Source organism: Bufo gargarizans, chromosome 6 (assembly GCF_014858855.1).
Source record: "Bufo gargarizans isolate SCDJY-AF-19 chromosome 6, ASM1485885v1, whole genome shotgun sequence".
Classification (NCBI taxonomy): domain Eukaryota; kingdom Metazoa; phylum Chordata; class Amphibia; order Anura; family Bufonidae; genus Bufo; species Bufo gargarizans.
Window position 1 is genome coordinate 74,546,755 of NC_058085.1, and position 282,966 is coordinate 74,829,720.

General features: G+C 44.8%; 3 protein-coding genes across 4 annotated transcripts; 1 reads left to right on the top strand and 2 right to left on the bottom strand.

The window, feature by feature from the left end:
- Positions 1-27,150: 27,150 nt before the first annotated feature.
- MMP9 (matrix metallopeptidase 9) lies at positions 27,151-40,819 on the bottom strand. Its single transcript, XM_044296763.1, has 13 exons — positions 40,631-40,819; positions 39,733-39,965; positions 38,489-38,637; positions 37,432-37,560; positions 35,938-36,111; positions 33,149-33,322; positions 32,818-32,991; positions 31,287-31,442; positions 30,483-30,675; positions 30,245-30,378; positions 29,217-29,367; positions 28,821-28,924; positions 27,151-27,669 (listed from the first exon to the last, which is right to left on the bottom strand). Exons 1-13 carry the CDS (start codon positions 40,763-40,765, stop codon positions 27,560-27,562), a joined length of 2,016 nt encoding a protein of 671 aa, XP_044152698.1. The 5' UTR covers positions 40,766-40,819; the 3' UTR covers positions 27,151-27,559.
- A 66,980-nt stretch (positions 40,820-107,799) lies between these two features.
- LOC122942038 (zinc finger protein 335-like) lies at positions 107,800-199,748 on the top strand. 2 transcript variants are annotated; one of them, XM_044299532.1, is made up of 28 exons: positions 107,800-107,922; positions 147,998-148,864; positions 150,471-150,657; positions 153,555-153,629; positions 154,220-154,438; positions 157,216-157,320; positions 157,449-157,577; positions 158,764-158,962; positions 160,111-160,288; positions 162,344-162,456; positions 168,019-168,037; positions 174,635-174,751; positions 174,844-174,920; positions 182,827-182,987; positions 183,072-183,316; positions 185,002-185,104; positions 185,210-185,301; positions 185,418-185,677; positions 185,766-185,865; positions 187,019-187,195; positions 187,307-187,449; positions 187,652-187,731; positions 188,431-188,501; positions 188,590-188,667; positions 189,736-189,819; positions 197,944-198,009; positions 198,219-198,300; positions 198,375-199,748. In XM_044299532.1, the coding sequence occupies exons 2-28, from the start codon at positions 148,013-148,015 to the stop codon at positions 198,473-198,475; spliced, it is 4,113 nt and encodes a 1,370-aa protein (XP_044155467.1). In that variant the 5' UTR covers positions 107,800-107,922; positions 147,998-148,012; the 3' UTR covers positions 198,476-199,748. The 2 variants fall into 2 exon arrangements, with proteins under 2 accessions (XP_044155467.1, XP_044155468.1); XM_044299533.1 differs by having other exon boundaries at positions 107,827-107,937.
- A 23,665-nt stretch (positions 199,749-223,413) lies between these two features.
- LOC122942579 (E3 ubiquitin-protein ligase RNF182-like) lies at positions 223,414-224,259 on the bottom strand. The gene has a single exon (XM_044300240.1). The coding sequence runs from the start codon at positions 224,218-224,220 to the stop codon at positions 223,519-223,521; it is 702 nt and encodes a 233-aa protein (XP_044156175.1). The 5' UTR covers positions 224,221-224,259; the 3' UTR covers positions 223,414-223,518.
- Positions 224,260-282,966: the final 58,707 nt, after the last annotated feature.

Consider the following 282,966-nt stretch of genomic DNA (forward strand, 5'->3'; position numbering starts at 1 on the left):
GCTCAGTCCTGGGGGTTTTCGCTGCCGGGGGGGGGGGAGCACGGCCCCTCCGTTCAGTGGATGAATTTTTTTTTAGCCCTTAGCCCTGGGTCAGATATATGATGATCCGGATTGTATTGCTCTGGCTGAATCTAAACTGCGTCTTTTATGCCAGTGTAAACAGTCCGCAGAGATATACTGTTCAGAATTTCGGAGATGGGCAGCTGATACTGGTTGAAATGGTGCTGCACTCCGAAGTCAATTTTGCCATGGTCTTTCAGAGGGATTGAAAGATGCATTTGCCTTTCTTGAGAGACCTACCTCCTTGGGGTCTGCCATGTCTCGGGCTGTTCGTATTGACAGGCGTCTTAGAGAGAGAGGAGAGATCACTCCTTCCTGTCATACTCAGTCCAAGGACAGTGGAGTGGTCTCATTCAGTGCGCAGGAGCCTCAGTCTCTCTCAATCCTCTCTGAGCAGGAGCCCAAGCAGCTGGGTTTGCTTGCCTCTAATAATAGAGGATTCAGCTTTCAGAGGAGGGTTTGTTTCTGTTGTGGAGGTATAAATCATTTGGCAAATGTTTGTCCCTCTAGGAGATTCAGGGAGTTTTTTGAGGGTAATAAAGAAACAAGAAGAAAAAAGTCCTCTAAAAACATTCCATCTGTTACTATTGGCAAGGTTGATGCGGAAATTGAAGGTTTTCTGTTTGCTTGTAGTTCCCGTTTTGTCCTACCTGTCAGGGTGTTGCTAGAGAGCAAGAATGTTGTTTGTGAGATTTTTTAGATAGTGGAGCAGCTGTCAATCTCATTGATAATCAATTTGCTATAACACATGGTTTCCAGGTATGCACTTTGGGAAAGGACATACCTGTTTTTGCTATTGATTCAGCTCCACTTTCTCAAAAATCGTTAAAGGGCATAGTTCACAATATCCGTTTGATTGTGGGTGATGCTCATGTTAAGGTTTGTCATGTTTCGTCCTAAGCGGATTACCTACTCCTCTGGTGTTGGGGCTACCCTGGCTCACTAAACATAACCCCACCATAGATTGGCAAGCGAGGCAAATAAATGGTTGGAGTGACTTTTGCAGAGAGAATTGCCTCTCAACGTCTCTTTCAGAGGTTTCTACTAAGACTGTACCATCTTTTCTCTCTGGATTTTCAAATGTGTTTTCTGAGAGTGGTGTTCAGGAGCTGCCCCCTCACTGGGAGTATGATTGCCCTATTAATCTCATCCCAGGCGCCAAGCTGCCTAAATCTCGTTTATACAATCTCTCCCAACCTGAAAGGGTCGCTATGCATACTTATATTTCTGAGAGCCTGAGAAAGGGACACATACGACCCTCGAAGTCACCTGTTGCTGCTGGGTTTTTTTTTGTCAAGAAAAAAGATGGTTCTTTAAGACCATGTCTGGATTTCAGGGAGCTGAACAGTATCACAATTCGTGACCCTTATCCGCTTCCTCTGATCCCGGATCTCTTTAACCAGATTGTTGGGGCTAAAGTTTTTTCCAAGTTGGATTTGAGAGGGGCATACAACCTGGTCAGGGTCAGAGAAGGGGACGAATGGAAGACGTACTCCAATACCCCTGAGGGCCATTTTGAGAATTTGGTTATGCCTTTTGGTTTGATGAATGCTCCAGCCGTCTTTCAACATTTTGTGAACAGTATTTTTTATCATTTAATGGGGAAATTTGTACTAGTGTACCTAGATGACATTTAGATTTTTTTTCTCCTGATTTCAAGACTCATAGGGACCACCTACGTCGGGTTTTGCTGATTCTGCGGGAGAATAAATTGTACGCTAAACTGAAAAAATTTGTGTTTGCGGTTCCAGAAATTCAATTTCTGGGTTTTCTTCTCTCCGCTTCTGGTTTTCGCATGGACCCCGAGAAGGTCCGTGCTGTGCTTGATTGGGAGCTTCCTGAGAATCAGAAGGCGCTGATGTGTTTTTTGGGTTTTGCCAATTATTACAGGAATTTAATTTAGAATTATTCCTCTGTTGTTAAGCCACTCACTGATATGACTAAAAAGGGGGTAGATCTTTCCTCCTGGTTGGTAGATGCGCGTAAGGCCTTTTCTAGTATAAAAGAGAGTTTTGCTTCCGCTCCCATCTTGATACAATCTGATGTCTCTCTGCCTTTCATTGTTGAGGTGGACGCCTCTGAGGTGGGTGTGGGTGCCGTCTTGTCTCAGGGTCCCTCTCCTGCCAAATGGCGACCGTGTGCCTTTTTCTCGAAGAAACTCTCCTCCGCAGAGAGAAATTACGATGTGGGAGATAGGGAATTGTTGGCCATTAAGTTAGCTTTTAAGGAATGGCGCCATTGGCTAGAGGGAGCCAGACATCCTATTACCGTGTTTATCAACCATAAGAATCTGGCCTACTTGGAGTCAGCCTAGCATCTGAACCCGAGACAGGCCAGATGGTCTTTGTTCTTATCAAGGTTTAATTTTGTTGTCACGTTCTGCCCTGGGGTTAAGAATGTAAAGGCGGATGCCCTGTCACGTTGTTTTCCGGGAGGGGGGAACTTTAAAGACCCGGGTCCCATTTTGGCTGAAGGGGTGGTTGTCTCTGCTCTTTATCCTGAATTGGAGGCAGAGGATCAGGCAGCCCAGGCAAAGGCTCCTGATCTTTGTCCTCCTGGGAGGTTGTTTGTGCCTCTCGCTTTACGACATAAGGTTTTTAAGGAGCACCACGATACTGTCCTTGCTGGGCACCCGGGGGGTAGAGCCACAGTGGATCTCATTGCTCGGAGATTCTGGTGGCCAGCTCTTCGTAAGTAGGTTGAGGGTTTTGTGGCAGCCTGCGAGACCTGCGCTCGTGCCAATGTTCCTCATTCACGGCCATCAGGTCCTCTCCTCCCGTTACCCATCCCTTCCCATCCTTGGACACATCTCTCCATGGACTTCATTACGGACCTGCCTCATTCCTCGGGGAATACTGAGATTCTGGTGGTGGTGGACCGTTTTAGCAAAATGGCGCATTTTATTCCTTTTCCTGGGTTGCCCAATGCTAAAATGCTGGCACAGGCATTTGTTGATCACATTGTCAAATTGCATGGCATTCCTTCAGACATAGTCGCTGATAGGGGCACGCAGTTTGTTTCCAGATTCTGGAAGGCTTTCTGTTCTCGCTTGGGGGTTCGGTTGTCATTGTCTTCTGCTTTCCACCCGCAGTCGAATGGCAAGACAGAGCGCGTCAATCAGAATCTGGAGACATATCTGCGCTGTTTTGTGGTGGAGAATCAGGAGGATTGGTGTTCTTTTTTGTCCTTTGCTGAGTTTGCTTTAAATAACCGTCGTCAGGAGTCCTCTGATAAGTCGCCATTTTTTGGTGCATATGGGTTTCATCCGCAGTTTGGGACATTCTCTGGAGAGGGGTCTTCTGGTTTACCTGATGAGGAGAGATTCTCCTCGTCTTTGTCATCTATTTGGCAAAAGATTCAGGATAATCTAAAGAGCATGAGTGAGAGATATAAGCGTGTGGCGATTAAGAGACGTGTGCCTGGTCCAGACCTGAATGTTGGTGATCTGGTGTGGTTGTCTACTAAGAATATCAAGTTGAAGGTTCACTCCTGGAAGTTGGGTCCTAAGTTTATTGGGCCTTACAAAATCTTGTCCGTCATCAATCCCGTTGCCTTCCGTCTTGATCTTCCTCAGACTTGGAAGATCCATAATGTTTTTCACAAGTCCCTATTAAAACCTTATGTCCAACCCACTGTACCCTCCTCTTTGCCTCCTCCTCCGATTGTGCTTGATGGTAATCTTGAGTTTCAGGTCTCTAGGATTGTGGATTCTCATGTTATCCGCGGTTCTCTCCAGTACCTTGCTTATTGGGAGGGTTATGGTCCTGAGGAGAGGATGTGAGTCCCAGTGGCGGACATTAAGGCTACTCGTCTTATCAGGGCGTTCCATAGGTCCCATCCTGAGAAGGTGGGCTTTGAGTGTCCGGAGTCCACTCGTAGAGGGAGGGGTACTGTCACCGCCAGATCTTTGAGAAGACGTTCCTCAGTGCCTCCTGCATGGTGCCTCCTGCATGGTGTTCTTTTGTTTTGGTTTCATTTTGACATCTCTTCTCCCTCTTCCAGCTGTCATCTATTAGCAGTGATTGCCCCCCTTTATATCCCCTCCCATACTGCCTCACTTTGCGGTTTATACTACTTCCTGTATTGTGCTCACTGCTAGAAGTTTGCTACTGCTGCTTTCTCAGATAAGTCTATCTCTTTATTTGTGTTTTCCTGTTGGCTTGATTCTAGGTTACTCTGACTCCCTCCGTATTTAGTGCAGGGAGCCGGTGGTTGTGTCCCCTCACTATTATAGGGTTTTCAGGTGTCACTCAGTCTAGGTACGTGGATATGCAACTTTCTATCACAGAGATCTTTGCATGGGCTGTGCAGTCAGGGAGAGCTATAGCGCTTTAATAGGGCTCACCCTTTTATTCCTTAGTTTGGGATCAAGTCAGTCGGATCTTTATTTGTTACTTCTTGTTTTCTGCAACACTATTCGCGACAGACGGATCCCTTAGACCGTGCCTAGATTTCCAGGAACTGAATCTTATTACTGTCCGTGATCCTTATCTAGGGTTGAGCGAACCCGAACTGTAAAGTTCGGGTTCGTAGCGAAATTTTTGATTTTCGGACCCCGGACCCGAACATTTCAGTAAAAGTTTTGGTTTGGGTTTTGTGTTTGGCTATTTTATGGTGCTTTTTAAAATGCTGCAGAGCAGCCAATTAACAAGCGTTTAACTCTGTGCCCTTAAAAGCCATCACAGCCATGCCTACTAATTGCATGGCTGTGATTGGCCAGTGCAGCATGTGACCCAGCCTCTATATAAGCTAAAGTCACGTAGCACTGCACGTCACTCTGCTCTAATTAGTGTATGGATAGGATGCTGCTGCTGTGATGGAGAGAATAGGACAGAATTTTTAATCAGAAGTGCTTGTTAACTCAGCGATCTACCTAGACTTTGTTCTGTGGGTGCAGTGCACAATCTTTTTACCCTGCCCTGAGCCCAGTGACCCAGAGAAATAACTTTTATCCGTCTGTTAGTTAGGTGGGCGGCCGCGGCTCATTTTATGCAAGTTGTGTGCAACAGCACAGCATATGTGCATTTGTGACCCATTTTTGGCAAGATCCTACATCTGTGGCCTTTGCAGCATTAGTCAGTGTGCAAGCTAGAAATACAGCAATAATTTTCTGGGTTTTAAAAAACACCTTTTTTGGGCAAAATACTAAATTTTACAGCCCTTGCTGAATCTGTACATGTGACATTTAAGCGCTATATACTGCTGTCATATTCTGTTATTTAAAAAACACCCTTTTTGGGCAAAATACTTAATTTGCGGCCTTGTCTGCATCTGTCAGTGTGAGATACACGCTTTATATACTGCTGTCATATTCTGTTATAAAAAAAACACCCTTTTTGGGCAAAATACTTAATATTGCAGCCTTTGCTGCATCTGTGATTGTTAAAAATAAGCTTGAAAACCCTCAATAATTTTCTGGGTTTCAAAAAAGACCCATTTTTGGCAATGCCCTCCATCTGGGCTCTCATTGGGTCGCATTAGTCAGTGTGCAATTTAAGCTAGAAATACAGCAATAATTTTTTTTTTAAACACAGTTTTGGGGGCAAAATACTCAATTTTACAGCCCTTGCTGCATCTGTACGTGTGAAATTCAAGCGTTATATACTGCTGTCATATTCTGTTATTTAAAAAACACCCTTTTTGGGCAAAATTTGCGGCCTTGTCTGCATCTGTCAGTGTGAGATACACGCTTTAGATACTGCTGTGCTATTCTGGCATTAAAAAAACACCCATTTTGGGCAAAATACTTAATTTGCGGTCGTGTCTGCATCTGTCAGTATGAAATTCAAGCGTTATATACTGCTGTCATATTCTGTTATTAAAAAAAAACACTCTTTTTGGGCAAAGTATTTAATATTGCAGTCTTTTCTGCATCTGTGATTGTTAAAAACAATCTTAAAATACTTCAATAATTTTCTGGGTTTTAAAAAACACCCATTTTTGGCAATACCCTCAATCTGGGGCCTCTGCCACATTAGTCAGTATGCAATAAGCTAGAAATACAGCTATAATTTTCTGGGTTTTAAAAAACACCCTTTTTGGGGAAAATACTAAATTTTACAGCCCTTGCTGCATCTGTACGTGTGAAATGTAAGCGTTATATACTGTTGTCATAATCTGTTATTTAAAAAACACCCTTTTTGGGCAAAATACTTAATTTGCGGCCTTGTCTGCATCTGTCAGTGTGAGATACATGCTTTAGATGCTGCTGTGCTATTCTGGTATTAAAAAAAACAGCCATTTTGGGCAAAATACTTAATGTGCGCCCTTGCTGCATCTGTACGTGTGAAATTAAAGCGTTATATACTGCTGTCATATTCTGTTATTAAAAAAACACCCATTTTGGGCAAAAATCTTAATTTTGAAAAATATGAGGAGAGCGTCAAATAAGGGACGTGGCCCCGGCCGTGGTGCTGCTGGTGGAGTTCTGTTGCAGGGAGAGGACGTGGTCGATCTGTGCCAGCTACACGCACAAGTGAAACACCTTCCTCAGGTGCGAGTAGGCAACAGCACTTCAGCGGTATTTGGTCGGGCCTAATGCGGCTCTACGAATGGTGAGGCCAGAACAAGTACAGGCGATAGTAGATTGGGTTGCTGACAGTGCCTCCAGTTCCTTTACATTGTCTCCCACCCAGTCTCCTGCTGAAAGATCAGAGTTGGCACCTGCAGCAGATGTCCATCAGTTTTTCACCTCACCCCCTTGCAAATCAGCCAAGTAGTCTGAGCCCCAAGTCATGCAGCAGTCTCTTCTGCTTTTTGATGACTCGCAGGCTTTCCGAGGGCCATCCACCTAACCCTGCCCCAGAAGTGGAAGAGATTGAGTGCACTGATGCCCAACCACTTTTGTTTCAAGATGAGTACATGGGAGGACAACCGCAGATTGTCTCGGATGATGACGAAACACAGGTGCCAACTGCTGGGGCTTTCGATAGTGTGCAGACCGACAAGGAGGGCAGGGGTGAAGACTGGGTGGAAGATAATGTGGAGGACGATGAGGTCCTCGACCCCACATGGAATCAAGGTCATGCGAGTGACCTGTGTAGTTCAGAGGAAGAGGCGGTGGTCGCACAGAGCCACCAGCACAGCAGAAGAGGGAGCAGGGTGGAAAAGCGGAGCGGCCGCCCCTAGACAGTACGCCTGCTACAGCCCACTGCAGAAAGGGACCGAGCACAACAAAGCCAGCTCCAAGGAGTTCCCTGGCGTGGCAGTTCTTAAGACAATGTGTTGACGACAAGACACGAGTGGTTTGCACGCTGTGCAATCAGAGCCTGAAGCGAGGCATAAACGTTCTCAACCTGAGCACAACCTGCATGACCAGGCATCTAAGTGCTAAGCATGAGCTGCAGTGGAGTAGACACCTCAAAAACCAAGAAAGGTCTCTTGCTCCTCCTGCTTCCTCTTCTGCTGCAGTCTTGGCCTCTTCATCCACCTCTGGAGTGACATTGGCACCTGCCATCCTGCAAACAGAGGATCTGCCAGCAACACCACCACCTGCGTCACTAAGCATCTCCACAATGTCCCACGGAAGCGTTCAGCTCTCCATCTCCCAAACACTGGAGCGGAAGACAAAGTACCCCCCTACCCAGCCGCCCTGAATGCCAGCATTTTAAAATTACTGTCCTTTGAAATGCTGTCATTCCGTCTGGTGGAGACGGAGAGTTTTAAAAGCCTTATGGCAGTGGCTGTCCCACAGTACGTCGTGCCCAGCCGCCACTACTTTTCCAGGCGTGCCATCCCTTCCCTGCACAACCAAGTGGGGGACAAAATCAGGTGTGCATTGCGCAATGCCATCTGTGGCAAGGTCCACCTAACTACGGATCCGTGGACCAGTAAGCACGGTCAGGGACGTTATATCTCCCTAAAAGCACACTGGGTAAATGCAGTGGAGCCTGGGCCTGAGGCGGATAGCAGTTTGGCGCATGTCCTTCCACCACCGAGGATTACAGGGCGCTTCAGTTTGCCTCCTACTCCGCTTCCTCATCCTCTACCGTCTCCTCATCCGGTCAGCGTAACACCTTCACCACCAACTTCAGCACAGCCAGGGGTAAACAACAGCAGGCAGTTTTAAAACTTATCTGTTTGGTGGACAAACCTCACACCGCGCAGGAGCTGTGGACGGGCCTTGAACAGACCGATGAGTAGTTAGTGCCAGTGAGCCTCAAGCCCGGCCTGGTGGTGTGCGATAATGGGTGAAATCTCGTAGCAGCTCTGAGACTAGCCGGTTTGACGCACATCCCTTGCCTGGCGAATGTGCTGAATTTGGTGGTGCAGAGGTTCCTTAAATATTACTCCGATATGTCAGAGCTGCTGCATAAAGTGCGGGCCGTCTGTGCGCACTTTCGGCGTTCTCACTGCAGCATAACTTCGGCCTCTCCGCTCACTGCCTCATATGCAACGTGCCCACAAGGTCAAACTCCACCTTGCACATGCTAGCCAAACTGTGCGAGCAGCAGCAGGAGATAGTGGAGTTTCAGCTGCAGCATGCACGGGTGAGTCGCTCTGCAGAACAGCACCACTTCACCACCAATGACTGGGCCTCCATGCGAGACCTGTGTTCCTTGTTGCGCTGTTTCGAGTACTCCACTAACATGGCCAATGCCGATAACGCCGTTCTCAGCGTTACTATCCCACTTCTATGCCTCCTTGAAAAAACGCTGCTGGTGATGATGGAAGAAGATGTGGCACAGGAGGAGGAAGAGGGATCATTTCATAGGGTTTCCGGCTAGTCATTCACAAGTGGCTCTGAGGGTGGGTTCCTGCACCCACAAACGCCAGGTACACAATTGTCCAGCCAGGGCACAGTTCTGGAAGATGATTAGGTGGAGGATGAGGAGGAAGAGGAGATGGAGGAGGAGGAACCGTGTTCACAGCAGGGTGGCACCCAAACCAGCTCATGGCCATCACTGGTGCATGGCTGGAGGATACAGAGGACACAGACGATACACCTCCCACAGAGGACAGCTTTTTGTTGCCTCTGAGCAGCCTGGCACACATGAGCGATTACATGCTGCAGTGTCTCCGCAATGAGCACCGAGTTGCCCACATTCTATCTTGTGCTGATTACTGGATTGCCACGCTGCTGGATCCCCGTTACAAGGACAACATACCGTCCTTAATTCCGTCACGGGAACGTGATCGTAAGATGCGCGAGTACAAACGCATGCTGGTAGACGCGCTGCTGGTGGCATTCCCACCTGGCAGCGAGGGCACAGTGGAAGCACAAGGCGAAGGCAGAGGAGGAGGAAGAGGTCGCCAACGCAGCTGGGGCACCACCAGCACCTCAGAAGGCAGGGTTAGCATGGCCGAAATGTGGAAAAGCTTTGTCAGCACGCCACAACAACCAGCACAACCAGCTGATATGGAACGTCTTAGCAGGACGCAGCATTTCACCAACATGGTGGAGCAGTATGTGTGCACACGCCTACACGTACTGAATGACAGGTCTGCCCCCTTCAACTTCTGGGTCTCCAAATTAGGCACATGGCCTGAGCTTGACCTTTACACCTTGGAGGTGCTGGCCTGCCCTGCAGCCAGTGTATTGTCTGAACGTGTGTTTAGCACGGCAGGGGGCGTCATCACAGACAAGCGCAGCCGCCTGTCCACAGCCAATGTGGACAAGCTCACGTTCATTAAAATGAACCAGGCATGGATCCCACAGGACTTGTCCATACCTTGTGCAGAATAGACATGTATACCGGCCTTAACCAGCCATTGTTATACTACAGCGCAATTGCTCATTGTTGTATTTTGGATATTTCACACTCTTTTGGAGTGTACCCTAATATAAATTTAAAATTAAAACCAAAAACCGGTGTTGTCTACCTCGTCCTCTTCCACCGCCGCTTCCACCTACACCGCTACGTCCACCGCCTCCACAAACTCCTACTCCATAAGGACCTCCACCTCATAAATCAAGTTTATTTTTTTTAATTTGTACGTATTTTATTTTATGTCATTTCACTAATTTGTCAGTTACATTTTCGGGTGAAATTCACCAATTTTTGGGTGTGATATACCACTGCTATACCTAATAGACAGGTAAAAAAAATTCATTAATTTGTCTGTTACATATTCGGGTAAAATTCACCAATTTTTAGGTGTGATATACCCCTGATCTATCTAGTAGACAGGTAACATTTCACTAATTTGTCTGTTACATATTCAGGTGAAATTCACCAATTTTTGGGTGTGATATACCCCGGCTGTACCTAGTAGACAGGTAAAAACATTTCACTAATTTGTCTGTTACATTTTCGGTTGAAATTCACCAATTTTTGGCTGTGATATACCACTGCTATACCTAGTAGACACGTAAAAAAATTTCATTAATTTGTCTGTTACATATTCGGGTGAAATTCACCAATTTTTGGGTGTGATATACCCCTGCTGTACCTAGTAGACAGTTAAACAAATTTCACTAATTTGTCTGTTACATTCTCGGGTGAAATTCACCAATTTTTGGCTGTGATATACCCCTGCTATGCTTAGTAGACAGGTAAAAACATTTCACTAATTTGTCTATTACATTCTTGAGTGACATTTGACAATTTTTGCCGTGATTAAACCCCTGCTCTGCATAGGTGATAGGGACATAAATTTCCAAAAATCGTCTGTTAAAGTGACATTTTACCAATTTTGCCGTATACAAACCCCTGCTCTGCATAGGTGACAAGGAATTAAATTTAAAAAATTCTTCTTTAATTGATGTGCCCCCTCCTTTCATTCAATGCTTAAACTTTAACAACTTGTCCCACATTTGCGCTTCAATAATTTGTCCCACTTTTCCGCTCGATCATATTTAATTTCAAAAAATGAATCTCTCTTGGATGTGGTCTCTCTTTCTCATGCTCCCTCCGGCGTGGAACCCTGATTCGCCGATAACCGTGATCAACATTGTAGGCTCAGAAAAGAACATCGAAAGTTGATAGAGAAGATATCCAAATGGATCGGGGACGTCACGGTGACGTTCGATCAGGCAGAATTTATCTAGAGTCAACAAAGCGGCAGCAGGGCCTCTCCTGTCTAACATTTTCAAATCCTAAATACCCCAGTGACATTCCCTATAATTTTTTATTAATCATTCCAATAACAGGGCATCTTAAGGGTCCTGTATTGTTATTTATCGTCACTACCTTCCCAAGTCAGGAGTGGGTAATTGCCACGCGCCCCCTTCTTTCCTTCGATTCTTCTGTTTTAACAATTAAATTTCATCCATTGATCTCCCTTGGATGTGGTCTCTCTTTCTGACGCTCCCTCTCCGGCGTGGAACCCTCATTCGCCGCTAACCATGATCAACATGGTAGGTGCAGAAAAGAACATCGAAAGTTGATAAAGCAGATATCCAATTGGATTGTGAACATCACGGGGACGTGCGACATGGTGGGGCAGTATGTGTGAACATGCCTACACGAACTGACTGATGGGTCTGCCCCCTGCAACTTCTGGGTCTCCAAATTTGGCACATGGCCTGAGCTTGCCCTTTACGCCTTAGAGGTGCAGGCCTGCTCTGCAGCCAGTGTATTGTCTAAAGTGTGTTTAGCATGACTGGATGGGGTTATCACAGGTTATATTTCCCAATGTTTTGGGGTGTAATTAAAACCAAAAACCAGTGTAGGCTAACTCCTCCTCCTCCACCGCTGCTTCCACCTACACCGCCACATCTAGTGCCTCCTCAACCTCCTACTCCATATGGACCTCGACCTCCTAGATCAAGATTATCATTTATTTTTTTAAGTATTTGATGTTATTTAATGTCATTTCCCTATCCACATTTGTTTACAGAGCACTTGTCATGCTCTTAACCACATTTTGATGCCATTTGCAGCCCTCTAGCCCTTTGCATGAAATTTTTTGAGCCATTTTAGTGCTCAAAAGTTTGGCTCCCCATTGACTTCAATTGGGTTCGGGGTCAAGTTCGGGTCCCAAACTCGAACTTTTTTGTGAAGTTCGGCCGAACCCATCGAACCCAAACATCCAGGTGTCCGCTCAACTCTATCCTTATCCCCTTCCCTTGATTCCGGATCTATTTTATCAGATTGTTGGTGCCAAGGTGTTTTCTAAGTTGGATTTAAGAGGAGCTTATAATCTGATCAGAATCAGGGAAGGAGATGAATGGAAAACGGCCTTCAATACCCCCGAGGGTCACTTTGAGAACCTAGTCATGCCCTTTGGTTTAACTAATGCTCCAGCAGTCTTTCAGCGCTTTATCAATGAAATTTTTCATCTTTTGCTGGGGAGGTTCGTTTTTATTTACCTTGATGACATACTAATTTACTCACCCGATATGAAGACTCATCAGGATCATTTGAGACAAGTGTTATTGATCCTTTCGGGAGAATAAATTGTATGCTAAGTTGGAAAAATGTGTGTTTGCGGTTCAGGAGCTGCCAATTATGGGGTACTTGCTTTCTGCCTCCGGTTTTCGTATGGACCCCGAAAAGGTCGGTGCGGTACTGGAATGGGACCAGCCAGAGAATCAGAAAGCCCTGATGCGGTTTTTAGGATTTACCAATTACTACAGAAAATTCATCCTGAATTATTCCACCATTGTCAAACCTTTATGACAATGGTGGAATATGACTAGGAAGGGCGCTGACTTCTCTGTCTGGTCGGATGAGGCATTACAGGCTTTTTCTGCTATTAAGAAATGTTTTGTTTCTGCTCCGATTCTGATGCAACCTGATGTGTCTCAGCCCTTTATTGTAGAGGTTGACGCGTCAGAAGTGGGAGTCAGAGGAGTCTTTTCGCAGGCTCCCTCTCCTAGCAAATGACGCCCGTGTGCTTTTTTCTCCAAGAAACCGTCAGCTGCCGAAAGAAATTATGATGTTGGGAATAGAGAGTTGTTGGCCATCACATTGGCCTTTGAAGAGTGGCGTCATTGGCTAGAAGGGGCTACCCATCCGATTACGGTATTTACTGACCATAAGAATCTGGCTTGCCTGCAATCTTCAAAACGTTTAAATCCTAGGCAGGCTAGATGGTCGTTTTTTACCAGGTTCAATTTTGTGGTCACATATCGCCCTGGGATTAAAAACGTCAAAGCGGATGCGTTGTCAACGTAGCTTTCTGGGGGGGGGGGATTCAGAGGATCCCGTTCCGATTTTGGCTGATGGGGTGGTGGTTTCCGCTCTTCACCCCAAGCTGGAGACGGAAGTGTTGGGGGCTCAGGAGGAGGCACCTGATTCTTGTCCTCCAGGCAAGTTGTTTGTTCCTTCCGAACTGCGATACAAGGTGTTCAAGGAACATCACAATACTGTCCTTGCCGGATATCCTGGAAGTAGATCCACTGTAGATCTTATTTCCCAGAGATTCTGGTGGCCAGGGTTGCGTAAAAGTGTTGAGGGTTATGTAGCAGCTTGTGAGACCTGTGCACGCACAAAAGTGGCTCACACTCGGCCATCAGGATCTCTTCTTCCTTTGTCCATCCCATCTCGTCCTTGGACGCATTTGTCCATGGACCTCCTTACTGATTTGCAGAGTTCCTCTGGGAAAACTGTTTCGTTTGGATCTTCCGCAGACCTGGACGATCCATAATGTGTTTCACAGGTCCTTGTTGAAGAAATATGTGGAACCTGCGGAACCATCTCCTTTGCCTCCTCCTCCTGTTTTGGTTGATGGTAATCTGGAGTTTCAGATCTCTAGAATTCTGAACTCACGTGTTCTTCGGGGTTCCCTTCAGTACCTGGTGCATTGGAGGAGATACGGTCCCGAGGAAAGAATGTGGGTTCTGGCTACTGATGTTAATGCTAGCCGCCTTGTGAATGCCTTTCACAGGGCACACCCGGATAAAGTTGGTCCTGGGTGCATCTGAGGAGATCTGTCAGAGTTGCTGCACGTGACTTGATCTGACAGTTTGTTTTGTTGTGGGTAAGAACTGAATCCCACCTCCTCCTAGGTGTTGTTCTTTAGGTAATTGGTGAGGCTATTTATTCCTCCCTGTCCCTATAGACCTTGCGGGTTATAGTTCTGCCTTGTGCGAGCTCTGGAAGTTTGGTGGTAGTCTGTTCCAACACATCTCTAGATAAGTCCTTTTCCCTTTTTCCTTCTGTGTCTGTTTTTACTAGGCCTCTGAGGTGACGCTAGCTCCTTCGGTGGTTAAAGGAGCTGGGTGTCTCTTTCCCTCTTCCCTACAGCTGGGGGTTTGGTTCAGTGTGTTATAGTCTTATGTACGTGGGCATGTGCATATCTATCATCGAGATATGCACATGGGCTTAGCAGCTTAGGGAAAGTGTTTGAGGGATTGCTAGGAGGTTCCCCGTTTGTTCCCTAGCATTTCTAGTCAGTTGTTTTGTTTGCCTTGTCGTGTTCTGTTTCCTTCCCTTATCTTACCTACCGTGACAAAGAGATCCAAACAACGGTATATTAACATTGCACGGCCCAGAGGAGCGCATACAATGTACAGCAATGTGCTTGGTATGCTGTGAGGAAGCCTCAGCCTCTTCAAACAGAGGGTAGATCATCAATATTGTTCTTCTGGAAAACCCCTTTAAGAGGGTCTCTTAGAGGATCTTAGGCATATATTAGAAGAAAAAAAACTTTTCAGAGGGGCTGATCGAAATAGGGCAAAACCTATCATTATGTCTTTAAATAAAATAAAAAACACGTCCAGCAATAATTTATTATATCCCAATCTATGGTTTCTAACATTTATTTTGTACATGATACTGGAGCTGTTTCATGCATGTCTTGTCCAATACGGCCTGATCAAAAAGCCTCTGCTTTGATTTTCAATGCAGCTCAGTCATCGCTCCCCTTAACTCCTACATGTTATGAGCTAGATGTTAAAGATTCATGACGGCTAACAGTTAATTTTACAGAAATAAGAAAGCAGAAAGATACTTTCATCCTGGATCCTGTTTGATGTTTTTCCTGTCTTCAAGAAGTTGTTGGATGTTTATGTCAACCTCCAGATGCCACTGTCTGATTTAATAGGTCACTTGTAGGTATATATCTTCACAAAAATGGTGTCGTTTATAGGTAATTCGTATACCAGTTGAGGTGATTTGTTTTCACCATTGATGTTTGTCAGCTATTCATTATACCCTCAGACCTATAGGACAGCATGGCCATGCTACCTTTCCACCTTTTCTGAGTAAATATGTACCTCATTAAAGGGGTTCTTGAACTTGATGGCCTATCCTCAGGACCCAACTATTATTATTTATTTAAAAGCAACTAATACCATGTGTTCCGCCTATTTTGCATTATAATGTGCTGTAAAGATTGTACTGAAATATTATGTTTGACGTTGCTGCCATCTAGTGGTCAAAGTTAGTTTCTTCTTCGCCAGAACTTTACAGGAAGTGTATTGTTCTCTGAGTCAGAGGCAGTAACCTTTAACCTGGAACTGTATTTCCTCCATTTCATCACTGCTCCTGGATCTTGCAGGCTGCATGCAGAGGAGCTCTTGATTTATTCCTGGACTAATGGTGGAATTGTCTGTGAGTACTCTCACTGATGAAGTGAGGCTGCTGTATTATATGTAATGTACTGATACATATGTTTTGTTTATGTTTATATTGTAGTTTTACAAAGTTATTCAGAAAAGAGAATACAAACAGATCTGATGTCTCACGTTTCTTGACTTCTGAATTATTGTTAAGCTGTCTGACTAGTGTTATACAACAGTCAATAACGCGAAGCAGAACAGTAAAAAGACAACCCACGTGGCGGTCTGGAATAAACTGAGACGCCATTACTGCAGCATGAGTCTAAGATCAGGAACAAAGTACCAGGCTGATGTCACGCTACCGCCGACACAGCAAGGCAGGGAGAACATTCCCAGTGCCCAGCAAGACGATGCAAAGTCTTATGTGTCCAGAACTTCACGGGCTAGCAAGATGTCCTCAGCAAGTTCCTCAGCAGTTAGAGCTCGTGCCAAGGCAGAAGCTGCCCGCGTCCAGCTACAGTACGCAGAAAAAGAAGCCATGATGATGCAGGAGTTAGCAGCAAAGAAAGCTGCCATAGCACAAGAGACAGCAGCTAGGGAAGCTGCCCTGGCACAAGAAAGAGCAGCTAGGGAAGCTGCCACAGCACAAGAGAGAGCAGCTAGGGAAGCTGCCATAGCACAAGAGACAGCAGCTAGGGAAGCTGCAATAGCGCAAGAAGAAGCTGTTTTAGAATCAAAATTGCTCATCCTGCAGCGACAGACTGCAGCTGCTGCTGCTGAAGCAGAGGCCGCTGCCTACATGGGAACAAGTCGGTCAGGAAGTGAAAGATCATATAAAGACTCAGAGGTTCCAGAAAAACCTCTATTCTCTGCAGATCATACAAATGAGTACATCCAAAACCTTACTGATGCGCATACAAAGGAACAGTCTCTTAAACCTGAAGCAAAGGAATTCAGGCCGAGATCAACATACCCCCTGAGCAGGCCCAATCAAACTCATGAGGTCAGCGGCTGCCAGCAAACCAAGAATGAAGCACCAGAAACCCCTAAGAACAAAAAACAAGTGTTCCCATCACCTCAACCTATAGATTACATGCGCGAACAACAATGTGCAGCGGATGTCACCAAATATCTCATCCGCAAAGAAATGGTTAGCTCAGGCTTTCTCCAATTTGATGACTGTCCTGAAAACTATTGGGCATGGAAATCTTCCTTTCTGAATGCCACTGAAGGTCTGAACTTATCACCAGCAGAAATACTTAATTTAATGATAAAATAGCTTGGCACCGAGTCAGCAGAGCATGCTAAGAGGATGAGAAGAGCAAACCTGTTCAACCCTGCAGCAGGACTCAACATGACCTGGAGAAGACTAGAAGAAACGTATGGATCCCCAGAGGTAATAGAAGGAGCACTGTTGAATAAACTTGAAGTCTTTCCCAAGGTGGGCTACAGAGACAACGTGCGGCTACAAGAACTAAGTGATCTTCTACTAGAGATAGAATATGCCAAAGAGGATGGCTACTTGCAAGGACTTTCGTATCTAGATACAGCTAGAGGCACTAATCCCATAGTAGAGAAGCTACCTTCAAATCTGCAAGACAAGTGGATGTCTGTGGGAGGTAAATTTAAAGAAGATTATGGAGTATCTTTTCCTCCTTTCTCTGTGTTTTCTAGGTTTGTCCGACAGCAAGCGAAAATCCGAAGTGATCCCAGTTTCGCCTTTACCACCAACAGCCATCAATCACAGAGACCTCACAGACCTCACGGTAGGACCTCTGTATCCACACACAAAACAGCTGTACCTTCAGAAGTCACAGACTACCAAAGCACCCACAAGGTACACACCATAGAAAACCCTGATAGACATTGTCCAATACACAAAAAACCACATCCACTAAAGAAATGCAAAGGCTTTAGAAGCAAACCCATTGCAGAGCGGATGTCCTTCCTTAAACAAAACGGCATCTGTTTCAAGTGCTGCGGATCTACTTATCACATTGCCAAAGACTGCAAAATACCAGTAGAATGTACAGAATGTGGCAGTGAGAGACATATTGCAGCTTTGCACCCTGGCCCTGCTCCTGCCCCACTAGAGACTGTAGAACCCAGGAAAGATCAGGGCAGGGAGCAACAAGAGACCTCACTCTCCTCTGTAATGTCCAATTGCACCGAAGTATGTGGACAAGGCAAGAGTGCACGATCATGCTCTAAAATCTGTCTAGTGACTGTGTATCCCACTGGCAAGAGAGAAAGGGCGGTGAAAATGTATGCAGTGCTAGATGAACAGAGTAACAGATCCCTTGCAAAGTCAGATTTCTTTGATATCTTTAACCTTAAGACAAGTGCAGTTCCATACACTCTAAGGACATGTGCAGGGACAATTGAAACCACAGGGAGAAGAGCTACTGACTTTACCATTGAATCCTTCAATAAGAAAGTGCAGTTTCCACTTCCTACCCTAATAGAGTGTGGCATGATACCTGACGACAAAACTGAGATTCCATCTCCAGAAGTAGCTCATCACCACCCCCACCTCCGCTCAATTGCTCACCTTATCCCAGCTGTTAAGCCAGATGTTTCTATCCTTCTACTTCTTGGAAGAGATATCCTTCAGGTACACAAGGTACGCCAGCAAATCAATGGACCTTATAATGCCCCCTATGCACAGAGACTGGACCTGGGATGGGTCATTGTAGGAGAAGTTTGCCTGGGGACAGTGCACCAGCCTGACAACGTTAGCACTTTGAAGACGTCTGTGTTAACAAATGGACGCACATCCCTTCTCAGTCCCTGTCACAACAACTTCATTGTCAAGGAAAGCTTTGGCAGGTCAACACAACACTGTGACTCTTCTACACTATATGGTAAAGAAGAAGTCAATTCCAACATTGAGACAGACAATCTAGGGATAACAGTATTTCAGAAAACTAAAGATGATGATAAACAGGCCCTCTCTATAGAAGATCAGATCTTCTTGCAGATTATGGATAAAGAGGCCTACCAAGATGACAATCACAGTTGGGTGGCTCCTCTCCCCTTTCGCACACCCAGATGTGTTTTGCCTAGTAACAGGGAGCAAGCCATGAAGCGTTTGCATTCACTCAGCAAAACACTGCAGAGAAAGCCAGAAGTGAAAAGAGATTTCACTGAATTCATTAAGGGGATGCTAGACAATAATCACGCTGAAGTTGCAGGACCACTTGAGACAGACAGAGAACACTGGTATCTACCAATGTTTGGTGTTTACCATGCTCACAAACCTAACCAAATCAGAATAGTTTTTGATTCCAGCGCAGAGTATAAAGGAATCTCTTTAAATGACGTACTGTTGAGTGGCCCTGACCTAAACAATACCTTGCTAGGTGTCCTCATGCGCTTCAGAAAAGAGCCTGTTGCTTTCACAGCAGATGTGCAACAAATGTTTTATTGCTTTCTTGTCAGAGAAGACCATAGAGACTTTCTACGTTTTCTCTGGTACAAAGACAATGACATAGACAAAGAAATTGTCGAGTACAGAATGAAAGTGCATGTATTTGGCAATAGCCCCTCTCCTGCCGTCGCTATATACTGCATGCAAAAGGCTGCCCAGAAAAATGCGGAGTGCTATGGACAAGAAGCCAAACACTTTGTATTGAGACATTTCTATGTAGATGATGGACTCGCTTCTGCTAGCACACCTGAAGATGCAATCTCCATCCTCAGTAAAGCAAAGCAAATGCTGGCAGAATCCAATCTGCGTCTTCATAAAATCGCTTCCAACAGCCAAAAAGTAATGGAAGCCTTCCCTGTAGCAGACAGAGCTAAGGACCTTAAAGATCTTTGCCTAGGTACAGACGCCCTTCCCTTGCAGAAAAGCCTAGGCCTAAGTTGGGATCTAGAAAATGATAGTTTTGTTTTCAGAGTTTCTTCAGAGGAAAAGCCTTTTACACGTAGAGGCATTCTATCCACCGTAAACAGCCTCTATGATCCCCTAGGGTTTGTATCACCTGTGACAATAAGAGGTAAGGCCTTAGTTCGTGAACTGTCATCTGGAAAAAATGAATGGGATGCATTGCTTCCACAAGAGAGACTAAGTGAGTGGGTTCAATGGACAGAATCCTTGCAAGCGTTAGAGCACCTAAAGATAGACAGATGCTATGCGCCCATATCTCTATCATCAGCTTGCAGGAAAGAACTATGCATCTTCTCAGACGCATCCACTACAGCTATAGGTGCAGTAGCTTACTTGAAAGTAATTGATGCAGAAAATGTGTGTCGTGTTGGATTTGTCATGGGAAAGTCCAAATTAAGCCCAAAACCAGCCCACACTATTCCTCGTTTAGAGTTGTGTGCTGCTGTACTTGCAGTTGAAATGTCTGAGCTAATCACAGATCAACTAGACACTGATTTTTATGCTGTGAAATTCTTCACTGATAGCAAGACTGTCCTAGGGTACATTTGCAACACCACTAGGAGGTTCTATCTGTATGTCTCCAACAGAGTGAATAGAATAAGGCAGTCTACACATCCAGATCAGTGGTCCTATGTGTCTACAGATCAAAACCCTGCAGATTATGCCACTAGGCCTACTCAAGCAGCATGCCTTCAGAACTCTATTTGGTTCTCAGGCCCAACCTTTCTGTACCAACCACACTGTGAGGATATAGACACTGCTAATGCTTTTCCACTCATAGAGCCTGAAGCTGACCCTGAAATCAGATTTGAGATTACAAGCTTCAGCACCAGAGCTTCTGAAGCCACACTTCACTCACATTGCTTTGATAGATTTTCTTGCTGGAAGATATTAGTTAAGACCCTAGCCAGACTCATCCATGTCGCTAAAACCTTCGAGAGGGAAACCAGCAGCAATCAGGTCAGAAGGTGGGAAAGTTTCCATGAACAAGTCAATCTAGAAGAACTTGCTCAGGCAAAGTCTGTTATAATCTCTTCTGTTCAAAACAAACATTTCCAGAAGGAAATTGACTGCATCAAAAAACAAAAGACATTCCCAAAACAAAGCCGTCTTAGGAAGCTTAGCCCCTTTTTAGACAAAAATGGGTTGTTGAGAGTAGGTGGACGTTTGTCTCTTGCAGAACTTTCAGAGGAAGAGAAACAGCCTGTCATTATACCTTATAATCACCACATTGCAACACTGCTTGTTAGGTACTATCATGAACAAGTAGTTCACCAAGGGCGACACATCACAGAGGGTGCAATTAGAACCGCAGGTTTCTGGATTCTTGGTGGCAAACGCTTGGTATCAGCTGTTATACACAAATGTGTCATCTGCCGCAAGCTGCGAGGAAGATTACAAAGTCAAAAGATGGCAGAGCTACCAGAGGACAGAGTAATTGCTCAACCACCTTTCACCAATGTGGGCTTAGATGTATTTGGTCCGTGGTCTGTCTTAACCCGCCGCACTAGAGGAGGCAGCGCAGACAGTAAACGATGGGCAGTCCTTTTCACTTGTTTGTCTACCCGAGCTGTACACATAGAGCTACTTGAAACCATGTCAACATCAAGCTTTATTAATGCCTTGAGGAGATTCTTCTCAATTCGTGGCCCAGCAAAACTGCTCCGTTCTGACAGAGGAACAAACTTTGTAGGAGCCTGCAAGGAACTTAACATTTGTGCCAGCGAATCACAATTGCAAGACTTTCTCCAAGACAGAGGATGTACATGGGTCTTTAATCCTCCACACTCTTCACACATGGGTGGTGTCTGGGAGAGACTTATAGGTATTGCCAGGCGAATCTTGGATGCTATGTTGCTACAAACTAAAACTGCTCACTTGACCCATGAGACTTTAAGCACCTTTATGGCAGAGGTTACAGCTATTATGAATGCCAGGCCTATAGTTCCTGTGTCCTCAGACCCAGATACACCTATGGTCCTTACCCCAGCAATGTTGTTGACTCAAAAGGTGAACTCTTTGTCTGCTCCATCCGCAACCATAAGTACAACACAAGTTCATGCTAAACAATGGAAGCAAGTACAATGCTTGGCAGACACCTTTTGGAAAAGATGGAAGAGGGAGTATCTGTCGAATCTGCAACGCCGTAGGAAATGGACTGCCCAAATGTAAAAGTGGGTGATGTTGTTCTGTTGAAGGACAGCCAAGAGAGCAGGAACGAGTGGCCTGTAGGACTTATTGTCAATGCTCTACCAAGCAGGGATGGCAATGTTAGGAAGGTGGAGGTCAAGATTGCAAAGAATGGGACTTCCAAAATGTATCTTAGACCTATAACTGACGTCATAGTTTTAGTTTCAGATTAGCTAGAATTCCATTTCCTGTTTATATGTTTTTTCTGCATAGCAGTAGTTATTTAGGTAGTGACATAATAATAATTATGCCAGACAGGGAGTGTTCCGCCTATTTTGCATTATAATGTGCTGTAAAGATTGTACTGAAATATTATGTTTGACGTTGCTGCCATCTAGTGGTCAAAGTTAGTTTCTTCTTCGCCAGAACTTTACAGGAAGTGTATTGTTCTCTGAGTCAGAGGCAGTAACCTTTAACCTGGAACTGTATTTCCTCCATTTCATCACTGCTCCTGGATCTTGCAGGCTGCATGCAGAGGAGCTCTTGATTTATTCCTGGACTAATGGTGGAATTGTCTGTGAGTACTCTCACTGATGAAGTGAGGCTGCTGTATTATATGTAATGTACTGATACATATGTTTTGTTTATGTTTATATTGTAGTTTTACAAAGTTATTCAGAAAAGAGAATACAAACAGATCTGATGTCTCACGTTTCTTGACTTCTGAATTATTGTTAAGCTGTCTGACTAGTGTTATACAACAGTCAATAACGCGAAGCAGAACACCATGGCACTGTAAATCTAAGAGGGGGTATACATAAATAATATACATTAAGAACACAAGTACAATGTGCATGAAGACTGGTACAGAGGGGGAGAGGACCCTGTCCACGATAGCTTACACTCTACAAGGGAGAAGAGAAAGACATAGTAGGTGAAGGTAAAAGCTGTTTTGGCTGTGTGGTGGGTGCATACTTTGTGTAGGTTGTAGGCTTTCCTGAAGAGGTTGGTTTTCAGGTTACTTTTGAAGGTTTGGATGTTGGAGTTCCATCATATGGGGGATGCCCGTGGGAAATCTTGTAGACGATTGTGTGAGGAACAGACAAGAGTAGAACAAAGAAGTAGGTCCTGTGAGGATCAAAGATTACATGTGGGTATGTATTGAGAAAGCAGGTCAGAGTTGTAAGGAGGGGACAGACTGTGGATCACTTTATGTAGTTGTTAGTAAGCTAAACTTAGTTTGCTGGATAATGGGGAGTCAGTGAAGGCATTAGCAGAGGGACCAGCGGAGAAACGAGGGGAGATGTGGATTAATCTTGCACAATCAGCATAATGAAGGGGCCACTGCATTGCTGAAAGGCATTATTCACATAGGCACAGCGGCACGCCTGTATGAATGTCTGTGAAGTGGAGGGTTTTTCCAACAACTATTAGACTAGTTAGCCACTACTGCAGCATAATTGTGGCTCCCCTGAAGTAAGGTGGGGTAGTTTGTAGATTGTAAGCTCTTGCGGGCAGAGTCCTATTCCTCTCTGTACCAGTCTGTTAATCGTTTCTTGTTTATTTTATTTTTATATTATGTATGTATGTATGTATAACCCCCTCTTGATGTAGAGCACCAAGGAATTAACGGTGCTTTCAAATACATAATAATAATGATATAGCCTACCTTGACTCCTTCAAAGCTACTTTTCCTACAGATGGTTGTCAGGCCAAATGTGGTCATCTGGTTCTTAGTGATACACTCCCTAAAAAACAGTCTTTTCATTTGGGTTGTCCAGTGGCATGCCCCTAGTAATCAGAATATCTCAGTAATATTCAACTATTTGCATAACTACCGGGGTTACAGGAAAGCAGCTGCTATGGGGCCAATAAACTAAGGGGGGGCATCTCTACACAGAGGTACGGTGCAGGTAATGAGTAGATGGTTTAAGAGGTGTAAAGAAACGAAAGTGCCCCATTCTGTTTTTTTAATGTGGAGCCCAATGGTAAGACTTTTTAGTGACATTTATTTTGGCATTATGCCTGCACTGTGACATAATGTGTGCCTTACACCTGCATGTGCCCAGCACATAGTCATGTACTGTGATTACATGGTGTACATAACAATTATTATTATTATCATCCCTGTGCTGTGACATGACTGCACATACTACCCCTGTACAGTGACATCACTGCATGTACTACCCCTGTACTATGTATTCACTGCATGCATTACCACTGTACAGTGACATCACTGCATGTACTACCCCTGTACTATGTATTCACTGCATGCATTACCACTGTACAGTGACATCACTGCATGTACTACCCCTTTACAGTGAAAAATCACTGCATGTATTATACCTTTACAGTGAAATCACTGTGTTTATTGCCCCTGTACTGTGAATTCACTATGTTTATTATCCCTGTACTATGACATCGCTGTATATTATCCCTGTACTATGACATCGCTGTTTATTATACCTGTACTGTGACATCACTGTGTTTATTATATCTGTGCTGTAACATCACTGTGTATATTTTACCTGTGCTGTGACATCACTGTGTTTATTATCTCTGTACTGTGAAATCACTGTGTTTATTATACCGGTACTGTGACATCACTGTGTTTATTATCCCTGTACTGTGACATCACTGTGTTTATTATACCTGTGCTGTGACATCACTGTGTTTATTATACATGTACTGTGACATCACTGTGTTTATTATCCCTGTACTGTGACATCACTGTGTTTATTATCCCTGTGCTGTGACATCACTGTGTTTATTATCCCTGTGCTGTGACATCACTGTGTTTATTATACATGTACTGTGACATCACTGTGTTTATTATCCCTGTACTGTGACATCACTGTGTTTATTATTCCTGTGCTGTGACATCACTGTGTTTATTATCCCTGTGCTGTGACATTACTGTGTTTATTATCCCTGTGCTGTGACATCACTGTGTTTATTATACCGGTACTGTGACATCACTGTGTTTATTATCCCTGTACTGTGACATCACTGTGTTTATTATTCCTGTGCTGTGACATCACTGTGTTTATTATACCTGTACTGTGACATCACTGTGTTTATTATACCTGTACTGTGACATCACTGTGTTTATTATCCCTGTACTGTGACATCACTGTGTTTATTATCCCTGTGCTGTGACATCACTGTGTTTAGGGCTGCAGCTAACGATTATTTGAATAATCGATTAGTTGCCGATTAATTTCTACGATTAATCGATTAATCGGGAAAAACGACAAAATTACAAAACAGAGGTTTATATGATCTTACTTGAAAAATTATGTTCAAAGGCCATATTAAAACAAATTGTGGACGACACTTATGGGGGATCTGTGGACGACACTTATGGGGGGATCTGTGGACGACACTATTATGGGGGGATCTGTGGACGACACTTATGGGGGATCTGTGGACGACACTTATGGGGGGATCTGTGGACGACACTTATGGGGGGATCTGTGGACGACACTTATGGGGGGATCTGTGGACGACACTTATGGGGGGATCTGTGGACGACACTTATGGGGGGATCTGTGGACGACACTTATGGGGGGATCTGTGGACGACACTTATGGGGGGATCTGTGGACGACACTTATGGGGGGGATCTGTGGACGACACTTATGGGGGGATCTGTGGACGACACTTATGGGGGGGATCTGTGGACGACACTTATGGGGGGGGATCTGTGGACGACACTTATGGGGGGGATCTGTGGACGACACTTATGGGGGGATCTGTGGACGACACTTATGGGGGGATCTGTGGACGACACTTATGGGGGGATCTGTGGACGACACTTATGGGGGGATCTGTGGACGACACTTATGGGGGGATCTGTGGACGACACTTATGGGGGGATCTGTGGACGACACTTATGGGGGGATCTGTGGACGACACTTATGGGGGGATCTGTGGACGACACTTATGGGGGGATCTGTGGACGACACTTATGGGGGGATCTGTGGACGACACTTATGGGGGGATCTGTGGACGACACTTATGGGGGGATCTGTGGACGACACTTATGGGGGGATCTGTGGACGACACTTATGGGGGGATCTGTGGACGGCGTTTATGGGGGATCTGTGGACGACACTATTATGGGGGATCTGTGGACGGCGTTTATGGGGGATCTGTGGACGGCGTTTATGGGGGATCTGTGGACGGCGTTTATGGGGGATCTGTGGACGGCGTTTATGGGGGATCTGTGGACGACACTTATGGGGGATCTGTGGACGACACTATTATGGGGGATCTGTGGACGGCGTAGTTATGGAGAGGGGGATATGTGCACTGTTATGGGCATAACAGTGCACAGATCCCTTTCCTCATAACAGTGCACAGACCCCCCTTCCCATAGCAGTGCCATACACAGACCCCCCCTCCTCCCCATAGCAGTGCTATACACAGATCCTCCCCCCTCCCCATAGCAGTGCTATACACAGACCCCCCTTCCCCCTAACAGCCCCGGCGCTTGCATCTTTATTTTACCTTTTTACAATGACGCTCCCGCTCCTGTAACAGCCAGGCAGAGCGGACGGCGGCGTAACGTCACTCAATCACGTGACGCGCCTGCTCCGCCCACTTCATGAATGAAGGAGGCGGAGCAGGCGCGTCACGTGATTGAGTGACGTTACGCCGCCGTCCGCTCTGCCTGGCTGTTACAGGAGCGGGAGCGTCATTGTAAAAAGGTAAAATAAAGATGCAGCGCCCGCCCGCCCGCCCGCCCGCCCGAATAGCAACGAATCGGCGATTATTCGATAACTGGATTCGTCGACAACGAATCCAGTTATCGAATATAATCGATTACATCGATTAATCGTTGCAGCCCTAACTGTGTTTATTATCCCTGTGCTGTGACATCACTGTGTTTATTATACATGTACTGTGACATCACTGTGTTTATTATCCCTGTACTGTGACATCACTGTGTTTATTATCACTGTACTATGACATCAAACAGAGTTAACATTTAGTAGGCTGTCCGTTTTCCTTTTAGGAAGTGTTTAGCTAATAAAGTGGCTCAAAAGACCTCTAAGGCTGGGTTCACACCTGAGCGTTTTACAGCGCGTTCAAACGCGCTGTAAAACGCTCAACACATGAAAACCAATGCTTCCCTATGGGAATGGTTCTCACCTGGGCGTTTTACAGCGCGTACGATCGCGCTGTAAAACGCCCGACGCATAATCAAGTACTTGAGCTTCTTTGGGGCGTTTTGACGCGCGTTTGTGGCCATAGGACACTGCAGTCAATCACACAAACGCGCGTCAAACGCGCGTTTACTATTACAAAAAACGCGCATAAAAACGCGCAACAAAAACGCGCGTAAAACGCGCGTTTGAGAAACGCTCAGGTGTGAACCCAGCCTCAAAGTGGTCAATGTAAACAATGGACAGCATAGACCTCCATGGAGAACAATAGAAACCCTCATCACATGTGAATGAACATTCTGGTTTTCCCTTCAACACATTGATGATCTGGGTGGGGGACCGCTTCGTGGACTGACTTATGGTCCACACAGGACAACCTCTACCTGATGGTTTCTGCTTCAAATATCTGCTCTTTTACAGAGTAGTATGGCTCAATAGCTAGGATCTTTCCCTTAGAACGCCTACAAAATCTTTTTGTGTTTCCGTATGCTAAAAATACAGACGTCCAGGTCAGGAAGGAACAGTATTTATTAGAAAAGAAAACAATATATTATAGAAATCTCTGAAAGGTCACCTTGTCTTGTTTCACTACTGCCACAACTCATCATCTGTCACACAGCTCTGGGAAAACCTGCGCCAGGCAGGCCTAGGCACACACGTCCACACACTCACACACGTCCCTAAGGGGGATTAAACATGGAGGCCATGTTTACAGTGCCTGAACATTTACAGTTCTCTTGTAAGAGCACATCTGCCTCCAAGAAGGCACGGGTTTTAAGATTCACATATATATAAAAAAAAAAAAAAAAAACACAACTTCTAGTTTTAAGCTACTTCTGCCAATCAAAGCGGTGGTTTAACCCTTTCCCAACACGCCACCCATCTCTTCTTCCATCAATTTGACGCCCTAGCTGCAGCTCTAATTTTCTGGACAGCGCACAAGGTCATATTTCACATAGCCGACTTTTTCCACTTGCTTGCGCCACGTCATACGCCAGAAGAAGAAATCCTGACAGAAGTAGTATTTGCCTGCAAGACAAAGATTTGTGAGTCTGTGTAACTGGCTGAGCACAGGATACAATATGCTACATGTTATATGCTGAGCTCTGGTTGTTCGATTCAGATCTGTCCATATTCCGGATGTAACACTGGTATCTACCTATAGCATCTTTTCGGATCTATAAGGGTATTTCAGAAGACAGGCAGGGATCGGGGTAATTTATCTGGAATACAGACACTTAAAGGGGTATTCAGGTTTTAATAAGTTATTCCCTATGAACAGGATAGGAAATAACTATTAGGCCTCATGCACACGACCGTTGTGTGCATCCGTGGCCGTTGTGCCGTTTTCCGTTTTTTTCCACGGACCCATTGACTTTCAATGGGTCCGTGGAAAAAGCTGAAAATGCACCGTTTGGCAGCCGCATCCGTGATCCGTGTTTCCTGGCCGTGAAAAAAATAGGACCTGTCCTATTTTTTTCACGGCCAACGGTTCACGGACCCATTCAAGTCAATGGGTCCGTGAAAAATCACGGATGCACACAAGATTGGCATCCGTGTCCGTGATCCGTGTCCGTGATCCGTGTCCGTTTTTTCCTATCATTTCAATGGCAAACTTGACTTAGATTTTTTTTTCATTTTTCATGTCCTTGGATCCTCCAAAAAACAAGGAAGACCCACGGACAAAAAAACGGTCACGGATCACGGACCCCGTTTTTGCGGACCTTAAAAAAAAACGGTCGTGTGCATGAGGCCTTAGATTGGTGGAGGATTAACCCTGCCAATCATAATAACCGTGGCCCTGTACACCGGAAATTAATGGAGTAGGTCGTCAAGCATAGAAATAAATGAAGCACCAATACCCAATGCCCAATTCACCTTTCCATTCATTTCAGTTGAATCCTCACAGATCTAATAGTGGATAACTTGTTACAACCAGAATACTCCTTTAAACTCAGCTATCAAGGTCTTAGGAGTGGTTTTAACTTAAGTGCAATTCAGAAAATCTGAATTCATAAGTTTCCTTTTTTGAATGGAGGGGTTCTCTTTGGACAAGAGAGTTGCAGACTGCTTGTCTCTTTTTTTGCCCATTGTGGATGACTTTAAGTGCAAATGCAATGTAAAAAATATAATACCATATACTAGAATAAGACATGCCTAAACACTGTGTATATCCTTACCCTGATACACAAAGACATCATGAGAATCAGAAGGAACCCCAGCGAAATCTTCATCTGTGCTTCGAGGATACCCCTTATCCACAGTTTGTGACTTCACATCAAGTCTATTAAAAAAGTAAACCAAAGTTACTATTGATATCCATATTAAGACCAGATTCACACTTTCCAGAGCCCGTATAGCGAATGTGTATCCCGGCCCGACTGTGGGTTAAATGCCCCTAACTCACTGCATCGTGGGGATCTATAATGCATTGTGCATTCAGGTAATTTAACCCACAATTTGGTCCAAACACAGATCTTAAATAAAGACTCCAGAATCAAGACACGTGCAGTCAGTCTACGTGTTTGCTAAACATCACTTCCGTTATACTTAACATTTTTTTCTTGAAAGCTTACCTCCAGTATCTTTCACCATTGAATAACAGGACCTTCCCATTATTCCGTGTAACAGCACCTAAGATTTTATCCACATCCTTGTCTAATCCCAGTTTGTCAAGGCTACGTGGCCCCAGAACTGTGTTTCCTGTGTACTGCCAGAATTTGCGACCTGCAAGAGATGTCATAGTTATGGCATGTTATAATTCACAGTACGCCACTACAGAGACTATTCATCATCATGCCACCAGAAAACCAAAGCAGTCTGCCATTATGACCGTGAAACAAAAACAACCGGTCCCCCAATGAAGAGCTACCCATCTGTAGACAGCTGTTTTGGGATTCTTGCATCTCATCAGTACAGAGCTGGTTGGCTGAGAGGCCTTTGATGTAGCTCTGAGGGATTACTGTTTCTCCTTGCAGAGACCATCAGCTAGTGTAGGCAATGCTTCCTAGGAAAAATTGCATGCAAAGTAGCTCTCCACCAAAGCCACCTATGGGTAGCTAACCTGTAAGTCAACAATGGTTCAGATGTTGACTTAGAGTTGCTATCTATAAGTTCTCTTCCTTCTGGAGGAGAGTTAATTTGCATCCTTTTTTCCCCCAGGAAGCATTGATTATACATCAGCTGGTGGTCTCCACAAGCAGTCATACTTATACCGAGAAGGCCCAATCACTCCAAACCACATAAGAGGACATGTGTTGGCTAGAAAACGGTGTTACAAATTTTGCAAACAAATGATAAAAGAAGAACCAAAGGTTACGATGACTTTAAGTAGTTATTGTCTTCTGATATATTGCATCTTGTATTGCCCTGATTGCTCAGTTTAAACTTTCCTACCAGAAGAAAAGGTCAAATAAAAATAAAAAAACACCATGAGATCCTTTATATCCTTTCCAGAGACAGTTCCTGACAAATGTTGGAAAATCCTAGGAAGATGGACAGTAGAGGTCATAGCTACTGGAATCAGTATTTTCCATAGTATTACTGTAAGTTTCTCATATACTTATGAATATAACTTCATTTTGGTGTTCAATTCATTTCCCACCTGAGAAAAAGAAGATCTTCTTGCTCTGGGGGTCCTGGAATACAGTGTCAATATTGGAGGGCAGAGCTGGCCAAGTTTCTGATATTGGGATAGAAGTCTTGGGAGGGCCCATGGCAGGTAATTTCCAGTACACCCTGAAACAGAAGTTGAAGGATCTTGTCAATATTGGAAGAGCAACTCCAAATTGTATGAGAATCTGTTCTGCTTTAAATTGCAACCCATATTGTCTTCCTCTTACCCATCCTTAAAGAAATGAAGCACTCCTTGTATTTCTGCAATGGCATCAAATACTTTCACTTTACATGGGTCTTGTGCAGGATCCACACTGACAGTAGTGGTGGAGGTGGTGGTGGAAGGAGTTGAAGGAGTGGTTGCAGGAGCTGGTTTCTTGGAGGGTTTCGGTGGAGTGGGCTGTGGACCGGTTCCAGCTCCTTAAAATGTAGACAAGAATTAATCAAGCAGTTCCAGCTGTCGCAACATGCCTGGTAATTAATCACTATGACTCGTTCTGCTGGGTTGCAATATATCATTGAAGAATAGATGTTGACAGTAAAGAACACATTGTTGTTGTTTTTATATATATATATACTTTTTTTAAATTATTGCATTGCTTTAGTAGGAAATGCAACAACCAATATTTTATATAACTCTCCCAAAACGATTACTCTTACGTGTATGGTTTATGAATTATTCATTGCTAACATTATGTAGTAGTGATATGAGTGCTTTATATAGCACTGCTCTGTTTGTACATATGTAATCAAGAGTTTCCGAGTAATAACCCTAATTCTTCCATCTCTCTCACCATTGCAACAAAGTGCCAGTCATTGCTGTTTGCTCTTGCAAAATCAATCTACATTTGCAGGTTGCCCAGCAACAGCACAGTTGCAAGTGAAAAAAGATTTACGTATGAGGAAAGGAGCAGATTTGGCTCTTTTTTAATTATCATAAATAGCATGTCAATTGGCTTTCAACTGAGCAATGGCAAATATCTCATAGGCATGATACATAAATATTAATTACACAGCATAAACATCCATACCGTATAGATACTGTATCCCACTTATGTCATCAGGATGGAGCTCGAAGTCTTTCACGTATTTGTACATAGGGTACATGAGTGCATCTTGGACGCTGCTATGCTCAAGTCCTAACGCATGACCGAACTCATGAGCTGCTACCAAAAACAGACTGTAGCCTGTGGAAAAATGGCAAATGTGTGACAGAGATATGGATTACTGAGCACAGACAAGTCATGTGAAATCACAGGGTGTGAGGTTTTATAATAACACATGGAGCGTATATTTCAACCAGAGTTTGTCACCCGTGCGCTAGTCAACATGTATAGGTTTAATACAAGAAGCAAAGGCATATGTAAGAGTGAGAGCCCTATATTAAAAATAAAATTGAAGTCTATAAATGACTTTGCAAAGGTTTTTAATGCATTGGCTGTATTTCTGGCAAAAAAAAAAAAATTTTAGCAATTGGATTCATTTAAACATTTTCAGCCGTTTGTTTTCTGCAGCCTGCATGTAATCTTATACATTGCAGGCTGCTCAGACCCTTTGACTGTGAAATCCATCTGATGAGCTCTCCATCTGTGGCCTTAATCTCTGCTTTCCAGAACATAAATTACAGCTGATATCTTTACAACTAAATAAAATAAACAGTCATAAAAATGTTCAGCCGTTAGGCTTTTGCATCCTGCACATACTCTCATACAATGCAGACTGCTCAGTGCCATTAAGTGTGAAATCTACCAGATGAGCTCTCCGTCCGTGGGCCTAATCTCTCTTTTCCTTAACACAAATCTTTACAACTAAAGATGTTTAGGAGAGTTGAGAAAGGAGCTCATCTGGCTGATTTCACAGTGAATGTTACTGAGCAGCCTGCAATGTATAAAAATACATAAAAGCTGCAGAAGACAAATAAACAGAAGTTATTTTTTAATAAAACATAAGTATGAAAATTTTTTATTTTTTATTTTTTGCCAAAAATACATGCATGTCAGTAAACCAACCCTCTCCCCCCTTCCTTCCCTTGTACTAGAGAAGGACAGAGTTATCTTTAGGCTTGTTCTCCTTTCCTTTGTTTTCTACATTGTGGAACCTGTTGTGTGGAGCAGTCTTGCATATGGTCATGGAGCCCATGGAAAAGATGGGGCTTCCCCTCTCTTTGTATTTCAAAATAACCTCACACACAGTGTTTTTGGTATATACACCCTTGACAAGAAGTACCATCAAGCCTACAACTTCCATATGAAAGAAAGTCTTGCTACAACATTATGACTACTTTGCTATTGCCTGATGAGATTTTCTGGCTAGAAATGAGCTTTATACTACAAGATCACTGTGGAAGACAACACTGTGGAGGCAAAGAGGACCAGCAGAATGCTATGTTCTCCTCAATATGAACTGATCATCAAAAGCTCTAAAAGCATACTGAAATATGCTGGTACTATAAAGTATAATAGCAGGATTGTAGACTTATCAACTTCTTACTGTCATGTTATACGTTTGGTTGATAAGTACTGATTAGTTTGAATGAAGGTCAGATTGTATCATGGTATGTACCTTGGTCTGGACAGAATCCCCATTTCCGGTCCTGGTCATAGCTGGAGGTAGTTGCACACCATAGCTTCTTGTCATCCCTCCCATCACTTGTACATTTGCGATATGTCTTACCCAGGAAGGTGAATGGGAAAACACAAGGATCACCTTGAGCATTTCCTCCAGTCACAGAAGTGTCTGCATGAAAATAGTTCCAGTCAGTGCAGTTCTCCATACAGACCTTCAACATATATCCCTAATCTATAAGCATAGCACATTCATTTTATATAAGTCTACTAAGTTCTCAGACACTGTGAAGCCATATATAATACAAAATACTCATAGAAGTGTTTACCTCTGTTGGGACAGAAGCCATATTTTTTGTCCTTGTCATAGCTGGCTGTGGTACCACACCAGCGATATCCATCTGAACGTCCTTCTTTTGTACAGGAAGAATAAGACTCCCCATCAAAAATAAAAGGAAATACACAGGGCTCGCCATTACTGTTTCCATCATATGTGTATAGCACTGCAGAGAGAGCATTAAATAAATTACATGTATTATAATAAACTTATTATAGTAAGACATAATTAATGTTATACCTTTTACTGTAGCCCCTGCCCATCATCGTTACTAATCATTAGTACAGACTCTTATTAGGCTATAAAATCTGCCCAAAAATGATGGAACTCAGTCCAGCAACTTTAAAGAGGTTCCCGAGATTGTAATACTAAATCCTCTGGATACGTCATCAGTATCTGATTGATGGGGGTCCAACACCCGGGACCCTCATGATCAGCTGTTCGAGAAGGCAGCCGCGCTTGCAGTAGCGCCATGGCCTTCTCTGAGCTGCCAAGGCCACATGACCGATGAATGTGTAGTCACTGGCTTAGGCAGCTCATTCCCATTGAAGTGAGTGGGGCTGAGTGCGATACCAAGCACAGCTGTTATCCAATGTACGGTACTGTGCTTGAAAATCTTCTCAAATAGATGATCAGCATGGATCCCGTGTGTCGGACCCTCACCAATCAGATACTGGTGAGCTATCCAGAGGATAGGTCATCAGTATTAAAATCTCGGAAAACCCTTTTACCTACAGTTTGCCATACACATTAAAGGCTATGTACACCTTCGAAAGCATTTTTTTAATGATTGCATTTCACTCATTTTGGGCTAAAAATCATTTCTTCAACTGGTCTTGCAGTACAATGCAATAATTAAAAAAAATTCTCAAAGGTGTACATAGCCTTTAAAGGGGTTGTCCGGGTTCAGAGCTGAACCCGGACATACCCTTATTTTCACCCAAGCAGCCCCCATGAGGCTAACATTGGAGCATCTCATGCTCCGATGCGCTCCCTTGCCCTGCGCTAAATCGCAGGCAGTGTGTTCAGTGACGTCACCGGCTCTGATGGGTGGGCTTTAGCGCTGCCCTAGCCATTTTACTGGCTAGGGCAGCGCTACATCCTGCCCATCAGTGCTGGTCACGTCACCGGGCTTCCTGACAGCCCCATGGAGAGCCCGGTACGTCACCGGATCTCCAAAAAATGCCTTTTCCCTGCGCGATTTAGCAAGTCGGGGGGGTGGCTAGGTGAAAATGGGGGTATGTCCGGACAACCCCTTTAAGTTTATGTTGACTGAATCTGCCACTCGGTGAGACTGGTGGACCGACTAATGTGTATGGGATGCTACAATTTTCCCCACTACAGACATAGGAAAAAGAAGGACTGGGCTATATTTTAACATGCCCGATTTGTTTGTTTTCAAGATAGATAAGATGCAGCCAGAGCTGCCTGCCAGCAGGTTTTTCTCCTTGTCCCAATCAAAACATAAGCCCACCAAGCTAGTATGTATATGGGGAGGTCTGAGATCTGAGCTGCACAAGGGCTGACTGTACTCTCGACAGATCTTGAAGTGTGGAAGGTTGACCTCACTCTGAGATTCAAACTGTGCATGCGCTGATGGCACTCTCACAGGCGCACGAGCAAGATTTTAGGGTCAGGCAATCAAACAGGGAGGATGTCTGGCCCAATAAATTATTGCAAAAGAGAGGGAATGGCAATGGGAGGAGAAGAGAGGGTGAAGTGGTGCATCAAGAGGCCAGGCCAGCCCCTCAGTGCTCCAAGGACCTCATTAACATAAAATAAAAATAACATTTCTGTAAAACGACACCCCTGGTTGCTGAACAGAGGTGTTGCTGCACTCTATCAGTCTGTATGCCTGGTTTCCTAGGGTTGATCACACTGACAAATGGGGTTTAAGGCAAGTTCATTTGTCCATACGTAGAACTTCTGTACATGGCACCACCACCCTACAGATGAGTTGCTGTGCAAATAATGAAGGAGATATTGTGCCTGCTGTAAGGCCATGAGTCTTCATTTTACTAATTAGGGGGATCACTGGGATACCTTCCCCACCAATCACTCAATAAGGAGGCCATGGCTAGGATAAGCCATTAATATTTAAGTTCTGGAAAACCCTTTTCACACCCATATCACAATTTCATGATAGTATTTGGATAAGTCATGACAGATTTGGCTAATTTTACACCATAAAAATCAAATAAGGCCCCATGCACACGGCCGTGTTTCACAGCCGTGTGCGGGCCGTGGAACCGCGGCCTGGATCCCTCCTGAGAGCAGGAGCGCACGGCGTCACAGGTTGCTATGCCGCCGTGCGCTCCCTGCTGCCTGCACAGTACAGTAATACACTGGTATAGATCATACCAGTGTATCACTGTACTGTGCCGGCAGCAGGGAGCGCACGGCGTCATAGCAACCAGTGACGCCGTGCGCTCCTGCTCTCAGGAGGGATCCAGGCCGCGGTTCCACGGCCCGCACACGGCTGTGAAACACGGCCGTGTGCATGGGGCCTAAGAAAGAGAGCCTTGCGTATAAGCCAGTGTTAAATAAAACATATTTGAGGTTAAGTGATATGTTTAAGCAAATCATAAAGACTATTAAAGTTAAAACCAACTTGCTGAATTATTGAAAGGCATCTTGTAGCATTGTATCTAACGGTTCTCCCATCCTGAATGAATGTTCAGTTCATGATGTTTTATTTACTATGGTTATACAACCGAGCAGTTACTTAAAGCATGCTGTCTCACTGTATCTCTGCCCCCTGAGTATAATGATTGTACTTACACTCGCTAGGACAGAAGCCATATTTTTTGTCCTCATCAAAGTTGGCGGTTGTGCTACACCAGATGTGTCCATCAGATCTTCCAGCACTTGTGCAAGAGTTGTAGGTTTCACCCTCAAACACAAATGGAAAATGACACAGAGCTCCTTCTGCATTACCAAATCGAGTCTTCACCACTGGAACCAAGCAAATGAGACATTATTGAGAACAATTTACATGGCACACGGAACTGAGCTCACTGAAAAGAGGAGGAAACCCTAAAGCTGGCCATAAACATTAGATTAATGTCAGCCGAACCTGCCAATTTCACTGGGACTGACTAACCAACCAATGCATATTGGGGGTGTCACTACATTCCCCTGATGACGTACATCAGGGGAAAGAATCATTGGGCTGTTGGATCTAAACATGCCTGATCATTTTGTTCTGAAAGATAAATTACAGCTGGCGTGCATGTGTATGGGGAGGTGGGAAGGATGACTGTCAGCTGAATGTTGTGATCGCTCAACAGACAGCTAACTAAAGTCAGTCCAACATGGTCCATGAGCTCATTGAAAAGTAATGTAAACCTAAGATGGTCTACAAAGTTGTGAAGAAAAAGCCCTTGCCTTGTGCAAGAAATGCTCTGATGTTCCACTCATACAGGCTAAATGAGTGAAGGGAAGCTTATTTCCCCTTAACCCTTTTAAATGAACAGTAGTCAGCCCATGTAAAAGTCCCTTAACCTAACAAATTCTACAAAGGTTAGCTCACCAAAAAATTAAGGGAACATACATAAAGCTGGGACTGCACATTTGTAATAGCCATTGGCGAAACAACCTTCTAGCCCACAGCTATCTCGCCTGACTCCCTCCTGCCTCCCCTATACTCATAAAAATTCTGTTTGGCTGAAAGTGTATGTGTATTCAGTGGGACGAGAGGAGAAAGTTGATGCCAGATGCTTCTGGTGGTGGCCAATCTCCTGGGAGATCAAAAGGATAGGATAAAAAAATGAATTTGCCCGATCCTTCTCACCTACATCATCTGTAGGGAGAAAGTCCGGAGCTCCCTATACACATTAGGTTTTCGGCTAATCCTGCCATTCTCCGTGGGTTTGGCCGTCAATACACTAACCAGTATGGTGCCCTGTAGTCTACAAGGTTTACGATGTCTTGCGATGATAGTGATGATAGTCAAGATTTGTCATTTATTTTACAGTGGAAAGTTACTTTTCTTTTATAAAGAAAGTAATTATTCTAGCTAACGAACTGTGTTAATTGAAATATGCCTTAAAGCAAAGTAACTGTCTCCTACATCTTTCTTCTGTTTCCAGTTAACTATCTAAGAAAATTGTAAACATGGTTATCAAATCGTGGCATATTTTAGGCATCATTAGCTATAATTAATTTTAACGTTGTTCTCCATAGCCATTATATATGAAAGGTTTGTTTTCATGGACTTGTGGCTCAACATAACTATGTGATTACATAATCCTATTGTCGCCAGTTCACACTCACCCACTCCAGTCCCAAGAGTCCAGTTCTCATCATCATCAAAGTGAGCGTCACCTTGCACACCTTCTCCAGGTGGATAGGCATGAGCCAAAAGACCGTCCTTCCCATCAAAAGGATATGGATCTCCATGGTCTGCAAAACAGTTTACAATTCATTAGCCATGATGTCAAAGTTCAGAATGATCAGTTGAAATGCTCTACCATATGTCTTGTTTAGTAGTTAGCATTGCCTCTCACCATTTCGCCAAGTTAGACTATCAGTGACAGAAAACATTCTTCTGTCTAGGTTATGATGACACGTACAGTATGTAATAATTTAGTAAGAAATATAATAAAGCTATAGCATAGCAAAACCCAAGGAAAACACTTGCCAAAAACAGGCTACTCTGGTCATAACTTATGGAGAATTCAGAAGAACTTTGGTGAGTCTAGATGTTTGAGGGCCATAAATGTTCAGGAGGTACATTAGAGGATTATTTCTGATGTATAGCTTATTCTCAGTTTATCGGTATGTGTACAGGCAGACCATAACAATGAGATCCAAGCATCATCTACTTATGGGTGTAGTTATAGGTGATGGATTGGTAACTGTAGACCACTTTACACTTGACCTCTGCATCTACTTAGATTTTGGGAATAGCCTCTTCCAACATAACATTGTCTCCACAAATAAAGGAAAAAGTAAAATGATAAACGCAAATAAGTAAGATAGGCAACTTAAGACATACAATTACAAGTCTTACACTGCTCTTTCTGATCTATAGTGCCATCATGTTCTGCATGATACTTTGCCACTTAGACTTCTATACTGATGAGATGTTTTGTTCTAGAGTTGCAGCTAGATTTTTCCTTTACATGGGCAAAGATTCAGTCTTGCTGATCTATTACTGGATCTAGATATCATGGAAAAAGTAGATTGCCTTGTTGTCACCTCAAAAGCACCAAGGCCCTTGGGCATATGACCTGCCAGCCTCCTTCCCAAGTTATGCTCCAAAATTTCAAATAAACTTCTTTAAACATGAATTTGATTATTAGGACATGACATCCTTGAATTCACTTACTGTCAGATCCAAACAAGATGTTAATGTCAGGTTCACCATCGTAGATTCGTGTAAATGTGAGGGGTGTCACATCACTCCAGACTTTGAAAGCACGAGCAAAGGCATCATCAGTCACTTCAGGGTCAATGTCAGGAGAGTAGTTGAGGATCCTACATGTAAAACATGGCACTGAATGTAACCAGATGAATATATATACTTGTACAAAACTAAGAATATCTTCAACCAGTTTGTATATTTTATATGGAATTCACAGGTTGGTTTTTCCAAGAGGTAGTGGCACCCAGGCCCTGGTGCCTAAGGAGGCCCAATCTACTTTCTGCCACATGAGAAGACATCCTGTTACAGAAATTGCTTCAGGGTCCAGGAGACTCAAGTTACGCCTAGTATGTTATCATCTTATGACACCTTGTCCATTTTAGGGGTCTTGACTACGGATACACAGCAGAATCCACAGGAGTTATATGTGGACTTGTTGGTGTGAATTTACTATGTTCATAGCAAAAGAAGAAATCTACAGCATAAATTGACAAGCAAATGTTTTTTCTCACTTTATGGACATTTTTTTAAGATCTAATCCACTTTGCTGCTACTGTCAAAAACTCCTGATTTCCAAATCCACAACGTTTCAGTCCCACGTGGACGTATCCTTGGATATATACCAATTGATAAATATTACAAAAGATTGATATATCCAATTCCATCTCAACCAGTTTCTCCATCTAGCGCATGGGCGTAGCTATAGGGGGTGTAGAGGTAGCAGTCGCTACCGGGCCCAGGAGCCTGAGGGGGCCCAAAGACCCTTGTGGCACATAAGAAGACACACAACGCACTGAGGGAAGGGGGGCCCAAGCTGAACTCTTGCACCAGGGCCCATGAGCCGTTAGCTACGCCCCTGATCTAGCGCATATCAATACTTGCAGTTGTGATAAATACACACATTTTAATAGAATACACATGGGGAGAAAGATACATGATCTATTCTCAGTTTAACCCAGAACCAAGTGGAAAATGACCGTATATAAAGTGTAATACTTCATATTTATACAATAACCTTTTAAGTGAGAATACAGTAAAGCCTTATAGGAGTTTAGCCAAGCTAAGCCAGCTGCAGAGTTGTGAATGCAGCTCTGGATTACAACATTGTGCTCTATGCTTCACATAAAGGATGCCCTTGGGTATCACAAATCACTATGGCTCTTAAACCTACTGTACATCAGTAAAATGTTAAAACATGAATTACTTACTTGTATGTAATATCATTATGATCCCACTTTAGGTCTCCTTCGAAGGTCTGAAACTTGCCCACATCTGGCACGCCACATCTAGGGCTATTTATGGTCTTCAATGTTTCTGCATCAAGCTGCCCAGTTTCTTTAAGTCCCATTTTCTTCTGCATTATGGTGAGTGACCTTCTCAGGGAGACTTGAGTTGTTTCTCCATGTGCCAGCGGCATGTAACCATAGCGTACTAGATATTTCTGTGAAGAAAAGAAAATCTTACATTGGAACCTCGTTCATGAAAAAAAATGCAAGGGACAAGTTAAAGGGGTGGTTCAAGTGTTCCTCAGGATAGGTCATCAGTACAGGATCGGTGGGGCTATGACTCCCGGCACACCAGACGATCAGCTGTTTAAAGAGGTTGCAGTGCTTCGGTGAGTGCCATGGCCTCTTCCTAGGCTAGTGACATTGGGTTCATCAGTCACATGGCTTAGGCGCAGCCCAGTGAATGGGTCTGAGCTGCAATACCAAGCATAACCTCCATCCAATGGATGTCGCTGTGCTTGGTAAGCTGAAAGGAGGACGCAGCGCTCACTTCTTCAAACAGCGGGGGTGTCGGATCATCACCAATCAGATACTGATTACCTGTCCCAAGCTCATCAGTATAAAACGCTCAGACAACTCGTTTAAGGAGAGCTAAATAAGTAAGATATTATTTGAGAGGGGCATTAGTAATTAGGGGTAGAGTATATCATGATTTATTGCTAGAAGTAATGGGGAGTCATTGAAAAAATAGAGGGGAATAAATTATTGGTGATGTCATGAAGGATACCGAAAACATTCAAGATTTGCCCAGAGTAAAAAAAAAGCAATAAATAAACCACACTGGAAAAAAATTATAAAAAAGACATTAAGGATATTTTACCTCTGCAGTCTCCAGGTCACTCAAGTTGCTCCTTATGTCTGATGGGAATATAACCGATAGGGGTTTATGGTTAGACGTTGGAGCAGAATGACTCCAGGCACACAAGGTGCCAAGAAGGAACAGCACTGCCTGCATTCTTAGGGTGACAACTAGCTCTTTTGCCTTCCTTGTCTCCTTTCTGCATGCTTCTGTTTATTCCAACTGTATATATACACCTTAATGGCTGAATCACTGAAACCTCAGACCACAGGATTGTAACACATGGTATGTAAGGGGGAGAGGGGGGGGCTGTGTGTCACACTTGCACACTAGTACGGATGGAGGGGAGGGCTGTGTAAGTGTGTCACACAGAATAAAAATAAAAACTACAGACATTTCATCATTGTTGTGTCAACAGAGGAGAGTCACATCCTGCCGTAATATGCAATGAACACACAGGCAAGAAGATTTGGGATGAAACCCCATTTGTAATACCCTATTAGGTAATCTTGAGATAACAGGGTCCTCCAGTAATTTATTAACCAGAGTGGAGAGCCATTACGAACAGCATCCCTCACTGTGAAAGACTTGGCATTGACTGTCCATGGGTTAACAAGGAGGCAGTGAAATGCTTCCTTCTCCCAGTTGTGGCGCTGCAAAAAAATTGAACACTTACTGGCAGGTTCCTCTACATGGCCACCCCTTCTATATTGAGCTGCTATAAGGGATCGGGGGTCCGGGTTTAAGATGACGGAGCCCGACCAAATTTTGTTGCCTATTGACCTCAACCAATCTTAAAGGGTTTTCACACTACTTTAATATTGATGGCCCATTCTCAGAATACGCCACCAATATTTCATCATCAGGGGTCCGACAAACTGTTCCCCCACCGATTAACTGGTCTGCAGCAGGTCCGATGCCGGAACGACACAGCAACATCTATTGTGTAGTTGACAGAGCTGATTACTGCAGCACGGCCCCCATGGAAGTGAATGGGGGCAGTACTGCAGTTACAAGCCCCTTTCCGCAACATTCTGGGCAGAGCTGTAGTTTCCGGCGCTGATTTCTGACAACATAGCTACTCTGACACATCTGAACGGGGCTGCACGGTGTTGGCCCATGCCAATCAGAGATTGTTGGCTTATGCTGAGGCCATCAATAGTAAAGTAGTGGACAACCTATTTAACCTAAACCTGGATGAAACAGATTGTGTTAAGGACCACAGATATTACAAATATTGTTAACGATCAAACTACAGTCTGGCTTGTTAAAGGGGTTTTTAGCGATAAACCCTGACCTTTGATAGTGAGGTTTGTTCGTCAGCATCCCAAATTGAATGCTGTGGAGGTCACAGTTAAGGGGGTAGGTAGGGTGGCCATTCAGGCCATCCTCAAAAGACGGACTTAGAAACCCTGCCCCCAGGTCTGCTAAGTCACGCCCTGGCCCAGTTAGGCCACACCCCCTCCCACTCCGCAGCAGACAGGGATTGAAAAAATGAAGGTAAAAATCTACTTCTGTCAGTTGCAGAGGTGGGAGGGAGGGTGACTTTCTCCCTGCAGCTCACGCTCAGACAGAACAGTGCTGCTGTCTGAGAGTGAGCTGTTCAAAATAACATCCCTGTGTCAGTCCAGGCCGTGCGCCAGACAGAGGACAGGGAGTCTGAAAACCGGACTGTCTGACCTAAAGCCGGAGCTCTGGCCACCCTAGGGGCAAGCTGCTGTGGAGGTCACAGTTAAGGGCAGATTGCTGAAGAGGCCACTGTTAAGGGGACGGGGTGTTGTGGAGGTCACATTTTAAGGGAACGGAGTAATGTCGAGGCCACTGTTAAAGGGGTGGGCTATTGTGGAAATCACTGTTAAGGAGATGGGGTACTGTGGAGGTCACTAATAAAGGGGCGGCCACTGTGGAGGTCACTGTTAAAGGGGAGGGCGTGGTGTATGCTACTGTTAAGGGGGCAGACCACTGTGGAGGTCACTGTTAAAGCGGTGGGGTACTGTAGATGTCACTGTTATATGAAATAGATTAAATATACCCGTGCGAAGTGGGGACCTTCTGCTAGTTATTATTATTGTTGGGACTTTGGGAAGCACTATTACTGTGGGGGCACCCTGGCACAGTATCAGCTTAACACAATTATTATTGGGGTACACTATGTTTATGGCACTATTACTGTCAGGGACCCTATTTGCTGGCACAGTAATTTCTTACAGCACTGTGTGTCAATAATTATAGGAGGGGACACTATTTGTGTGGATAATCTGTTTCTGCAGTATAGTATTGGAGAGCACAGTGGAGGGCACAGTATTGGAGATGGCACAATGATGGAAAATTATGGAAATGAGATGTCTGAGGATCGGTCATCAATATTTACTCTATACTACTTTCACATCTGCGTTTTTACTGGATCCGGCAGGGTTCAGCAAAAACGCTTCCGTTACTGATAATACAACCATCTACACCCATTATTAACAGATCCGTTTGTATTATCTGTAACATACCCAAGACAGATCTGTCATGAACTCCATTGAAAGTCAATCGGGGACGGATCAGTTTTCTATTGTGTCAGATTGTGTCAGAGAAAACGGATCCGTCCCCATTGACTTGCATTGTGGGTCATGACGGATCCGTCTTGCTCCCAGGACAGAAAGCAAACCGCAACATGCTGCGGTTTGCTCTCCGGTATGAGAACGAAACGGGATGCATTTTGGAGCACTCTGTTCTGTTCAGTTACGTTTTGTCCCCATTGACAATGAATGGGGACAAAATGGAAACTTTTTTTCCGATATTGAGACCGAATGACGGATCTCAATAGCGGAAAATATTAACGCTAGTGTGAATGTAGCCTTAAAACCCCTTTAAGGAATACACAACATGAGTAGTGTGACAAATAAAAATAAAAAGTTAATAAAAAAATATACTGATGCATTTTTTACAGTTTGAAAAACCAAATCTAAAAAAAAAAAAAAAAAATAGATTTACCAAGCATTTGGGAATTGTAGTGTAAAACCATTCCCACTTAAATCAATTGGCTTTTTGTACATGCACAAACATGTTAGGCTACTTTCACACTTGCGGCAGTGTGATCCGGCGGGCAGTTCCGTCGTCGGAACTGGCCGCCGGATCCGCCGGATCCGCCGATCTGCTGCTGCCTGAAAGCATTTGTGAGACGGATCCGGATGCGGATCCGTCTCACAAATGCATTGCAAGGACGGATCCGTCTCTCCGCTTGTCATGCGGACCGACGGATCCGTCTTGTACATTTTTCGCATTTTTACCGATCTGCGCATGCGCATGCCGGAACGACGGTTCCGGCATTCCGGTATTCTGAATGCCGGATCCGGCGCTAATACATTCCTATGGGAAAAAATGCCGGATCCGGCGTTCAGGCATGTGTTCAGTTTTTTCGCCGGAGAAAAAACCGTAGCATGCTACGGTTTTCTCTTTTGCCTGATCAGTCAAAACGACTGAACTGAAGACATCCTGATGCAAACTGAACGGATTACTCTCCATTCAGAATGCATGGGGATATGCCTGATCAGTTCTTTTCCGGTATAGAGCCCCTGTGACGGAACTCTATGCCGGAAAAGAAAAACGCTAGTGTGAAAGTACCCTTAGGTCCTCCAGATAGACAGCAAGAGAGAGACTCCCTAAAGCCAAATAGGGGTCCTAATTGAGAAACCTCTCAATTAACTCATAATCCTCAAATTGAGTTTTTTCAGCTGTTTTCCAATCTACAGTACCCCTACACGACGACATTTGTCACATAGGGCACAACTACACTGCAACATTTGTACCGCAACATTTTGTTCGCGCGACAATTTTTATAATGGCAGTCTATGGTGTCGCAGTGCAACATGCAACATGCTGCAACGCAACAGTCGCAGAAAAATCCATCTCGAATGGATCTTCTGCGACTTTTGCATGTTGCAGTGCGACACCATAGACTGCCATTCTAAAAATTGTCGCGCGACATTAGTGCAACAAAATGTCGCGCGACAAATGTCGTCGTGTAGACCTAGCCTAAGGATGAGGGTTCCACCTCTCTGTTCAGGAAAAATGTCCTAAAGTGTTGAGGTCAACTCCATTGAGAACATTGCCCTTTTGCTCAGGTCACACCTCAATAAAAAGAAGCCACAGGGTATTGTGAGAATAAAAGGAATGTTACAAGCCTTAAATCAGCAGCGTAGGACTGCGTGCGCCCTTACTCAGCACAAGCGTGCACCCTTACTCAGCAGCAGGCAGCCACACACCTTGTCTCAGCAGCCACACTTCTGGAACCCCAACACACAACAGGCGGCTGCAGAATAAAGAGCACATCCCTCCGTCTGGTCAAATGTAATTGTCAGCGTATGTGTCTCAAACGGTTTCATCCTGTGCCTGTCAATGTCGGTCTACAGATGTGCCAATCTGTATATGTATATGTCAGCCCGTATTAAAATATAGATGTGGGTCAGTGTGCAGCGGCGTGGCTCTCTCTATATGCCTGACAAGGATTTTCCTGGTCTTTATACTGTTTGTTTTTCGCTTATCTAGAAACTGGCTAGACAGCAACTTTTGCCACACAATGCCTAGCACAAAAGGGTTGCACAATCTGAGTGCTACTTGAGGACATGCATTCCATGTAGACAGACAGGGTGACTGTATAGGAGCCTTGAATGAAGGGAAGGAGGGTGCCCAACATTACTTCTCCATAGGGGACGGTGAAAACGACACAACATATGGATAGGAGGAATAATAGACCTCCAATTGTCTCTTTAAAGAGTTGTCCCCTCTCCTGACATGTCTGTTTTAGTAATTGCTTGCATTCCCCATGTAATAACCATTCTGGAGCATCTTTTCTTATGACTCTTTGATGTGTCATTCCTTGAAGAAGTTTTGAAGGAATTAATAGCAGTTTACACCGAAGGTCCAGCTGGGTGTTACCAGTAGGTGAGGTGTTCCTGCACAGGCTGACACTGGAAGCACTGATTGGATAGTGCCAGACAGTACAGGGACACCTCCCCTACTGCTATTACCCAGCTGGACCTTTGGTGTAAACTGCTATTAATTCCTTCAAAACTTCTACCAGGAATCAGGAATAAGAATAGATGCTCCAGAATTGTTATTACACGGGGAATACAAGTAGTTACTAAAACAGACATGTCAGAAGGGATGAGAGGTCCTCTTTAAAGTCAAGTAGCAATCCTTTTTTGTTTGGTCAAGTTCCATTATCAAGTCAATGTAACCCTGTAATGTGAAGGACAAGATTTGCTTTTACTGCTGTCCTAAATGGGGTTGTCTCATCTCAGAAATTGATGGCATATCGCTAGGATATGCCATTAATGTCAAAAAGGTGAGGGTCCCACCATGCGCAGATTCAGAACTTAAAGGGCTTCTGTCACCCCACTAAAGTAATTATTTTTTGGGGGGGCTAGTTAAATTCTTGATACTGTGATATATGAAAATATAATGCTCTTACTTACTTTCCTTCAGCAGTTTCTTCTAAAAATGAACTTTTATAATATGTAAATTAGGTCTCTACCAGCAAGTAGGGCGTCTACTTGCTGGTAGCCGCCGCAAAAAACCGCCCCCTCGTCCTGTTGATTGACAGGGCCAGCCGCGATCTCCTCCTCCGGCCGGCCCTGTCAGCATTTCAAAAATCGCGCGCCTGTGTTCATTCGGCGCAGGCGCTCTGAGATGAGGAGGCTCGCCCCCTCAGAACTCCCTCAGTGCGCCTGCGCCGATGACATCACCGAAAGAGAAGACGTCATCGGCGCAGGCGCACTGAGGGAGTGCTGAGGAGGCGAGTCTCCTCATCTCAGAGCGCCTGCGCCGAATGAACACAGGCGCGCGATTTTTGAAATGCTGACAGGGCCGGCCGGAGGAGGAGATCGCGGCTGGCCCTGTCAATCAACAAGAGGAGGCGGCTACCAGCAAGTAGACGCCCTACTTGCTGGTAGAGACTTCATTTACATATTATAAAAGTTCGTTTTTAGAAGAAACTGCTGAAGGAAAGTAAGTAAGATCATTATATTTTCATATATCGCAGTATAATGAATTTAACTAGCCCCAAAAAAAAAAAAGACTTTAGTGGGGTGACAGAAGCCCTTTAAAGTGGCCCCATGTTGTAGGTGGGTCCAAATTGACAGAAGGTGGGGCAACACAAGTAGGCAGGGACAACAGAATTAGGCAAGGCCTGCAATACTGTAGTGCAGCACCAAAAACCACCTCAGCAGAGCCAAACAGCACAGTGCAGCAAAAGTACCTGACGCTCCTAGCATTAATTAATGCTTAGAGCATGAGATTGTTATGTATCCCACTCAGGCGGCCCCCTGGGCATAAGCCCACCAGGACATTTCCCTGTATGCTCTATGGCCAGTCCGCTCCTGGGATCTACCTCTGGTACCCGCACCTCTACTGTTTTCAGAACTCCCATGTCGGTGAATGGAGCGGTGGCCATGCCTGCATGGCAGCTTTTTGTTCACTTAGGAGGCCCTGCTCTGGAGATATTAGCAGGTCTCAAAGGAGGGACTCGCACCTATCTAACATTGATGGCATATCGTAACAATAGGTCATCAAAGTCTGACAAGAGCCAACCCCTTGAGGGGAGAAACCCTAAGGTTTATGTGCCATTAAGGCAACATGTGCAGCTAATATAGACCCCTAAGGAAAGCCAACCCCTTGAGGGGAGAAGACCTAAGGTTTATGTGCCATAAATGCGACGCACGGCAACGACCAGAGGTCCCTTAAAGCAAATGGTTTTTGTGACACCAGTTGCAATGAAGCAGAGTCCCTTTTTAGTGATACTGTGGTAGATAGTACCAAGGTGTAGGAATGCCAGAGTGGTGTCGGATGGCCTAAATGTCCCTTAATGTTGGTGCACGTGTCATGGTGTTCCTACCTGGATACACTGGACCCCAGGCGTTGGCCCTGAAGCAATGAAAGGGGGGTTATTGATGAAGGGGATGATTAAATAAATTGAGTCCAGGCCTTGTGATGAAGTTCAATAACAGCTTTACTGTGCATAAACGTTTCTCCAACAGTTTTAGGCTTTGTCTTGGTTCCCAGCAGGCTTTAGCATTAACTCTGGCAGGCAAACAAACTCTACTCTGCTACATCTGTTGCTCTCTGGCTTTGCTGTATAACTTTGCTTCTTTCTTTATGTTGTAACTTCTCTCTGTAGTCTGACTCTTTAGTAGTACCACAGAACTATACCTCCTGGCTTCAGAGGCTCCAGGCTGTGGCCTCGATGTCCAGCACAGCTGAAGGTGCTCTAGCTGGCTTAGGTAGGACATGTCCAGCAGGGACGTGTACCTGCTTCCTTTCCCAAGCAGGGAGTACTCTCCACTGACCTCTAACGAACTAAACTCCTCCTTAGAGGGAGAGAAGAAAATGGAAAGAAGTTTCCATCCTCTGCAAATGTAGCTCTTCCATGCTTGCTGCCACCTTATGGTGAACCAGGTACATTACATGAACATTAACAGTTATATAGGAATAGCAATGCACATTGTAGTAGACTGAAATAAATGCAGAAGATGACACTGTGTTAGCCCATAGAAGACAGTAGTGGGGTGTGGAGTGGTACTGGCCCTCTGGGTTATTACATTCCCCCCTACTTAAGAACTAAGCCGCTCTAGGCTTGTGCTTAGGATATATGCTCTAAGGGTACCATATAAAAAGTTGAAGTGCTGCATAGGAACACACATACAGAGACATGGGCACAGCTATCAATAGATTCCTGCCTGTGTGAGTAGGGTGTCTAACCATGGTTTTCCCTCTCGCAGTGAAACAAACAAATACATACTGCACATAGGGCTCAAATACTCCACGACGTGGCCACAGCCGTATGTGGAGCATGGGGATGTCATGTACTGTAATCCCTCCACGATACTATGATACGCCCGCAAATAAAAGGGTGGGTTCATCCTGTATTTCCTTCCTAGCACCAAGGTCTATTCATGCTTTACGCTTCATCATCTTGATGTCTAAACAGGTGGCTACAAAATTTTCCTTGGCTTGGCAATTCACAAGACCTAAGGACATACACAACCTTGACAAAGCACAAGGCCCTAAAACACATACAAATTAGGAGGATGAGGCAGTGCGCTCCAATCTCTCCAGGAGGACTATTCCCTCCAAACACATATTAGCAGCGGGTTACCCTTGACGTTGTTAGATCTGCTTGTGACTTACCACTTGGTTCCCCCTGTGTAGCAATTACACAATACAATATAATACCTAGGCTATCTAGCTAACACAAGGCAAAATAAGAACCATTAGTATTTAGCGTCCTCAGAGGAAGTCCATAGTGAGCAAAGATGATGTAAGACCTGCTTGTGACATACCAGCCGTCCTCAGAGGTAGTCCATAAAAGCTAAAAAAAAGTAAGGTACTACCTATCTGGCTAACTAGATTTAGTGCAAAGTCCATTTAAAGTGCACAATAGGTCACATTGTGGCACCTGGAAAAGAAATATACACAATGGGCACAATATACTTTAACATTGCTGAAAACTTGAAAAAGATTAGTGCAAACATAGTGCAAATATTTAAGGCAATTAATGCAATAAAATAGTGCAAATAAATCACATTAGAGTCTTTCCTTCCATGTTGGCGGATGAAATGCATCAAACGGAAATCAAATAGTGCAAACAGTTCCTTTTTAATCCATGGGAAAATATTTCATTATTTGTAATCCAAATGAGGTAGTAGAAGTCATTTGCAATCCACATAAGGCAATAATGGTATTTGTAATCCACATGGGTAGGATGTTTTTCAAAAGGGGGCTCCCAAATAACCAGAGAAGCGGGGGAAAAGGGGAATTTTTGTAGGTAAACATGACCATCCGGGTGAGGACAAAAACAAGGGCAACCTGAAACATAAAATTCCAACAGGCCCTCACCCTTCAGGAGTAGTCCACGCCGTGGCTCCTAATAGTCTTTGGTTCTTTCTTTAAATGATGATTAGAGAAGGGTAGCTCTTCAAAGGAAGGACTTCAGATTCTCCTCCCTGCTACTGCTGCTGGTAAAGGACATTAGTGGTCTGTCCTGCCATCTGTAATCCACTCTTGCAGCTTTGGTGGAGCGCCACTGCCCTCCTGTGGCAGAACTTGAAATTGACCGGGGGGTCACACTCTTCACCTGGGCCACAATCTTTTGCTTCATAGGAGCAGTTGCATCATACAAGGGTCCAGTAACTCCGGCTGCATAGGAGCTGGAAGGTAATTTTCTTCTCTGGGCGGCTTATACACAGCTCTGGGTTGACTTTCTTCAGTAGTGGCTCTGACTTCCATGGCAGCTGGTATGCCACCACGGTTGGACCGAACACAAAAGAGGTACTATACATACATCCCAGATGTTGGGTGGATGTTGGGGGTGCAGGTAGTCCAGGGACATGCTTCTTGGGTGGCGGAGTGGGAACTCTGGCTGCCCCCGCCATGCCAGCCGGCACGGGGAACGCCTGCGGCATCGTCTCAGAGGGTCGCTCGTATTGTGATACATGCACCTCTTGTGGGGCATCTTTCCCTTCAGTCAATTCATCCCCCCAGCACATAGACCCAGTCCCAGGATGCACCATCTTGCCTCCTCTCGTGCTGGAACAGACTGGTAACGAAGGGGGGGCTTCAGGGGAGGAGTCTCCACTTCCCTTCTCTTCACTGTGATGTCGCTCCCTGTGAGCAGGGCTGGATTCTCCCACTTCAAATGGGGGGCGTTCCTTTATTTTTCCACTTCTGGGCTGGTAGAAGAAGCTGTTCCATCACCATTAAAGATGGCTGATTAACCCTTCTGATGCCCGCACGCACAGTTTTGCACCTGCCGCTCCATAACAAATTCAGCAAAGTCATTTCTAAAGGGTATTTTGTCAATTCTATAGGCCATGTAGTTGTAGGAAACACAGTTTAATCATGTTCGGATCCCGTTCGTGACGCCAAATGCGATGCACGGCAATGGCCAGGGGTCCTTTAAAGCAAATATTTTTCGTGACACCAGTTGCAATGAAGCAACAACGGGACATAGTCCCTTTTTAGTGATACTGTGGTAAATGGTACCAAGGTGTAGGAACACCAAAGTGGTGTAGAGTGGCCTAAATGAATTAATGTTGGTGCACGTGTCATGGTACTCCTACCTGGATACACTGGAACCCAGGCATTGTCGTCCGAAGCAGAGCAAATAGGGGGAATAATCGAGGGATTTGAAGAACTAAATTGAGTCCAGACCTTGTGATAAAGTTCAATAACAGCTTTACTTGAATAAACGTTTCTCCAACAGTTTCAGGCTTTGTCTTGGTTCCCAGCAGGCTTTAGCATTAACTCTGGCAGGCAAAGAAACTCAACTCTGCTACATCTGTTGCTCTCTGGCTCTGCTGTGCTGACAAGCTTACTGTATAACCTTGCTTCTTTCTTTAGTAGTACCAGGGAGCTGTACCTCCCGGCTTCAGAGTCTCCAGGCTGTGGCCTCGATGTCCAGCAGAGCTGAAGGTTCTCTAGCTGGCTTAGGCAGGACATGTCCAGCAGGGACGTGGACCTTCTTCCTTCCCCAAGCAGGGGGTACTTTCCACTCACCTCTAACTAAACTCCTCCCTAAAGGGAGAGAAGAGAATGGAAAGAAGGTTCCATCCTCTGCAAATGTAGCTCTACTATGCTTGCTGCTACCTTCTGGTGAACCAGGTACATTACATGAACATTAACAAATACATAAGAATAGCAATGCACATTGTAGTGGACTGAAATAAATGCATAAGATAACACTGTGTTAGCCCATAGAAGACAGTAGCGGGGTGCGGAGTGGTAATGTCACTCTGGGTCATTACATAAAGGCAACACATGCAGCTAATATGGACCCCTTGTTGCCCTATGTGGTCCCATCTCCGTGGTTATTTATGATGGTGAGAATCTATGACCTCTCCAGAACTGCATTTTCAGCTAACAGGAGGGTGGGGAATGTATAGCTGGAAATAAAATTAGCACAGGTACAAGTTATGGCATGAATCCAATTAAATTGAAAAATCCCTTGAAAACAACACCTTAGGGCATGAAACTTACGACAGAACTATGCCATGAAAACAGTCTGGTTCCTTTGTTTACTTTCAGAAAAACCCGTTGAACAAAACAGGAAGACGATTATTAAAAATGAATCATCAAAGAGCAATTACCCCTAAAAATATTAAATTCCCCTGTATATCTAATAGTTGGTTGTCTTTCACACCCTTGTTGCGATGGGTCATTATCCAGCTTTTCTAGACAGTGGGGGAGATTTATTAAGACTGGCATTATGTACGCCGGCGCTGGCGTGAGAGAGACACACGCCTCTTAATAATTGTGGGACAAGGAGCTGGAGTAGATTTCTTAGTTACTGTGCACCAGTTTCCTGGCGCACATGTTGTTAAATGAGTTGGACTGTGGGGGTCCTGCCCCCTGTTTTTGAAAAGTGGAAAAGGTGTCGGAAAATACTATAAATATATGAGACTTTTCTACGCCAGAAAATTGAACTGATAAACTCCAGCTGGATGGTGGTTATCAGGAACAATCATCTGCATAAAATATGAAAACAACTATCATCCTTTTTGGCCAACTTTTATCTATTGTGTATGGGCAGCTTTAGCGTACATAGTAAATCAATGAAGTTATGGCGACTAGTTTACATTTACAGGTGGGAAAAATGCAAGAAATAGTATAGCGCTCTCCTGTGAAAATATCAGATGCGGCCATGGAGTTGCACTGGATTACAGTCTGGACTCGTCTTTTGTTATCCTTTGGGTTTGTACAAATACCATATACATTTCTTACTTGTTTTTCTATGTTTTTTCCATGGTAACCTCCATGAACATCGCCCTTGTTCAATACATTTTGTTAGGGTGGACTAATTAACATGTACATAGTCAAGAACATGAGATGCCAGCAGCTCTCTTGATGTCACCAATGGTTTCCTCTTTAAAAAGAGACCTCTTATAGAGATGTTCAGTATTGTAGAAACCTACCTAAGGCTTTTCTAATATATATATTCTGTACAATACAGACATAAAGAAATGTAAAATCATTATATGAATAGGGTTTTATTTGGAGAACAGTTTAATAGTATACCATAGTTTTTAGACTATAAGACTCACTTTTTTAACAAGAAAAAATCTTGGTAAAAAGTGCCTGTGTCTTATAGTCCGCTGTCACAGTGGTCTTGCCAAACCCCCATGGCTGCTTCCTTAACCCCTTAGTGACCAGCCTGTTTTGGGCCTTGTTTTTCGCGCGACAAGTTGTACTTTTTGATGGTGCCATTTTGGGTTACACAACACTTGCTGATTCATTTTTATTAACTCTTTCTTGGAGGGGGATGGGAAAAAACAGCAATACTGCCACTGAGATTTTACGTTATAAATTTTGCGTAGTTTCGGCATAAATGGGTCAATACGATTACAGCGAAACCAAATACATACAGTATATTTTACGTTTTACTACTTTTGCACAATAAAAACCCTTTTTAAAAAAAATAAGAAAATGTTTTTGTATCGCTGCATCTCAAGAACCATAATTTTTTTATTTTCTTGCTACAGAGCTGTGTGAGGGCTCAATGTTTGCGGGATGACTTGTAGTTATCATTGGTATCATTTTGGGTTACATAACACTTTTTGATCGCTTTTATGTACTTTACATAATTCACATTAATTTTCAGATGTGAAGGAAATTCAAATCTGCTCCTTTACTCATTTGTATTACCAAACGAAGAAAAATATAGCAACGTAGACTAAACACAGAGAATGCACAGCAAATTAAAAAGTAGTTCAGCACCTCCTCCCTTAATCTCCTCCATTCCCTTTGTCCTCTTTTGTCTCTTGTAGCAATTAAAACTGAAAAATATATAAATAAATCGCTCTATGCTCCAGGAGAAAAGCCATGTCCTCCCCCACACTGTCTTGTAAATGACTGTAAGACAACAGGCTGGTACAGCTGCCCTCCATTCCTTGACTTTTTTTTTTGCAGTAGAATAAAAGCATTGTGAAGTCTCTCACCTGGCCACCAAACAAAGATGGAAGAAACCAGTAGGAGATCAACCCCTCTGTTCCCTGCAGGATTACTACAATACTGTGTGTGTCAGACAAATGTAGAAAACTGCGGTCTAACAAACAGTGGTTCTTGTTAACATTCATTTTAAGGTTTATTGTTACAAGATCCTGATGTACTGTACCTTCATGCAGAAGGTTTTTATTTATCACTGTGGTCTGTTGTCTTCTTTAGGTTAGTGATGTCACATCATATTTCCATAACAGCCAATCATGGCATGGCCCTGTGAAGTTATGTAACAATGGTGATATAACATCACATTAAGTGACCACAAAGATGGAAGCTTTTTGCATTTAGTATTAGGCTGTGGACCTAATGCCGGACCCCCAAGTTTCTTTTTTAGGCATCTACAGTCAGCTTTCAGTAGATCTGTTTGTAAAGGAGGGCAAAGAAGGATTAGCGGTTGGACTTCTCAAACGTCTATCTCGCCCCAGAGCTTCTGGAGGCACAGGACCCCCCCCCCCCCCCCCGATTAAGTTATACCACACTGCGCAGTTCTCCTTCTACTCTTTGACTGGCATCTTCACAGACTATGAAACAGTGGGTGTGCACTGAGGCAGATTTATTAGAAGTGGCTCCCTATGAGTCAATGTTCGATAAGTCTTGGAACATGACAAGGAAAAATAGCCAAGCCATATATCTATCACATACAGCTGTTTTGGGATACTTGCCCCTCACAAAAATGGACTAGGATTCTAGATAGCTGAGTGAGATGACTTATATAGGTTGATTATTTTCCTTTGTCGTGTTCCAAAGCTGAACAGTTGAATACTGGGTGCCACTTCAAGATGGTCCTCTTCCTCTAGGAGATACCTGTTTGCATATTATTTTCCCATGGAACAATGCCACCAAGTCTCCATATACAGTTGGTCTTCTTAAGGAGATCCTGTACCTCCTCAATCTGGGAAATCTGAATCTGGATATGTGATTTTGAGAGAGGGACTATGCGGTACAGATGATGGGACTGTTCAAAACTGAAGACCTTTTGCAAGACAGTTCTCTCTTTTTATGAGAACACGAAAGATCACCAAATAACTGCAAACCCTGAGATCACATTACACTTGATATTACCAGGCTGTCCGTCAACCATTAAATAAGGTTTATTGCGACGTTTTCTAGCTGCAGTGTATGGGGTTATTTCGATACACTGGAAAAACACTCAACCTCCAAAAGTGATGGAATCATTATGAGTTCAAGAGGTTAACCTCATTATGAGGCGGGGGATTCTGATGATCATAACAATGTCCTTATACTATGGCAACCTTGGTCGTCCCGTTCGTTTCAATGTGTCTCCATGTCTGGGTGTGTGATGTACTTATGTCTTATGTTGAGTTAACAATCATTTTATTTTAACCCATGACAGAAATTCTATTCACTGGGTACAGGTTTCACTAATTAAGGAGTTAACAACATCTAGCAGGTCCCTCTATTCTCTTGTCATAAATAGTATGTCTGTAGGACTACCTTATTTGTATGATACTGGTTCTATTTTATGTGTTTTCGCCTACATGGGTATTGTTACACTTCTATACTTTATAAGCTTGAAAACACTGATTAAAACTGATGTCAAAAGGGACTTGAGAATATTGGTGGACAGTAAACAATGCCAAGCAGCTGCTGCCAAGGTAAACATAATTACTGCACGCATCAAAAGTGGAACATATGATAACCAGGGGCATAGCTAAAAGCTCATGGGCCCTGGTGCAAGAGTTCCGCTTGGGCCCCCCTTCCCTCAGTGCTTGTTGGCAAGGGGCAGGGGAGCACATATCCTTCCTGCTTCCTGAGGCAAACATTGAAAGGGCACCCCTAATGCCAAATTCTTAACCTAACCCCTTCCCTCCAGCCAGAGGTGTAAATTGACCAGTATGCACTTTCTATAATGCCAGTGTCTTATGTGGCACAAGGGTCTTTGGGCCCCCTCAGGCTCCTGGGCCCAGTAGCGACTGCTACCTCTGCACCCCCTATAGCTACGCCCCGATGAGAATATAGTTTAGTGTATTCATTAGCCAAATTGCATATGGAATATCATAAACAGTTTGGGCAACTATTTATAACGGTGGACGGGTTTAGAGGCCGGCAACCAGATCATTAAAGCAATGGATGCAATAAGGTACCAAGAAAGGACAGCTCTAGTGCAGATCTCTACTGGAAAGGTGTAAAGTATATAGATGACTATTTATGGTATGTTGAATATGCACATACAGGTCCTTCAAAAAAAAATTAGCATATTGTGATAAAGTTCATTATTTTCTGTAATGTACTGATAAACATTAGACTTTCATGTATTTTAGATTCATTACACACAACTGAAGTAGTTCAAGCCTTTTATTGTTTTAATATTGATGATGTAAACTCTGCTGCGGTAAACTCTGACCGCGACATAGAAGTTTGCGGCGGGTAAAGGAGCGCATCGGGTCCCCGCGGTGCTGTGGCTTGGGACCTGATGTGTGACAAGGCAGCAAAATGCAGAGGCTTGCAATGCCTTCTATGGGTGCCCAGGAGATCCAGCCTCAAGCTGGGTCTCCTAGGCAACCTGTTAGTGTATTACTCAGTGTAATCCACTAACAGGCAATGCATTACAATACAGATGTATTGTAATGCATTGCAGAGAGGATGAGACCCCCAAAGTGGGACAGAAATAAAGTTAAATTTTTTTTTTATTAAGTGTAAAAAAATAAATTTTCAAGTTGAAAAAATAAAATAACGCCCCTTCCCCCTGATTTTATAATAAAAAATAGAGAGAAAAAAGAAAAAACACACATATTAGGTTCGTAACGACCAGCTCTATAAATATATCACATGATCCACCCCGTCCGATAGACACCATAAAAAAAATATAATTGTGTCAAAAAAGCCATTTTTGTCACCTTACACCCCTAAAAGTGCAACACCAAGCGATCAAAAAGGCGTATGACCCCCAAAATAGTACCAATCTAACTGTCAACTCATACCCCATGAACCCGTACGTAAGACAATCGCCAAAAAAAATTAAAAAAACTATGGTTCTCAGACTATGGAGACACTAAAACCTGATTTTATTTTTGTTTCAAAAATGCTTTTATTGTGTTAAATGTAAAAAAAAAAGTATAAATATTAGGTATCGCCGCATCCGTTACAACCTTCTCTATAAAAATATTATTTAATCCATCAGGTTAACACTGTAAAAAAATAAAAAACTGTGTCAAAAAGCCATTTTGTCTACTTACATCACAAAAAGTGTAATAGCAAGCGATCAAAAAGTCATATGCATATTAAAATTGTACCAATCAAACCTTCATCTCATCCCGCAAAAATGATACCCTACCTAAGACAATCACCCAAAAAATAAACTATGGCTCTCAGACTATGGAGACACTAAAACATGATTTTTTTTTTGTTTAAAAAATGCTGTTATTGTGTAAAACTTAAATAAATAAAAAAAAGTATACATATTAGGTATTGCCATATCTGTAACGACCTCCTCTATAAAAATATCACATGACCTAACCCCTCAGATGAACACCGTAAAAAAAACTGTGTAAAAAAAGCCATTTTTTTTGTCACCTTACATCACAAAAAGTGTAATACCAAGCGATCAAAAAGTCATATGCACCCTAAAATAGCACTAATAAAACCGTCATCTCATCCCGCTAAAAATTATCCCCTACCTAAGATAGTCACCCCAAGCATTTTCAAAAATGCTTTATTATGAAAAACTGAAACAACCAAAAAAAAAGTTGCCATATTTGGTATTGTCGCATCCGTAACAACCTGCTCTATAAAAATAGCTCATGATCTAACCTGTCAGATGAACGTTGTAAATAACAAAAAAATAAAAACGGTGCCAAAACAGCTATTTTTTTGTTACCTTGCCTCACAAAAAGTGTAATATAAAGCAACCAAAAATCATCTGTACCCTAAAATAGTACCAACAAAACTGCCACCTTATCCTGTAGTTTCCAAATGGGGTCACTTTTTTGGAGTTTCTACTCTAGGGGTGCATCTTTGAATGTCACATGGCAAGTTAAAATTATCCCAGTGAAATCTGCCCTCCAAAAACCATATGGCGTTCCTTTCCTTCTGCGCCCTGCCGTGTGTCCGTACAGCAGTTTACGACCACATATGGGGTGTTTCTGTAAACTACAGAATCAGGGCAATAAATATTGAGTTTTGTTTGGCTGTTAACCCTTGCTTTGTTAGCGGAAAAAAATTATTAAAATGGAAAATCTGCCCAAAAAGTTAAATAATGAAATTTCTCTCCAATTTCCATTAATTCTTGTGGAACACCTAAAGGGTTAACAAAGTTTTTAACCTCTTAAGGACATAGGGCGTACAGGTACGCCCTTGTGCCCTGGTACTTAAGGACACAGGGCGTACATGTACGCCCTGTGCATTTTCGATCACCGCCGCACGGCGGGCGGTGATCGGAACCCCGTGCCTGCTCAAATCATTGAGCAGGCACTTGGAGCAAATGCGCCAGGGGGTCCGGTGACCCCCCCATGTATGCGATCGCAGAAAACGGCAGGTCAATTCAGACCTGCGGTTTTCTGCGTTTCCGGGTTATTCGGGTCTCTGAAGTCCCGATAACCCGGAACAGGATGGTGATGGTGGTGTGATTTCACCCCACCAATCACCATCCAGCGATCCTGAGTGGTGATGGTGACATCACCACTCAGGATCGCTTTCTGATTGGTCTGTGGGCGGTCCGGCGGCAGATTCAAAAGAGGCAGGCGCTCCTCTCCTCCTCCTTTTGTGTTCCGGAGCCGGAGGAGAGAGGAGCTGCCTGCACGTGTCTGCTGCACCCGATCTGTGCCCCCCAGGACCCGATCTGTGCCCCCCAGGACCCGATCTGTGCCCCCCAGGACCCCATCAGGTACATAGGGACAGCTAGGGAAAGTTTGGTTTAGGCAGGGGAAAAAAAAGGGAAAGTTAGTTTCTGAACTTTGATTGCATCACCCTGTTAGGGTGTCTGGGGTCCACAGCACAGCTGTGTGACCCTAGACCCCCCAGGGGTGCTGCCACTTGCCCCCCCACCCCCTGCCCCCCCCCCCACCTTTTTTGGGTGCATTTTTATTTTTTTGTGTACGCTGACTGTGGCCGGCACTTAGTGTCCGGCCACTGTTAGCGCATCGCACACCCCACCGCTGATCAACTTCGGACGGTTGATCAGCGGTTTTGAATTTTTTTCCCCACATTTTTTGCCCTTTTTTTAGTTAGTTTATTTTTTATTTTTTCTGTTAGTTTTAGGGTGAGTTCGTGAACACCCGTGCCCCCACACACACGCACACAAAATAAAGAGTTACACACACGCACATATACACGCAGACACACACTCCCCTATGGCCCGCCGGACGTTCTCGGCCGAGGAGGCATACGCCCAGATTGCCTCTGACTCCGAGAGTCCCAGTGAGGATGAGGATGACCCCACATTCCTGTTGTCATCCGCATCCTCCTCATCATCTAGCGATGATGATGAGCCCCCAAGGCGGCGGAGACGCCGCCAGGCGGAGCAAGGGGACCGCCATGTTAGGGACCCTGTGGCCCACACTAGTACGAGCAGCTCTGGGGCTCGTACTGGTTTCCCGGCCCACCAGTTAAATCCACCGGAGCCCCCTGCCGGTGAACTTGTCTGGTGTAGCCCAGAGCGATACGAGCCTGTGATTCCTGATTTTGTAGGCCAATCAGGAATCCAGATTTCCACAGTGGGCTACACTGAATATGACTTTTTTTGTCATTTTTTCAGTGACCCACTGGTAAATCTGATGGTGGAGCAGACGAATCTGTACGCCCAACAGTTCGTCGCTCAACACCCGGGCTCCTTTTTGGCCAGGCCCGGTGGCTGGACGCCGGTCAGTGCAGCCGAAATGAGGACATTTTGGGGCCTCGTGCTGCATATGGGCCTGGTCAAAAAACCCAGTGTCAGGCTGTACTGGAGTGGGGACGTCCTATACCAGGCCCCACTTTACAGTACAGCCATGACACGCTCCCGGTTTGAGGCCATCCGGAAATGTCTGCATTATTCCGATAATGCAGCATGTCCCCCCCCGAGGTGATCCTGCCCATGACCGTCTGTACAAGATACGGCCGGTCATCGATCACTTTGGGGCCAAATTCATGGAGGCCTATGTACCTGGAAGAGAGGTCGCGGTTGATGAGTCTCTCATTGCGTTCAAGGGGAGACTCATTTTCCGCCAGTATGTGCCCTCCAAGCGGGCGAGGTATGGCGTGAAGCTATACAAAATTTGTGAGAGTACCTCAGGGTACACTTACAAATTTTGTGTATACGAGGGGCGAGATTCCCGGATTCAACCCCCAGAATGTCCCCCCACTCTGGGTGTTACCGGGAAACTTGTGTGGGACCTTATGTACCCACTGCTGGATAAGGGTTACCACCTTTACGTGGATAACTTTTATACCAGTATCCCCTTGTTCCAGTCCCTTGCCGCCAGATCCACGTCCGCTTGTGGGACCGTGCGGAAAAATCAACGCGGCCTCCCTGCCCACCCCCTCCAGGTACCTATCCCCAGGGGTGAGACCCGTGCCCTTACCACTGGAAACCTGTTGCTGGTCAGGTATAAGGACAAGAGGGATGTCCTTATGCTGTCCACAATTCATGGTAACGGCATCACCCCTGTCCCTGTGCGAGGTACCGCGGCAACGGTCCTCAAGCCCGATTGTATCGTCGCTTACAATCGGTATATGGGAGGAGTTGATCTCTCTGATCAAGTCCTCAAGCCATATAACGCCATGCGCAAAACCCGGGCATGGTACAAAAAAGTTGCGGTCTACTTGGTGCAGGTTGCCATGTACAACTCTTTTGTACTATCCCGAAGCGCTGGCAGCACAGGGACATTCCTCCAGTTCTATGAGGCAGTCCTCAAGGCCCTGATCTTTTCGGACCGGGAAAGAGCAGGCCGGAGTACCTCGGGAACTGTAGGTGCCGGGATCGTCCCTGGCCAACACTTTCCAGGTGTGGTCCCCCATACTGGAAAGAAGGGACGAACCCAAAAAAAGTGCAGAGTGTGTCGCAGGAGGGGGATACGGAAGGACACGACTACTCAGTGCGACACTTGCCCCGATCATCCGGGCCTCTGCATTGACGGTTGCTTCAGGGAGTATCACACTTCCATGGAGTACTAAATTTATATCCCAATTTAGCCCTGACATCGGATAAAAAAAATGGTTCTCAGACTTGAGACACCCAAAAAAACTAAAATAATTTATTAAAAGTAGACATAGGTATTGCTGCGTCGGTAATAATCTCCTCTATAAAAATGCCCCATGACCTAACCCCCCAGATTAACACGGTCCAGAAAAAAAAAAAAGGTGCAAAAAAAGTTTTTTTTTGTCACCTTACATAATAAAAAGTTTAATAGCAAGCGATCAAAAAGTCATATAGCCCCCAAATTAGTGCCAATAAAACCGTCATCTCATCCCGCAAAAAATGAGCCCCCACATAAGATAATCAGATAAAAAAAAAATTGAAAATGACTCTTAGACTTTAGAGATACAAAAAATTTTTTAGGGTATAAAAAAGGATAATATAGTCTAAAACCTAAATAATTGTAAAAAAAAGTTGACTTATTAGGTATCGCCGCGTCCGTAAGAATCTCCTCTATAAAAATACCCCATGACCCAACCCCCCAGATTAACACAGTTAACACAGTAAAAAATAAAATAAAAATAGGTGCAAAAAAATATTTTTTTTGTCACCTTACATAACAAAAAGTTTAATAGCAAGCGATCAAAAAGTCATATAGCCCCCAAAATAGTGCCAATAAAACCGTCCGCTCATCCTGCAAAAAATGAGCCCCCACATAAGATAATTGGCTAAAAGAAAATAAATAAAAATGACACTTAGACTTTTTAGATATTGCGGCGTCCGTAAGAATCTCCTCTATAACAATATCCCATGACCTAACTACCCAGATTAACATGGTTAAAAAAAAAAAAAAAAAAAACGGTGCCAAAACCGCTATTTTTGGCACTTTTCCATTTCAGTCCGTTTTTTCCGGTAACAAAACAAGGGTTAACAACCAAACAAAAGTTAAAATTTATTACCCTGATACTGCAGTTTACAGAAACGCCACATTTGTGGTCGTAAACTGCTGTATCCGTAAAAGGGAGGCCGCAAAAGGAAAGGACCGACATGGTTTCTGGAGGGCCGATTTTGATGGCCTTTTTTATTGACACCATATCCCTTTTGAAGCCCCCCTGATGCCCCCCTAGAGTAAAAACTCCCTAAAATTGACCCCATCTAAGAAACTACACCCCTCAAGGTATTCAAAAATGATTATACAAACTTTATTAACCCTTTAGGTGTTTGTGGCGAAACCAACCTCGCCACTGGGTTTTGGAGAGGGCTGTTTAAAAGCCTCTTGCCTCAGGATTATGGCCCATAGTAACTTTAAAGGAGAAAACAGACCGGCCGCACAGCTTAAATCTGTCTGTAGAATTGTATTTTATGTTATTATGCGTTCGGTTAAATTGTATGTTATGTGAGGGCACCCAGATAGCTAATATTATTGTATTCATGTATTCTGAGTGCCATTCACCTAATGATATGCACTCAGACTTGAGCTATCTGGGGATATGTTAAATGTCTGTGTTTGCTGTGGGGGTGTGCCATTGTGTGTTTGGGTGGTGATTCCTGTCCTGTTGTCTCCACATGTGTATTGGTGATCTCCCCTTTGTCCTGAGAGATAATTGGATTGTCTTCGGTCGTCTCCCAGGCAGAGAGGAGGAAACCATGATGCATTGTGGGGATGTGTTGTATCTGTCCTGTGTCGCAGTCTCCCTTCTGGTCCTCTAGGGGGCGGGAACGATTGGTTGCTGTATTTACACTGTGTGTTGTGAATTACTGATTGGTTGGATTTCAAAACCCTGTGGGCAGTACTATGTTTGTTTTTTTATCAATAAAAGAGGCTGTACTTGAAGTACAGTCAGAGCACTGCTTGACCCTCAACACGGAGCCTTGTCTCGTTATTGGGGGGATTCCATGTATGCTGTTGGAGACTGATTGCCAGGAGTGTAAGCCGACTGAATGCTTTTCCTGTTCGCCTGCTGACAGCTACTTGCGAGGTTCCAGTTTGGAGTGCTATTTTGTATCCAGTTCGGGAGGTTGGTGTTCTGCAGTAGCTGTGCCTGTCTCTCGGAAAGGGGCATATCGCCTAAACGGATTTTAACCCCTTGTCTGCAGAAACGTGCCGTTACATTGGTGGCAAGCAGCGGGATCGTTCCTACAGCCAGAAGGACAGCTACAGGAGACACCATTTCTTTGGATTCTACAATTTAAGGGCAACGCATGTCCCAGTGCAGCGACCCTAAAAGCACCAGGATGGAACCAGCAGTGTTATACGAGGAGGAGGACCTGGATGGCCGGGATGCATTAAGGAAAGGCATCTGGTACCAGGCCCTGGATAATGTACAATACCAGCGAGGTGAGAGTCTCCCCAGTGAAGAGCAGCGGTTGCAGAAGCAAGTGGCCCTGCGGATGTCCTTCCTGGGAGAGCAGCCCCTGGAGGAATGGGTGAAGGAACTACAGCACCGGGTATGGCAGGAGCTATGGCTGGAGGATGCCTACCAGGCGCTTTGGTGGTATGTGGCACAGTTTATACCCTGGACAGCTGAGCATGACAAGCCAGAGGGAGAGGAGTTTGATGGTCCTGGCTTGTTATGGGAGTCCTTTGCAGAGCCTGACTTCGGGAGCCCTGTACAGTCCAGACTTCAGGACATTTTCTATGAGAGGGAGGCTAGGCATGAGTGGGATGACCCCCATGAAGTAGAGAAAGACCTGGCTCACCTAGCAACCCTGGAGTGGGAACTGGAGCAGGACTACCGAGATCTCTTCCACTCCATTGAGAAGGCTCAGCAGGACGGTAAGGTGACAGACCCAGATCCAGACCCATTCAGCTGGGCAGATATTGTAGAGTGTTACTGGGAAGGACCCCAGGTGGCCGGTAGAGATGGGACCGAGGTCTCTCCGCCGGTCCTGCAGGGAATTGGGAGCCCAGTCTTCATTCCCCAGCGGCAGTGTGAAGTGCAGGGAGGGGAGAGCAGCGGCCTCCCTCCCCAGCGGCAGGCTGAGTTACAGGGGGCAGAAGTAGTTGTTCCTGCCCCCCAGCAGCAGAGTGATATGCCGGGAAGGCAGTGTGAAGTGCAGGGAGAGGAGAGCAACGTCCTCCCTCCCCAGCGGCAGGCTGAGTTACAGGGGGCAGAGGTAGTTGTTCCTGCCCCCCAGCAGCAGCATGATTTTTTGGGAATTGGGAGCCTAGTCTCCATTCCCCAGCGGCCGTGTGATGTACAGGGAATTGGGAGCCTAGTCTCCATTCCCCAGCGGCAGGCGGAGTTACAGGGGGCAGAGACAGTCGGTCCTGTCCCCCAGCGGCAGAGTGTCCTACAGGGAATAGAGAGCCCAGTCTCCTTTCCCCAGCAGCAGGACACTGTATTGGGAGCGGAGGCGGTCGGTCGCCCTCCCCAGCGGCTGGAAGTATGTATGGGAGAGGAGCTCGTTACCCCCTCTCCCCAGCGGCAGCTTAACACACCAGGGGGAGACAGTAAGCCCCACAACAGTGCAGATGGGACCGTAGTCTCTGCACTTACAGCACAGGGGGTAGGGACAGTCGGTCCTGTCCCCCAGCAACAGGGCTGTTTAGCCAAAGGGGAGACAGTCGGTTTCCCCCTCCAACAGCCAGACTCCAACCAGGCTTCTTCCATGGTAGCGCTGGTACCAGGGCAGAGTACCGCTGATCCCTGCCCACAAAGCAACCTCCACTCCAAGCCAGGGAGCAACTCAGAGACCGGGAGTACCAGCTACAAATATAACCTTGGTGGATTCACTGGACAGAGACAGCCTACTAAATTCTACAGGTCCAGTATTGGGTTGTGGGTGGGCTGCCAGACTAACTCAGGTACCGACCGGCGTGAGGTCAGGTATCTGGTTAGTCTTCCCTGGGGGGGGGGAGATGTGTGGCGAAACCAACCTCGCCACTGGGTTTTGGAGAGGGCTGTTTAAAAGCCTCTTGCCTCAGGATTATGGCCCATAGTAACTTTAAAGGAGAAAACAGACCGGCCGCACAGCTTAAATCTGTCTGTAGAATTGTATTTTATGTTATTATGCGTTCGGTTAAATTGTATGTTATGTGAGGGCACCCAGATAGCTAATATTATTGTATTCATGTATTCTGAGTGCCATTCACCTAATGATATGCACTCAGACTTGAGCTATCTGGGGATATGTTAAATGTCTGTGTTTGCTGTGGGGGTGTGCCATTGTGTGTTTGGGTGGTGATTCCTGTCCTGTTGTCTCCACATGTGTATTGGTGATCTCCCCTTTGTCCTGAGAGATAATTGGATTGTCTTCGGTCGTCTCCCAGGCAGAGAGGAGGAAACCATGATGCATTGTGGGGATGTGTTGTATCTGTCCTGTGTCGCAGTCTCCCTTCTGGTCCTCTAGGGGGCGGGAACGATTGGTTGCTGTATTTACACTGTGTGTTGTGAATTACTGATTGGTTGGATTTCAAAACCCTGTGGGCAGTACTATGTTTGTTTTTTTATCAATAAAAGAGGCTGTACTTGAAGTACAGTCAGAGCACTGCTTGACCCTCAACACGGAGCCTTGTCTCGTTATTGGGGGGATTCCATGTATGCTGTTGGAGACTGATTGCCAGGAGTGTAAGCCGACTGAATGCTTTTCCTGTTCGCCTGCTGACAGCTACTTGCGAGGTTCCAGTTTGGAGTGCTATTTTGTATCCAGTTCGGGAGGTTGGTGTTCTGCAGTAGCTGTGCCTGTCTCTCGGAAAGGGGCATATCGCCTAAACGGATTTTAACCCCTTGTCTGCAGAAACGTGCCGTTACATTGGTGGCAAGCAGCGGGATCGTTCCTACAGCCAGAAGGACAGCTACAGGAGACACCATTTCTTTGGATTCTACAATTTAAGGGCAACGCATGTCCCAGTGCAGCGACCCTAAAAGCACCAGGATGGAACCAGCAGTGTTATACGAGGAGGAGGACCTGGATGGCCGGGATGCATTAAGGAAAGGCATCTGGTACCAGGCCCTGGATAATGTACAATACCAGCGAGGTGAGAGTCTCCCCAGTGAAGAGCAGCGGTTGCAGAAGCAAGTGGCCCTGCGGATGTCCTTCCTGGGAGAGCAGCCCCTGGAGGAATGGGTGAAGGAACTACAGCACCGGGTATGGCAGGAGCTATGGCTGGAGGATGCCTACCAGGCGCTTTGGTGGTATGTGGCACAGTTTATACCCTGGACAGCTGAGCATGACAAGCCAGAGGGAGAGGAGTTTGATGGTCCTGGCTTGTTATGGGAGTCCTTTGCAGAGCCTGACTTCGGGAGCCCTGTACAGTCCAGACTTCAGGACATTTTCTATGAGAGGGAGGCTAGGCATGAGTGGGATGACCCCCATGAAGTAGAGAAAGACCTGGCTCACCTAGCAACCCTGGAGTGGGAACTGGAGCAGGACTACCGAGATCTCTTCCACTCCATTGAGAAGGCTCAGCAGGACGGTAAGGTGACAGACCCAGATCCAGACCCATTCAGCTGGGCAGATATTGTAGAGTGTTACTGGGAAGGACCCCAGGTGGCCGGTAGAGATGGGACCGAGGTCTCTCCGCCGGTCCTGCAGGGAATTGGGAGCCCAGTCTTCATTCCCCAGCGGCAGTGTGAAGTGCAGGGAGGGGAGAGCAGCGGCCTCCCTCCCCAGCGGCAGGCTGAGTTACAGGGGGCAGAGGTAGTTGTTCCTGCCCCCCAGCAGCAGCATGATTTTTTGGGAATTGGGAGCCTAGTCTCCATTCCCCAGCGGCCGTGTGATGTACAGGGAATTGGGAGCCTAGTCTCCATTCCCCAGCGGCAGGCGGAGTTACAGGGGGCAGAGACAGTCGGTCCTGTCCCCCAGCGGCAGAGTGTCCTACAGGGAATAGAGAGCCCAGTCTCCTTTCCCCAGCAGCAGGACACTGTATTGGGAGCGGAGGCGGTCGGTCGCCCTCCCCAGCGGCTGGAAGTATGTATGGGAGAGGAGCTCGTTACCCCCTCTCCCCAGCGGCAGCTTAACACACCAGGGGGAGACAGTAAGCCCCACAACAGTGCAGATGGGACCGTAGTCTCTGCACTTACAGCACAGGGGGTAGGGACAGTCGGTCCTGTCCCCCAGCAACAGGGCTGTTTAGCCAAAGGGGAGACAGTCGGTTTCCCCCTCCAACAGCCAGACTCCAACCAGGCTTCTTCCATGGTAGCGCTGGTACCAGGGCAGAGTACCGCTGATCCCTGCCCACAAAGCAACCTCCACTCCAAGCCAGGGAGCAACTCAGAGACCGGGAGTACCAGCTACAAATATAACCTTGGTGGATTCACTGGACAGAGACAGCCTACTAAATTCTACAGGTCCAGTATTGGGTTGTGGGTGGGCTGCCAGACTAACTCAGGTACCGACCGGCGTGAGGTCAGGTATCTGGTTAGTCTTCCCTGGGGGGGGGGGAGATGTGTGGCGAAACCAACCTCGCCACTGGGTTTTGGAGAGGGCTGTTTAAAAGCCTCTTGCCTCAGGATTATGGCCCATAGTAACTTTAAAGGAGAAAACAGACCGGCCGCACAGCTTAAATCTGTCTGTAGAATTGTATTTTATGTTATTATGCGTTCGGTTAAATTGTATGTTATGTGAGGGCACCCAGATAGCTAATATTATTGTATTCATGTATTCTGAGTGCCATTCACCTAATGATATGCACTCAGACTTGAGCTATCTGGGGATATGTTAAATGTCTGTGTTTGCTGTGGGGGTGTGCCATTGTGTGTTTGGGTGGTGATTCCTGTCCTGTTGTCTCCACATGTGTATTGGTGATCTCCCCTTTGTCCTGAGAGATAATTGGATTGTCTTCGGTCGTCTCCCAGGCAGAGAGGAGGAAACCATGATGCATTGTGGGGATATGTTGTATCTGTTCTGTGTCGCAATCTCCCTTCTGGTCCTCTAGGGGGCGGGAACGATTGGTTGCTGTATTTACACTGTGTGTTGTGAATTACTGATTGGTTGGATTTCAAAACCCTGTGGGCAGTACTATGTTTGTTTTTTTATCAATAAAAGAGGCTGTACCTGAAGTACAGTCAGAGCACTGCTGACCCTCAACACGGAGCCTTGTCTCGTTATTGGGGGGATTCCCTGTATGCTGTTGGAGACTGATTGCCAGGAGTGTAAGCTGACGGATACGCTTTTCCTGTTCGTCTGACTGACAGCTATTTGCGAGGTTCCAGTTTGGAGTGCTATTTTGTATCCAGTTCGGGAGGTTGGTGTTCTGCAGTAGCTGTGCCTGTCTCTCGGAAAGGGGCATATCGCCTAAACGGATCTTAACCCCTTGTCTGCTGAAACGGTCCGTTACAGTGTTCCTCAACAGTTAATGGCAAATGGAGATGAAATATCAGAATTTCTATTTTTGGTAACCTTGCCTCACAAAAATGTAATATAGAGCAACCAAAAATTATATTTGCCCTAAAAATACTCCCCCAAAAAATGCCACCTTATCCCGTAGTTTCCAAAATGGGGTCACTTTTAGGGAGTTTCGACTCCAGGGGTGCATCAGGGGGGTTGAAACAGGACACAGTGTAAATAAACCGGTCCATAAAAATCAGCCCTCCAAAAACCAAACGGCGCACCTTTCACTCTATGCCCCGCTGTGTGGCCGTACAGTAGTGTACGGCCACATATTGGGTGTTTCTGTAAACGGCAGAGTCAGGGTAATAAAGATACAGTCTTGTTTGGCTGTTACCCCTTGCTTTGTTAGTAGAAAACATGGGTTAAAATGGAAAATAAGGCAAAAAAATGAAATTTTCCAATTTCATCCCCATTTGCCAATAACTCTTGTGCAACACCTAAAGGGTTAACGACGTATGTAAAACCAGTTTTGAATACCTTGAGGGGTGTAGTTTCTTAGATGGGGTCACTTTTAGGGAGTTTCGACTCCAGGGGTGCATCAGGGGGGTTGAAACAGGACACAGTGTAAATAAACCGGTCCATAAAAATCAGCCCTCCAAAAACCAAACGGCGCACCTTTCACTCTATGCCCCACTGTGTGGCCGTACAGTAGTGTACGGCCACATATTGGGTGTTTCTGTAAACGGCAGAGTCAGGGTAATAAAGATACAGTCTTGTTTGGCTGTTAACCCTTGCTTTGTTAGTGGAAAACATGGGTTAAAATGGAAATTAAGGCAAAAAAATGAAATTTTCAAATTTCATCCCCATTTGCCAATAACCCTTGTGCAACATCTATTCTAAAGGGTTAACGACGTATGTAAAACCAGTTTTGAATACCTTGAGGGGTGTAGTTTCTTAGATGGGGTCACTTTTAGGGAGTTTCTACTCCAGGGGTGCATCAGGGGGCTTCAAATGGGACATGGTGTAAATAAACCGGTCCATAAAAATCAGCCCTCCAAAAACCACACGGCGCACCTTTCACTCTACGCCCCGCTGTGTGGCCGTACAGTAGTTTGCGGCCACATATTGGGTGTTTCTGTAAACGGCAGAGTCAGGGCAATAAAGATACAGTCTTGTTTGGCTGTTAACCCTTGATTTGTTAGTGGAAAACATGGGTTAAAATGGAAAATAAGGCAAAAAAAGAAATTTTCTAATTTCATCCCCATTTGCCAATAACTCTTGTGCAACACCTAAAGGGTTAACGACGTATGTAAAACCAGTTTTGAATACCTTGAGGGGTGTAGTTTCTTAGATGGGGTCACTTTTAGGGAGTTTCTACTCCAGGGGTGCATCAGGGGGCTTCAAATGGGACATGGTGTAAATAAACCAGTCCATAAAAATCAGCCCTCCAAAAACCATACGGCGCACCTTTCACTCTACGCCCCGCTGTGTGGCCGTACAGTAGTTTGCGGCCACATATTGGGTGTTTCTGTAAACGGCAGAGTCAGGGCAATAAAGATACAGTCTTGTTTGGCTGTTAACCCTTGATTTGTTAGTGGAAAACATGGGTTAAAATGGAAAATAAGGCAAAAAAAGAAATTTTCTAATTTCATCCCCATTTGCCAATAACTCTTGTGCAACACCTAAAGGGTTAACGACGTATGTAAAACCAGTTTTGAATACCTTGAGGGGTGTAGTTTCTTAGATGGGGTCACTTTTAGGGAGTTTCTACTCTAGGGGTGCATCAGGGGGCTTCAAATGGGACATGGTGTAAATAAACCAGTCCATAAAAATCAACCTTCCAAAAACCATACGGCGCACCTTTCACTCTACGCCCCGCTGTGTGGCCGTACAGTAGTTTACGGCCACATATTGGGTGTTTCTGTAAACTGCAGAGTCAGGGCAATAAAGATACAGTCTTGTTTGGCTGTTAACCCTTGCTTTGTTAGTGGAAAAAATGGGTAAAAATGAAATATTAGACAGAAAAATGAAATTCTCAAATTTCATCCCCATTTGCCAATAACTCTTGTGCAACACCTAAAGGGTTAACAACATATGTAAAATCACTTTTGAATACCATGAGGGGTGTAGTTTCTTAGATGGGGTCATTTTTGGGTGGTTTCTATTATGTAAGCCTCGCAAAGCGACTTCAGACCTGAAATGGTCCCTAAAAATTTAGTTTTTGTAAATTTCAGAAAAATTTCAAGATTTGCTCCTAAACTTCTATGCCATATAACATCCCCAAAAAATAAAATATCATTCCCAAAATAATTCACACATGAAGTAGACATATGGGGAATGTAAAGTCATCACAATTTTTGGGGTATTACTATGTTTTACAGAAGTAGAGAAACTGAAACTTTGAAATTTGCTAATTTTTCATTTTTTTTTATAAATTTGGTATTTTTTGGTGCAAAAAAAAATATTTTTTTGACTTAATTTTACTAGTGTCATGAAGTACAATATGTGACGAAAAAACAATGTCAGAACGGCCTGGATAAGTCAAAGCGTTTTAAAGTTATCAGCACTTAAAGTGACACTGGTCAGATTTGCAAAAAATGGCCTGGTCCTAAGGTGTAAAAAGGCTGTGTCCTTAAGGGGTTAAAATCAGTTTTGACTAAAATGGGGTAACTTTTTTAGAGTTTCTACTCTAGGGGTGCATCAGGGGGGCTTCAAATGGGAAATGGTGTCAAAAAACCAGTCCATCAAAATCTGCCTTTCAAAAACCATATGGTGCTCCTTTCCTTCTGCGCCCTGCTGTGTGGCCATACAGCAGTTTACAACCACATATGGGGTGTTTCTGTAAACTACAGAATCAGGGCAATAAATACTGAGTTTTGTTTGGCTGTTAATCCTTGCTTTGTTAGCGGAAAGAAATTATTAAAATGGAAAATCTGCTAAAAATAAATAAATCCTGAAATTTCATATCCATTTTCAATAATTATTGTGGAACACCTAAAGGGTTAATAAAGTTTTTAAAATCAGTTTTGAATACCTTGAGGGTGTAGTTTCTAAAATGGGGTCATTATTTTGGAGTTTCTACTCTAGGGGTGCATCAGGGGGGCTTCAAATGGGGCATGGTGTCAAAAAAACAGTCCACCAAAATCTGCCTTTCAAAAACCATATGGCAATCCTTTCCTTGGCCATATAGCAGTTTACGACCACATATGGTGTGTTTCTGTAAACTACAGAATCAGTGCAATAAATATTGAGTTTTGCTTGGCTGTTAACCTTTTCTTTGTTAGCAGATTTTTTTTTTATTAAAAATTTAAAAAATCTGCCCAAAAAGTGAAATTCTGAAATTTCATCTCCATTTTCCATTAATTCTTGTGGAACACCTAAAGGGTTAACAACATTTGTAAAATATGTTTTTAATACCTTGAAGGGTGTAGTTTCTAAAAAAAGGGTCATTTTTGGGTGTTTTTTATTGGGAAGGGGGGAGTTAGAGTTAGGTTGCAGTTTTCAAATCTACCTATGAACTCAGAGTTAAAGTTGCTGAAACCACTCCTATCAGGTTACGGAGCCAATAGTCTCTTCTTAAGGAACACCCCTTTTGTGATGTCATGTCTGCTATATATGTGAATGTATTTTCAAATAAACAGGGTCTTGCTCAGGGGGATGAGGAAGTGCTTTCCCATGAAACCACCTAGTGTGTCTGGTCTCATTATGAAAGCAGCATAGCACGTGCATACTTATACTTCTAATTGATTTGGCACCACACAAAGAAGAAGGAGCCAGGGAGAACTGTGGCCTACTGGTACTACTGGCTGGACAGCTGATTCTGCTATTGCTGTTTGCACTACTATCCACATTTTGTCTCTCGGGTGATGAGGAATGGGTCTTTTGTTTTCCACTCTTCCGTTTACCATCCCTTTTATCATCATATGAATTGCGATGACAGTCCTTAAGGGGTTAAATTACAGATATAATACTTGCAATTTCATTAGAACCATTTAATAATCTATGTACTAAACCCATGACTTTTGTAGGTCTCGTCTTTTGTTTTCCACTCTTCTGGGATGATAAACAGAAGAGTGGAAAACAAAAGACCCATGCTTCATCATCCGAGAGACAAAATGTGGATAGTAGTGCAAACAGCAATAGCAGAATCAGCTGTCCAGCCAGTAGTACCAGTAGGCCACAGTTCTCCCTGCTTCTGATCGACACTACATTATTACTAAGGACAAAAAGGATGAGATTGTGGACTGGATGGCTTACTCCTCGCAGTGATACAGGATGATGTGGATTTTATCTCTGAGTCTGACACCGTGCCTTGGAGCCAGGGGTCACAGCATTCCTTCTACTTCTTGCAACCCTAGAGAAGCCTGGTTGCATTCTGTCTTCACTGCCCCCTCATATTGGGGAACCTTCCACCACACGTTATGAAAGATACTCAAGAGAGTCTACTTATTAATGACTTGTATGAGACCTTTCAGCATTTGGACTGCCATGAGGAGGAGGTTCAGAGGGATATGGGGGACCTCATGCATAATTGTGTTGGTGGTGGTGCTAGTAGTGGCACTTGTAGCCACAGTGGTGGCATGCAGGGCAAATACAGAGCAGGGAGTAGGGACGGAAGCCAAGGAGCCCATGATGACATATTACAGTCTGATAATAGTGGCGCAGAGGGTGAGAACCATGACAATGACTGTGTTAAACAGGACCTGGGAGCCAGATCAGGGTGCTGAGCAGTGATAAGCAGCAGAGGCAACATCAGAATTCGTGAAATTTCACAAATATTTGGGCGAAAATTCTTCATATATTCGCAAATTCGCAAATTAGTGATCTCGTCATTATTCTCTTGAATGTGTGGCTGGGAAACAAGGGTACATGCCCAGAAATCCGCTGGTGCACAAGCTTAACTCCCATCTAACCAAGTTGCTGGTGGTGCAGTCGCTGTTGTACGACTTAGTGGATTCTACTTCCTTTATGGAACTTAGGCAGGAGCTCAGGCTTGCTGGAAGATACCTAGCTACTATTATTTCATCAAAAATGCTAATCCCGCCTTGTACTCTCACATGGCGGACAATGTGGGCCCCTCCTTGCAATTCTCTCTGTGCAGACGGCTGCTGCCCACATGTCTGACCAGGAGGCCCCTTTCAGCCCTCCACCATGTCACCTACCTCCTACTGTCTCTGTTACCACAAGCAGCAGAAGCCACAGCAGCAGCCAGTTCAGTATCATCAACATGATGGGGCATTTTTTCCAGCATATGGAGACGTACCACCTGAACATACAAGTTAAGTCCTACCTGGGCAGTAGTGGCCTTTCTCCAGCGCATACTGTGTTCCTTGACCCCATGGATGAATCAGACACAAATTAATTTCCAGAACTTTACTCATCTCTAATTTAAACAAATATTGAATAAATGATGTCCTTTTCTGATTATACATTCCATATCCTCATCTATAGAAAGAAGAAGCTATAGAAATGTAGTAACTTGCTTTATATAACATGCAGAATGTTTTTGTTTGTTTCATGCTGCCCGTATCTCTTATCTAATTATAATCTGTCTGACACTGTATTTTCGTCCTGCTTCTGTGTTGGACATTGCTGAGGTCTTCAGGCAAAGTAGGAGCTGTAACAGAGCATTAGAAGGTCAGATGTGACCAACAGGCTGTCCTTTCTTCATCTCTCCCCTACAGGATTTATTTACTGTATTTGACAAGACAGTATGTTAAGACGAATTCATGCTGTTGGTTGCAGAAACCACAAAACCAGTTTGCATGGCGTGTTATTTCACACTACCTTGGGATGTCAAACAATATGGCAGTTTTCTAAAAAATAAAAAAATAAATACTGCACTATAACAGCACCCAACATAATTCATTTTGGCAATTGTGGATGTTCTTAGGTTCCTGCCTCATGAAACCAGCTTCACATTGACAGGGTGGACGTAAATGGAAATGTGGTTAGAAGAAACAGGGCCCATCCTTTTTTGAACATGTTCCATCCATTTTTGTTTGATAAACTTTGCTTTTAGCATTCCAAACACAGGCTGTTTCCTCAATAAGGTCTGATTGGCTCCACAACTGGTGCTAAATGAGGTTATTTTTTGATGGACTTTTCAAGTCTTGTTGGTGAGTCTATGTTGGGCCATTCCAATTACAAACATAGACTACTGTATCACCTGAACTATCCAGTCCTCCACTAATCATCTGATGTTTACATTTCCATAAAAGTTCTTATATTATATTCAACAGAAGCATAACATGCAAACTTCAGGACTGAACTGTGGGTTGAAAATACAATTCTGCATGAATTTTCCATGTGTATGTGGGTTTCCTAGAGGTACATTGTTTTAGTTGCTTTAAATGGCTTCATGTAAAGCTGGTTGTAGTGTGAGTATGTGTTTCTGTGAACAGGATAAATAGAAAAGCTATTGTGAAAATCACACCGGAGACATGTTTATGGTGGAGAACAGAGCTAAGCTATCTCTATAAGTCCAGTACACACTGAATGAAGTGGTAGCGCACTGTGTGTGACCATCACTCCATTCAAATGGGGGTCGCAGGTCCCTCATTCTCATGATCAGTTGGAGCCAAAGCAACCATACCTTTATCACGTATCCCATGGATAGGTAATAAATGTTTTTTTGTAGGCCAACCACTTTAATATACTTTCACATCGCCTAGTAGTCAATAGTTCTTCAGCTTCAAACTGGTCTAAATTCCAAATTTTTGTTTGCTCTGAATGCTAATTCACGGTGGCAGATTAATCCGATCATAAGCCCTAGGATGCTCCCCAAACTTGCTTCTTCCCCACCTCCACCCTGCGACTATACTCAACACCTTTGCATTCTAATATTGATTAGTGTTAAAACTGTACATGTCCAATCATTGCTGACAGTATCAGGCTATGTAGGGACACATCCTACAGACAAGAGGAATGGTAATGCCCATTTGTCAATTAGGCCACATAGAAACTTTTAGTATACTTTTTGTGGTAATAAAAGAATTTACTAAAGCAGACTTGTCAAAACAATAGACAATTCTTTATAAATCCAGTGACTCACAAGTGACTTTTTCTCCTTTACTTCTCCATCTTGCCTAGGCTACCATGACAACTTCTCTCCTCATTGCAAAGCATAGGGTAAAATCTGCAGCAAAAAAAAAAAAACACTATGATGGACATCCCTTTAAGTCCCTAGACCAGAAACCCTCTAAAAAAATATAGATTTGAGAACAGATCTCCAAACTAGACCCATAAATAGAGATTCAGAACAGACTGCAATAGCTAATACAGACTGCAGACTCACTAAATAGAGCCCTAGAAGAGATCCCCTAAATAAATGCAGACCCCGACCGCGGCCACCTAAATATAGACCCCCCTAAACTAATACTGACCTCCAGATCAGAACCCTTTCACTTACATAGCAGCTCCTCCACTATCTCCTTGCTACTCTCCCTTTTAGCCTGAGGACCTGCAGATGCATGGTCATGTGACCAAGTGAAGATCCTTCTGCAGATCCTGTAGTTGTACAAAACTGTTTTGTTGCAGTTTTTACTGTAATTTGTGGCAAAAGCAATGATAAATTTGCAGGGTCCGGGATCGTTTTACAGAGCAATTTTATTCAGTCTTTAGCTGCGATTTGTAATTAAGCCGCAATTAAATTCAAGTTTTTAGGCAGTTTGGGTAACCATGAGCCTTAGCCCTAGGTGGCTGCCCAAATCGTAATCCACCATTGCTAAAATGGACAGCCCAGCTGCAGAATCTTGCATGCTTCTAAATGATTTACTTTGGATGATCCAGGGTAAATCATTTCCAATCCATTTAGAAAAAATAATGGTTGTCAGAGCAAAGTTGTTTCCGTAAAGATAAAAACAGTTTTTAGACCCATTTTCCAACTGGGTTACTGCAGAGTAGTGGACGTGATGGCTTCATACTCCATGTGCCATCTCTACATTACATCCTATGTCTTTTGCTATCTTCCCAAGGATGCTTAAATCTAATAGAACCAACATAATGAAGACACTTACTGTCATTACATTTTATGTACACAGTTTGCAAATTACCCATTAACAGGCCTCCTGTGGATTACAAAGACTGCTGCGAATCCACCAAAGAGAATAAAGTCACTCTGCTTCTGCCCAATATAGAAACCTTACAACTTTGGCATTCAAAGTTGAAATCTGTCTTTTTTTTAATGACTTTATTCTCTTGTCATCTTTCAGTCTTCATCTTCCTTCAAGTTCTGTAAAACTGGGCATTTACATAATGGGCCTAATTTATCATAAATATACACCAAAAGTGTGCGACTTTTTCAATATCACTTGTGCAATTTTTTTGGCGTAAGTAATGTTTCACTGTCGCCTTCTGCACTTTCTCAAGAAGGTGTCAGGGTAAGGGAAGGACAGGGGTGGGGCTATAGGACGGCCAGCTTTCTAGCATACAAAATCACTTGAATCCAATGGCATAACTAGAAATGACTGAGTCCCACAACAAATTTTTGAACGACCCTCCCTTCCATGCAACCCACACTCCAGTGGGGCTAGTTAAGATGGCTCTCTCCGACCAGGCAGGCAGCCGCTCCGTCCGTTTCCTACATGTGTGTATATATTGTAGGAAGGTGCAAGAGTCCGTCGTTGACGGAAGGTATGTGTCACCGAGGTTCATTGAGGTTTGCCAATTGAGGACCCGACGGCAAGTCCTCAATGTCTCCTTCCAACATACTCAGCAGGGTTGTCTCCCTCTCTTGCACTGAGGTTGCGATCACCCCTACCGCAAGCCCTTCGGCCTCGGGGTCCCAGGGTTCTGGCCTCCTGCCCGAGCCAGGCCAATCTGCTGGAGTTACCCCTGACTCAGGGGCATCAACAGCTCTCACAGCCGGCCACAGGGCCAGGAAGCACGGAAAGTCTCTCCCTATTGTTAATTCATAAGGTAAAGTGGTGGCAACGGCCACCTCGTGGGTCCACCTGCCGCTGGATAGAGACACCAGGGCGGTGGGATAGTCCTTTAAATCTCCATGTATGCACACAACCCCGATTTTTCGGCCAGTATACTCGTTGGGCCGCACCAGGGTAGCTCTTACCAGGGACACCATACTCCCTGGGTGCAACAAAGCCACTGCCAGAGTGTCTCCCACTTCTACATGGCACAGGTGGTTATTGTCTATAGTCTCTGGGATACCTGATGCACACAGCTTCCTGGCATACGAGTTGCGGTATCCATAGTTAATCTCCATGGGTTCGCCCGATCGGGACAGTTGGCCCTTACATGGCCAGGCTCCTGACACCACCAGCATACTATCGGAGCCGGGTCTACGGGGGGTACACCCCGGGAAGGCTTGGTTGGCACAAGTCTCTGGGTCTGAGATTTCTGGGGTTTGGCTGCCCCCCTCCCAAACGAACCCCCTTTCAAATTCCTGGAAGCCTCATAGCGTTCCACCAGGTCCACCATCTCAAGGGCATTACCAGGAGACACCTGGCCGATCCAGTGCTGAAGGTGGTATGGCAAAGCCCTCCAAAACACATCAGCCAACAGATGGTCAAACATAGCAGTGGGACTCAGCACATTAGGTTGCAGCCATTTTTGCAACAGGTGTAATAGGGTATAATACTGGGGTCTTGCGGGCTCAGCCGGGTTAAACTCCCACTGATGCACCCGCTGGGCCCGAACTAATACATTTACCCCCAGTCTCGCCAGGATCTCACCCTATACTGTTGGGTAATCAGCCGCTTGATCGTCTGGTAAGTCAAAATACACCTGCTGGGGTCCAGACGCCAGGAACGGAGCGACAACCTAAGTCCATTGCTCCCGGGGTAGCTTCTTTCTCACGGCTACCTTCTCAAAGATCGCCAAATAGGTCTCTACGTCGTCTGTGGGGGTCATCTTGGGGATCGCCGCACGGACCACTTTTCATGCATCATGGACGCTCTGGGATGCTGCTGCTGCTTGTAAAGCCATCACATGTTGTAACAGCAGCTGTTTCCTGCTGGTCCTTATTGGCCTCCCGCTGTTGCAGATTAGCCTCCATGAGGGCTTTCACGACAGCTTTTATTTTGTCGAGGGACATGGGTTGTAATCTTGCTGGTTTGATGTAGGACATCGAACCGTGCCCGGAAAAAAAAAATTTGGGCCTTCACACCAGCCTCACTGCGATGCACGCATCCTCCACCAATTGTGGGGATTCGCTCTGACAGGACAAGCAAATGCAGTATAGAGGCAAAGACCAGTTTGTAATTCAAAAATGGCAGTGTTTTATTCACACTTATGGCACTAAAACAGTACGACAGTCCATTTGCAGTTTTGGTGTTCATTCACACCCAGACAGTTCATAAAACAACACAGTCACCTGTTATCCTAGGTGTTAGTTCCCACCCGATCGGCATTACTCAGGACAGAACAGACCTCCCAAACTCAGGCCTCCAGCCTAGCACACGGCTCATATTCCAATCCAGCGATAGCCAGAGCTCCTCTGTTAGAGAGAGGTAATCACACCCAGCTGACAATGCTAGGTTTTTTATAGGCCAGTCAAGACCCGGCCTGGAATGTGGGGAGTAGTCACCCACCCAGCACTTTGACTACTCCCAGTAAGAGCCGTTCCAGATCAGCTATACAGCTATACTAAATAGCTAGGTGCTGACACAAGAAAACTGGCTTTTACTCCACCAAGGCCAGGAACCTAGGTGACATATACCTTCTGTCAACGACGGAACCTTGCGCCTTCCTACAAAATATATATATATATATATATATCATTGTATAAAACTGTTGAGGGGGCCCTGACAATAAAAAGCGTTTAGAAAAGAAGAAAGATAATGGAGGCAGCACGTCCTTATCTTGGTATTTTATTTTAGATGCAACGTTTCGGCTTAGCAGCCTTTGTCAACCATGCTTAAACCAAGCCGAAATGTTACATCTGGAATAAAATATAAGGATGTGTTGTCTCCATCCTCTTCCTTTTTTTCTGGATTACGCAACCGATTACAGAAAAAGCTTACCACTTTCTCTAAAGATTTGCACCCACCACTGGTTACTAGGTGTGCTGTCTAACCCCCTCTAAGTTGGACATTTAATATATATCTTTTAGTCCTCCTCCTGGGTGGGCCCCTTCTGAGTTCAGGCCCCATAGTAGCCGCTTCCATAGCTATGCCCCTGCTGAAATCTATGCAAGCCACAGGTACAGGCCAATATACAGTATGCACATGGCCAGATGCTGCACCTAATTTATGACAAGGTGAACAAGGTACCCCCTCTGACAACTCAGAATGCTGTTATAGGATATATGAAAGTGGGCTTTCTAAACTGGACAACCATTTAACCTCTTAAGGATCATGTCAGTTTAGGCTCTGAGCAGATATGTGTATTAGGGGACAGGGAGTGAAAGCTATTATGGGGGTATGGTCGGCCTTTGTCCATAGACATGAGATGTTTATCTACAGACCATTGACGAATCCAGCTAAATTTCTTAACTGTAGTAGTGATACACATAAAAAGCAGATGCTACTTAAAGGGTTTATGCCACGATTGATGCAAAAAATGAAATTCAGACATCATACAGCACATGACAATCTCTTAAATAAAAAAACTGAAACCAGACATGTACCTGTACCATATGGATTCAGAGATTTCCCCATTCATTGCTACAATTGCTCTGCTAGATTTATTTCAGGCTGGCAGTACAGGGAGAGTGTCCTTTCACAGGGGTGTGTCCCCCATGCTGCAGCTCTCTCCCTATCACTGTTACAGCATCTAACAGTAGATATGCAGGGGCAGACTGGCCATAGACCCTAGAGGGAAATTCCCCAGGGGGCCACCAGAGCCTCCATCACAGCTGTTGGCTAGGTATATAATGATCTGATGCTCTCAGTATTAATTAATTTGTGCAGCACAGGTGAGGACATACGCTTCTCAGGGGCCCAGCGTGGGAGGGGGGCCCATTCTAAACTGCAGTGGCGGAAAGAGCTCATCTCTCTATATTCAACTGTATTGCAGTCCTTAGGACGGCAATACAGATGATTGCTGCGTGGGGCAGGGGAGAGGCGTCTCCCTTCCCTGTTCCTCTGATAGGCTTCTGGCCTAGTGCCTGTAGCCTATTAGAGCCCGGTGCAGGTGGCACAATGGTGTCATAGCGCCGCCTAAGCCAGGCAGCGTACAGAGCTGGACACAGGACGGAAGAGGCCTGCATTGCATCACTGAAAGTGGCCAGGAGGTAAGTATATATTTTATTTTTTTCATTTACACTATGCTGTTGCCCAGTATGGTAAAGGATGGAGAGGAGCACTATGGGGACATCTACTGGGGGCATTATGTATTGGCCTTATATACTGGCACACATTTTGGGGGGGACAATGTAGAAGTGAGGCAGAGGAACACTATGGGGGCATATACTGGGGGCACTAGTTCTTCTGGAGTGGTATTTTGTGCTGTACTATGGTATTGCTGGCCCCACCTGCTGCTGTTGTCCCTACCTATTTGTGTAAGCCCTGCCTAGTTGTGTTGCCCTGCCTTTTGTCAATTTGGACCCTCCTACAACATGGGGCCACATTTCCAGGGCCACTTTAAGCTCCCAGTCCGCCCTGTAGATATGGCTAATGACAGTTGAAGGATGGAACGGAGCATGTGCGACCACCTCAGGAGTTGGATGTGCACTTTATTATACAGATTAAACAATAGGGGGTGCCATTGTATTGAAGTAAAAAATATCTGCAGAATTTTTGTTACAAAAAGTAAATTACAAAAGTAACCGGTTTTTCATGTTTAATAATAGTAAGAGATTTAACGTTGGCATGATATCTTTAAATAAGTTGGATCTGCCAATGACCTACATACACTAGCGTTAATGTTATGCTCATTATATGAATGCGAGATTCTTGGCAAATACATTTAGAGCAAGCAGATAAGTATCTTACGTCTATGGTCAGCATAAAGGCGCCATTGCTCCTGACTCCATGATGTACATACTGTATACACTCAGCAGAGTATACATATATTTACAATGGGGAGAGACAAATAACCCATCACCACACTTATTCCACAGTAAAAATATAATAGATTATAGATATGATTAATATGATAATAGATCCTGATGGATCCCATTGTCTTATAATGGGTCGTCAGTAGTGTTGATCGAGCACCGTAGAGCTCGGGAGCTCGGGCCGAACACATCGGGATGTTCAGGTGCTCGACCGAGCAGCCGAGTATAATTGAAGTCAATGGGAGAAACCGAGCATTAAACCAGGTACCCCCTGCTCTGAAGGGGGGAGGGTGCCTGGTTCATAGGAAAAGGTCAGAAATTGATGGAAACACCACTGAAATGGTTCGGGAACAGCATGGGCAGGATGTCTGGATGCATCTTGGCTCCCAGGTCGCTGCTGGGAACGATGTTGTCCGAGTAGTACGCCACTTTTACAGACTGACAATAATACGCACAAAACCGAAGATAAAAATCGATTAACGTTCAGCCAAAAATGTCGTTGATTTTCAGAACTGGGTAGTAGTTTGTGCAGCACAGGAGAGGACATACCGCACAGCAGATGTGGGCCTGGTCAGAAGCGGACACTGTCTATTTAAAAATTCTATTTTTTTGTCACCGAAGTGCACACGTTAGGCTACTTTCACACTGGCGTTGTGGCTTTCCGTTTGTTAGATCTGTTCAGGGCTCTCACAAGCGGTTCAAAACGGATCAGTTTTTCCCTAATGCATTCTGAATGGAAAAGGATCCGCTCAGAATGCAACAGTTTACCTCCGATCCATCTCCATTCCGCTTTGGAGGCAGACACCAAAACGCTGCCTGCAGCATTTTGGTGTCCGTCTGACAAAACGGAGCCAAGTGGATCCGTTCTGGTACACAATGTAAGTCAATGGAGACGGATCAGTTTTCTATGACACAACAGAAAACGGATCCGTCCCTCATTGACTTTCAATGGTGTTCAAGATGGATCAGTCTTGGCTATGTTAAAGATAATACAAACTGATCCGTTCTGAACGGATGCAGACGGTTCTGACGGATCCATGACGGATCCGCACCAAACGCGAGTGTGAAAGTAGCCTTACACAGTAGATGTGGGCCTGGTCAGATCACTGTCAGAAGAGGACACCGTCTATTGAAAAATGTAATTTAATGTCACAGAATTTTTTTTGAAGCGCACACGTTACACAGTAGATGTAGGCCTGGTAAGGTCACTGTTAGAAGCGGACACCGTCTACGGAAAAACTGCACTGGATATCACTGATATTTTAGGGATGCGCACACTTTAAACAGGAGATGTGGCGCGGATAATTGAACTGACCGCAGCGGACACTGATAATATTAGATTACACTCCCTACAATCTCTGTCCCTTCCTATCCTCAGCTCTCCCTGCCTTAGAATGAGCCGAACACGCGTCAACGGTTGCTATATAACACCCAATGATGTGTTACGGCCAGCCAATCACTGTAATGCCAGCAGCCAACATGGCGACTGGCATTACAGTGAAGGCAGTACTTACCTGCACATTTATTGGCTGCTTAGCAGCGCGAAACGCGCGGGATGGAGATTCGAGCATTGCGCTCGAGCACATGCGGTACTCAGCTGAGTACCGCCATGTGCCGAGCATAGCAATGCTCGAGTCGAACTGGTATTCGTCCGAGCATGCTCGCTCAACACTAGTTGTCAGCTTTTACTCTTTTTTCAGTTGAAATAGTGTAGAATACGGCTCTGTAGTGCACCTAATGGCTGTTCACCTCTAACCTGCACATGGCAGCTCATTTCCAGATCTATGTGCCATTTTCTGTGTTTTCACCCTCCCAATCTCAGCTCTGTGGTTCATTACAGCTCTTATATTGATGGTCAATGCCCGACACTATCCCTCTCTTCTGGATGGTCACAGGCCCGCTTTGCTCAGCTTTGTTCTTCTGCTCCGCTGTCCCGAGCCTGCCGGATGTCTTCTGCTACCTTGGAGCAGGCCCAGCTGCCAGCGCCACAGGGCTGCTCTTCTCTGCAGGCCGCAGCCTGATTCTTGTCAGCAAGGATTCGCTCCTTGCCCGTAGGACACATGCACACTCCTCACGGCTCTTAAAGAACCTGTGAAACCCTAATTCACACCAACCAATGGCTGGTCACCGTGAGGCACTTAAGGTATCTAAGGTTCCTAGCTTGCTAGGTCGTGCAAAGGTGTGCTACATTCATTGTTTGGCCGTCTACCAACAACTGCCTGTTTCCTGGATTTTGACAGTCTGCTGCCTGACCTGTGCCTGACCTCCATATTGACTGTTTATCGGATTGCTCATACTCTCCCTGCCTTGACCCTGACCTGTCCTTGACCATAGTTTTGCCCAATCCCCTCAGTGCTGGACCTCTGTGGCTCAGCTGTCAATCATACAGAGACTACTACAGTAGGTAAAGGCCTGGTGGATCCACTGCAGCGAAGTCCAGATCCCTGTAAAGGGGCTAAAGGGTGAATACGAGGGGACTGCGAGGATAACGCCTTTAGGAGTAGCCCAAAGTCAAATCAGTTGGTTGACAAAGTGGTTCCACATCCACTGCCATAACATCTGCAACGTAGGAGATCAAAATTATTCACTTTCCATTTAAGATTTTCAGTATAAAGATAAGCAATGTCAAAGACATATTTATCAGTAATGTACCCAAATCATGGGCAAAAATGTCTTCCTGAGTATATCAATAGTTATAAGTCAGAACCATTGGAGTTGTATTTTTTTTTCTTGAAGACGTTTCACCAGTCATCTGACTGGTTTTCTCAATTACAATGGCCTCTACGAGAATTCACCATTAAATAGTGGTAACTCGTGCTTCAGTCATGGAGGTACGGTGTTGATTGCACTTACATGATTGAAGCTATTAGATGTGCTTAAACTGCCTCAGGAGAGGTGTTAGAACTGCATTGTAAGTGTCTAGCGATATGCCATCAATATCTGAGATGGGCAAACAGAAGAGGACTGGGCCACCACAGCCGGACGCGTAATATAATTTACACTGGAAACCTGACATAAGCAAATTTATGACTAGGCCTGCAGCTCTGGCTGTTTAATAAAAATGGCGTGTGAAACTCCAGTCTTTAGTAAATGACTTCCACAATGTTATCCGACAACTTTTTTCCACCGTTCTCACTCTCCCCTCCGCCGCCTCGGCCTAGTTCTCCTCTGACCCTGTGGTTTGAGTTTGTTTCTTAATATTCTTGGAACCGACTAACAAATCTGCTTGTTTTGTTGAGAAACAGCTTCCTGGACAGGACAGGAAAAGTGCAATAGGTTTCACCGTAAGACTGTGCCCGGGGGGGGGGGGGGAGGCCGGCCCGTTACAGTGTGTCAACAGGTATTTATTAAGCATGTAGAGACGTGTGTTTGCACTGTATAACCTCCAGCCCTCGCAGACTAAAGCCTCAAGGAACTTCTTCATTTGAGGCTGATTCATGGGGATTTTTCCCACTTATGGAAGTGGCCGTACTCATGGGAAATGACAGGGGGAAAAAAATCTAATTATAGTAATGAGTCGGAGAGGGTTGTAAAGGATTAACATCTGCCATGTTGTGGGAGAAAATGTTGCAGCGCTGGGATATTTTCTTAGTGTTACATTTATTTTATGTTGCTTTTATTCCCTTTTGACATTGATAATGTTAATAAAACAAGCACAGGGATGTGTTTCTGCAACACAAGGTTTTTCAGTATTACTTTTCCCTGAAAGCTCAGCATTAAAACAACATTTTGCTCAGAAGCCTCTGGTTACACTTTACGTCACCCGCTTCGGATTTGGAAAGGGGTTTCCAGGTTTATGAAAACTGAAATCAGCTTTAGGCTGGTTTCACACATAGCATTTTTGCAACAAAAAAAAAAGTTGCATTTAGCAATGTTTTTGCAGACATTTTTTTTAAAGGGATTTTCCGGGAGTACAACATTCATGGCCTATGCTCGGGATGAGGGTCTGACTCCTGGCGACCCCACCGGTCAGCTAGTTTAAGACACTGTGGTGCTCTGGTGTGTGCCGGCTGTAAGAACACGCCAGGCAAAGAGCCGACGGTAGTCTCCATAAGCGAAAACGCCGGGGCCGGCGGCAGATGCTTTGGACGGATATGTTGAGGGAGCAGCCAGCGGTCTATATTATATTGGCTATCACCATCCACGTAGTGGTCACAGTATGTGTACCTACTATGGAGATAAATATTGAACTGTGGAGGTGAATTATTTAAAAGGGGCTGTCTCACTTCAGCATATGGCATTTATTATGTAGAGCATGGATGTCAAACTCATGGCCCTCCAGATGTTGCAAAACTACAACTCCCATCATTCCCTGATAGCTGTAGTATGCCCAGGCATGATGGGAGTTGTAGTTTTGCAACAGCTGGAGGGCCACGAGTTTGACATCCCTGATGTAGAGAAAGGTAATACAAGCCACTTACTAATGTATTGTTATTATCCATATTGCTTTGTTTGCTGGCTGGATTCATTTTTCCATCTCATTATATGATGCTCGTTTCCATGGTTACGACCAACCTGCAATCCATGACTGGTGGTCGTGATTACACACTATAAGAAAAAGCACCAGCCTGTGTGCGATCCCACGGTCACAACCATCAGAGAGGCCGGTGCTTTTTTGGTATAGTTTGCAAGCAGGACCACCGCTGGTCGCAACCATGGAAAGAAATAATGTATAATGAGATGAAAAAATAAATCCAGCCAGCGAAGGAAGCCATATGGATAATAACAATACATAAGTCATACCTTCCAACCGTCCCGGAACCGGTGGGACAGTCCCGGATTACAGTGGCTGTCCCGCTGTCCTGGTATGGGGGAGGTATGTCCCGCTTTCTGGCAGCTGTCTTCCATAGGAAGCAGAGACAGTTGCCTGTATTATGATGAAGCAGAGAGCCGGCATCAGCATCCTGCTTCATCATTCCTCCCCCCTGTCAGCTCTCCACTCCTCTGGCCTGTGCGGGGGTCGGGGCCGAATTTGCACCACAATTCTGGCGTACAATTCTGTCTGAAAGTAAGCCAACCAGTAGTTGGTCTAGAGTCAGAGAAAAGCGTCTCTCCCTGCACCACATTCATCATCCTGAGCCCCCGTGATCTGGTGCAGGTCTAGACTGCCGGTCTAAGCTCACACCATCTATAGGATTTACCTATGACACTGGCTGACCTGTTACATGTGCACTTGGCAGCTGAAGGCATCTGTGTTGGTCCCATGTTCTTATGTGCCCGCATTGCTGAGAAAAATAAAGCAAATGAGCTTATAGGTGCAACAGGGGCGTTACCATTACACCTAGAGGCTCTGCTTTCTCTGCAACTGCCACGCCCTCTGAACTTTGATTGACAGGGCCAGGCAGTGTAAACATCATCACACCTGGCCCTGTTAATCACAGTGCAGAGGTTACGGCAGTTGCAGAGAGAGCAGAGCCTCTAGGTGTAATGGTAACGCCCCCGGAACATTTGCACATATTAAGGCCTCCTGCACACAACCGTTTTATTTTTCCCTTTACAGGCCGATTTTTGCTTTCCATATACGGTCCGTATACAAAACCATTCATTTTAATGGTTTCGCAAAAAAAAATTAATGTACTCCGTATGCATTCTGCTTCTGTATTTTCGTTTTTCTGTTCCGTTGAAAGATAGAACATGTCCTATTATTGCCTGCAAAATCACGTTCCGTGGCTCCATTCAAGTCAATGGGTCCGCAAAAAAAAACACATTCAAAATGTACTCCATATGTCTTCCGTATCCGTTCCGTTTTTGCGGAACCATCTATTGAAAATGTTATGCCCAGCCCAATTTTTTCTATGTAATTACTGTATACTGTATATGCCATACGGAAAAACGGATCCGTGAAAAACGGACTGCAAAACACTGAAAAAGCCATACGGTCATGTGCAGGAGGCCTAAAACATCATTTTTCTCAGCAATGCGGACACATATAAACATGAGACCAAGGGCTCATGCACACAACCGTATGGCTTTTTCAGTGTTTTGCTGTCTGTTTTTCCATTTTTTGTTTCCGTTTCCGTTCCGTTTTTCCGTATGGCATATACAGCATACAGTAATTACATAGAAAAAATTGGGCTGGGCAAAAAATGTCCAATAGATGGTTCCGCAAAAAACGAATGGATACGGAACACATGTGGATGCATTTCCATACGAGTTCAGTTTTTTTTGCGGACCCATTGACTTGAATGGAGCCAAGCAACGTGATTTGCGGACAATAATAGGACATGTTCTATCACGGTACGGAAATACTGAAACGGAATGCACACGGAGACACTTCAGTTTTTTTTGTTGAACCATTGAAATGAATGGTTCAGTATATGTACCGCATACTGAGCTAAAAAATTCATCTGTGGGTCTTACTATATTTCCTACATTTCGTTGCGCTGGTTTCCGTGCCAGCACATGAATCGCCCAGCACATGCTCATCAGAGGCAGGTGCACGAGCGTCCGCAGATCTGTTCGGTCTGACCCCCCCCCCCCCCCTTGGACGTTTCTTTGTCTGCCCTGGCTGGAAGAGGAGGCTTCAATGCAAGAACAGAATGTCACAGAAAGTTCTGAAAATTAATTTACGGCTCGTCATGTTTGCAATGGTGTGCGGGAAAACAACACACTTGGGTACTAAACAGTTATCCCATGATTAATGTATAAAATGAAAATCAGACATCATATAGTCCATGACAACCTCCACCTAACAAATCTAGAACCAGCCCTGTACCTCACATGGATTTAGAGATCTCCCCATTCATTGCCCTGCTAGATTTATATCAAGCTGGCAGCTCGGGGGGGGGAAGTCCTTTCTCAAGGAGTGTGTCCTTTCTGCTGTAGTTTTTTCACTATAAGGCCTCATGCACACAACCGTTTTTTTTTAAGGTCCGCAAAAACGGGGTCCGTAGGTCCGTGATCCGTTTTTTCGTCCGTGGGTCTTCCTTGTTTTTTGGAGGATCCACGGACATGAAAAATGAAAAAAAAATCCAAGTTTGCCATTGAAATGATAGGAAAAAACGGACACGGATCACGGACGCGGATGACAATCTTGTGTGCATCCGTGATTTTTCACGGACCCATTGACTTGAATGGGTCCGTGAACCGTTGGCCGGGAAAAAAATAGGACAGGTCATATTTTTTTCACGGCCAGGAAACACGGATCACGGATGCGGCTGCCAAACGGTGCATTTTCCGATTTTTCCACGGACCAATTGAAAGTCAATGGGTCCGCGAAAAAAAAATGGAAAACGGCACAACGGCCACGGATGCACACAACGGTTGTGTGCATGAGGCCTAACTGCCACAGCTTCTAACAGACAGTGAAAATTGAAGATTTAGGGTCCATTCACACGTCCGCAAAATGGGTCCGCATCCGTTCAGCAATTTTGCGGAACAGGTTCGGACCCATTCATTTTCAATGGGGCCGGAATGTGCTGTCCGCATCAGCATTTGCGGATCCGCACTTCCGTTCCGCCCCAAAAAATAGAACATGTCCTATTCTTGTCCGCAATTGCGGAAAAGAAAAGGCATTTTCTATGAAAGTGCCGGCGATGTGAGGTCTTAAAAATGCGGAACGCACATTGCTGGTGTCTGTGTTTTGCGGATCCGCAAAACACATACGGATGTGTGAATGGACCCATAAACTGAGCACTTGCGACCACCTCAAGAAAAAAAGGAAAAGAGCAAACAGCAGGTGGCGCTATACAGATACATTTTATTAAATAGCTCAGGGGCTCTACTAAATATTTAATTACATGTAATTATAAAAGTATTCGGATCCAGTAACAGGATCAGTTTGAAAAATGTTGAATATTTTTTATTGCATGCTCATTTGCATATGGGTTAAACTTACAAAGTGAGAGGTATCCTTACATTCACAAGACATTGTGCCCGGGGTAACAGTGAATTTCCTGGTGAGAGATTCGCTTTGGGGCTCATGCACTCAAACTAATTTTCTTTCCGTGTCCATTGCGGTTTTTTTTGCGGACCGTATGCGGAACCATTAACTTCAATTGGACCGCAAAAACAACGCAAATGACCCCATTTGCATTCCGTTTCCGTATGTCCGCTTGGCCGTTCCGTAAAAAAGTAGTGCATGTCCTATTATTGTCCGCAAATCACGGTCCACGGCTCCATTCAAGTCAATGGGTCCGCAAAAAATGGATCGCATACGGAAACCATACGGATATGTTTTGTGGCACAACGTAACGGATGTGGCCACAAAACAGAAAAAAAACAACGGATCCGTTATAAATAGACCACATGGGAATAATGAGTGTTAACGAAAAAGCCAAGACAAAAATGTAACAATATATATAATCGTACGTCAGGATCATAAAGTGCAAGTTAAAAATGAGTTCCATAAAAAGAAACCACTATATTAGGCATATGGAACACACTGAATTATCTCACAAGCAGACGTTTTACAGAATGCACCTCAAAAGACATGAAAAGATAATTGCAGTGTACAGCAATATGAATCATGACGTCTGGGAATCAGTATCCGTCCATTATGCTCAGCGATTCACAACGCTATAAGTACTGCATGTATAGCAGGGTGCGCTGGATACTTTGGGGGTCATTTACTAAACAGAAATACGCCAATAGGTCCTTTGCGCCACAATCTGTGACTTTTCCCCGCCTTACGCCGGGTCTAAAAAAGGGGGTGTGACATGGGTGGGGAAGAGGACAGGCCAGCAGGCTAATCTCATTCATCATTTTAAACACCTGTTTTAGGCGTAGAAAACGGTCTCGGAAGCTGGCTTTCCTTTAGAACTGGCGCTGGATGTGCCGAAGTTATGTAGAGGCCGGCACCGCTTCATAACTTCAGTGATCCACCAACAGTGCAGGGGATTACTAAGACCGGCGTCTAAAATGCCGGTCTTAATAAATGTGCCCCTTTTTTTACAGTTCGTTAAACATGACTAAAGCTTCGTCGAGGTTCTACAAGAAATTTGATTTGTTACGAATTAATTTGTCGCAAATCGCTATAAATCAGGTATACCCAGGCCACTCTGCTTTTAGGGTACAGCCACATGGAGTGGCTGTGCTGCCGGCGTGTTGCGGCCATGCTGCGGTGCAGAAATTAGCCCGCAGCTGCCTTTCATGTAATAATGAAGACTGCACTGTATAGTCGATCTTCATTGTTAATGGCCGCATGGCTCCTTTAATGCACCTTTAGGCCTCTTTCACACGGGCGTCCCAGATTTGCTCCGGATGCAGAGGGTGTGCATTGCGGGAAAACGGTGCAAGTAGGCACGCAATTGTAGTCTGAAAAAACTGAAAGTGGTATCCAGACCCGAACCTGGACTTCTTCACTGAAGTTCGGGTTAGGTGTTCTATTCATTTTCTTATTTTCCCTTCTAAGGGCACTTTCACACAAGCGTTTTTCTTTTCCGGCACTGAGTTCCGTCCTAGGGGCTCTATACCGGAAAATAACTGATCAGTTTTATCCCCATGCTACGTTTTTCTCTCCGGCGAAAAAAAACTGAAGACTTGCCTGAATGCCGGATCCGGCATTTTTTCCGATAGGAATGTATTAGCGCCAGATCCTCCATTCAGAATACCTGAATGCCGAATCCGTCCTTCCGGCCTGCGCATGCGCAGACCGGTAAAAATGTGAAAAAATTTACAAGACGGATCCGTCATGAGAAGCGGAGAGACGGATCCGTCCTTGCAATGCATTTGTCAGCGGCAGATCGGCGGATCCGGCGGCCAGTTCCGATGGAACTGCCCATCGGATCACACTGCCACAAGTGTGAAAGTAGCCTAATCCGTTCAGTTTGCATCAGGATGTCTTCAGTTCAGTAGTTTTATCTCCGGCAAAAAAAAAAGAAGACTTGCCTGAATGCCGGATCCGGCATTTTTTCCCATAGGAATGTATTAGTGTCGGATCCGGCATTCAGAATACCGGAATGCCGGATCCGTCCTTCCGGTCTGCGCATGCGCAGACTGAAAAAAAGGTTAAAAAAATAAATGCCATGACAACGGAAAGACGGATCTGGCATTTCATTGCATTTTTTCGACTGATCAGGATCCTGATCAGTCTTACTAATGCCATCAGTTTGCATACGTTTTGCCTGATCCGGCAGGCAGTGTCGGCGACGGAACTGCTTGCCTGATCTCTCTGCCGCAAGTGTCAAAGTACCCTGACATGGTTATAAAGGAAAATAATAGCATTTTTAATACAGAATGCTTAGTAAAATGTCAATTGAGGGGTTGAAAAATAAAAAAAAATTAACTCACCTCATCCAATTGATCGCTCAGTTGGCATCGTCTTCTTGCTTCTTCTTTCAGGACCTGCAAAAGGACCTATGGTGAGCGTGGCGACATCAGCGCAGGTGCTGCTGAATGAAGGTAGAAATCTTCTATCTTCATTCAGCAGGACCTGCGCTGATGTCACCACGCTCACCACGTGGTGAGCGCGATTACGTCACCAAAGGTCCTTTTGCAGGTCCTGAAAGAAGAAGCAAGAAGACGATGCCGGCTGCACAATCAATTGGATGAGGTAAGTAAATGTTTTTATTTTTTAACCCCTCAAGCAACATTTTACTAAGCATTCTGTATTAAGAATGCTATTATTTTCCATTCATTTCTATGGGGCCTTCGTTGCGTGAAAAACGCAGAATATAGAATATGCTGCGATTTTCACTAAACGCACAAGTGATGCGTGAAAATCACCGCTCATCTGAACAGCCCCATTGAAGTGAATTAGTCAAGATTCAGTGCGGGTGCAATGCGTTCACCTCACGCATTGCACCCGCACGGAGTTCTCGCCCGTATGAAAGGGGCCTTAAACAGGGGCTATTGCTGGTATATGGTTTTGTCAGAAATCAAGCGCCAGCGCCGTTCACAAGATTTACCGCGCCTGCGCACTTCATTCCCCATTATGGGCACAGGCACAAGAGCGTTTAATGTGCATGTGCCGGCCTGTACATCTAGCCGGCCTTGTGCCTCTGCCCATAATGGGGAATGAAGTGCGCAGGAGCGGCGAATCTTGTGAACGGCGCTGGCAATGGATTTCTGAAGAATCTAGGGCGGGCCAGAGGGGTGAAAGGGGAGGGGTTTCATATGAAAAGCAAAGAGGGGCCTGGGCACCGGCCGCTTGCACGCCGCCCCTGGGCACCTTCAGAACCTAATTTACATATTAAATAAAAGTGTTTTTTAGTGAAAATAAGCGACGGACAGCTATATGGTAAGTAGCATTCAAATATGGGGACTATAATGCAGATCATGGGGTTAGTGTTCTATAATGGTGATTTTAGGTGAAAGACTCCCGTTAATATCAATGAGAATATATCATCATGAGCCTCCAGCTTCTCCTCTCTGCATCTTGCTGACTTTTCTAGGACATGGAGACTTTGAAGGATGATTTGGAAGAAGTAAAGCCAGCAAAAGATGAGGATGGTCAGCAATAAGACTTGGACCCCGTAAGGGGTGCAGAATGGATGGCATTGGTTGGCATGCTTGCAGTTGGATAATAAAGGCTTCCATCTTATTGGAATTTAATTCTTCCATTAATTGTTTTCAGCAACACTGTCCCTAGTGCCAGGGCCAGACTGGCCCACAGGGGAACAGGGGAATTCCACGGTGGGCCCCCAGTCCACCAGCACAGCATCTCAAATAACCTATATCAATATACAAAAAAACTGGGTAGATTATTGTAATGCAAGGCACCAACAAACAGACCAGTGATGAAAGCAAAAAGGTGTTTATTCACCAGAAACATAAACGTCCAGGACACTTGCTGGTAACAAGGAACAAAAAAACCAGGCAAGGAGATTCCAGGAATAGTCCCAACCAGTGCTGAATGATGCTGTGCACTTGGCAGTCGAGTCACTCCAGATCTTGGGTCCGCTGTAAGGACAAAGTTCCTGGCAGTCTTCAGTCACTAGGAGTTGTGACCTATACCTGGTTGAGGGAAAATAACAGTGGGCACTGATCAGCCTGAGAGACCTCCTTTTAAATGCCTGCTGACCAATCCCAGGGTGCCAAGTGTCCACTACCATAGGTGAACAAATTGCCCTGCACCTGAGTACAAGGCCTAAGGCAATCACAAGTTGATTAACCCATGGCTGGCTCCCTAATCCACTTTGCTCTTGTGAGTCAGTATAATATGCGCCACTGGTTGACGAAGTGCATAAGAAGCGCGTACTCGCGACCGTGTATCCCTTTGCGAACCTGCCCTCGTGCGTACGCACGGACGCATGATTGACTCAGCGCGAGTATGCGAGCGCGTGGACCCAGATGCGGAAACGGAAGTCGCAGGAGACACCGGAGACAACCCTGGCCGCGGCGTCTTGTCACTCGCCTGGCCACTCTGTCCCCGGGACTCCGACGGTCCTCCCCTCCGATGTCCACACGAACGCATCTCCGCACTGGCTCGCAAAGGGGTCAGCGCTGGTGCATCAGAGACACGCATAACCTGTCCCGCAACTCCACGAGGACCCCTCTTGGTTCCCCTGGAGTGCAAAGCAGGTGAGGATCTTACAATTATCCAGTTTATTATTATAGACGCATCGGAAAGTTAGGATGGCCTTTAGGAATCGAGGCCAGCCAATATCCTCTCTTCCCTTGGACCCACCTTTTGAAGTTGTTGCAGAGACCCCTATAATCAATCATCTTGTAGCGCCTTGTTGCTGTCTGCCTCCATGTAAGCAGGTAATATTTGCATGTCGCTGTACAGTGGGCCCCCAGAATTATTTTTACTGGTAGGCCCTAGGCATCCCAGTCCGACACTGCCTGGCATTATGGAGGATCTTGCGTTCCCGGGCTTGTCTCCTCTACACTTAGTTTTGCTTTCGAACACGTGCAGCCGCCATTTTATAAATGTCATAAATGTCAGGTCCCGCACTTTTTTCCACAAGTAGAGTTCCACCTGGTGATGGGACCGTCGAACCCAATGGAGAGTGAATGAAGAAATATCCACAGCTATGAGAGGCTCTCCCCAATCCCTTCAATGGGACTCACAGCTTGGCTGTCTTCGGCTGCTTCTGTGACCCCCAAAAAACAGAATGTATACAGTCCGTTAACTCTCTACCTGAATTTGGCAGCCAGTGATATGGGGTTCACGGGCAGGCTCGGACTGGCCCACAGGGGTACAGGGGAATCCCCCGGTGGGCCCCTGGGCAAGGTGGGCCCCTAGTCTCCCACCCCCTGCACAAGTTGAACATAACACATTAGATTTACTGCACTACATACATATATTCAATGTACAGCACCTCAACCAGCCTGTGTTCATATAAAAAAACTTGTTAAATTATTTATTATATTTGAATGTATCCGTATGGTGGGCCCCCAAAATAAATTTTACTGGTGGGCCCTAGGTACCTCAGTCCGACACTGTTCACGGGATCCATGATCTGGAGTTAGGTGTGGATCCCGGCAGTGGGGTCTACATCTATCAGGCATTTTTTGCCAGGTCCCGTTATTGTTCCATAAATGGATAAGATGGGAATATATCTTTGATTTTCTTAAAGGGGTTATCAGGGTTCACATCTGAACCCCGACACACCCATATTTTCACCCAGGCAGCCCTCTGATGTTAGCATCGGAGCATGTCAAGGGCTTTTTTATTTACAATAATACACTGCTGGGTGGAAGCTTCCGCCCAGCAGTGTGTTCGGTGATGTCACCGGCTCTGATGGGCCGTTTTACAGGCTAGGGCAGCGTTAAAGCCCGCCCTTCAGTGCCGGTGATGTCAACGTGCTCACTGCTGGGCGGAAGCCTCCACCTGGCAGCCCTAAGGAGAGCCTGGTACGTCACCGGATCTCTGGAAGATGTCTTTGTCCTGAACGATTCAGCACAGGGCAAAGGAGAGCATTGGAGAATTAAATGCTCTGATGCTCCTGTCAGGGGGGCTGCCTGGGTGAAAATATGGGTTTGTCCGAGTTCAGCTCTGAACCCTAAAAGAGTTCAGCTCTGAACTTTTAAAAGGGTTATCCGACCTTGCAGCCGACAACCCTTATTGTCTGGACCTTTCCCCCTAAAAAAAATAATAATCCTGCCACTGGTCTTTCCCGACCACTTCTGGTCCTGTGACTGCTGCGGCCCATCATCGGTTTGAATGTTATATCACAGCCGTGAGGTAGCAATGTGACCACTAATGACTGTGATTGGCCACAGCAATCACAGAAACCAGACGTTTCCTGGTCGCGCTGGGACCGGAAGCGGAACAATAGCAGGTCCATGGGGAGGTGAGTCTGCTTGTTTATGTTCAGGGCCACAGGTCTAAATGATGGGTGCTGTCAGCTCCAGAGCCAGGCAACCCCTTTAACCACATTTCATCTCTGCTCTGTTAGGACACAACTAGAGATGAGCGAATTTCAGGTTATGAAATTAGTTCACGCTTCGTTTGGTAATAAAAGGTGAATTGCGTTATGGATTCCGATACCACAGACCATAACGCAATTCTATGACTGAATGCATAACGGAATGCCTTTAGAGGCATTCTCTCATTCATTCCGTCATAATAGAAGTCTATGGGCTGCAAAACGGATCCGTCACGTTTCTGTTATGCAGGAGAAGGCTCCTCTGCCTAACGGAAACTGGACAGATCCGTTTTGCAGCCAATAAGGCATTCCGTTATGCACTCCCTCATAGAATTGCGTTATGGTCCGTTATAACGGAACCCATAACGCAATTCACCTTTTACCAGTCTCTAGACACAACCATAACTCGTGATCGCAGCTTTGATCCTTTCCTATCGGCCAAGTTTAGCCCAGGGTGAACATCAATTAACAATTTCACACGGCAGATTTTTTTAGGCCTAACAGACGCGATCACCTTGTTGGTCAGCTTATCACTGCCATGGTTATATGGGCCAATGCCCGGGAAGTAGTGTTGAGCCAGCAAAGACTTCTATTATGGCGGAATGCCTCTTATAGGCTTCTATGGTGCATGCCGTCATAGAATTCTGTTATGGTCCGTGGTAACGGAATCCATTACGGAATTATTAGATATCTTGAATCCGAACGCCAAACTTGCAGATCGCAAGTTCGCTTAACACTACTGGGAAAAAAGGTCTTATGAACGCTTGTTTGGCCAATTATCAGCCATTGTAAAAAGACCTTTAGTTGCCTTCTGGAACAGGTGGCAGTTTATAATCCTCCTCTTGTCTCTTCAAAGGCTCCATTTTAAAGGGATTTTCTGGGAGTTCGATATTGAAGGCTTCTCCTTGGGATAGCTCATCAATATCCAATCGTTGGGGGTCCCACTCCTGGCACCCGCCGATCCGTTGTCTTAACCCCTTAGTGACCAGCCTGTTTTGGGCCTTACTGACCAAGCATTTTTCTTCTTTTTTTCATTCTTTTTTTCATCGTCGCGTTCCAAGAGCTATAACTCTTTTATTTTTCCGCCTATATAGCTTTACGACAGCTTGTTTTTTGCGAGGCAAGTTGTAGTTTTTAATGGCGTCATTTTGGGGTACACATAACTTTCTGATTACCTTTTATTAACTCTTTCTTGGAGGGAGATGGGAAAAACAGCAATAGTGCCACTAAGTTTTTATGTTGTAAATTTTACGGCGTTCATTTGTATAAATAACATAATATCTTTATTCTCTGGTTCAGTATGATTACAGTGATACCAAATACATTTTTGCAATAAAACCCCCCTTTTTTTAATGAAAAAAATGTTTTTGCATTGCCGCTTCCCAAGACCCATAACTTTTTTATTTTTCTTTCTATGGAGTTGTGTGAGGGCTTGGTTTTAGCGGGACAACCTGCATTTTTCATTGGTATCATTTTGGAATAAATGGCGGTTTTTGATCGCTTGTTATTAAAAAAAAAATTGGTGGCAACTAAGAATAAATGAGCAATTCTGTATTTTTATTTTTTTTTTACAAATTTGCATGATATTTATGTTGTCTGGGTCGTCACGGACGTGACAATACCAAACATATGGGGAAGGTTTTTTTTGCGTATTTTCAATGGAAAAAAAGCGTAAACTTTTTTTATGGGATTTTTATGCCCGCGGCATGTAAAGTGTTAAACATCCCGGATTAGCATTCCTGCCAGTCCAGGCTGTTAGAGGAGGGCAGCGGCTCTCATGTGAGAGCTCGGTCCCAGCTGCACGGTGCCGTAAAAAAGCGGCGGCCCAGCCTAAGGCCCCTTAGTGACCGCTGTAAAAACACGTATGGGTGGTCACTAAGGGGTTAAGAAGTTTGCTGATTCCAGTTAGGGCCGCCGCCTCTTCCTCGGCCAGTGACATGGCCAATTTGCAGCTCAGTCCCATGTAAGTCAAGGGTCCTGGACTGCAATACCAAGCACAGCAATTATACAATGTATGGTGCTGTCCTTGGTAAGGCTACTTTCACATTAGCGTTTTTTGCGGATCAGTCATGGATCTGCAAAAACGCTTTCACTGCAATAATACAACCGCATGCATCCGTCATGAACGGATCCGGTTGTATTATCACTTCTATAGCCATGACGGAACCGTCTTGAACACCATTGAAAGTCAATGGAGGACGGATCAATTTTCAGAGAAAATTGATCCGTCCCCATTGACTTACATTGTGTGCCAGGACGGATCCGTTTGGCTTAGTTTCTTCAGGCGGACAACAAAACGCTGCAGGCAGTGTTCTGGTGTCCGCCTCCAAAGCGGAATGGAGACTGGTCGGAGGCAAACTGATGCGTTCTGAGCGGACCCTTTTCCATTCAGAATGCATTAGGGCAAAACTGATCCGTTTTGGACCTCTTGTGAGAGCCCTGAATGGATCTCACAAACGGAAAGCCAAAGTAAAAGTAGCCTAAGCTGTGAGAGGAGTGGAGAGCCACGGCCTCCTCAAACCGCTTTAGAAGAAGAAGATTCAGTATATCTGAATCCGGGCAGTCTCGCCCAATGATTGACAGCCTGCTGGAATTAACATATGAATGCCACTCCAATTAACATATACCATGCTCCTTCTCACGGTGGCATCTGCTGGCTTCTTTCAATTAGAGGATGCCCTTTTTTTTTTAAAGAGGTCTGTCGCCATGACAGATCCCATTATAGCTAGAACTACCTGCAGATTTATGTCTTATTACATTATGAAATCGCATCCCTGATAAATTCTAAACAGTTGATCCTGGTTTTCTACCGTCAGAACGTGGTTGCTAAAGCCATGGTGCAATGTCACCGTGGTGCTCAGCTATTGGAGGGGCTGGAGCAATATCGGAGATGATGCGTTTGTTCAACCAAATGTTGTATTAAAGATTCAATAGATGGCTCCTTTGAGAATGTCTCACTAGTTCCATCCATATGGTTCTATCACGAAATCAGTAAGTAGAGGTAGGACGGTCATACACAACAGATGAACGTTGGGCAACCCCCGCCCTCCCAATTTTGGTAGATCAACCATCTAAGACTACTTTGACACCAACGTTAGAAGACATCTGGCTTCGGCTGGACTATACCGTGGCGTACAGCAACTTTTGTCCGGCCGAATCCCATCATATATGCTTGGGAGCGCCGGATCTCCACAGGCAGGCAAGACTTTCTGAAGAACTCAGGCAGGCTGTGCTCTGCCAGAACCGTCTGTCGGATGTCTTTAAGGGCTGTATTACACTGACAGATTATCTGACCAATATCTGTCCAATCAGAACTATAGTTGGTGTATATAACAAAAGATCTGTGTGTGTAATAGGCCATCTGACCAATGGTTGGTCAGAAAATCTGTTGGTGTAATACAGCCCTAATGCTGGTAGGAAACTAGCAGACTCTTCCCTGATGTCAGAGAAAAGAAGAGTTGGGCACATTGGATTTCGTTACAATGTTATCTCAAGGGTGATAAGCTGCCCCCCCCTCCCCCCCCCCCCCCCCGAACATTAGGAGCACATGCATGTGTACGGGAAGGTAGCAGTAAAATCGGCCAAACAGCTTTGTAAGGTGTATGGACATCTTTATTAATCCTGGCATGGTGGTTGCACCAACAGAGACATTCTCTTATGTGCCTCAGGGGAGAAGAACACCCAGCACAGGGCTACTTGAATAAAGTTTGACTGCACATTAAAAATTAAGAAATGGTCTGTAAGACGCCTTGTTCTATGGCGCTCTCCGTAAGGAGAAACAGTATCTCCAAGATGTACAGTCATGTGAAAAAATTAGGACACCCTTTGAAAGCATGTGGTTTTTTGTAACATTTTTAATAAAAGGTTATTTCATCTCCGTTTCAACAATACAGAGAGATTAAAGTAATCCAACTAAACAAAGAAAACTGAAGAAAAGTTTTTTCAAGATCTTCTGTAAATGTCATTCTACAAAAATGCCTATTCTAACTGAGGAAAAAGATAGGACACCCTCACATGTATTCCCTCTTAAATTGGCTCAGATCTCACACAGGTATATCACACCAGGTGCACATAATTAGTAGATCGTTACTCTGCATGTTGAATGAGGCTTGCCCTATTTAAACCTCAGACATTTAGTTTGGTGTGCTCCTGACTGTTGAAGTGAGAGTGAGCACCATGGTGAGAGCAAAAGAGCTGTCAGAGGACTTCAGAAAAAAGATTGTAGCAGCCTATGAGTCTGGGGAGGGATTTAAAAAGATCTCAAAAGATTTTGAAATCAGCCATTCCACTGTCCGGAAGATAGTCTACAAGTGGAGGGCTTTCAAAACAACTGCCAACATGCCCAGGACTGGTCGCCCCAGCAAGTTCACCCCAAGAGCAGACCGCAAGATGCTAAAAGAGGTCTCCAAAAACCCTAAAGTGTCATCTCGAGAACTACAGCAGGCTCTGGCTACTGTTGATGTAGAAGTACATGCCTCTACAATCAGAAAGAGACTGTACAAGTTTAACTTGCATGGGAGGTGTGCAAGGAGGAAACCTTTGCTTTCCAAGAGAAACATCGAGGCCAGACTGACATTTGCCAGAGATAAAGTTGACAAAGACCAGGACTTCTGGAATAATGTTCTTTGGACAGATGAGTCCAAAATTGAATTATTTGGACACAACAGCAGAGGACATGTTTGGCGTAAACCAAACACAGCATTCCAAGAAAAGAACCTCATACCAACTGTGAAGCATGGAGGTGGAAGTGTCATGGTTTGGGGCTGCTTTGCTGCAGCAGGACCTGGTCAGCTCACCATCATAGAATCCACGATGAATTCTACTGTGTATCAGAAGGTGCTTGAAGAACATGTGAGACCATCAGTTAGAAAATTAAAGCTGAAGCGGAACTGGACCATGCAACATGACAATGACCCAAAACATACTAGTAAATCAACCAAAGATTGGCTGAAAAAGAAGAAATGGAGAGTCCTGGAATGGCCAAGTCAAAGTCCAGATTTGAATCCCATTGAGATGCTGTGGGGTGACTTGAAAAGGGCTGTACGTGCAAGAAACCCCTCAAACATCTCACAGCTGAAAAAGTTCTGCATTGAGGAGTGGGGTAAAATTTCCTCAGACCGATGTCGAAGACTGGTAGATGGCTACAAGAACCGTCTCACTGCAGTTATTTCAGCCAAAGGAGGTAACACTCGCTATTAGGGGCAAGGGTGTCCTATCTTTTTCCTCAGTTAGAATAGGCATTTTTGTAGAATGACATTTACAGAAGATCTTGAAAAGACTTTTCTTCAGTTTTCTTTGTTTAGTTGGATTACTTTAATCTCTCTGTATTGTTGAAACGGAGATGAAATAACCTTTTATTAAAAATGTTACAAAAAACCACATGCTTTCAAAGGGTGTCCTAATTTTTTCACATGACTGTACATATATTAGCTTTCTAAACATAGAAATCCACTATTCTGATTATGGTAAGGCTATAGTAAGTAGTGTATGTGATATGTACATGCTAGGACACAGCTCTGCCCTCTGCGAGCATATTGATGTCTAGCCGTGTCAATCAAGGTGAGGGGGGAGTGTGCAGAGCACAGGGGTGTTGAGGGTGTCATGATATTAATGTGAAGCCATTACAATATGGCGCTGGTATCTAGATGTTTATACAGTTTACATACCATAGTTTGCAAAATAATGCACAATGCACAGATACCAAGCCTCGGTAGAGGAACGCCCTCTCTCATGATATCTAAACTGATTAACTTCCGGTAATAAATCAGTTCTGCTTTGATACTGCAAGGTGACAGTGTGGTCCTTCCATGCATGATAAACTAACAGCTTGTAATTTGGAGCAGACAGTTAGGCCTCATGCACATGACCGTTGTTTGCTTCCGCGTCCGTTCTGCCGATTTTAGCGTTTCAGGTGCGGATCCATTCATATCGATGGAGCCGTTGAAAATGCGGATAGTGCACCATTTGCCATCCGTGTCTGTTTACTCCGTGGTTCCAGTCTGTCAAAAAAATATAACCTGTCCTATTATTTCCGCGGAAAACGGTTCACGGACCCATTCAAGTCAATGGGACCACTAAAAAAACGCGGAGGCACACAAGATTGTCATCCACGTCTGTTTTATTCCTATCATTTGCATGGCAAACCTGTCTTAGACTTTTTTTTACATTCCTTGATGTCTGGTGGTCCTCCAAAAATAAAGGAAGACACACGGAAACAAAAGCGGATCACGGAACAATGGAACCCCATTTTGTGGAACGGAACACAAAAACGGTCGTGTGCATGAGGCCTTAAAAAGACAGCACAGCTTGTGTGCGTGCATCCAAAACAGATGGCGCCAGGAGTGTTACAAAACAGTGCTCTGAGGAGTCAGCCCTGCCACCTGGTGCTCCAACATGCTTATTTGCATATGAATAAAGCGCAGATATCTCGGCAGCTGTTTAACATACAGACAAAAAGTATCACTTTAATCAGCATGATCAACCCTACCAGGCAGTATGCCTGGTTTAAGATTAATCATGCTGACAGACCCTTCCTCGCCTGTTCAAAGATACATAATAGGCTATGCTTCCGTGGTGTCACCACAGACCCACTGATGTGTGAAAGAAGTCTAAGTATGAAACATTCAATAGGGATGGGAAGCTAGGGCCTTCAGTTAAAAGGGTTTTCCTACGGCCTTTCTGGCCCATTTGTTAAAGCCATCCATAGTCTATACTCTTCGCCCACAGCGACGATCAGACTTCCTCATGCTCAATCTCAACCCATAGACATTGCTAATAGAACGAGGCAGGGTTGCCCCCTATCTCCTCTGCTTTTTGCCATGTGTATCGAACCCCTGGCGGCCAAGATCAGGGCTTGCCCGGATATTAGAGGTGTTATGGTCAAGGATAAGGAGTTTAAGCTATCGCTATATGCTGACGACATTCTCCTTACCCTTACCAAGCTTCACATTTCCTTACCAAATCTCCACTCCATCCTACAGGAGTTTGGTCGTCTTTCGGGGTATAAGGTCAACACTCACAAAACTGAGGCCCTCCCTCTTAATCTTTCTCGGACGGCCCTGAGCTCTCTCAAAGTGAACTTTCCCTTCCATTGGAAGACGGACTCACTGCGATATTTGGGGGTTGACCTCACTTCCCGATATGGCGAGCTTTACAGAGCTAATTTCCCAAGCATATACACAGAGATCAGGGTTCTTCTGGATAGGTGGCACCCTCTCCCACTCTCTCTCATGGGGCATATTGCTGCGACTAAAATGACGATTCTACCCAAGCTTTTGTACCTTTTTGAGACCTTACCGATTAAAGTCCCTCTTAAAGACCTGAGATCCACTCAATCTCACCTTCTCAGATTCATATGGGCGGGTGGGTGGCACAGAATTCCGAGGTCGGTTCTTCTATCTAGTAGGCATCAGGGCGGTCTGGGGGTTCCGGACCTAACTAAATATTACTAGGCGGCCCAGCTACGCTCTGTTACATCTTGGGCTTCCTTGCATCTTGGGCTTCTGGCTAGCTCCTGTACACCCTAACTCCATGATATGGGCTGGGCCTGACAGGACTCAGTCAGACAAGGATATTTTAGGGCCCATGGCGTGTACCAGACGCATCTGGCAGCAGTGCAGTAGTAAATTCCCTCTAGAGTCCACTCATTCAGCCATGACCTCCTTCCTATATCACCCCACGCTTCCTGCTAGTCTTGTCACGTCTACAAAGAGACCGTGGTTTTAACGGGGGTGTTTCGGTTCGCTGATATTGTGGATCCCTTCACTAGGGTCCTCCTACCGTTCACTACCCTGCAGGCCAAATATGATCTCCCACCTTCTTCCAACTTTTTCTATATCCAGATTAGGCACTTTGCCCAGTCCATCTTTTCGGGGGTTACGGTTTCCCTTCCGACTTCCTTTGAGCGTGTATGCCGGGAAGGGGTACATGCGAAAGGTTTAATTTCTGATATCTACTCTATATTGCTGACTCCCTTCCCTGATCGGGCCCAAAGGCATTCCTACATGGTGAGGTGGGAGGAGTACTTGGGGAGGGCCTTGCCGGACTCACTCTGGCACCTTATATGGAGGAGTGCAGCAAATTCATCTATGTCGGTACTTCATAAGGAGAACCAATATAAAATCTTAATGTACTGGTATCACACTCCTGACCTCCTCCATAGAATGAATCCAGTAGTTCCGGGTGATTGTTGGAGATGTGGCTTCCATAGGGCTACATTGAATCACATTTTCTGGGATTGTCCCAAGATAGGCCCTTACTGGACTGAAGTAGGCGCTTTCCTGACTGACGTTTTTGGTACCGAAATCCGACCGGAACCTCTGTCCTTCCTGCTTAATGTGGTCCCCAAACAAGTCAAAAAGCATGCACTCAAGCTGCTGCTACTGATACTAACAGCGGCTCGTTGTCTAGTCTCCCGATCGTGGAAAAGCCCCGACCCACCACAGGTCTCTGATTTGTATGCCAGGGTAATGGAGGTCCGAACATTGGAGCATTCCACTGCTATGTATCAGGACAAAATGGCACTCTTCAACGCCATATGGGACACTTATTGGGCCAATAGGCAACCTTGAACATTCATGGAGAAAGGATTGTTTCCTTTCACCCCCCCCCCCCCCTGTCTTTGTTCATGTCATTTGTCATGTCTGTTGGCTATTTGTTTCCGATATTTTGCACAGCAGTTTTTTGTTTTCTTTTCTTTTTCTCCTTTCCAGACTGGTTACAGATGAATGTAGTCTCAGTTGGATCAATTCAACGCTTTATTTTTGTATGGTCTTCAATGCTTCATCACTGAATACTGTCAAGTGTTACATATGCTCATCCAATATGTATGTGATGTATTTTGTGTATTGCCCCTTCCTGGAACTTCTGTGCACTATGCTATTGTAAAAGTGTATTCATGTTCTTTTGTTTTATATACCATAATAAACATACAATTATAAAAAATAAAAAAAAGGGTTTTCCAAGATCTTATAACTGATGACCTGTACTGGATAGGGCATAAGTATCTGATCGACATCCAGGACCTCCACTGATCAGCATTTGAGAAGGCATCGGAGCTCGCAGTAGTGCCGCAGTCTTCTCCCTGCTCACCAAGCACAGCACCGTACATTACAGTATATAGTGGCTGTGAGTGGTATCGTAGACCAGCCGCATTCACTTCAATGGGGCTGACTTACGCCTAGACCAGTGAGGGCGAATCTTTTAGAGACGAGTGACCAAACTGCAACACACAACCCACTTATTTATTACAAAGTGCCAAGACAGCAATTTACCTGAATACTGAAAAATACCGCACAAGTTAAAGTGCAACTGTCATACTTTTTTTTTATTTTTGTAATGTATAGGGGCAGTGGTACTGACCATTTTTGTAATATACTTTAATTACTGAAATCGTACATTTCTATTAGAAAAATAGCTCTAGAGTGGCCCATTGTGAGCCTTAGCAACGCTCCTCTGTCTTCTGTTTACATAACACAGTCAGTGTTAGCAAGTCTTCACTGTTATGTAGACAGAAGACAGAGGAGCGTTGCTAAGGCTCAAAATGGGCCACTTTAGAGCTAGTTTTCTAATAGAAATGTACGATTTCAGTAATTAAAGTATATTACAAAAATGTTTAGTGTCACTGCCCCTACACATTACAAAAATAAAAAAGAATGACAGTTACACTTTAAGCTGTGGGGGAGTGGCTTAACAAAGGCCCTAGTAAGATGAATGCCACTACTGGCGCCCCCTAGTATTAAAAATGTCCCATTAGTGGCCCCTAGTATTAATAATGCCCCAAAAGTGGCCCCCAGTATTATAATAAGGCCCCCATTAGTGGCCCCCAGTATTAATAAGGCCCTATTAGGGAGCCCCAGTATTAATAAGGCCCCATTAGTGACCCCCCAGTATTACTAAGCCCCCGGTAGTGGCCCTCAGTATTAATAATGCCCCATTAGTAATAAGGCCCCCATTAGTGACCCCTAGTAATTATAAGTCACCCAATAGTGGCCCCCAGTATTAATAATGCCCCATAAGTGGCCCCCTGTATAAGGCCCCCATTAGTGGTCCCCAGTATTAATAAGGCCCCTTAAGTGACCCCAATATTACTAAGGTAGTGGCCCTCAGTATTAATAATGCCCCATTAGTGGCCCCCAGTATAAATAATGCCCCCAGTACTAATAAGGTGCCCATTAGTAGCCCCCAGTACTAATAAGGCCCCCATTAGCGGCCCCAGTATTAATAAGGCCCCCATTAGTGGCCCCCAATTTTTAATAATGCCCCATTAGTGGCACCCAGTAATAATAGGCCCGCTCCCCATTAATGGTCCCAAGTAAAATGAATGTCCTCATTCATGCTCCCATGGTATTTATTATTTTCCCTCCCTTAGTGGCTCCCAGTTTTAATAATGCCCCCATTAGAGGCCACAGTATTATTAGGTCTCCCTTCCCCACTCTTCTTGTGCAAAAAAAAAAAAAATGTATATATCTCATATATAAAAATGAGTTTCTGTCTGTCTGTTCTTATGCGTGACCAAACGACTGGACCGATCTTCACCAAATTTGGCACACTGGTACATCAGGTGCCCAATCCAGCCATTTTTTTTCACTGCTGTAGGTCAGCTTTAGGCTAGGGCTACACGACGACAATAAGTAGCACGACACATAGCGCACAACTACGCTGCTACATGCATCCATCTTGGATGGGATGGAGTTTTTGCAACTGTCGTGTCCCAGTATGTCGCATGTCACAGTGCGACACCATAGCCTATCATTATAAAATTGTTGCGCGACATTGGTACGACAAAATGTCGCGCGACACATGTCGTTATGTAGCCCTAGTCTTAAAGGGGCAGGGCGCTGTGGAAGTCACTGTTAAGGGGGCAGGGGACACTATTTAAGGGGCAGGCACTGTGGAGGTTACTGTTAAAGTGGTGCTCACTGTGGATGTTACTGTTAAGGGGGCACGCCGCTGTGGAGGTCACTGTTAAGTCAGCAGGGTACTGTGGAGGTCACTGTTAAGGGAACGGGTACTGTGGCAGTCACTGTTAAAGGGACGGGTGCTGTGGAGGTCTTTGTTAAGGGGGCAGGGAACAGTGGAGGTCACAGATAAGGGGACGGTCCCCTATAGAGGTCAGTGTTAAGGGGCGGGGTGCTGTATAGGTCACTGTTAAGGGGGCAGGCCCCTGAGGTCAATGTCAAGGGAGTGGTATGCTGTGAAACTCACTGTTAAAGGGGCGGGCTGCTGTGAAGGTCAATGTTAAGGGGGTGGGCTGCTGTGGAGGTCCCATTTTAAGGAGGCGGGGCACAGTGGGGGGGGGGTCAGTGTTAAGGGGTGAGGGGCTGTAGAGTCCACTGTTAAGGGGGCAGAGTACTGTAGAGGTCACTGTTATGGGGGATACTGTCGATAACGACACACACAAACATTAAATGAAATAGATGAAATACACCGGGTCCTTCTGCTAGTTTATTTATAAAAATCACCTCTTGTTCTGCGCATCCAGTGAGCAGCGAGTGTTCTCCGCTGTGCGATCAAATGGATGAGGTGACTTTTATTTATTTTTTAACAAAATCAGAAGAGGGGGGCAAGGGCTGTACTAGTGAGTGCTCCAGTAGTAACAGTCTGCACAGGTGGCAACCCTACGCACAGCCCACATGGAGCCGCGTGCCCAAAGAGTGCCCCTGTGGCACACGTGACATAGGTTTGCCACCAGTGGCCTAGGCCATGTGACTGATGTACATGATGTCACTGGCCTAGGAAAATCTAGATAAGGCCGCGGCGCTTGTGTAAGCGCTGGTGCCTTCTTAGACAGATGATCGCTGGGGTCCCGGGTGTCAGACTGGTTAAAGAAATCTTGGAAATTCCCGCTGTTGCCTCAGGAGCCGTAGGATCGGAACAGGCGCAGGCAGTCGGCGATACTGCGGCAAGAAAGGAGGACGCAAGGATGGTGGGGTGAATAAATTACATGACATAGCGGAGGGGGCGCCGCTGGTCGGCTCCGATGTAGAAGTAAATTAATTTATGAGGAGGCGTGCTGGGCTTGAAATAAAGGCGGGCTGGGCACTGCAGGGGGGCGTTACTGGGCACTTGAGGAGAGGAATAACGCCCCTCTGGGCACCTTGAAGTTTAATTAGCATATTTGAAAAATAGGTAGTTTATTGAACATTGCTATGTTAACAGTTTAATATGCTCAAACTAGGTGACAGATTCCCTTTAACCGATTATAATGTGTTTATCAGCCTCAATGAAAGACAGTTGTCACTAGAAAATAAGCAGAAATCTATAATTAATATAATTAAAGCCTGTCCTCCCTATCTGCGGCATGTACATCAATCTAAGTGCTTTCTGATTGTAACCATTCCTGCCCAAATCAATCATGGCGGCGGAAAGCAGTGCCGTGCCAGTGACGTCAGCAGATCGAAACCATAGGCCTACTCGGAGGCCCTGTAGTATCCTTCCGCCATCTGACTAACTATAGTCCCATGTAGTCTATCGTAGCAGTCTATACTGTGCAAGTTCATTACAGAAATGATATGCGAGGCGTAAATGAAAGCGCAACGCGTGGTGCCCGTTAGGAAACGAACAGCGTTTACGCGTTATGTAGATCCGGGCGGAGGGATCCGTTGGTGTCTTTGTAGGTGCCGGAGTAAACATCGCAACAAGTCCCTTGCCCAGCGTGCACCTACCGGAGGCGATAGTGGCCGTAAAATAGCGGCGAAGAGACGCGTGGAGGACGGTATGGAGTCGTTCGGTGTGTTTGTTATCTTGTCTAAATGTCTCACAGATGGTTGCAGCAAAATGGCGGCGAAACGAAAGGCAGGCAGTTGTGGGGCAGCCCGGAGGAGAGGACCCCTGGGGGAGTGAGGGACCGTGGTAAAAGCAGTGAGGAGAAGCGCTCCTTGTGACCCTGAGTCAGGGTGAAAGTAAAATAAGTGTTCTATGTGTCCAGGGACTGTAAGAAGTCCTCTTTGGGGTGTAATAACGACGACTACTACTACTACCAGAACATGCTGGGAGTTATAGTCCTGCAACACCTGGAGAGTCCTAGGCTGTGCTCTGCTGGGTGACAGGTCCCTACCCTCGTGGTTTCTCTATACTTGGGGTGTATTCACACATTCCGGCTGATGGGCCTCGTGCACACCACCTGATCCGTATTTCATTTCGCAAACCTCCGATTGGCAAAATCCGGATCCATTTCTGCATTTTCCGTCCCATCAATAGAAGGGACTGTTCTCATTCGCAATGCGGACCAGAAGCGCACATGGTCCGTGCGGTCTCATGACGTTTTCTGTGGTTTTGCAGTGCGGTTATTATCCACGTAATGTTTACACGGAAACGTAAAAGAAATGTAAGGCTTTGTGCACACCACTGTATGTATTTTGCGGTCTGCAGAACGGAACAGCTGGCCCCTAATACAACAGTCCTATCCTTGTCTGTAATGTGGACAACAATAGGACATCTATTTTTTTGCAGAACTTCGTTTTTTTTTTGCGGACCCATTGGAACGAATGGGTCCGCAAAAAAAACTGAATGGACAACGAAAGAAATTATGTTCGTGTGCGTGAGGCCTAATTCTTACTTGACAACTCTGTGGTTGGTAAATTAGGGGCATGTGAGCCTTGACTCCCCCCCCCCCCCCCCCCCAAACTCGCATTGGACCACCCATTTATGGATGGGGGCGAACATAAGCCCAGCCCATTGACTGCCGAGGACAGCCCGATATTTGCCGGGACTACATCTGAAAATTAAGGACAGTCCCTGCAAATTTGGGAGTGTTGGCAAGTACGGTAATTGCCCTGTCGCACATAGTGGCAGCCGCAGTTTAGCTGAAAGCAGCCGGCGCCACGAAGATTTCTAATGAAAGTAATGGGAACTCCTGTGGATAGGGGGTACGTTGTCATAATGGGACAGTCCCTTTAGGCCTTTTTTCCCCGCGCGGGCACAATGCATGAAGTGAACGCATTGCACCCGCACTGAATCCTGATCCATTCATTTCAATGGGTCTGTGTACATGAGCGTATTTTTTCACCCATCAGTTCTGCGTTGCGTGAGAATTGCAGCATGTTCTATAGTCTCAGTTTTTCACGCAAACCTGGCCCCATAGAAGTAAACGGGGCTTCGGCAAAAAACGGGTTTTGCTTTTACAGCTTTCACTATGTGCTAAAAATGATGCTGAAAAATGACTTTTTTATTGTGCAGGTCAGTATGATGATGGAGAGACTGGGGGTCATTTATCAAACTGGTGTAAAGTAGAACTGGTTTAGTCGCCCATAGCAACCAATCAGATTCCACCTTTCATTTTCCAAAGGAACTGTCCAAAATTAATAGTAATCTGGTTGCTATGGGCGACTAAGTCACTTCTACTTTACACCAGTTTGCTAAATTAACCCAACAGTTTTTCTTATAGTTTTACTAGTTAAAAAAACTTAAAAAATTTGCTTTGTGTCGCCATATTCTGAAAGCCATAGCTCTTTTACATTTCAGTCTTCAGAGCGGTGTCGGGGCTTGTTTTATTGTGGACGGCTGTAGTTTTTATTGCTACAAAATACTTTTTTCACCACTTTATATTCAGTTCTGTGGGTTTTTTGTGGGTTTTGGCTTTGGGGTTTTTCCGGCGTTCACAGTGCAGGATGAATACTTTTATATCGTAACTAGCAGAAGGACACGGCTATTTCATTTAATGTTTGTGTACCCTCTATCACATTCCTCTCTCTTGAGGTTCACACCATTAGACTCTTCCATCCATTGAGAGTTGCAGTTGTCTATCGTCCCCCAGGCACCCCCCACCAATTTCTGGATCACTTTGCAGCTTGGCTTCCTCACTTCGTATCATCTGAATCACCAACCCTTATTATGGGTGATTTTAATATTCCGATTGATGATCCTAACTCCCCTTCAGCCGCTCACTTTCTCTCTTTAATCTCCTCTCTTGGCCTATTACAACTTACTTCCTCTGCCACGCATGAACATGGCTTGATCTAGTCTTCTTCCGTGATTGCTCAGTCTCAAACTTTAGTAACTTATCCTTCCCACTTTCTGACCACAATCTTCTTTCATTTACCATAAAGACCTCTCACTTTTCTCATGGCAATCCTACTTTTCAAATTTACAGACAACTACACACCATTAACTGCCAGCAACTTAACACCCTACAACTAGCTCTTACCCCAATCCCTTCCCTTCCCTGTCCAGCCGTGGCTGCCAATCATTACAACCAGACCCTCAAAACCACCCTAGATGAAGTTGCTCCAATATCAATCCAACCCTCTCGACACAGAACATGGCAACCCTGGCACACACCTGAAATACGTTTTCTCCAGCGCTGCACCTCTCATCTCCTCACTCTCAAATAACCCAAAACGACTCTGACACTTTTCATTCCCTTCTAAGCCCTAAAGTTCCAGAACCTGTCACCGACCTCTGCACTGATGGCATGGCCATTTACTTCAGAGACAAGATTGGTAGTATCCGGCAGGAAATAATCTCCCAGTCCCCAAATAATTTCAATTCTCTTCCCTCCAATTCCTCCACATGCTCTCTCTCCTCTTTTGACCATAAAACAGAGGAAGAAGTCTCCAGGCTTCTCTCTTCTTCTCGACCCACAACCTGTAGCAGTGATCCTATTCCATCACACCTCCTCCAGTCCCTCTCCCTGGCTGTCATCACTCACCTAACTACAATTTTTAACCTCTCTCTCTCTCTTCTGGTATCTTTCCCTCCTCTTTCAAACACTCTATTATAACCCCACTACTAAAGAAACAATCTCTTGACCCGACCTGTTTCTAACCTCCCCTTCATCTCTAAACTCCTTGAACGTCTTGTCTGCTATCTCTGCAAACTCTCTTCTTGACCCCTTACAATCTGCCTTTCGATCTACAGAAACTGCCCTTACTAAAGTGTCTAACGATCTCCTAACAGCAAAAAGAAATGGTGACTTTTCACTACTGATTCTGCTGGATCTCTCTGCAGCGTTTGATACCGTAGTAGACCATAAACTCCTCCTCACCATGCCCCACTCAATTGGCCTTAAAGAGGACCTTTCACCGATTTTTACACTGTGAACTAAGTATGCAGACATGTAGAGCGGCGCCCGGGGATCTCACTGCACTTACTATTATCCCCGTGCGCCGCTCCGTTCTCCTGCTATTCCCTCCGGTATCTCCGGTCACAAAGTTATGGTAGGCGGAGATTTCAGTCCCAAAGTTATGGTAGGCGGAGTCTGCCCTTGTTCTGCTCTAGTGCTGGCCAATCGCAGCGCAGAGCTCACAGCCTGGGAGAAAATAACCTCCCAGGCTGTGAGCTCTGCGCTGCGATTGGCCAGCGCTAGAGCAGAACAAGGGCAGACTCCGCCTACCATAACTTTGGGACTGAAATCTCTGCCTACTATAACTTAGTGAGTGGAGATACCGGAGGGAATAGCAGGAGAACGGAGCGGCGCCTGGTGATAATAGTAAGTGCAGTGAGATCCCCAGGTGCCGCTGTACATGTCTGTATACTTCAGTGTAAAAATCAGTGAAAGGTCCTCTTTAAGGACACTGCTCTCTCATGGTTCTATTCCTATCTCTCTGGCTGCTCCTTTAGTTTATCATTCGCTGGCTCTTCTTCTACTCTTCCTCTTGATGTCGGCGTTCCTCAGGGCTCAGTACTAGGTCCTCTACTCGTCTCCCTCTATACAGCCCCCATCGGACAGACTATAAGTTGATTTGGCTTTCCATACCATCTCTATGCTGACGATACCCAATTATACACTTCATCCCCGGACATCACCCCTGCTTTACTCCAAAACGCCAGTAATTGTCTGGCAGCTGTCTCTAACATCATGTCTTCTCTGTAGCTAAAACTGAACCTCTCAAAAACTGAACTTTTGTATTTCCCCCATCTACTAACTCACCTAAACTTGATATTTCAATTTCGGTCTGCGGCACTATCATAACTTCTGTGCAACATGGCCGCTGTCTTGGGGCCACATTTGACTCTGATCTTTCCTTTGTACCCCATATTCAATCACTTACACCCTCTTGTCGTCTGCACCTCAAGAATATCGCCAGAGTCCGCCCTTTTCTTAGGGTGGAAACAGCAAAAACTCTTCTTGTTGCCTTGATTCATTCTCGTCTTGACTACTGCAACGCATTACTAATCGGTCTCCCTCTCACTAAACTCTACCCCCTTCAGTCTGTCCTAAATGCTGCAGCCAGGCTCATCTATCCATCCAACCGCTACACTGATGCTACTAGTCTGTGCCAGTCACTTCACTGGTTGCCCATCCACCACAGAATGCAGTTCAAACTTCTCACCCTCACCCACAAAGATCTCCACAGTGCTGTACCTCCATACATCTCCTCCCTCATCTCCATCTACCACCCTACTCGTGCTCTCCGTTCTGTTAGCAATCTAAGATTAATAACCTCCATAATTCGTACCTCTCACTCCTGTCTTCAAGACTTTTCTCGAGCTGCACCTACTCTCTGGAATACTCTGCCCTGGAATACTAGGTCAATCCACAACTTCTCTACCTCCAAATGTGCCTTAAAAACACATCTTTTCAGGCAGGCTTATCAAGCTTCCTAAGATGACTTTTCCCAGACTAAACCTTTCCCCCACGAACTCCTCTGGCCTGAACTCGATCCTCTAGTAGTCCCAAACCCAAAGCAGATCGTCCGGCACAACTCCTGTCCGTTCAATAATGGCTCAAATCCTACTTATCACAATCAACTACCCTATGTGTACGATTTGCAAAGTATCTCGCACTTATAGTGTAGCACTTGTTATTATTATGCAATTTTGTACTCTATATTGCAGTTAATTGTCGCATTGCATGTTTTTGTCTTTCAATGTTGTACCCTATGTGTCACCCCCAATTCCTCATAGATTATAAGCTCTTGCGAGCAGGGCCCTGACTCCTAGTGTTACAGTTGTATATCAACCCCAGTTACTTTTGTTTTGTACGTGAACCCTAATATATATATATATATATATATATATATATATATATATATAAATCCACCACAGCACATCCAATGGTGAAAAAAAATGTGGGATCCTTTATTCACCCAAGCAGCAACGTTTCGGTCCGCTTGCTGGGACCATTTTCAAGCATGAAAATGGTCCCAGCAAGCGGACCGAAACGCCGCTGCTTGGGTGAATAAAGTATCCCACATTTTTTTTCACCATTGGATGTGCTGCGGTGGATTTATTTCTTCTACATTGACTCGACACTGCGGTAGAGTGTTGACATCGCTGGCACCCAGTACCCGTTACAAGGTGTGCTGCCCTGAACTTCTATATATATATATATATATATATATATATATATATATATAATTTTACAGACACAGAGTACAGACCAAAAGTTTGGACACCTTCTCATTCAAAGAGTTTTCTTTATTTTTATGACTATGAAAATTGTAGATTCACACTGAAGGCATCAAAACTATGAATTAACACATGTGGAATTATATACATAACAAAAAAGTGTGAAACAACTGAAAATGTCATATTCTAGGTTTTTCAAAGTAGCCACCTTTTGCTTTGATTACTGCTTTGCACACTCTTGGCATTCTCTTGATGAGCTTCAAGAGGTAGTCACCTGAAATGGTCTTCCAACAGTCTTGAAGGAGTTCCCAGAGATGCTTAGCACTTGTTGGCCCTTTTGCCTTCACTCTGCGGTCCAGCTCACCCCAAACCATCTCGATTGGCTTCAGGTCCGGTGACTGTGGAGGCCAGGTCATCTGGCGCAGCACCCCATCACTCTCCTTCATGGTCAAATAGCCCTTACACAGCCTGGAGGGTCATTGTCCTGTTGAAAAATAAATGATGGTCCAACCAAACGCAAACCGGATGGAATAGCATGCCGCTGCAAGATGCTGTGGTAGCCATGCTGTTTCAGTATGCCTTCAATTTTGAATAAATCCCCAACAGTGTCACCAGCAAAGCACCCCTACACCATCACACCTCCTCCTCTATGCTTCACGGTGGGAACCAGGCATGTAGAGTCCATCCGTTCACCTTTTCTGCGTCTCTCAAAGACACGGTGGCCAATCGCAGCGCACAGCTCACAGCCTGGGAGTTTTTTTTCTCCCAGGCTGTGAGCTGTGCGCTGCGATTGGCCAGCGCTGCAGCCTAGGAGAAGGAGACGCCCACAGGACAAGGGAAGACCCGCCTACTATAACTTAAGAAGCAAAGGTACCGGAGCCTATAACGGGGGAACGGAGCGGCGCCCGGGGATAATAGTAAGTGCAGTGAGATCCCCGGGCGCCGCTCTATATGGCAGCATACTCCGTTCACATAGCTTATACAAGTGAAAGGTCCTCTTTAACCTGCGATTTCTGAGGCTGGTGACTCGGATGAACTTATCCTCCGCAGCAGAGGTGACTCTTGGTCTTCCTTTCCTGGGGCGATCCGCATGTGAGCCAGTTTCTTTGTAGCGCTTGATGGTTTTTGTGACTGCACTTGGGGACACTTTCAAAGTTTTTCCCAATTTTCGGACTGACTGACCTTCATTTCTTAAAGTAATGATGGCCACTCGTTTTTCTTTACTTAGCTGCTTTTTTCTTGCCATAATACAAATTCTAACAGTCTATTCAGTAGGACTATCAGCTGTGTATCCACCTGACTTCTCCACAACGCAACTGATGGTCCCAACCCCATTTTTAAGGCAAGAAATCCCACTTAGTAAACCTGACAGGGCACACCTGTGAAGTGAACCATTTCAGGTGACTACCTCTTGAAGCTCATCAAGAGAATGCCAAGAGTGTGCAAAGCAGTAATCAAAGCAAAAGGTGGCTACTTTGAAGAACCTAGAATATGACATATTTTCAGTTGTTTCACACTTTTTGTTATATATATAATTCCACATGTGTTATTTCATAGTTTTGATGCCTTCAGTGTGAATCTACAATTTTCATAGTCATAAAAATAAAGAAAACTCTTTGAATGAGAAGGTGTGTCCAAACTTTTGGTCTGTACTGTGTGTGTGTGTGTATATGTGTATATATATATATATATAATTATAATAGTTCGGACATTTTTGGATGCAACAATACCAATTGTGAATACTATGCAGTGCTCATTTTTTTTACATGAGAGCTTGTGGGCAATGTATCCTTCTAAAGCCTCCTTCACACGTCAGTGATTGTGAGCCAAAATCAGTAGTGAAGCCTCCACAGAGATAAGTTATAAGTAGGGATGAGCGAACCCGAACTGTATAGTTCGGGTTCGTACCGAATTTTGGGGTGTCCGTGACACGGACCCGAACCCGGACATTTTCGTAAAAGTCCGGGTTCGGTGTTCGTCGCTTTCTTGGCGCTTTTTGAAAGGCTGCAAAGCAGCCAATCAACAAGCGTCATACTACTTGCCCCAAGAGGCCGTCACAGCCATGCCTACTATTGGCATGGCTGTGATTGGCCAGAGCACCATGTGACCCAGCCTCTATTTAAGCTGGAGTCACATAGCGCCGCCCGTCACTCTGCTCTGATTAGCGTAGGGAGAGGTTGCAGCTGCGACAGTAGGGCGAGATTAGGCTGATTAACTCCTCCAAAAGACTCCATCCATTGATCGATCTGCAGCTGTGGATGATTGAACTGCTGCTATTGAATTGCTCACTGTTTTTAGGCTGCCCAGAGCGTTTTTCAGTCACTTTTTTCTGGGGTGATCGGCGGCCATTTTGTGTCTTGTGTTGCGCCAGCACAAGCTGCCACCAAGTGCATTTAACCCTCAATGGTGTGGTTGTTTTTTGGCTAAAGCCTACATCAGGGTGAAGCTGTCACACCAAGTGCATTTAACCAGCAATAGTCTGTTTATTTTTTGGCCATATACTACATCAGGGGCAAGCTGCGCCTGTCACCAAGTGCATTTAACCCTCAGTAGTGTGGTTATTTTTTGGCCATATCCCAGTGTAATTCTGTCAGTAAACGTATACCTGTCACCCAGCGCCTAAATACTAGGCCTCAAATTTATATCCAGCTAAATCTGTCGTTACTGCTGTACTGTTGTGGCTGGGCAAGTTATTTAGTGTCCGTCAAAGCACATTTTTTGTTCTGGGTTGAAATACAATTCCCAATTTAGCAATTTCCTAATTTAGTGGTTTCTGCTGTATCAGGCCTACTTTAAATACATCCCTAAAAGGGTATATCAGAATCAAGGTGCTGACAGGGTCATTCTCAATAACTTCACACACACGCTACTGTGCATATCCCAGTCTAATTCTGTCCGTAAAACGTATACCTATCACCCAGCGCCTAAATACTAGGCCTCAAATTCATAGTCAGCTAAATCTGTGGTTACTGCTGTGCCTGTATTAGTGTAATACGGTACCTAAATAGATAGCCAGATAGTGTTAGGTGTCTGTAAAAAAAGGCCTGAATATGAATTCAATACATTGGGCCAAATAATATTTTTGTTGTTGTGGTGAACGATAACAATGAGGAAAACATCTAGTAAGGGACGCGGACGTGGACATGGTCGTGGTGGTGTTAGTGGACCCTCTGGTGCTGGGAGAGGACGTGGCCGTTCTGCCACATCCACACGTCCTAGTGTACCAACTACCCCAGGTCCCAGTAGCCGCCAGAATTTACAGCGATATATGGTGGGGCCCAATGCCGTTCTAAGGATGGTAAGGCCTGAGCAGGTACAGGCATTAGTCAATTGGGTGGCCGACAGTGGATCCAGCACGTTCACATTATCTCCCACCCAGTCTTCTGCAGAAAGCGCACAGATGGTGCCTGAAAACCAACCCCATCAGTCTGTCACATCCCCCCCATGCATATCAGGGAAACTGTCTGAGCCTCAAGTTATTCAGCAGTCTCTTATGCTGTTTGAAGACTCCGCTGGCAGGGTTTTCCAAGGGCATCCACCTAGCCCTTCCCCAGCGGTGGAAGACATAGAATGCACTGACGCACAACCACTTATATTTCCTGATGATGAGGACATGGGAATACCACCTCAGCAAGTCTCTGATGATGACGAAACACAGGTGCCAACTGCTGCGTCTTTCTGCAGTGTGCAGACTGAACAGGAGGTCAGGGATCAAGACTGGGTGGAAGACGATGCAGGGGACGATGAGGTCCTAGACCCCACATGGAATGAAGGTCGTGCCACTGACTTTCACAGTTCGGAGGAAGAGGCAGTGGTGAGACCGAGCCAACAGCGTAGCAAAAGAGGGAGCAGTGGGCAAAAGCAGAACACCCGCCGCCAAGAGACTCCGCCTGCTACTGACCGCCGCCATCTGGGACCGAGCACCCCAAAGGCAGCTTCAAGGAGTTCCCTGGCATGGCACTTCTTCAAACAATGTGCTGACGACAAGACCCGAGTGGTTTGCACGCTGTGCCATCAGAGCCTGAAGCGAGGCATTAACGTTCTGAACCTTAGCACAACCTGCATGACCAGGCACCTGCATGCAAAGCATGACCTGCAGTGGAGTAAACACCTTAAAACCAAGGAAGTCACTCAGGCTCCCCCTGCTACCTCTTCTGCTGCTGCCGCCTCGGCCTCTTCTGCTGCTGCCGCCTCGGCCCCTTCCTCCGCCTCTGGAGGAACGTTGGCACCTGCCGCCCAGCAAACAGGGGATGTAACACCAACACCTCCGTCACCAAGCATCTCAACCATGTCACACAGCAGCGTTCAGCTCTCCATCTCACAAACATTTGAGAGAAAGCGTAAATTCCCACCTAGCCACCCTCGATCCCTGGCCCTGAATGCCAGCATTTCTAAACTACTGGCCTATGAAATGCTGTCATTGAAGCTGTCTGTGTCCACCAGCCTAAAACAGCTCATGTCGCTTGCTGTCCCACAGTATGTTGTTTCCAGCCGCCACTACTTCTCCAAGAGAGCCGTGCCTTCCCTGCACAACCAAGTATCCGATAAAATCAAGTGTGCACTGCGCAACGCCATCTGTGGCAAGGTCCACCTAACCACAGATACGTGGACCAGTAAGCATAATAAGCGATAATGGGCGAAATCTCGTTGCAGCTCTGGGACTAGCCGGTTTGACGCACATCCCTTGCCTGGCGCATGTGCTGAATTTGGTGGTGCAGAAGTTCATTCACAACTACCCCGACATGTCAGAGCTGCTGCATAAAGTGCGGGCCGTCTGTTCGCGCTTCCGGCGTTCACATCCTGCCGCTGCTCGCCTGTCTGCGCTACAGCGTAACTTCGGCCTTCCCGCTCACCGCCTCATATGCGACGTGCCCACCAGGTGGAACTCCACCTTGCACATGCTGGACAGACTGTGCGAGCAGCAGCAGGCCATAGTGGAGTTTCAGCTGCAGCACGCACGGGTCAGTCGCACTGCGGAACAGCACTACTTCACCACCAATGATTGGGCCTCCATGCGAGACCTGTGTGCCCTGTTGCGCTGTTTCGAGTACTCCACCAACTTGGCCAGTGGCGATGACGCCGTTATCAGCGTTACAATACCACTTCTATGTGTCCTTGAGAAAACACTTAGGGCGATGATGGAAGAGGAGGTGGCCCAGGAGGAGGAGGAAGAGGGGTCATTTTTAGCACTTTCAGGCCAGTCTCTTCGAAGTGACTGAGAGGGAGGTTTTTTGCAACAGCAGAGGCCAGGTACAAATGTGGCCAGCCAGGGCCCACTACTGGAGGACGAGGAGGAGGTGGATGTGGATGAAGCATGGTCACAGCGGGGTGGCACCCAACGCAGCTCGGGCCCATCACTGGTGCGTGGCTGGGGGGAAAGGCAGGACGATGACGATACGCCTCCCACAGAGGACAGCTTGTCCTTACCCCTGGGCAGCCTGGCACACATGAGCGACTACATGCTGCAGTGCCTGCGCAACGACAGCAGAGTTGCCCACATTTTAACGTGTGCGGACTACTGGGTTGCCACCCTGCTGGATCCACGCTACAAAGACAATGTGCCCACCTTACTTCCTGCACTGGAGCGTGATAGGAAGATGCGCGAGTACAAGCGCACGTTGGTAGACGCGCTACTGAGAGCATTCCCAAATGTCACAGGGGAACAAGTGGAAGGCCAAGGCAGAGGAGGAGCAAGAGGTCGCCAAGGCAGCTGTGTCACGGCCAGCTCCTCTAAGGGCAGGGTTAGCATGGCAGAGATGTGGAAAAGTTTTGTCAACACGCCACAGCTAACTGCACCACCACCTGATACGCAACGTGTTAGCAGGAGGCAACATTTCACTAACATGGTGGAACAGTACGTGTGCACACCCCTCCACGTACTGACTGATGGTTCGGCCCCATTCAACTTCTGGGTCTCTAAATTGTCCACGTGGCCAGAGCTAGCCTTTTATGCCTTGGAGGTGCTGGCCTGCCCGGCAGCCAGCGTTTTGTCTGAACGTGTATTCAGCACGGCAGGGGGCGTCATTACAGACAAACGCAGCCGCCTGTCTACAGCCAATGTGGACAAGCTGACTTTCATAAAAATGAACCAGGCATGGATCCCACAGGACCTGTCCGTCCCTTGTCCAGATTAGACATTAACTACCTCCCCTTAACCATATATTATTGGACTCCAGGGCACTTCCTCATTCAATCCTATTTTTATTTTCATTTTACCATTATATTGCGAGGCTACCCAAAGTTGAATGAACCTCTCCTCTGTCTGGGTGCCGGGGCCTAAATATATGCCAATGGACTGTTCCAATGTTGGGTGACGTGAAGCCTGATTCTCTGCTATGACATGCAGACTGATTCTCTGCTGACATGAAGCCAGATCCTCTGTTACGGGACCTCTCTCCTCTGCCTGGGTGCTGAGCCTAAATATATGACAATGGACTGTTGCACTGGTGGCTGACGTGAAGCCTGATTCTCTGCTATGACATGCAGACTGATTCTCTGCTGACATGAAGACAGATTCTCTGTCACGGGACCTCTCTCCTCTGCCTGGGTGCTGGGCCTAAATATATGACAATGGACTGTTCCAGTGGTGGGTGACGTGAAGCCAGATTCTCTGCTATGGGACCTCTCTCCAATTGATATTGGTTAATTTTTATTTTATTTTTATTTTAATTCATTTCCCTATCCACATTTGTTTGCAGGGGATTTACCTACATGTTGCTGCCTTTTGCAGCCCTCTAGCCCTTTCCTGGGCTGTTTTACAGCCTTTTTAGTGCCGAAAAGTTCGGGTCCCCATTGACTTCAATGGGGTTCAGGACGAAGTTCGGATCGGGTTCGGATCCCGAACCCGAACATTTCCGGCCGAACTTCTCGAACCCGAACATCCAGGTGTCCGCTCAACTCTAGTTATAAGGGAAAGCTCTGCACCTGTGCTTGGGGAGCCGCGAGAAGGCCACGGTGCTTACAGGAGCACCAGTGCCTTCTCAAACAGCTGATCGGCGGGGGTCTCGAGTGTCGGACCCCCACCGGTCAGACATAGATGACTAACCTCTGGCACTCCAGCTGTGGTGAAACTACGACTCCCAGCATGCTCCATTCATTTCTATGCCAAGCAAGTATACATCTTGGGAGTCGTGGTTTTACCACAGGTGGAGTGCCGGAGGTTAGCCATCACAGCCCTATCCTTAGTATGGGTTATCAGTATCAAAATATTGGAAAACCCCTTTAAACTCATGCGCACAAGGTTTATGACGGAAACCTCAGACGGGCACTGTGTAAAAAATAGCCTATAACGTACTGATCATGTTGTAGACATGATGGTTGCGGTAATCGGTCAGTAAGGCCGCTTGCAGACGAGCGCGTGCACCGTGTCATGCTGCGAGTCCACAGCGCAGCTCCCCGTCTGACCTCCCAGCACTGACAGGGTCACATAGCATTATATTGATTTATGATGCTATGTAACCCTTACAGTTCTGGAATGTTGCTTCACTGTCAGCTTTCAAACAAGACCAATTGCATGTTTCTAGCTGCTACCATTCAGGAGATATTACCATCTAAAGCAGCCCTCCCCCCTCCAGTTAGCTATTTTTCCCACTGCCCGAGCTGGACTCAGCAAAACAGTTTGGTGATTAAAGGGGTTGTCCGGGTTCAGAGCTGAACCTGGACATATTCCCTTTTTCATGCCGGCAGCCCCCCTGATATGAGCATCAGAGCATTTCATACTCCGATACTCTCCCTTGCCCTGTGCTGTATCACAGAGGGAAAGCGCTGTTTGTTTACATTTTTGGACTGCTAGGCAGAGGCTTCCACCTAGCAGTGAGCCCAGTGATTTCACCAGCACTAATGGGCAGGATATAGCGCTGCCCTTGGCCTTTTACAGGCTATGACAGCGCCCATTAGTGCTGGTGACGTCACTGGGCTCACTGCTAGGCGGAAGCCTCTGCCTAGCTTACCCATGGAGAGCCCGGTATGTCACCAGATCTCCAGAAAAAGCCTTTGGCCTGCGTGATGCAGTGCAAGGCAAGGGAGAGCCTCGGAGCATGAAATGGACCCGGCCAACCCCTTTAACCCTTTATGACAAAAACTACTGACCGTTTTTAATAATAGCCAATTGAAAAAATGATTTTTAGCCTAAAAGGAGTAGAATGAAAGCACTGCTAGGGTATTCACAGCCTTTTAACTGTATCACGGTGTAGGTGTGGTATTGAGATGTGGTTGTCACTCTGCGTCTGTGACATTAGGAGAACAGTCAGGAGATCTGTTTTTTTTCTTTCTGCTTTGCTCCTCCTGGCACCATGATTAGTGGCGTCTGCATTTATTACCGCTCTATGGGCAGAAATGCCTCCGATTACTCTGCACAATGGACGCCTCACTTTTATATGAAACAGCATCTCATTTACATGTGAATAGTAGGAGTAATGGCGTTCTCCTCGTCTGTTTCAGTGCCCACCGAAACTCGCACCGCAATTTTCCTCACAAAAGTAAGGCATTCTCTTCCAAAGAATAGCCGGATAAAGTAACGGCTGTAGAAGAAAAATGCTATTAAAGTAAAAATAATGTGTGCTCCCAAGGCAACGTTAATGTATTTAAAGGGAGTCTGTCACCAGCATTTCACTTTTTTAACCTATCCCACTGCTCTCTAGCATGCTTACAGTTAATCAAAACGTTACCTCTGGCATCTTTCCTGCTGTTATAAATCCATCAAAAACGATCTTTATAAGATATGCAAATGAGGGCTCGCAAGTGCCCAGGGGCGGCGTTACTCTCTTAGGTGCCCTGCTTGCCCAGACTTTTCATTGCGTCCCCCCCCGCCCCTTCCTACCCTCCGCCCGCCCATCCTTTCCCTCTGACCGCCTTTCTCATAGCTTTTTATTCTACCGATATCCCGCGCCTGCGCACTCTGTCCGTCGGCCGGCGCATGCACACTGCGATGCCCATTCCTTGTATGGCATCACAGTAACTATTGCGCATGCGCCGGCTAACGACGCGAAAACTCAACAAAGGAGGCGGTCCATCGGCGCATGCGCATTAATTACTGTAATGCCGTACAAGGAATGGGCATCGCAGTGTGCATGCGCCGGCCAAAGGAATGAGGGCGCGGGATATCGGCGGAATAACAAGCTATGAGAAAGGCGGTAAGAGGGATGGGAGGGCGGAGGGTAGGAAGGGGCGGGGGGGACGCAATGAAAAGGCTGGGCAAGCAGGGCACCTAAGAGAGTAACGCTGCCCCTGGGCACTTGCGAGCCCTCATTTGCATATCTTATAAAGATCGTTTTTGATAACGTTTTGATTAACTGTAAGCATGCTAGAGAGCAGTAGGAAAGGTTAAAAAAGTGAAATGCTGGTGAAAGACTCCCTTTAGGGTCCATTCACACGTCCGTTGTTTATTTCCTGATCTGTTCCGTTTTTTTGCGGAACAGATCTGCACCAGATCTGTACCCATTCATTTTCAATGGGTCCTGAAAAAAAATCAGACATTGTGCTGTCTGATTTTTTTTTTTTTTCAGGACCCATTGAAAAGGAATGGGTCCAGATCTGGTCCAGATCTGTTCCGCCGCAAAAAACTGAACAGATCAGGAAAGAAACAACGGACGTGTGAATGGACCCTTAAAGGGATATAACAATCATGGACATCAATGTAAGTAAAGGGTGCCTGATCCATTTACTCGGACACGAAAAAAAAAATAGGATTCGGCGCCCATTGACTTTTAGTGCCGAAACCGTCTTGTTCATATTGGAAATTATACAAACCCCTGCCAGATCCAGCAAAACGCAGATGTGAAAGTAGTCTTAGAGTGCACCTATAATTTATGCTGGTTGTCTGGCGTAAATTGTGGTAAATGTATTGGACCGCGGCGACCTCACCCCTTCTACTCCTAAGATTCATCCACCTTTTTAAAAATGTCCTATGAGCGGCAGAGAACTTTTGCAATTTTTTGGGCAAAAATGGATGACTTTTTGACAGCATAAAACTGGTGTATGGAACGGGATAAGTTCCCCGTGTGGCCGGTTTCAGACAAGCGAGCACGTGGGAGTGTGATTTCCCGTCCTGGACTCTTCTGATGTATATGACTTAGGTCCCTTTCACACGGGCGAGATATCCGCGCGGGTGCAATGCGTGAGGTGAACGCATTGCACCTGCACTGAATCCGGACCCATTCATTTCTATGTGGCTGTGCAGATGAGCGGTGATTTTCACGCATCACTTGTGCGTTGCGTGAAAATCTCAGCATGCTCCTCATGCTCCTCTTCACATAGAAATGAATGGGGCTGCGTGAAAATCGCAAGCATCTGCAAGCAAGTGCGGATGCAGTCCGATTTTTCACGCACGGTTGCTAAGAGACGATCGGGATGGAGACCCGATCATTATTATTTTCCCTTATAACATGGTTATAAGGGAAAATAATAGCATTCTTAATACAGAATGCATAGTACAATAGGGCTGGAGGGGTTAAAAAAAATAATAATTTAACTCACTTTAATCCACTTGTTCGCGCAGCCGGCATCTCTTCTGTCTTAATCTTTGCTGTGTGCAGGAAAAAGACCTGTGGTGACATCACTACGCTCATCACATGGTCCGTCACATGATCCATCACCATGGTAAAAAAAGATCATGTGATAGACCATGTGATGAGCGCAGTGACGTCATCAAAGGTCCTGTTCCTCAAAGAAGAAGACAGAAGAGATGTTATAAGGAAAAATAATACAATCTACACAACCTTGAACCCAAACCTGAACTTCTGTGAAGAACTTCGGGTCTGGGTACCACATTCAGTTTTTTATCACGCGTGTGTAAAACACATTGCACCCGTGCGATAAAAACTGAACAACGGAACACAATTGCAGTCAAAACTGACTGCAATTGGGTACCTACTCGCGCTGGTTTGCCGCATTGCAAACGCTAGTGTGAAAGTACTCTAACGCCTTTTTCACACGGGCGTCACGTTTTGGCTCCGGAGGCGTCCCGCCTCCGGAGCCAAAACGTGACGCCCGTGTGAAAAAGGCGTTAGAGTACTTTCACACTAGCGTTTTTCTTTTCCGGCATTGAGTTCTGTCATAGGGGCTCAATACCGGAAAAGAACCGATCAGTTTTATCCTAATGAATTCTGAATAGAGAGTAATCCGTTCAGGATGTCTTCAGTTCAGTCTTTTTGACTTTTCAGGACGGCGATAATACCGTAGCATCTCCGTCCAAAATTCCGGAACACTTGCCGGAATGCCGGATCCGGTTTTTTCCCCATTGAATTGCATTAATGCCTAGTGTTCCGGCAAAACGGATACGGCATTGCGGTCTGCGCATGCTCAGACCGCAAAAAATGTGGGAAAAAAATAAATGCCAGATACATTTTTCCGGATGACACCGGAGAGACGGATCCGGCATTTCAATGCATTTGTCATACGAATCGGGATCCTGATCCATCTGAAAAATGCCATCAGTTTGCGTCCGTATTGCAGGATCCGGCGGGCATTTCCTGCGACGTAATTGCTTGCCCGAATGCTCTGCCGCAAGTGTGAAAGTACCCTTATAATGCTGTGTGTCCCAGCCCAACCTCCGCTGTCAGTACAATTCATCACAGATGAGGTCGGGTAGGGACACACAGCATTATAAGTCATTATACTGCTGTGAGGTCCCATTACAAGAGCAGAGCCGGGACGGGAAGTCAAGCTCCCACATGGAGAGTTTCTCACTGAACTCGCTTGTCTGAAACCAGCCTGTGTCCCCTGTCAAAAAAGTGTCATTGTTTTTCCTGTACTTGATCAGTCCATTACAAGCTAAGGCCTCATGCACACAACCGTATTTTTCATCAGTGTGCTATTCATATTTCTTGCAGATTGCACATTCATTTCTATAGGGCCATGCACACATCCGTATTTTTGCAGATCTGTGTGGCTGTTCCCCAAGGTAGGGCCCATGCACATGAACGTGTGTGCCCCGTCTCACAGTATGTACAAGATGTATGGCTGGCACTCCACTTTTCAAGTGTTCACTCGGTGCTCTGTGATGGGAAGATGTCCCAATAATTATGTAAATCAATTCACGGCACTCGAACATTGCAAAATGAAACTTAAATATTTATTTAGGCCACCAGTGGTTTTCAGTTTTTTCAGTTAGGCCAACGTTTCGGTCCTCCCGGACCTTGTTCACGGCCTGTTGGTTACAATTACAACAGATAAGTGTATAAAATAGAAAATAATAGATACAGAGTAAAATAAAATGACCAAAAAGGAAGCAAATAAAGAGAGTATGTACAATATATACATCTGAGGTTTACCTGCGTATAGGTATGGGCTGTATACACTAGCCCTAGGGTAGTAGACACAATGGTAAAACAAACCCAGCGAAATCATATATTTTATATAGACAATGTAATCCAAAGTATAATGGTGGAATGCTGATCGTGAGTTTATCAATTTAGTCAAATCGGTATAGAAAATTATCTGATAAAGAACACATTCAGTGTAGTGCCCGGATTGGCAAAGAGAAGAGAAGTACATAGTATACATATGGAGTAAAGTATAGAGTCCTGAATACAGCGTACACCAAGAAAGCAATCTCTGTAGTGCCCTGACTGGCAAAGAGCAGAGCGCTACATAGTATATAAGATAGTATATAAGAAAATGTATATTAAAAGTGTAAGGTCCTAAATGCATCGTACATACCTCGAATCTAATGCTGACTGGAAGAAAGGGTGCGTTGCGCTAGGCTAACTGCGCATGTCCGGTATAAAAGGCATTCTAATCGCGTGATAGTACGAGGAGCGTCTGACCTCATAGGTGTGTGCCCATGCGCAGTGTTATTCTGCTATAAGGGAAATCCTGGCAAGGAAGTCCAATCATGTGATCGGCACTGTGTCTCATGTACAGTACAGACCAAAAGTTTGGACACACCTTCTCATTCAAAGAGTTTTCTTTATTTTTATGACTATGAAAATTGTAGATTCACACTGAAGGCATCAAAACTATGAATTAACACATGTGGAATTATATACATAACAAAAAAGTGTGAAACAACTGAAAATATGTCATATTCTAGGTTCTTCAAAGTAGCCACCTTTTGCTTTGATTACTGCTTTGCACACTCTTGGCATTCTCTTGATGAGCTCCAAGAGGTAGTCATCTGAAATGGTTTTCACTTCACAGGTGGGCCCTGTCAGGTTTAATAAGTGGGATTTCTTGCCTTATAAATTGGGTTGGGACGATCAGTGGCGTTGAGGAGAAGTCAGGTGGATACACAGCTGATAGTCCTACTGAATAGACTGTTAGAATTTGTATTATGGCAAGAAAAAAGCAGCCAAGTAAAGAAAAACGAGTGGCCATCATTACTTTAAGAAATGAAGGTCAGTCAGTCCGAAAAATGGGGAAAAACGTTGAAAGTAAGGGCTATTTGACCATGAAGGAGAGTGATGGGGTGCTGCGCCAGATGACCTGGCCTCCACAGTCACCGGACCTGAACCCAATCGAGATGGTTTGGGGTGAGCTGGACCGCAGAGTGAAGGCAAAAGGGCCAACAAGCGCTAAGCATCTCTGGAAACTCCTTCAAGACTGTTGGAAGACCATTTCAGGTGACTACCTCTTGAAGCTCATCAAGAGACTGCCAAGAGTGTGCAAAGCAGTAATCAAAGCAAAAGGTGGCTACTTTGAAGAACCTAGAATATGACATATTTTCAGTTGTTTCACACTTGTTTGTTATGTATATAATTCCACATGTGTTAATTCATAGTTTTGATGCCTTCATAGTCATGAAAATAAAGAAAACTCTTTGAATGAGAAGGTGTGTCCAAACTTTTGGTCTGTACTGTACTTGGGAATGGATCGGCGCATGCGCCGAAGAGCTTGACGCGCAATATAGGCATGAAGTGTCCAGAAATAGTGAAACAGATAATAAGAGGGCTAACATCGATGTGTGTAGAAATGTTTATAGTAATATGGGCATATCATTGCAATAATATATAGGAAGGACTCATACAGTTTACTCCACATCAATAAACATTATACATGCCATTAGTATACATAATATAGACATAGGCATGGCATCACTACAAAGTTAGTATATTAGACTACCGAATATGTGTTAGGGATACCACTTATTACATAGAGTATATGTTAGGGACAATACTTATTACATAAAGAACCATACCTGTATATGTGAGGTCATTTAGTCTGTAGGGGATATAAACAAAAGAAACTGTTATAGAATCACTGTATATATAGCTCGAAATCACGATTCAACCCCATTGGGGATAGTGTCCTTAGTTCGTGTATCCAATAGGATTCACGTTTTTGGAGTAGTAGTTTCCGATTACCCCCTCGACGTGGAATATGGACATGTTCAATTATTTGAAATCTGAGTTGGCTGATACGGTGACCAGCTTGAATAAAATGATGAGGTATAGGGAGTTCGGATTTGTTACAGCGTATATCGGATTTATGTTTACAAATGCGGTCTCACACACATTGGGAAGTCTCCCCCCCCCCCCCCCCCCCCCAATGTATGCAAGACCGCAAGGGAATTTAATGAGGTAAATCACAAATGATGTAACACACGTGAAAAAAACTTTTATGTTGTATATTTTACCAGTGTGTGGGTGTGAAAATGTACTCCCTTTCATAACATGGGTACATTGTGCGCAGTTCAAACAAGGAAAAGTGCCCATTTTCGGGTTAGAGAATACCGTTTGTTTTAACGGGATTCTTTCTGCGCCAATGTCTGCATTTACAAGGGTATCACGCAAGTTCCTAGGGCGCTTATAGCACATCCTCACTGGGTTATTAAATTCCCGTATTTATGGATACAATCTGCCCAAGAGAGGCCAATGTTTTTGTATAATATGCAAAATTTTTGGCATAAATGGATGATACGTCACCACTAATGGGAGTCAAGGAGGGGATTGTTGTGGTTGTGGAAACGTAGGTTTTTGTTTATCCTGTGTTGTTAAATTGATCTCTTTATGTAATAGGCCCCGTTGATAACCACGTGCTTTAAATTTGTCTGACATTTCCACTAGCCCAGTGATGGCGAATCTTTTAGAGACCGAGTGCCCAAACTGCAACCCAAAACCCACTTATTTATCTCAAAGTGCCAACACAGTAATTTACCTGAATACCACAGTCCAGTATAGTATATCTTCTATGTACTTTATCATTTAGCTATAATAGCTTAATAGCCTGCATTCAGTGCGCTGCCTGTGCCGTTCATAGTGCGCCCTGCACTGATGAATGGCAGGAAAAGTCTAAGGCATATTAGTACACCATAGACTTTTTCCAGAGTGCGGGTGCCCACAGAGAGGGCTCTGAGTGCCGCCTCTGGGACCCGTGTAGGGTCACTCACAATTCTTGACACTCTAGCGAATCCGTATCAGTGGGGCCGTCGTCTAGTCCTGTTGCCCCGACGGGGGAAAAGACCCGTTGTAGTCTGCGACGTGAGGATCTGCCGCTCCCAGAGGAAGAGGATGCATAGTCCCCAAACATTTGATAGCCATGTGGGTCCGTTTCTTGCCATTGCCAACGGTAAACTCTTTTCAGTTGATAGTCCTCAGTATCACGAGTGAATTTGGACCTCTTGGTTTGCTCAATATATTTCTTGTGATCCTCCAGGATCTTTTCCGCCTCACAAACAGCTGGGTCCGCAATATACGGGCACCGGCCATGCGTGCGCTCTGTTTCTCTGATGCAATCCGCAACATACAGAGCGGTGGCACTACATAGCACTCCCGTAGTATTTTGGTCTGTGCCTCCACGAACATGTTCTATTTCTTTGTGGTGCAGACTGAATCTCGCTGATTGCAGACCCATTCAAGTGAACGCCGGCCACATGGCCGGTGCCCGTGCTCTGCGGAGCGCTGTTAGCCCTTACAGGTCGTGTCCTATTCTGTTCCGTATTTCGGGTGAGAATAGTGCTTTCTATTGATGGAAGTGAGGAAAATGAGGCATCCGTATTTCATGGATCCGTCGTTTGCGGACTGAAATATGACCGTGTATATGTGGCCTAAGAGAAATACGGAAACGCTGAGCGTGTTTGCTTTCCGTTCAGTTTGCACAGCAGAGACGACAACCCTTTGCACATAGCTTTAGTGTCGCGTTTCTCATTTTTGGTGGCATGTTTACTTGAAATTGCCTCATTTGGATTCGTTCACCATGAATGTTGAAAGCATTTCTCTCTTTTTTTTCGGAAGTGGTTTGTAGACAGCGCATAATGTAATGATCTCTTTCATCACTTGCTATGAAGTATATTTAGAAGCGGCTCTGGATTTACTGCGCTGGAGGATGCAAACACAGCGCTTTCATCATGAACTTTTCATACAATTACTAGCTAAACCTCAAAACCGTGTCAGTAATTTTTTATTTTTTTAGTTTTATATGCTTTTTACTTTATGTGATGAAAGGGTAACAAGGAAAAATTTAGCGCTGTTGACCTGCGAGATGTTCATCAGAACTCCAGTGGAGTAACTACGACTCGTGCACACAAACCGCGGATCCGCAAAAACACTATCGGCCGTGTGCATTCCGGCCCTCTATAGAACTGTCCTATCCTTCTACATAATACGAACAAGGATAGGACATGCTCTATTTTATTTATTTTTTGCGGGCCCGCAGAAGGGACATACGGATGCGGACAGCACACGGTGAGCTGTCGGCATTATTTGCGGACCCATTGAAATGATTGGGTCCGCATCCAACCCCCCAAAGAATGCGGATTGAATGCAGACAAAAACAACGGTCGTGTGCATGAGCCCTAACCCAGGGACAGAATAGAGTTTCTCGTCATTTGCATAGAGATCTTCCTTAGTGCTTGGCAACCATTTGACTTCCTCTCTGGGTGACCACCATTTGAGTACATGTGACTGCGTGTACGGAAGTGGTCACACATTCCCTACACGTGTAAGTTGCAGCTCTCTAACACACGTGCAGGTTTTGTTCTTTTCCAGCGAGTCAAAAGAAAGCATGAGAAGCCAAAACTAGAAAAATATTAAAGGGGTCATCCCATGATTGATGTAAAAAATGAAACTCGTGCATAATCTAGAACATGACAACCTCCTCTGTACCTCACATGGATCCAGAGATCTCCCCATTCATTGCTCTGCTAGATTTATATCAATCTGACAGCTCAGGGGGGAAGGTGGGTCCTATCCCAGAGAGCTTGGTCTATTGTCATACACTTTGCTGGTACTGTATTATGCTGCGGTTTTTTTTTCTGCACGAGAATCCTCAAGGAAAAAAACGTGTGTAATCGGCAACATGTGCAGGTAGACTAATATAGAAGCAGCGCTGTCTTAGACTCAAGAAAAGCTGACTTAGAAAGTTACCCTCCAAACTTTGTAGTTTTTTATATATTTTTTTTTTCTTCTTTGTGGCTTATTTAGTCCCTTTTTAGAGCAGCATTTTTTCCCCTTAGCTCTGTTTAAAGAGGTTTTCTAAGTACATTTTTTTTCTTCTTCTGGTGAGTGGGGGAGGGCAAGCTGCAGGAAGGATGTTAAATTCTAGAGATGAGCGAATTTCATATTTTGAAATTAGTTCGCGGTTCGTTGCTGGTAAAAGCAGAATTGCGTTATGCATTCCGTTACCACAGACCATAACGCAATTCTATGCCTTTAGAGGCATTCCGTTATAATAGAAATCTGTGGGGCTGCATAACAGATCAGTCCCGTTTCCGTTATGCATTCCGTCATAGAATTGTGTTATGGTCCGTGGTAACGGAATCCATAACGCAATTCTGCTTTTACCAGTAAATGAATCGCTAACAAATTTCATAAGCGGAAATTCGCTCCTCTCTATTAAATTAATTAAAAATCCAACAGACATTCCTGAACCCCTTCCGACTCAGAGGCGCTGCTCGGTCCTCTCCACCGAGCTGCAGCCATGACTTGTTTTGGCTGCGGTGTAATGTGCCCGTATACATGTGACCGATGCAGCCTATCTTGTGCCCGATGGTCATGGATGGATGGCACAACAATGGGAATGATGATTTCGTCACTGTATCTCTGTGCATTCAAAATGCCATCAATAAAATGCACCTGTGTTCATTGTCCATAACATACGCCTGCCCATACCAAAACCCCACCTCCACCATGGGACACTCGATCCACAACGTTGACGTCAGCAAACCGCTCACCCACACAACGCCACACACGCTGTCTGCCATCTGCCCTGAACAGTGAAAACCGGGACTCATCCGTGAACAGAACGCCTCTCCAACGTGCCAGACGCCATTGAATGTATGCATTTGCCCACTCAAGTCGGTTACGACGACAAACTGCAGTCAGGTCCAGACCCCGATGTGGATGATGAGCATGCAGATGAGCTTCCCTGAGATGGTTTCTGACAGTTTTTGCAGAAATTCTTTGGTTATGCAAACCGATTGTTACTGCAGCTGTCAGGGTGGATGGTCTCAGATGATCATGGAGGTGAACATGCTGGATGTGGCGGTCTCGGGCTGGTGTGGTTACACGTGGTCTGCGGTTGTGAGGCCGATTGGATGTACTGCCAAATTCTCAGAAATGCCTTTGGGGACGGCTTATGGTAGACGGCTCATTGCATGGGCAACAGCTCTGGTAGACATTCCTGCAGTCAGCATGCCAATTGCACGCTCCCTCAAACGTTGCGACATCTGTGGCATTGTGCTGTGTGATCAAACTGCACATTTCAGAATGGCCTTTTATTGTGGGCAGTCTAAGGCACGCCTGTGCAATATTCACGCTGTCTAATCAGCACCTTGATATGCCCCACCTGTGAGGTGGGATGGATTATCTCGGCAAAGGAGAAGTGCTCACTAACACAGATTTAGACAGATTTGTGAACAATATTTGAGAGTAATGGGCCTTTTGTGTATGTAGAAAATGTTTCAGATCTTTGAGTTCAGCTCATGCAAAATGGGAGCAAAACCAAAAGTGCTGCGTATATATTTTTGTTCAGTGTATGTGTATATATAATATATATATTTACAGTACCTCCCTATAACAGATCAGGGGGCGTGTCCTTTCTGCTACAGCTCTGGCCCTATCACAGCTCAGGGGGGTGTCTTTTTTCTCCTTCAGCTCTCTCCCTCTATCACCGCTGCCAACAGCAGATATGGCTGGTGGCAGTTTAAGTATGGAACTGAGCATGCGCGTCCACCTCAGTCATGTTACTCAGGAGGATGGAGAATTTAAGGAAAATAACAAACAGCAGGTGGCGCTATACAGATACATTTTATTGAATAACTTGATGGCTATTCTAAATTTTAATTACCTGCAAAATTGCTGAATATTTTTGTTTTGCGGACAACCCCTTTAACATGTTTTTTCCCAGAATATCAGGGGGTGTGTCCTTTCTGCTGAAGCTGGTGGCAGTTGAATGTTGGAACTGAGCATGTAAGTCAACCTCTGAGCTGGACAAAGAATTTTGAAAGGGCAGACAGCAGGTGGCGCTATACAGATAGATTTCAGTGAATAACTCGGTGGTCATACTACAATTTTGATTACATGTAATTACAAAAGTATTCAGATCCAGGTGCTGGTTTAAAAAATGTAGAATATCTGCCAAGCGTGTGGCTTAGCGGAAAGGGGCGTGAACTGCCGGCTTGGCTTACAATGTGACAATGTGACAATGTACGCAAAAAAAAAAAGGGGCGATCGTTTTGCTGCACATTTTTTTGCCATAAAGCAGGACAATTGATCCTAGATGGTGTAAAGATGGACCAGATCTATCATCCAGCCTCAGCCACTGTGATATACAATGTCTAAGGGTACTTTCACACTAGCGTTATTCTTTTCCGGTATTGAAATTCGGTAAAGGGGCTCAATACCGGAAAAAAAACAGTTTTGTCCTAATGCAGTCTGAATGGAAAGCAATCCGCTCAGTATGCATCCGGATGTCTTCGTTCCGTCCCTTGTACAGTACTTGACTGGACAAAATGCCGGCATTAATTTCCATAGAGATGTATTCATGCCGGATCTGGTACCAAGTGTTTTGGAAATTGCCGGATCCGGTTTTCCGGTCTGCGCATGCGCCGGGAAATAGGAGGAGCTAGTTTCGCTTTTGATCTTTGAAAAAATTTAAATACCAGATCCGTTATTCCAGATGAGACAGATCCGGTATATCACCGGATCCGTCTAACGGACCTGGGAAAAAAAGCTATCTGTTTGTATATGGCTTGCTGGATCCGGCAGGCAGTTCCGTTGCTGGAACTTCCTGCCGTATTCTAACAACGCTCGTGTGAAAGTACTCTTAATCTTAGACGCTGTTAGTAAATCTGCCCTGGCGAGTTTCAGCTGTTTTCCTGTCCCCCTTGGTGTTCTCCGTACTGATTGATGTATTCTCTTGATGTTTTACTATAGCTTCACCTTCTCCTTGTTGCCGGGTGTGCTGGGATGGGGGGATTGCTATATTTGGGCTGACATTGAGTCTGGTTCTAGACCTGGTGTGGTCCTTTTTGTGAGAAGACATCCTATTTATCAAAGATGTATTTTGTGGCTGTAGGAGGTCAAATCTAGAACTGCAAGACGTTCACTGGCCGTTTGGCGACTTGTCACGACTGAGACCAGTGAATGGCTGCAGTGGTGCATGTGACTAGTCGTACTTGTTGTCCGCATGGAACTGGAAGATTACCAGTGCATAGTGTACATAGAGCACAGTGAAAAGCTGGTGGCTCATGTTGGAGAAATGAAGAGGGGACTGGCAATTGAAGGAACCACACCAGGAAGATTAAAGAGCCTCTGTCAGCATGAACAACCTTAAGCCCAGCGTTGCCTGGAAGGGTTGATCATGCTGTTTAAAACAATACCTTTCTTTTCTTTTTAGCTTGCACCTCTGGGGAGATGTGTGAGCAACAATGACTCTCGCCAATAAACAGGACTGTCTAGCCCTGTCAGAGATGGGGGGGAGTGTACTGAGCACTAAGGGGGTGGAGCAGTAGCGGTGCTCCGAGAGCTATACCTGCCCCTCGGTGCTCGAACGCTAATTTGTCTAAATATAAAAGTTCAGGTGCAAGCTGAAAATAAAAGGTGGTGTTTTAAATGGCATGATCAACCCTACTAAGCAATTTGCCTGGTTTAAAGGACCCTTTAAAAAGTACGTTAAAGAGTACGTATTTTAATTGTTCATTATAAAAAAAAATATTCCGCAGCAGAGGGTCGTTTTAAATATGTGGCTCCAGCACAGAGCGGTAATACAGTCACGTGCCTGAGGCGCCGGTGACATAATGATATCCTGTGAGATTTGGATGGATAACATTTTCATATAAACTGCTGCTGGAGACGTTTCGGGGGCTAGGCAGCCAGTAGATGTAGAAGATTTGTACTGGTATCACTTTTAGTCCATTGAAGCGCATAGTGCCTGGCCACTCGAAAAATACGACAGCACCTTACACCCATAGGTTGACCGTGATCTTACTGGGGCTTTTAAAGGCTATGGACATCTTTACATCCGTTTTTATTGCATCTGTTATGTAATAAAATATTGATTTGAAAGTGGAACTCCCATTATTTTTTAGCACGTATTAACAATCAGTTTGTGAATATTCAGTGTAATTTTTTTTATTTTTTTTGCAGAGAATTGTTGATGGTTTTCTGTATAGGGGTTGTGCCACTGCAGCAAATGTCATTTATTATGTAGTGAAAGTTAATACAAGGCTCTTACTAATGTATTGTGATTGTCCATATTGCGTCCTATGCTGGGTGGATTAATTTTTCCATCACATTACTACCACCATGTAATCCTGCAGTGGTGGCCGTACTTGCACACTATAGAAAAAAGTGCTGGACTATGCACGCTTCCACAGTCCTGGCCACCAGAGAGTCAGGGAGATCATAGACCGGCGTAAAATACTGGTCTAAGGGCTCTTTCACACTTGCGTTGTCCGGATCCGGCGTGTACTCCACTTGCCGGAATTACACGCCGGATCCGCAAAAACGAAAGTGAACTGAAAGCGTCTTCAAAATGCGTTCAGTGTTACTATGGCAGCCAGGACGCTATTAAAGTCCTGGTTGCCATAGTAGTAGTGGGGAGCGGTATACTTACCGTCCGTGCGGCTCCCGGGGCACTCCAGAATGACGTCGGAGCGCCCCATGCGCATGGATGACGTGCCAATGCGATCACGTCATCCATGCGCGTGGGGCGCCCTGACGTCACTCTGGAGCACCCCGGGAGCCGCACGGATGGTAAGTATACTGCTCCCCCGCTCCCCACTACACTTTACCATGGCTGCCAGGACTTTAGCGTCTTGGCAGCCATGGTAACCATTCAGAAAAAGCTAAACGTTGGATCCGGCAATGCGCCGAAACGACGTTTAGCTTAAGGCCGGATCCGGATCAATGCCTTTCAATGGGCATTAATTCCAGATCCGGCCTTGCGGCAAGTCTTCAGGATTTTTGGCCGGAGCAAAAAGCGCAGCATGCTGCGGTATTTTCTCCGGCCAAAAAAAGTTCCGGTCCGGAACTGAAGACATCCTGAACGGATTTTGCTCCATTCAGAATGCATTAGGATAAAACTGATCAGGATTCTTCCGGCATAGAGCCCCGACGACGGAACTCTATGCCGGAAGAAAAGAACGCAAGTGTGAAAGAGCCCTAAGATAAATTCCCCCCTATATTCTATATTTCAGTAGCATAATACTGCTGGAATATTGCGTTTAAGAAATAAACCCCTTTGACGGAACTTTTTTTTGCCTATAATACCAGAAAATACCAGAATAAGGGCTCATGCACACGACCGTTGAGGACCCATTTACTTCAATGGGGCTGCAAAGGATGTGGACAGCACTCAGTTGCTCCGTTCTGTGGCCCCACAAAAAAATAAATAAATATAGAACATGTCCTATTCTTGTCTGTTTTGTCTGATTTCTATCATGGGCCATCCGGACGCACGCGTTTGGCATCCATGTTTTGCAGACCACGAAACACGCGCAGTCATGTGCATGAGCCCTAATGCTGCAAGTTTTTGAACTATAGAAAACTTGATGTGAAAATGCCTAAAAAAAACATAGAGCTCCAGCATTCTGCATTTTTGAAAAGCAGCCAGAAAGACAAAAAATACATGATTAGCAAGAACGCCAGTAACAAAAAACACCTGTTTCATATTTCCCACTGACCTTCAGCTGACATCTGGAGTTGGCATTTTTACCACAAAAAAAAAAGAAAAGCCATTAAAAACACAGAGGTGCAGAAAAACGACAGCAAAAACCTTTGTGCTCAATGGATTTGTCTTGTGCGGCCGGCATGTATCCTCATAAAATGCAGGCTGCTCAGTCTCCTTCAGAGTGAAGGCCTCATCTCTGCTCTCCTGAATAATCTTGTAAGTGGATATCTTTTTGTCTTAAAGGGGTTGTCCAAGACAGCAGCGAATCTTGGATTGTTGTAAAATGAAAAATGATGCTATGCTTACCTATTTCTCCGACACTGTTCTCTACTCCGCCGATCTGGACCTCCTGTCGCTGCCTGTTTGTAGACTGCAGCAGTGACATGCAGGTTCATGCCATGCCACCCCTGCAGTCTGTAAACAAGCAGAGGAGGAGGCAAGTATAGCATCATTTTTTATTTTATCACAGTCGGGGGGGCTTGTCTGAGATTTTTTTATGCATCTCTGCCAACCCCTTTAAGGTAACAAAGATGCCGGCTTAGAAGATGGTTCAGAAGAGCAGGGCTACAGAGTCATCAGTCAAAGAGCTTGACATATTTCACACTGAATGGGATTCAGCAGCCCACATTATATTTGAACACATGGAAACTGCAGACTGATTGATTTTTTTATTTTTTTATCACATAATAAAATGCAGTTCAGGTAAAGAAATAGTTTGTTGGGTAGGTGCCCCTAACCTTGACTAAATAAAAAATTGCATTGTGATCCTGGAAAGGTAATATTATTTAAAGGGTTCTCTAAGATATTGCCAGACAGGGTCTAAGGATTTAAAAAAAATAAAAAGACTCGCCTGTCACTGGCTTTCTGGCTCCAGGTCCCCTTCTCCCCACTTCCGATCCCCACTAGACTCGAAATGGATGTGCTGTTTACACACGTCACCACTGCTAAGCAGCCAATCAAGTTTTAGTATTTACGTGTGCCGGCATGGCACTTGACCGCTGAGGCCATTGATTGGCCAGCAGTGGTGATGTGCTTGTAGATGGCATCCAGTCCAGCATCTGGTCCAGCGGGTACTGGAAAGGGAAGAGAATGGTGCTCTACGTAGAAACTAGAGTTTTTTTATCCCTATATCCTGCCTTGCAATATTAATAAGGGTTCCCAGTCTCAGAGAACCCCATACTGTGGTCAGGCCATCTGTGTAGCTCTAAAATGCATCAGTGGTGCAGCCTTCACTTACGATAGATCTTAGTAGAAGGTAAGTCCTGGATGCTGGACTTCTCCTTCCACCATTATTATATTATACATCTGTCCCTGGTACAATTTGGGTTGAGATAATAGAAATGATTCAAGCTGTATCTACAGTTGCAAGAAAAAGCATGTGAACCCTTTGGAATGATATGAATTTCTGCACAAATTGGTCATAAAATGTGATCTGATCTTCATCTAAGTCACAACAATAGACAATCACAGTCTGCTTAAACTAATAAGACACACAGAATTTATTGAACACATCATTTAAACATTCACAGTGCAGGTATGTGAACCCCTAGACTAATGACATCTCCAAGAGCTGGAGTCCAATCATTGAGATGAGATTGGAGGTGTTGGTTACAGCTGCCCTGCCCTATAAAAACACACACCAGTTCTGGGTTTGCTTTTCACAAGCATTGCCTGAGTTGAATGATGCCTCGCACAAAATAGCTCTCAGAAGACCTACAATTAAGAATTGTTGACTTGCAGAAAGCTGGAAAAGGTTATAAAAGTATCTCCAAAACCCTTGCTGTTTATCAGTCCACGGTGAGAAAAATTGTCTCTAAATGGGGAAAGTTCAGCACTGCTGTTACTCTCCCTAGGAGTGGCCGTCCTGTAAAGATGACTGCAAGAGCACAGCACAGACTGCTCAATGAGGTGAAGAAGAATCCTAGAGTGTCAGCTAAAGACTTACAAAAGTCTCTGGCATATGCTAACATCCCGGTTAGCGAATCTATGATACGTAAAACACTAAACAAGAATGGATTTCATGGGAGGATACTACAGATGAAGCCACTGCTGTCCCAAAAAAAAAAACATTGCTGCACGTTTACAGTTTGCACAAGAGCACCTGGATGTTTCACAGCAGTACTGGCAAAATATTCTGTGGACAGATGAAACCAAAGTTGAGTTGTTTGGAAGAAACACACAACACTATGTGTGGAGGCACAGCACTCCAACATCAAAACCTCATCCCAACTGTGTAGTATGGTGGTGGGGGCATTATGGTTTGGGGCTGCTTTGCTGCGTTAGGACCTGGACGGATTGCTATCATCGAAGGAAAAATGAATTCCCAAGTTTATCAAGAAATTTCGCAGGAGAACGTAAGGCCATCTGTCCACCAGCTGAAGCTCAACAGAAGATGGGTGTTGCAACAGGACAACGACCCAAAGCATAGAAGTAAATCAACAACAGAATGGCTTAAAGGGGTTATCCCATCTTAGACAATGGGGGCATATCGCTAGGATATGCCCCCATTGTGTGATAGGTGCGGGTCCCACCGCTGGGACCCGCACCTACAAGGAGAACGGAGCAGAGAAAGTGGAGGAGGGCGCACTGCGCATGCGCAGCCTCCCTCCGTTCATTTCTATGGAGCCGCCGAAAATAGCCAAGCGCTGGCTTGGCTATTTCCGTCGGCCCCATAGAAATGAATGGGAGCGTTGGCCGCGCATGCGCGGTGCGCTCCCATTCACTTCAATGGGAGAGGCGAGGAGCTGTGCCTGGTGGTGGACGGACCCTGGGGAAACCCAGGGTCCTCCAGCCACAACTCTCCCCGGCTCCGTTCTCGTTGTAGGTGCGGGTCCCAGAGGTGGGACCCGCACCTATCAGACAATGGGGGCATATCCTAGCGATATGCCCCCATTGTCTAAGATGGGATAACCCCTTTAAACAGAAGAAAATACGCCTTCTGGAGTGGCCCAGTCAACCCATTTGAGATGCTGTGGCATGACCTCAAGAAAGCGATTCACACCAGACATCTCAAGAATATTGCTGAACTGAAACCGTTCTGTAAAGAGAAATGGTCAAGAATTGCTCCTGACCATTGTGCACATCTGATCTGCAACTACAGGAAACGTTTGGTTGAAGTTATTGCTGCCAAAGGAGGTTCAACCAGTTATTAAATCCAAGGGTTCACATACTTTTTCCACCTGCACTGTGAATGTTTACATGGTGTGTTCAATAAAAGCATGGTAACATTTAATTCTTTGTGTGTTATTAGTTTAAGCAGACTGTGATTGTCTATTGTTGTGACTTAGATGAAGATCAGATCACATTTTATGACCAATTTGTGCAGAAATCCATATCATTCCAAAGGGTTCGCATACTTTTTCTTGCAACTGTATATAGCGTCCATTCAATCTCAGTAGAAGGTAGAACGGATCTCCCAAATAAATCTTTGCGTGAACCTCCTATCTGTAACAAGGTGCCAGCCTTTTGCACTCATTTTGTCTCTGGGGAGTCTTGGCAATCCAGGGCTTGGCACAAGGCTTGGTGTTAAATCTAGCTTATAATTACCATTTATTCCAATCCTGGCAGCAGTGATCACCAGAACTGCAGGCAGCAGATGTCTAGTCATTTTTATAGCTCTGTTGCTCCACAGGATGATGTGACATGCAAACAACCAGCTTTTACGTCTGCCACATCTTCCTTCTACCTATCTTCACTAGCTGGAGGACTGTTGTTAGGAACGCGTGGCGCGGATTGACGCACAGTGTAAGCGCACTGGGGTATGCGGAAAGAAGTGATTAAAAAGCACAATAATCACGGTTGTTACCATGGCCTGAAAATTTATGGATCGCCATTGTTCATAAACTCCTGGGGCCATCACGGCAGGGTTAGATCAGTAGTCTACAGTCCCCTGCTTATGAGGTTCTCCAACAGTTTTCTATGCATAATGAGTGTAATAAGTGTTCTTCCTTATTGTTTTCATGTTTTTGTTATATTTTATTCAAGTGCCGTTTTAAGACCATGACATGCTGAAAATTTCCAATCGAGCACCATGTAGACATTTTATATGCACATTTCTAGACATGTGGCCACAAAGACCCAACAGCTGACCATTCACAGTGGACAGACAGTAGATACTTTCTGGCCAATGGCCAAGGCAGGTGAAATCTGATGTGCCAGACTTGTGATTTTAATGTAAAACACATTATGTGTGGAAAGCTCTGTTCAGATCTTATTTTTTAGACGTATCTGAGATTTACATGTTAGATTAGACATGTGAGGGACTTGTTGGCTGGACCTGCTCCACAAGTTATTATGACCACTTCCTACTTTCAATGTCGGCAGCTCATGAAGGAGGTCAGGAGTGGTGAGCTGGCTTGGTGGGTATATAAGGCATGCGATAGGCTGTCTTCTCACATATCTCTCCTTGCCATCATGGGTAAGGGGTGATTTTATCAGAGTTGCAAAAAGGGGTAACTATTGGATTTTGGGCAGTGGTTTCGAAACTGCGCAATTTGTGCACTGTTCCTGTGCTGCTGTGGTGAAAGTGTATCGTGGACAAATGACACCATTGTGAATAAGTGACGCGGAAACTGGAGCACCATGTGCCATTGGAGATGAACCTCGGCTGCAAAGGTGAGCGAGGGACCAACACACTATAATGGAGCAGCTCACCAGGGGGCTACCTCAAATAACAGTTCTGTGAACCCTACTTTGTATGGGGCTCCAAAGTAGACGAAGTTGCATTCACCGAAAAGGCTTCAATTTTCGTGCCAGTATGAAAATTGGACATCCGCTGGTTGGCAAAAGGTTACCTTCTCCAATGAGTCACATTTTCTGCTTCTTATAATGGATGGACGTTGGCTTGTAAGGCAAGAAACATTAGAGAACAAACACCCTGCAACCGTTACTGGAAGAACACAAGCTGGTTGTGGCAGTGTTATGGTCTGGAAAAGGTTTTCGTGGCATTCTCTGGGCCACTCATCCATTTGGATGGCACTCTCTCAACCAGTCGGAGTATGAATCCATCCTTGCAGATCACGTACACCCGTACACGCTGATTGTCTTCGCTGGGGTGGATGGGATCTTTCAACAAGACAATGCGACATGTCACATGGCTAGAAATGTCCGATATTGGTTGGAGGAGCATGCTCAATACTTCCAAGTACTACCCTGGTCCTGGACTTGAACCCCCTCGAGCATCTGTGTGACCACCTTAATTGTTGTGTTCACTCTATGGATCCTTCCCCACACACCCTCCAGCAGCTGTGGGACGCACTGCAGTCAGCGTGGCTCCAGATACTACCAGGACCTTATGGAGTCATTCTCAGCCAGTCTACTTGCTATCCGTGCTGAACACGGAGGTTCCTCTGTATATTAGCTGGTGGTTAGAATAATGTGAGTTGACTGTGTGTTTTTGGCAGGGCTGAGATTCAGTACACCCGTTCCAGGAAACTACACAATGCACAGAACTTCTGCATATTTTCGGGCACCCCATCTACCGAAGCAGATGATTGGTGGTGGTGCTGGGTATCGGACCCCCACTAATCTGATATTTATGACCTATTCTGAGGATAGGTCATCAAAATCTGTAGCCTGGATGACCCCTTTAATTCAGTGGTACTATAAACCTTTCCTACTTTATATTACTGTGCGGTGCATGAAGGTGATAATGTGAAAGTACATTTCCAGAGCCATCGTTATGCAACCATTGAGCCAGTAAGAAATGCTCAGAGATTTCAGCTCTGAAGTCTGCAAACCTGTAAATACAGCAGTCATTATGTAATGGTGATACGGTACATTGTTAAATGGTGTTTAACGGTGAACTAATCTATAATTCATTATATTGCCAAGATGCAGCGTACGTGACCAGTAGTACAGTCAATGAGTAACATATAAAGTATGGTCAATGCTATTATTACATCATGATCACTGAAAAGATTAGAAAAGTGTTTTTTTTCTAAATATTACATAAGAGTGACAAAACATTTGCATCATTGAGCAAATGTGAATAACAGGAAAGCATTGCAACACAGCGTGCAACAGTACCAAGATAATCAGAAAACCGTATGTGCCATTTTATAATACAAACCCTTAAAGGCCATGAACACCTTTTGGGGGCCCCTTTTTGTATATCATTGCATTCTACTTTTTTTGGTCTAAAATCATTTATGCAGTTGGCCGTTATTAAAAATGTTCAGCAGTTTTTGAGATGCAGAGGTTAAAAAAAAAAAACGTTGTTTACTCTGAGTCCCATCAGCTGACTGATCATGTAGAGCCCTTATCTCTGATTTCCTGACCTGTAGTTCTTTGCAGGGCTCAAGTTGCACATGTGCAGTTACTTCTGCTTCCTGGCCGCCCTCTGATGTGACAGGAGCAAGCACATGCAACCTGTCCATGTGAACACTCTCTCACCAGATCTCCAATCGAGAAGATGCTGGAGATGCCATATTCTGGTCCCCTGGAAAACACCCTAACTCCATGATGAACTGCACTGAAAGTGGGTTGCAGAGAGCTGGCACATACCATCAAATGTAACGGGAACCAAGGAGTGGGTGTTAAATATATGGGTTAGGACATACACAACAATTATTATTACTACTTTAACACACTGATCAATTGGAATGCCCCTTTAACCACCTCAGCCCCCCTAGCTTAAACCCCCTTAATGACCAGACCACTTTTTACACTTCTGGACTACACTACTTTCACAGTTTATTGCTCGGTCATACAACTTACCACCCAAATGAATTTTACCTCCTTTTCTTCTCACTAATAGAGCTTTCATTTCGTGGTATTTCATTGCTGCTGACATTTTTACTTTTTTTGTTATTAATCGAAATTTACCTATTTTTTTTTTTTTCACTTTCAGTTGTAAAATTTTTCAAATAAAACCTACATTTCGATATACATTTTTCTCTAAATTTATTGTTCTACATGTCTGATAAAAAAAAATCATATAAGTGTATATTTATTGGTTTGCGCAGAAGTTATAGCGTTTACAAACTATGGTACAAAAATGTGAATTTCTGCTTTTTGAAGCAGCTCTGACTTTCTGAGCACTTGTCATGTTTCCTGAGGTTCTACAATGCCCAGACAGTACAAACACCCCACAAATGACCCCATTTCGGAAAGTAGACACCCTAAGGTATTTTCTGATGGGCATAGTGAGTTCATAGAAGTTGTTTTTTTTTCACAAGTTAGCGGAAAATGATGATTGATTTATTTTTTTTATTTTTTTATTTTTTTCCTTACAAAGTCTCATATTCCACTAACTTGTGACAAAAAATAAAAACTTCCATGAACTCACTAGGCCCATCACGAAATTCCTTGGGGTGTCTTCCTTCCAAAATGGGGTCACTTGTGGGGTATTTAAACTGCCTTGGCATTTTAGGGGCCCTAATGCGTGAGAAGTAGTTTGGAATCCAAATGCGTAAAAAATGCCCTGTGAAATCCTAAAGGTGCTCTTTAGAATTTGGGCCCCTTTGCCCACCTAGGCTGCAAAAAAGTGTCACACATGAGGTGTCGCCGTACTCAGGAGAAGTTGTGCAATGTGTTTTGGGGTGTCTTTTTACATATAGCCATGCTGGGTGAGAGGAATAACAGGGCCGCCGCCAGGACGCGATCCTGCGTGCGGCGGTCCTGTAGTGATTAATGCTGGGCTATTTTAGACCTTTAAAGGGAACCTGTGACATTGTACATGCGGTCCTTTCTGTAGCCAGCATGTTATAAAGCAGAAGGATCTAAGAAAATTGTTATAGGGGGACATTTGTTTAGACCAGAGGTTTTCCACGCGCCAAAGTTACATACAGGCTCGGGCCTCTAAATAGGTTTAGCTCTTCGTTCGGCAGGCCGTGCAACAGACTTAACTCTACTCCAGCCCTTTTGCTGATGTAGATTTAAGCCATTTTCCACGCCAAAAACCGGTGTGGGAAATAAATGAGCTGGGCCTGCTGACCCACCCGCTTCCTCACTCACTAGGGATGAGCGAATAGACTTTGCATGGTACATCCAAAGTCGATTTGCTAAAAAACTTTGTATTACTGTACGGAGTTCCCGCTCCGTACAGTGTTAGAATGCATTGGCTCTGATGAGCCGAAGTTATTACTTCAGAGTCACGCAAGACTTTGTGTAATAACTTTGGCAATTAATTATTACTGTAAAAAAAAAACTTGATACCGGACTCTGGTTCGGTTCCTAGTGGTACCTTGGAACCAGACCCGAGTTCGGTACCAAGGTTTTTTACAGTAATGATTAATTCTCGAAGATATTACACGGTCTTGCGCGACTAGGCAAAGTACAGTATTACAACAACGTTTTTAGTGAATCGACTTCGGATGTACCATGCGAAGTCGATTCGTTCATCCCTACCACTCGCAACATGCTCTTTTCTTGACCACTTTGAGAAAAGTGGCGTGAGCAGGGAAGTCATATATTTTGCAGCACATAAGCTGCGCACCAAGACGTGCAACACCTTTTTACGACACTTTTGGAGTGATGTCCCCCATAGTCTAGTGTAATTGGTATTTTAAGTGCTCCTTTTCTAAGCGTAGGAGTCCAGTGGGCAGTCCTGTTTAGTGAATGACAGCCGTCTCTGTAGGCACAGTCATTCACAGATTCAATAAATTGTAATGGTATTTTTTCGCCAAGAAAAGCGCTGCAGACTCTTGTCTTCAAGAATACCATAGCCAACGCTAGTGTGAGGAGAGCCTCAACCATATCTTCTGAACTGCCTCATTAGATTGTCTAGTATAAACTGTGCTTCTTGCAGTAGGAAAAATTGCATCGGTAATAAAAAAAAATGTAAAAAATTAAATTAAAAAAATGGAGAAAGCACTGTAAATCTCAGTCCTGACCTCCTGTGTTCCATTTCTGGACCCGACTTTATGCGGCTTCTCTGTAAAGGGCAGGAGACGTTTTGTGACAACTTCCTCATCCCCCTATCTGCGTTTTGTCATTTTGATTTGGAAGACCTCACTTTTTGAATGCATGCATAAATGCCAGCAGCGATTGCCGTATTACTTGCTCCACTGAGGTGAATAAAATTTCATCTGCAGGCACCGGTTGTACAGCAGGCAGAACGCGCAGCGATGGGGAGATCTCAGCTCAGCTTTGGCCAGGGCTAATGGAGGGCTTCTTCGAGCATGTCCTGTTATTTAAAATGGGACTATTCAGGGGTCTGTTGCTCCTATTAGCACATTCTCAATGGGGAGTCCCTCGGGATTGTTTTCCGCGGCGGCTCGCTGGTGTGTGCACAATGGCTTTGCACATTGCTCTTTTTTTCCTTTTTTTTTTTTTTGCAGGCATCTCTGTGAGATATGTCAGACGGGTCATAATAACTGTGAGACTGGTGACATTTTGCGTATCCAGCCTGGGATCAGATCCTGATTATTGCGTAGAAGCAAAGACAATTAACTCTTTTCCTACCTACTTCTGAACGAATTGCCTCCAGTGCCTAATGGCTTTGAATGCAAACATGAAATCTTGGCCGATAAGAGGTAATGTTTCGTTCCGACATGACTGTAGATAGGGGAGGGGTGGTGACTTTGTGAGTCACACCTGCGACCGGATCACTTCCTCAGCAGTGATTCACATACGTATTGGATAGTTGTCACACAAAACCAGACACAGGACATCATTGTGGAAAACCCCTGTGGACTATCAGATAGGAACAGTGATTGATTCGCCCCCGTCTACCAGTTGCTAGTATTTAATGTAATAAAATAAAACACCTGGAAGGCAGATAGACGGAGACTGACGAGAGATTTCCATCTGCATTTCCTCCGGATACAACTTTCTTCATAGATAGTCATCCACCGAGCATTGAAACCACTTGATAATCTCATGACAGTGGCACCTGTCTTGGTGGGACATGATGGTCCACAAGTGAACAGTCAGCTCTTGAAGATGATGTGTTGGAAGCAGAGAAAATGGGAAAGTGGAAAGCATTTTTTACACTGGCGGTAAGAGATCCTGGAGGGAACAGCCTGCCGGAGCCCTCTGGATCCAGCATTGCTAGACAGTACCTGAAAGCCAGATCCTATTTTAGTAAATGGGGCCGGTGGGCATTTGGTACCGTCCAGCAGTCCCAGAGATCTTCGGCAGGCTGTTCCCTCCAGGATCTTTTAATACTAGTATGAAACTAGCCTAAGGGCTCCTTAACCCAGCCGTGCCTGTATTGCGGTCTACAAACAGCGGGCCCTGGCCATGTGCACTCCGCATCACGGATGTGGACCCATTCACTTGTATGGGTCCGCAATCCGGAAGGTGCAGTGCGGAATGGAGGCACGGAACCTCACGGAAGCACTCCACAGACAAATAGAACATATTCTATTTATTTATTTTTTTGCGGTGCGGACGGATCACGGACCCCATTCAAGTTGAATGGTTCTAGATCCATCTGTGAAATCCGCACGGGCCACCGTAAATTGAAACTAGACCCAACATACAATGCCTCAGGCCCAGATTCAACCAACCAACATGGTCATTTCCCCCGCAAAACACCTGTATTAGTTGTTTAGTAACTCTTCTTCATAGTACAGTGTGGTACTACATGTCTGGTACTTCCCTCTGTCTGTGCCAAGATGAGCTTTTTTGGACACCAGGTGAGGGTGGCTCCATTTTATTTTTCGGGTACATTGTGTGGACTGTGCAGGACCTTGAAGAAGCTCCCGTCCTCATCACAGAAAGTGATTTACAGCTTCCAGCAGCTATTTCTGTTATGTGTAAGCATTTGCTTCCTCTGTTTATTTTATTAGAATTTCCTTTTTCTCTTATCTTGTTTTTTTTTAGGTCTTTGGATCCAATTATTAATTTTCCATAGGGTTATGCTCTCTAGTTACAATGGTCATCCTGGAATTAATTAATTAATGTAACTTGAGGGCCTGCTCTATTATTTATCAGAGTTTACATACTATTTTGCCTGTGTTTCTTCAGACAAAGATCTGAATGTTGTCAAATATTGACAGTTGTGATTAGGGAGGGGTTGCTATTTATTATACTTTTTATTACCATCTGGGTTCAGTCAACAGGTATTCCTAAGCATGCGTGTGTTTCAGGGAGAGCGGAATAAACTTTGGCATATCTCCTGTTGAAATCCAACATGCCTGAACCCTATTATCCCTTGACATCTGCCATCAGGGGAGGTTTATGGCATCCTCATACACAGTAGATAGCTGGGCATTTGGTGAGTTAAACCTACGTATGTTGTAATGTTTGTAGGCACTCTTGGTTGGAATTTCTTTAGGTCCAGTTGAACCACTATTGTGTGCCCTGTTCGATCCACCAAATTCTTCCATGCATCGTTTTTCGGCAGCTTCGGATCTAGCATCACGGGCCTGTGTATCTTTGTGAGAAACCAAGGTTATTTGCTATTATTTTACGTATTTCATACTTTGATTTATTTCACAAATAACTTTTTGAATATATATAAAAAAAAATATTCTGCTGTACACGTTGTCATTTTTTTCCCACAGATCTGTGGTGTTGAAATGGAGACAGATGTGGAGGCTATAGAAGAAACAAACACCGATGGAGGACAAGAGACCATTGTTGTGTTCACGGATGAAGATGGCACTAAACATCTGACGCCTTCTACACCACAAGATGCCGTTAATACAACAGATAAACTTAACCTAAGCTCACAAGGCCTTATTAAACTATCTTCAGATGAAATTGTATCCCAAGAGCAGGAATCTGGAGACATTGAACCGGTGGAGTCAAGAAGCATAACAAGTAGACCACCAAAGGACACAGAAGAATGTGGTTTAACTCAAGAACCAACTTATGCAAATGAAAAAGAGAATGATCTGGATCACAACTCTGATAACATGAGCAAGGGGGACCTGGTTGGTACAAATGGTCCAATAGACATGGATGTGAGTGAATATCCAGTAGATATGAGGACAGATATAGCTCATGTAGAACAGGATCCTGTCACCACAGAATCAAATAACCTAGATATCACTCAGTGCCTTCAAATAGGTAACCCAGATCTAGAAAACAATGCAGCAGATCAAGTCACTCAACATCTGGAAGAGATGCAGAGAGAAAATATGGAATCTAAAAGTTTTCCTTCTAAAGAGACCTCTAATGAACAAATCAGTAGAGAAGTAAGTGCACCCGAGGCAACCATGCAACAAATCCCTGAAATTGTAGGTGCACAGGGAGTGCAAGAACAAAGCTCGAATAATGTGCCAGAGACCAAACCGAATCCTCATAACATGGACTTTCAACAGCCTGAACTGAATCCAAGTAGTATGAACATGGCAGATGCCGCTGGGAAGCAGAACACAGACATCGTTACCCAAGTGCCAGATGTCACCATGCATCATGACTACACCGTATGTTCTTTACTGTGTATTTTACAAATCCTTCTTTTGCTTTATGGATTGCTACAAAATATGCACATAAACCTTCTTCAGTTATGTGTCATAAATCCCCCTTCTCAACTCCGGTCCTCGAGACCCACCAACCGCTCAGGATTTGAGAATATCCCACAGAATGAATACCTGTGGTAAGTCCTGATGCATGGACACTAATTAGATCACCTGCTCAATACTAAGGAAATCCTGAAAACGCGACTGGTAGGTGGGTCCCGAGGACCGGAGTTGAGAAACCCTGCCCTAGACACTGCAGCCTGCATCTGTAGATCATCTACTTTCCCTATTTACCTAGATATTGCATATAAATTTACAAAAGCCACCGCAATTACAGAAACCTTCATACATAGAGTTGTGGTCCTGGAAAGTAACTGCTAAGGCAGTTAAAGGGGTTGTCCAGAATTAGAGAAAAAAAAAAAAAAAGTTTTGTTACAATGTCAATTGTGTGTACAAGTGAATTTCCAAAAATTAATTTATAGGCCAATTCAGGAGAATCAGCTGTCAGATTTCAGTCGATCCGAATGAATAATCGCAAGTGCCCCATTTGCCCTGAAAAGTAATGTATGACACTCTTAGGTCTCCTAGGACTGTATCCAGCCTTTAACACCAAGACAGCATTAGTAATGTCATAGTGACAGTAACCTACATGGCTGTGGGGGAACGGATGGGATCCAGTGGTAACAAACAGCCTGTTTAAAAACACACTGTGCTGTCGAATAAAAAATAAATTCTTCATTAAACTCCAAAAAATGATCCCTTTTTAGTGACCGATATTTTCTCCTCTGTCTTTTGATTTGTGAAACTGTGGCCACCACTTCCAGTGATTTGAGTAGGACCAATTACAAATTTCAAGATTTGATTTCACCAAAATTAGAATCTTCATAATTCATAACAAATTGGATTCTTGTAGAATCAATTTGCTCATCTCTAATGGGTACCTCGGGGCTTTCATTAGGGGGCCTTCAACCCGTTGGCACTCTTCAGTTGTGTCATGGGTGTGCTAATGGGATCACAGAAAAAGCCTCCTGTCTCTAACTGGTCAGTTGCTGAGGTCATTATTGACTGAGATCTGAGTAATTAAATGGCTGCGATCAGAGTTTTCTCCGATCATGGCCATAGGAGCAGAGTATCATGCAGACACCACTCCAGTGCCTTTACCATCCATGTGTCATACATCCTGCAGCGGTAATTACATTTTGCTGGCACTGTAGCGATATGGTGTGTGGTATGGGTGAGCGAATCGCGCTTTGGATCCAAGATCGGAAGTCGATTCATTCCCCAACTTTGTTTTAATTCTGTACGGAGACCTGACTCCGTACATCATTAAAATGTATAGGCTTCGCGGAGGCAACATTCATTAAGTCCGAAGTCTCGCAAGACTTTGAAGAACTTCGTGCTTCGATTCTACAACATTTTAAAACTGGGATCTGAAGTAGATGTCTACCCAGCAGATATGAAGTCGACTTCTATCCTGCAGATATGCCGTAAATGTCCAGATGGGACGACCCCTTTAATGTATTCACCTCCCCACCGATTTCGACTTCTGTCTTGTGACTTTTCATTTCAGGAGGTGGTCTCAAACACCCAGATTCTTCCTTGTCAACCCGAAGCCTGCTCCGTACCTGGGGTGTGCAGCATTTGTCAGTCAGTCCTTACCCAGTCTCATCGACCTGTCCTCATACCGTCCGAAGTTTCAGCCAGCGCGACCGTGGATCGGATTATACATGGCTCCCTCAACCCTCAGCTTATTCAAGGTAATAAACTCCTATTTTGTACTAATTTAATTTCGCCGTCCGTCTGCTACATGTGTATTTATTGTCAGCACCACCGTTACTCAGGAGAACTTGTTCCAAGTGCACCTCAAGCTGTCAGCCTAATGGTGTCCCCGTGTGAACTCTGCCATTCCGTATCTCAGTGTGTTTTGTTTAGGACCTGGATGCTCAGCAAAGAAGGATCAGCATGCACACCACACCAAATAATCTGGATTGTGTGGTGGAAAAAAATACTTAGTTATTTCCACACAAAACCACGTCATCTACAAAAGGCTAATGATGAGGTGAAGAGGAAGTCTAGCCGCAATCTGGCTTGATGTAAACAGCTGCAGTGAAAGGTCGCAGATGGTTCATTAACAGTTTTATTCAAAGGGACATGAGCTTCATGGACTCAGTGAGGAATGTGAACTTAAAAGGGTTGTCCCATGACAAACATTTAAAGGGCATCTGTCAGCAGATTTGTACCCATGACACTGGCTGACCTGTTCCATATGCACTTGGCAGCTGAAGGCATCTGTGTTGGCCCCATGTTCATAGGTGCCTGCATTGCTGAGAAAAATTATGTTTCAATATATGAAAATGAACCTCTAGGAGCAACGGGGGCATTTCCCTTACACCTAGAGGATCTGCTCTCTCTGCAACTGCCGCACCCTCTGCACGTGAATTGACTGGACCAGGCGCGATCACGTTTTCATTGCGCTGCTCTGAGGTCTCTTCTTCATCAGCTTTGTGGAGCACGGATCTCATACGCGTTCTATATACCTCAGAAACGCCCTCCAAAGTACAGTAATTGGGAAATAATATAAAAGACGCTGATTCTGTAATTTTGTATTTTTTATAATCTCATATTGCCAAACGGTAATGCACTATATAGAGAGGACTCCTGAGCGTGCGCACGTGATGCAGGGGACTCCAGAGTTCATCTCTAGGCATCGCATGGCTGTTTTGCTGTGGTATTTGAGTGAATCTAGAAATGAGGATTACCTAATGAGAATCTGTGTCCTTAAAGGGGTTGTCTAACTTCAGCAAATAGCATTTATCATGTAGACAAAGTTAATACAAGGCACTTACTAATGTATTGTGTCCCTATTGCTTACTTTGCTGGCTGGATTCATTTTTCCATCACATTATACACTGCTCATTTCCATAGTTACGACCACACTGCGATCCATCAGCGGTGGCCGTTCTTCCACACTATAGGAAAAAATGCCAGCCTCTCTGGTGACCGAGACCATGAAAGTGCACATAGGCTAGTGCTTTTTCTTGTAGTGTACAAGCACGGCCACCGCTGATGGATTGCAGGGTGGTCATAACCATGGAAATGAGAAGTGTATAATGTGATGGCAAAATAAATCCAGCCAGCAAAGGAGGCAGAATGGACAATCACAATACATTAGTAAGTGCCTTGTATTAACTTTCTCTACATGATAAATGCCACTCGCTGAAGTGAGACAACCGCTTTAACCCTGTTCACTGCTTACTGCAGTTTGGGGGTTATTTCCAAGCTGACAGATTCCTTTTAAAGGGAACCTGTCACCATGAAAATACGATGTAAGCTATAGGCAGCATGTTATAGAACAGGAGGAGCTGAGCAGAATAATATTTAATTATATGGGAAAAGATTCAGTATAAATGGTAATTTATACATTAAAATTCCTGCTCGTTCTGGACTGTGAAATCCAGGAGGCGGTCCTATCAGTGATTGACAGCTATCTCTGTATACTCAGTAATAGAGGGAATGCTGTCAATCACTGATAGGACCGCCTCCTGGACTTTAAAGTCCAGAACGAGCTCAGACACTATGTTCAAGCGGAGAGGTTTCCTTTTAAAACAGTTTAAAATTATTTTAGGTGTAAAACTATTCTATCAGAACTTGTGTAGATGCCCCCATAAAAATGACTGTATTGTTGGCCAATGGTCTAATATGTATGGGGAGCTCTCAACATATGATGTCGGAGTAGAGAAGGATGAACATTTTTTTTTTTTTTTTTTTGCCCAATCCTTTCATCCTGCCAGGTAATTTGGCAACGACTTTCTCCTCTCTCCCCATTGAAAACCCATAATACATGCTTAGGGTATGGCTATGGGGAAGTCGAGAGAAAGCTGTCATTGGGCTGACATCTATTGAATATGTGCAGCCACTTTGACTTTCTGATGTGTACATAGTAAAAATGAGGCTTTCAGGTGCGGATCTAGCAGCTGCATGTCCACACAGGAGTTATCGAACAGGCTGTTCTCAGATGTCATATATACAATACATGAAAACATCACTCACTAGAACAGACGAAGCAGAAATATTTATATGAAGGAGCGCCCTAACAAATCAGAGCAAAGTTTTTGTGTTTGATATTAATGACTTATAATCAGGATAGGTTATCGGTATTAGATCAGCAGGGGTCTGACACCCCTCACCCCCGCCGATCAGCTGTTTGAAGCGGCCACAGCACTCCGGTGTGCGCTACTGCCTCCTCACAGCACAGCACCGCCCATGGCATAGTGGCTGTGCTTGGTATTGCAGCCCAGCCCTACACTTGAATGGGACCGAGTTGAACCTAGGTTATGAGACCAATGAGCGTGACGTCACTGGCCTGCGAAGTGGCCGCAGTCTCTACAAACCGCTGATCGGTGGGGGGAAGTGCCCAGAGAAGAAGCCCCACCAATTAGATATTGATGACCTATCCTGAGGATAGGTCATCCGTTTTAAACAATTGAAAAACTCCTTTAATTTGTGTAACCAAGCCTTAAGACGGTCATGTCATGTCACCGAAGACCATATGAACAGACACCAGACTTGATACAGTGATGACAAATTGTGTGATTATCAATTTGCCTATTTGTCAAATACGTGTACAGTAAACCAGATGAATTCTACGTTCTAGGCTGCATTGTTACCAGCACCGAAGGCAGAAATTCTGAGATTACCCAGTACCTGATCCTGCAGGAACCCCAGGGTGGTAAGAAAAATATGCTCTTTGTGGTACATTAAGGTGAAGCTCTACATTTCATAACTTTGAATATATAGGTAACACATGTAAAGTCTTTCACCTGGGACTCACGGAGACAGCCAGGTGCTCAGCTATGTCAGTCAGTCCCATCGGCATTGAATGGAGCAGCAGGGCACGTGCACGACGCCTGCTCAATCCAAATGTGTCCAGTTATAGTTTCATAGGGGTCCCTGTGATCGTACTATTTTCACTGTCGATTGGGGTGGTGATAAGTGTTTGTTGGGGGATAGCCCCTTTAATTGGGCTGTATGAGTACTCTTGTCTGTAGTTGCTAATCAGCTTGTTGATGGTTTCCAGATAGCAGCAGGAGGTCATGGGGTCTCCTATGAGAATGGAGGTTCCCACATGACCACCACTTAATTCATTTCTATGGGACTGCTGAGCACAGAATCAACGCTACCTCCAGTAGTCTAATAGAAGTGAATGGAGCGATGATGTCCTGTTAGTGCGAAAAACCCTGTTGATGTTAGGTGGCACAGTGTTTGAACGTGTGAATGGTATCTTCTTCTGTGCGCAACATCTTGATTTATTTTTTACAGCCCCTACTAGTTATCCATTGACAATGAGTCCTGTTGCTGTTGGAGAGAGATCCCCATCACGCTCATCTGGTGCTCCTGAATTAGTGTCTGACTTGGAAGCTCTAGAAGGGATGATGGAAGTAGTGGTGGTTCAGCAGTACAAGTGCAAGATGTGCCAATACAAGAGTAGGTCCAAGTCAACTCTCCTCCGCCATGTGAAAGAACGCCATATCCCTTCAGGTAAGGCATTCTGAGGAACATTAAAGGGTAACTGTCTTGTTTTCATCAAAAAATCTATTTTAGCATGTGTTACTGCTACAGCAGCATTATGCATAAAGCAATCTTTAGTTTCTTCACATACCACTGTTTTCCTTGGGTTTTTTTAATCTCCACAATATGAGGACCTTCTCAAGATGGATCCTCTGTCGGTTCTCTGAAGCCAAAACTGCTCTCCCTCACTTCCCATACACTTTTAATGTAGCCAGCAGCTCCTTGCCAGCCAATCAGATTGGATTACTGAGAGAAACGCCTCCTCACTTTGAAGCCTACTGCAGGCATGCAGTGTGAAGGACCGCCCCTTTGTCTTCTGTTTACATTAAGTTGGGAGACAGACAATCCTTAGTAACGGTGTTTTAAGGGAGAAGTGGAAAGGGACAGGAGACATTAATCAAAGCTGTTATTATAAAGTAATTGCAGATCTTTTCACAATCATTGACAGACTAACTCAGGTATACATGCTAGCTCTAATAAACTAGCAAATAAAAAAATGTGACAGTTACCCTTTGAGAACTTCTAGAAGCTCACACTCTGATGGCTTCTTCAGGTTTACAAATTGCTCCCATGCACTTCTTATGTAATCTGTTGATGGACAGAGCTGAACGGCTTTCACAGTGAACTTTAGGCCATTACAGCAGCACGTATGCTTCCCGTACAAGGTATAGACACATAGTAAAGTAAAGGTGCCCATACACATTCAGTAGTTGTCAGCTGAACTGTTCAGCTATCTTTCCCAAGTCCCCCATACAGTTTTGTCAAGCTTGTATATGTTGTCATTGGTAAGAACGGAGAGAAAAACAACAAATTGGGTAAACATTCAGTTCTTCCCAACATAATCTGTGGGGAAGAGTTGGGAGCACCCCATACACATTAGATTGTTGGCAGAACCCCCCGTTCTTGCCAGGTTCAGACGACAATACATTGTGTATGGAGGTCTTAAAGTGTACCTTACTATTAAACAACTTTCGATAGGTCATAGCGACTTTTGAAAGGTTTTGATTGGTAGATGTCCAAATGCTGAGTCCCCTATTGGTTGCTAAAATGAGGCGATAGAGGCACTCGCACAAAGCATTGTCTCTCATCACTGCTGAGGACAAGTCTGTGAGTCCATCTCCAGCAACGAGGTGACCCTGTGCTCTGTCTTCTCATTGTAGAGATCTAGGAGGGTCTCTGCACCTGGACCCTGATCGGTCAAAACCTTTGATATGTCATTATGACATCAAAAGTTGTTTTTTAAAAGTACAGCTGCACTTTAAAGGCTCTTATTCACATTTTTTGTTAGGAGCCTCCATCATATGTGACAGAAAGAATAGGGAAGCACGTGGCGCTATCCTTCCTGGAAAAATAACAGACATATAATGGTGTCTGTCAGGTTCCACCTCTAAGTCAGTGGGGTCTATTGGTATAGATATCGCTAGATTGTGAGGTCTAGTTATCCTAGGGGAGGAATTGATTTGTAAATGTAACTAGAGGGGCAATCTGCCCTCCTTATGTGACAGCCTCCCTCTGATAGGCTTCTAAAACATAACTTTTATTTACTCATATTAAAAACATATAGTTGGGTCTAAAATGGTGAATTGAGAACAGTATTAAAGGGGTTGTCCCATATTCTAATGTTTTCAAGCCAGCACCCGAGTCTGAATTATTTTGTAATTTGCATGTAATTTAAAATTTAGCATAGCCACTCAGTTATTAAATAACATGTATTTGTGTAGCGCCACCTGCTATTTATTTTTCTTATTTCTTTGTCCGGCTCACTGAGATGGCCGCACATGCTCAGTTTCATCCTTCAGCTGCCTCCTTAGCTGTGATAGGGAGAGCATGGACACGCCCCCTGAGCTGTGATAGGGAGAGCATGGACACGCCCCCTGAGCTGTGATAGGGAGAGCATGGACACGCCCCCTGAGCTGTGATAGGGAGAGCATGGACACGCCCCCTGAGCTGTGATAGGGAGAGCATGGACACGCTTCCTGAGCTGTTATAGGGAGAACATGGACAAGTCCCCTGAACTGCAGCAGAAAAGACACTCCCCTTGAGCTGCCAACTTGATATAAATCTAGCAGAGCAATGAATGGGGAGATCTCTGGATCCATGTGAGGTACAGGGCTGGTTCTAGCTTTGTTAGGAGGAGGTTGTCATGTACTATATGGTGTTGGCATTGTGTACATATATCTTTTAAATCGGTGTCTGAGGACAGTTTTGGATTCCAGCACTATGATGCCATTCCCTACATTAATACATGGTAATTAAGAGACAAATGTATCCACTCGTGCTCCCCCTATATGTTTCACTGCGTAAGCAGGATCATCAGATGTCAGGAGCAATGATGTAAGCAGCCAGGAAAAAACTTGACAGAAGTGTGAAAAGAGCCTTCCCTGATACAGGGAAGTGTTACATTAAGAGTCATGTTGCATTTAGATGAGTCTGCCCATCTCCTCCAGAACACTGCATGCAGGCAGGTACAGGGCAGTGTGTCCTGGAGACCTATTACTAGATAAGCTCTTCTGCATTTTGTGTTAAAAATGCAGAAGAAAGCAGATCTCCACTTTCTGCCGTTTGAACATTCTTGTCTCGGTTCTTTAAACCTTACGTTGCACTGCTACATAACCTGGTAGCACTTTATTCTTGGCTGTCATCCGAGAGCATTAATCATCTCTCGGTGATGAATGTGGTGCTCCGCTGATGATCCTCCACCACTTAATTTTAGTCTAGGTACGTTCCATCACTCTTTTGTCTTTTAGTCAATAAAGATGAAAAAGCGTTCCGCAAAGTGGTACGCCCTAGAGAAGAGGAGGAAGAAGAGGAAGATGATATTATGGATGCTGGAGCCATAGATGATCCTGATGGTAAGAAGTCTGTTCTGCTTTAAGGTTTCCTACATGAAATGATTTCACTGAAACAGTAACCGTTAGGACAATACCTTTTGAGCTTTAACTTTCTCTTTGTGGTAAAGTGTCCTTCCTCCCGTTTATAGATGATAGTGACTATAGTCCAGGAGAGGATGCTACTCACAATCACCAGAATGAATCCACGATGGGTGCTTTGGCAAAAGAAAGGCCGCGCAGACGGCCGGGGCGTCCACGCAAGATTCCTCGCATGCAAGGTACTGTGAATCTAGCCTCCACTATAGTTGAATCTATACTTTGTTAGAGTAATATGTTTCAAGTTAAAGGGGTTGGCCACTTTCTGGTTACTGTTGACCAATGTGTTTGTAATATGATTATATGGCACTTAGGCTATTTTCCGTTTGAAGGCTCTCACAAGCGGCCCCGAATGGATCCGTACTGCCCTAATGCATTCTGAGTGGATGCGGATCTGCTCTGAATGCATCAGTCTGGCACCGTTTGGCCTCCGCTCCGCTCAGCAGGCGGACACCCGAACGCTGCTTGCAGCGTTCGGGTGTCCGCCTGGCCATGCGGAGGCAAACGGATCCGTCCAGACTTACAATGTAAGTCAATGGGGACGGATCCGTTTGAAGTTGACACAGTATGGCTCAATTTTTAAACGGATCCGTCCCCCATTGACTTTCATGGTAATGCAAACGGATCCGTTCTAAATGGATCTAAGCGTTTGCATTATAGGTGCGGATCCATCTGTGCAGATACCAGACGGATCCGCACCTAAACGCAGGTGTGAAAGTAGCCTTACTCTCCATTCAGAATGCATGGGGATATGCCTGAACAGTACTTTTCCGGTATAGAGCCCCTAGGATGGAACTCTATGCCGGAAAAGAAAAACGCTAGTGTGAAAGTGCCCTTACTAATATACCCTTTGTTGCAATTCTGCACCATTTTTATATATTTCATAAGGTATGCCCCCTTGTTTGCCAGGTCCACACAGAGGTCCTGTCCATAAAATGGCTGCTGATGGAGGGCCATGTGATCCAGCAATTGATCTCTCCTCCATTCAAACATTTTACGGACAGGACCTCTGTGTGGACCTGGCAAACAAGGGGGCATACCTTATCAAATATAGAAAATGGTGCAGAATTACAACAAAGACTATATTAGTAAGTGCCATATAATCAACAGTAACCAGAAAGTGGCCAACCCTCACCGTTTAATCATTTTGGTGCGTTTTTGTCTGTGTTAAAGCAAGAAAATGAAATCTACCCCTGCTACGAGTACCATTTTCAGAGGAGTGCAAATTCTCAAATTAGAACATAAATGCAGCGCTCAACATAATTTTGCAAGTTTTTAATGCCACAAAACTGCTGCAAACAAGCAATTCCCCCGAAATGTTTTGTATTATAACTCATAACCAGAACCACTATTTTCTTCTATTCCTAGCTCCTGTATTGGACGCTGGTCCTCCACAATTGTCTACAGTGAATGAACCAGTGGAAATTAATGTCATCCTCTCTGACTTTGAAAACAAGGATCCTGCCTCTTGCACTCCCCAAGAGGAGCAGAAACCAACCTGTCGGCCACGCGGTCGTCCCCCAAAACACTTCAGAGGTCGAAAGTATCATCGATATAGAAGCCGAAGGTGAATGCATGATATATATCTATGATAACTGTTATATTTGTAGATACCGAGCCAACCATATACAATGCAATGTGTCTCCAGCTTTCAGTGAGACTTCTGCTCGTCTGTAGGCTTCTGCCCCTTGTGCAATAGGAATTTATTGCTACCTTTCAGTTCCCTCTTAGGCAAGGGGCATCTGCCCAATGGGCTTCATTAACCAGGTGGCCTTGGTAAGAGGAGATACTGCACTTTTTGTTCTGTAAGACGTTTGTGCCCATAAGATGCACCTAGGTTTTAGAAGAGGGAAATAAGAAAAATACATTTTTCATCAGTCCTCAGCTCAGAACCCCAATGTTAATAGGACCCTCAATCAGACCCCACATTAGACCCCCAATGTTAAAGGGGTTGTCTCACTTCTACAAGTAGCATTTATTATGTGGAGAAAGTTAATGCAAGGCACTTACTAATGTATTGTTATCTATATTGCTTCCTTTTACTGGCTGGATTTATTTTTCCATCACATTATACACTGCTCGTTTCCATGGTTATGACTAGGGATGAATGACGCGACTTCAGATGAAACATCCGAAGTCGATTCGCATAAAACTTCGTTCGTTCTAATACTGGACGGAGCAGGAGCTCCGTCCAGTATTCGAATGTATTGGCTCCGATGAGCCGAAGTTATTGCTTTGCGAAGTCTCGCAAGACTTCGGGTAATAACCTCATAAATTAATTTGTACTGTAAAAAAACATTTTCTGAACTCGTTTTTTAATTTATGAAGTTGTTGCCCGAAGTCTTGCGAGACGTCACAAAGCAATAACTTTGGCTCATCGGAGCCAATACATTCTAATACTGATCCGTACAGTATTGGAAAAAAGTTTTATGCGAATCAACTTTGGATGTTTCATCCGAAGTAGATTTGCTCATCCCTAGTTATGACCACTGTGGAATCCATCAGTGGTGGTCGTGCTTGCACACTATAGGAAAAAGCGCCGGCCTCTCTGGTGGCCAGGACCATGGAACTGCGCATAGGCTGGTGCTTTATCCTATAGTGTGAAAGCACGACCACCTCTGCTGGACTGCAGGATGGTCATAACCATGGAAATGAGCGGATCACACTGACATGATTATTTATTTATTTTTGTGCTTGGTTTTTCCATGTACCCAGGTATTATAAACAGCCGAACAAGCCTCTGCTCAGACCTTTCATCTGCCGCGTTTGTGGCTCCAGGTTCCTCACGCAAGAAGATTATTCCTTCCATGTAAACGCCCATGACAGCAATGATCCTCAAATGTTTAGGTGCCAGCAGTGTAATTATCAGTGCCGGAGATGGTCTTCTCTGAAGGTGCGAATTTTTTCCCCCCATGTTTATTTGGTTCAGTTTAATAAGAAAATCTTCTGTTTTATATGAATAGTGATAAATATTAAATCATTGCTGCAGGATCTCTAAATCCTTTCCAGTATCATTGCTGCCAGTCAAGAAACAATCTAAAATGGGTGTGTAACATCTATGAATGTATTTATTTCTCCAGTACCAACACTCTGCTCCGTGCTGGAGGCATATAATAACTCGCATTAGTCACTGGTGTACTAGAAACGTGTACAAGTGTGGGCAGATGGTGCCCTGGCCCGAATCCTAGTCCTCCACTACCTGGGTATTCCTGTATACAAAATTTGCTGATGACACAAAAGTGTGTAATAGGGTTGATACTGTGTTACAGTTACATGGAAATGGTAGTTCAGTGTTTCCAAATGCAAAGTAACGCACTTGGGGAGAGGGAATTATCTGAGTATTGTAAGGGCAGTTCCGTGTTATCCAGGACTTCAGAAGAAGGAGTTAGGCCTGTGATGGCTAACCTCCGGCACCCCAGCTGTGGTAAAACTATGACTCCTAAGATGTGCACTTCTCAGAACTCCATAGAAATGAAGAAAGAGGGAGATTAGGATCCTGCTGTACCAAGCTCTCATAAGACCACACCAGGAGTACTGTGTTCAGTTCTGTAGACCTCAGCTACAAAAAAGCATTTATAAAATCAAACAGGTCCAAAGGTGCGCTACTGTATTCTACCATTTGATTATAATTCCTTCTTGAAGTTGTGAATAAATTATTAGCAGTTTACAATGAAAGTGGTGTTACCAGCTCGGTGTGTGTCCCTGCACAGTCTGACACTGGCAACAATGATTGGATAGTGTTCCGACACACTTTCAACTGGTAACACCCATCTGGACCGTCATTGCAAACTGCTAGTAATTCATTTATAACTTCTAGAAGGAATTATTCTGAAATGGTGCATCATACAGTCATAAGAACATATGATCCAGGCATGGGGGGTGCAAGTATGTACTAGAACAAACATGTCAGGAGAGATCATTTTGCCTAATGCGTATAGAGTAGAGTAGGGAGGCTCCTCGTGCAGCCAGTTGTCTTTCAGCCAGACACAGGATTGTGAGGCGGAGGATAGGAACATGGCTGATCTTCCAGTAAAGATATTGAAGATTTTTTTTAAATATATTTTGTAAATTATCATTGTAATACGAGACTAAATAGAGCAGAGCTTTTTTTTATCAGGAGTCATGTAAATGTGAAATTTTATTCTGCCATATCCTGCTCTGCAAGTGCCCAGGAGCCGGAGCTTCACTGTTAAGTGCTCTCTGCATTGAGCTGCTTTACAATCCCTCCGCTTTGAATGGCAGCTGTAGCATCCAACCAGGAGGGGAGGGGATGTGAAGCTGCTCAATGCAGAGAGCATTTCACAATGAAGCGCCCCCTCGTGGACACTTGCAGAAGCAGTGCCTCTTAGAATAAAAGTTCATATTCACACTACTCCTGATAATAAAAGCTCTGCAAAACGTGCGTTTGTACTGCTCTCCACAGCTTCTGTCTATAGCTGTCTGCGCTCCAGCTGTGGTGAAACTACGACTCCCAGCATGCTCTATTCATTTCTGTGGAGAGCTGAGAACAGCCAAGCAAGTGTGCATCTTGGGAGTTGTAGTTTTACCACAGCTGGAGTGCCAGAGGTTAGCCCTCACTGGTCTATAGCATCTATAGTAATAAATGCCCATTAAATACCAAAAATTGGACCAAATTTATGAACAAAATTTTTAAACAGAGTAAAAATGTTCTTTATCTGATGTTTTTGGCAATGTTTTTACACTTCACTTTAAAATCCAACCTGGACATTTGTCGCAGCAGATCCACACTGAGGATTAGCCCCAATGTGGCTAATCCTCAGTGATTCTGTCCAAAATAAGAAGCATGCGCAGGCTCATGTATGGAAAGCAGATGGTGGCAGCCTTCATGTGGCTTTCAGCACAGCGTCTGCACTGAAATCCATGTAAAATTTAGTAGTATGCATGTCTGTTGTATTTTAATTATTCTGTATATTCTCATTTCCATAAGGAGCACATGTTCAACCACCAGGGAAACAAACCGCACAAGTGTGATCAGTGTAACTACACAAGTGTGTACAAGAAAGATGTGATCAGACACTCCGCTGTGCACCAGCACGAACGGTAAGGGCTGAGCCACTGAATTCTTCTGTTTACAAGTTAATTGGGTGTTTTTTTATAGTAGGTCAAATAAAGTGGTGAAAACATTTTAGAATTTTGGGAGGATTTGGGGTATTGGTAAATGTCTGTCTTTAGCCCATTAGATTATACGACTGCTGTGTTTCTGACCAATTTACAGGTCATGTTCTATTGTGAGTATTAACGAGGTTGTCCGGTCCCAAAATCTAAATTCTTTTTATGTGCTCCTAACACCACTCGCCATCCATATATATGCCCCAAATACCTGCGTTTTCCTTCCCTCCCTGGAAGACATCACATTATCCTGGCAGATCTGTTTACTTTCTCCCCTTCTTGTTTTGTTGAATACATAACTTTATTGGTACACAAGCCTGGCTGCACTGCACAGTGGTGAGTCACAGGCTGGCCACGCCCCCACACTGCTCTGTCTGCAGCAGCTACTCCATCTATAACTCCTGTGTCCAGCTTTCTACACCCAGACATGAATCTGCTTCTCACCCAGTGTCTAAATCCCATCACTGACCGTCCACAGGCTCTGCCCTCACATGTGTATCTAATCCTATCCTGTGTGATACAACCTGCTGAGCTCTGTATCTAATCCTATCACTGACCGTCTGCAGGCTCTGCCCTCACATGTGTATCTAATCCTATCCTGTGTGATACAGCCTGCTGAGCGGTGTATCTAATCCCATCACTGACCGTCTGCAGGCTCTGCCCTCACATCTGTATCTAATCCTATCCTGTGTGATACAGCCTGCTGAGCGGTGTATCTAATCCCATCACTGACTGTCTGCAGGCTCTGCCCTCACATGTGTATCTAATCCTATCCTGTGTGATACAGCCTGCTGAGCTCTGTATCTAATCCCATCATTGACCGTCCGCAGGCTCTGTCCTCACATGTGTATCTAATCCTATCCTGTGTGATACAACCTGCTGAGCTCTGTATCTAATCCTATCACTGACCGTCTGCAGGCTCTGCCCTCACATGTGTATCTAATCCTATCCTGTGTGATACAGCCTGCTGAGCGGTGTATCTAATCCCATCACTGACCGTCTGCAGGCTCTGCCCTCACATCTGTATCTAATCCTATCCTGTGTGATACAGCCTGCTGAGCGGTGTATCTAATCCCATCACTGACTGTCTGCAGGCTCTGCCCTCACATGTGTATCTAATCCTATCCTGTGTGATACAGCCTGCTGAGCTCTGTATCTAATCCCATCATTGACCGTCCGCAGGCTCTGTCCTCACATGTGTATCTAATCCTGTGTGATACAGCCTGCTGAGCTCTGTATCTAATCCCCATCACTAACCGTCTGCAAGCTCTTCCCTCACTATCTCCAGAGTGTGAAAAACAGCTTGAATCAGCAAGAGTATCCAATCACATCTGTATCTAATCCTAACATGTATGTGTGCCTGAGACACATCCTGTTGTGTGTGATACTGCCTGCTCAACTGTGTATCTAATCCCATCTTGTACGATACTGCCTGCTCAACTGTGTATCCAATCCCATCTTGTATGATCCTGCCTGCTGAGCTGTTTATCTAAGCCCTTATGCACACAACCGTATCCATTTTGTGATTCACATTTTTTGCAGTCCCACTGAGTTCTATGGATTTGAGGTCCTCATTTTGAAGACCAGAATAGGACATGTTCTGTCTTTACTGGAACTGACATACGGATGTAAAAAAACACAGACTATGTCCATGTGCTTTCCACATCCATATGTCAGTTCTGCGAAAGATAGAACATGTCCTATTCTGGTCCACATAATGCAGATCTAAAACCCATAGAACTCAATGGGACTGCAAAAAAATGTGAATCGCACATGAACAGTAACCTTATTTAGTGGATCCTCAACTTGCAGACCGCAAAACAGGTACGGTTTTGTGCACGAGCCCTATCACTTATACTCGGCGCCCATAACAGTGACATCCACAGTGCCCCCATAACAGTGACATCCACAGTGTCCCCACTATGCCGTGCAATACCCCTGTGTGCCATCCAGTGCCCCCCCGTGTGCCATCCAGTGGCCCTGTTTTTGCCATGCATTGCCTCCTTGTGCCGTCCAGTTACCCCCTTGTTTGCCGTCCAGTTACCCCCTTGTTTGCCTTCTGTTGCCCCCTGTGCCATGCAATGCCTGCTTGTTTGCCTTTGCCATCCAGTGCCCCTGTTTGCCATCCTGTGCCTCCTTGGGCATCCAGTACCTCTGTGTGCCTTCTGTCTGCCATCCAGTGCCCCCTTGTTTGCCATTCAAAGTGCCCCCCTGTGACATGCACAGCATAGCGATCAGCCTCTGTGGCTGATCGCTATGCTGTCACTCCTGCACGGCGCTTACATCGCGCTGTGCAGGAGTCAGTACAGGCTTCACATGCGCACTAGCATTCAGCCTAGTGCGCTGTGAAGACTGCCGGCTGGCGCTTTCTCCAGCAGGAGGCGGTGACGTCACTCGTTACTATCTGTCTCCTGCTGGAGAAATGAAGCGAAGACGGGAAGATAAGAAGACCGACTTCGGCCGGAAGATAGAAAATCCATCAGGAGGGACCACGTGACAGGGAGGTTGATCTCCAAACTGGCTGCACTGTGGAAGGTAAGTATAAGGCCTCTAACCTTCCCTTCACAGGTTAGATTTAGCCAGTAATTATTAGGTTTGGACCGGAGAACCCCTTTAAGTATTTGAGAATCCAGTGTTTCCGGGTACAGTACAGACCAAAAGTTTGGACACACCTCATTCAAAGAGTTTTCTTTATTTTCATGACTATGAAAATTGTAGATTCACACTGAAGGCATCAAAACTATAAATTAACACATGTGGAATTATATACATAACAAAAAAGTGTGAAACAACTGAAAATATGTCATATTCTAGGTTCTTCAAAGTAGCCACCTTTTGCTTTGATTACTGCTTTGCACACTCTTGGCATTCTCTTGATGAGCTTCAAGAGGTAGTCACCTGAAATGGCCTTCCAACAGTCTTGAAGGAGTTCCTAGAGATGCTTAGCACTTGTTGGCCCTTTTGCCTTCACTCTGCGGTCTAGCTCACCCCAAACCATCTCGATTGGGTTCAGGTCCAGTGACTGTGGAGGCCAGGTCACTTGGCGCAGCGCCCCATCACTCTTCTTCATGGTCAAATAGCCCTTATACAGCCTGGAGGTGTGTTTGGGGTCATTGTCCTGTTGAAAAATAAATGATGGTCCAACTAAACGCAAACCGGATGGAATAGCATGCCGCTGCAAGATGCTGTGGTAGCCATGCTGGTTCAGTATGCCTTCAATTTTGAATAAATCCCCAACAGTGTCACCAACAAAGCACCCACACACCATCACACCTTCTCCTCCATGCTTCACGGTGGGAACCAGGCATGTAGAGTCTATACGTTCACCTTTTCTGCGTCGCACAAAGACACGGTGGTTGGAACCAAAGATCTCAAATTTGGACTCATCAGACCAAAGCACAGATTTCCACTAGTCTAATGTCCATTCCTTGTGTTCTTTAGCCCAAACAAGTCTCTTCTGCTTGTTGCCTGTCCTTAGCAGTGGTTTCCTAGCAGATATTCTACCATGAAGGCCTAATTCACACAGTCTCCTCTTAACAGTTGTTCTAGAGATGTGTCTGCTGCTAGAACTCTGTGTGGCATTGACCTGGTCTCTAATCTGAGCTGCTGTTAACCTGCGATTTCTGAGGCTGGTGACTCGGATGAACTTATCCTCCGCAGCAGAGGTGACTCTTGGTCTTCCTTTCCTGGGGCGGTCTGCATGTGAGCCAGTTTCTTTGTAGCGCTTGATGGTTTTTGTGACTGCACTTGGGGACACTTTCAAAGTTTTCCCAATTTTTCGGACTGACTGACCTTCATTTCTTAAAGTAATGATGGCCACTCGTTTTTCTTTACTTAGCTGCTTTTTTTCTTGCTATAATACAAATTCTAACAGTCTATTCAGTAGGACTATCAGCTGTGTATCCACCTGACTTCTCCACAAGGCAACTGATGGTCCCAACCCCATTTATAAGGCAAGAAATCCCACTTATTAAACCTGACAGGGCACACCTGTGAAGTGAAAACCATTTCAGGTGACTACCTCTTGAAGCTCATCAAGAGAATGCCAAGAGTGTGCAAAGCAGTAATCAAAGCAAAAGGTGGCTACTTTGAAGAACCTAGAATATGACATATTTTCAGTTGCTTCACAACTGTTAATTCATAGTTTTGATGCCTTCAGTGTGAATCTACAATTTCCATAGTCATGAAAATAATGAAAACTCTTTGAATAAGAAGGTGTGTCCAAACTTTTGGTCTGTACTGTATGTCTATTTTTACAGAATATCAGAATGTAAAGGGGATTTCTGGGTGTATGATGCTGCTGACCTATCCTCATAGCACACCAAGCACGTCACCATTCATTGTATGCACCTAGGCCATGTGACCTATGAACATGATGTCACCGGCCTATTGGGAGGTACGTGCTGCTGCCTCTTAAAACTGCTGGTCAGTGGGGGTGCTGGGAGTCATAACCCCACCTATCAAATACTTATGACCTATCCTGAGCACAGGACATCAGTACTCTGGTCCTGGAAAACGCCTTTGAAATATGGAATAGATGTCCCATATATGGCAAGGATACATTTAGTTAAAGGGGTTATGCCATGATTGATGTAAAAAATGAAAATCAGACATCATATAGTATATGACAATCTCTTTCTAACAAAGCTAGAACCAGCCCTGTACCTCACATGGGTCCAGAGATATCCCATTCAGTGCTCCAATCACTCTGATAGAATTTCTTCAGGATGGCAGCTCAGGGGGGTGCAGCTGCAAAGGCTTTCAAAAGTAGATCCGATTGGTGGCATTTGAAGGATGGAACTGAGCATGTGCGACCATGCTCAACCAGCTCAGTATTTGGATGTGCACATTACTATGCAGATTAAATGAGAATTCGTTAAGTGTTGGCACAACCCCTTTAAGATAATTGTACTTCCTCAGGACCTTTATATCTTAACACACTAGCATGGTTGATTTTACTTTTAGGACCCTGGAAGCTGTGGTCAGTGATTTTATATAGCGGGTTATATGGGTTAGGCAGGAGCAAAGCTACCTGCAGCATCTAATAGATAAAGAAGGGGTAGGATTACCTGATTTTAGAATACACTTTGTGGTCGCTCAACGACAGGACTTACTGAAAGAGAAGAATTTTTAATTTCACTCTAACTCTGCCATTTTTCACCCCCTTTTGGGGGGAATAAAAGTACGTCTTATAAAGCAAAAAATATAGTAGCCACACTGTTTCCACAAGTCAGTGCTAACCCGTTTCCATAGCTCCCGTTCACTGCAATGGGCCACTCAGATATTCCCGTAATTCCTGATGGCGCTTACATGGGTTATTCCCATCTCTGCTATGAAAGGCCGAGATAAGAATGCCTCTTTAAGATAGGTTTTTGCCATTGCATCAGACAGAAATAAAATGTATAACTGGCTTTGGAAGTGCAGTTATTTTACACCTTAGTCCTTGAAGAACGGCTATTCCTTTATAACAATAATTTTTATTTTATTTTTCAGAAAAAAGAAATGTTTAATGGTAAGAAAATAAAAGTTCCTATTATGTGTTTTATTGCTTTTTTTTAAATTATTTTTTGCCTTGTCCTAACACCCTTCATGCACCCCAAGGCCACCTCTTCCAAAACCCGAACAATTCAGGTATTAAAGCAATGTTTTGACATGACTGTTGGAGCACGTTGCCCATTCTGCGGCAATCGCAGTTCCAGAGATTGACTTTACGGCGAGCACGTTGTCGGAGATTTACTAATCCTCTGTATAAAGTAGATGGAGTATGCATCACTGTGGTCCACTCTGTATGATACATTTGGTGCATAGACACTTTTGTCTTACTTTGCACCAACTTTTGGATGGTTTTCTTAGTCACAATTTTGTCTCACGTTGTTGTGTCGTAAGAGTACATTCACACCAGAAAAGGGCCATTAAAAAAACGGATAAACTTTCAGTTCTTCATGCCATTTTGCAGCAGTGTGCACAAGCATTTTCTGGCAATTTATCAGGTTTTTTTTTTTTCACTTGTATCCTTCGGGGGCACAGAAGACCAGGGGTATAGCTGCTGCCATTAGGAGGCGACAGTAAGCTGAAGAGTGTTATACCCCTCCTGCAGACACTGAGGTAATTAGTTTTAGCTTAGTGTCTGTAGGAGGCAGACATGTTTGTTGTTTTACGTTTTTACTCTTTAGGTATGGGAAACTGAGACGCCTCACCTGTCTGTTTTCCCGGGGATTACCGGAAGAGGAAGGCTGTCCCTCTCCGCCCGACCTCCCCCCAAAAAGACAGTGGACTAGACCAGACCAGCTCCCTTGCATCCTGCCAGCCATAGGGTCACCTGCATTTCTGCGGTCCTCCCCTCCACTCCAGCTGCCCACCAATTTGGTGCGAGCGGCTGAAGAGGTGACCCTGCTGGTACCCGATAGGGGGTGGGTAAAGCGAAGAGGATGAAGATGGGGTGAGTATGGTGAACCCTGGGTAAGTATAACCCCCCTGTCTAAAATCTTCACGCCCCATACTCTCTCTATCTCCAGGAGCCCGCTAAGCTCCGCCCCCATTCCTCAAACTAATCTAGGCCAGTAACTTGCGGCCTAGCCCCTCCCCGAAGTCTACCTCTACTCTCCTCTCCATAACGCCTGCATAGCTCAATGAATGGAGCTAATAACGCTGGGGCTGCAGCTTTCAATAAGTATTGTAATTACTGTAATAAAAAAAACACCTAACCTCCTAGTGTTATCCAGATCAATTCCAGACAGACTCCCCACCAGCCCTCTCCCCGGTCATCAACGCCATGTTCCGCCAGCAACAACCATATGGACAGAACCCCCCTCCTTCCCCTTTTTTTATCAGGTGCCTTTTGCACATGCAGACTATTTGCAGCGGCACTGAATGTGGTTATTACAGCTTTAGTGAATCCTGTCACATTACCCCACTTCCATAGGTGGAGTACTTGCACTACCACTGGATACCATACATCCTGTCACATTACCCCCTTTCCATAGGTGGAGTAATTGCACTACCACTGGATACAATACATCCTGTCACATTACCCCCTTTCCATAGGTGGAGTAATTGCACTACCACTGGATACAATACATCCTGTCACATTACTCCCTTTCCATAGGTGGAGTAATTGCACTACCACTGGATACAATACATCCTGTCACATTACCCCCTTTCCATAAGTGGAGTAATTGCACTACCACTGAATACCATACATCCTGTCACATTACCCCCTTTCCATAAGTGGAGTAATTGCACTACCACTGAATACCATACATCCTGTCACATTACCCCCTTTCTATAGGTGGAGTAATTGCACTACCACTGGATACCATACATCCTGTCGCATTACCCCCTTTCCATAGGTGGAGTAATTGCACTACCACTGGATACCATACATCCTGTCACATTACCCCCTTTCCATAAGTGGAGTAATTGCACTACCACTGGATACCATACATCCTGTCACATTACCCCCTTTCCATAGGTGGAGTACTTGCACTACCACTGAATACCATACATCCTGTCACATTACCCCCTTTCTATAGGTGGAGTAATTGCACTACCACTGGATACCATACATCCTGTCACATTACCCCTTTCCATAGGTGGAGTAATTGCACTACCACTGAATACCATAGATCCTGTGGCATTACTTCCTTCCATAGGTGGAGTAATTGCACTACCACTGAATACCATAGATCCTGTCGCATTACTTCCTTCCATAGGTGGAGTAATTGCACTACCACTGGATACCATACATCCTGTCACATTACCCCTTTCCATACGTGGAGTAATTGCACTACCACTGAATACCATACATCCTGTCACATTACCCCACTTCCATAGGTGGAGTACTTGCACTACCACTGGATACCATACAACCTCTCATTACTCGCCTTTCACAGGTGGAATATTGACAAGAGACGGTACATACTATTGCCTTACTGTGACCACCACCACATTACCGCCTTTATCAGGTAGACCTTTTCTGTGTGGGTGTTGAGCGACGACGTGGCAGCCTCTGCTTCCCCAGGGAGTTGCCCCACGACATATCTTGCTTTGTACCTGGAGTATTTTAGAGAAAAGCGCATTTTAATGTTGATCATTGTCTTTGGCGCCTTAAATAGATGGAGCATCAGCATCGGTTACTATCACATTAAACCTGTCAGCAGGTCGAATATTGCACTGGTTCTGTATACTGTACTCACTACCAGCTCTCCTCCTTCTCAGGTGGAGTATTTGCACTAGCACTAGTTTGCATGGCTACTACTGTATGGCCTCCTTGTCAAGTGGAGTATTTTCGCTAGCCCTAGATACCGTGGCTACTATTGTATGGTGTCTTCGTCCGGTGGAGCATTTCTGCTAAGCCTAGATAACGTGGCTACTACAGTATTACCCCTTTTCAGGTGGAGTATTTTCGCTAGCCCTAGATACTGTAGCTACTACTGTATGACCCATTCTCAGGTCGAGTATTTGCATTCACCCTGAAAGCAGTGACAGCAACCGCTTTTCTTTCTTCCTCACATGACTTATTTGCACCGTGCACCAGATCGGTGGTTTCTACCCCATTACCCTCTACTCCATACAGGATATCGGCCCGGCATTGCATGCTGTAACTTCTACTGCATTCCCCCTTCTATAGGTGGAGCTTTCCTGCTGGTATTAGGTGTGGTAACTGTATCTACATTTTCTTTTTCCCACAAGTGGAACTTTTGCTCATACTATATTACCAATGAGTACTGTAGCTCCAACCAGTGTGGCATTATCCTGGCACTTGGTGCTGTAGCCGACATGTCCACTCATTCCTGATGGCAGTGTTCATCTGCATTACGTCCATCGGCAGACCAGGTGTTTGCAATAGCATGGGATGCTATAACTGTTGAGCCGACAAATTTCTGGTGGACACTAGTATGGACTTCTTCTGCTGGCATAACCTACTCGTTTCTGTTGCACTTCTTTACAGCATTGTTCCCTTCACAAGTGGGGCATTGGTGCTTACGATTGATTCCGTGACTGTATCAGCGATGCCTCATTCAGGAGATTGAGTAATTGCATACTCAGTTTACATGCGAGTCTACATTACACCTGTCACTGGACAGAGCGGTTGTGCTTGTGGTCACAGCTAATAGCTTATTCGTTACCGAGAAGCAATATCCTCTCTACTAATGGCCAGTGACTGGTGCTGGTGTGGCTACACTCTTATGATGCAATCCTCTCAGCCGCACAACTGAATGGGATGGTTTTCCTACCAGCTGCTCCCCATTTTTGTTATGTTTTTTAGTCAGTAGAACTGATTTTTGTTCCCATTGGGTTTTTCATGTCCCTTGGCCGTCTCTTATCTCTCTTGATGGCTGACTATATTCCGTCATTTTTTTTATCCTCTTCTCCTCCTGGGTCTTTCACGCGGGAGTTGGGGCTCTCCATTTTTCTTTTACGCATCGGCCCATAGATGTTTTATAGTCTACCAGGGAGGTCACTCCACGACTGGTCCAATGCCATCTGCTCAGTTGATTCCCCAGATTTACAAGTTTTTGTTTTTTCAGTCAGTCTCTTTCCATTTGGTATTCCAGAGTGTAGGTTTCCTTGGTTTCTTTCTGCACTTCTCTTTCACAAGCTGCCTATTGCCAGTCTGCGCTGATTTTTATTTTTCCCTTCTCATCCCATGTTGTTACAGTTGATGACTCTAGGGTGGTTTTCCTATGGTTCTGGTCCTCTGGTATCGATTTTCCTTCTCAGTAATCTGGCCTCTTACTATGTCTCCTCTCTTCTACGCCTTCCGTAGTCACTCTGTTTGTTTCTGACTCGTCTTTGTGCTCATCTTTCTTGTGAATATTCTGTGCTGCCATCCACATCTTCTGAACTCTCCCGAACCCTTTGTCTTTCTTTTACTGGACTACTTTATTTTGGTCCTTTGTTCCCTCTACATGGTCCTGCTCTTGAACGTCCCATGGTCTCCTGTGTCCCCCAATGATACAAGCTTGTGCTTACCTGGGAAATCCTTTTTTTTTCGCCGAGTTCATTGAGGGACACAGCATCCACCCGTAAGTACATTCCTGATGGGTTCCACCTGTTCTCAGTTCTGACCCATCTCCAGCTCTCTTTCTTACTGTTAGTTTCTCCTGGCTGCTCCTACTGTTTTTGTACAAACCTGGTTTAGCTCAGTGTCTGCAGGAGGGGTATGGCTGAGAGGATGAGCTAACACTTTTTTTGCCTAGTGTCGCCTCCTAGTGGCAGCAGCACCTATACCTGTGGTCTTCTGTGTCCCCTAATGAATTCAACAATAAAAGGATTTTACAGGTAAGCGCAAAAATCCTATTTTCACAGCCATTAGACTGGTGCTCTCGTGTCTAAACAGCCGTTAAATACGGTCCCATTGAAAAAAACTGCCATGTGAATAGTCACATAGACTTTAACTGGTTCTAAAAACAGCAGTTTTTTACTGCCATGTGAATGAGGCCTATGCCATGTCCCTTTCTACTGAGTGACACCCCCTCGTCAAACTGGAAAAAAAAAAAACGGAAACGGGTGCAGTGGAATATTCTTTTTGGTGCATGTTGCTTCATAAATAGATCTACAATTTGAGGTGACACCATGTGCCAGATAATCACCAAATTTTGGCGCATTTTATGACCAGGTTTAGGCGCAATCGCATCAAGTGATTAAGTTTGACCCATTTACTTTTATGGGAGAGTGTTCTGAGCATGCTCTGTCATGTTCAATAGCCATTGTGGCAAGTAAGCTTCATCTTTCAGCGTTAATGGTGGTATAATTTTTAGGGTTATCTGCTCCAAGTTTTATTTTAAAACCTGCCCTCTAAATCAGTGAAACTTGATTTAAAGGGGTTGTGCAACCTCAGGATAATTATTTTTTCTCAGGATAGGTCATCGCTATCTGATCGGCGGAGGTCCGACACTGGCAACCCTTCGATCAGTTGTTTGAGAGGAGTTGGCGCTCCATGCAAGCTCTACTACCTCTTCCTTACACTGCCCATCGTCTCGGAAGTGCTGTTTAATTACAAGTACTCGCTCCGTTCATTTGACTGAGCAGTGCACTGTTCATTGCACTACACCGCCGCTGCAAGGGAGATGACCTGTAGTGTAGTGAAGAGGAAGCAACACTCGCATGGAGGACCTCCTCCTCTTCAAAGAGCTCATCGGCGGTGGTGCCAGATGTTGGACCCCCGGCGATCGGAGATTGATGACCTATCCTGAGGACATGTCATCAATATAAAACCCCTGCACAACCCCTTTAAGCAAAAGGGCATATTCTAATGACACATACCCTTTAAGTACATTCATCCATCCTGTAACATGTCTTACAGGTGACCAGGATCAGGTCATTCACTAGTAGGGAAGGAGATAGACTGGCTGACAGTATAATGTGGGAATGGGAAGCGGCCAACTTCCCCCTGAAAGATGTCAAGGAGAGAACGAATGGCCTGGATGACTTTCATTGCCCAATCTTTTACTTCTCACAGAAGATAAGCCACCGCCAGAGGTGTCCTGCAATGGTTTTCTCCTCTCTCCCAATCGAAAACCCAGAGGGCCAGATTTATCATGACTCTGACAGCTCACTCCACTTTCACATATGGCTAAAGTCAGTTTTAGCCAAGTCAGATTTATGATCGGCCCTTTTAGACTGTAATAAATGTGGTTTGATGGTAGCAGTTTATCTGTCAGTAAGCAGCTTTACGAAAAAGTCGCACGTCTTTACGAAAAAGTCGCATGTTCTATTAAAAAGTCTCCTAAGATAAGCATGGTCTTCACTGGAGTGAAATTTGCGCATTTTTTTGCGACTTTTTAAATAGTCCCAATAGTAAATCTGTCTAGAGATTCATTTACATAAGAAAACACGCCCACTTTCAGAAAACTGGCGAGCATAGTGCAGAGCAGAAAAAAGTCGCAAATTTGTGCGCAGTTTTAGCGATTGAGTAAAAATTGGCGACTTTTTCACTCCATTATTCAGACTTGAGCTAATGATAAATCTGGCCCAGAGTGTATATTGGGAAGTCGGTCGAGAGAGCTGTCGGCCGAATGCAGTCATGATGGAATTTCCAGGATGTGGATGGAGAGATCTGTCTTCCTTTCAGATTACTCACCTGTTCTTATTTGTTCCCCTACAGATTTCAAAAACCACCACCTACCCCTGCCCTGTGTGCAACCGTGTATACATCATGCAGAAGCGGTTGACGCAGCACATGAAGACACACAGCACTGAGAAACCACACATGTGCGACAAAGTATGTTACATATATATATAATATATATATTTTTTTTGTATATGTAACGTTTTTCTTTGCATTAATGACTTCTTTGTGCTGTCCTCTTGCAGTGTGGTAAAGCCTTTAAAAAGCGATACACATTTAAGAATCACCTGTTGACTCATCTGCACTGTGTGGAAGAAAACAGGTAACTTACAACTTACTGGATTCATGTAAAGGGGATCTGTCAGCTCCAATCCCCCCCCAACTAGACTAAGAGGTGTATGGTATAATTGATGCCAAGTCCAATTATGTAATCTTTATCTTCATGCTTACTTGCAATCCGACACTGTGCTTCCACAAACCAGCAGTAAAATGCATTGAGAGGACTCCTTTTCGAGTCCTCTCTATTATGTGCGTGATCTCAGGAGTCCTCACAATGCATTTTACTGCAGATTTGTGGGAGCACAGCGTCGGAATGCAAGCGGGTATGACCCATCACACTATACACAGATGACACTGGTTTGGGGGGTGTTTCAGAGCTGACAGATTCCCTTAAAAAAATTATATGAAAATATATGAAAAATTCCACGGCACACATTCTGTAAATTGTGAAAAAAATGTGTCTTTATTCACACATGTCACAGCAGCTACATTTCGTTTTCCTAATGGAACCTCTTTCAAGCCAAGTGAGAAAGATAAAGGTTCCGTGAGGGAACCGAAACGTAGCTGCTGCGACATGGTTCTCTGAATGTGTCATAAAGCAGCTGCAAAGCATAAACTACAGCTGGAGGGATGCAGGATGTCTAAAGACACTTGGTCTTATGAACAGCTTAATCTATCCACACTGCCTCATAATTCGTCTAAGGCTACCGGCACACGGTGAGGATGCAAGTATTTCCCGAGCGGATTCTCATGCGGAAAAATTGCTGTGTAATGCATTACCAGCAAAGTGTATGAAATCAGACAGATCTCAGCTACGCTTCACTTTTTCTTCCATGTGGAAATTGTCCTGCCATATGGATTTAGAAATCCACAGCATGTCAATTATGTTTGTGATTTTTATTTATTTTTTGTCATCTGCATCAAATCCATACCAAAAACTGCAAGTAACACAGTAATCCCCTTTGAAATGTGTGTGTGCACTCGTGTGCAGGTAGCCTTAAAGGGGTTCTCTCACTTCAGCACGTGGCATTTATCATGTAGAGAAAGTTAATACAAGGCACTTACTAATGTATTGTGATTGTCCATATTGCTTCCTTTGCTGGCTGGATTCATTTTTCCATCACATTATACACTGCTTGTTTCCATGGTTACAATCACTCTGCAATCCATCATCTGTGGCTGTTCTTTCACTCCCACAGTCCTGACCACTAGAGAGGCCAGCGCTTTTTCCTAAAGTGTGCAATCACAGCCACTGCTGCAGGGTGGTCGTATCCATGGAAACAAGCAGTGTATAATGTGATGGAAAAATGAATCCAGCCAGTAAAGGAGACAATATGGACAATCGCAATACATTAGTAAGTGCCTTGTATTAAACTTTCTCTACATGATAAATGTCACTCGCTGAAGTTAGACAACCCCTTTAAGGCTACCTGCACACGAGTGCACACACATTTCAAAGGGGATTACTTTGTTACTCGCAGTTTTTGGTATGGATTTGATGCAGTTTTGCTGCAGATGACAAAAAAAAAAAATCGCAAACATAATTGACATGCTGTGGATTTTTAAATCCACATGGCAGGGCAATTGCCACATGGAAGAAAAAGCGAAGCGTAGATGAGATTTGCCTGCTGCTCCTGCCCATACTCACAGCGCTGCTGCTGCCCATTGGTAAAATGTACTCTGTACACCGCTGAGCTGTAAGCGGTGTACAGAGAACTGAGTTTTACGCACACCAGGGAATGCATGTCAGCTCTCTTAGCTTAGCGGAGCAGGCAGAAGCAGGAGCCCGCTCCTCTCAGCTAATCCTGGCATAGTACATGGGTACAGGGTACCCATGTGCTATGCCAAGAGTTAGTAATCGTCCATGGAGCACGGGCAGGAGCAGCAATGTGCGCTCGTGCCCATACTCACGGCACTGCTGCTGGTCATTGATAAAATGAACAGAGTTTTAAGCGCACAGGAAATGGAGCGCTTTAGGTAGGAAAAAGTGTAGTAAAAATAGAAAATTCATTAATATAGTATATTAGAGAGAGTTTTATTAGGGAGACATATTAAAAGTTTAGATAAAGGTTTAGTTACTCTTTAACTCTAAATTTGTGCAATTACACATTAGTCCTCAAAATAAAAATGTTGGATAGAAGGTTTAAATATTTCTTCTTAACACTCCAAGTTGCTTCTCTTTATCAGGAGATCTGAAAAAAATACATATCTGTGTAATAAAGGAATTGTCCGGGTTTTATTTATTGATGACCTGGGATTAGAGATGAGCGAAGTTTTCAAAAGTTTAAATTGGCAACTTTACAAACGTTCGCCAAGAAGTTAATTTCTTTCCAAATTAAATCATCACAGATCGCTGTAAATCAGGTATACCCAGGCCACTCTGCCTTGAGGATATGGCCACATGGAGCAGCCGTGCTGCCAATTAGCCCGCAGCTTCCTTTCATCTAATAATGAAGACCGCACTGTATACTCGCTCTTCATTGTTAATGTTATTGCACCTTTAAACAGGGGCTGTTGCTGGTATGGGGTTTGGCTGGTTAGGTGGGGGGCGATATGCATATTATTGCTGTTCTTGCCTGCAATCTCCTGCAGGTTTGACAGTAAACACAGGATATTATTCGGATCTGTCATACCCACGTCTCCAACCCCAACACTCTCCTGCCCTACAGGTGGAAGCCCTTTTTCTGCCATCTGCTTTTCCACATCTTCTAATATCGATGATATGTCATCAGGAATATCCAGCTCTTCCTCTCTCTGCATCTTGCTGACATTTCTAGGACATGGAGACCAAGAAGAATGATTTGGAAGAAGTAAAGCCAGCAAAAGATGAGGATGGTCATCATTAAGACCTGGCTCTCCAAGGGGTGCAGACTGGATGGTATAGGTTGCCACACTGGCAGTAGAATAATAACGGCTTCCATCTTATTGGTATTGAATTACATATCTTAGGTTTACGGCTGATGTAGGAATAAATAAAACTGACGCAGCATAAATCTCTCTGCACTCTTCCTGTAGTCTCTCTGCACTCTTCCTGTAGTCTCCCTACACTCTCCCTGTAGTCTCCCTACACTCTCCCTGTAGTCTCCCTACACTCTCCCTGTAGTCTCCCTACACTCTCCCTGTAGTCTCCCTGCACTCTCACTGTAGTCTCCCTGCACTCTCACTGTAGTCTCCCTGCACTCTCACTGTAGTCTCCCTGCACTCTCACTGTAGTCTCCCTGCACTCTCACTGTAGTCTCCCTGCACTCTCACTGTAGTCTCCCTGCACTCTCACTGTAGTCTCTCTGCACTCTCACTGTAGTCTCTCTGCACTCTCACTGTAGTCTCTCTGCACTCTCACTGTAGTCTCTCTGCACTCTCACTGTAGTCTCTCTGCACTCTCACTGTAGTCTCTCTGCACTCTCCCTGTAGTCTCTCTGCACTCTCCCTGTAGTCTCTCTGCTCGTTTCGGTTCTAAAATTTCCTAAACTTCAGAACAAATTCCACTTCTAATGCTTTACTTCACTCAACACTACTTGGGATCAATTTTAAATTGGTGGCAGGAGTCCTGTCTTGCTGAACAGCAGAGTATAAGGGCAGTGGCCTTGCTGTGGCTACTACTGGTAGATGTTGCGTGCAAGAGCCTACCGAGACTACTTGAGACAGAGAGGATGCTATGACTAATGGTAAATCGTCTGGTGTGACCACTGGGAGATTGTGGGAGGTCACCTGCTGTGGGGAGAACTATTCATACTAATGAGGTGGTGGGATGGGCAACTGAATTGTGTGGGCCAAGCCCAGCAATGTGGTGTTGCTGGCTCCATACTTTTGAAGCAGACTCCTAGACCCTGCCAAGGTTCCCCAGTGCCATAACTGGACGTTTTTTCCATATAGCCATTCTATTCATGAAACATTACATTTAAAGAATCCTTTCTTTGCAGCAATCATTGACGCAGGCGTTTGGCAATCTAGCTATCAATTTTTAATTATATAACATGTTATAATCCATCTTCCCTGACCTTGGTGTAAAGATCTCCTCACAAGAGGATTGAGATTCCTATTTTGCACCACCCGCGTCATCACAGACTGTGCTGCGGCTCCCTGTATCTTAGCTAAGAAGCTTTTGCATGGCTTAAAAGTATGCCTGAAATCGCGAGAGCCGCCGTCACTCTTCTATGCTATCCTCGATAAATGGCTTCTTTTACGCTGTGCTCACATTTTTTTCTCCTCTTTGATCCAAATACCTCACGCTTCCAGTTTGCCTTAAAGGAGTTTTCCAGGAGTAAAATATTGATGACTTATCCTTCAAATCAGAGGTGTCCAGGTTTTGGATCACAATCACTGATTCAAATCACGGACCAAAACACTGACTTGTGAATGAGGCTGAAGACCAAGTCAAGGCAGTTTCATTGCTTTATTAAACAGGATAATAGGTTTTAGCCATACTAAACCAGTTGCAAAAGGAAAGAGAAGGAGATTTGTACTCTACAGATCAAGGTGTGGAGAGGGTGGGAGTATCCAAGTCATCATGGAGGGCAACTCAGACAGGTTGTGTGGTTAAGGACGAAAGCACAGACAAGGTGATCTGTAGGAAGGATGAGTGAATCACACAGGCTGATGATTTAGGGTAAAGAAAAAGGAGATCCCCCACAGCAGGTTCTAAAGAGGGGGAAGAAATCACACGCCCTTCTGCATCAGCACAAGAGAAAGGAGATCCCTCTTGAGCTGTATAAGGGGGACGCAGTACTGGAATGGAGATGTCCTAGTACATGAGAGCTAGGGAAGGCAGCAGCATCTTGGACACACAGATCCAGCATGTATTAACTGGCAGGGACACATCCACATGACATATGTCTGAACATAGGAGCAGTTTGAAAAGGGAGGTGGGGGGGGGGGGGTGTCTCAAAATGAAAGAAGCAATGAAGATTGCAGCCTGAAACTGCGCAACTTTTTTTGAATTCAAGCTAAACATTAACAAAAATATAAAAATATTTTCCTCCAATTTTCAAAGGTGTCAGTAGCATTTGAACATGATTAAAATATAGTTGTTCGGTCCAGGAGCTAATAACGTCACCACTCGTAACATGAGCCTCGTTAAAAAAAAAACTCACCTGTCCATGACCCCTCAATGTCTTCACCACTTCCCCATTCTTGGCGGGTTGTGGTCCTTATAGTCCCAGGAAGTCGCTTGCGGAGACCACAAGTGGGTGGGAATGGGACAGTGGAGCAGGCACAGCAGAACTGTGGACTTTTCATATATATTTTTTTTTTATTGGACATACATTAGGAGAATTGGGGTTGTTGGCTCCTAAGGTGGAACCACCGTTAACGAGTAACGGCTGCTGCAAACATTAGTAACATCTGAAGTTTTTTTTAAAGTAATTTTCATAGTACCGTAATTTAAAAAAAATATCTGTGAATTCAAACTTTGCATCTTGGGTGGTTTTTGAAGACTTTGAAGGAACAGGAAGTGTTGGTGATGTGAAGATCACAGGTTACCACAGCCATTGCATAACTTTAAAGAGGTATTCTAATCTTATTCCCATCTTTGAATGATATTCAGAGGATAAGTCTCAAACGTATGTGTATGGCCGACTTTAGTTTAGATTAAAAAACCTCTTTTACTGTACGGACCCAATCAGGACCATAATAATGCAGGCAGTGCGCCCGCAGCTCTGTATATTTCCATTCATCTTGCCTCAGAAAGGCATAGAGGATTAGGTGAATTATACTGGTGCCCGCGTGTAGTACCCCCAGCAACCACTCCTCCGTTAGCTTTCACTGCTAGGCTTGCCTTTGATTGATGAAAGCTAATTAAGGCTTGATGGCCCTTTCTTAGTTAATAACCCTCCATTTTCTTCATTATTAGTTATTTGCTCTGGCATTGCTCATGCTGCTAGCCTTATGCACATCATTAACACTTACAATACCGCCGTTAGTAGTGGAAACTGGATTTTTGGACATCCTTTTTGCCTGTTTTGTGGTTTTCTTTTTACCTCCTACCTATTTCTCTGATTAGTCTGCACCCCCCATACTGCTTTCTCATTTTTTTCCCATTCAGTAGCGCACTATATCTGATTTCCCTCTATACTTTACAGCTGTAATTTGTTTGGCCCCCCCATTGGAAGCCTCATTATGATTCTTATTTGTTATTCGGTATGGTTTTTTTATTATTTTTTTCGCCACAAGGTCACTTTTATTGATTTTGTGTTTTGTTATAGCTTATTTAATGTGATTTTTGAGATGTGGCCATTTCTTTAATGGATCATTAACTACTTTATAATGAAAAGGATCGGCCTTTTAATACTCCCTTATATTAAATGCATTGATTTCCTGTCTCCAGGCGCTATATTTTTCTGATTTTATTTAGAAATCTTCCTCATGTGCACATGACCTTGGATTCAGTTATTCTTAATATATATTGACCATATTTGAGTGGCTGTTTATACATTCATTTTGTTTGTCATTAGCGTTGGATTGTATTGATCTTTCCGTTGGTTTTTGCTGTCCATGTCAGATCATCTTTGCGATTTTGATTTGGTAAATTCAGCGTTTCGCAGATCCCTGTTACTTCGTTCTCATAATAACCGTGGACCAGCTCTGTTATTTTTGTACACATGGGAGATCATGTATTAAACGGGAACTGGAAAATGGAATTACTTACTGAGATTATTAATTCATTAATGATTTTCTGGTCGTGCTGTCTGTTAACCCATTGGCGACTATCAGGTATTGGGTGGCGTTTTTTTTTTTTTTTTTTTCTTCTCCTGTTTTATGTTATTGATATATTTTTTTTACTATGCATTTTACCTTTGCAAGTGAAAACCGCCACCAGTGGTGATATCATTCATGGGCAGAGCTGATCTTTGTCTGCCAATACCTGGCAGCTTTGCCATTGAGAAGGCACCTGGAGATCCCATGAAATTGTGAGGTATGTTGGATAGAAAGCCGCCCGACCTCTTATTACTAAGACATCTGTCGGACACACACAGTACTGAAAAGGCTCATAATAGTGCGTTACCAACGAGTAAACGCTAAATTTAAACCAATTTATCAAACACCCCTTCACACGGGTGAATGATCATTTGTCCACCTCCTGTAGCCAGCGGGCAATTATAGGGATCCCATGGTTCATTTCCAAAAATCGCATGCTGTGTCAGCCCGTGTATAGGAGCCTTATGTACGACAGTTGTCAGGGCAACCCTCCGACAACCCAGCGAGTATTGTGCTGAGGTCCATTAATTGGAATAGGACAAATGCACGATACTAGCTGGGTGCCTGATATCAGATCACACCGGAGAGTAAGAACGGACAACCCCTTTAGTATGCAGAAGGGGCGGAGAGCAGTGACTGTAGCACTGGCTGCACTCGCCGCTCCCTGGTCTGTACTGTGTCCTGACTGTGTACAGCATCAGGACATGTACATAAGTGTGCACTAGGACTTGACGCTGTGCGACATCAAGTCACAGAGCAGCGTGGAGCTGGAAGAAGACCAGGGAGTGGTGAGTGCAGGAAGAGTGCAAGGTCTGGAGCAGGAGAGGTGAGTTCATTTATTTATTTATTTTATGTCTAAATTGATGAGCATTGGGGGGTCTGATCAGAGGTCTGATACAGATTGGTAGTCTGATGGGGGGGGGGTCTGATCAGAGGTCTGATGAAGATTGGGAGTCCAATGAAGATTGGTGGTCTGATCTGAGGTCTAATAAAGATTAGGGGTCTGATAAAGGTCTGATTTGGGGGTCTAATGAAGATTGGTGGTCTGATCTGAGGTCTGATGAAAAAAAAAAACATTTCTGATTTTCCACCTCTAAAACCTAGGTGTGTCTTATTGCCAAGCACATCTTATAAAGCGAAAAATACAGCACTTCCTGGCAATTGGATACAAAATACCTAGAAGCTTCATTTGTAATATTGTCTAAAAAATGGTCATTACCCAGCGACGTTTCCTAAATCTAATGTTTCTTTTGCAGGTATAAATGTGAGTTTTGTGATTACATGTGTGAAGACCGAAAGCAGCTCCTGAATCACCAGCTCACTCATATGAATGACAAGCCCTTTAAATGCAATCAGTGCACATACCATACTTTCCGGCAGGACTTCCTGCTCACTCACCAGGCAACCAAACATGCAGGTAAGCAGAGCAGTCTGTGTTAGAGACTATTCCATAGGATGAACGTATCATGAAAGGTGATGGTTTTCATTCATGTTCCCATAGCCGGAAAGCCTTTTGCCTGTGAGTATTGCCATTTCACCACAAAGCACAAGAAGAACCTGCGTCTGCACGTTAAATGTCGACATACACTACTGTACCAAGAGTGGCTGCAGCGGCACCCAGAGGAAGCACCGTGCCGACGGCGGCCCTTTTTTTCTCCTCAACAGATTGAACAGCTCAAACAGCAGCATGAGCAACCAGCAGCCCATGCAGCCCATACAGATGAAGCAGAAGTCCATAAACTGCAGGTTATTATTCAATGTTTGTGTCTACATGACCTGGTGACGGGGGACAATATGATCTCCAAATGTGCAGCCTCACATCCAGAAAAACTTCTGTGGCATCTACATTTACTTGGTCCATATTGAGTGCCCAGAGCAGGGCGTGATTGAACGCTTAATGTAATTTTATGTGTTTGATGCTTGGCATCACTACGTTACAGTATTATGGCACTTAAACCAATCACATGTTTGAGAAAAGTGGTGTAAATGCAGATATAATAATAGCCTAATAACGCCAACAAATTCTGTAGCGCTGTACAATCATTGGCTACATATACAGCCGTCAGATACTACAGAATAACAAACTAATCAGCAATATAAAGAATAGGAGTGATGGTTAATCAAAAGCTGTGCTAGATTCTTTTCAGGCTGACAGCTCAGGGGGCATGTCCTTTCTCAGAGGCTGTGTCTTTTAGGGTCCATTCACACGTCCGTACTGTTGAATAAAGGAATCCGGTTCTGAGGAATATTGAAGAAGGGTTAGATTAAAGAGAAGAGTTAGATTATGAAGTGTATGATAGGCCTGTCAAAAATGTGTTTTTAGAGCACACATAAAGGGGATTTGTCACCAGGACCTCCACTGTTAAACCAAGTAAGGCTAGCTTAGCTATCTTTCACCTGGCAAGCTGATGCTTCATTCTGGAGAAAAGGTGCTTTTAATACATATGCAAATGAGTAGTTAAGTGCAATGAGGGAGGGCCCAAGTCACTGAGTGAGTGCATTCTTGTTCCTCCTGTTTCTTCTGCCGGCCTCTCCATCTCCTTTCCGATTGACAGAGCCAGGTTCCTACATAGTCATCTCGCCTGGCTTTGTCAGTCAAGAAGTAGAGGGAAGGGATAGGAGAGGAATCGGTAGTGGGCCGACCCTTGTTGCACTTAACTGCTCATTTGCATATGGATTAAAAGTACTTTTTTTCTACAGTGAATTTCTAAGTGAAAAGTACCATTGCTTTCAGCTGAGCTAGCCCTACAAGGCACTATGCCTTATCAGTGAATTTATTATTGAAAGATTGCCTTTAAAGCTGTGAATGTTGGGAATGAATCCTATTGTCTGGGGTAGCACATCCCAGAGAACTGCCGCCGCAGCCAGAGAGGCGTTTTAGAGATGCAAGTGGGAAGTTCGGATTATGAAGGTTGTTGGTGGAAAGTCATTTGGCAGAAGGAAGAGCGCTTGTAGGGTGGTAGATGGAGATGTAGAGGGTGCAGCACTGCGGGAAGCTTTGTGGGTGAGAGATGAGTTTGAATTGTAATCTATGGTGGATGGTCAACCAGTGCCGTGGCTGGCAGAGGGCAGAAGCCTTAGTGTAGCAGTGGGGCAGAAAGATGAGCAGCATTCAGGATGGAAAGATCTGCATGGTGAAGGGGAGAAGCTTGAATGAGACCAGGTTTTGCACTGCTCCATTGAATCTATTAGTCAGTGTGTGTGTATTTGTCAATTTTGTTCAGTTGTCACTTCAAAAAGTCCATAGAACCAAATCTCCCCCATAAGGTTGATGCCTGTTAGGGGCCCTTTGAAGAAGAAAAGTTAAAAGCATTGGGCAGTTATTGTGACAGTGTAAATCTGGTAATGCAAAGAGATTTGATGGGGATAAAAGTCATGGTAGGACATCAAAAAGTAGTTTTCCTAATTGGTATTTTCATATTGTCATGCAGAATCCTCCCAGAGAGCTTACCTATCATATGCTTCACCAACCCACCCAAGAAGGAGGGCAGACGCAGAACACACTAGAAGGTGCCACTATCATATATGAGCAAGGTGAGACGTATGTATTGTTTGTTTTTTTTGCTGCATTGGTTAAAAATTAAAAGAATGGAGATGAGGCAGAAATCAAATCATTAATTGTTATTTTTTTTCTTGTAGGCGGAGAAGGTGATGAACTTGCAACTCAGGCAGCTCTAGATCTGCTTCTGAACATGAGCGCCCAAAGAGATGGTCCAGGAGGAGCATTACAAGTATGTTAACATACAGAGAAGGGGCAGCATTTTGGATGTAGTCCTCACATATAAGAAGGCTGGATAGTATAAGTAGTGTGACAGTTTTTATGAGGTCCTCTGTCTTATTTCTGTAGGTGGCTGTAGTAAAATCTGCACCGTGCATTGATGGTCAAGAATCTGAAACTTCATCTCAGGAGCCACACATGGCTCAGGTTCTTACTTTGCATATGGATGAGAGACAAGTGACAGAAGTGCAAGAGGCTGCTTATGAAGAGACTGGCATGCCCGAGGCAGGCTACGAGGGTACAGTACAGCAGATCACCATCAATACAGCCTTCACCACTGCAGAATACAGCCTTATAAATGCAGACAACATGCAGGCCCCATTGTGCAGGTATGCCAGAGGTTGAAGATGTGTCCTGTGGGAATATATTATGATATGAATGTAGGTGATGGTAACACACATTCTTCTTGGATTTCAGTGAAAATGATGTGCCTCCTAGATCTCCTCATACACTGTTGGCAGAGAGTGGGAAAGACAAGAACACTGTACAGATGCTAAACAAGGCACAACATCCACAAGTGAGACTCGATACTAAATCATTAAAGTACCATATTTTTTGTTTTATAAGACGCACAAAAGACATTAAAGGGGTTATCCCATCTTAGACAATCGCTAGGATATGTCCCCATTGTCTGATGGGTGCGGGTCCCACCTCTGGGAACCGCACCTACAAGGAGAAAGGAGCAGAGAAGCTTGAGGAGGGTGCACTGCGCATGCGCAGCCGCCCTCCATTCATTTCTATGGAACCGCCAGCGCTTGGCTACTTCCATCGGCCCCATAAAAATGAATGGGAGCGGTGGCCGCGCATGCGCGGTGCGCTCCCATTCACATCAGTGGGAGAGGCGGGGAGCTGCGCCTGGTGGTGGATGGACCCCGGGAAACCCAGGGTCCTCCAGCCACAACTCTCCCCGGCTCCGTTCTCCTTGTAGATGCGGGTTACAGAGGTGGGACTTGCACCGATCAGACAATGGGGGCATCTCCTAGCAATATGCCCCCATTGTCTAAGATGGGATAACCCCTTGAAGACGCAACTAGGTTTTAGAGGAGGAAAATAAGAAAAAAAAATATAACATTTTTTATCAAGCCCCCAATCTTCAGACCCCAAAATCTGACCCCAACCTTCATCAGACGTCAGATCAAACCCTGAATCTTCATGAGACCTCAGGTCAGACCCCCCCTCCTCCCTCAATCTTCATGAGACCTCAGGTCAGACCCCCCCCCCCCCCCCCCCCGCAATCTTCATGAGACCTCAGGTCAGACCCCCCCCCCCCCCATCTTCATCAGACCAAAAATAAATAAAACAACTTCCCTTTCCTACTTCAGACGGTGCTGCTTCTTGGGAGATCCCGTGCACTCCTCCTGCAGCACTGCACTGAGACCTGATGTCGGACTGCACTACGTCCTGGCGCTGTATACAGTCAGGACGCAGTGCCTGAAGAAAAGCAGGGAGCAGTGAGTTATACCAGTGCTAGCAGTGCTACATTCACTGCGTTCCAGTCTTACAGTACTAATGAATGCTTTATAGTGGAAGCGCTCATTAGTATTAGCCCTATAGGATGCACTGACGCTCTCCCCCTACTTTTAGGGAAAAAAGTGCATCTTATAAAATGAAAAATATGGTACATCTTTTTTCAGTTATATTTCTCGTTATAAACATGTCTTTTTGATTAGGTTGCCTCCAGTCAGCCGATGCCTACCACAAAAAAATTTTCCTGTAAAATTTGTAATTCATCCTTCTGGGGTCGTGCAGAAATGGAGAGCCACAAAAGAGCTCACGTTGAAGGCGGCAATGGATTTAAATGTCCAGACTGTGGGAATTTCTTTTCTGAAACATGGGCTGACGTCAGGGTAAGACATTAGGACCGTACTCCCCCCTCGTCCTGTCCTTTCTTCTTGTTCCATTTATATTTTCAGCTGGAAATTTGCTGACTTTCTTGGATTTGTTGGACTTCCTGCTAGGATCACATGACACTTCACTCTGATCTCCGGCCTCACCGCTGCAATCAATGCAGTTTTGCCTCCAGGAATAAGAAAGATCTAAGCAGACATGCAATGACACACACCAACCACAGGCCGCACTCATGTCACTTGTGTGGACAGAGGTAGGAATGGGAGCTTTGTCACATCCTCTCCTTGTAGTGTTTGTTTATGCAAATTCCTTTCCCCCTTTTCCGCTCTATCCTCGTGTCACCGATGATGTGTGATTCCCGGTAAAGTTATGTCTTACAAGGGAGCCCTGTTGTTCATGTAATATACACCTGTTTGAATAAAGCTGGGGCATTCAATGTTTCCGATTTCTTTCAGATTTAATCGGAAAGGTCACCTAAAATTCCACATCGAAAGGCTTCACACTGGAGCAACCATAGAGCAGTCCCAGCGAACAGGTGAGTGTAAGGACAGAATCAAACCTTCGTAATGGACTTTTCTCACAAGGGATTTAAAGGGCAGGGAAGCAAGATTTTTGTTACAGAATTGGAGCCACTCTTGTCTGTGGGCTGTCACTGATATTACAGCTCATCCACATTCAAGTTAGTAGGACTGACCTACAAAACTAGACACAGCCATGGTCAAAGAAGAAATTAGACCCATTCTTCGAATCCTGGACATCTGTATAATGCACAATTAAGCAGCCTCTTAAAGTGGTTGTCCAGGTTCAGACCTGAATCCAGACCCAACCCGATCTGCACTCCTTCACCATAAATGAATGGAGCATCTGAGCTTTTCACTTTCCGATTCTCCACCTTGCCCTGCCCTGAATCGTACAGGGCAAGAGAATTTTCTTGAGATCCGATAACATACCGGGCTCTGCCTGGGTAAGCTAGGCAGAGGCTTCCGCCTAGCAGTGAGCCCTGTGTCGTCATCGGCACTAATGGGCGGTCTTTAGCGCTGCCCTAGCTTGTTTTACAGGCTAGGGCAGCGCTGAAGACCGTCCATCCTCTGCCTAGCAATGTCCAAAAGTAAAGAAACAGCAGGGCAAGGGGGAGCATAAGAGCATAAAAAGCTCAGTTGCTCCACTCATTTAATGAAAAAAATATTGGTATTGAAAGATTCAGATAGTTCGAGCTTTGTCACTTTTTCTGCAGAACTCACATCTGTCCCAGGCCTGGATGAGGAGCACATATTCCTGGCTCAGGAGGAAACTGTGAGCAACCAGGTTAGAGTATGCATAATGCTTTCATGTGTTTTCCTGGTTGTTTTCCTTGATACCAAGTCTTAAAATCATTATTATTTTTTTTCTTAAGGAGGATACAGCTTACATTCAAGAAATTACAACTGCAGATGGACAGACCCTACAGCAACTGGTAACAGCGGATAATCAGGTAATTTCTTAACTTAGGTTTACTACAATATGGACGGTTTGAGATGACACTATGCTGCTGTGGAGCAGATCAGAATACTACTCGTCTGGATGTCTTATCCAGCACCTCTAGCAAACCACTGCTAGTTATACATTCAGATGGATGATAGTAATACAAGGGCATCAAGTTCTCCCAGTGGGGTGACTATAATTCATAGGGCCCCATAGCAAAATAAGGTGGGGCCTCATCGCTTAGTGCAGTGATGGCGAGCCTTTTACAGACTGAGTGCCAAAGTGTAACCGAAAACCCACATAATTATCGGCAATTTAACCTGAATACTAGTGCAGTATATCCTTCATGTACGTTAACATTTAGCTATAATAGCCTGCCTACATTAAATGTGCCGTTCATAGTGCGCCCTGCGCTGATGAATGGCGGGAAAAGGCATATTGGTACGCCTTATACTTTTTCCAGGGCGTGGGTGCCCACAGAGAGGGCTCTGAGGGCCACCTCTGGCACCCGTGCCATAGGTTCACCACCACTGACCTAGTGTAACAAAATTAAAACAGCAGCATAAGTAGCAAAAAATAAAGGTATGCATGACCGCTCAAATATCGGAAAACCCACATTATAGCAAAAAGCCACCATATTGTTATTGGCCCCAAAAGGTACAATGTACTTTCATCTGATAGGGCCCTCCAAACCTCTAGGCCTCCTAGTAAATGCTATGGCTATAATTACAACCATGATTTTCTCACAATGAAACCTGCACTTAGAGTTCATTCTGGGTCATAAATGAGGATTTCAAGCAGGGGACCCTGTCTGTGATATCCATATGTCCATACCACCTTCATAATCGGTCACAAACAGGGCCGGCCAATTGCTGTTAAGATAAAATGCTGAAGATGTAGAGCAGATTTGGGCCTCCCTTCCTTCCTCAGTGTACAGTACGGAGCTTTAGCATGAAAAATGAAGGGAATGCAATGAATACACAATTAAATATCCTATGACGTTAGAGTTTTCCATTGATCTGTATTTAACGTCATGAGGTCATCTCACAGACTTTGCTGCCGTTATTCCTCTCTGTAGGTACAATACATCATTTCTCAAGATGGAGTCCCGCACTTGATTCCCCAGGAATATGTTGTGCTCCCTGAAGGTCACCATATTCAGGTAAGTTTTGAAGCTGCTTAACATCTTGTGTTTTTTTTAATCACGGTATTATTGTGAATAATACCAGTGATATTTAGTGTGCCAACAAAGCCCTGCATTGGTGGTGAATCCACCACAGTTATGTAGAGGCACCGGCCTTCACACAACTGCGGCAGATCCTCCGCCACTTCTAAATGTAACACAGCTGCCTAGCTGTCTAACGTTTAGACCATTTTCTACGCTTAAATGGCGTGAGCGGGGAAAAGGACCCAAAGGACCTTTGCACCGCAATCTGCGCCAGAAATACGCCTAATATAGGCGTATTTCTGTTTACTAAATGACCCGATGGTGTTTTCCATCCAACACTGCTTATTCAAGTAATTATCTACTTTTGACTACAGGGAATCTGTCGCTCATTTTATGGTGTCCTCTCTGAGGCAGCATATACTGGTGACACATACCCTTAGCAAATTGCTGGGTCACTTACTTTAATTAGCCTAATCATTATGCCAAAACCTGTATTGAGCAGCGAGCCGAGCACTGGAGTCTGCTCCATACACTGCAAGTGCTGGAGTCCCCTCATTCATGAGCTCTCCTCTCTTCCTGCCACTGACGGACAGCCCCCTTCCTATAACAATCAGTGGTGGGGGTCAGGGAACTCTTCAATATGAGGACTCCCTGGCCATGCTCTGTATTGTCTAGCACTCCGCTGGCTCGGCAGCTGTTCAATACAGATTTTAGCAAAACAACTGGGTGAATTCAAGGAAGTGACAAAGCATTGTGCTTATGGGATCTGTCGTCAGTTTATGCCTCCCTCAGAGCAGCAGAACCCTACTGAGAGATTTCCTTTAAAAAGACTGCTTTTACATTGTTTTTCAAAAATAAAATAAAAATTACAGTGCCACCGCAGGGTGTGTTTGGTATTGCAGCTCAGCCACATTCAGGTAAATGCAGCTGAGCTGTCATTTGAGATGAAGTCCATATGGTGCTGTTTCTGGGGGGGCAAAAAAATAGCTTCCTCTAATCTCAAAAACTCCTTTAAGGAGGACCTTTCACCACTCCTGACATTCCTGTTTTAATAGCTCCATGCATCCCCATGTAATAACAATTCTGGAGCCTCTATTCTTATGTCTGTATGATGTGCTATTCCTCTGTTGTTTCTACTAGAAGTTATGAATGAATTACTATTAGCCTTCAGTAAGGGTACAGAGGGGGGTAACTAGTTAGGGGTGTGTACCTGCACAGACTCATTCTATCCAATCAGTGCTGCCATTTTCAGACTGTGCAGGTACACGCCCCCAACTGGTTACCTCCCCTCTGTACCCTTACTGATGGCTAATCGCAATTTATTCAGAACTTCTAGTAGAAAAGCCAGAGGAATGGCACATCATACAGACATAAGAATAGAGGCTCCAGAATTGTTATTACATGGGGAATGCATAGAGCTATTAAAATAGGCATGTCCGGAGTGGTGAAAGGTCCTCTAAGTATCCTGTGTCATAGTTCTATACCAAAGCACAGGTTATACCTAAATGCATACCTATTCACCAGGTTAGTCCTGACTATTAGGCTACTTTCACACTAGAGGCTGTTCTAGCAGAGGAACAGCTTGCCGGGGTTTATCGTATCTGGCATAGCTGGATCCTGCCTTTGCCCTCTGGAGCCCTTTGACTATAATGGGACCCGGCAGAGATCCGGCCCGTTTCTGTCATTAGTGCCAGGATTCCACCACACGTAAACACCAGTTTCTCGCCCAATTTCCTTGGGGGACACAGAAGACCTTGGGTATAGCTCATCTCCATAGGAGGCGTGACACTAAGTGAAAACTGTTAAGCCCCTCCTCCACAGCTATACCCTCAGCCTGGAGAGAGAGACTGCCAGTTTTTGCTTAGTGTCCAAGGAGGCAAGACACTCCCTGCTCTGCAGGGCTGTTTTTTCTCCTGTTTGGTTTTTTACTTTTGATTTTTGCTTTGTTTTTTTCTTCAGATCATCAGGGACAACAGAGACGCACTAGACCTCTCTGTTGCTCCCGGGGTCGAGCTGCGCCAGTGCCGGTCATCCGCACTGCTGCCTCCCCCACAGAAGGCAAGGTGGATCAGGGCAGCCCAGCTCCCCTGCATCCCGCCAGCGCAAGGGTCGCCCGCACGCCAAGTCCCTCTTCCAGCGTCCTGCCACTACGGTGCCAGTAGCTGAAGGGGCGACCCTGCTGGAACGGACCGAGGGTGAAGACGGCTGTGGTAAGAGGAAGGCTTCTCCAGCCCTACGTTCCCCTCAGTCCCTCCCCGGTCTCCTGCGTGCTGGACCCCCATACTGGTCCCTGCTGGACCTAGGCTGGCCCCTGAGGTTCCCAATAATCATATAGCCCCACACCACCACCATACTGGTGACCGCGGGGCGACTATACACTGCCCCTCCATAGGGCATTACACGTGGAGTTCTGCTTTAGGGCCGGAGACCCGCTCCTAGCTGCCCCTGACACAGGGGTTATGCCGGCCCTCCCCTTTACGGTCGCAGATTAAGTGCAGGGGGCCCGCGCTGGCTGCCCTGTCCCTCCTCCACGGGCGCCTGGTCCGTTAGGGCAGGGGGTGCAGTGCTGGATTTCTGGTCCCCTCCCCCCCTCCTTACCGGTGTCTAGGGCCAGGAGCCCGCTCCAGAAGCTGCCGGCGCAAGGCCCTCACGGCCTGCATGTACTGAGCGCGATGCTCCAGCGGGCCCCGGCTGACTGTTGAGGCTTCCGGTCGGCCGGGTGCCGCGAACCTTTGACCCAGGCTTCGGCCTGCTCGGCCGCAATCCGGCCGTTTGTCTCTGCCGGCACGCAGGGTGGGCACCGCGGCCGTTAGTCCAGGCGTCAGCCGGCTCCCTCCCGGTCCCGGCCGACCGCTGGTACTCCCGGTCGGCCGGGCGCCGCAAAAATCTAGGCCCCGGCTTCACGGCCTACTAGGCCGCAAACTTCCAGCCTCGGTTGGAGGGGGCGGGAACTTCTCGCGGCGCGAATTCTTAGCGCCTGAGGTCCCCCGCTCCCAGGGGTTCGCAGCGCCGCCCCCTAGGCCGGATGTTTGTTAACCCGTCGGGTACCGGCCATCTCTAGGGGCCGGCTCCCATCTAGAGGACACCCTCTCTGTTCTGGGCTTCCTAGCTGGCCTGTACGTGACTGTGCCATGTATGGTGGCCCCTTTTTTTGCCTCAGAGTGGCTGTGTTTTTAAAAAAAAAATAAAAAAAAATAAGGTTAATAAATAACGGAATGGCTGCGCAGGACGCTGCAGCCTGATGCAGTAGTGCTGGCCGCACGCTATGCCCCCCCTTCCGTGGGCGGCATGTTGCGCTCCTCGGCTGCGGTTCTGGCCAGCTACATGTTCCCCTTCTAGGCGAACCCTTGCCAGCTTCCGGGATACGGCGCTGACCAAAGGTAGGCGCCCCGTCTATGGCGGAACGTCGCCTTTCCAGTTACAGGCTGGCCATGTGCATGGCCCCCTTCTTAGGCGGAGTGCTACATTCACCGGATTGGTGCTGCCAATGTGCTCGCCCCCCTTTCATAGGCGGAATGCTGCGCTCTCACTGGATTTAATGCCGGACTGGTGCATGACCCCCTTCTGGGGCAGTATAATTGCACTCTCACCGGATACGGTGCTGGCCATGTGCACGACCCCCCTTCTTGCGGAGCGCGGCACTCTCGCTGGATTCCTGCCGGCCATGTGCACGACCCCCCTTCTTGCGGAGCGCGGCACTCTCGCTGGATTCCTGCCGGCCATGTGGGTAACCCCCTTCTATGGCGGTACGCTGCACTCTCTCTGGGTTCGCTGTCGGCCGTGGGTATGAAACATGTGCACGTTCCCCTTCCATATGCGGAACACTGCACTCACTGGATTCACTGCCGGCCATGTGCACGTCCCCATTCCATAAGCGGAACGCTGCACTCTCACTGGATTCGCTGCCGGCCTTGTGCATGACTCCCTTTCATAAGTGGTAGGCTGCACTCTCATTGGTTTCGCTGCTGACCTTGAGCATGCCTCCTTCTCTCAGGCGGCATACATACTCTTCCTGGCTGGGGTTGTTCTCTCGCGGTAGGTTGCTGGCCTCGTGCTTGACCCCCTTCCATGGCGGGGTGCTTGCACTCTCACCGGATCCGCTGCCAGCCATATGCATGCCCCCCCCCCCCTTCCTTGGCGGTGTACCGCACTCGCTGGCTTTGCTGCCGGCATGGGCATGCCTCCTCTCCTCAGGCGACATACATGCACCTTCACTGACGGTGTTTGTTCTGGCGCCAGTACGTTGCTGGCCATGTGCATGGCCCCATCCGTGGCGGGGTGCTCGCGCTCTCCTGGGATGCGATGCTGCCGTGTGCGGTTCATTGCACCCTCACCGAATACGTTGCTGGCCAGGAGCATGGCCCTCTAAACATGGGTGCGCTGCTTGCACTCCTTTTGGAAACGGCACTGGCCTTGGGCATGACCATTTCGCATTCCATGGGCGGTGTTTTGCGCGCTCATGAGATTCACGGCTGTCCTTCTGTATGCTGTACTGGACGTTCCCCTTTCATTGGCGAACTACTCGTTGCACTCTCACAAAATTCGGTATTGGGTGGATTATTGCACAATCATTTGGTGCTAGGATAATCCTGTGCATACCCTTCCCCCTTCACTAGGTCCTTTTGGTGCGGGCCTTTGCACTCTTGCCGTCTGCAGAGTTTGCCAGGTGCCTTCTCCCCCCTTTTCCGGGCGGACTGCTTGCGTTCCATAGCATGCCCCCCTGTACTAGCCTTGTGCATAACTCCCTTCGGGTTGCACTTTGCACTTCCATGGATACTGTGGGATGCTGTGGCTGTGCGCTCTGTGCGTTGTTTGGGCCGTGTTTGCCTTCTCCTCCAGTGGGTGGGTTGGCCTTCTCGCTGCCTGCGGTTTCCTAGTACGTATGCCTCCCTTCCTCCTGCAACATACTTTTTTTTCTCTTGGGGTGAGGCTGATTGTCGCTAGCTTTGCACTCTTTTCTGAGGTCATTCTGTCCACCTGTATGAGCCTAAGGTGTTGTCCAACACACAACAATTGAATGCCCAATGTATTCTCCGCTGTATACCTTGTATATGGGTAGACGGGCTCTGCTGGCTTGCTACTGCGCCGAGCTGGGTGGCACTCATTCTCTGGTATGGTCCCGTTGTGACTGCACCAGCCATGTTCATTGGCCCTTCCACCTGGGGAGTGTTCGGGGTCCCTTGATGCGTACCCGTTCGTCCTCCCGTGACATTGCTTCCCCGCGCAAGCCGTCGGGGTCGAGAGTGTTGTCTTTGGCGCCTTCTGCACTTAAATCTGATCTGCTACCAGGAACTGACCGCTCCTCTCGGGTAGGTCACCCAACTTCTCTTGGGTGCTCGTCTATCCAGGTCTGAGGGACCTCCACTTTGGGTTCTTCAGGGTATTCGCCTTTTGCGAGGCGATGTGCAGGTCGTCTCACAGGGTAGCCGATATTCGGCTTTTGGACTGTCCTGTGGCTTCCCTGTTTGCCATTCCTCCTTTCGGTTTGGAGGGTGTTTTGCCGGCCTCTGTCTCGGCTGCTTTTCCTCGCCGGCTCGTTTTTTTTTTTTTTTTTGGCTTCCTCTCTGAGTTTGTCACTCCGAGGTGGCTTCTGCACCGGCCAGGCCTCAGGGGCTGTTTCGTCATTGCCCCCTCCCCCCCGGGGGTGAGCATGGTTGTTCACTTGGATGTTTTCTGGCGTTACTTGTGGTCTCGTACCGTCTCCCTCGTTTTCGCTGGCAGTACTAGCTGTGTGCCTGTTGCCGGGCCTATTGCATTCTGTCCTCCCGCTGGGTGCAGATTGCCTTTCCATTCTGGGCATATGGTCCTGCTGGACTTACTTTTTCGGTAACTTGGGAGGACTACCCTTCGGTCACGTTTGTCCTTTGCTCCCACCAGGTCTGTAGAACTCCTTCCTGTGGTGGCTACGTCGACTTGGCCTGTCTTGTCCTGGCATCTGTTGGCTGCTGGGCGGACCCTTCCGGTTTCTTCCGTCTGTCCTTCTGCTCCCCCATTCCGGTTGGATACGGGACTATGTTGTTCAGGGGCCGACGAGACAGTTTTGTTACTGGTCTGCGCCTGGTCACGTTGGGTTTTCTCCCGCTTGCCTAGCGATTCCTGCGAGCGCGCTAGTGTTCGCTCCCGACTGTGCTTCGTCCAGGTTCGGTTGTCGGACTTGGGGTTCTTGCCTGGGTTTGTGGTGAGCGGGGCATTCCCCCACTCTGCTTTTCTCTACCTTTTGGTTCTGTCTTTCTCTAGTCCGGCCTGACCCTGGGACTGGGACTCTGTTACTTGAAGTGTCAAGTGTCGGCGCTGTCCTTCCCCTTGCAGCGTTTTTTCTGGGCCTGTCCTGACCTTCTTCCACAGAGTGGCTCTTTGGTATCCTCTGTACCGTTCCCTGGTACCGTCCTGGGAATTACACATTGAGCTCTTGGCGCTCCACTCTTTCCCTTGGTGCCATTGTGGAAGTTCTCCCTACTCCTTCTGTCCTGTACAGTTGTGTTTGCTGTTGCCATCATGTCTGGCGGGTGCCTGAGGGGTGGCCCTTCGTGTTCTGTGCCTTCTGTCCTTTTCCAGGACAGGGCTGTTTCTCCATCCCGTCCCTTCCTTCTGAGGGTGGTATCTGCCTTCTTATCTACGAGGTTTGGTCATCCCCTTCCCGTCTCCGGGAAAGGGCGCTTCACCGCTTGGAGATTGTTTGGGTTTGCAGTTGTTCCTTGGAGATCTCCGACTCTAGTCGGCGTTCGGTCTCTTGTGTTTCCGGGATGTCCGCGCAAAGGGTTGACGGCCTCCAGGGTGGCTTCCTTCGCTCTCTGAGTGTCTATTGCTGTGGTTACCGCACCGCGGGCAGGGTTCTGCTTTTGGTGTCACCGTTCATTTCACCAGGGGGTCGGTGCCTCCTGAGCCGTAGGCATAAGGCTTCGGCCATGCATTTGTGCAAGGCGGTCACTGGTCTTCCTTGCACACCTTACCGAGTTCTACAGGGTGCGCACTGGGGCTTCGGCGTATGATGCCTTGGGCCGCCTGGTCTGCAGGCGGCGGTTTCTTGATGCCTTCGGGTGCCTTGCCTTGGTGCTGTGGTCCCTCCCCTCTTGGACTGCTATTGAACGTCCCAAGGTCTTCTGTGTCCCCCAAGGAAATTGGGCGAGAAAACGAGATTTTTGTATAACTTACCAGTAAAATCTCTTTCTCGCTCTTTCCTTGGGGGACACAGCACCCACCCATTCTTTGTTTTTCTCTGCACGGTTTCCGAGTTTGTTTTACCCGTTGGGTAGTTGGCTTGTTGGTTCCACTTTTGGACTTTGCCTTTTCTCACTGCTTGGACACGCAACTGGCAGTCTCTCTCTCCAGGCTGAGGGTATAGCTGTGGAGGAGGGGCTTAACAGTTTTCACTTAGTGTCACGCCTCCTATGGAGATGAGCTATACCCAAGGTCTTCTGTGTCCCCCAAGGAAAGAGCGAGAAAGAGATTTTACTGGTAAGTTATACAAAAATCTCGTTTTTTTGTTTGGCTGAATCCCAGCACTAATGCCAGAAACAGGCCGGATCCCTGCTGGGTCCTGTTATAGTCATTAAGGCCAGATACAATGAAGATTTTAACACTAGCGTGAAACTAGCCTTTCAATATTGTTCCAGTTCATCCCTTGATATGGTTACTGCCTTCTACTTTTTCCCAATATGGCTTGTTCACACACTGCGTTTTGCAATGTCCATTTGCTGTATGTGCTGGGAACGGGCCCCTGCCATGAATCTGAGACCAAGATCGCATCCTTTTGGCCTCTGTCCGACTGGAATACCACATAGATCCTTTTTTATGCCGCATAGAACAGCTCAGTCCGCTGCGCTATTCCATACAGATGCATGCTGTAAATATATGTAACGCATGGTATACTGTTTTTTAACATGCAGGTCTTTGCATTATGGATGCCACTGTATATGCTGTGGCATCCATGACAGATGTACTGTATGGAAATGTCAGGAAATCTTTCGAACTTGCAATGGACATTGCAAAAGCAGCCTAAACTTTGCCATCCCGCTGGATCACCACCCTGTCGGTGGATTTAAAAAAAAAAAAAAATTTCCCTAGATCCTTGGTACAAATAACGTTTTTAGCTGTCTATTTGCTGTGATCTTTTTCTAGGTTCAGGACGGGCAAATTACTCACATTCAGTATGAACCAGGAGGACCGTTCATTCAAGACCCCCAGGTGACTAAATGTCCTCTTGTGGTATCTCAGTATCTTTCCCATATACCGTCCTAGACCAGCGCTGTCCTACAAGACCTCCCATGTTATTAAAGTACTAATGGGTATTGTCTGGTTCATTGAGCCATATCTACTAATGAAGGTCACTGAGGGACAGGCAACAGGGCTCAGGGCAAAGTGTTAATTAATGATTGGATTTCTCTGCTCTGCAGATCCACTTTGTGCCCATGTCACCCACACAACAACTTCTGACTCAGGAACAACTTGAAGCTGCAGCCCACTCTGCTGTCACAGGTTAGCAGTGCTTGCAGTATGCCCAGACACGTATCACATATTACGCAGCCATAACCCGCTTTCTTGTCTCTCAGCCGTGGCAGATGCAGCAATGGCCCAGACGGTGTACACTTCAGAAACCGAGCCGGCCCTACAGCAGGAGATTCAATACGACGTGATCACCCTGGCAGAATAGCGGCTCTGTGATTTATGTTATTCGGTGATGTCATCAGCCCGCACACTTATTTATATTGTAGACCATATCAGACCCTGTGAAGTTGATGAATGAGCCCATTGTCCATGCCGTACTGAACATGGATCTTACAAAATAGTGCTTTGACATTCGGTGTCATTCATTCCTCGGCTTCCCTGAGCGTGCCAGCAGTTGTTAGCTTTGCTCTGTGCGTGTTCAGCACAGCCCTTGACAGTTGCTGAGGAAACGTCTTGCGCGGCCTCCGCTGCCCTGGGCTCGTTCATCGCTAAGATTTTCAGCAAAAGCATTTGTTTTCTTCAACACGAACACAGATCTGGTAATGAGCAATCATCTGGGCTGATCGAAATACATTTACACTACTCTTTCACCTCATCTGGTGCAGAGACTGGTGTCTGATCTGTGATTTTACTCCCTCTTCTCTTATCAGATTAAAGGGATTAGGGCAGATTTCGGTACTTAATCCCCCGAGTACAAGGATAATCGTGAAATCGGGTAATCCTCTTCCTCCCGTTTTCCTCTTCAATAAACACTTGTCCACGGCATCTGGCTACACATTAGCCATTGAAGCTGACCTCCAGCCATTGCAGATAACAAAACCCAGTTTGCGAGCAGCCCCTTATGTTTTCTCTCACACGTGGCCTTTGTGACGGGAGGGGTGCGAGGAGACATTCTCTCCCGATGCCCTGCGCTGCAGCGTCTCTATTGATTTGTCCGATGGCACTGTCCTCTATTTGGGAAAGGTGTGCCAAATGAGAATCTTCTTTCTGCACCTGATCCCTGATGGAAGTCAGCAGAGTTCTGTCAGAAGCATCCTTCGCCCTTCATCAGAGTCTGGACTACTTCTCCAAAAGCGGCCGCGCTCAGCCAGTCAGGAGGGAGCCCTTTCTTACTTTGTTGACTGTAAGCCAAGTGGTTTATGAACTACAATGAATAGAAATGCTGAAACGTCCAGGATTGTGCAAAGCTTTTGACCTGCACAGATTTGTTTCTCCGGAATACAAGGACCTGGATATTTGTGGCTTAAAAAAAATGGAGAAAAATCTGTAAGAAAAGAATACAGTTCTCTCCACATTGCTGAACATGTTGCCTGATATCACTACCAGGGAATTCTACGGGTTTAAATACATTAGGAAAAACGATATAGGAAATGACATAAGTAAAAACTGAATGTTAAAAGGTGTTATCCAAGACTATTAAATTCCCCCAAACGCCTGGGCCCCTCACAATGAATATACTTGCCTCGCTCCCCACGCCGCTTCCGGTCCCCGCACCACTGCTGTTGCTTCTCCCTATGCATGGATGAAAACATCCGGTGTTGGGGGGGAGCAGCCAATGGCAGGTGGGGATGAGCCTCCCTAGCATTGTGGGTGACGCTAGGGAGGCTTGTCCCTGTCCCCGCCTGCCATTGGCTGTTCCACCCTGACACCGGATGTTTTCATCCGCACACGGGGAGAAGTGGATGTGCGGGGACCAGGAGCGTCGTGGGAAGCGAGGTAAGTATATTAATTGTGAGGGGCCTGGGCATATGGGGGGGAATTTAATAGTCTTGGATAACCCCTTTAAATCCAACCTGTCGGCTTGGAAATGCTGTGCAATCTATGGGCAGCCTATTATACAGCAGGAGGTGCTGAGCAGATTTACATATGGTTTGGTGGGAAAAGTTTTAGTAGAAGTTTTTTTTGTTCAAATCTCAGCTTTTTCTATGCTTTGGAGTTCAGTGGGCGTTTGTATCAGTGATTGACAGTTTTCCCTGTATAGCTTTGCACACAGAGATGTCAATCAGTAAGTAGCACATACAAAGGGCATAGATATAAATGACTATAAAGGGGTTATCCCATGACTAATGTAAAAAAATGAGTCAGGCACCATATAGGACGTGGCAATCTCTGACAAATCTAGAACCAGCCCTGTACCTTACATGGATCCAGAAATCTCCCCAGTCATTGCTCTGCTAGATTTATATCAAGCTGACAGCTCAAGGGGAGTGTCTTTTCTGCTGCAGCTCAGGGGGCGTGTCCATGCTCTCTCTAGCACAGCTCAGGGGGCGTGTCCATGCTCTCTCTATCACAGCTCAGGGGGCGTGCCCATGCTCTCCCTATCACAGCTCTGGAGGCAGTTGAAGGATGAAACTGAGCATGTGCGGCCATCTCAGTGAGCAGGACAAAGAAATAAGAAAAAAACAGCAGTTGGCGCTATACAGATACATTTTATTGAATAACTCAGTGGCTATGCAAAATTTTTAATTAAATGCAATTACAAAAGTATTTAGATCCAGGTGCTGGTTTAAAAACTGTAGAATATATTTCATGTGACAAACCCTTTAAATGCAAGTTATACTGAAATGTTTCCCGCTAAGCTATATGTCAGTTTGCTCAGCTCTGTAACATGTTTCCTGCAAATCAGATTGCGTATTCAGTGTGACAAGGCTCCCTTTTAACTCTTTCACCACCAGGAAATTTTTCACACTTTTCCAAACACAAATAAAACCTCATTTATAAAATGCATCATATTACTCCACCATGTATTTTCCAAAAATAGACACCTGCAAGCTTGTGAAAAATGCCACCCTGCACCCACCGATGGGCGCCATGATTGCAGTTTTGTGATAATTGCATAAAAATGAATCAAACAAGCAGAGCCTGCGATGCACCAGCCCTCCTTAAGTTAATAGTCCAAGACGTGCAGAGTTCATGCATCTTACTGGTGCTTATGTCTACAAATCAGTACAACTAAATAGAAATAGACTAAATAGGCCCCCCCCCCCCCCCCCCCCCCCCCCAAGACCAGGAAGTAAAACTTTCTATGTTGTGCCCTGAGTATTACACCTAGAACACAGAGCCTGGTATCCTCTGAAAACTGTGATCCTGGGATTTAGCAGGATACGAGATATATTTGCAATAACAGGGTTATAGGAACACTAAACCTAAAAATGAAAGGGGGTTATACAGGAGTAGAAAAGCATTGCTACTTTTTTTCAAAAACCGCAGCACACCAGCAATATTACCCACAACCTGCAGACAGATGTAGCACTGATTTTGGAAGGAATCAGCCATGTTTTTTCAATCCTGTAAAACCCCTTTAATAATGAAGGACACTTGTCCACAGGATATGTTGGTGTGCACCTTCTTGCAGAACAGAGATGAGTGCAATCAAGGGGTGTCAATTACCATTTCTTGTTTCCTGTTGCAGAAAATTCTCCCCGGCCAGTTTTTCGAGTCCTCGTAGATAGGCGTAGAAAATGATAGATGATACAGGCCCATGCCGCATGCCGAGCCCCCCTCCCCCCCCCCCCCTCAATGGGTCAGTGAAAAAAAACGGAAAACGGCACAACGGCCACGGATGCACACAACGGTCGTGTGCATGAGGCCTAAGGTGAAGGAAAAGTTGTTGACTAAAGGTGGCTTTAGATGCACCAATAATCATCCAGCGAACGGTCGTTCCTGATCATCTGGCCGTCTAAATGAGCCGTGAAACTCTCGTTCATCGGTTGATCCTTTCATGCAGGCGCCACCGGTCATGGCTTCTGGGCAGCAGATCGTGTGGCGTAAACTGCCATCTGCTGCGATTCCCCCGTCCTCGTACAGTGAAGGAGATCGCTGCATATAAATGCTGACTGTCAGGAAGGAACCGCTCAGTTGGCCCATCTAAATCCACATTAACACATGGATAATGATGTGTCCTTTCTCCATTCTACAGCCATTGTGTGCATTTAAAGTCCATTCTAAATCACAGTACCACCTCCACTTCAAAAACTCAGCTCATACCAAGCGGCATATATTCCCATATACTAACTGCCACATAACTAATGTGCTCACAGTATACGTATCATCTACCTCATATTCATGTATATTCTGCTGTTATTGCAATTACGATATAATACAGAAGTACTTTGTACAAAGGAAAAGTAAAACATCACAGGACTCGTGCACATGACCATAGTTTTGGTTCGCAAAAAATGCTGATTGAATGCGCAACCAGTCATTTCATGCGGCCCCGAAAAAAAATAAAAAAAAAATAGAACATGTCCTTTTCTTGTCCATTTTGCAGACAAGAGTAGACAGTTCTAATAGAGGGTGGGACGTACTGTTCTGCAAAATGCAGAACACACTTGATGCCTAAGGCTGTGTTCACATCAGGTTTTTGTGACGTTTAAGGTATACACATGATGTATCCATTAAACATGCCTCTGACGAATGTCCTACAGTGGCATCCGTCACCATAGAATTCTATTATAAAACAAAGTATACGTTAAGGTATACGTTTTTTTGCTAGACTTTTTTCCCCCCAAAAAACATAGGACAAAAACCGGATGTGAACAGTTCCTAACAAATACCACCAATAACGATATACTCCATAGTGACAGCCCTGAAAATGATGGAAAATTCTGACCTGTTAATTCCGTTACACCATTGGAAAATTATGATCTACAGAGTGACTTTATCTTCCTAGAAAGATGAAAACACCTGCTAAAAAGGTTCCTTCATGGACATGGCATAACTCTAACCATAGGCTTCTTTGGGGCTGTACTGATTTCATACAGTTTCTGATTCTGTACAGATCTGATATGAAAAGAAAAAGTGATCAGATGCCATATTAAGGCCTCATACACACGACCATGGTTTTGGTTCTCATCTGATACAGATTTTTTGAGGATCGTTCCTCAGTACCGCAAAAATTGGAACACGTCCTATTCTTAAAGAATAGGCAGCTCTTACAGAGGGCAGGAGGTAGCGATCTGCAAAATGTCGAACGCAAACGGCTGACATCCATGTTTTGCGAATCCACAATTTGCAAACCGCAAAAACGGCTATGGTCTGTAGGAAGGCGCAAGAGACCGTCGTTGACGGAAGGTATGTGTCACTGAGTTTCCTGGCCTCGGTAGAGTAACAGCCAGTTTTCATGTGTCAGCAGCAGTTGCTGTTTGACACCTTGCTATTTTGTATAGCTGTAATAGCTGATCCGGGACGGCTCTTACTGGGAGTAGTCAAAGTGCTGGGTGGGTGACTACTCCCCACGTTCCATGCCAGGTCTTGACTGCCTATATAAAAAACCCAGCCAGCAGTGTCAGCTTGTGGTAATTACCTCTCTCTCTGACAGAGGAGCTCTGGCAATCGCTGGATTGGGATCTGAGCTGTGTGCTAGACTGGAGGCCTGAATTTGGGCAGTCTGCTCTGTCCTGAGTAATGCCGATCGAGTGTGAACTAACACCTAGGATAACAGGTGACTCTTGCTTTATGAACTGTCTAGGTATGAACAAACACCAACACTGCAAATGGACTGTTACACTGTTTTGTTGCCATAAGTGTGAATAAAACACTGACGTTTTTGCGTTACAAACTAGTCTTTGCCTCTATACTGCGTCCGCTTGTCCGGTCTACCAGAGCGAATCCCCACAGGTCGTATGCGTGAAGCCTAAGGCGGTATTCTTCCTTAGGGCTCATGCACACAACAGTATTTTGCGTTTCAGTATACTGGCCATTTAATTAGTTCAGTATGCGGTACATATACTGAACCATTCATTTCAATGGTTCAACAAAAAAAACTGAAGTGTCTCCGTGTGCATTCCGTTTCAGTATTTCCGTACCGTGAAAAGATAGAACATGTCCTATTCTTGTCCGCAAATCACGGTGCTTGGCTCCATTCAAGTCAATGGGTCCACAAAAAAAATGGAACACATACGGAAATGCATCCGTATGTCATCCGTATCTGTTTCGTTTTTGCTGAACCATCTATTGGAAATGTTATGCCCAGCCCAATTTTTTTAATGTAATTAATGTATACTGTACATGGCATACGGAAAAACGGAAAGGAAACAAAAAACAGAACAACGGATCCGTAAAAAACGGACAGCAAAACACTGAAAAAGCCATACTGTCGTGTGCATGAGCCCTTAGTCCTTAGATGCAGTATTTCTATAGGAGAGTATGAACTCACATGCTGTGAAATTGCTTTGTTTTTTCCTGCGGAAATTTGCAGTACAAACCTTATGCCCATGTAGCGGAATTTATGGGAATGTTGTCATCAGACAATGACCTATTGTTTAAATTATGTTTGTATGTTAAACATATTTTTTTAATAATTTTTGGTGGTGTTATTTAGAATTTTCCATGTCTAAATATATATATATATATATATATATATATATATATATATATATATATATATATATATATATATTACAATTCAGCAGTTTTTGCACTGGCCACTAAGCCTAATAGGCTCCACTTCTCGGTCGGTACACATTACTGCCGTTATCTGCTTATCACATGCAGGATTAGAATACCAGATATCACCTCTGTGTATAGATAACACAGGATCCACCATTCACAATAGGTCATGGTCACAGCTCTGCATGGTTCACAGAGTATGGCTAGAAAAATCTCCCATAGAAGTCAATGAGTCAGTTCCTCTCCATTGTATCTATGGTCCGTGGTGGCTGCTGTAAAGCGTATGTCTAAATGCTGTTAAGAACAGCTCAGGCAAGATGTCCGCCTCCATAATCATGTTAATGAAATAGAATAAAAATTTAAAAAATAATCTACAATCATAAAATGAAAACAGATTGAGAAAAAGGACGCGTATTGCTGTCTGGTTTTAGAGAGGAACTTTCATGGGTCCAGACATTATAAACTAAGTATCAGGGTATGTTGGGCATACAGCAGGGATCTTATAGCGCTTACAATTTTTTCTGGGTGCCGCTCCGTTCACCTGCTGTGGCCCACTTTTAATTCTCCTGCCCTGTATGCTAATTTTCGCATCGTAACAGAGACTGCCCTGTTTCTCAATGGTCGTCTTTCTCCCTGGCTGTAGCGCAGTCCAATCGCAGCAGAAAGCGTCACAGCCAGGGAGAAGGAGAAGCCCATTGAGAAACCCTGGCGTTTCCCCCTCCCTGTACTGAGGCGAAAATTAACATGCAGGGCAGGAGAATACGACAGGGGCCACAGCGGGCGAACGGCGTGCCGCCCAGAAAAATAGTAAGTGCTATTAGATCCCCGCCATATGCCCTACATATCCTAATACTTTAGTTTATAAAGTCTGGACCCATGAAAGGTCCTCTTTAACTGACATTAAAAAAAAATTGGTCACACATTCCCTTTAAGGGCGGGATGCGGCTTTTCTAATTCGCAGTATGTCAATTTTGTTGCAGGTTTTATCATTCATTTGCAATGCATAGGGTGAAATCCGCGACAAGCTGCTTGAAGTGTAATTTTATCATGGCCTTGGTGTACACAGTATTCACATGCATGCTTACGCATTGCATACATTCTGCTGTTTTTTATTTTTTTTATTGTATATGTGTATATTTGTATATTTTATGCGGCTACATGGGAAACAAGGACCCTTCCATTTGTGAAAAGCAAGATGGTCACATATTGAAGACCTAGAGAGCGTCCAAAACGTATGGCCTCTGTACAGTACAACCACAGTAAAATGATTCATGAAGTATGAAGCACTTGTCCAGTGTCTTTTTATATGGCTTTTGTATGGTGACTGCTGTGTGTGAAGGTATATATGCTTTTAATTGTGCATTAAAAAAAAATAATCACTTGTGATTGTGAGAAGAGTATGTATAGTGGGGCAGACTTACTAATCCTTTCAAATATATAGACAGTAAACTTTGACCATGTTGTCTAATGATGAGCCTGATGTATCCCAGTGGCTAACACTATATGATAAATTTAGAATTTGTTAGAAAAGTTAGATGCTTTTGTTTAACTTCACGTCCCCTATTGGTTGGTTTGCTTTGCACTAAAGTTTGGCACAATTTTGGAGCATGTTGACGCATTTTGAGCCAGGTTCCTTACCGTTAAGCCATGCCCTTTTCTCTAAGCCACACACCCTTGTCTAGCGAGGCACAAAAAGTTCCGTTACCACGGACCATAACGCAATTCTATGATGAAATGCCTCTAAATTGAAGTCCATGGGCTGCAAAATGGATCGGTCCCGTTTCCTTTATGCAGGAAAGGAGTCCCCTGTATAATGGAAACGGGATGGATTTGTTTTGCAGCCCATAGACTTCTATTATGACGGAATGCCTCTAAAGGCATTCCGTTATGCATTCCGTCATAGAATTGCGTTATGGTCCGTGGTAACTGAATCCATAACGCAATTCAGCTTATACCAGTAAACGAATTTCAAAATATGAAATTCGCTCATCTCTAATTATGATCATGAACACACTTTAATATGATCTTCAGCTGAATCTCTGTAGAAATGGAGTTCATGAGGAGACGAGAAGTACAGAGAGGATGGACAGGACAGACTGGGATAATGGAGACTGCATACAAGTGCTGCTGCTCATCACCCCCTCTCTGTCCTTCATGTCTCCTCATGAACTCCTTCCCCACAGAGATTTCACTTATAATATTATTAGACTGTATTCAGGATCATAGAGGAGGCTGAGGCAGCTATTGAGCTCAGTGTTCTGACGTAACGTTTCCTCCTGTGTGATTAGGACAGGTGTGTGTACTAATAGGACAGAGGGCAATTTATTTTCCCTGATTGCTCCCCTAATTTTTTTCATTCCCAGAGAACCCCTTTAAAGGCTATGTACACCTTTTGGGGGAATTTCATTATATTCATATGGAGCTATTTTTACCCACGGTCTTTCTACAGTCTTGAGTTTTTCTAGTAGCAGGGTCTGAATTTTCACTCTGTTCCATCAGGCAGCTCAGCTGATGGACCTTATAAACATTCATTATAGCTCAATTCTTTGCTTACTGATATTATTGTGGCTTAAATAAATGTTTAGGACCTTTTAGTAATTTAGAGATAAGGGTTCTTAGATGACCAGCACAAAGTGAAAGTAAAATTTATGATTCACACAGCTAGAAAAACAGTTAATCCTTTGTGACAGAATTGCTCAATATTTTTAATAAAGACCAAATGAAAAAATTATTTTTATCCCAAAATGAGTAAAGTGCAATCATAAAAAAATTACCCCCGAAGGTGTACATAGCCTTTTAAAATTTGGCCCTCATTCATGACCTCCAATTATCTGGAGTTAAGTGCAGCTATAAAGAGTATCACACTTTGTAGGACTTGGAATGTCCATATTTTCTAAAGACAGTCGGCTGATTTTAACAGGGACCATGTTATACTTCATGCTAAATCTCCTCAGTGGTGGCGCTGTAGGCAATTTCAGCCTTGCTGCCAGATTAGGCTGCATATAACAACTGATCATTGGGGTCCAAGCTATAGTTTATTGGGAATGTACAGGGCCTCTGAGGGCAGTATAGTGTAGTGACAGACATTTGTCACCTTAGGAGTTAGCATTAAGTAGTGGTTCTGAGAAAATTTCTTGAAATTCAATTTGTCCAAATTGGTTGATTGAGATTCGATTTGGGTCTTAATAAACTCAATTAAAATTGAAAGTGCATCATAGTTGCTCTGAAGAGGTGTGAATGACACTATGAGGTCAGTAGTTATTATCATTATCAGCATAGGCAGAATTACATGCATCGCCTGCTGTCGTCCTTTACTCACTGCGCCAGCACCTAATACTAAAATGGACGGCGCAGGATTTGCGGGGCATGGAGGAGACCGAGGATGTCAATCACCTTTACAAGGGCGTGCCAAACGGTGAGAGGACGGAGCCTTTAGGTGCTGCAGCAACGCCCCACTATCGCCTAGAGCAGGGCTGGCCAACCTGCGGCTCTCCAGCTGTTGTAAAACTACAATTCCCACCATGCCCTGCTGTAGGCTGATAGCTGTAGGCAGTCTTTGCATGCTAGGAGTTGTAGTTTTTCAACAGCTGGAGAGCCGCAGGTTGGCCATCCCTGACCTAGAGGCTAATTTGCATATTATAAAAGTCCTTATTTAGCGCGAACGGCGGCAGGCAGGCAGATATGTCACACAGTTATGTTCTGCTGACATTAGCACATTGCTAATGTCAGCCAGCTACATAACGATTTTTCTTAATACTGAAAAAAATAACTTTGAAAAAATTTTTTTTTTCTTTTCATGGCCATATTTCTACCCCCATAACTTTTCCTATAGCTACCTCTATGGAACTGTGTGAGACCTAATTTTTTGCATGACAATCTGCAGTTTTTATTGATACCATTTTCACATGTGTATGACTTTTTGATCACTTTTTATTCTTTTTTTTTGACAAGGGGGTGAGGTGAAGAGATGAAAAATACACTGTTCGCTGTATCAAATAAATATTTTTATATTTTAATAGTATGGACATTTTCAGATGCGGCTATGCCTATGATGTTTATTTTTTTATTGTTTTATATATTTATATTTAAAATTTGGGAAAAAGTAAATGATTTGATTTTTTATTTATTTATTTTTTTCCTTTTTTAATGTCACCCTAATTCAGTATATTCCAAAGCAGTGCTGCTACCTTCAGGCGTGAATAGAACATTCCTGTGGTAGGTTTGAGCCTGCTGGAGACTCCCTTGCCTATCATTACAAGTTAACAGCTCCACCGATCTCAGCAAAGGAAAGCTGTCACTGGTGCAGGTCCTGCATTTTCACCACTTATCTATGGGGTTAAATGTCTGCGATTGGCGTAATTGCCGATCGCAGACATTAGCCCTTGGCTTTCTGCTCTGTGATGCCTGCTGAGTTAGGGAGCGGGCACCATATTTAAAGTGCTGACTGCGGAGGTCGTCTAAGAGTTAAGTGGTGCAGGATTTTATTAGTTCATACGTGCAGTCTTTTGGTCCCAGATTGATATAATGAAGAAATGTGGGACATGTTCTCTGTTTTCCTCCATCATTTCTTTTATAAGCAGCTTTATACAAGGATTCAGTGGCTAGTCGTTCCATGGTTAGTGGAAAAGCATATTGCCCTCATCTGGCTTGAGTGTGGGGATAACAATGTGCACTATATCATCAGAACTACAGGAAGCTTCTTCTAACGTGTTCAGGTAACACTTTTATGTACCTCAGCCATTATGCAGAATGTACCAAGATGTTCTGACTTTTTCTTGCGCTTAATGTGAATGTCCTATGCTCAAGGGGATTTATTTATAGCTTACACTTCAGCCGCTATGCTGCTCTCCTTTACATAATATTAACTATACTTCTCATCTTTGAATAGATCTTGATATATTTATCATATTCCCAGTGTCCTTGGGATCTAATATAGACTGAATGCCAGGGAGCAATATGTGCAAAGGTTTCAAAGGCTGGCTGTTCAGTGCATCTTTAATTTAATAATGGAATCCATTTTTGATGTCCCAGCCTGTACCCTGCTTAAAGGGAACCTGTCACCTGGATTTTGGGTATAGAGCTGAGGACATGGGTTGCTAGATCGCCGCTAGCACATCTGTAATATCTAGTCCCCATAGCTCTGTGTGCTTTTATTGTGTAAAAAAAACGATTTGATACATATGCAAATTAACCTGCGATGAGTCAGAGCTTGAAAATATGACTCTTCTCTGGTCACACAAGTAAGATATGACTCTTTTATGTTAATTTGCATATGTATCAAATCGTTTTTTTTTTAACACAATAAAAGCACACAGAGCTATGGGGACTGGATATTGCGGATGTGCTAGCTGCCATCTAGCAACCCATGTCCTCAGCTCTATACCTAAAATCCCGGTGACAGGTTCCCTTTAATTCCCCCTGTGCCTCTTGCTGAACCTATTTGATGCTGCTCTGTGGGATATCTACTCTTGCCAGTGACTTGGCGCCCAGGCGTTGCTTCAGAATTACGTTAAAAACAGCTTTTCCACAGTCTGATTGCTTGTCTACAACAACCATTAGCAAAGCGCCTTTCTCACCTAAGGGGCTCAAAAGCTCAACTTGAAAATTCTTCATAGGCCTATTTGTCATCCGCAAACTGCGGATCCTGGCCGTGTGCATGCCGCCGTTTTTCTCCTCTCCCTTCTATAAAAATGTCCTATTTTGTTTTGTACGCAAAATGGACAAGAATAGGACATGCTCTATTATTTTTGCGGAACCATGGCACGGACATATAGATGCAGACAGCACACAATGTGATGTTCTTATTTTATGCTGTCCCATTGACCTGCATCTGATCTGCATCACTGTGCACGAGGCCTGCCGGAGGGTCCAGTGGCTGCTATCTAGGCACTACAACTCTCAGCACCTACAAGAGTCATTTCACATCATAACAGGTTGTCCAGCTTTTTAAAAGGGTGGCTTATCCTCAGGATAGGCTATCACTATCTGATCAGGGGGGTCCGACATCCCACATCCCCAGTGATCAGCTGTTCTGCAGAAGCTCCGGCATGGAATTACGCAGCTCCAGAGCCCTTTAGTTCAGCACAGCAGTAACCAGCACTGTCGCTGCACAATGGACAGAGCTGTGTAGTTCCTGCACAGACTAAAAGAGCGACTGTAAAACAGCTGCTCAGTGGGGTGTTGGACTGCTGGTGAGAAGATGTCCTACCCTGAGGATAAACCATACTTTTTTCCTCAGTATGTTTTTATAGTGTGGTTGGAAACCAGAGAGGCAGGCAGAAACCCACGCAAACACAGGAGAACATACAAACGCCATACAGATATTGTTGTTGACTAGTACTAGGAACCTAAACCAAGTTTTAGAGGTTCCACTTTAAAAAAAATCAACTACCAAAGTTATTCAACCTTCACGAATAACTTACTTCAGCTCATCGGAGCCCATACATTCTAATACTGTACAGAGACGAATCTTCGTACAATATTATTCCAAAGTTTTGAACGAAGCGACTTCGGATTAAGCATCCGAAGCTTGCTCGCTTAACTCTAGCTATAACCAGCCCTGTTTACATATATGTGCAAGAAAAAGTAAGCAAACCTTTTGGAATAAGCCTGAATTTCCACATAGTTTATGAATATAATGTGGTCTAATTGTTATAGACAAACAGTCTCATTAAACTAGTACCAGAAATGGACCATTCATGTCTTTTATTGAGCACTGTGGGGATTCGCTCTGGGAGACAGGACAAGTGGACGCAGTAGAGGAAAAGACCAGTTTGTAACTCAAAAACTCATGCACATGACCGTTATGTTTTTTGCAGAACGGAACAGGCAGCCCATTGTAGAAATGCCTATTCTTGCCCGCAAAACGCAAGAATAGGACATGTTATTATATTTTTTTTTTGCGGGCCCATGGAACGGATCAACGGATGCGGACAGCACACTGAGTGCTATTTATTCAAACGAGCGCCTCACGACAAGGCATAAAATTAACAGCGACGTTTCGGCTATGACTAGCCTTTATCAAACATGTATAACAATTAAAATCACTGCATATAAATACCCATATTAGATACGCCCACAATACTGCTCAACCAGTAAAATCTAGAAACTGTAGGTAACACCCACCCATCACTAGATGTCATCAAAATTATTCACATAGATCAGCTGACTAGAATCCCATATTCACCTGTGGGGAATTGTGTCATCTGTTTCTCCTTACAGGTGATGGCGTTACGCCGTTCATAATGCGCATGTTGTCAATCTCCATCGCATCATCAAACCGCGTCTACTGCAGAGCGCCGTCAAGCAACCACGTGATGTGTACGTCAGAGGGCAGCTCTCCGCTCCGCCTATCCGCATTGATGAGCGTCATCAAACGGCGGCCCGCTTGCGTCATCGGAAGCGGCCGGCTATGCATCATCAATACGGGCGGCTGAAAAGACGTCATCAAGCGGCGCCATGCTTATGAACTATAGTCGCGTCGCATAGCGATGTGAAAAACAGACATGCGCATAAATGAGCAGCGAAACAACAAATGAGCAAGGTTCATATGTCAAAATAAATCATGTATGGAGTGACAAATATAAAGACACATAACCCCATACATTCTGACAAGTAATACAATAGATAAGGTCAATACTGTGAAGGTAAAGGTCAGGGATGAGTGGCATGTGGGCCCAATGGTTATGGGGCCCCCATGCCAACCAGGCCGTCACTTAAAGAAAACAAATAGGTGGGTGTATTGGGCAATCAATTATATGGTAATGCAGTTGAAAAATATACAACATTAAAATACAAAGCAATACAACACAAGAGAGATCAACGTATGCCTGCCACATTGAATTCTAAATTCAACCCAAAGGGGTGTAAAGACTTCAATGTGTAGATCCACTTGAGCTCCTTCTTCCTTAATATTGCGTCCTTGTCTCCTCCTCTCCGCAAAGGTCCCACACTATCTATAACTCGAAAACGAAGTTGGTTGACCGAATGCCCTGCATCTACAAAGTGCTTTGCGACAGGTTTATCCATGTTTTTGTTACGTATGGTGCTCTTGTGCTTATTAATACGCTCCCTAACCTCCATGGTGGTCTCACCCACGTAGGTGAGGCTGCAAGGACACTGGATGGCATATATCACATCCCGTGACCTACACGTATAATAACCATTGATTTTATATTTCTTGCCACTATATGGATGGAAAAAATGGTCCCCCTTGAGAACATTCCCACAATTGCAGCATGATAGACATGGATACGTCCCGTTTTTGCGGGGAGCAAGTAATTTTTGTTTCACTGTCACATCGCATATATCTGTTTTAACCAGCCTATCACGTAGGCTAGGATTCCGCCTGTATGCCATCATCGGTTGGGAATTGAATTCTTTTATCTCTGGCAACCCCCGCTGGAGTATATGCCATTCCTTTCTAAGGACGTGGGCAATATCGCCACTATCCCGACCGAAGACGGACACAAACGGAATCCTAGCCTCGGATGGAGTTCTCACTGTTTTCTGTAGTGCAGTGCGTCTGTCAACCAACTTCGCCTTCTTTTTAGTCCTATCAAGTAAAGATTTAGGATAACCCCGTTCCATAAATCGTGTGCACATAGCATCCACTTTTTGTGTGCACACCTCCTCATCAGAGACAATTCTTCTCACACGTAGAAGTTGGCTCCATGGAATGGAGTCAAGCATTTTCCGTGGATGATAGCTATCATGCATTAGAAGGGTGTTCCTGTCAGTGGGCTTCTGATAGAGATCAGTAGCCAACCGACCACTGGTCACGTACACCCTACGACCAGCCTTGGACGTAGTAATATTTCCAAGGCTGAGCGACAAGCTATCTCTTCTTTGGAACGTGACACCCGCATTACTATCAAACCTGCCGATAAGGGTGGGGCGGTGGTCGTCATGGACACTGCTAGGTATGTTTGCGAGATTGACAGACAATTAAGCGAAGTTGAAGTATATAAGCGATTATCTGGGGACCCTAAATGGGATATCATGCGTGACGTCGGGGTGATATTGGGTGAGGCGCTACAGGATTCAGTCATCGATGATGGACTGTATCAATATCTTGTGGTGCCTCACCCTGTCACCCCGATGTTATACATACTACCCAAAATTCACAAAAGGTTGAATGACCCACCGGGCCGACCAATAGTCTCCGGTAGGGGCTCGGTTTTCAATCCATTGTCTGTCTTTCTCGACAGACTGCTGCAGGTCCGGGCGACCTCCGCCCCATCCTATATCAAGGATACTGGCCACTTTTTATCGAAATTACAGGATTTGGAATTACCCGCCCAGTATCTATTGGTCAGCTTTGATATTGTATCATTATACACCTCGATTGACCATGCATATGGATTGGGTGTCGTCGATGTGGCCCTGGCCGACATGGGGCTCTCCCCTGGGGTGTGCCGGTTTGTCCTCCACCTCTTGGAGTTGGTCCTGAGGAGGAGTTACTTCCTCTTCGGGGACACCTTCTACCAACAACAGCGGGGTGTGGCCATGGGGTCGAATGTGGCCCCAACTTATGCTAACATCTTTATGGCCGAGGTGGAGGACAGACTGGTTTACCGTTCCCCTTTTTTTGGGAGGGTCCTATGTTGGTGGCGCTACATCGACGACATCTTTATGATTTGGACAGGTACAGTGGATGAATTGGATTCTTTTCATGTCCACTTGAATGCGGGAGTCCCTGGATTACAATTCACAGTCACCTCTTCGACTAGCGAGTTGCAGTTCCTTGATGTAAGGGTGTACGTGACCGGTGGTCGGTTGGCTACTGATCTCTATCAGAAGCCCACTGACAGGAACACCCTTCTGATGCATGATAGCTATCATCCACGGAAAATGCTTGACTCCATTCCATGGAGCCAACTTCTACGTGTGAGAAGAATTGTCTCTGATGAGGAGGTGTGCACACAAAAAGTGGATGCTATGTGCACACGATTTATGGAACGGGGTTATCCTAAATCTTTACTTGATAGGACTAAAAAGAAGGCGAAGTTGGTTGACAGACGCACTGCACTACAGAAAACAGTGAGAACTCCATCCGAGGCTAGGATTCCGTTTGTGTCCGTCTTCGGTCGGGATAGTGGCGATATTGCCCACGTCCTTAGAAAGGAATGGCATATACTCCAGCGGGGGTTGCCAGAGATAAAAGAATTCAATTCCCAACCGATGATGGCATACAGGCGGAATCCTAGCCTACGTGATAGGCTGGTTAAAACAGATATATGCGATGTGACAGTGAAACAAAAATTACTTGCTCCCCGCAAAAACGGGACGTATCCATGTCTATCATGCTGCAATTGTGGGAATGTTCTCAAGGGGGACCATTTTTTCCATCCATATAGTGGCAAGAAATATAAAATCAATGGTTATTATACGTGTAGGTCACGGGATGTGATATATGCCATCCAGTGTCCTTGCAGCCTCACCTACGTGGGTGAGACCACCATGGAGGTTAGGGAGTGTATTAATAAGCACAAGAGCACCATACGTAACAAAAACATGGATAAACCTGTCGCAAAGCACTTTGTAGATGCAGGGCATTCGGTCAACCAACTTCGTTTTCGAGTTATAGATAGTGTGGGACCTTTGCGGAGAGGAGGAGACAAGGACGCAATATTAAGGAAGAAGGAGCTCAAGTGGATCTACACATTGAAGTCTTTACACCCCTTTGGGTTGAATTTAGAATTCAATGTGGCAGGCATACGTTGATCTCTCTTGTGTTGTATTGCTTTGTATTTTAATGTTGTATATTTTTCAACTGCATTACCATATAATTGATTGCCCAATACACCCACCTATTTGTTTTCTTTAAGTGACGGCCTGGTTGGCATGGGGGCCCCATAACCATTGGGCCCACATGCCACTCATCCCTGACCTTTACTTTCACAGTATTGACCTTATCTATTGTATTACTTGTCAGAATGTATGGGGTTATGTGTCTCTATATTTGTCACTCCATACATGATTTATTTTGACATATGAACCTTGCTCATTTGTTGTTTCGCTGCTCATTTATGCGCATGTCTGTTTTTCACATCGCTATGCGACGCGACTATAGTTCATAAGCATGGCGCCGCTTGATGACGTCTTTTCAGCCGCCCGTATTGATGATGCATAGCCGGCCGCTTCCGATGACGCAAGCGGGCCGCCGTTTGATGACGCTCATCAATGCGGATAGGCGGAGCGGAGAGCTGCCCTCTGACGTACACATCACGTGGTTGCTTGACGGCGCTCTGCAGTAGACGCGGTTTGATGATGCGATGGAGATTGACAACATGCGCATTATGAACGGCGTAACGCCATCACCTGTAAGGAGAAACAGATGACACAATTCCCCACAGGTGAATATGGGATTCTAGTCAGCTGATCTATGTGAATAATTTTGATGACATCTAGTGATGGGTGGGTGTTACCTACAGTTTCTAGATTTTACTGGTTGAGCAGTATTGTGGGCGTATCTAATATGGGTATTTATATGCAGTGATTTTAATTGTTATACATGTTTGATAAAGGCTAGTCATAGCCGAAACGTCGCTGTTAATTTTATGCCTTGTCGTGAGGCGCTCGTTTGAATAAAGAGGATTTCGTGGATATGCTGTTGTGGCCTCCTACCTTTTCTATATACCCTTGGATCACGTTGGATCTGTGACCCCTTGCCCAGCTATTGCAAGACCACTAGATCGCCCTTCACAAGCCGTCTGCTGTGCTGCTCCTGACCCAATTTCTTTCAGCACACTGAGTGCTGTCCGCATCTTTTGCGGCCCTATTGAAGTGAATGGGTCTGCACCCGAGCCGAAAAACTGCGGCTCGGATGCGGACCAGAACAACGGTTGTGTGCAATGAGACCTTAGGCTACATGCACACGACCGTATGTCTTTTGCGGTCCGCAAAAAAAAAAAAAAAAACAACGGATGACATCCATATGCCATCCGTTTTTTTTTTGTGGATCCATTGTAACAATGCCTAAAACGGACAAGAATAGGACATGTTCTATTTGTTTTGTGGGGCTATGGAACAGACATACTGATGCGGAGAGTACACAGTGTGCTGTCCGCATTTTTGGCGGACCTATTGAAATGAATGGGTCCGCATCCTATCCTCAAAAAAACAAGCAACGTTCGTGTGCATGTAGCGTTATGGCAACAAAACAGTACGACGGTCCATTTGCAGTTTTGGTGTTCGTTCACACCTAGACAGTTCATACAGCAAAAACAGTCACCCTTTTTATCCTGGGTGTTAACCCACACCTGGTCGGCATAGCATAGGACAGAGCAGTCCTCCCAGGTTCAGGCCTCCAGCCTCCAATGTCGGAGAGAGATCATCACCACCACCTGACACTGCTGGCTGTTTTTTATAGGCCTCTCAAAACCCGGCCTGGAACATGGGGGGTAGTCACCCACCCAGAACTTTGTCTACTCCCAGTAAGAGCCGTCCCGGATCAGCTATTACAGCTATACTAAATAGCAAGGTGTCAAACAGCAACTGCTACTGACACAGGAAAACTGTCTTACTCCACCGAGGCTAGGAACCTCGGTGACACATACCGTCAACGACGGTCCCTTGTGCCTTCCTACAGCACATTAAGCAAACATCCACCGTGCAAGGAGAAAAAAAATCTATGAACCCAGAATTTAATATCCTGTACAAAAAAAAGAGTAAGTTCCCCCTGAATTTAACATCCTGTGAATCTCCCTTTAGCTGCAGTCACCTTTGCCAAACATTTCCTGTAGCTGCAAATAAGAGTTACACAACATTGAGGAGGAATTTTGGGCCATTCTTCCTTACAAATAAGTTTCAGTTCATCAATATTTCCGTGATGTCTTGATGACACAGGCCTTGTCAGGTCACACGACTGCAGACTTGAATGTAACCCATGGGGGATGTTACGGAAGGTGAACCCTATGGCCACCAGCTGATGCCAGGACAGCTTCAGTCTCACCAGAGGTTGTCCAGATGGGACAATCCCTTTAAGCCCAGGTAGGTATGATAATTTGTTTTTAACAAACTAAAATGCTCATGAATATAAGGGAGTAATATCAATGCCAATTTAATACCACTGCACAGAGACTCAAAAATACTGCTGTATAGTGCATAAATTATATTTACCTTGAGGATACGAGCCAACTACTGCATAAACCTTGCAGGGACTGACCATCTCCAGCTTGTGTAGGAGCACATCTAATGTGAAATATGTCTTGTGCTTCTGGATCACTTTCTGTGAATATGCAGCCCTCAAGACTGTGTTTTTAGCATAATGTGGGCTCTGAAGCATACACTGTGTACGGTAACAGTCTGCAGAGGCTGTATGCTTGCATACAGTTATCTGGAAGCACAATGCACACTTCACCTCCTTCACACAGACCCTCCTAATACCTCCCTTAAAGACTAACTGCACATTCTAAAAACTTTAGATTATTCATAGTAATATCAAAAGTATTGATTGGTGGGGGTCCGATGGCTGAGACCCCTGTGAATCCCTAAAAAAAAAAAAACGCTTGGCTGAACGCTTTTGTTTCCTCGCTTCTGCAGATGGGCTCATAGACTCAGACTCAGTTGAGTGTTTTTACCGCCTCAATGTAGCGATCAGTAGGGGGTCTCAGCACTTAGACCCCAACCAATCAAAACCATTGATATTCAGAAGTGTACCTTGGCTTCTTTCCCACCTGTTTCGGCAGAGAACAGCCTGCCAGAAATCTCTGGATCCGGTATAGCCGGATGTTACTACAAGGCCAGCCTCATTGACTATATAATATGGGTAGCGGCAGCATGTCTGGCGGGCATTGTGGTAACATCCAACTATGCTGGATCCAGGGAGATCCAGCAGGCTGTTCTGCCAGTGTGAAACTAGCCTTAGTGCAGTGAGCCAGACCAAAAGGGGAATTATATGTGAGGTCACGGTGTGAGCATTAGATGGGCCAAGGTAAATACAGTTCTGGTTACTCACGGTTATGTCGTCCCTGGGCAGGCCTGCACAAGTCATAAGGAGAACGGCACAAAGATTCTCTGGGGCACACTCTGGTGTAAGGGACACTGGCCAGATGGTGGTTTCCAGGTGCCCTTGATGGTCTGTATTAATGTGCCTATGGCAAGGTCCCTTGTAGTCGTGACGCCAGTACCTTTTATGGTGGTACAACCATTTACTGTAGTGTTAACTGAGGAATTGGAGACTGAGACAAGGATGATGCAATCCAGCTTATAACTTTTACTGAACGTTGCTTCTGATAACGATTACATCCAAGTATAAAACAGTCTCCAGATATGAAATACAGTCTCTTTAAGAGGGACAGAGGTAAAGCTGCAAGAGGTCCACTGCTCACAGGTGTAATGTCTGTCTTAGGCTATTAATGATATAGATTTTATGCTTACTGGTAGAGGATTTCTACACTGGTTCCTGTTATCCCAGTGCAGGTTAGTGAGGCTGGTGAATCCTTCACTTCTACCTCCAAAGGTCCTAAGGCGCGTAGAGAGATGGCCGTAACCCTTTGGGTCTCTGTTTCTTTAGTGCTTTCTGGATTAATATCCCTTTCTGAAGCTAAACTAGCTGATGTCCACTAACTCTTAGCAGAGTTCTGAGCATGATGTGGACCACTTCAGCTCAGGGCTGAAGACTGAAGACAAAAAACACTGCCTAACTAGGCATGGGCTTGGCTATGTATGGGATGTGTTGTCTCCCCCTAGTGGTAGGCTCAATGTAATGGAATCTAACACACCTGTAGGCAGGGTATATGCATAAAGATGCACTGCAGCATAAAACAGGTTATATATAAAGCGTACAAAGCATAACACTACAACTTTGCAGTACCCACGTGGGTAGTGGGACACTGCATGAGGCCGCTTTCAGACAAGCGAGTTGTACACTCTGGACTCGGAGCATGAGTATAAGAGCGCTCCCGTCTTGACCTCCCAGCACTGCAGGGGTCTCATAGCATTATATTGATTTATGATGCTATGTAACCCTTAGAGGTGTGGAATGTATTGGACAGCACTGACAGCATTATGTCAGTGATATCCAATACATTCCAGTCCAAAATACAGGCAAGAGAAAGAAAAAAAATGCCCCACAGGGGGCTGTAGGCTATGGCCTTTACTGCCTCATGCACCCAAATGTATGTACTTTCCGGTCCACAGAATACGGATACTGTCCATGTTGCATCCGCATCTGTTGGTGACCATTTGACTTCAGTTGGTCAGTGGTCTGCATTTTGCATCCAGGTATAGGACATTTTATATCCCTTTGTAGAACGGAAATACAGATGCAGAAATCTGTCCGTATCCATATGTCCGTTCCACAAAAAGATAGAACAGGTCTACAAAATTCAGACCACGAACCCATTGAAGTCAATGAATCAGCAAATAAAATACAGATGGCACACGGTCCGTGATTTGCGAACCGCAAAACAGACACGGTCACGTGCATGAGGCCTAATTTATGACCTGTAGGTTACTTGAGGACTAAAGATGAGTGCTGACCTTGTACTAAGCAAGGACGTTTCAGTAATAATCCTTGTGCTGTGGTTAATCCCTTCAGAAAATGAATGGTGTATGTAGAAAATCTAGGATATTCGGATCTGTACTGATTCTGAGACATCTTTTCTGCTACAAACTAAAAATAAGAATTCTCTTGGTTGCTGCTGGCAATCTAACATCAGTCTAAGCCAGGGGTCAGCAACCTGCGATACATGTCGTTCCGGGAGATATGGCCTGCTCACTGACCGTATGTCTCGGAGGGCATACGGTCGTGTGCAAGGGCCCTAACTTTGGGAGTGAATGGAGAATAATAGATCTTTTATCTCTAAGGGCTCTTTTACATGAAGGAGGTTTTCCGTCCGGATGCGATGCGTGTAGTCAACACATATCATCCAGACTGAATCCTGACCATTAATTTCAGTCGGTCTGTGCACATGAGCTTGGTTTTTCACGCATCCTCTCTGCGTTCGGGAAAAATCTCAGCATGTTCTATATCTAGCAGACTGGCTCCAGAGAGGTGAATGGGGCTTGATAAAAAAACGGAAGGCATCCGGATGCAATGCGTTTTTCACTGATGGTTGCTAGGAGATGTAGTTTGTAATTCTTCTGTTATTTTCTTCACACGTGTGAAAAATACACATACCGAACTTAATCGTGTAAAAAACTGATTTAATTTGCGTGCAAAACCACCTGTAGCAGGTCGTGACGGGGATGAGCCTCCCTAGCATTGAGGGTTACCCCCCCCCCCCCCTCCTCCCTTCCCCATCCGCACGATGGGGAGATGCAGCAGCGGCCATGTTGGCATGAAAAGGGGAAGCAGGTAAGTACAACCTCTGTGAGGTGCCCGGACACGGACATATGGGGGGGGGGGCATTATAGATCTTAGATAACCCATTGTCTCACTTCAGCAAATGGCATTTATCAAGTAGAGAAAGTTAATACAAGGCACTTACTAATGTATTGTGATTGTCCATATTGCCTCCTTTGCTGGCTGGATTCATTTTTCGATCACATTATACACTGCTTGTTTCCATGGTTGCAGACCACCCTCCAATCCATCAGTGGTGGTCGTGCTTGCACAATATAGGAAAAAGTACTAGCCTATGTGTGTTGCCGTGGTCCCGGCCACCAGAGAGGCTGACAATTTTCCCTATAGTGTGCAAAAACGACCACCACTGATGGATTTGAGGGTGGTCTGTAACCATGGAAACAAGCAGTGTATAATGCGATAGAAAAATTAATCCAGCCAACAAAGGAGGCAATATGGACAATCACAATACATTAGTAAGTGCCTTGTATTAACTTTGTCTACATGATAAATAACACTTGCTGAAGTGAGACGACCCCTTTAAGCCTTTTCCATATTGTACTTGCAGTGCTCATTTGTGGCAGAAAAACTCCTTATGCATATGTCAAATTGATCCATAGGTCACTCTTAACCCAATGGAGGCCAAAATATCTTGCTTTCAGCCTCCATCTGACCGTCCTCTGTTTTCTGCTGTACAGGATAGCACAGCACTGCCATGATTGTTCATCCATTGTGTCTTTTGTGGTTGTAAGAAGGAATATAATAAATGTGCATGGACATTAAAGCAACACACCAGCAATGGAGATGACCTTCATAAGAAATACACGTACACAATAGAAAATAAACTCACTTTATCTGCAACATCGTTTTGCTAGCATGGATAATAAAATATACCAGTATACATAGAAATGTGAGAAGCCATAGCCCTTGCCTGTTCAATATGCCATAAGAAGAACTAGCAAAACCACATCCTGGATGATCACACTCTGGAAAGCGCAATTATATGCCATAGTTTACACAATAATTTGCATTCTCTATAGATATATATCACTATAAGACTTTTTTTTTTTTTTTTTGCATATTATAACTTTATGCCAAATTTTGGTACAAGTAATATGTATGCTAATCTCAGTCCTTTGCATGCATGACGATGTACATGTTTGACTGCTTCCTTAAAGGGGTTGTTCAAATTCAAAGTATGTGTGAGACCTGTTAACGTCTTTACCTGCTCCCCGCTGCCCAGTTCTGGCTTCACCACTGGTTTCACTGTGCTTCGGTCTCTGCGTGTAAACTTCTGGTACGAACAGGCAGGGTCGGACTAGGGGTTCCTTGGGCCCACCAGAGAAAACTATTCTTGGGGACCAACCCCCATATTATCAATAAAGTCTAATAGGTTTTGATTCAAAGAAATACACCCTAGTAAAGTGATGGCTAACCTCCAGCACTCCAGCTGTGGTGACACTACGACTCCCAGCATGCTCTATTCATTTCTATGGAGTTTTGAGACCAGCCAAGCAAGTGTACATCTTGGGAGTTGTAGTTTTACCACAGTGGAGTGGAGTGCCTGGGGTTGGCCATCACAGGTAGAAAGTGATTGGCTTTAAATGTTTTTATTTTTTTATCCTTGACCTTTGAGGCCTACCATCAGTGCCTGGGCTCACCTGAAGATCATCTGGTTTTCAAGTGGGCCAGTCCGACACTGCGTATGGGGGTCATGTGGGCCACAGTGTAGTGTCCTCTAAGCTACATGTGACCACTTGTGGACATGTTACCGAAGCACAGTAAAGACAGCGATGGACACGAGCAGGTAATTATGGTTCCCTCAACAGATGTCTCTGTGTAGGACAACCCCTTTAATGTAACACATTTGTCTCTATGGTTTAAGCTTGAGACTGTCCTCTGAGTTGGTTTGTTATTGCCTTTGTTAGTAGAAATGATGAAATTCTTGATGAATTTGAACTTTACACAATTTTATGAAACAACTAGGCCAAGACCAAGTCAAAGTTCTGTACTATGCTCTGTTACAGATACCATGATAATTCTCCTGGTGACTTCTATATTGCCACATGCATTCAATGTACAGGTCTTAGAATATCAACCTCCTCCTTGTAGGTCCTGTCATCTAGCATGCCTGCGGCTATCAAAATGGCAGCTATTTCACATGAACCTTTGGGGGGGGCGGATTGTAATAGTACTGCAGCACCTGGATAAACATGAACATCTGCTGCGTCATTCGGAGAATTATATGGAAAGTAACACAAAAGTTGTGGTTGCCCAAAATCTGATGAAATATGAACATATAAATGATGTGATATTAGTTGAAGTAAATATAAAAAATTTAATGAGCTAGAGAGCGGATGGCAAGATCATACTTCCAATATGCACAGATGGTTGTGGTTTAATTGATGATGCGGGTTATAATGCCGAACACAAATGGAATAGAAATGGGGCATGGGCTTGGCACATCAAAGTGCATTAGAGGCATAGGCTTGGCACTGTCAGTGAAGGTGAAGGAGATGCTGGTGACACAGTTTTTACACAATCTGTGTTGGATGCACAGGATTGTGTCAGTCAGAAAGGCAGGCAGTTAACTCATGGCAGAAGCAATAGCATAAGAGACTGAGAATTAGGGTGCACGGGACTAAACTAACCAGGATAATGCCTAGTAGATGCCCAGTCATCATGAGATAAACACCAAGAGGCAGTGAACTAATGTACACGAGGCACAGGAAACCTAGCAGGATTCGTGGCACAGGCCTGCAAGGACCACAGCAGTGAGGAACACAGGATTCAGGTAGCCATGCTAGGCTTGATGATATCTTCACTCTTAGGATATCTAGCACTGGCGTTTGCTCACCGGGCTCCGGTGCCTCATCTGAGACCTCCATGATAGTGATGACTAGACATTCAGAGGAATTAGGGCACAAATCTCCAGGACTCAAAAGCACCTCAGGGGCCACCGAGCAACCACGTCTGTGGATCCATTCATGACAACCGAGTTTGGACAGCAGGCCACTGTCATCAGGTAGAAGGTGTAGGTCATCAGGCAGTGGAGTTTCTTGACGGCAGAAGGGGCAGCATATTGTAGCCGGTGGACTTTGACCCCAATTTGAAGCCATCTTCTTGAGGCAGCGGGCGCACATACGGTGATCACAACCCAGAACTTTAGGTCGATGTTGCCTGGTATCAAAACCATTGTAACATATCTTGCACTCCAGCTCTAGGGGACCAAGTAGTGGCTCCAAAGAATCCCCATCACTGCTGGTCATTTTGGCAAAGTCTATAGAGTAGCACAGGCTGGTGGTGAAGAACAGGCCCTGGGGATAAAGAACATAAAAATAAATAATAATCTATTCAAGGCGATGATGGGGGCTAATGATCTGCTTTAATTAGTATATGGACAGCAAAGGTTAAAGTAGCCTTCTGCACATGAAATTAGAACCTGAGGCATGACATGCACTCCCACATCCAGACAGCCACCTCATGCATGCTCTTCTGTAACCCTGATCCACCTACACCAGATGATCGAGTGAGGATTTTAGCGAGGGAGGGAGATGCCACCTACCTCCTGAGCTCTCAGCGGTAATCCGTTTTCATAGAGGGAGAGAATCAGAGGGAGATGAAGTCAGGAATTAGGTATAGTGAAACCAGAATGGTAAGAAGACAGTGATAAAAAAGTGGGCTGGAGCGAGAGTAATAGGTATTGAGGGAGGATGGAGAGTGTTACGTAGAACGATGCAGCTCAGCTCTGTATCAAGCCAACATGGAATAAGCCCAGTGGTCGTCATGGAAACAGAGAGACGAGACCTAGCCATCTCATCATACTGCAGTATCTGCGGCCAGAAACCAGGGAGGACATATACAGTGACCTATATTCACCACTCTATATGTCTCTATATCCCCCCCACCCCCCTTTACATACAGGTAACACAGTGCCAGGCTTTAACCTTCACAATATTTGTACCATAAATAAAATATTGTGTGATTCATTCTTAAAGTGCGCAGAACTACATGAGACATCCAAACAAAATCTACTTGCTCCATAAGCTCGAAGTTTTGGCATCTTTCCAGGACACAGAATCTTAAGCAGCTGCCGAATATGTGGCATTTTAAATTGCAAATATCTGAGCTCTTAAAGGGGTTATGCCATGATTATTTGAAAATCAGACATCATATAGAGCATGGCTATACCCTTCTAACAAAGCTGGAACCAGCCCTGTACCTCAAATGGAATTAACGATCTCTCCATTCACTGTTCCAATTGTTCTGCTAGATTTAATTTAGGCTGGCAGCTCTGGGGGCATGTTCTTCCTGTCTTTAGCTCTTTCCCTGTAACTGAGTTGTTGATGCTCATCAGGCTGGAAAAGGTTACAAAACATCTCTAAAGAGTTCAGACTTCATGAATACGGTCAGGCAGATTGGGTACAAATGGAGGAAATTTAAGATGATCATTACCTGCCCCAATAGTGGTCGATCAACAAAGATCACACAAGAGCAAGGAGCGTAAAAGTCTGTGAGGTCACAAATGTGTCCCTCATCAGGGGGACACTTAACAATGGTGTGCATTGCAGGATTGCAATGAGAAAGCACCGCTTTCTAAAAGGAACATTGCTGCCCATCTGTAGTTTGCATCACCTAGGAAAGCCACAGGAAGTTTTATGGATGGATAAGACCACAATACAACTTTTTGGTTTGAATGAGAAGCGTTATGTTTGGAGAAAGGAAAACACTGCATTCCAACATAAAACCGATTCCCATCTGTGAAACACAGTGGTCGTAGTATCTTGGTTTGGGCCGATTTTGCTGCATCTGGGCCAGGACAGCTTGCCATCATTAATGGAAGAATAAATTTTGAATGCAGGCAAATGTCAGGATATCTGTCACGGCGGACAAGCACTCAGACACACAGAAAAACCAACAACCAGGCTCTGAGCGAGAAGCAGGGGAAGGGTCACCTCCTAGCTAATCCCTGACCTCTCTCCCTGCACTGCTCAGCCCACAGGCAGACCTTAGTGGTAGGAATGCTGTGTCCTCGTGGCTAGGCTAATACACCCTAACTTCCCTGAGATGGTGAAAAGGGGAAATAGGAGCAGCCTGCTCGCACAGAACCTGGATGGGAGAGAAGATATCAACACAACTAAAACGGCAAACAACAAGAACAGAAACCACACTTATCTTAACAGAGCTGGACAGAAAACCTCCAACATCCAATAGACATGTTGTGAAAGGACCTAAAGTGAGCAGTTCATAGGAGGAAGCCAACCAGGTTGAAGTTGTTCTCTTCTTCATGGGCATGTCTAAGCAGCAATAGGAGAGTGTCTATGTAACTAGCTGGGTGGGAGGAGCTATACACTAGCTGGGCGTTGTTCGAGGTGGTGCCACAGCTGTGGCAGAGAAAGGAGAAGTGCATAATGGGTTTGATTGGATTTGGCAATAGAAGTGCTACATACAAGATGGAAGCAAACCAGAGTAATTGGTTTCCATGGTGAAAACAGGTCAGGAGGGTCCATCTTGTAAAGAAAAAAAGCATGAGGAAGATGTACATGAGATAAGCAATTACATGAGTATATCTGTTAAAAACCATAGTAGTCCAGGAAATCCCCTTGAAGCTTTATTCACATTTGATAGAATGTATTTCAAAATGATTTGGGTTCTTTGCTCACGGTTTGGATTTCCCAATGTATGCCTTCATCTGAAGTCTCGGACGTATGGCAATTGTGGGGATTTGCTCTGGTAGACAGGCTAGCCGTTGCAGTATAGAGGCAACCACAAAGTCTTTAACTTAACCCCTTAAGGACACATGACGTATCGGTACGGCATGTTTCCCGAGTCCTTAAGGACACATGACGTACCGGTACGTCATGTGTTGTTCCGATCACTGCCGTGCGGCCGGCTGTGATCGGAACAAGGTGCCTGCTCAAATCATTGAGCAGGCACCTCGGCTAAATGCGCGGGGGGGTCCCGTGACCCCCCCATCTCCGCGATCGCAACAAACCGCAGGTCAATTCAGACCTGCGGTTTGTTGCGCTTTCTGCAGTTTCTGATCGCTGCGGTCCCTGACCGCGGCGATCAGAAACTTTAGTGTGGCGAAAATATATATTTATCACCCCCCCTGCACCTCTGAATGATTTTAGCCCGGTGGGAGGTGCAGGGGGGGTGTTGCGGGCGGTGCGGGAGGCGGGCGGTGCGGCAGGCGGGATCGCGATCCCCCGCCCGCCTCCTATTGCGTAATCGTTGGTGTACAGTGGGTATACCAGGGTGCCAGCACATTGCTGGCACCCTGGTATAAACGGCTGACATCGGTGATGCGATGTCAGCCGTTTAACCCTTTCCATACAGCGGTCCATACGGACCGCTGTATGGAAAAAGTTAACAGTAAGAGGGAGCTCCCTCCCTCTTCGATTGGGGGGCTGCAGTGCCTTTGCAGCCCCCCGATGGAGAGGGAGAGAGCCCCCAGACAGCCCCCCCAGAGCCCCGTCCTTACCCTTCCCCGTCTGCGCAGTTCTGACCATAACTGAGCAGACGGGGAAGGTTCCCATGGCAACAGGACGCCTCTCAGGCGTCCTGCTGTCCATGGTGCTGAACAGATCTGTGCTGAAAGCATAGATCTGTTCAGTGTAAGTAAAATATAGTACAGTGCAATATATATTGTACTGTACTGTATTATACAGACATCAGACCCACTGGATCTTCAAGAACCAAGTGGGTCTGGGTCAAAAAAAAAGTGAAAAAAGGTAAAAATCAAAAAACACATTTATCACTGATTAAAAATTAAAAAAAAAAAAATTCCCTACACATGTTTGGTATCGCCGCGTCCGTAACGACCTGATCTATAAAACGGTCATGTTACTTTACCCGAACGGTGAACGCCATAAAAATAAAAAATAAAAAACTATGATGAAATTGAAATTTTGTCCACCTTACTTCCCAAAAAAAGGAAATAAAAGTGATCAAAAAAGTCGCATGTACGCCAAAATTGTAACAATCAAACCGTCATCTCATCCCGCAAAAAATGAGACCCTACTTAAGATAATCGCCCAAAAACTGAAAAAACTATGGCTCTTAGACTATGGAAACACTAAAACATCATTTTTTTGGTTTCAAAAATGAAATCATTGTGTAAAACTTACATAAATAAAAAAAAAGTATACATATTGGGTATCGCCGCGTCCGTATCGACCGGCTCTATAAAAATATCACATGACCTAACCCCTCAGGTGACCACCGTAAAAAAATAAAAATAAAAACGGTGTAAAAAAAGCCATTTTTTGTCATCTTACGTCACAAAAAGTGTAATAGCAAGCGATCAAAAAGTCATATGCACCCCAAAATAGTGCCAATCAAACCGTCATCTCATCCCGCAAAAAATGAGACCCTACTTAAGATAATCGCCCAAAAACTGAAAAAACAATGGCTCTTAGACTATGGAGACACTAAAACATTTTTTTTGTTTTAAAAATGAAATCATTGTGTAAAACGTACATAAATAAAAAAAATTGTATACATATTAGGTATCGCCGCGTCCGTGACAACCTGCTCTATAAAATTACCACATGATCTAACCTGTCAGATGAATGTTGTAAATAAAAAAATAAAAAACGCTGCCAAAAAAGCTATTTCTTGTTACCTTGCCGCACAAAAAGTGTAATATAGAGCAACCAAAAATCATATGTACCCTAAACTAGTACCAACAAAACTGCCACCCTATCCCGTAGTTTCTAAAATGGGGTCACTTTTTTGGAGTTTCTACTCTAGGGGTGCATCAGGGGGGCTTCAAATGGGACATGGTGTAAAAAAAAACAGTCCAGCAAAACCTGCCTTCCAAAAACCGTATGGCATTCCTTTCCTTCTGCGCCCTGCCGTGTGCCCGTACAGCGGTTTACGACCACATATGGGGTGTTTCTGTAAACTACAGAATCAGGGCCATAAATAATGAGTTTTGTTTGGCTGTTAACCCTTGCTTTGTAACTGGAAAAAAAAAATTTAAAATGGAAAATCTGCCAAAAAAGTGAAATTTTGAAATTGTATCTCTATTTTCCATTAAATCTTGTGCAACACCTAAAGGGTTAACAAAGTTTGTAAAATCCGTTTTGAATACCTTGAGGGGTGTAGTTTCTTAGATGGGGTCACTTTTATGGAGTTTATAATCTGGGGGTGCATCAGGGGGGCTTCAAATGGGACTTGGTGTCAAAAAAACGGTCCATAAAAATCAGCCCTTCAAAAAACAAACGGCGCACCTTTCCCTCTATGCCCCGCTGTGTGGCCGTACAGTAGTTTACGGCCACATATGGGGTGTTTCTGTAAACAGCAGAGTCAGGGCAATAAAGATACAGTCTTGTTTGGCTGTTAACCCTTGCTTTGTTAGTGGAAAAAATGGGTTAAAATGGAAAATTAGGCAAAAAAATGAAATTCTCAAATTTCATCGCCATTTGCCAATAACTCTTGTGCAACACCTAAAGGGTTAACGACGTATGTAAAATCAGTTTTGAATACCTTGAGGGGTGTAGTTTCTTAGATGGGGTCACTTTTAGGGAGTTTCTCCTCTAGGGGTGCATCAGGGGGCTTCAAATGGGACATGGTGTAAATAAACCAGTCCATAAAAATCAGCCTTCCAAAAACCAAACGGCGCACCTTTCACTCTACGCCCCGCTGTGTGGCCGTACAGTAGTTTACGGCCACATATTGGGTGTTTCTGTAAACGGCAGAGTCAGGGCAATAAAGATACCGTCTTGTTTGGCTGTTAACCCTTGCTTTGTTAGTGGAAAAAATGGGTTAAAATGAAAAATTAGACAAAAAAATTAAATTCTCAAATTTCCTCCCCATTTGCCAATAACTCTTGTGCAACACCTAAAGGGTTAACAACGTATTCAAAATCAGTTTTGAATACCTTGAGGGGTGTAGTTTCTTAGATGGGGTCATTTTTGGGTGATTTCTATTATGTAAGCCTCGCAAAGTGACTTGAGACCTGAACTGGTCCCTAAAAATTATAGCCTTATAACATCCCTAAATAAAGCCTTATAACATCCCTAAAAAATAAAATATCATTCCCAAAATAATTCAAACATGAAGTAGACATATGGGGAATGTAAAGTCATCCAAATTTTTGGGGGTATTACTATGTATTACAGAAGTAGAGAAACTGGAACTTTGAAATTTGCAAATTTTTCCAAATTTTTGTTAAATTTGGTATTTTTTGGTGCAAAAAATAATTTTTTTGACTTTATTTTACCAGTGTCATGAAGTACAATATGTGACGAAAAAACAATCTCAGAATGGCCTGGATAAGTCAAAGCGTTTTAAAGTTATCAGCACTTAAAGTGACTCTGGTCAGATTTGCAAAAAATGGCCTGGTCCTTAAGGTGAAATAGGGCTGTGTCCTTAAGGGGTTAAGCAGTTCAGTGTTTTATTCACACATAAGGAAAAACAAAAAGTGACGTTTTGCAGTCTAGGTGTTTGTTCACAACATGAAAAGTCCACAGAATAAAAACCTACACCTGGTTTGCAGTTTCTCCACCTGTGGTCCACAGCAGGCTTTAGTGGCCTGTTTCTCAGCATGCGGCTCCCAGCCCTTTTGCACGGCACAAGTTTTCAGACCCCAAAACACACAGGGACTGACAGCGCTCCACTAGCAGAGAGGAATAATCCACACACAGCTGAGACTGCTGGCTGGGTTTGATATAGGCCAGTAAAGACCTGGCCTGTAGTGTGGGGAACAGCCACCCACCCACCCAGCACTTTGGCTACTCCCAGTAAAAGCCGGCCCGGATCAGCTTACAGCCATACTAAAATAGCAACGTGTCGAAAATACCGGCTCTTACTTCACCGAGGCCAGGAACCTTGGTGACACATGCCTTCCGTCAATGATAGACCCTTGCACCTTCCTACACAATGTATAGCCATTTAGTTGCATATGTTGACATAACTCTCCCATGTTAATGGTGTGCCACATCATAAATTTTTAGCTGGATATCTCTGTATGAAATAACACAGTAGACTAAACAATTCTGTATGGCCCATCCAAAAGGACATTATCATTAATGGTGTTGAAGTGGCAGGGCTCCACAGCAACTCCCATAGGCTGTAATGGCAATTCACTGCAGTCCTTGTGACAAGCAATCTAACAATCGCTTGTTAAACACTTTAAATGTGTAAAAAAAATATATATATAAAAATGTGTTAAATACAAAAATTCAAATCACCTCCAGTTGGGGTACTTTCACACTTGCGGCAGAGGATTCCGGCAGGCAATCATTACTCCAGAGGAGAGAAGCTGAACAGATATTCACAACACCAAGAGCTGTGTTTGTGGAAGGCCTCTTTCAGGCGGGCGTTGCGGGAAAATGTGCAGGTGCGTTGCGGGAACACTCGCGTGAGGAAAATCGCGCATGTTTGGTACCCAAACCCGAACTTCTTCACAGAAGTTCGGGTCTGGGATCGGTGTTTTGTAGATGGTATTATTTTCCCTTATAACATGGTTATAAGGGAAAATAATAGCATTCTGAATACAGAATGCATAGTAAAATAGCGCTGGAGGGGTTAAAAAAATAAAATAAAAATTTAACTCGCCTTAGTCCACTTGATGGTAAAAGATCATGTGATGGAACATGTGATGACCGGAGTGACGTCACCACAGGTCCTGTTCAGCAAAGGAGACAGACGAGATGCCGGGCAGCGCGATCAAGTGGATTAAGGTGAGTGAAAAAAAATAATTTTTTTTTAACCCCTCCAGCGCTATTGTATTATGCATTCTATATTCACCGCTCGTGTGCACAGCCCCATAGAAATGAATGGGTCGGTATTCAATGCGGGTGCAATGCGTTTAACTCACGCATCGCATCCGCACGGAATACTCGCCCCTGTGTGAAAGGGGCTGAAGCAGAGAGGCCAAAATAGTTCTACCAATTGCAAACTACAAAGTTCACAATCCAAATTCAAATTCCATATTGCAATCTGTCACATATTGCATACAACTATACCAGATCATGCTCAACCAATCTGCAAATAGTTACTGCTAACTGCATACTGCAAATTGCGATCAAATTCAGCAAGTGAACTATTAGTTAGACCTCAGATGTACCTCTCAGAGAGATCATAAAGTGCTTAACTTAAAGTGAGAGTACAGATTCTTAAGAGAGAAATACATCCACCATTTTATGTTGAATGACAAGATTGAACAGTTGAACAACCATCTTATGCATACCGCCATTTGTGATACTTTATTCAACACGTGTTTTGTACATGGACTATGTGCTGCGGAGGCGGCAGTGTTATATGAAGAAAAGTTGAAGTTAATAAAGAAGTTATTTCAAGCATTTGGTGTGCTCTTTAAAGGGAACCTGTCACCGGGATTTTGTGTATAGAGCTGAGGACATGGGTTGCTAGATGGCTGCTAGCACATCGGCAATATCCAGTCCCCATAGCTCTGTGTGCTTTTATTGTGTAAAAAAAAATTATTTGATACATATGCAAATTAACCTGGGGTGAGTCCTGTCCCTGACTCATCTCATGTTTATTTGCATATGTATCAAATCGGTTTTTTTTTACACAATAAAAGCACACAGAGCTATGGGGACTGGGTATTACGGATGTGCTAGCGGCCATCTAGCAGCCCATGTCCTCAGCTCTATACACAAAATCCAGGTGACAGGTTCCCTTTAAGCCTACTGTTTCCAAAGAACGGCGCTAGAGGAATTACAGAGTAATAGACAGTCTGGTTAGACTAAAAAGTCAGAGATATCAGAATTCTTCTAATGCCACAGCGCAAAAGGCACTTCATAGTGATGTGCCTGCCACACTCTGAATCACAGTGCAACCGCACAAACCAAAAAGGGGAGGATCTGGAACTTATGTTTTTGTGTGTAGAATTAGAGGGGGAATCCAGACAAAAATACCTATGGAGGTGAAAGATGTCATGTTGCATGCAACCTTACTAGTTCCAATCAGAGACATCAACTACTGCAAATCTCTAACACACGGGCGCACAACCTTTTCTGGTTCCCAGAATTCCCAGGGCTAAAAATAAAACTTAAAGGAATATTACCAACTGAAAAGAAGTGTCAATAGTTTTATCAATTAACAAAATGCAAAGTGAATGAACAAAAAATTTAATGAAATTAAATCCATATTTGGCCTGGCCACCTTTTGCCTTCAAAAAGGTATTCGTTCTTCTAGGTACACTTGCACATAGTTTTTGAAGGAACTCAGCAGGGAGGTTGTTTCAAACATCTTGGAGAACTAAACACAGATCTTCTGTGGATGTAGGCTTGCTCAAATCCTTTTGTCTCTTCTTGTATTCCCTAACGGACTCGATGTTGAGATTAGGGCTCTGTGGGGGCCATATCTTCACATTCAGGACTCGTGCTTCTTATTTAACCTGAACATAGTTCTTCATGATATTGGCTGTATGTTTGAGGTTGTTGTCCTGCTGTAGAATACATTTGGAGCCAATCAAACGACTCCCCTGTGGGTATTGCATGATTGCTAAGTATCTCTCAGCATTGAGGACACCATTAATACTGACCAAATCCCAAACTCCATTGGCTAAAATACAGCCTGAAACTTGAAAGGAATCTCCATCATATTTCACTGTTGCCTGCAGATATTCGTTATTGTACTGCTCTTTTATAGCTAAATATTACGTTTTCGATTCATCAGTCCAGAGCACCCGCTGACATCTTACTGCACAAAATTCCCATGGTTTTGTGCACAATTGAGTCGCTTGGCCTTGTTTGCACTCAAATATGCACAAAAACATAGGAATATCATTAAAGGGGTTCTCCGGGAATTAAGGGTACTTTCACACTTGCGGCAGAGGATTGCGGCAGGCAGTTCCATCAATCAGGACGCATCCGGATACGTCTTTTTGGTTGTCATCCGGAAAAACGGATTTGGTATTTATCTTTTTCACATTTTTAAAGGTCTGCGCATGCGCAGATCGCAAAACCGGATCAGTTTTTCTGGAACACTTGGGGCCAGATCCGGCATTAATGCATTTCAATGGAAAATAATGCCGGATCCCGCATTCCGGCAAGTGTTCAGGATTTTTGGCCGGAGAGAAAACTGCACCCTGGACTGAACTGATGCATACTGAACGGAATGCTCTCCATTCAGAAGGCATTAGGATAAAACTGATCAGTTTTTTTCCGGTATTGAGCCCCTGTGACAGAACTCAATACCGGAAAATAAAAATGCTAGTGTGAAAGTAACCTAAGAAAATGAGAATACTTAAATATTACTTTATTATAAACATATTCCCAAATAGTGATGGACAAACATCGGCTGGGACCGGGCCATTTTTAGGCGTCTTATAGGGAAACTCTCAAAAATGTTCCCTGCTAGAGCCTATAAATTTTTTTATTTCCTATCGGTTTGATGTATACAAATGTGCAGCACTCCACGTTTTTGTACCCTGCAGAGTCCATAAAAAAAAAAAAGCATATGTTAGCGTAATTTTTTTTTCTACCATAGAATTGTATGGTGAACGGATAAATTTTTTGTATGCATTAAATGGATGGCAAAAATAGGATGTAAACCGAGCCCTAGTGTCAGAATAAGCCCCAGTACACAGCAGAGCAGCCTGGCGGAGAGGGGAGGCCGCCATGTACTGACAGAGCCCTACCTGGTCCTGGTGGTCAGGGATGAGGACTGTATTTCCCAAGGATCATTTTCTACTGGGAAATACAGGGCACAGTATAATACACTAGAATCTATATAATATAAAGATATTAGCCCTACCTCCAAATAATACAATTAGGTGATCATTTATTATATAGAAATACGTCTGTTAGGCGTATTTTTGATGCAGATTGTGACGCAAAGGTCCTTAGCACCGCAATATGCATATTTTTCCTGCTCATGCCAGGTCTAAAAAAGGATGGCGTGGGTAGAGAAAGGGATACAGTTATGGCCATCCAGTTATTGGATACCACCGCCATACATTGACCGGATAACACCTCTGTACAGTGACCGGATAACACCGCCATACCGTGACTGGATAAAATGGTATAAGAGGGCACAGTACAGGGAATGACTAAGGGCACTCCACAGGGTGTGGTAAGAGGGCACAATGCAGGGTATAAGGGGGCACAGTACGGGGTGGGGGGCACATTCACATGACCCTGTGACAGTAGAAGGTCCTTATGGTGCGGTTCATATGCCACCATAATGAGAGGCAGAGGAGTGAGACAAGGGTGTGATTTTGTGGCTAGAGATAAAAAAATGTAACTGTCGGCCAGTACAGGCCCTAAAAATTAAGCAATAGGCATTCACCTGACAGCAAATCCGAATCACAGTGCAACCGCATTGGATTCTGTGGCTGGAGGTACATTAGGTGGTAACAGGATAAATATGTAACTGTCGGCCAGTACAGGCCCCAAAAATTAGGCAATAGGCATTTATCTGACCGCAAAGAACTTTGGATTCTGTCGGTGGAGGTACATTAGCAGGTTACAGAATAAATATGTAACTCGGCCAGTACAGGCCGCAAAAATTAGGTATTAACCTGACATAAAAGGCATTTTATGCCGCTGTATATACATAAGGCAAGGACCATTTTTTGTTCTGGGTGGTGGCAGATATGTGTAGGCTGGCATGAGGAAATTCAATTACACGTGGTCATCACATGTGTTGAATTCCTCCGAGATCCATGCCTCATTCATTTTTTAAAATGTGAGGTAGTCGTGAGCTAGGTGAGTGCGCTTATTGGTCACAATCTCCCCTGCTGCGCTGAACGTCCTTTTGGACAGGACACTCGACGAGGGGCAAGCCAAGAGTTCCATGGCAAATTGTGCCAGCTCTGGCCACAGGTCAAGACTGCACACCAAGTAGTTAACAGGTTCCTCGCTTCTCAGAGGGTCCACATCGGCCGTTAACCCAATGTAGTCGGACACCTGTCGGTCTAGGCGTTCCCTGAGGCTGGATCCGGAGGGCAGCTGTCAATGGGTTGGCTGCAAGAGTGATCTCATATCTGAAGTGACCAACGCATCTTCAAACCGCCCTTTTCTTGCAGGCGCGGTAGGATTGGTACCCCCACCTGATTCGCTGTGGGTGGAAATTCCTCTGCCAGTGCCCGCATTAGCAGAATGCAGCATCTCTCGCAGCAAGGCCTGGAAATGCTGCATTCTGACAGCCCGCTGTGGTGCTGGTAACATGTCTACCATTTTGTGTTATACGGGGTCTCTCTTTAAACACTGGAGCTTGAAGGCCCCCCCCATTTGCACTAAATTGGAAGCGGTGGAGCGCCCCAGGAGCATGTTGTCCTTGGTCTCCTCCCCTCAGCCACAGACAACACCAGGGATCCCCGAAAAGCTTAAAGCCTGCTCTTATTGCTCCTCCTCCTCCCCCCAGCCACCATTCTCCTCCTCTTCAGACTCCTACTGGCTTTTCTCAGATGGAGTAGCCCCCCCTGGGAATTCATTCAGCATTGCGACTTCCTCATCTTCCAGCTCCTGCTCCTCGACGGCTTGATCAATGACACAACGCAATGCAAACTCCAGAAAAAAGGCATAAGGTACGATGTCACTGATGGCGCCCAGGCTGCGACTGACCAGTTTGGTGATCTCATCAAATGGCCGCAGAAGTCTGCATGCGTCGTGCATGAGCAGCCACTGGCGCGGTGAAAATAAACCAAGTTCCCCAGAACCTGTCCTGCAGCATAGTTCGTACAGGTAGTCATTAACGGCACGTTTCTGCTGGAACAGCCTATCAAGCATATACAATGTGGAGTTCCAGCGTGTCGGGAACTCACAAATCAGACGTCTGATGGGCAAGTGTCGTCACCGCTGAATGTCAGCAAGGCGAGCCATGGCCGTGTAAGATCTTCTAAAATGGCCAGAGATTTTCCTGGCCTGCCGCAAGACGTCCTGGACCCCTGGGTATTTGGCAACGAATCAATGCACAACTAAGTTCAGGACGTGTGTCATTTTGTCCTGTTTCAGCGCGCTCAGCAGATTGGCACCGTTCTCGCACACCACTTTACCAACTGTCAAAGTGGGGTTAGCCACTTATCGGCCTGTGACTGCAGAGCTGAAAGCTGTGCAGGACCGGTGTGGATCTTGGCTTCCAGGCACAACAGCCGCAGCACAGCATGGCAACGTCTCACCTGGGATGTTGAATAGGTTCTGGGGAGCTTGGGGGGTGCGGCGGAAGAGGTGGTAGCAGTGGAAAAAGAGGAGTCCGCCGAGTAGGAGACTGAGGATGGAGTAGGAGGAGGAGAAGAGGCCGGCCTGCATGCAATCCATGGCGGTAACACCAAATCCACACGGGTGCCACTGGTTGATGGCCGTCAGAAGGTTCACCCAGTGGGCAGTAAAAGTTATGTACCTTCCCTGCCCGTGTTTGCTAGACCACGTGTCTGTGGTCAGATGTATCTTGGCACCGACACTGTGCCAGAGATATATTAACTTGCCGCTGAACATGGCCAAATAGTTCAGGGATGCCCTTCTGGGAGAAATATTTCCTTCCGGGGACCATGCATTGCGGTATGCCAATGGCCACAAATTTTCAAAAAGGCCTCCGAGTCCACCAATTTATATGGCAGTAGTTGGCGGGCTAGCAGTTCCGACAAGCCAACGGTAAGCTGTTGGGCAAGAGGATTATCCGGCGTCATAATATTTTTACGCTCGAACATTTGGGCCACGGAAGCCTACCTTGTGCCAGATGAACGCGACGACGGCACAGTGGAAGGTGGAGTGGAGGACAAATGGGAGGAGAGAGGAGAAGAAGAGGCAGGACGTGGAGCACAGGGAGTGTGGCTTTGTGGGTTCTAATGGAGTTGCTCCCACTGGGCTCGATGATGGGAGGCCAGGTGCCTTCTTAAGGCGGTCATCCTTAGGTGAGTGTTGGGCTTACCGCGACTTATGTGTTGACAGGACAGGCTGCAGATGGCAACACTATTGTCAGCAGCTGACACGTTAAAAAAAAAAAAAAGCCCACACTGCAGAGCCATGTGCCGGCATCCTGGGAGCGCAAGATGTGACCGTGCATGGTGGATGGCTCACTCCAGATACATTTGCAGTCTGCTTTTTGCCTCTTGTGCACTGCGAGTTCTGCCTGCTTCTGCTCCTTCTCCTCCCTATCTGCTGCTCCGTATCTCCCTCTGAACTCCCCTTCTCTTCCTCTCTTGTGGGCACCCACTTGACGTCCATCGACACGCCATCATCGTCACCTTCACCACCACTGACATTATAGATCTCGGAGTAGGCAGCAACAGCGGGGACAACCCTCCTTGGGCTGATCTAGGTACTGTCATCAGACTGCCGGGTGGCGGCCGTTGCTACCCCCTCTTCCTCATCCGATGCCAAGAATGGCTGCGCATCAGTAAGGTCTGGGTCTGGATGGGAAAATAATTCCTCTGACTCGAGTGGAGGGGCTGTGGTGGTGGTGTCTTTGGGGGTGCACACAGCAGAGGGTGAGGAGGGTGCAGACACAGAGGATGAGGAGGGTGCAGAAGCGGAAGGCTGAGTGAGCCACTCAACTAACTCTGGTGCATCATTTGACATAATCGCACGCACCTTCTCCAACTTCCCATTTAGGCTCTGGCCTGGTGAACCTTCCCGACCCCTACCACCCCTGCGGAACGGCCTGCCTCTTCCTCTGCCTGTCATTTTGAAAATGACCCTGTGCCAAAGTCCCTAGAGAAAAGCAGTATTTGTGTAAGATGATATATGGCAGGCCTCAATCAGTTGTTAGTTGAAGCTGGTTTATCAGCCTCAAGCAGTAATTTTGTGGATGCAGGTATATGGAAAACCTCAATCACCATTTTGTGGAAGCTGATAGATCGCAGTCCTCAATCAGTATTTTCTGGAAGCATACAAATGCACTATATTATACTTTCTATGTTAGAAAGTATATTATAAGTATATCACACCCCTCTGTGTATCACACCTATCAATAGCACAAAGTCCTTAAAAGGACTTTTGTGGCCCTATTAGCTAGCGTTTGGTGGCCCTAACTTCCTAACAGTCTGTCCCTGCTCCAAAATGCAACCTCTCCCTACATTGGCAAAACACATAATGTAAAAGGATTGGGTTCTGTTATAGGGTTGGGGGTGTGTCCATGTGCTTAAACGTCTCAATTGGATGTCCTGTCCCACTGGATGGATGTGTCATGGGTCAAAGTTCGGCGCAATGCAAAAGAATTTGGTGCGCGTGGACATCACCATATGTTCGCATGTTCGGCGAACACACAAAGTTCGTCGCGAACAGCAAGGCCATCACTATTCCCAAATACTTTTCATTAGCTATAAAAGCTCGCTTTGCCTGGGGAGCAATCATTAGGAGAAATAAAATGTCCGCCGTCCTATTAGTACACACAGAACCTGTCCTAATCACACAGCAGGACACTGAGCTAAAGAGCTGCCTCATCCTCCTCTCTGCTCTGCTTGTCAGGGATTATGATCCTGAATACAGTTGATAAGATCTTCAGCTAAATCTCAGTAGGAATGGAGTTCATGAGGAGACATGAAGTACAGAGAGGAGGGTGTATGCACTCAGTCACCGGGAACTGTATCAAAAATTATTGTTTATTACACTCAGATATAGAACATAAAAAAATACTATTAATAAAACCAACATGATTTACAGTAATAATCACAGACATTGATTTTCTCATATCAATCATGCACATTGATTTATGATCGTTTGGACTCCAACAATTTCACAATCATGATTATTGATTAGGGGTACAAAAGAAATTATGAAATATTAACATAATTTTGGGACATTTTCTTTGGGAGGGATATTTTATTTATGCATTTTATTGATATATGTATTTCTGGAGCTGAAATGAAATAATAGTGGTATTAATAATACATTCTTTTCTTGGATTCAACAGTTGTATGGTTATTGGATTGGATGGATTCCTGTCCTTCTTAGCTCTACCAACTATACTGAGTAGGACAGGAAAACCACCATATCCATCCACTTATGTTAGACTCTCAAGTATAAAGGAGGCATTTTGATATAATTTTCGATATATACATGACAGAGAAAACTTAAGTAAATAAAAAAAGTATCCATATTAGGTATCGCCGCGTCCGTAATAACCTGCTCTATAAAAATATCACATGACCTAACCCCTCAGGTGAACACCGTAAAAAAAAAACTGTGTAAAAAAAGCAATTTTTTTGTCACCTTACATCACATTAAGTGTAATAGCAAGCGATCAAAAAGTCATACGCTCACCAAAATAGTGCCAATCAAACAGTCATCTCATCCCGCAAAAATCATACCCTACCTAAGATAATCGCCCAAAAACTGAAAAAACTATGGCTCTCAAACTATGGAGACACTAAAAATGTATTTTTATTTGTTTTAAAAATTAAATCATTGTGTAAAACTTACATTAACAAAAGTAGACATATTAGGTGTCGCCGCGTCCGTAAGAACCTGCTCTATAAAAATATCACATGACCTAACCCCTCAGATGAACACCGTAAAAAAATTTAAATGGTGTAAAAAAAAAAAAAAGACATTTTTTGTCACCTTACATCACAAAAAGTGTAATAGTAAGCGATCAAAAAGTCATACGCACCCCAAAATGGTGCCAATCAAACCGACACTAAAACATTATTTTTTTTTGTTTCAAAAATGAAATCATTGTGTAAAACTTACATACATAAAAAAATTGTCATATTTGGTATTGTCGCGTCCGTGACAACCTGCTTTATAAAAATACCACATGATCTAACCTGTCAGATGAATGTTGTAAATAACAAAAAATAAAAACTGTGCCAAAACAGCTTTTTCTTGTTACCTTGCCTCACAAAAAGTGTAATATAGAGCAACCAAAAATCATATGTACCCTAAAATAGTACCAACAAAACTTCCACCTTATCCTGTAGTTTCCAAAATGGGGTAACTTTTTTAGGAGTTTCTACTCTAGGGGTGCATTAGGGGGGCTTCAAATGGGACATGGTGTAAAAAAAACAGTCCAGCTAAATCTGCCTTCCAAAAAACGTATGGCGTTCCTTTCCTTCTGCGCCCTGCCCTACAGCGGTTTACGACCACATATGGGGTGTTTCTGTAAACTACAGAATCAGGGCCATAAATATTGAGTTTTGTTTGGCTGTTAACCCTTGCTTTGTAACTGGAAAAAATTGATTAAAATGGAAAATCTGCCAAAAAAGTGAAATTTTGACATTTTATCTCTATTTTCCATTCTTGTAAAACCTAAAGGGTAAACAAAGTTTGTAAAATCAGTTTTGAATACCTTGAGGGGTGTTGTTTGGAAAATGGGGTCATTTTTTGGGTGGTTTCTATTATGTAAGCCTCATAAAGTGACTTCAGACTTGAACTGGTCTTCAGAAAAATTTCAAGATTTGCTTCTAAACTTCTAAGCCTTCTAACGTCCCCAAAAAATAAAATGGCATTCACAAAATGATCCAAACATGAAGTAGACATATGGGGAATGTAAAGTAATAACTATTTTTGGAGGTATTACTATTTATTATAACTGTAGAGAAATTGAAATTTGGAAATTTGCTAATTTTTCCAAATTTTTGGTAAATTTGGAATTTTTTTATAAATAAAAATTATTTTTTTGACTCAATTTTACCACTGTCATGAAGTACAATATGTGATGAGAAAACAATCTCAGAATGGCCTGGATAAGTAAAAGCGTTGCAAAGTTATCACCGCATAAAGTGACACAGATTTGCTAAAAATGGCCTGGTCCTTAAGTTGAAAAATGGCAGGGACCTTAAGGTGTTAATAGTATTTTTTATGTTCTATATCTGAGTGTAATAAATTATTATTTTTGATACAGTTCCAGGTGACTTAGTGCAAACACTGAGTGCATACACCCTCCTCTCTGTACTTCATGTCGCCTCATGAACTCCATTCCTACTGAGATTCAGCTGAAAATCTTATGAACTGTATTCAGGATCATAATCCCTGACAAGCACAGAGGAGGATGAGGCAGATCTTTAGCTCAGTGTCCTTCTGTGTGGTTAGGACAGGTTCTGTGTGTACTAACAGGATGGCGGCCATTTTATTTCTCCTAATGATTGCTCCCCAGACAAAATGAGCCATTATAACTAATAAAAGATATTTGGGAATATATTTATAATAGAGTACTATTTAAGTATTGTCAGTAATTTTATTTACTTAATTTCTGGAGAACCCATTTAAGTATTATCTTCAGCATATAGAAGAACCAGGAGTCCTGGAATTGATTATATAGCCCCAACAGAGCCCTGATCTCAACATCAAGGATTTCACTTTTGGAGCTTAGACACTTGACCCTAAGTACAGCATAAAATCAAGTGGGCATTTTTTCAAGAATCAGTTCCAGTGTGACACCACATTAGAATGGGAAAATCGAGTGATACGAGGAACTTTGAACAAATCATGCATATTGGTGCTAGACTAGACAGGGTGTTCTCATGCAATGTTGTCAAAAGTATACCCAGAATGTGGATGCAAACAACTCATAGATGAAAGGGGGCAAAGGAGTATGTCAAGCATTGTTCTGATGGACAAACAAGAAAAATCAAGCAAATTGCAGCCTACATGTCTGAATGTACAACTCATCATCTCCTAGCATGGAGAGGCTATAAGAACAGACAAAAAGTTTGAGAGCCATTGCTGTCTCTAAGGAAAACAGAAAAGCAAGACTCCAGTTGGCAAAAGAGAGAAAAACGTGGATCACTGAGTAGTGGAAAAACTGTGCCTGGTGAGATGATTTCTGTTGCACCATACTAATGGGAATTCAGAATTTGGTGCAAGTAGTATGAATCAATGAACCCTTCCTGTCAGTTATGAACAGTTCAGGCTGCTGCAGGTAAAGTAATGGTTTGGTGGAATGTTTTCATTAAACCCCTTATTCCTCTGAAACCTGCAGATGATACTATATTCATGCCATGATGAATTGCATCAGTTCTGAAGACCAAAGGAGGTCCGATGCCTGGATCAAGTTACTACATCTTGGTATAAGCTCTGGCTGTTGTAACTTTCTTCAGTACACACAGAAGAAAGATGGAGAAGGCAATGTTTCCAAAGGCCCATGTCCTGTTGTGACTGCCTTCACGTGTCTATTTGGCTTCTTCCCTGAATACCTGTGGGATTAATCTGCAGTATTCTCCTCTTGTTGAAAGAAATTACTAAGGTATGTGCAAACAACTGCCTTTGTATTGAGTCATAAACAGGCTAATTTACTGGCATGTAAAGATTAAGGTCTAAAATAGAAAATGTGAACAGTGGAAGCCTCTTCTCCCTTTTTCCTACAATGAATGTGAATATAAGTTCACTTACTGTATAGCTTCAGGTCCTCAAAACGTCAGGGGGGATGACCGCCAGTAAACTTTTTTTTTTTAGTTTTTTTTTTTACGAAACATGGACAAAATACAGTAGCCTAAAAAAAAAAAACACAAGATGTGATACTCGCCTCAGTGATCCCCCACTGCTCCTGTTCCTGCATTTCCCAAGTCCCCACTGAGCTTTACATCTTCATCCCTCTTGACACACAGGAAATGATTGGCTGAGCAGTCAATGCCTGTGTTTCGGAGCGAGCAGGAAACAGAGACTAGTGGGGCACCAGGTACCAGCATTGCTTATATCTGAAGCAGCCGCACAATGAATTGATTGGTGCACATCTGGAATTCAAGTAATTGCTGTGTATTAAGTATTATTTACGAGTGCACAAAGAACCCCATCGACACTGTTTAGGATATTTAATGCAAATGTTGAACAACTTTGTAATTAGGATTTGAGGAAAAACTATCCGAACTAAACAGAACATTAGGAGGAGGAGGAAGAGGAGGTAGCTGCGCTGTGCAATTCTGTTTCTGAGTGGGAATGCAGATTTTTTTACTTTCCTTGTTATCTACTTCACTTTTCTAACTTGGAGTGGGAGTATGTTTTTAATAATAATTTCATTCTGAGCACTTCAATGATGCCTTTGCTGAAGAGAATATGAAGCAGGGGAGCTGTGAGTGGGCTGCGCAGTTGTGAAGGCGCACAGTGCACCACAGAACATATTTAACCCACTGTGAACTTCCAGCCACAAAAGTATCTATCTATCTATCTATCTATCTATCTATTGTGGGTACTCGCTCTGGTAGACAGGATTAGCGGACGCAGTATAGAGGCAACAACAAATTCTTTGGATCAAACAGTTCAGTTTTTTTATAGCAGCACCAAACTGTTGGTGGTAATTCACACCATGCGGCAATTCTGCCTCAAAGAGTCCTTGCTGATAGCAGCACTAACCTGTTTTCACACCAAACAGGTAGCAAGCCATCATCCAGACACGAGGCTCCCAGATCCCAACACTGAGACATGGCTTTGGAGCCCAGCTGCCTATTTAAGAACAGCCAGGTGCTGCCAAAACCCGGACCGGCATTTAAAATCCAGTCCGGTATTTGACCTCACCTGGCTGTAAATCAGCCCACCAGCACATGCTGGGAGGAAAATACCTTTTTTCCCATAGCAAACCTCTCACTGTATTACATACTCCCCGCTTTGTTCAGCCCTGAGGGGGTGAGCAAACGCCAGACAGTATACCCAGGACAGGGCATCCGTGTTTCCGTGTAACCAGCCTGCCCTGTGTTCCACCGAAAACTTAAAGTTTTGTAGGTAGAGAAACCATCGGGTGACCTGGGCATTTCTGTCCTTGGCCTGGCTCATCCACTTGAGAGGGGAGTGGTCAGTCACCAGGCAGAGTTTTCTCCCTAATAAATAATAGCAGAGAGATTCTAGTGCCCGGCACTACTATACTGGGTCTCGGCCGGGGTGAGCTTACGGCTGAGGAAGACAATGGGATGCTCCTCCTCGTTGACTTCCTGAGACAGTACAGCACCGAGGCCGGTTTGTACTATAAACTCCCTTTTGAAGTCGAGTGTCAACAAAACCAGGGACCCCCACAGGGCCGACTTTAAAGCTGAGAAAGCCTCTTCCGCCCGATCATCCCAGCGAACCATCATTGACTTGTGTACCTTCAAGAGTCCTGTCAAGGACGCGGCTAGAGTAGCAAAGTGGGGAACAAACCTCATGTAATAGCCCACCATTCCCAGGAATTATTTTATTTGCCTGGTGGTGACAGGTCGGGGCCAAATCCGTATCACCTCTTTTTGTTACTTGGGGTTTGATTACTTCGCGCCCAATGACATACCCCAGGTACTTAGTCTCTTCTAACCCTATCGCACATTTTTTGGGGGTTAGTGGTTAGGCCAGTATTCTGAAGGGAGTCCACTACAGCCTGCACTTTGGATAGGTGTCTTTCCCAGTCGGTACTGTGGATGACAATATCGTCCAGGCAAGCCGAAGCGTACCGAAGATGTGGACGAAGCACAATGTCCATTAGTAGCTGAAAAGTGGCGGGGGCATCATGCAGACCAAAGGGTAATACCTTATATTGATACAGCCCCTCAGGCGTGATGAAGGCACTTTTCTCTTTGGCAGCCTCCATTAAGGGCACCTGCCTGTACCCTTTCGTGAGGTCCAAAACAGAAAAATACTAGGCTTGTCCTTACCTCTCGATGAGCTCATCCACCTGGGGCATGGGATACGCAGCGAATTTGGAAACCTCGTTAAGTTTTTGAAATTCGTTACAAAACCGTCCCGTCCGGCTTGGATATCAATACTGTAGGACTGGCCCATTCATTTTTTGACTCTTCAATGACGTCTAGCTGCAACAATAGCTGCACCTCCTCCGATATGGCTTGTCACTGAGCCTCGGGCACCCGGTATGGTTTTAATCAGACTTTTGCCTGAGGCTCAGTGACAATGTCATGCTGGATTATGGAAGTGAGGCCAGGGAGGTTCGAGAACACATCAGTGTTCCGACTAACAAACTCCCTGGCCTCCTGAGTCTGTTTAGATGAGAGGCTGTCAGCAATTTTTACTGTGGCAGCAGCCTCTCTTGCATCAGAGGGGCCGGTACCTCTTCTCCTAGAAAACTCGGCCATGGCTGTCTTCTATATAGGTTTCCCTATCTTTCCACTGGTTTGAGTAAAATTCACATGTTAAACCTGCTCCGAATTTCTCCACCCTGGCTGGTGTACCTTGTAGTTTACATCTCCAATTTTCTCGAGTACCTCGTAGGGCTCCTGCCACCTAGCCAGGAACTTACGAGTACCTCGTAGGGCACCTGCCACCTAGCCAGGAACTTACTTTCCACGGTCGGCACCAGTACCAAACCCGAGTTAAAGGTCTGGACCCGAGCCTGCTGATTATAGACCCGACTCTGGGCTCCCTGAGCTGCCTCCATATGCTCCCTAACAAGAGGCAACACTGGCTCTATCCGATCTTGCATCTGGGTAACGTACTCAATGACACTTTTATGTGGAGTGGGTTGTTGTTCCCACGCCTCTTTGGCCACATCCAAGAGACCACGAGGGTGTATGCCATATAGCAGTTCGAAGGGCGAGAACCCAGTAGAGGCCTGGGGTACCTCTCGCACTGCGAACATGAGATATGGCAGAAGGAGGTCCCAGTCCTTCCCATCTTTAGACACTACCTTTTCAACATATTTTTTAATGTTTGGTTAAACCGTTCTACCAGACCGTCTGTTTGCGGATGGTAAACTGACATCCGTAGTTGTTTTATGTGCAGCAACTTAGAGTTTCCTCATCACCTTGGACATAAAAGGGGTCCCTTGGTCGGTCAGAATTTCTTTAGGTAGTCATACTCAGGAAAACATCTCCATTAACTCCTTAGCTATGAGTTTGGCCGAGATATGTCGCTGTGGCGTAGTCTAGAATGACTAAGATGTGTTGATGCCCTCTGGCGGACTTTGGTACTGGGCCTATGATGTCCATAGCTATTCGGTCAAACGGTACTTTGCTAGTTATCTGGCAGGTCGGGCAAGACTTACAAAACTCTTCCACTTCTTTGAATATGCTGGGACAGTAAAACCGCTGTAGAATACGATCCTGTGTTTTCTGCAGCCCCAGGTGACCCCCGAGAACGTGTTGGTGGGCTAGATCTAACACAAGCTTGCAATAAGCCTTGGGGACCACCAACTGTTCAATAGGCTCACCCCGTAGTTGGTTTACCCGATACAACATATCCTGATGAACCACAAAACGGGGAATCACTGACTCTGCCCCAGGTTGTTGTGGTTCACCATCTACTATTAACACATTCTCCCAGGAGCGGGATAGGGTTGGGTCCCGACGTTGGGCGGTACCAAAATTATCCCTGGAGATATTGAGGTCTCCCAACTCAGGACCCGGAGGCAAGTTCTCCACATCTCCCACCATCACACTTAGCGGGGTTGTCTCCCCCTCTTCCACCAAAGTGGCGGTCACCCCTACCGCTGGACCTTCGGTCTCAGGTTCCCAGGGTTCTGGTCTCCCCCCTGAGCTGGGCCACTCTGCTAGGGTTACCCCTGTCTCATGGGTATAAGTCACTCTCATGGCAAGCCACAGTGTCTGGAACCCTGGAAGTCTCTCCCTATTATGAGTTCATAATGTAGATTTGTGGCGACAGCCACCTCGTGGGTCCATCTACCGGCCACCGTGGTTAGAGATACCAGAGCAGTGGGGTAGTCTTTTAAGTCTCCGTGGATGCAAATACCCCTACTTTCCAGCCAGTGTACTCAGTGGACCGCACCAGGGTAGTCCTTACTAGGGTCACCAGACTCCCTGAGTCCAGGAGAGCCTCTGCCTGAGTGTCTCCCACTTCCACCTGGCACAAGTGATCTAGAGACTCTGGGGTACCTGTTGCACGCAGCCTCTTGGCATATAGCGACTGACGGTAGCCAAAGTTAGTGTCAATGGGCTCAACCCGATAGGGACAGTCAGCCCCTACATGGCCAGGCTCCTGACACCGCCAGCAGACTAGCAGAGCCAGGTCCGCCGTGGGTACATCCCAGGCGGGTTTTATCGGCTCAAATCTCCGGGCCTGGGGTTGAGATTTCCAGGTTTTGCCAACCCCCCTTCCGACAGAACCCTCCCTTAGATTCCTGATAGCTTCATAGCGTTCCACCAGGTCCACCATCTCAAGGGCATTGACAGGAAACACCTGACCGATCCAGTGCTGGAGAGGTTATGGCAAAGCCATCCAGAACATATCGGCTAATAGTCTATCCAGCATAGCCAGGGGACTCAGCACATCAGGCTGTAGCCACTTTTGCAAGAGGTGGAGTAAGTCATAATACTGGGTCCTTACAGGCTCAGCCGGCTTAAACCCCCACTGATGTTCCCGCTGGGCGCGGACCAACACATTCACCCCCAGTCTTGCTAACATCTCACCCTTTACTTTTTGGCAGTCGGCCGCTTGTTCGTCCAGCAAGTCGAAATACATCTGCTGGGAATCGGATGCCAGAAATGGAGCGACGACCTCAGCCCACTGGTCACGGGGTAGCTTTTCCCTGATGGCCACTTTCTCATACATCGCCAGGTAGGTTTCAATGTCGTCTGCGGGGGTCATCTTAGGAATCGCAGCACTGACTGCTTTCCGGGCATTGTGGACGCTCAGGGTTGCTCCTGCTGTCTGCACAGCCATCAAGTGTTGTAGCTCAACTGGTTAGTCTCCTGCTGCTGCTTATTAGCCTCGTGTTGCTGCAGGTTTGTCTCTCGCTGCTGCAGATTAGCATCCATGAGGGCCTTCACAACAGCCTCCATTTTGTCGTAGTGCACTGGTTGTAATACAGCTGGTTTAATGTACGACATACAACCGTGCCTGAAAAATGCAGAAACCCAAAATATTGGCGTTCACGCCAGCCTCACTGCTCTTGCCCGCTTCCTCCACCAATTGTGGGGTTTCGCTCTGGTAGACAGGATTAGCGGATGCAGTATAGAGGCAACAACAAGTTCTTTGGATCAAACAGTAAAGTGTTTTATTCACACTTTAGGCAAGTGACAAAACAAGCAGTCATATTCAAGCAAAAAGTCACCTTGTGGTGTTGGTGATAATTCACACCATGCGGCAATTCTGCATCAAAGAGTCCTTGCTGATAGCAGCACCAATCTGTTTTCATGCCAAACATGTAGCAAGCCTTCATCCAGACACAAGGCTCCCAGATCCCAACACAGAGACCTCGCTTCTGAGCCCAGCTGCCTATTTAAGAACAGCCAGGTTCTGCCAAAACCCGGACCGGCATTTAAAATCCGGTCTGGTATTTGACCTCACCTGGCTGTAAATAAGCCCAGCAGCACATGCTGTGAGGAAAATACCAGTTTTCCCAGACCAAACCTCTCACTGTGTCACAATATCTATCTATCTATCTATCTATTATGTATGTATGTATCTATCTATATCTATCATATATCTGTCTATAACTATCTATCTATCATATGTCTGTGCTTGAGCGCAATGCTCGAGTCTCCGCCCCAGACGTTTCTTGGCTGCTATGCAGCCAATAAACGTGCAGGAAAGTACTGCCCTCACTGTAATTCTGTAGCCAAGTTGGCTGCTGGAATTACAGTGATTGGCTGGCCGGAACGCGTCATCGGGTGCTATATAGCACAAGATGACGCATCTTTGGGTCATTCTTAGTCAGGGAAAGCTGTGCTGACGAAGGGACAGACAGTGTAAAAAGTTATTTAACCACCTCCGGACCGCCTAACGCAGATCTGCGGGACGGAGGTGGCAGCCCTGCGCAGAGTCACGCATATATGTGTCATCTCACGAGGGCCGGGATTTCCTGTGAACGCGCGCACACAGGCGCGCGCGCTCACAGGAACGGAAGGTAAGCGAGTGGATCTCCAGCCTGGGAGCGGCGATCGCTCGCTGGCAGGCTGGAGATCCGAATTTTTTAACCCCTAACAGGTATATTAGACGCTGTTTTCATAACAGCGTCTAATATACCTCCTACCTGGTCCTCTGGTGGTCCCTTTTGTTAGGATCGACCACCAGAGGACACAGGTAGGTCAGTAAAGTCGCACCAAACACTACACTACACTACACCCCCCCCCCCCCGTCACCTATTAACCCTTTATGAACCCCTGATCACCCATAATCACCCTATATAAACTCCCTGATCACCCCCCTGTCATTGATCACCCCCCTGTCAGGCTCCGTTCAGACGTCCGTATGATTTTTACGGATCCACGGATACATGGATCGGATCCGCAAAACGCATACGGACGTCTGAATGGAGCCTTACAGGGGGGTGATCAATGACAGGCGGGTGATCACCCATATACACTCCCTGATCACCCCCTGTCATTGATCACCCCCCTGTCATTGATCACCCCCCTGTAAGGCTCCATTCAGACGTCCGCATGATTTTTACGGATCCATGGATACATGGATCGGATCCGCAAAACACATGCGGACGTCTGAATGGAGCCTTACAGGGGAGTGATCAATGACAGGCGGGTGATCACCCATATACACTCCCTGATCACCCCCCTGTCATTGATCACCCCCCTGTAAGGCTCCATTCAGACGTCCGCATGTGTTTTGTGGATCCGATCCATGTATCCATGGATCCGTAAAAATCATGCGGACATCTGAATGGAGCCTTACAGGGGGGGTGATCAGTGACAGGGGGGTGATCACCCCCCTGGGGGTGATCACCCTGATCACCCCCCTGTCATTGATAACCCCCCCCTAAGGCTCCATTCAGACGTCCGCATGTGTTTTGTGGATCAGATCCATGTATCCATGGATCCGTAAAAATCATGCGGACGTCTGAATGGAGCCTTACAGGGGGGGTGATCAGTGACAGGGGGGTGATCACCCTGATCACCCCCTGTCATTGATAACCCCCCTGTAAGGCTCCATTCAGACGTCCGCATGTGTTTTGTGGATCCGATCCATGTATCCATGGATCCGTAAAAATCATGCGGACGTCTGAATGGAGCCTTACAGGGGGGGTGATCAGTGACAGGGGGGTGATCACCCTGATCACCCTGATCACCCCCTGTCATTGATCACCCCCCTGTAAGGCTCCATTCAGACGTCCGCATGTGTTTTGTGGATCCGATCCATGTATCCATGGATCCGTAAAAATCATGCGGACGTCTGAATGGAGCCTTACAGGGGGGGTGATCAGTGACAGGGGGGTGATCACCCTGATCACCCCCTGTCATTGATCACCCCCCTGTAAGGCTCCATTCAGACGTCCGCATGTGTTTTGTGGATCCGATCCATGTATCCATGGATCCGTAAAAATCATGCGGACGTCTGAATGGAGCCTTACAGGGGGGGTGATCACCCTGATCACCCCCTGTCATTGATCACCCCCCTGTAAGGCTCCATTCAGACGTCCGCATGTGTTTTGTGGATCCGATCCATGTATCCATGGAACCGTAAAAATCATACGGACGTCTGAATGGAGCCTTACTGGGGGGTGATCAATGACAGGGGGGTGATCAGGGAGTCTATATGGGTGATCACCCCCCTGTCATTGATCACCCCCCTGTCATTGATCACCCCCCCCCGGTAAGGCTCCATTCAGACATTTTTTTTGGCACAAGTTAGCGGAATTTTTTTTCTTTGTTTTTGTTTTTTCTTACTAAGTCTCATATTCCACTAACTTGTGTCAAAAAATAAAATCTCACATGGACGCACCATACCCCTCACGAAATCCAAATGCGTAAACATTTTTAGACATTTATATTCCAGTATAAATACCCCACATGTGACCCCATTTCGGAAAGAAGACACCCCAAGGTATTCCGTGAGGGGCATATTGAGTTCATGAAAGATTGAAATTTTTGTCCTAAGTTAGCGGAAAGTGAGACTTTGTGAGAAAAAAACAAAAAAAAATCAATATCCGCTAACTTATGCAAAAAAAAAAAATTTCTAGGAACTCGCCAGGCCCCTCATTGAATACCTTGGGGTGTCTTCTTTCCAAAGTGTGGTCACATGTGGGGTATTTATACTGCCCTGGCTTTTTAGGGGCCCAAAAGTGTGAGAAGAAGTCTGGGATCCAAATGTCTAAAAATGCCCTCCTAAAAGGAATTTGGGCCCCTTTGCGCATCTAGGCTGCAAAAAAGTGTCACACATCTGGTATCGCCGTACCCAGGAGAAGTTGGGCAATGTGTTTTGGGGTGTCATTTTACATATACCCATGCTGGGTGAGATAAATATCTTGGTCAAATGCCAACTTTGTATAAAAAAATGGGAAAAGTTATCTTTTGCCAAGATATTTCTCTCACCCAGCATGGTTATATGTAAAATGGCACCCCAAAACACATTCCCCAACTTCTCCTGAGTACGGCGATACCAGATGTGTGACACTTTTTTGCAGCCAAGGTTGGCAAAGGGGCACACATTCCAAAGTGCACCTTTCGTATTTCACAGGCCATTTTTTACAGATTTTGATTGCAAGGTACTTCTTACACATTTGGGCCCCTAAATTGCCAGGGCAGTATAACTACGCCACAAGTGACCCCATTTTGGAAAGAAGACACCCCAAGGTATTCCGTAAGGGGCACGGCGAGTTCCTAGAATTTTTTATTTTTTGTCACAAGTTAGCGGAAAATGATGATTTTTCTTTTTTTTTCTTTTTCCCTTACAAAGTCTCATATTCCACTAACTTGCGACAAAAAATAAAAAATTCTAGGAACTCGCTGTGCCCCTCACGGAATACCTTGGGGTGTCTTCTTTCCAAAATGGGGTCACTTGTGGCGTAGTTATACTGCCCTGGCAATTTAGGGGCCCAAATGTGTAAGAAGTACCTTGCAATCAAAATGTGTAAAAAATGGCCTGCGAAATCCGAAAGGTGCACTTTGGAATATATGCCCCTTTGCCCACCTTGGCTGCAAAAAAGTGTCACACATCTGGTATCGCCGTACTCAGGAGAAGTTGGGGAATGTGTTTTGGGGTGTCATTTTACATATACCCATGCTGGGTGAGAAAAATATCTTGGTCAAATGCCAACTTTGTATAAAAAAATTGGAAAAGTTGTCTTTTGCCAAGATATTTCTCTCACCCAGCATGGGTATATGTAAAATGACACCCCAAAACACATTCCCCAACTTTTTTGCAGCCAAGGTGGGCAAAGGGGCACATATTCCAAAGTGCACCTTTTGGATTTCGCAGGTCATTTTTTACACATTTCGATTGCAAAGTTCTTCTCACACATTTGGGCCCCTAAATTGCCAGGGCAGTATAACTACCCCACAAGTGACCCCATTTTGGAAAGAAGACACCCCAAGGTATTCCGTGAGGGGCATGGCGAGTTCCTAGAATTTTTTATTTTTTGTCGCAAGTTAGTGGAATATGAGACTTTGTAAGAAAAAAATAAAAATAAATAAATCATCATCATTTTCTGCTAACTTGTGACAAAAAATAAAAAGTTCTATGAACTCACTATGCCCATCAGCGAATACCTTAGGGTGTCTACTTTCCGAAATGGGGTCATTTGTGGGGTTTTTCTACTGTCTGGGCATTGTAGAACCTCAGGAATCATGACAGGTGCTCAGAAAGTCAGAGCTGCTTCAAAAAGCGGAAATTCACATTTTTGTACCATAGTTTGTAAACACTATAACTTTTACCCAAACCATTTTTTTTTTGCCCAAACATTTTTTTTTTATCAAAGACATGTAGAACTATAAATTTAGCGAAAAATTTATATATGGATGTCGTTTTTTTTTGCAAAATTTTACAGCTGAAAGTGAAAAATGTCATTTTTTTGCAAAAAAATTGTTACATTTCGATTAATAACAAAAAAAGTTAAAATGTCAGCAGCAATAAAATACCACCAAATGAAAGCTCCATTAGTGAGAAGAAAAGGAGGTAAAATTCATTTGGGTGGTAAGTTGCATGACCGAGCGATAAACGGTGAAAGGAGTGTAGTGCCGAAGTGTAAAAAGTGGCTTGGTCATGAAGGGGGTTTCAGCTAGCGGGGCTGAAGTGGTTAAGAATATTTTTACCACCAAAACTTTTCAGAGACCCAAAAGTCCTTTTAAGGTCTATTGTGTGTGGCAGTAATATCTATTTTTAGCGCATCCTGCGGTAAATAGCATACAATAGTTAGGCTGCTGCAGACAGCGACATTAGCTGCGCCACATCTCCAGTGTAAAGTGTGCACATCCCCCAAAAATCTGTGACATCCAGTGTACTTTCTCCGTAGATGGTGTCCGCTGCGGACAGTGACATAAGCTGCGTCACATCTCCAGTGTAAAGTGTGCGCATCCCAAAAATATCTGACATCCAGTGTACTTTTTCCGTAGACGGTGTCCGCTGCGGACAGTGACATTAGCTGAGCCACATCTCCTGTGTAAAGTTTACGCATCCAAAAAATATCTGTGACATCCAGGGTCCTTTTTCCGTAGACGGTGTCCACTGCGGACAGTGACTTTGGCGGCGCCACATCTCCAGTGTAAAGTGTGCGCATCCCAAAAAATATCTGTGACATCCACTGTACTTTTTCTGTAGACGGTGTCTGCTGAGGACAGTGACATAAGCTGCGCCACATCTTCAGTGTAAAGTGTGCGCATCCAAAAAATATCTGTGACATCCAGTGTACTTTTGCTGTAGACTGTGTCCGCTGAGGACAGTGACATTACCAGGCCCACATCTGCAGTGTAACATGTGCGCTGAAAAAATGTATCTGTGACATACAGTGTACTGTTTCCGTAGACGGTGTCAGCTTGTCGGTGTACTTTTTCAATGGATGGTATCCGCTTCTGATATTACCAGGGGCACATCTCCAGTGTAACGTGTGCGGTTAAAAAATGTATCTGTGACATACAGTGTACTTTTTTGCGTAGAGGCTACGTACAGTGACATTACTGGTGTTACCTCTCCGTATAACGTTTCCTCATCCCAAATACCTGTGACATTCCCTGTAATTTTTCATTAGCCGCTGGTGACAGCATTGACATTATCTGAGGGATATCTCCTGTGTGACGTTTCCACATCCAAAATACCTTTTTAAATTTGTTTGGGCATATACTTCCAAATCCTACGCTACTGTACACGTGACAGACTTTCAATCATACTGTATATAACATTTAATATGAAGAAGGCGAGCAGCAAGGGACAGGGCAGTGGCAGTGATGCTGATGGTGCATGCAGAGACCTTGGCCCTGGGCACTGTGAAACTGTGCCTGCTGCCAGAGCACAAGAAAAACAATCATCCACGATACCTAGCTTCGTGTCCCTGTTTGCAGGGCGCCGCAGGACACCTCTCTTAAAGTCAGACCAAAGCGACCAGGTGGTCGGTTGGATTGCACCAGATAATGCTTCCAGTCGGATAAGCACCACCCTGTCTTCCACCAAGTCTAGTCTCAGTAGCCAAGAGTCTGCTCAACCCAATCCTCAACCTGATCCTCCTTCCTCCCACCATGGAGAGTCTGGGCAAACAAATGATCCCACACTCGGATATTCTGAGGAGCTCTTTTCAGCGCCATTCCTTGATTTGTCCCTCTCGCCAAGCACACTAGAAGAGGGACAGATCTTGTGCCCTGATTCTCAAACTCTTGAGCGTCTACAATTACAAGAAGATGACAGTGGGGAACGGCAATAACTGTCTCAAGAGGTTGATGAAGAGGATGAGACACAGTTGTCAATCACTGAGGTAGTGGTTAGGTCAACAAGTCAGGAGGATGAGCAGAGTGAGGAAATGGAAGAGGAGGTGGTGGACGATGAAGTTACTGACCCAGCCTGGGAAGGTGGAAAGCCGAGCGAGAAATCTGCTGCACCGCAACAGGCTGGAAGAGGCAGTGAGGTGCAAAGGGGAGAAGGCAGGCCACACTAAACAGGCCTGCAACTCTTCCCCGGAGCACCAACTTGCGGAAATCTCCCTTGCCAAGTGGTAGGTGTTCTGCAGCCTGGCGCTTTTTCGAGGAAAGTGCTGACGACAAAAGAATTGTAATTTGCAACCTGTGCTATACAAAAATGAGCAGGGGCGTGACCACTAGCAACCTCACCACCACCAGCATGATCCGTCACATGGCATCAAAGCACCGTAATAGGTGGGCGGAACGCCTGGGTCCACAATCTGTGTCTGCGGGTCACACCACTGCCTCCTCTTCCCTTGTGTTACATGCTGGCCAATCCCCTGTCGAAGGCGCAGGCCCGGATGCCTCCCACCCTGCAGCTGGACCTTCGCAAGCACCATCAGCGACCACATCCACTTCCGTGTCCCAGTGCAGCGTCCAAATGTCCTTACCCCAGGCATTTGAACGCAAGCGCAAATACCCAGCCACCTACCCACAGGCCATAGCACTAAATGCACAGCTTTCCAAATTACTGGAGCTGGAAATGTTGCCATTTAGACTTGTGGACACTGAGGCCTTCCGCAGCCTCATGTTGGCGGCCATCCCATGTTACGCAGTCCCCAGTCACCACTATTTTTCAAGATGTGCCGTGCCCGCCTTACACCAACATGTGTCCTGTAACATCACACGTGCCCTGACCAAAGCAGTTACCGGGAAGGTCCACTTAACCACAGACACATGGACAAGTGCATTCAGCCAGGGACGCTACATTTCCCTGATGGCACATTGGGTGAAGGTTGTGGAGGCCAGGAGCGAGTCGTACCCTGGGATGGCACAGGGGCTACCGGCACCAAGGATTGCGGGCCCTAGGTTGATCAGGGTTTCCGCCAGCACCTACGTTAGTGGCTCTAACCCCACATCTTCTCCTCCACTTCCACCTCCGAATTATCTGCGTGCAGCACCAGTCAGTCATCAGTCGGTAGCTGGAAGCAGTGTAGCACTGCAGTGGTGAAGCGGCAACAGGCCGTGCTGAAGCTGATATGCTTAGGGGACAAACAGCACACCGCTGCAGAGCTCTGGCAGGGGATAAGAGACCAAACTGAGCTGTGGATCTCGCCACTCAACCTAGAACCAGGAATTGTTGTGTCTGATAATGACCGTAACTTGGTGGTGGCTTTGTAGCTCGGCAAGCTCATGCACATCCCATGCCTAGTCGACGTCTTAAACCTAGTGGTTCAGCAGTTTCTCAAAACCTACCCCAATTTGCCTGAGCTACTGGTGAAGGTGCGCCGAGTGTCTGTGCACATTTCCAAAAGTAATCGACAGCTTCAGCCGGTCTGTCAACACTGCAGCAGCGCTTGAAACTGCCAGCTCACCGGCTTTTGTGCAATGTGAGCATGCGCTGGAACTTGACGTTCCACATGTTGGCCAGGCTTTGTGAGCAGCAGAGGACAGTAGTGGAATACCAGCTGCAACATGGTCGTCGCCTTTCCAGTCAGCTTCTGCTATTCACAAGCGAGGAGTGGGCATGGATGTCTGACCTCTGTGAGGTTTTAAGAAACTTTGAGGAATCAACACAGATGGTGAGCGGCGATAACACTATCATCAGCGTAACCATCCCACTTCTGTGTCTACTCAAGCACTCGCTGCTCACAATTAAGGATGACACTTTGCATGTGGAAGAGGTGGAAATGGGGGAAGACATTACACAGGGTGATAGCCAGACCACCCTCAGTTCGACTTCTCAGCGCAAATTGGACGATGAAGAGGAGAAGGAGCAGGAGACGGTTGCCTCCGCTACAGAAGGTAGTACCCATGGAAGTTTAATTCCATCTGTTCAGCGTGAGTGGGCAGAAGAGGAGGAAGAGGATAAGGAGATTGAGAGTGATCCTCCTGATGACGACAGCAAAGTCTTGCCTGTTGGGTACTCTGGCACACATGGCTTACTTCATGTTAGGCTGCCTTTCCAAAGACCCGTGCGTTATACGCATTTTAGACAACACGGATTACTGGTTGTTCACCCTTCTCGACCCCTGCTACAAAGAGAACTTCTTATCTCTCATTCTTCTAGTGGAGAGGACGAAATGGTGCAAAACCAGAAGATCCTTGTTGAAAAATTGCTCCATAATTTTCCATCTGACAACGCTGGCGGCAGAGTCCGTAGTTCCTTGGCCAACCGAGGAGGGGAGACAAGGGGAACACACACCAGTTCCAACAGAGGTAGGGCAACACTCTCCAAAGCCTGGGACAGTTTCATGACACCCCGCCAGCACCCTCACCCTGATGCGTGGCCTAGTGTCACAAGGAGGGAAACATTTTGGAAGATGGTGAAGGAGTACATAGCAGACTATGTCAGCGTCCTCAATGATCCCTCAGTGCCTTACAACTACTGGGTTTCCAAGCTGGACATGTGACATGAACTGGCGCTCTACACCTTGGAGGTGCTGGCCTGCCCTGCCGCTAGTGTTTTGTCTGAGCGGGTATTTAGTGATGGTGGTGGCATTATAACAGATAAGCATATCCGTCTGTCAACTGAAAATGCTGACAGGTTGACTCTTATAAAAATGAACAAGGGATCAGCTCCCCACTCGCCAGCAGGCCCGCACCTAAAATCTTTTACAGGGTCAGCTCACCAGCAGGCCAGAGCACCTGAGCACTTTTGTGCTCGATCAACACTAATTATGACCTGTCCTGAGGATAGGTGATCATTATCTTTTCTAGGATAACCCCTTTAATAGCATATCATGCAGTTAAAATATATATATTTTTTAATATGTCCTCTTTCCATAACAGTCATTTTAATATATGATCTGTATGGGTTATGGTGGTTGGGCAGAGCTGGAAACTGCGGTGTGGCATATTTTTTACCATATTTTTTGCCTCTATAATATACACTTTCCCCTTTCAAAAGTGGGGGAAAATGGCAGTGTGTCTTATGAAGCAAATACTAGTGAGTACTTCAATTATGGAGCTGTGAATGCAGTGCTCCTGGTGCTGGCTGTACTCACCGCTCCCTGGTCTTCTGCCCACCCTGCTCTGTGTCCTGACTGCATACAATGTAAGAATATAGTGCGCACACTATGACCTGATGCGGTAAATGCAGGAAATGCCGCTGGATCTCATGAGTGGCAGCGCTGTCCGTTCATTTAAAGGGTTTCTACCACATCGTTTTGACAAATTTAGCTGTCAGACACTAGCGATCCGCTAGTGTCTGCTCTACCAAACAATGCTATTATAATAGCTTTTTGTGCAGCCGTTTCCATAAAAAAACGAACTTGTATTGATATGCTAATGAGCTTCTAGGTGCTATACGGGCGTCTTTTCAGCACCTAGAGGCTCGGTCTACCTTCACAAAATGCCGCCCAGCGCGTCCCTCCTGCCCGCCCATCTCCTCTGAAATGTGATCCTACCTCTGAGTCAGCGGACGAATTCTCGCGCCTGCGCCGTGCGCGTCTGTCTTTGGCGCAGTGAATGTCTGACCGCTGCCTGCACAGACATCTCGGTCATCGGCGCAGGCGCAGTGGAGATGTCTGTGCAGGGAGCGGTCAGACATTCACTGCGCCTGCGCCGATGACAGAGATGTCTGTGCAGGCAGCGGTCAGACATTCACTGTGCCTGCGCCAAAGACAGACGCGCATGGCGCAGGCGCGAGAATTCGTCCACTGACTCAGAGGTAGGATCGTATTCCAGAGGAGATGGGCGGGCTGGAGGGACGCGCTGGGCGGCATTTTGTGAAGGTAGACCGAGCCTCTAGGTGCTGAAAAGACACCCGCATAGCACCTAGAGGCTCATTAGCATATCAATAAAAGTTTGTTTTTTATGGAAACGGCTGCACAAAAAGCTATTATAATAGCATTGTTTGGGAGAGCAGACACTAGCGGATCGCTACTGTCTGACAGCTAAATTTGTCAAAACGATGTGGTAGAAACCCTTTAATGTACAGTATCTCACAATTAGCATATTCTGATAAAGTTCATTATTTTCTGTAATGTACTGATAAACATTAGACTTTCATATATTTTAGATTCATTACACACCAACTGAAGTAGTTCAAGCCTTTTATTGTTTTAATATTGATGATTTGGGCATACAGCTCATGAAAACCCAAAATTCCTATAAAAAAAAATTAGCATATTTCATCCGACCAATAAAAGAAAAGTGTTTTTAATACAAAAAAGTCAACCTTCAAATAATGATGTTCAGTTATGCACTCAATACTTGGTCGGGAATCCTTTTGCAGAAATGACTGCTTCAATGCGGCGTGGCATGGAGGCAATCAGCCTGTGGCACTGCTGAGGTGTTATGGAGGCCCAGGATGCTTCCATAGCGGCCTTAAGCTCATCCAGAGTGTTGGGTCTTGCGTCTCTCAACTTTCTCTTCCCAATATCCCACAGATTCTCTATGGGGTTCAGGTCAGGAGAGTTGGCAGGCCAATTGAGCACAGTAATACCATGTTAAGTAAACCATTTACCAGTGGTTTTGGCACTGTGAGCAGGTGCCAGGTCGTGCTGAAAAATGAAATCTTCATCTCCATAAAGCTTTTCAGCAGATGGAAGCATGAAGTGCTCCAAAATCTCCTGATAGCTAGCTGCATTGACCCTGCCCTTGATAAAACACAGTGGACCAACACCAGCAGCTGACATGGCACCCCAGACCATCACTGACTGTGCGTACTTGACACTGGACTTCAGGCATTTTGGCATTTCCCTCTCCCCAGTCTTCCTCCAGACTCTGGCACCTTGATTTCCGAATGACATGCAAAATTTGCTTTCATCCGAAAAAAGTACTTTGGACCACTGAGCAACAGTCCAGTGCTGCTTCTTTGTAGCCCAGGTCAGGCGCTTCTGCCACTGTTTCTGGGGAATGCGGCACCTGTAGCCCATTTCCTGTACACGGTGGCTCTGGATGTTTCTACTCCAGACTCAGTCCACTGCTTCCGCAGGTCCCCCAAGGTCTGGAATCGGTCCTTCTCCACAATCTTCCTCAGGGTCCGGTCATCTCTTCTCGTTGTGCAGCGTTTTCTGCCACACTTTTTCCTTCCCACAGACTTCCCACTGAGGTGCCTTGATACAGCACTCTGGGAATAGTCTATTCGTTCAGAAATTTCTTTCTGTGTCTTACCCTCTTGCTTGAGGGTGTCAATGATGGCCTTCTGGACAGCAGTCAGGTCGGCAGTCTTACCCATGATTGCGGTTTTGAGTAATGAACCAGGCTGGGAGTTTTTAAAAGCCTCAGGAATCTTTTGCAGGTGTTTAGAGTTAATTAGTTGATTCAGATGATTAGGTTAATAGCTTGTTTAGAGAACCTTTTTATGATATGCTAATTTTTTTAGATATGAATTTGGGGTTTTCATGAGCTGTATGCCAAAATCATCAATATTAAAACAATAAAAGGCTTGAACTGCTTCAGTTGTGTGTAATGAATCTAAAAGATATGAAAGTCTAATGTTTATCAGTACATTACAGAAAATAATGAACTTTATCACAATATGCTAATTTTTTTAGAAGGACCTGTATAATAGTGGAAATTTGGTGTGCCCTCAAAATAACTCAACACACAGCCATTAATGTCTAACCCACTAGCAACAAAAGTAAGTATACCCTAAATGAAAATGGCCAAATTGTACCCAATTAGCCATTTTCCCTCCCCGGTGTCATGTGACTCGTTAGTGTTACAAGGTCACAGGTGAGAATGGGGAGCAGGTGTTTTAAATTTGGTGTTTTCGCTCTCACACTCTATCTCATACTGGTCACTGGAAGTTCAACATGGCTTCTCATGGCAAAGAACTCTCTGAGGATCTGAAAAGAAGAATTATTGCTCTACATAAAGATTGCCTAGGGCTAGGCTATAAGATTTCCAACGCCCTGAAACTGAGCTGCAGCAGGGTGGCCAAGATCATACAGCAGTTTAACAAGACAGGTTCCATTCAGAACAGGCCACGCCATGGTCGACCAAAGAAGTTGGGTGCACATGCACAGCGTCATATTCAGAGGTTGTCTTTTCAACATAGATGTATGAGTGCTGCCAGCATTGCTGCAGGGGTTAAAGCGGTGGAAGGTCAGCCTGTCAGTGCTCAGACCATATGCCGCATGCTGCATCAAATTTGGTCTGTATGGCTGTTGTCTCAAAAATCTAAAGATGATGCACAAGAAAGCCCGCAAACTGTTTACTGAAGACAAGCAGACTAAGAACATGGATTATTGGAACCATGTTCTGTGGTCCGATGAGACCAAGGTAAACTTATTTGGTTCAGATGGCGTCAAGCGTGTGTGATGGCAAACAGATGAGGAGTACAAAGACAAGTGTGCCTTCAAGCATACATTGCCTACATTCAAGCATGGTGGTGGAAGCGTCATGGTTTGGGGTGCATGAGTGCTGCCAGCTGTGGGGAGCTACAGTTCATTGAGGGAACTAAGAATGCCAACATGTACTGTGACATACTGAAGCAGAAATTGGGCCACAGGGCAGTATTCCAACATGATGACCCCAAAATCACCTCCAAGACGACCACTGCTATGCTAAAGAAACTGAGGGTAAAGGTGCTGGGCTGGCAAGCATGTCTCCAGACCTAAACCCTATTGAGCATCTGTGGGGCATCCTCAAACAGAAGGTGGAGGAGCGCAAGGTCTCTAAGATCCACCAGCTCTGTGATGCCGTCATGGAGGCATGGAAGAGGATTCCGTTGGCAACTTGTGAAGCTCTAGGGAACTCCATGCCCAAGAGAGTTAAGGCAGTGCTGGAAAATAATGGTGGCCACACAAAATATTGACACTTTGGGCACAATTTGGCCTTTTTCCCTTAGGGGTGTACTGTCATGGTAGGTAAGATAAGGGAAGGATACAGAACACGGCAAAGCAAATAACTGATTAGGACCCAAATGCTAGGGAACAAAGGGGTCACCTTCTAGCAATCCCTAAAACACTTTCCCTAAGCTGCTATGCCCATGTGCATATCTGGATGGTAGATATGCACATGCCCACGTACCTAAGACTAAAACACACTGAACCAAACCCTCAGCTGTAGGGAAGAGGGAAAGAGACACCCAGCTCCTTCCACAACCAACGGAGCTAGCGTCTTCTTAGAGGTCTAGTCAAAACAGACAGAAGTAAAAAGGGAAAAGGACTTATCTAGAGATGTGTTGGAGCCGATGATCCACCAAGCTTCCAGAGCTCACACAAGGCAGAACTATAACCCGCAAAGGCTATAGGGAGAGGGAGGAATAAATAGCCTCACCAATTACCTAAAGAACCACACCTGGGGAGGAGGTGGGAATCTGTTCAAACCCACAACAAAACAAACTGTCAATGGAGTCACGTGCAGCAACTCTGACAGATCTCCTCAGAACACCCACAGGGCAGGGCGTGACATGTACTCACTTTTGTTGCCAGCGGTTTAGACAATAATGGCTGTGTGTTGAGTTATTTTGAGGGCACACCAAAGGTACACTGTTATAAAGGCTGTACACTGACTACTTTACATTGTATCAAAGTGTCATATCTTCAGTGTTGTCCCATGAAAAGATATATTAAAATATTTACAAAAATGTGAGGGATGTCCACACTTTTGTGAGATACTGTATTTTATGTCTGATGGGGGTCTGATCTAATGTCTAATGAGGAATGGTGTTCTGATTTAGGGGTCTGATGAGGAATGGGGTGTAATGGGGGTTTGATCTGAAGTCTGATGAAGAATGGGGGTCTGATTTTGGTAGTGTGATGAAGATTAGGGGGTCTAACCTGAGGTCTGATAAAAAAAAAAAAAAATTCTTATTTCCTTCCTCTAAATCCTAGGTGCGTCTTATGGAATGAAAAATACGGTATTTATGTTTTATTTCATCTTTATTTTTTATTTTGTTTATTTTTTTTACTGCTGATTACTCCTGTAACTGGAGCTGACATAGTTACAGGGAAAATGGAGCCCCCACAGAGGTTGTACATCGCTGCAGAGCTGATCTGGATCTGTTAAGACTCAGCCAGCATCACATACTCACATGACTGCTGAGACCGGAGCAGGAAGCGGCATTGCCACTGTGTGTCTTACCATTGGTGTTTTCATTATGGTGCTTTTCCTCTATAAAGAAGGTGATATAAAAACGTTCGGAAAAAAACTTGAAGAGCTCCAACATGTTGCATAAAAAAAAAAAAAAATCCAGTGAACAAAAATGGCAGGAGCAAAAAAAAAAAAAATGCTTGTCCTAGACCTTTAGCTAATGTCTAGAGCTGCTATTTTTACCACCAAAAAATGCTGCAAGAAACAGTAGTGCAGAAAAATGACACTAAAAGGTATCTTGAAAGCAGCCTAAAAACTGTTATGTGAAGCCGTGGATCTGAGAGCAGAGAAAGGCAACGAAAGGCTTTTAGATGCACCCGAGAGGCGCATGGTGCGTGTATATGATGTAGCTGTTGTTCTTTGGTGCCTCCATTCAGTCCTGTAAAATATTCATCACCGTGGGATAAAGGGATATTTTTCTGTCCACTCTTATAACTCACAATGTTATGTGTGAGATGTAAACAGGCTACACAAGGTAAACCAATTCATCTGTTACTAATCACAGTGGTGGGGAGTGGAGCTGCCATGTAGTGACAGTACATGGCGGTATATAGTATTTCCGCGCTGTTATCTGCTGAAGCTCCTCATGCATGAAACCGTGTAACCTTACAACATAATTGAATCGCAGTGCAAATGTCTCTTCCATTTATTACATATTGATTTCCATGGACTGCTTGATGACCCCAGTGGGATGGCGGACGCTGATGTGACAATGGAGATGAAGCATGTAAGAAAGGTTTGGAAAATTTGTCTCCAGAGATTGTTATCCCTGGAAATGTTGCTGTAATACAGCTCTGACCACCTGCAGCCAGTCATTGGACTGTAATTGGTTTTCTCATTCTTTCACGGCACATCTTTACCAGGTTTATGTCCTGTGCCGTGTATGTATAGAGATTAACAGCACTGAGTTTGTAATTTGGCACAATTGATTAGGATTGTATAGTTTTTGAGGGCAAAATCAGGAACAGATCATGAATGGAGGACATTTATAAAGGAAAGACGGGGGAGAACATTTAGTATTACTGTCTAATGCTGAGATATAAACTTAAAGGGAACCTGTCACCGGAATTATGTGTACAGAGCTGAGGACATGGGCTGCTAGATGGCCCTTAGCACATCCGCAATACCCAGTCCCCATAGCTCTGTGTGCTTTTATTGTGTAAAAAAAAACGATTTGATACATATGCAAATTAACCTGAGGTGAGTTCTGTCCCTGACTCATCTTACATACAGGACTGTCTCAGGTTAATTTGCATATGTATCAAATCGTTTTTTTTACACAATAAAAGCACACAGAGCTATGGGGACTGGGAATTGCGGATGTGCTAGCGGCCATCTAGCAACCCATGTCCTCAGCTCTATACACAAAATCCAGGTGAAAGGTTCCCTTTAAGCTGATGTAGCAGACGATTGTCTAGAGGGAAGCGTAACCTCCTGGCAATCGCCTGCTCGCTAGCGGAGGAGACTGCTGCTATTACATGCAGCGATCTCCTCTGCAGCATGGAGCGGAGCGATCGCTATCCCTTTGCTCATCCCCATGCTGAATAGTGGTTTGCCAGCTGCAGATCGTGATTAGACACCACGATCTGCCGCCTGCAAACAATAATTTTTTAACATGTCAAAAGATTTGGATTGCCTCATCAACGAGCTCATTTGCTCATTCATCAGGCAAGTGGCGGCAGTATTACACTGCAAGATGATCGCTAACGAGCATTCATATGAACGCTCGTTAGCGGTCATCTGCTGAAAAATTGGCAGGTCTAATACAGGCTTTAGACCACTTTCTCACAGTCAGTATTTGATTAGTGATTTCCAGCAATGATTGTGAACCAAAACCGGGTGCGGGTCAAAAACAGAGAACAGGAGCAAATCTTTCCTTTATACCTTATCCCTGTGTAGCCTCCACTCCTGGTTTGGCTCAGAATCACTGATGGGAATCACTGATCAAACACTAACCAAACACTGACTGTGTGAAAGTGGACTCAGACGGTCTTAAGCCTCGTTTAAATTTCCATATCTATTTGACATCTGAAAAATCAGTCCGTGAAGATATCTGTGAAGAATCTGTGTTTGGTCTGTGTGTCCAATTTTTGCTCTTTGTGTGTAAGGCTACTTTTACACTTGCGACAGAGTGATCCGGCAAGCAGTTCCATCGCCGGAAAAACGTATGCCAACTGATGGCATTTGTAAGACTGATCAGGATCCTGATCAGTCTGAAATATGCCTGGCCAGTCAGAAAAATGCATTGCAATACCGGATTCGGCATTTATTTTTTTTCACCTTTTTTTCGGTCTGTGTATGCCAGTATTTTGAATGCCGGATCCGCCACTAATACATTCCTATGTGCTCAAGTGTTCAGTGTTTTTGGCCGGAGATAAAACCGTAGCATGCTACGGTTTTCTCTTTTGCCTGATTAGTCAAAAAGACTGATCTGAAGACATCCTGATGTATCCTGAACGGATTGCTCTCCATTCAGAATGCATTAGGATAAAACTGATCAGTTCTTTTCCGGTATAGAGCCCCTGTGACTGAACTCTATGCAGGAAAATAAAAACATTAGTGTGAAAGTACCCTTATCTGTATTCCACGGACACTCTTCATCTAAAAATGAATTCCAGAGCATCTCCTACCAATGGTCCAAAAAAAAAAAAAAAAAAACACTGAAAGAACACAAATGTGATTCATGTTGTGTCAGGAGTTTGCACTGACTCATAGATTTCAATTGGCGTCTTTGGTCTGCATCACAGACCAAAGTGATGTATGTCTCCATGATTTTTCCACTGATGTGTGAAAAAACACTATAAATTAATAGGTACATGTGATAGCACATGTCGGTGAGTCAATGAAGTGTGAACGAGGCCTTAAACTGTACCAGATCTGGTAAATATATGCTCTTTGTTGCACACTGCTTGTTAGTGCTATATGTAGAGATCCAACCCCGCTCTTTGATAAAGAATAAGAACTGTAGCACGTAGTATTGCTAATTGCTAGTAGGATTTTTTTCGATATACAGCATGTAACGTTTTGTCTCACAGGCCTTCATCAGACACTATGCCGCAGATAGGAAGAAAAAGAATATATGGTAATAGAAGCCAGGCGCTGCTAGTAAAGTATATGGTATAACAGATATAACAGGTAACAGTTGGCTATCACCATCTATTCTTTTTCTTCCTATCTGCGACATAGTGTCTGATGAAGGCCTGTGAGCCAAACCGTTACACGCCGTATATCGAATAAAAACCTACAAGCAATTAGCAATACTACATGCTGTACTTCTTATTCTTTATCACTGTACCAGATCTATCACCGCGTCTGATGCTGGACAATACATCTGGTGTATCTTTAGACCTTATTCACACATTCAGTGTTTGGTCAGTGATTTCTATTAGTGACTGTGAGGAAAAACAAGGGGCAGGTCTTTCCCTTATACCTTATCCATTTGTAGCCTCCGCTCCTGGTTGTGGCTCACAATCACTGATCAAAACACTTATGTGAATAAGACCTTAGACTGTCTAGATGAACTATACACCACCCCTTTGCTGGCTTCATGAAAGAAAAAAAAATGCAGCAAAATTTTGGCACATTTTAAACCATGGTCCTTTCCCATGAAGCCATGCCCCCTTTTTCATACAAGCTGTAAAAAGTATCTAAAACACAATAAATTATGATGCAAAGCATGTACGACATGGCACATTTTTATTAGTAAATCTGTCCCTCAGTATAATTCTCTATAAATCTGTAGTGTCCCACTAGGTAAAAGTGGGCACTACACAAGGGTCAATTGGGCCACGTTGTCCTTCTACTCCTAAGGGACAGTGGCAGTATATTTAACCGTCCATTTTAATGTTTTTTCTATATGCTTTTATATGTAATTGTTCCCCTGTGATATGTATAGCAGACCTATTAGGGTGTAGTGTAGCATCCACGACACTAGAGGGAGATAGAGAGCCCCCTAGTATAAATGTTCAGGCCCAGACAGGGAGGAGTTAGTCTGTAGTCAGGAGTCTGTGGAGACAGAAGTGAGAAGGCACCAGCCAGAGACAAGCTGAGGGCCTCCTCCTGACATGCAGCTAGACAGCCCAGGCTACTAGTTGCTACCAGGAGGCTAGTGGAGGGATCCTAGCCTGCCTGAAGTTTCCCTGAGTCTATGTTAGCTCAGAAGAGTCACCCCAGTAGAAGAGATGTGCCTCCTGGGAGAAACCTGCAGTTCCCACAAGCCAAGCAGAGCCAGAGTTCCAGCTAAACTCAAGTAAGCTGAAGGGCAGAAGAGTCATAAATATAGAGCAAGGATAAATACGGGAGGAAGATTATTTGCCAAGGATAAAAGTCAGCATTTGGGCGTTCAGGCCTTGGGATAGAAACCAGACAGGAGTTCTAGGAACAGTGTACTCTATATCTGAGGAGAAGGTACAACCTGATCTGAGTGTGTGATTATTACCCTCCGAGTATCTTGCAAGGAATATACCTGCCATTGTTGATTGTGAAAACCTGCTTGTGAAAGGGAACTTGCTATATGGAATTGTATGGACGACTGACTTGTACAAAATTGAACTGTTACTAGTAAAGCAAAGTTTGGTTCACCATACCATCGTGTTCCTCATTTACTACTACTGCAAATCGGTGTGCCACCATCACAGGCACTGGCGTCACGAACCTTAAAGGGACCTTGCCCCAGGCACAAAACACCTGCAACATCCAGGGCACCTCATCCACCATCAGGCCTGGTCCCTATATACAGAGTGTGCCCCAGAGGACCCCTGTGCCAGCCTCTCCTTCATTGCTGTACGCCTGCCCAGGGTTTTCCTACAGAACTGTGAGTAACCCTCGCTTGCCCATAAACCGTGACCTCACAATCGCAATACCCTGCAGGTCTGGCGTGCTGCAAATCCACCTCTGGCTTTGGCTTCAAAAGCTGCATCAAAAACACTGAATTAAGAAACCCAGTATATACCAGTTATATTAACTATCACAATGTACAAAAATTGCAGCTTCCATAAATTGATACAAGTAAATTCCTGTTTGCAAATAGTATATGTATGCCAAATTCTCCATCTGTTCACAGCAGAGTCCAGAGCAGTGTCCTTTCCTTTCTCCTCATGAGGAGCAGCAGAAGCTTGAGATGGAAAAACAGCTTGTGAGGTTACCGTCCCGTCCAGAACTTGCCATCATTGCTGTCAACCTCTGCTTCGTTTACTCATTGGAATCATTACAGGGTTTGTGTCACCTCACACATTGGAGGCATATTGACACAATATGTCCCCATTGTCTGATAGGTGCAGATCCCACACCTATATCTAAATCCAGTTCACCAAAATGAACAAGAGCACACCGTTCTAGAGATAGATAGTCTAAAAGGCATTATCGACGATCATGAACATTGTATGGGCACCATCTTTACATGTGGATATCTACATGTACCTGTACAGTGGACGTCCTTAAAGTGTACCTGAGTTTTCAAAAAAAAGTTTGCATAATAGCTGTACTTTGTACAATAATAACTGTGAAGGAAAAGGTTGTTTTTGGGTTTCCCTAAAGTCTCTTACAGCCAAATTATTCCCTGTTTCAGCTGCACAGCTAGATGCATTTCTCTCCCAAGCAAGGGGCATCTCCCTTCTGTGAAATCTGCTAGCACTGGACTGCTGTGATGTATTTTCCCTTACTTTGCAAATTTTTTTTTTTTACCTCTGGAGCTCACAGAGAAGATAAATAGGGGAAAATCACGCTCTAAGACACCCTGGAGATCCCCAGGTTGTTTCCTGCAGGCGAGTTTAGGGTCAAACTGGGTCTAAAAAGCAGTCCTGGCACACATACAGCAGAAAAATAGCACCCCAGGCAGAGATTGCAATTACGCTTGTGCAAGAATAATAGAAAATTCACAAGCATTTTACGCTCGTGTCTTCGTAGGTATGATACTTTCCCTGAGCGGAGGAGCGTTATGACCAGCACAGTGATACTGCTGGTGCCCAACACAACCAATGGTAGGAGCTTGTTGCAACTAACCCCTTAATGCAAAATGACATGAATGGCACCAGTGTGTAAGAGAAGTATGTAGAGGGCTAACAAGCTGAGCCTGCTCCATATGCAGCAGGTAGCTATAAAAGACAGCTGACATCTGGCTGTAGTGACCAGGATCAGAGATAACTCCAATCCTGGTCATTTAACCCCAAGATGCCAGGATTAATAGAGATGATCATTTAAGAGGTTAGATAGAGGGAGGGTACTCCCTCTGTACACCCATCGGACCTCCCACAGTTTCCGTCTGTTGCTATGGCAGCCTGGGACCTGAGGCAGAACTTAATAGGAAGCCAAAAAAAAAACAATGATGGCATTAGTACACTAAGTGATCAAAAAAATCACATGTTCAAGTTTCTTTAGGGAACTAAAAATGAAAGTAAAAAATAAAAATATTAAAAACTAAAATAATTCAGATCACTCCCCTTTTCACAATTTTATATTTAAAATAAACAATAAAAAATAACATAACTGGTATCACCAATGGAAAAATTGTACAATATTTTTGTCACCTCATCCCCCAAAAAATTGAATAAAAATGATCAAAAAGTACCAAAATAATTCTACAACTCACCTTACCCTGCCAAAAAAACCAAACAATTACATACTGTAGCTCGGTAGACAGAATTATTAAAAAGTTGTGTCAGAAAAACATATGTCATTTACTTTGGTGGATAAATATATTGACACAGAGGGTCGTTATATATTTTTAAAGGAGAAAGTTGCCAACTCCATGATGACCATAGGGAATGTGTATGCTCCTAACAAAGAGCAAATGTCATGGCTTCTGTCTGACCTGAAGAAATTTCCTCACTTTTCGGAAGGGACTATAATCCTGGGAGGGGATCTAAATTTGGCTTTAAATCTACTGTTGGATACTTGATGATAAATCTGCAATTGGATATAAAGCCTTATTGAAACTTAGAAATTGATTACGATCCCTACATTTAACAGATGCCTGGCGAGCTTGGAATCCCGCCATTAAAGATTTTTCCCACTATTCTGCACCAAACTCCTACCAAAGGATACAATACATATTTATACCTGTAACTTATATACAGCACTGCTCCTCTTCCACTATTAAAGGGAATCTGTCATCAACTTTATGCTGCCCGTACTAACGGCAGAATAAAGTATAAGACAGGTGAGTTGATTTCAGCGGTCGGTCATTTAAAAGTTAAAAGTAAGTGGTTGCCGAGAACCAACATCACAATCATTGCAGACTGGGCCTGGAAAAGAGTCCCGGCCACCTGAGAAGATTCCTGGTTATTTATGACTTCCTGCTCTCCTGCCCACCTGCTGATGACTGACAGTCTTCTACCTAGTTGTCTCCCTTTCTCTCTAGGAGAGAACTTCCAATCATCAGCCGATAAGTGGGGAGAGCAGGAGATTATGAATAACCATGACTCTTCTCAAGTAGATTTGACTCTTCTCAAGGCCTGGGCTGCAATGATTATGATGCTGGTTCTCAGCAACCACTAACTTTTAGCTCATGAGTGACACACCGCTGACATCAGCATTTCTGTCACTATTTTATGCTGCTCTCACTGAGCTCAGCATAAAGTTGATGACAGGTTCCCTTTAAAGGTGTTATCAGCCAATAGCAGGCCGTGACGGGGGCAGCAGTGGTGAGCAGGAAGAAAGATCGGTAGATTGGTAGAGGTGCTGGGTGTCGGACCCCCGCCGATCTGATATTGATGACTAGTGATGAGCAAACCCGTGAAAGCTTGGGTTCGCCAGGTTTAGACGAACTTCAAGATCAAAGCTCGGGATCCGAACTCGAAGCCGAACCCCATTGAAGTCTATGGGGACCCGAACTTTACTTATTATTTTCTGTTATAACATGGTTATAGCGGAAAATAACAATACTTATAAGTCACCAGAATTATCCCTATTAAAGTGGCTGACATTAGCGATATGCTAATATCAGCAGACCCTAACTCTGCTATTCTTTTGTTTATTCATGACCCTGTTACTGAAGAATTCAAACTTTTATAATATGCAAATTAGCCTCTAGGAGCAGGGGGAGCGTTCTCCCACCTCATTCTATGGCTTGCCAGTCTTTATTGACAGGGCCAGGCCAGTATTCGTCTCCTCCTGCCCGCCCTTTGTGCTGGGTAAGTCTCATGCCTGCGCTGTGCCATTTACCCAGCACACAGGGCCAGCAGGAGGAGACGAACGATGGTCTGGCCCTGTCAATCAAGACTGGCAGGTACGGTCCCGAACTTTGCAGTTTGGGTTCGCTCATCCCTATTGATGACCTATCCTGAGGATAGGTCATCAATAATAAAAGCCCAAGCAACCCCCTTAAAGACGCCTATGGCGCTGTGTTACAGAAAACAGAAGACGTGCGAGAATTGAGTAATTTTTATAGTCAACTATATAATTTGGAGTCACGGTGGTAGAGGATAGTGACACAAAATAAAAAAGATCTCATAGGAAGATTTCTTTGCTTCTCTTTCTCTCCCACAGCTGACTGACCTATGCTCCCCCATATCTTTGCAAGAGATCAAGGAATTAATCGCTAACACCCCAAAAAATAAAAGTCCAGGCCCTGATGGTCTTTCATCCTTTTACTATAATACCTTTCCAGACACCTTTCTACCATATATGAGTAAGCTTTTTAATGAAGCATTAAAAGGAGTCCCTTTTCATAAAGGAACAGTTGCGGCCCCGATCTTTGTTCTTCATAAAGACGGTAAAGACCCTACACTCTCTAATAACTACCGGCCTATCTCCCTACTTAACATGGATCTTAAAATATTCACAAAAGTACTAGCAAATCACCTACAAACTCATCTTCCTTCACTGATAGTCCCAGATCAGACTAAATTTGTTCCCAATAGAACTTGATTTGCCTGACAATTTGCTGCCTGCTCCGCTGCTTCGATTAGCAGAGCAAATTATCAGATCAGATTTGTTCCCAATAGAACCTGATTTTGGCATAACTTTAACGTTAACATGGGAAAGTCACGTATTCTCAGCATCTCCCTTATTGAAAGTCTGGCCTCATTGTTGACAGCCATCTCTCCATTTGATTATTCCCAACCTGTTATTAAATATCTAGGCAATAAAGTCTCCTCAAATATCTCTCAATTATATAAAAATAACTTCCCACCTGTAGATTTCTTTACTGCGCAGGTGCATTGCCTGTGCTGAAGCTGCTACAATTTGCTCATCTCTAGCATAGAGGTGATAGAATTTATGTTGCTTCAAATTGGTAATTTTCATTCTGAACAATTGGACTTTTGTTACAAGCATGTAGTTTTATTTTATCTCACAAGTTTTATTTTGCTTCAGTTTTAGTGAAGATGCACAGGCATCATCATGGACACCAGGTTCGCCCTAAGTTACCCCAATTTGTTTATGGCCAATTGGGAGCAAAGCACCATTGTACCGAAGATAAGAGACGGACTGGTGCTCTGGCAATGGTACATTGACCATATAATATTTGTTTGGGGTCAGTCTAGGGAGGATTGGTGAGAAAAATTATAACAATTGTAATCTAAAGTTTACAGCTCAAATCAACAATTATTCAATTGAATTTTTTGATTTGATTATTGCAGTATTGAGGACAAAACTAAGGCTACTTTCACACTTGCAGCAGTGTGATCCGGCAGAAAGTTCCGCAGTCGGAACTGCCTGACGGATCCGCCGATCTGCCGCTGACTGAAAGCATTTGTGAGACGGATCCTGATGCATTGCGGACAGATGGATCTGTCTTGTATCTTTTTTCACATTTTTACTGGTCTGTTCCATGTGTTCTTAACAGCTGAAGACATCTGTGTTGGTCCCATGTTCATATGTGTCTGCATTGCTGAGAAAAATTAGGTTTTGATTTATGTAAATGAGCCTCTAGGAGCAACGGGGGGCATTGCCATTACTCCTAGAAACTTAGTTCTCTGCAACTACCATGCCCTCTGCACTAATCTGCCATAATTTGTGACTTTTTAATGGAGATAACATGATAAATGTCCCTCCAATAATGGGAATGGGGGCCCCATACCCCTTGCAGCCCCCCTGAAGTGAACGGAGAGGGCGGTCGAACATGCGCGTGGCCACTCCATTCATTTCTATAGGAGTTCTGGAGATAGCCGAGTACAACTGCCGCATTCATGCCCGACTTGCTGCTCTGTACATTTCAGGGGGGCTGCAGGGTTACTGGGCCCCTGTTCTCGTGATTAGTGGGGGTCCCAGTGGTAAGACCCCGACCGATCTAATAGGGGATATTGTCAAACAACCACAATACCCCTTAAACACTAGAGGACTGGATTTTGCAAGGTCGACAGTATGTGATCTACAGTACAACAGCAGCCCACTAGGAATCTGCCCAGTGGGGAAAATTACCATTCCAGGCCTAGACGAGTCACTGGTTGATAATGAATGTGTAGCAGAGGATGTCAGACTGATGTGGTGTAGAGCATACAAAGTGGTCAGGATGTAATACATGGAAGGCCATCAAAGAAAGGTAAAAGTACTAGGGTTAAGCAAGTTTCAGTTAGGAAGCAGAAACTGTTTACTCATGTTGGCCAGTAATTGGCTGAGTGGGCTTCTCTGGGAATTAAGAAATTGAAAATACTTAAATATTACTTTATTATAACTATATTCCAAAATACCTTTAATTACTTATAATGGCTTATTTTGTCTAGGGAGCGTTCATCGGGAGAAATAAAATGGCCGCCGTCCTATTAGTACACACAAAACCAGTGCTGATCACACAGGAGGACTAGTTACTTCACAACACTGAATTAAAGAGCTGCCTCAGCCTCCTCGCCTACTTGTCAGGGATTATGATCCTGAATACAGCTGATAAGATTTCAGATGAATCTCTGTAGGAATGGAGTTCACGAGGAGACATGAAGTACAGAGAGGACGGACAGGACAGACTGTGGTAATGTGGGGCTGTGCTAATGGAGACTGCATACAAGTGCTGCTGCTCATCAGTCTCACCCCCATCTCCTCTCTGCACTTCATGTCTCTTAATGAACTCCATATCTACGGAGATTATTAAACTGTATTCAGGATTATAGAGGAGGGTGAGGCAGCTTTTTAGCTCAGTGTTCTGAACTAACTCATCTTCCTGTGTGATTAGAACAGGTTCTGTGTGTACTAATAGGATGGTGGCCATTTTACTTATCCTAATGATTGCTCTCTAGACAAAACAAGACATTATAACTAATGAAAGGTGTGTGGGAATATATTGATAATAAAGTAATATTTAAGTATTTTCAGTAATTTTATTGAATAAGAATACCCTTTTAAATACATACATGGAACATTTTGAAGAACTGGACCCTGTGTTTTATGAAAATAAATTCATATAAATAATGCAACAAACGGCCTTGTCCAATAACCAACAATATAGAGCATTGTAAAAGTAAAACCTATCAACCCAGTTGTCCAGACCCCTGGACTAGATTTCCCGCCACTTGATTTTGTTCCACCTACATTGGGACTTGATACCTTCCAGGATTTTACTGTTTATGACCTATCCTCAAAATAGACCATCAATATCTGATCAGTGATGGTCAGAAACTGTGTACCCCCACAGATCATTTTTTCAGGATAGCACCAGATATACACACCTTTTCCCACTGTGTAGAGGACAGTGCTGCTTTAACTTGAATGGCAACAGATCTGCAGTAACCTGCTCTGTCCACTGCACAATGGACAAAGGTGTATAGTTCCGGAGCCACCCCGAAACAGGTTATTGCTATTATTTTCAAGCCTTTCAGGCCGGATTGTAGCAGATGATATCTGTACTTGGGTGATGCCAAAGGGATTACCTATTGCATTTCTCTGTTAGATTTTTTTTTTCAGTTGGAATCATTTTAACAAAATGCTCCCGTGCCTAGATATTGTTATAGCACCTTCTGGTGTTTGCTTAAATCCCTCTTTGAATGTCCACCTAATGTGGAGTCCTGGTGAGAGAAAACTGAGTGTGGGAGGTACTAAGCATACAGTATGTGGTCATTGTCACTGAGCATGAGGTGGATGGTATTAAAGGGAATCTGAAGAACGAGGGAGCAATAATCATACAGGAATATATTAACAGGATGTTTTTAAATTAATTAATAAATTAAATTAGTTTAAAGGGACACTGTCATCTGGATTTTACTTACTGAGCTAATAACATCACCGCAACAGTCTATACGATTTACATTAAAATATACCAGTATTACTGCCCTGTGTCTTTTATTTGGTCTATAAAATTGGTTTTATTAATATGTAAAGTACCTCAATAAGGAGCCCATGGGGACGTCCCTCCGGCAGTTGGAGCCCAGCCGCTCCCATTAGTGCAGCTGGCATCGGCCTCACAGAACTCACTGCGCATGCGCCAGCTGCACAAACGGGCGCTGCACAAACATTACGTCGGCGCTTAGCAGTGAATAAATTAGCAGTGGGGCGGTGCTGGGCTCCGAAGTAATGGGCGCGGCTGGGCTCCAACTGCCGGAGGGACGTCCCCTTGGGCTCCTTATTGAGGTACTTTGCATATTAATAAAAACCGATTTTATAGACCAAATAAAAGACACAGGGCAGTAATACTAGTATATTTTAATGTAAATCAGGGAGACTAATGTGGTGATGTTATTAGCTCAGTAAGTAAAATCCAGGTGACAGTGTCCCTTTAACTAATTGTAGGACAATTTCATTAAGAAAAAAATATATATACATCACTCATATTTTTGAGGTGTTCACACAGGTGTGTGTGTCCGTCCATCCATGCACCCTGGAGTATAGCAGTAGGTGAGCTGGACTTTTAACACGTTATGTCTGATAAACTTGTCATAGGGAATCTGAAGGTAAAAAGTTTAATGAGGTACTGAGTGAAGACTGAATGGGTCAGACGTGGTCATTAGAATTTTCATGAGAAGTGTCACCTCAGGCAGTGCAGTGGTTGGGGCTAACCTCTACTGCTTCACGTGTGCTCTAATAAGCCACTAGAGCTTAGATGATTTCTTCTCTACAGACCTAGTGACAGAATCATCAACTTTCTCTGGAATCACTTGTGACACTTGTCCCATAGTGAAAGAAATATCCAATGAGATGTTCTTCAAGATCCACAAACTGCTCAAGACAGCATAACCAGGAGCATGAACTGAAGGTAATTGGCTATATAAGATGACTGTGCAAAAATCTTACCCTTTACATTACTGTAGACTCAAGTCGGGAAGTAACAGTGTAATTCAAGTGATGGTTAGCCTAGATTAACAGACGCATAATGAGGGGGTTTAGTTCAGGAATTGATGCAAATTTAGACTTTTTTTTATAACTTCAGAGAGGGTTTATATGACAGGAGAACAGATCCATAACTTGACATTTTAGTGTATGTTAGTATATACTGTATATATATATATATTATAGCTGTTGGTGAGTGTAGTCTGTGCCATTGGTAAGTCTATTGGGGGTGCTGTTGGCTGTGGCTAATGGACAATTTCAAAGGACTAGTCTGCACTCAACAGTTCATTCTCAGATTGAAGCCACCCCAGTAAGTAGCTGATTAGCTGGGTCTGGCTTCATAACCTTCCACTGATACAACAAGATCATCACTGGTGCTTTTGGAGCTTCTGCTGTTCCTTAGGCCCCTTTACTTCATATTCAGGAGTGCCCCATATTGTGCTCTGCATGTTGTCGACCAGAGTGACGCCTGTTCTCTATAATTTGCTGTCAAATTGGCCAATGATAAGAAGCTACAGTGAACCACAATGAATAAACAATCCAATCAATAGATGATGGATGTGACCCGTCCGTGCATGTGATGACATCATAGTGATATTGTCTGATGAGTTTCTTTTAAAATGACTCTGTCACATCCTTTTTGTGTCACATCCTTTAGGCTGCCCTTTCTGAGAATAGCATAAAGTTATGACAAACATTCTGATTTCAGAGGTCATTCAACTACTAATGTACAGCAGTTGCCGAGAATGTACAGTTTAATGCTGGCAGGACACTTCTGAGAGGTGTCACAGGCTGCCCAAAAAGAGTCATGGTTATTCATGAGTTCCACCTCTCTGCGCCCACTGCTAATGGGAAGAGCAGGATCTGATAAATAACTGTGACTCTTCTCGGGCACACCCTGCTGACATTAGGTTAAATTCTTGGCAATCACTATACATTAGCAGTTGAGTGACAGACCACTAAGACCATTAAGGCCCCAGAATGGATATTCACATCACAGGTGATGATGTCAGAACTGGGGTTATGGTGGGCAGTACTGTTACAAGGGTTACCAGCCCATAGCTTGTAGATAGCCATTAGCCTACACCAGGAAACAGGGGTCATCCAAGCCAGGGTGGCTTCTTAACGGGTGATGATTCTGCGACATTATCTTGGTGATGCCGTTGCTGATGATTTCATCAGGGGCTTATCAGTGACACAAGCTGGGAGGTCCCCTGTAGGGCAGTAATGCATGTGGTGATGTTATTTAAATGGGAAAGAACATGTAGTATCAGTAACATACCTCTTAAAGAGGTTGTCTGGGATTTTTATGTTGATGGTGTATTCTTAGGGGGTCCAACTCTGGGCCCCGCCGAGGGTCAGCAGTTGGGAAGTAGCTCGGGCACTACACAGACTGTCTACAGTGTAGTGGATGGAGTTGGTTACTGTAGTGTTGCTTCCATTCCAGTGAATGGGAGCAGGTCTGCAGTGACCAGCTCCAACCACTATACAATGCAGGATATTGGGAGTCGGACACCCACTAATCTGATATTGATGACCTATCCTAAGGATAAACCATTAATATAACAATCCCAGAGAACCCCTTTAATTCAGTAACCAATATGATACTCCCTCTCCACAAGCTCAGATTTTAGATGCACCTATCGGCATGTGAATGGTAGGCATTTTTTACACAGAGTTCCCATCGTCTAGCCTTCATCTACAGTGTTGCATCTGGCCACCCTATGCTAGACCTACACATTGCTAATGCATATGATAAAATAAAAGATATTTGACTCATCTTTTAGTCACATTCAGTATGATGTTCTCACTGATTAGATTGTCAGGATTCCGATTTCTCTACCCTAAAGATTTGCCTTTGTCCAGTCAAGATTTACTGGCAGTTTGTCTCTTTGGTCTGGGTTTTGTCCACAGAAAAGCATGATTTCCTATGGAAGTGACATACATGGCTTTGCATTGGCTATAGGGCTGCTGTTACAGCTTATGGGAAGAAATCAAAGAACTTAGAATCCCTGCCTAACATAAGAGGTCCTAAATTTACCTGTAGCAGACACGAGTAGTAGCACAAGCATACAATATTTAATTCTCCTGGTATCTAAGGAGTAAATAATGTAAAATAGGCTTAGAGGAGGCTATTTGTACATTATCAAGAAACTTGGCTGCATCCTTGTTAATGGAGGATCCTCCATCTGGCTAAACGTTGTAAGCATAGGACCTCAGGGTTCTGTCCTAGATAAGCTATTTTAATGCATTTATTAATAACTTAGAAGTAAGAACTGAATGTAGTTTCTTGGTGTTGGCATATTGCAATGTTACATAAAGCTGAGGTTCCTCTGTGTCTGTTCTGTAAGATTTTAGTTGCTATTTTTGACAGTGGGATTCAATCAGGAAAGGCTGCACTTGGTTTGTGATCCCTTTCTGCAAGGCACAAGGCTATCTGACGTATCTCTTAAAGTCAGAATAATATGTTGAAAGCAGAATTTCAGTAAAAAAAAAATAATGCTCCCCCCCCCCCTCTTTAACCCCTTAAGGACACAGCCATATTTCACCTTAAGGACCAGGCAATTTTTTGCAAATCTGACCAGTGTCACTTTATGTGTGAATAACTTTAAAACGCTTTTACTTATCTAGGCCAGTCTGAGATAGTTTTTTCGGCACATATTGTACTTCATGACACTGGTGAAATGGAGTAAAAAAAAAAAAAACTTTTTATTTATAAAAAAAATACCAAATTTACCAAAAATTTGGAAAAATTAGCTAATTTCCAAGTTTCAATTTCTCTACTTCTATAATACATAGTAATACCTCCAAAAATAGGTATTAATTTACATTTCCCATATGTCTACTTTATGTTTTGGGAATGACATTTTATTTTTCTGGGGACGTTATAAGGCTTAGAAGTTTAGAAGCAAATCTTGAAATTTTTCATACAATTTCTAAAACCCACTTTTTCAGGACCAGTTCAGGTCTGAAGTCACTTTGTGAGGCTTACAAAATAGAAACCACCCAAAAATGACCCAATTTTTTGGGAGAGTCCCTGAGGGCGTTTGGTTTCGGCCCTGGCATGATTGATAGAATACTTGCTCTATATCAAGACCCTAGCACCCAGGTACGAGTCAACGGTTCATTATCGACACCCTTCCGTATCTGTAATGGCACCAGACAGGGGTGTCCACTCTCCCCTCTGCTATACATTATGGTTATGGAATTTCTAGCCAGAGCTCTCAGAGCCAATGAGTCTATCAGGGGCCTGAGATTGGGAGAACTGGAGTCGAAAATTGCCATTTATGCAGATGATCTCCTTATTTATTGTACAGACCCATTGGTCAGCTTCCTAACATTCTGAAGGAATTTTCGACTTTTGGAGACCATAGCAACTTTAAAGTTAACCTCCATAAGTCAGAGGTTCTTAATATCACTCTGCCGTCAGCCCTGGTTAATACTCTGCAATCCTCATTTCCTTTCCGCTGGGCCCAGGGCCATATTGTATACTTGGGCACGGTTATTCCCTCTAACTCCTCAGATCTCTTCCACTAAACTTTACCCCCCTTATTGAGGACATTAGGAAGATTTGCAAGGTTGGAAGAGTTTACCGCTATCCTGGTTTGGTAGGATCCACACACTTAAAATGAATATACTCCCACAAATCTTGTACCTTTCCGCACTATTCCCATACCCCTGCCGAGCGTTTTCTTCAGGGCTCTTAGATCCATGTTTCTAAAATTCATCTGGGCAGGCTCTAATCCTAGGCTGGGGATGAGATTCTTAGTCCGCCACAGGTTAAGGGAGGCGCAGGGGTCCCAGACCTCCCAAAGTATTATAAAGCCTTAATCCTTTCATGTATTTTGGACTGGCTTCATAATAGACATTCCAAAAGGTGGATTCAATTTGAGAAGCAGGAGGTGGGGTTTCCAGTTCAGAATCTGCTTTGGATCTCTAAGTCTAAAAGACCTCCGCGGCTCCCTCTATTGACCTCTGCCGGGTCCCTAGGAATATGGGATAAAAGTGCAATACCCCTGGGCCTCACCAAATTTCCTAGCCCCTTGACCCCACTTCTTGATAACCCTGACTTCCCTTTGGGCGTAGGTCACTTTTGGGTATTGAACGTGCAGACAACCCTACTATATCCCTAGTTATAGAGAAAGGCTCCTTGCGTCTGCTGTCTTCCTTCCCGGAGGGGTCTTCTAGAGGGGCATGGCTCTGTTACAGCAGTCTAAAAACTTTGATCCCGGGCTGCTCCAGAGGGAGGACGACTCTGTTTCGGCCCTGCCCTTTGGTAAAGGCATGGGAAAGGGAACTGGGGAAGTCATTCTCTCAGCCAATGGAGAAGGCATTTGAGTTATCACATAAGTCGTCCCTAAGTTGCGGACTCCAGGGAAAATAATTTTAAGATCCTGTCCAGATGGTACAGGGACACCCCGACCTGTTACATTCCTTTCTCCCTCCATGCCCTAGCACATGTTGGCGTTGTGGCCAGGAGGTGGGCAATATGACACACTTCTGGTGGTACTGTAGTAGACTAACACCCTTCTGGAAGTCCCTCAATGACCTCTATGACCGGGTCAGTGGTAGCACAACCAGGTGGACCCTGGAGGGAGCGTTGTTCTATGTTTCCTGGTTCTACCTCCACGCTGAAAAAGGCCTCCTGAGAATCCTGAGATTCTTGTGCAAGCCGCTCGCCTGGTCATACCTAGATATTCAAAATCCACTATTGCCCCTCATTTTAAGGACTGGCTCAACACCTTTGAGAAAATTCACAGAATGGAGGAGCTCTTAGCGGAAGATATGGGCAATACCAACAAATACTTAAAAATTTGGACCCCTTGGATTTGTTCAAAGGGTTCTAGTGAATTTCAAAACTGGTTGAGCAGGGTTGATGCCAGTTCTTAAGAGGACCATTTTTTCTACATTATTTTTAGGACTCCCGGGAAGTTTTGTGTGAGAGCTCCAGTGGAATTCTAACCACGATTGAGCAGGATTGGAGTTAGTATTTTTAGGTCCCATCTCTCACTACAATGCTAGTCAGGAATCATCCTTACCCCCCCTTCCTCCTTCCCCCTTATGTGTCTAATGTCTAACGTCTTGTTTTTTTATGTCTCCGTTGTCACTGTCGGGGTTTCATTGCACATATATGACTGATGCTGATTTTATCGGCTTGTCATATAACTCGACAGTGTTCATCATCTACTAAATATGTGGTCCTTTGATTGTATGTTCATTTATGTACACAGCCTTGAATGAGCCTGCAATCGAGGTTTGTTTAATGTTGTCCAATCATTCCTCGGATCTTACTAATAAAAGTAATTGAACAAAAAATGACCCCATTTTACAAACTATACCCCTCAAGGTATTCAAAGCAGATTTTACAAACTTTGTTAACCCTTTAGATGTTCCAAAAGAATTAATGGAAAATAGAGATAACATTTCAAAATTTCACTTTTTTGGCAGATTTTCCATTTGAATCAATTTTTTCCAGTTACAAGCAAGGGTTAACAGGCAAACAAAACTCAATATTTATGGCCCTGATTCTGTAGTTTACAGAAACACCCCATATGTGGTCGTAAACTGCTGTACGGGCACACGGCAGGGCGCAGAAGTAAAGGAATGCTATACGGTTTTTGGAAGGCAAATTTTGCTGGACTGGTTTTTTGACACCATGTCCCATTTGAAGCCCCCCTGATGCACCCCTAGAATAAAAACTCCAAAAAGTGACCCCATTTTGGAAACTACACCCCTCAAGGTATACAAAACTGATTTTACTAACTTTGAGGCAAGGTAACAAGAAATAGCTGTTTTGGCACTGTTTTTATTTTTTGTTATTTACAACATTCATCTGACATGTTAGATCATGTGGTATTATAATAGAGCAGGTTATTATGGATGCCACAATGGGTTTTTTTTCACTTTTTTTTTACGTTATTCATCTGAGGGGTTAGGTCATGTAATATTTTTATAGAGCAGGTTATTACGGACGCGGTGATACCTAATATGTCAACTTTTTTTTATTTATGTAAGTTTTACACAATTATTTCATTTTTGAAACAAAAAAGTCATGTTTTAGTGTCTCAATAGTCCGAGAGCCATAGTTTTTTTAGTTTTTGGGCGATTATCTTGGGTAGGGTATGATTTTTGCGGGATGAGATGACGGTTTGATCAGCACTATTTTGGGGTGCGTATGACTTTTTGATTGCTTGCTATTATACTTTTAGTGATG

Bases quoted from the DNA above. Each gene is read 5' to 3' on its own strand.
- LOC122942038 (XM_044299532.1), top strand. From the start codon at position 148,013: ATGGAGACAGATGTGGAGGCTATAGAAGAAACAAACACCGATGGAGGA. The intron at 188,502-188,589 runs GTTAGAGTATGC...TTTTTTCTTAAG, and splicing joins AGGAAACTGTGAGCAACCAG to GAGGATACAGCTTACATTCA. The intron at 198,010-198,218 runs GTGACTAAATGT...TCTGCTCTGCAG, and splicing joins CGTTCATTCAAGACCCCCAG to ATCCACTTTGTGCCCATGTC.
- LOC122942579 (XM_044300240.1), bottom strand. From the start codon at position 224,220: ATGACCAGCAGTGATGGGGATTCTTTGGAGCCACTACTTGGTCCCCTA.
- MMP9 (XM_044296763.1), bottom strand. From the start codon at position 40,765: ATGCAGGCAGTGCTGTTCCTTCTTGGCACCTTGTGTGCCTGGAGTCAT. The intron at 39,966-40,630 runs GTAAAATATCCT...TTTTCTTCACAG, and splicing joins GTGACCTGGAGACTGCAGAG to AAATATCTAGTACGCTATGG. The intron at 30,379-30,482 runs GTAAGAGGAAGA...CTTCTGTTTCAG, and splicing joins CTTCATTTCTTTAAGGATGG to GGTGTACTGGAAATTACCTG.